The sequence below is a fragment of the Pelodiscus sinensis genome, chromosome 8 (genome assembly GCF_049634645.1).
Source record: "Pelodiscus sinensis isolate JC-2024 chromosome 8, ASM4963464v1, whole genome shotgun sequence".
Lineage (NCBI taxonomy): Eukaryota > Metazoa > Chordata > Testudines > Trionychidae > Pelodiscus > Pelodiscus sinensis.
Genome location: NC_134718.1, coordinates 39749971 through 40038328, shown reverse-complemented (window position 1 = coordinate 40038328; position 288358 = coordinate 39749971). Strand labels below are relative to the sequence as shown.

Here is a 288358-nt window from a genome sequence, read left to right as displayed (position 1 = left end):
TGGCTGTTTATGAAGGTTGACTGTAGACCTGGGTTTTGGACACATGGTCCCTCACACGTGGCTAAATGAGGAGTATTAAATCTATATGTAGGCTGCATACATTTGCCATTAAAGGGATAGAAACAGCTAGGTGAAATATGTGGCATTAAGAATGCTGCATTCCCTCTCCTGTGTGGTCCCACCATGGCTTCCTATGCATTCACTTTCAGGATTTGTCCCATTCTATCCAAAGGAAAGAGCATAAAGGCCTCAAGTTTCAACCTTATCTATAAGTGCTATAATCTGTATGTTAAGAGATTGGGAGATCTCATCGTTTGGATTATTATTCCAGAAGAGTCTGGCATGTTATCACTGAATGCAATCCAAATAAATCTGTGGGTTAGGCATCAAGACTGTGGAAGTTAACATCCTGAAGCCCCTATCAGCATAGTCTCACCATCCAGAGATAGAAATACAGTAGACTTCTGATAATCTGGAACCTATGGGACCTAGGTGGTGCCGGATTATCAGATATACCGGACTATCAGGAGATTCTATAAGATGGTTATATATATACTGTATACATTATATACCATATATAAAGTGTTCTTAACCCTTTTTATTGTACATACTGTATACAGTATACTGTAATATTTTAGGTTTTTTTAAGTCTTTTTTACCCTTTTTGCTCAGTTCAGCTGCTGCCACTGTTACCTTGTGACTCGTTTTTTACTGAAGCTTATTCTCTAGGCTCTTGCCATTTTGATGCCAGACTATCAGGAGTGCCGGACTATTGGATGCCGGACTATTGGAGTTTTACTGTACTCTAACTCTGCATCTAAATCTTATGCCCAGATAAAGCTGTTTGTTAGTCTCTCAGATGCCACAAGACTCGTTTTTGCAGATACAGACTAAGGGTATGTCTACACAGCAACATATTTTGAAATAACTTAGTCCACATCTACACAGCAGGCAGTTATTTTGAAATAATGTCAAAATACTGTCAAGCTAGAGCACTTCTTACTCCATTACACGAGGAGTAAGGGAAGTTGGGGGAAGAGTGCGCTATTTCAAAATAAGTGCTGTGTAAACACTCCCAATTTCAAAATAAGATACGCTATTGATGTAGCTCAATTTGCCTAGCTTATATTGAGGTGAGCCCTGCTCTGTAGATGCACCCTAACATGGCTGCCCTTCTGATATCTAATGCTGCGGTGAGCCCATTACAAGTTCGATATAATGAATTCAAGACTCCCTTCTTCCTGCATCCTCCTTCACACTTGCACTCGCCACCTTTGTGCCATGCACAGACTTGTCCTGCAGATTTGCTCAGTTCTATTTGATTCACTACTTACGAGGAAAGAGGAAGTCACCATGCATGAAAAACATAAGTAAGCAAAAAAAGGCAATGGGGGGCAACGGAAAGGTTGAATCAAAGCCTCAGGTTTGTTATGCACAAGCAACTCGTGGTGCTTCCCCTCTGGTAAAGAAATTAACTTCTAATGTCAGTCACAATTTCTGACTGGACAGAATTCAATGTGTATGCAGAAAAAAACCCTCACAACAAAAATAACAATGCTCAAATTATAAACATCTTACATTAACTTTGGCTGCTTCATCACAAGACAGGAAATAATTATCCCGTGTATATAATCTACAAGGCTCAGGTTGCTCAGCAACTACTTTTAACTTCTAGTGTCATTACCATTTATTGAACAGAAGCAGAGTATCATTAGATCACACAGCTCATTGTGGTGGCTATATTCAAAGGGATTGAATCGCAGACACAAATGGATCATAAACTCGTCAAAGACAATAATTAGAACAGTTAATCCTACCTTGCCACCTACACACTTTCACACAGACCATGGAAGAAAAAAAATGAATGGATGATATAGAGCAATTAATGTGTTATCTAAAGTTTTAGATCACAGATATGAGAAACCATCAATATGCAGGCCCAATGAAACAGAATGTATGGGCCTAGCTATGTTATTATATATACACACACAAGTTAGGTGATGCAGAAACATGTCTTGTCTGAGTGCAATTCGCTACTTAAGAATTTGTCAGAAGAATTAGTCATGTGAGTTACTTATCCTAATTTGAATGTTTCTTTATAAGTAATTTTGTATAAAATCTGATCTTTCGCCAATATGGGAAAGACACACATTTTACCGATGAAACCAACAAAATAAATCAGGGATTTTCAATGATAAATGTTACATTTTTCTGCATGATGCCTTTGACCATCTGAAAAACGTTGTATACAACTGGTAAATCCACTTCAGAAAAGTGGATTTTTAATCCATTACTTCAATACCATTTTTAATTGAGGGTATTTTTTAAGTACTGTAGCATGGATTTGTAAACACGCTAAGTAAGAAAATGCTAACACTTCTTTTTGGGCCATGTGCTTCAAAGTGTGTGAGGTACATCAAAGAATGCGTGGGGAATTCAGCCCTTGCAGAGGGCCAGCAAGGGACTCATGCACCACAACTCCCTTTTGTAATCCTACTGATGGGGTAGGCAGTACTTGGATCATGGCTGGGCTTCTGTAAACTGATTAATTCCACTACTGGGCCTAGCCATAAGGATTTTTTCCAATAGCACTTCACCCCATCTGTAAGAATCTACTCAATGAACTATTTTGCCCATGCACAAGAAAAATAGAGTCTAACCAGCTGTGAAATATTTTAGACTATGTGAGTATTTTTCTTTATAGGATGAACTGAATGCTGTTACTTCTTCAGATAAAGTCTGAATGTTCTTGTCTTTTATTAACTCTTGGCTTATATTTTGTCATTACTATTTGATAATTATTATATTAGGCAAGCCACTTAGCCTTTCTGTGCCTCCAAACCCCATCTGTCAAATGCGGATATTAGTTCTGCCTTCTCTCACAGGAGCATGGAGAGGATAAAGATATTAAAAGATTGTGATGTGCTTGGATACTATGCCACATTGGTGTTCTTAAGGATACTTATTGAGCTACTGCAAGTATAAATAGCAGCGTAGTCATGGTAGTTGCAGCAGAGGCAGAGCTGAGCTGTTCTGAGCACAAATCCTCCTGAAACTTGTGAGTACACACTTGGAACAGCTCAGCCCTGCCTCAGCTGCCACTACTGGAGATTACGCTGCTATTTATACTCATGCTACCTTGATGAGACCTAGTGTCTGAGAAAACTGTTAAATAAAGCTCTTCAATATGAGTAGACACATGCATAAAATAAAATAAAGGCAAACAACAGGCACACACTGAGGCTCAAGAGACAGGATAAATTCAGTTGTATCTGAATTCATAGAAGGTGTTTTCCCCCCAAAGTTCCATGTATAAATCACAGAGGTTCTACTTGTGTCAACTATTCGATTGTGGTTCAGGGTAGAATTGGAGATGTAATTTTGGGGTAGAAAAAAAAGGGGTCATATACTTAAGATTAGAACAGTGGTTTTCAAACTTTTTTCGTGTGACCCAGTTGGGAAAAGTCATTTATGCCCCTGACCCAATAAATTAGGTCTTTTTACAGTGTCTCCTTTACCTGGTGGAGCTCCCTGCATGCCTGCTGGGGAAAGCTCCCCCCATGCAGAGCACCCTGCACTCTTGCTGGGGACCTCCCTTTCCCCCTTCCCCAGCTGTGGCTGTTGACCCAGTGCCCCAGGTCCTGTGACCCAGTAATAGGCCATGACCCTAAATTTGGGAATCACTGGATTGGAATACATATGTAAGGATATAATTCAGACCATGGTATTCAAGAGTTTAAACAGAAAAAAGTCTAGATTTGATTCTTTCCAGACTGAGGGGTTGGGAAATTAGCTCACACATGAACATTTTGCCCTACAAAGAGAATTTCTGAAGAATAACGTGGAAACAGCTATTTGGTTTCTTGTGAAAAACTGAGGATATGAAGGTGTCATATATGGCTAAATTCTGGCCTAAGTTGTACCCTGGCTGACCTCATTTACTCCATAGGATTCTTCACAGGTAGAAAAGCCTTGCTTAAGGCCAGTGCATGTGAAAGATGATACAAAGAAATACAATTTGCACTGGGATAACCGGTTTAAAAATGGCTGGAAAATGAAAAACGTTTTATGCTACTGTTGAAGAACATTTTGTCAGTATTACAATTAGTATTTCTATCCTCCAAATCGATGGACTGCAATTGATATTGTTGTCATGAAGCTGACACAGGGATTTATTGGAGCAATTTGCCCTGCAAAAACACAGGGAGAGTTACCATTGGAAGGGGGGGGGGGGGGGGGGAGAGGGGCAGTCCTGCCTAGTTAAGATCTTGGTGGCAGCTCTTCCTACCAGTTAAAGAGTAATATAATCCAGGCTCCCCCCCTCCCCAGACAGAGGCCTCTCGTATATTGGTAGAAAAGCATCCACTATCTGCGGTCCAAATAACTCTCCCCAGGTTTTTTCCTGTGCCTGTTTCTGCCAGCAGTGCATTTGGCACACTTTTTGCATGGAAAGGGCCTTTTATTTATTAACACTTATGAATGATGTTACGCCGGCAATTTTCTCTGAAATAAAAATGTGATGCAGAAACAACAGGGGGAAAAAAACCCTAAATTGGAACTTGGTCTTTCATGGAACTGTATGTTATACATTTAAAAGACAAGAAATAAGTGGTGCCCTTGTAAGGAACAGAGAAGAATGCTGGGAAAAGCAATTATCAAGGCACATAGAAGGAAGAGTTATTTTTTCTGACATACACAACAAAGAGTCATTGCTATGAGTTCCCTTTTAAAGGTAATCTAAGAGGAAAGTGGCAGGCTTGAATACCTCAGGCACATTCACGAAGTCATATAATTCCTGGCTACTCACAGCATTCTCTGTAGAGGTACAAAGTAACTCATGTGACTACAGTCATTTTCTAAAGAAAAATTAAATAAGATAATTAAATCAAATGAATTAGATAACAAAACATACACACGGTATAATAAAGTAGTCCTACTTTCATGCTAAAATAAAATGATTACACCAGGGTTGTTTGTAGCTAATTTATAATACAAACTAAATATCATTCTTAAAAGATAATGAGGAGTCCTGTGGCACTTTAGAGCCTAAGGGTATGTCTACACTACAGCGCTAATTCGAACTAACTTAGTTCGAATTAGTTAATTCGAACTAAGCTAATTCGAACTAGTGCAGCTAGACTTAAAAACTAGTTCGAATTAGCGTTTTGCTAATTCGAACTAGCGCATCCACACTGATTGGACGCAGGGGCGCATTTAAGAGCAGCTGAAACCAGTTCTGGCAGGGCATCAAGTCAGTAGTTGCTTTGTGTGGCTGCTGTCTGAGGCTCGTGCTTAAAGGGACCCCCCTGGACAGCCGGTTCTCAGCTTTTCCTGCTTGCTTGCCTACCTTGCCGAGGGACAGCAAAGCGTTTTTCTCTGCGCCCGTGTGTGTCGGTGCTTCCCTTCAGGGATGCCGCCACAGGTGGCAACATGGAGCCAGAGCTCCCCCTGCACTTTCTGGTGCAGTTTCTGGACTTGCTGCTGCAAGCCTGCCAGCTATGGGTGGAGGCTGAAATGCACCACCTGGTGCACGTCAGCTCCCTGCCTCTCCGCCTGGCCACCCTTGGGGCAGGCCCAGGCGCCGGCGTGCCCCACCGCATCTGGCGTCTGGGACCACATCATCCTGGAGTGCTGGGGAGACCAACAGTGGACCCAGAACTTCAGAATGAAGAGGGACATCTTCCTGGAGCTCTGCGAGTGATTCGCCCCTGCTCTGCGCAGAAGGGACACTCGCATGAGGCCCGCCATCCCCCTCCAGAAGCGTGTGGCCATCGCCCTCTGGAAGCTCTCCACACCGGACAGCTACCGATCCGTCGGGAACCAGTTCGACGTGGGGAGATCCACCGTCGGAGCGGTGCTCATGGAGGCACGGCACCCGTCGGCCATGGGACCGGGGGGGAGGTGGGGCTGCAAGGAGGGGATGGGCCGCCCCAGGGAAAACGGAGGTTGGGGGGGAAGGAGGCAAAAGTGCCCCGCACCGGAGGGGCTGGTCTCTCCCGGCCGTACTACACGCTGCCCCGGGGGGGTTGCTTCCGGGAGTGGGGCGCGGGGCACTGCCAGGGAACGAACACTCCCAGCCACCCGGGCGCCCCACTGATTCGTGCTTTGCTGTGTCTCTCCGCAGGTGGTCAAGGCCATCAACCGGGTGCTGCTCCGCAGGGTGGTCCGCCTCGCCGACCTGGACGCCGTCATCTGGGGGTTTGGCGCCCTTGGCTTCCCCAACTGCGGGAGGGCCATCGATGGAACACCTCCCAGTATGTGAACCGCAAGGGGTACTTCTCCGTGATCCTGCAGGCCGTGTGTGACCACCGGGGACAGTTCACGGACATTAATGTGGGCTGGTCCAGCAAGGCACACAATGCCAGGGTGTACCAGAACTCCTCCGTCTGCCAGAGGCTGCAGGACGGGACCTTCTTCCCCGACCACCACATCAGGGTCGGGGACGAGGACATGCCTGTCTGCCTGGTGGGGGATGCGGCCTACCCCCTACAGCCCTGGCTCATGAAGCCCTACACGGGGCACCTCAACCCCTCCTGCCAGGCCTTCAATGCGAGGCTGACCAGGGCCCTCATCGTGATAGAGGGGGCCTTCGGGCGACTGAAAGCCCGTCGATGCCTCCTCACCCGTCTCGACCTCGCCGAGCGCAACATCCCTCCCGTGGTGGCAGCATGTTCTGTGCTACACAATCTGTGAGAGCAAAAGGGGGAGGCTTTCCTGCCAGCCTGGATGGCTGAGGCTGACCGCATGGCTGGACACTATGGTCAGCCCCGCACCACCGTCATCCGGGAAGCCAAGCGGGGGACCGTCCGGATCCGGGAAGCCCTGCGGGAGAGCTTCCAGGTGAAGGAGGAGGAGGACTGAACTCTCCCTGCATGCCCCACTGGGGCCTTCTTCCACCCTCCCCTCCTTCCCCTTTCCCTTTCCCTTCCCTAACCCCCCCCCCCCCCCCCCAAGTAATGTAAAATAGAGACACCTGTTTTGGCAAACAAAATCTCTTTTTATTGTACATAACTGGGGTGGGGGGAGGGAGGAGTGAGGGTGGGAGAGGGGAGGGGGAAACCTGGGAGGGGGGAGCTGGAAGGGGGGGAGGAAGGAAGGGAAGGGAAAGCACAGGGTTGGGGGTCGGGCTGGCTCTCCCGTCTCACAGCACTGCGGGTGCGGAGCCTCGGGGGGGGGGAATGACTGTGGAGGGTGGGGCAGGAGGGACGGGGGGACAGAGGAAGCGGGAGGGGGAGCAGGAGTGGGAGGGGGAGCAGGGGCAGGGGGAACAGGAGGAGCAGGGGTGGGAGGAGGAGCGAGAGCTGGAGCAGCTGCAGGAGCTGGAGCAGGAGGAGGCAGGAACCTGTCCACCAGGGTCTGGAGATGGCCTCTGAGGGCACGGCTCTGCTCCTCCAGCACCTCCAAACTCCACTAGCGCAGCCGAAGGTCCTCCCGGACCCAGTGCTCCTGATTGCGGAGCAGCTGCTCCATGAACCGGAGGTGCCGCCACTGGTAGTCCTCCTGGTTCCTGGCTCTCCTGCTGGCCCGGGCATGGGTGGCTGTTGCAGGCGGGGTGGTGCGCTCTGCAGTCCCAGGTGCTGCGGCTGTGGTGAAACAAGAGCAGCGGTCAATTCTCCCTGGGGCCCAGGTGGGTGAAACCCAGCCCCCTCTGCAAGGCCAGGGACCCTGCATGACACCCAGCTGCTGCTCCGTGGTGGGCAAGGCCCAGGTGCACGGTCCCTGGGCTCCCTCTCCCCCCAGCCCCCTGTACACATAAGGGGAGCATGATGGTACTCACAGGTGGAGGCCTCCCCAGCCTCGGACGACACAGGAGACATGCTCTGTGGGGTGCCTCGGGGGTTCTGGGTCCTGGGCAGGCTGCTGGCAGGCTCCTGGATCTCAGCGTCCTCCGGCTCCTCCTCCTCCATGTCCGGGAGTGGTCCCTCTGCTCCGGGGTCAATCACCACCCGGGGGGCATGGACGGCGTGAGCCCCGAGGATGCGGTCCAGAGCCTGAAAGTGGGGGCAAGCCTCCGGGTCACCCCGTCTGGCAGGCCCGGGAGTAGGAATGCCACAGGTCCTTAATTTTGCACCGGACCTGCTCCCAGCTGCGCTGGTGGCCTCTGGTGGCCAGGCTGGCAGCCATGCGGCTGTAGACGGCCACGTTCCTGTGGCTAGTGCGGAGATCATGGACATTGGAGGCTTCCCCCCAAACCTGGATGAGGTCCACGATCTCCGCACTTGACCAAGCGGGCGCCCGCCTCTTGCATCCCCAGGCAGGCTCCTGGGAGCCGCCAGGCTGGTCCTGGGGAGCAGTGGAGGGCTGGGTGGCATTGGGTGGCTGGCTCATTTTGTGGCAGGTGCAGGGTCTGCTGGCTGGGTGTTGGCAGGCTTGCAACTGGCACAAACAGTGTAGCCAGCCCGTGGCCCTTTAACGGCTCCGGGGCCGGGAGGGGGACAGTAGAGTTTGCCTGGTGTGGGCCAGAGTGGCCACCAGGGCAAGCTGGGAAAGGCTAGCCTCCCACTAGTTCGAATTAAGTGGCTACACAGCCCTTAATTCAAACTAGTTAATTCGAACTAGGCGTTAGTCCTCATAGAATGAGGTTTACCTAGTTCGAATTAAGCGCTCCGCTAGTTCAAATTAAGTTCGAACTAGCGGAGCGCTAGTGTAGCGCCTATGAAAGTTAATTCAAACTAACGTCTGTTAGTTCGAATTAACTTTGTAGTGTAGACATACCCTAAGAGATTTATTAGGGCATAAGCTTTTGTGGGTAAAACCACTTCATCAGATATCAAGTGAGGTATAAGCCTATATGATAACATACATAAACTTGTAGAACACTATAACCACCCTGGACATTCAGGCTATGTCTACACTACAGGCTACTTGAGCAAGAAGCTTTTTGTGGAAGAGATCTTCCGCAAAATCTTCTTGTGCAAGAGCACATCCACACTGCACGGACACTCTCTCAAAAGGAAACTGAGATTGCTATTTACGGAATGGCCACCAGGGCACCCGTGCTTTTTTCGATTGCCTCTTTTTGCACAAAAAAACCCTGTTCCCCATCCACACACACCTTTTTGCGCAAGAGCTCTTGCACAAAAAGGAGTTATTCCTCGTAGAAGGAAGAATACCTACAGAGGAAAATACCCTCTGTTCTTTCATTTTACTTGCACAAAAACACGCTTGAGGTATGGATGCTCTGTGAGTTTTTGTGCAAAAACTGTCGTGTAGACCTAGCCTCAGAAATGGATTTAAAAGTAGTCATCCTTCTACAAAACAAACTTCCAAATCAGATTACAAATAGAAACAGCAGAGTTGCAATTCATTTGCAAAGTCAATAGCATAAAATTAGGACTGAAAAAGGATTTAGATTGGTTATTTTACCAATCCCCTCACTAACCCCTCTCTTGGTAGTCACACTTCTTCATCAGCTGCTGTGTGTGACCCACAGCCAACAGGGCTGATTTGCCTTAACTGACCCTACACTTGACAAGTAACTTCCTTCTTTTCGTATATATACACACCCCTTGCCTCTGCAGTTTCCACTCCAATTCATCTGATGAAATGTTTTACATAATAAGTCTGTTAGTCTCCAAGGTGCCACAGGACACTGTTGTTTTTGCAGATACAGACTAACACGGTACTCCTCTGATTTTTAAAAAGGAAAAAAGTCCAATCAATCCTTCACTAAAATAATATTTTTATCAGCATTTTTATGAGGATCAAGAAGAATTCTTGATACAGGTGAAATGCTTACTCTATGAGTCACTTTGGGCCTAGTGCTGCACCTACGCCATTGGGAGTTTTGTCTCCATAGTGCACAAAGGAATTAGGCCAGTGTCAATGTTGTGTGTGTGTAGATCTCTGCGGCAGGCAGTCAGAAAGCTTAAAATATACAGGTTAGATCTTCCTGGTCCAGCACCCTTGGGACGTGACCAGTTCTGAACAAGGGGATTTGCTGAACCAGAGGAGGTTCCTCCCCTCATGGCCCTTGCTGAACCCCTGCCCCCCAGCTAGGGCTCCAGCCCAGTCATGCTGTTACCTGGCCAGCTGTGACTCCTGGGGCCAGAACTCCCTGGCTGGCTTGGGGCCAGAGTTCCAAGGCTGGGGCCCATGCTCTGAAATCAGGGCTAGAGCTGCCTGGCTGCCGCTGGGGCTGGAGCTGCCTGACTGCCACCAAGACCGGAGCTCCCTGGTTGCCGCTGGGGCCGATGCTCCATGGCTGGGGCTGGCCCTCCGTTACTGCCCAGCTGCTGGGACCAGACCTTCCGGCATTCCTCCCCCACAATACAGGGCTCCTAGATGAATTGCCACCTTCCCCCCCCCCCCCATCACCACCACTGTGCTCCTGCCCCATGGATAGACCTCCCTATATCTGGGCTCTGTGATCTAGGAACATTCATGATCTGACAGGACCACGGATGTTGCTGGACCAGAGTGTCCTGGTTAAGTGAGGCAAAACCTGAATTATAAACCATGTACATGGGAGTAAGAATAGCAAATCTATGGTCCACTGCAAAGTGATTAAGAACCCTGGGTTGGGGGAAAGGATTCAATTCTATAGGAAATTTTGGGAAACGTGGGAAGGAGAAGAGGTCTTCATTAGGCTTCTCTGGTCCACCAAGCTCTGTTTGGGCCACAGCAAGAAGTAGGGCTTAAGGCATGTGGAAGAAATTGCCTCTGGAGAATTCCCCCTTTCCAAAGGAGGCTAACAAGTTAGCATGAACTAAGAACTTGCATGAACTTTCTGCACTGCACTGCACACCTTCCCCTCCTCATAATGGGAGGCAAGGGGTGTAAATATCCTGAGGACTGGAGGGGCAGGAAAGGAAGGTACATGCACAAGGTGTGGCAGAGTGAGAGTCTCTAGAACATCCAGTTCTCTGCTAGTGTAATGTCCCCGAGGAACCTTTCCACAGCTGCATAAATTAAAGCTTCCCCTTGCAGCTTTAACTAGTATAGGAGTCTGTCTCAGTGGAGAATTTAGTCTTGTGTCTGAAACCGGTCCATGCACTTTGTGGATGGCTAGTTCCTGTTAAATAGCAAGATGACAATTTGCAGTAGGTTCCATCCTGAATTGTGTGTTCTGTGGGGTTTTGAAGCTCAGGCTCTCACCACTTCACATGCTGTCTCACTGAATGAAAGTTAAAATTAACAAAAGCACATGCACCGTAAATAAAGCAATCTGACATGATTGCTAAAATAAAAGGATTAAGCCAGAGTTGTTTGTGACTGATTTGTAGTACAAAGTAATATTCTTAAGATGGAAACATCCAATAAATCCCTCACTTTTTTTTTTTTTATGAGGATCAAGAAGAATTCTTGACAGATGCACCAAGGTGAAATGCTTACTTTATAAGTCACTTTGGGCCCCATTACAGACAGTATATATCCTACTGCAGTTTCTGCCAGTCTCTGATGGAGTTGAACCCTGTTGATTTGGGCCTCCCATTGGCAACAGTCTCTGCTAACAGCTAGAGGTACAATCCTCAGGGGTCAGTGAAGTCTGTGGGATTTGGATATGAGAGCAGCAGGATATGAGGTCTTTTCCAGCTCTACACTTTTGAGCATCTATGGAGTTTGGCAGAGATAATCACTATGTCCCTAGTTGTTCATGACTTGGGTAGCATGTAAGGAGCATAACACAGCATCAAAATGGCCAGCTTAAACAGTCACAGGTGTCTAAACTCTCCCTGTAGGACCCATAAAGGTTTATTTTAAAAAGACAAAATAAGTAAAGGGTAAAATTCTTCCTTCAGATGCACCTTGTGCTTGCTCATTAAGTTAGTAGGAATGCCTAGGAAGAATGTGGCCTATATAATATTTGCTTAACAGTACATGCTTTAAGGTAACCCTGCCAAAAGCGTATCACATTCATTCATTCAAATATTTCAGCGTGGTCTTGATTTTCCTGCATAACTTATACTTGCCGTAGTTAAGTAGGAGCTTGGTAGCATTCTTACAATAAAATCTTAATGTTTCAGCATAACTTCTCAATATGGGGCTGAATGTACTGCATTCAATTTGCATCTAGATAAAGCAGCATCTCCCCAGCACTCAGAGGTATCAGATGCATTAACATTCAGCGACTTGACAGTTTGACTTGCAAGAAACAAAGCTGGAGAAAAACTTGTATTCCTTTTGTGAAATGCTTGTGGCAAAACTAGTAAGTGCCTGAATTGCTGTCTAGACTAATTTCTAGGATTACAGGTCTAGCTGATCTGATCTCCATGCTTCCCCTGATCCTGTCACTCTGCAACCATCTTCTTGGAATCTTAGTCTGTTTCCAATCCCAAGTGGTGATGAGTGGGAACAGTCAGGGCACCAATGGGATCCAGCTGGTTATCTTTTGGCTACAGTTTTTCTTCCCACTCTGCAGTCTTCTCTGAACACTCAGTAGTCAAGTATCTTTGCAGAGGGACCAAAAAGCATGCCATCTAGTTCCACCTTCTACTATTCATCCATTGTGGGTAGACAACATGTTCTTCTGCTTCTGCACACAGCATGGAAAATATGAAAGAGTTAGAGCCAGTGGCATGGAAATACAAGCACAGGAAGCCAGAGGTCTGAAACAACATTGCATGACTGGAACAAAAACAGTATACTTTTAAGTGAAGAATGGCTGTTTAAAATGCAAGTTGTAGCACAGTAGAAAATGTACTCCCCACCACAACCACCACCACCCTTGTACCTGTGAGCATCCCTTCTATTTTGTTGTCCCATTTGCCCATTTATTTTGCTTGCCTGTGAGGCTGCCCTGATCTCAGCTCGTTTTCTCGGGACTGAATGCAATTCTTCAGAAAGGGTAACCTTCAAGAGATGTGTGAAACCATGCACAATTTGTAATAAAACCCCTCAAGTATCAAAATTCTGCCATTGTATTAAATCAAAGTCCAAGACTTAGAGGTAAAATCTCCCAAGAGTTTTTACCTCCGAGTTTCTACGGTCAATTGTTTGCCTTGAACCATAGTAAATTCTTCCAATACAAAATACGTTCTCAGAAAACAATATGAAAAGTTATCTGGGACACTAAAGTCATAGTAACACACTGGTCTGAGGAAGTATTCATTTTAAGGTTGAGCAACTACCCACTGCTTTTAAAATTCAGTAAAGGTATCTTGTATGGGCTATTCATCATTTTCTGCAAGAATGCACAATACTCTTTGTTGAACCCACAGGGGGAAAATGTAAGCCCAGCACAGCAAAACAGTTTTTGGCAGAGATTTTTCTTTCATTCCAACTTTGGTAGTTATGTTATATCTGAAATTCTCTTTGTAAGCTCAGTTGGACAAAAATACACTTCAGTTCTTGCCCTCAGTTGTTCTGTAGTGCAGCTTTAAACTATTTAAAAGTTCTTTGTTCTATTCAGAAGTCATTTAGGTGATGCATGAAAAGTTCCTTTGATTACATATTTTGTATTAGGTCACAATTTATATCTGTGCACACATATATGCATGCACTCACACGTTTATGTTAAGTCTCTAAGCATAGGTATATAGTATAGACATAGTAGGTATATATTATTTTGCTAACTAATTGTAAAATAGCACATGGTTCAGGGTGAATTCCATTTGCAATCTCTGTGTCTGTCCTTGGGCACCTTTCAAATGGACGGCCTATACATGCATCTTTGAGTGGTACCCAGCACTTAACTAAAGTGGGGTGAATATGCTTACTAGCCATATCACTTCCACAGCCCTGACTGGTTTGGACCTTGCTACTAAATTCTCCCTAGGAGAATGTGACCAGTGTGAATTTGCAGGGACAGCTTTTTAAAACAAATAGAACGTATGCATCAAATGGATCAAGACAAACAGATAAAAGAGCTTGGCCCTCAGACCATCAAATTCAGATTCTCTCTCCTCGCTAATCAGCCCCAAACTGAGCCAGACTCCTTCCTTTTCAACCCCCTTCAGGTCTGATATTGGTTGCAGCTAAAGCCAGGAGGTCCACAGAGCCAGGAGCTCTTTTTAACCCCTGGACCTGCAAGGATTCCAGGCTCTCCTTTCTCCACTCACTCACACAGACAGAACTAAAAAGTTACACACAAAATTATTGCAAACCAGACAAAGTGTGATTTTAGGGCACGGGTGGGAAACCCTTTTTGAATCAGGAGCTGCTGACCACATAAAAATCAGTCAAGGGCTTCTCAATAAAAAAAACCCCACCCCTCACCAGTATGGGCTCCTCAGTGCTGGGGAGGGGGAGAGCCTTGAGCCCCAGGGTTTGGATCCAGGTAAGCTGGGGCCTTAGGTTCCCCACCCTTATCCTAGGGTATATTTTTTTCCTGTTGTATCTATTGCTAATTTTCAGAATAAAAACATGCTCAAAAGACATCCTGACAAAGTTTAGTCAAATTCCAACAAATTGCATGACAGGGTGCATTTCCTGAAATAATAACAAGTGATTTTTTTATGATAGACTAAGTCCTTTAATAAAATTCTAATAGAAGTCTTCTAATAACGAATTCATCTTATTCAGGCAACGCAGGTTAATTTTAATAACTAATTAATCCTACATGATCTCGCCCTCTTAATTTCCATGAATAGATCATCCATCATGAATTATGATTCATGATTCTGCATCTGAACACATCAGAGTTTTATAAATAGGCAGATAAAAATGTCAGTTCTTATCTCATAAAAAATGTCAACATTGTATGAAAAAGAAAGGATTTTGAAGTTAGCAAATTGCATTTCACTACTTTTTATTTCTGGAATAGTTTCCAGTTACTTCTAGTTTACTAGGAAAGGCAACAATCTAGCCTTCAGATCAGTTTGATAAAAATAGTAAAACAAAAACTATAAATGCATATTGGGAGGGTAATTTGAGGATTCCTTTATGGGAATCATAAATCAATACTTAATTAATGAAAAACTACCAGCTTTCTCATGATAATGTGTGAACAATAGTATTATATAAAAAGTAAATAAGCTATTACAGGTGGGTGAGGTTGGGTTTTTGGTGGTTAGTTTTGTTTTACCCTTCTCTCTACTAATGTTGATGGGAAAATCTACTTCTTCTACAAATTCTAATGTATACTGTTTTTAAAAATGATCTAAGGCTGATTCAGGCAGTGGTCTCCATACACTGATTCTGCAGGCAACCCTATTTTTCATAAGTGTTCCTCTTTCATATTTTGCTGCTTTTTCTCAAGTATAAAGAGTATGCAACTGGAGTCTGATCCAGCATCTTGAAGTCTATTGAAAGACTCATAGGCATTGGATCAAGCCCTAAGCATCCAATAATGCCAACTTGCATGCTGCTCCAGATCAGATAGAAAGGAGGAGGATTTTTAATTGTTCCTTTCCCCAGATCCAAAATAAATCACTTCTATACATCACAATCCAAAGAGAGAGATTCACAAAATATCCTTTTCCCATATAGAAAAGTCATAAAAATTGCCTAGAAAATAACTATTTGGCCCATCTTTTCCCATCCTTGCGCCTCACAAATAAGGTCCAAAACATACCCCTTTTTTCAGGACTGACTTATAAATTCTCTGCCTAAGCTGTCAAAGAATGGATGTACCTGGTATTTCTCTGCACGGCCTCTTCAGTCATGGCCGCTAGTTCTTTTTGCTCCACAGACAACCTCCAGAGATCAGTAATCAGTTTTAAAAGAACTATAACTCTCACTATAGTATTTTATGGGAGGGTTATAAAATAGATAACATGCTTATACAGCACAGTATCCTATCTGGTTTTAGATAGGTTTGTATAGGTTTTCACCCCCAATTATAACACTTTTCATAACTGTTGCTTTCGCAGTATATAATGCAGATCAATTACTAAACCAACCTGTTTTTATTCTGCTGCTTTTGCGGACTATCTTATGTTTGCTGTATCTTCAGCAACCTGATTAAATATGACATTTATTAATGTGCATTTTTTCACCCACCATTAACTATCAAATTGAAAAATTTCTAGCAATATTTGTCAAATAATGATGACAAAAGTTACCTTATTTATCTTTTGCCCACCTCCTCACTATTAAAGCTCTCAGCTCATCTTTCCAGGAAACAGACAATGAAAGTTCTAAATGCATTTCCCTTCCCTCTCCAAGGTAACAAATTTCTTAGCTAAAAATCTTCTGAGCCATCAGCCTGATACAATTCAAAGGCAGCATTGTATGAAAGGTAAGAACCTGACATTCTCAGATCACAAGGGTGGCAAATGTGTCATATTTTAACATCAACCTTCTAAGAATTCATCAGTCTTAAATGCAAAGCAAATTAATTCCTTGGTCAAAATATCAATTGGCATCACGTTAGCATTGGTGTTTAACTTTTTTTTTTTATTGTAGGAAACAACAGATTACAGCCTTCTATGGGTGCAGAGGTTGCTTTTACCTTATCGTGTCAGCTGAGGGTTACCACATTCCAACAGCTCCATTCCCAGCCTCACCAAGGAATGGCACACTCAGTTGAAGGAGACCCCTCCACCACTAGCACCAACAACTACAGTATATGCTCATATCCAGTGGTAATTGATCTCTAAAGGCTCAAGTCCATCAGACCCTACTCAAGCCAGGGCTTCTAAAGGCTCAAGTCCATCAGACCCTACTCAAGCCAGGGCTATTTCTAGGGTATGAGATCTCCCCTTAAAGGTTGCAACTACTTCACTACATCAAAATGTGGGATTGACTCTGCTTTCCACCTACAGAGCAATTGAAATGAGAGGGTTTGGTGCATTTCTCATCTTGACCAGGCTGGAAGTGATCGAAAGACATTACCATCTAATGGCTGTTGTGTCACATGACCTGATTTGGTCACATCATAGCAGTTGCGATGCTGTCTCAGTTTCATTAGACTTATCAATGATAAATGAAGCACGGCTATTAACCTATCCGCTAAGCTCTAAAGATAAACCCTCTCCTCAGCACTGGGGCATGTGACCGGGCAGAGTTAATTAACCAGTTTAAAAAAAACACAACTGTCTAAGATAGACCATCCTAATCAGGCAGTAGTCATTATGGTCAATGTTATGAAATTGACCGTGACATAAGTCATGCACCATGAGTTGACAAGCGGAGAAACGAAAGGCAATTTTGTTATTCAGTGATGTCCATTAAAATTGAGATTATAGTATAGAATGCAGCCTAATATTACTGGAGACCATAACTGTGATCTTTCACAAATTTTATCAACGGTGAGCTCTGACTCTGCCATCACTATGATTGTATTATTGGCCTCATTAATTCACAATGAGTACTTTCTATCTTAATTTTTAACCAACACAAACTGATAACTGGTTGGAAAATGGGATCATTAAACTAAACATTATTGTTATGTACACTTGTAGTCTGATTTTTGTGTTTCATTATTATATATAGTATGTGATAGGTGAGAAATAAATATTTTTAAAAATGTATTAGCAAAACAAGGTAGACATGTATAGGAATTTGTAATCTCCATTTTGTGTGGTGAAGGGGTCATTATATTCAGTCTCACACCACAGAAGAGATATTTATGGAGAAAGGGGAAATTATATTATTTGCATTAACTTCATATGAGAATTAGAGTTAATCCATAAAGAGAACACTGGAAAAAAACATATCCCTCAGCATTAAATGATGTGTTGCACTTATTTCTATTGAGTTTCCAGTAAAATTAGAGCTAGAAGTGGTTTGGTCTGTCCCTAACAATCTCCAGCTTACTATCATCAATGGAAGTGACTATTTTTTTTCTGACAATTGTAATTGGCTTTGACTTGTTTTTGAAGCTATTAAAACTGTTATACTGTTGTGTTACTTCACAGTCTTTTCCAAATCTGTTGCCTGTTTCCCATTCCATAAGTTACAAGTGCTTTTTTCCCATTTTATTTTGCAACTATCAAAACAGACATATCAAGGAGTTAATCTCAGATGCAGAAGTTTGTGATTTAATAGATGTGTAGGATAGACCTATGAAGGAAGGGAAACAGGTATTTTACAAGCACACAAAGCAATACAATTACCATTTATGATACTTTAGAACTTATTTAAATACTAGTCTACAATTGAACTGTTTATGAAACAGTCATTTTAATACATGTGGGTATTTTAGGTCCTTATTAGTACTTATTGACTTTAGAGCAGTTCTCACAAGTGCATTATAACAAACTAAGAGAGCAAAAGAAAAAGTTCATATATGAAGGTTATGATTATCTGAGCTGGCGCATAATGTTATCTCCTATGCAGAAACAAAGCAGAAGTGGGGAAATTTTGTTGGAAGGCTAAGCATTGGAAATATTGACAAAACAGTGAAGTACTTAAATTTCTGCTTGCCGTATATCAAATCCAATAACACAGGCATAGTGCTGTAGAAGCTGTAGAAACCATTTTCATATTTAGCTAGAAGCCATCTTGTATATCAGAAACCATTTCAGCTTTTCTCTCAAGCACGTAGACCAGAGTGAACTTTCTGTCACCCCATGAGAAGAGGCCTACAGGATGGGCTATTGGTATGTGTTAATTGGGCTGGTTGGGACAGGAGATGTACTCCCTCGCACCTGTCCGCCATCTTGTTGATAAGGCTTTGTTTTTCCAAATTTAATTGAGGATTTCTGTAATTGGATGCCCTGACGTCAGACTGTTTGGTTAAGGGTATAAAGATACTAGGATTGATTGTATTAGCAGCTTTACTGGGTCTGGCTCTGCTGTGACCACGTTTGGCTCATGCTGTGCTTTATTAATTAATAAAGCTGCTTGTTAGCTGCCTAAACACAGAGGAGCGTGTTTTTGCTTCGACAGTGCCACATCACTCGAGTTTCTAGAAAGGGAATGAGCAGCATGGGAGCATATTTGAGTAGATCGTTTAGGAGAACTAATTACATTACTCTCTCAAAAGATAATAGTTTTCATTCTTTTTTAAAAAACTTTCTTGCTCAGTTTTCTTTAGGTCACACTGAAGACACATACACCTCTCTAACTTCCTGGACAGTACATGTCAACTGTCCTTTTAGCATAGCTAAATCCTTGTAATAAATATGAAGAGATAGTGTCAATATTTGTTTTCACTGTATAAAAGGACCTTTTCTACTTCAACCTCTGCTCCTCTTGTACTGGGTACAGTCACATAGAAAATAATGTATTTTCTAAAAATTAAACAAATCAAACGGTTTCTCCTCTAGGCTGGGAATCATTTGATGCTTTGAAATCTTTATATCTTCTCTCTCAATGCCATTGGGCTTGTGTGTTCTCAGTGTTGTCACACACATGTCCATGCTATTGTGCTTCTTTGCTTTCCCTCCTCTATCTGGCTGATTTCTATTGAGCGGCTCAGCTGCTCAGGCTATGTACTAGAGACAAGGTTGGCTATGTGCCCAACATTTTACAGCCCTCTAGTACAAATAGAGACTCCAAGTATGAGAAGAGATTGACTTCTCAAAACCAAAATGTGCTTTATTGTGTTTGAGAACTAAATGCTTTTTCTAAAAGAGATTTGCAGTTGACCTGCTTCCTAGAATAAATCACTTGTACTTCATGAGTCATTTCTCATTAAATCATATAAAGCCAGGCAAGTGAAGAAATGTAACTTTCTCTGGAATCTCACAAGGAGAGCTGCACAGCTAGAAACAAAAAACCCATGAAAGAGCATTTGTAAATATGGAGAAAAGTGTACAGTGAGAAAGACTCCTATCATGTGTGTAAAAATAGTGTGTGGGGCCATAAGGGGGTAATAGGTTAGGGGCCAAAAGGAAAACAATCATTGATAACGTGGAACAGAAACTGAATCAGTCTACTTTCTGTAGGCCTTAGTTCATCCCCTTAATAAAGGCTATTTCAACACAACAGGTGTCTTGTTTTACCTAAGAGTATTCAGGCCCTGAACTTTGGAGAATAATGAACAAAGTGGGAGAGCTTGCAGACTAATACTGACACATTAACACAACATTGGTGCATTTTTAAACATAAAATGTCTCAACTCCTGGTCTTTATGTCCCTTCACCAAACAAAGAGAAGCTAAGAGGAGGTTACTTTAACTGGCGGTTCTTTGAGACGTTCAATCCCTGTTTGGATTCAGACAGGGGTGAGCACATGGTAGGACTGTTTGTAGTAGTTTCTGTTGGCCCACACATGCATTGGCCACATGGTGCATCTGATGCTATCAGAGGTTGTGTGGGTCAATGTCACTCTAGGTCCCTCCTACCTGTAAGCAATACAGCCTGCAGGAGAGAGGATGGAGGGTGGCACTGGGTCCAGATAGGAACCATACATCTTGAACAACCTCCTGTTACAGTAAGTAACCACCTCTTCTTTGAGTGATGGTCTCTACATGGATTCCAGATGTGGCAGAGTAGCGAGCAGTGCTTGGTGTGGAGTACTTGCAAGTAGTCACGGTCTGCAGGATGCCACATCTGTCACAGTCACTGCATTGATGGCATAGTGAGCAGAAAAGATGCAGACAAACTACCACACAGCTGCCCCCTGCTCCATTCAGCCCACGCCCGTCTGCCTTTTTGGTATTTACCAGCACACTTTCCACATGCTGAACACCAGAAATTTAGCTGGTAAGACCTGCCACTATAAGCAAAGAGGCATGACTCTGCTAACGTTGTGTGGTATTAGTCACAGTCACCTCATCATCACTTCCTTAATTAAATTAGATTAAGAAAAATAAGTGATAAGAAGAGGTTGATTCTATTGCACCTTCAATAGCTTTAAACAAACACAATGCTCACACAGACCACAGATATTCAATAAGGTCAGAGCTATTGAACAAACTTTTTATATTGCTAGAACAAAATGAGTCCAGTGTATAGTTGGCCTAGTGAATAGTTTAATTTTTCTGATTTGGGAAAGTCAGACAGGCAAATTGAAAATTGCCTAAAGGATACCAGGTCCCCAGTTAATCTCTTTGCTTGTAATCTAAAGTGCCTTCATTTCCTCGGATCCTACTTCAGCAGAGCTCTGTGACTATTTCCACTCTTTACTAGCTGGTAACAGTTTAAATGTGGCTTGTAGTTTTTTTAAACATTATTAAAGATATCATTTGCTAATCATTTCCCCCATTTCTTGTAGCCAGAGCCTGCATGCACCTGCATGGTTTGATTGGAAGGTTACTCAAAATGGTAGCTCATGAATGCAAATATTGGTGAAAGTATTTATACTCCCATATGTTCTTGAAGAGTAAATCAGAATAATTCATTTAATCACCTCTTCCAGTTACACTGTCTAAACATTATTTCAGTCTCTATTAACAAAGATGGTTAGGGCGTATGTAATATGGTCCAAGAGAGCCTTGTAGAGGGATCTGGCAACTTAGAGGCCTGCCCCCACTACCACCACAGCCACATAGCACTAACTCAAATTGCAAGTTTTAAGTCCAGGTTGCGTGTGATTTAGAGGAGCTAGAAGAAAGCAGTAAAAATAAGAGGTTAAAATCCAAACTATGAAGAAAGGCTAAAATCTGGGCATACTTAGTCTTGAGAAAAGACTGAGGATGGATGTGAGAACAGCTTTATATTAAGGGCTGTATGTGTGCATGCACATGTGAACTTGCTGACTGTGACTGTCCAGACATCTTCAAAAGGAATAGTTTTGTCTCTCAGAATGGAATGTACACTAGATTTATGTGCTATCACTATGTAAGTAGCTTATATTTATAGTAAACAGTTTTAGTTTCTTTAAATATGAGGATGGTAGACACCTATTATAAGAGGTGGTCCTGCTAACTTGATAGTCCCTGTAAATGTCACTGTGCAAGGGGTTTAAAAGAGATCAAAAGGACTGCAAGATTAAATCCAGCTGTCTCATGGTGCATGATAAGGGGAAAGTAAACCCTGTGGTGGGTTCTTTAAGCATATCAAATCACCCACAGGGTCCATATTCATATGATTAGTGACAGAGAAACAGAGGTATTGAGACAGTATCTAGCTGCAGTTTATTTAGGACATGATTTCTTAAAATCGTCTAAAGAGAATCTGAGCTGGATTTGCCTCTTTTATTTATCACCAGAATGATTGCTGAGTTCCCACTTTGTAGCAGTTTATAGTGAAGGATTTGCAGTGAAGCAAAATCAACTGCAATCCTAGCTCCACCAAGGGTTTCTCCCTGCCTACACGGCCCAGAAAATGGGGCAGGAAAGTCAAATCACTTGGGAGACACACTGATTCAGAGCATCTCTTATATAGCTTTCAGTGGAGTTCTTGTGGAACTCCTCCAAAAATTAAAGCTCTTCTCAACCCCCATTCTTATATTCTATCCATCCACCAAAAAAGGGCAGAAATTGTAACATTCCTGTGGTATAGTAGCCCTCAGCCTGCCAATACTTTGAGAGACAAGACATATGTACTGGCTTTTGGCAAAATTACTTAACTCATATTTTTTAAAAATCTCAGTCTTGTGAGCTGCCAGAACAGGAATCAGGAGGGTAAACGTCACATTATTTGCCAGTTGTTACTCTTTTTTTTTTTTTTTTGGTCAAAATCCTATGGAAATAGCAGGAAGACACAAATCAGAAGTTTGAGTTCTTCCAATCTATGGGGGAGATTGTAATAAAAAAAAAAACCGGATTGCAATTGTCCTTGGTCATGTAAAAAGGCTAATCAGTAAAGTTTAAAAGAGAGCCAGTGTTGTATCTGCAAGTAGGTAGCAACTGCTTCATTCATTTTACACCCACACACACACACACACTTCAGTTTTATCATGTGATGTGGTAACTTATTTTTCCTCATGGACACTGGTGACGCACCAAGGAGAGGTATAGGAGAAGGCTAAGGAGTGTTATAGGGTTGGAGGTGATAGATGTTCAGGCTTTGATGACCATATGACCCTAATCTTACAAAGACACTTATAACTACGTAATGCCCATTTGAAGTTACTGGTACTCTGGGGCAAGGAGGCCACATCCCTCAGGAGACACGTTAATTCAGAGTAGCCCTTGTGTAGTTCCACCCAAAAATTAAAGCTCTCCCCTGTCCACCCCCCAATTTGGAAAGGGCAGAAATGGTGCAGTGCTCCTTAAAGGGCAGGACCATTGGCTGTTGCTTTCCAATAGTCTGTTTTATTCTTATGGCTGGCTTGTATCATTCTGTCAGAATCTGACATCTTACCATGCAAATGATTTTTCTCTTTGCAAGTAATACCATCTCCACAGTACGGCTAATGCTACTGTTCTTACTCATCACATGAAACTGCCATTGAAACAGATTGAATGGGATTGTACCCCATGTCAGCAGATTACTCAATATGTGGAGATAAACAAATCTGCCCCCATTTTTTCAACATCTACTTCATTATAAATTGGAAAAAAAAAAACCTGCAAAAGAATGCTGGGCCAAGAATTAAAGAAATGGAGCCATGAACTCATAACAAGAATTACTTTATTTCTGGCTCTAGGGAGATGCATTTCCTCAGCAATGCTGATAACTATGTCAGTTTTAGCAGAGGTCATATGTGGTCACTGATAGCATTACTGACACAGAAGAACATCTGTGTATTTGATAGGCAAGAGGTAATGGGATATGATGTACGTCATGACATCACACCATACAATCCCTCTGTTGGAACAGACTTAGAACTCAAAGACTTGTCAGTTACCACACAAATAGAAATCCAAAGAGTGCTCCCCTCAGGGCCAAGAAGGTCCTAACTACAGTAAAATCATTGCTTATTTGCATGCATACCAGACCATCTCTCTGTGGCAGGCTTATTGCATTCAAGATGCATAACTCAGAAACCAACAGGGAAGAATTGCAGGAGGCCCCACCTGTAGAACCTATCTTAGCAGCTTCTTTTCCTTCCCCTAACATGCTGTATCCTAGAATGGCCTTTCACAGGGAATCTACTTAGGCTCTACATGGCATGTGTGAAAGTGTAACTACCTTTGGTCTGCAGCAACTATAGAAAGTAGATGAGCCTGTGATTTCTCCACTGTTCACCATGCTAAGACGATGCCAAAGGCAAGTAGTTTACAATAAAACACTTCTTTCCCCTAAGTGAGACTCTACTGAAGCTCAGACACGACTAAGTTAATATCAGAAATCTCTTTCCATAATTACACCTTCTGCACAAGTTTAGAACATAATTATTAGTCATGCTTCCAGCTTTTATCTGGAATCCATTTTCAGACTTTAATAAAAAAATGTTCCATGTGTTTCTATGAACTATTCCTAGGTATTGTATTCTGAATATGACTTAGTGAATCCATGCTTGTTTTACTTTTTCCACTTATGTAATGGCAAGTATCAACAGTGTTGTCTGTGTATAATTCTATTAGCACCAAGCGAAATTGGCTTGGATGGAACAAAGCTCATGAAAGAAACTAGAGTCCTATCCACATTATAGATATCCAATTGTGAAAGGCACTCACATGCATGCTTAACCACTACTGATTTCCCTGAACTGGGGTTACAGTTCATAACTTTTTGGGAAGCACTTTGAAATAGATGCAGGGCCCAATCTGAAGCTCAGTGAAATATGTGGGGATCTTCCCATTGAATGCAGTGGGCGTTGAATTAAATCATAATGCAGCATGTTTAGCTAAGATATTCATTATGCAGCACTGACCACTTCCTGATCAGAAAATTAAGGCACCAGTGTTGATAAATTGTGCAAATTTAGTAGGGTCTCTCTGTAACACACAAGAGATTGAAAATACTAAGCTATATTTTAATTCTGGTCTCACAAGGGTTTGGCCCAATGTCTTTTGTATTCATTCACTTACTGAGCCGTATATCTGTAAAAGATCACAATGGTCTATTTGTCAAATTCCAAACAATCTTGTCAAAGAACATACATAAGTCTATAAATTAATTTTCCAGTACTTTAGAATGATAAATGCAATTTGTAATGCTTTGTCCAGGACTATTACCTTGTTCAGATACATTCTGTAAATATAATCATTATGCTCCCACATAAAATGTTTCAAAAAATGCTCTAACCTACAATTATAGGTATTGCATTTTTCTGTTTTTTTCATTTGGTTTATCAAGGATGGCATTGCATTTAAATTCATTCTCTTCTCAATATACTTTAATGAGTCTAGTCTCCTAGCTCTGGTGCATGCTCAGTGGAAGGTTTTCAGAAACGTCTAACATTGCTCTGGAATAAATCTATTAATATTCTTTAAAGTATCAACACAGTAGTATTGCTACTGTAGCTGCTGGGGAGTCATTACTGTATTTTGTACTCAAGCACACTGCCACATAATTTTTGCCTCATGTCAAAGCAATAGTCCCAGTAGGCACTTTTGTACTGCATGTGGGATAATCTTTCTTCCTCCACCACTACGTGTAATTTCCAGTTTGAAATAGAGAAGAAACACAACTATGCTAACAGGTCTTCATTTACATGATGCTGTGGGGGCCAATGTATGGTCATCAAATTACTCTGTTTGCAAGGTTGCCCAATCATTTGAATAATGAATAAGGAGGGTACTGGAGTCAATCTAATTGACATTTACTGGGGGACAGCACCTTAACAGTACTGTTTTATATAAGATAACTGTAGTTGACAGTTCTTACTATAAAGAGTTTATGGTCTATATAGAAAAGAAATTAAGGGTTGGGGACAAAAACTATATATAAGCCAAGTGATGAGTTAATCATAATGCAAATATATATGTAGTACTATATAAAAATACTAATCAAAATTAGAATCACATTTGTTACAAGAGGCAATGTTACAGATATCAGGTATCATTTGTAAGTCAGTTCAATAAACACCCCACTTGGCTAAGTTTTATTCTTCCTCTAAATGAAGAGAAAAATTTTAGTACCAAAAGTAAAGCTCAGCTTTTGAAAATTATCTGGGTTTCTTAAAGAAAAATAGCATGAGTCATCAAGATAGTGCTTCCAGTACTGGATTTGGGTTAGAATATAGAAATCTGCCCTTTGCTATTCCAAAGGAAGCAAATAAATATCTCTTCTTTTCAACACAACTCTATTTAATAAAAATCAGCAATGCTGAAGAAATAGTGTGATCAATTTGGACAACTGTGTCAAAGTGTTCACGGACATCAATTCAACAATATGATTAACATTCAGATTATTTTGGTTTGAGCCTGGTAACCTAATTTAAGAGTAAAGAATGAATTTTGCTCACCCAGTGTTCCAGGTTTACTGAAAAAAAAAATGCAAGGATAAGAAGTAAAATGGGGCATGACCCGGGTCTTATAAAAAGTACTTGGATTGGAAGCTGATTAGTTAACAATAAAAATTAATTTAGGTTTCAAAATCCAATGTTATTAGATGCTACTAAGGCATTTCAATGTTAATGAAATGGTCATCTTGAAAACAAATCAACTGTATCAGAGTCCTTTTAATTGAACATGTCTTTATGCTACTCACATGAATTCCACAACTAATCTCTGTTCCCTTCTACTGAAATATTTAAAAGATTTGTCAGTTCTTCTAAACTCAAAGAAAACAGAGAGGCAAATTTGTATCTATAAAGACAGACAACTGCAGTAACTGAATTTCACTCTTTGTGGAACATTAAAAGAGTGAGGTGAAGATTAAAGTGACATTTTCTTATCCATGAATCTTTACAAAATGTTAAATTACGTGTAAAATTAAAAACTAAAAACAGAAATTAGAGTTTTATCGTTTTTCACGCTATTACAAGAGAAATTTAGTTAACTGGATCACGCAATGCATTCAGGATTTAATTATTCACGAAGTTGAAGGTATGCAGCTACCCATCTATAAAATTTACACAACTTGTGCATCCCAAAGGTGCATGCATATAGGTTGGGTAGTATGCTGGACAAATCTTCAAGTTGGACATCTGAGGTGAAATCTTTGTTCTGCTGAAGTCAATCAAATGCAGAATTTCAATTGAATTCAGTAGGATCAAGATTTTACCCCTAGCACAAAGGCAGAAAAGGGAGATGAAGGCTGGACTTTACTGAACATAGATAACCTTATATTTCAGCATCAATCTGTAAAACTTTAAAGGGAGGAGCTCCTGTGAACCCTAGCCAGACAATGTCATACTTTCAGCAGCTTAAGTAAAAACTTCATGTTGATGCTTCACTACACAGAAGGCAGAAAGAGAAATAGGACACCTTTAAACTGAGTGACACTTGCAGCTTGGGGGCTAGGGGTATTGGAGGAGTTAGTCCAAGACCCAGACATCAGCAGTCATTTCTGTAACTAAGCCTTAGTATTTTCTCTGCACATGCCCCAGCTGACCGCGTACTGAATAGTGAGAACCAGCCCTATACGCTTAACTATTGCTATACCGGAGAGTTAGAGTAAGCTGCCTGTGTGGAAAGATGAATATAAATAATGGACAGCATACCTAGTGTGGGTCCATACAGAAGAGGTGCAATGTAAATAGATGTAGTAATTAGAACACTGTCTATCAACAGTGTCATCAGCATGAGGATTCTTTTAACTAGTTCTCAGAAATGTTTTAATAACTGATGAGTATCACCTGATGGCCTGTATATTGGGGTGTTTATTTGCACTGCAAGGAAACAACGGCTCAAGCTAAGCTGGCCCCCCAGAAGCTACTGCTTGGGGAGGCAAGCTCCCTAGCCTGTGGCCCCACTTCTACTCCTCCCCTGCTCCGCTCGGGACCCGCCCCATTCGTCCCAGGTCTCACCCCAGCCTGACTGTCTCTTTTCTCATCCTTCCTGCTCTGCTCACTCCTTTCGGCCAAATCTCTTATCTCAAGTGTAGCAAGTGATACTTGGGAAAAAATGCTCTTTCAAAATTTCTTTCTGAAGAAACTGAAACATGTTTCCCACTGCATACCCAATTGTAAAGACTTGTGCAGAAGGTACCTAGTTAAAAAGCACCAGATTTGGGAATAATAATAATAATAAAAGTCAGTCACAGGTTTGTTTGTTTTTAAATATATCCTGAAGTTGGTCAGAGATTTATCTGCAAAAACTTTGTAGGGCAAGTGAGTTGTCCTGCTAAATACAAATTAATTATGGGATACATAATGCAGATCTTCTCTGTTTTACATTTTTTTCATCAGTATTTCCAAGCTGATTTTATATTTTAAATGTACTCAAGCCTTCATAAAGTAACCATTCCAGATTATTACATATGTAACTCACTGAAACAAAGACATTATTTTAAATTAATCAGAGTGGCGTAGTGTATTCATAACAAAGTTCATTGCTTATAGAAAAGGGAACACTAATTTATTTTGTATGATCTTAATAGACATGTTAATGAAATTTCACCATGGGTTTAGGTTAAAAATACATTTCCAAATATCTGAGGCATAACAAAAGATTTTACACCTTACTAAGTTATGGATATTTGTGGAGGAGGGGCAAGTATTTGCACTATAGTAACTAAACTTAAAATAAAAAACAGGACTATGTAGCCCTTTAAAGACTAACAAGATGGCTTATTAGGTGATGAGCTTTCGTGGGCCAGACCCACTTCCTCAGATCAAATAGTGGAAGAAAATTGGCATGACCATAAATACCAAAGAATACAAACAAAAAAATGAACACATATGAAATTGTCCTTTTCATATGTGTTCATTTTTTTGATTGTATCCCTTTGGTATATATGGTCATGCCAATTTTCTTCCACTATTTGATCTGAGGAAGTGGATCTGGCCCACGAAAGCTCATCACCTAATAAACCATCTTGTTAGTCCTGTTTTTTGCTTCAGCTACACCAGACTAACACGGCTAAATTTCTATCACTAAACTTAAGGGCTGTGTTATAGACTACCAGGATCCAATTTGGATATGGATAGAGACCTCTTTAATGTTTTTAATGAAGTAAATACTCATGGAAACTGCGTAATCATGGGAGATTTCAACTTTCCAGATGTAGACTGGAGAACAAGTGCTAGTAATAATAATAGGGCTCAGATTTTCCTAGATGTGATAGCTGATGAATTCCTTCATCAAATAGTTGCTGAACCAACAAGGGGGGATGCTATTTTAGATTTGGTTTTGGTGAGTAGCGAGGACCTCATAGATGAAATGGTTGTAGGAGACAACCTTGGCTCGAGTGATCATGAGCTAATTCAGTTCAAATTAAATGGAAGGATAAACAAAAATAAATCTGAGACTAGGGTTTTTGATTTCAAAAGGGCTAACTTTAGTAAGTTAAGGAAATTAGTTAGGGAAGTTGATTGGACTAAAGAAATTATGGATCTTAAAGTGGAGGAGGCCTGGAATTATTTTAAGTTAAAGTTGCAGAAGCTGTCAGAAGCCTGTATCCCTAGAAAAGGGAAAAAATTTATAGGCAGGTGTGTTAAACCAAGTTGGATGAGCAAGCATCTCAGAGAGGTGATTAAGAAAAAGCAGAAAGCATGTAACGAGTGGAAGATGGGAGGAATCAGTAAAGAAAGCTACCTTATTGAGGTTAGAGCATGTAGGGACAAAGTGAGAAAGGCTAAAAGTCAGGTAGAGTTGGACCTCGCAAAGGGAATTAAAACCAATAGTAAAAGGTTTTATAGCCATATAAATAGGAAAAAAACAAAAAAAAGAAGAAGTAGGACCGCTAATTACTAAGGATGGAGTGGAGGTTAAGGATAATCTAGGAATGGCCCAATATTTGAACAAATACTTTGCTTCAGTCTTTAATGAGGCTAATGAAGAGCTTAGGGATAATGGTAACTTAACAAATGGGACTAAAGATATGGAGGTAGATATTACCATATCCGAGGTAAAAGCCAAACTTGAACAGCTTAATGGGAGTGAATCGGGGGGCCCAGATAATATTCATCCAAGAATATTAAAGGAACTGGCACATGAACTTGCAAGTCCATTAGCAAAATTTTTTAATAAATCTCTAAACTCAAGGGTTGTACCATTTGACTGGAGAATTGCTAATATAGTTCCGATTTTTAAGAAAGGGAAAAAAAGCGACCCGGGTAACTATAGGCCTGTTAGTTTGACATCTGTAGTATGTAAAATCCTGGAAAAAATTTTGAAGGAGAAAGTAGTTAGAGACATTGAGGCTAATGCAATTGGGACAAATTACAACATGGTTTTACAAAAGGTAGATCGTGCCAAACCAACCTGATCTCCTTTTTTGAGAAAGTAACAGATTTTTTAGATAAAGGAAATGCAGTGGATCTAATCTACCTCGACTTTAGTAAGGCATTTGATACAGTACCACATGGGGAATTATTGGTTAAATTGGAAAAGATAGGGATTAATATGAAAGTTGAGAGGTGGATAAGCAACTGGTTAAAGGGGAGACTACAGCGGGTCATATTGAAAGGTGAACTGTCGGGTTGGAGGAAGGTTACTAGCGGAGTTCCTCAGGGATCAGTTTTGGGGCCAATTTTATTTAATCTTTTTATTGCTGATCTTGGCACCAAAAGTGGAAGTGTTCTAATAAAATTTGCAGATGACACAAAGTTGGGAGCTATTGCCAATTCAGAAAAGGATCGGGATATCATACAGGAACATCTGGATGATCTTGTACATTGGAGTGATAGCAATAGGATGAAATTTAATAGCGAGAAGCGTAAGGTTATGCATTTAGGGATTAATAACAAGAATTTTAGTTATAAGCTGGGGACTCATCAGTTGGAAGTAACGGAGGAGGAGAAGGACCTCGGAGTCCTGGTTGATTATAAAATGACTATGAGCCGCCATTGTGACATGGCCGTGAAAAAGGCTAATACGATCTTGGGATGTATTAGGCGAGGTATTTCCAGTAGGGATAAGGAGATGTTAGTGCTATTATACAAGGGATTGGTGAGACCCCATTTGGAATACTGTGTGCAGTTCTGGTCTCCCATGTTTAAGAAGGATGAATTCAAACTGGAACAGGTACAAAGAAGGGCTACTAGGATTATCCGAGGAATGGAAAACCTGTCTTATGAAGGGAGACTCAAGGAGCTTGGCTTGTTTACCTTAACCAAAAGAAGGCTGAGGGGGGACGATTGCACTTTTTAAATATATTAGAGGGATAAATACCAGGGAGGGAGAGGAATTATTTAAGCTTAATACCAATGTGGACACAAGAACAAATGGATATAAGCTGGCTAGTAGGAAGTTTAGACTTGAGATTAGACGAAGGTTTCTAACCATTAGAGGAGTGAGGTTCTGGAACGGCCTTCCAAGGGAAGTAGCGGGGGCAAAAGATCTATCTGGTTTCAAGATTAAACTAGATGGGTTTATGAAGGGGATGGTTTGATGAGATAACATGATCTTGGTAACTAATTGACCATTCATTATCAGTGGGAATAGGTCAATGGAGGGATGATAGGAGTTACTATAGAGAACTTTCTGGGTGTCTGGCTGATGAGTCTTGCCCACATGCTCAGGGTTTAGCTGATCGCCATATTTGGGGGTCAGGAAGGAATTTTTCTTCAGGGTAGATTGGCAGAGGCCCTGGAGGTTTTTCGCCTTCCTCTGTAGCATGGGGTACAGATCACAGCTAGAGGATTCTCTGCATCTTGGTCTTCAACGTATTTGAAGGCTTCAATATCTGAGATATAGGTGAGAGGATTATTCTGGGAGGGATGGGTGAGATTCTGTGGCCTGCACTGTGCAGGGGGTCAGACTAGATGATCATAATGGTCCCTTCTGACCTTAAAGTCTATGAGTCTACACTGCACCCCTTTTCCGGAAAAGGGATGCAGATTAGACACTTCGGAATTGCAAATCCGCGGGGGATTTAAATATCCCCCGCAGCATTTACATGGCTGCCGCTTTTTTCCGGGTTGGGGATAAGCCGGAGAAAAGTGCCAGTCTAGACGCGATTCTCCGGAAAATAAGCACTTTTCCGGAGGATTTCTTATTCCTACTTTTCCGGAAAGGGATGCCAATGTAGATGTAGCCAAAGGCTGTGTCCAGACTGGCAAGTTTTTCCGCAAAATGTTCTGATTTTGCGGAAAGACTTGCCAGCTGTCTACACTGGCCGCTTGAATTTCCAGAAAAGCACTGACGATCTCATGTAAGATCGTCAGTGCTTTTCCGGAAATACTATGCTGCTCCCGTTTGGGCAAAAGTCTTTTTCCGAAAGACTTTTGCCCAAAAGGGCCAGTGTAGACAGCATAGTAGTGTTTTCCGCAAAAAAGCCCCGATCGCGAAAATGGCGATCAGGGCTTTTTTGCAGAAAACCGCGTCTAGATTGGCCACAGATGCTTTTCCGCAAAAAGTGATTTTGCGGAAAAACATCCTGCCAATCTAGACGTGCTTTTCCGAAAATGCTTTTAACGGAAAACTTTTCCGTTAAAAGCATTTTCGGAAATTCATGCCAGTCTAGACGTAGCCAAACTGTGTTTTATATGAGGATGGTTTTTTGAAGAATTTATTTTTTAAAATTATATGCCTGGAGAGCCAAAGAATGTATGGCTAAAGCTGAATACTTAGATTGTACATCTAAAAATCTATACAAGGATTTTTAAAGATGTGATTTTATAATCTTTAGTAACAAATTAATTAAATGTTTAAAGCTAATTTTAAACTAAGTTCCTGTAGACACATTACACTAATGCACAAGTGTTAGTGTTAAATTCAGAAACTGACAGTATATTGGTTCAGGCTGACACATACCCATTCAATGGCTCCATTATCAATTAATGGTTCTTTCACAGGTTCAATGTTATGCTAATAGATCTGGCAAGTTGGAAGGCTTTTCACTTTTATGATAATAGAGCCATACCTGGAGAAGACTCTTACCAGGCTGCAGCAGCCTACTGTGGAAACCTGCAGGAACAGTCAGACTAGGGATAGGACGAGAGAAGATGATGAGCACGAAGACCCATTGCCTACCCTTGCCTCTTATACCTGCTGCCAGGCCTGCCAATGGGGAGAGGACAAAGGGCAGTTGCCCTGAGCCCCTTTGCATTGCCACTGGAGCACCACTCCATATAAGCCTGTAGACTGGGGGAGGGAGCATCATGGTCTGGGGGTGTGTGCACTGCAGTCTGAGCAGTACTGACGACTGACTGCCCCAGCCTTGCTCCTTCCGCCCAAGGCCCCACCTTCCTGGGGGTACATGGCAACCTCCCCCTTCCCCCCATTCACACACTTTCCCCAGGGCCTGCAGTGACTGGCAGCACTCTATGGTAAAAACTGAGAGATTGTTATAGGATAGCAGATGTGTTCACTATTGGGCTGTTACAATGGTGTTTTGCCCATTGTAACAAATTTGGCTGTTGTGGGGTCACAAACTGTGTAAACGCTAAATGCAGGAATTGTGAGAGATGATCAGCAATGCTTGCAGTTATTGTGGGAATGCAGAAGAGTCAGACTGTGTTTAACTCAGTTCAAAAGGAGAGACCCTGTCAGCATAAATACACTTGGATGGACCAAGGCTCCACTTCCAGAGCCCTGTGAGATTAAACGGGGGAAGGAGGACTCTGAGTCAGCGGGCTGCATGCCCTCCAGGTGTGAGCTGTAAGACTGGTTTATCCTGTTTCTCCTCACTGTTCAATGAGAGAACTAAAGAAAGGCTCCATGAGGAGCCTTTTTTAAATATTTAAATTTACTCCAGTGGGTGCTGGAATCTCTTGTGGCTGGACTGGGCTTTTGGGCTAAGGATTGAAATCACTGAAAGCTGAATTCATTAGGTTTGGCCTAGAGCCAAATCCGCCCCAAGCCAGCGGAAGATGTGATGATCAGCCAGCAGGGTGGTGATGGAAAGGTGCAAAGAGCAGCCAGGAGAACAGTGGCAGTGACGAATGGCCAGCAGAGCAACACCAGTGTGCAGGTGGATGGTGAGCAACCAGCACAGTGAGTAAGATATCTCCTAACCCCCTGCCCCACCACTCAGGATGGGAGGTGAACTCTGCGGATGCACCTCTGAAGGGCAGCGACTGTGAGTGGGGTGCAGAGAACGGTTGGGCACACGAAAGACATTTACATTGCTGCTAGCATGTTGTCAGGGAGGAGCGAGCCCTTTCAACTACTTCTATTTAAAAGGCTCATGCCTTCCCCACGGCTACGAACATGTTGCCTGGCAGTCACTGGAAAGGTGAGAGCCCTTTAAATAGAAGCAGTTGAAAGGTCTCATGCCCCCACTGCTCCCAGGCAACGCATTAGTGGGTGGGACCAGGAGTTGTCAGGATGTGAGAACCTTGCAGGCCAGATCTGGCCCGCTTACAGGCTCTTGCCCAGTCCTTATTTAGGCCTTGGTTCAGGACGTCACATTTGCATATGAATTCAGCTCAGCAGTTTCTGTCTGCAGACTCTTTTTGAAGTTTTTCTGCCTGAGACTGGCAACTTGCAAGTCCGAAACTGTGCGCCCAGGAAGGTAAAGTGCTCCCCCACTGGCTTTGCATGTTGCCATTCTTAATGTCCGATTTGTGTCCATTTATTCTTTTGCATAGAGACAATCCAGTTTGTCCAACGTACATGGCAGAGGGGCATGGCACAGGAGGACATATTACATTAATGGACATGCACATGAATGAGCCTTTGATGGCATAGCTGATGTGGTTAAGTCCTGTGATGGTATCGCTGGGGTAGATGTCTGCGAGAGCTGGCAGTGGGATTTGTTGCAGGGCTAGGTTCCTGGATTAGCGTTTCTGTTGTGGGGTGTGACGGTGGTGATGAATATTTGCGTCAGGTTGGGGAGCTGTCTGTAAGCGTGGGCTGGCCTGCCTCCCATGCTCAGAGAGGAAGGGATCATCATCTAGAACAGGTTGTAAACCATGGAAGATGGTTAGGATTTTACCTGGGAGCTGTAGGTAATGGCTTGATAGAGCTGCTGTACATGTTTCTCTGGCTGAGGGATTGGCACAAATGTGGTTGTAATCTAGGGCATGGCTGTAGGCTATGGATCATGTGATGTGCTTTGGATGAAAGCTGGAGGCATGTTAAGGGTAGTGGTCAGTGAGTTTCTGGAATAGAGTGGTATTTATGTGACCACTGTCACACTGTCATGTTCAGGAAGCGGATCGCCTGATGATTTGGGGATGATTTTACCTTCAAGTCAGAGGCACTGCTATGGATACTCGTATGGTCCCACAATATGACACATTTTTATGTCTGACCTAAAATGCTCTCTCATCTTCCATCCCCAAGTGCCCCTCCTCTGTTTACGCTGCATTGAGGACATGATGATCTGGACTCATTGGAAGGAGGTCCTTGAAGACTGTCACTGAGACTTCAACAATTTTCACTCCACCATCAGTCTCAGGTTCTACCAGTCTACACAGTTTTAACATTGTCTTAGAGCAGAAGTGGCCATCCTGTGGCTGTTGAGCTCCATTTGGCTTTTTGCTCAAAGCAATACGGCTCTTAGGGTTACGGCTCAATTGTTGTTTGAAGCAGCGCATCCGGTCTGCTCACAGCCACTCTGTGCACATGCCCCAGCGCCTGGAGGGAGAAGCGTGTGGCTGTGGCTCCAGTGAGACCCAGAGTATTGCTAAAAAATAAAAGAATCTGGGGGTGCCTAGCTCTGGGGGAGGGCATTGGATTAGAGCGGGGAGGCTGGGGGTACCTGGTCCTGGGGAAGGGGAACGTGGCTCTTTGCACTACTATCCACAGCTATTTTGGTCCTAGCATCTACCTGGATAGCCATCCCTGTTTTAGAGGGAAGACATGTCAGTTTATCCTGGTGATTAAAAAAAGCTAAACAATAATCGTATCTTTTCCCAAACACTCCAAATATACTGTGGTATAGCAGGACCAGGAAGCAATAGAAAAAGTGCTGAAGAGATGGTATACAAGCCCTAAGCTAATTAAAATGTGATAGCCTGTAGTAGCCTTCTCTAGTCCACAGGGAACCTGAAGCACCTGTAGCCAATTAGTCCTGTAGTCAGGAACCTGATGTGATACAGCAGGCTAATTAAGGCATATTCCCTGTAAGCCAATTAAGGTCCTCTCAAAAATGAAAGTAAAAAATAGGAAGCAAAAAACCCTTACTTCAGGCAGACAGGGGAAGGAGAGAGAACTGGAGTTTGTAAGGGTCTTACTGACATTTTAAAGACCGGAGATTAGAAGGAATTCTCCATCTCCCAACATGAAAGAACAAGGGTAAAGTTCCCCACAAGTGACTTCCTAACTCTCACCAAGAAAAGTGTGTAATCCACCAGACCAGCATTGGCCATTTTGTGACAATACTGAGGCATATTCTCCTCTCCCCACCCCCACCCAAGCAAAAAGTTCACCTATTTTTCATGGAAGAACAGCCAAATTTGAAAAAGTTACTGGTGAACAAAGCACACTAAATTAAACAGAAATACACCACTATTTTTTTTTTAAATTATGTTCTCTCTCCACAGATTTATGGTTCAATATCTGCAGCTCTCCCCCCAATTTCCAATGAACTTTCAAATTAAACAAAGAGAACCAAGAAACACAGCCTGAACTGACACATAGAAGTACATCAGCCTAAAGCAAGATGTTATACACACACATGAAAACTGAGGGGGTATAATGTGGAAGTTTCAACGTAACCTTAACTATAAGTTTGCTGCTAGTACAAATGAAATCCTGGCCCCATTCAAGTCAATGGGAGGTTTACTACTGATTTTAAATGGAGCAAGGATTTCATTCCAAGTGTCCAATCATTTCTCAACTCCCTTGTTTTATGAAGCAAGGCTCAGGGTAGATTGCATTATTACCACTGAAATGACAAAAGTGATTCATCAGTGAAGAAAATAGAAGTCTGCAAAGATTTTTTCAGACCAAACAATAAGACTCATGGTTTCTTCCCCCTGAAACTAGTTACAAATACAAGTTATATGGTAGATTAGGACTGCAAATATCTTGACAGTCATTAAAGTTGCCAACAAATGAGTTAGAATTCCCAGAGTTGCATTTATGTTTTCTGTGGGAAATAGATTCCACAGGAATGGAGAGAGAAACCAGACAAATATCTTATTTCTGCCAAATCTGGGGGGGGAGGGGGGAGAAGAAACATATTTTGGCTAACAAATGTGCAGGTGTGATTAAGATGATTCATATTGATAATTTGTATATGCCGTAAACCCAGGATAATCAGTTTTATTGTTTGGCTGTACTTCTAAGCCTTAATTATTCTTAGTAACACCACAATTATAGACTCTTAAGAATTCTATTTACGTATTACAAAATGGGTTAGACATGTCAGTCCATTTATCTCTTGGATATCCTGCTATGTGTTACCCATAGGTAAGATGATAAAAAAATTAAAGATATATTTTCCAGAAGTACCACCCAGTGATGTGTGTTGAGGAGATTTCTAGGGACGTTTTACAGCAGGAGACTTGAAGGTTATACTTTACTTACCAGAGATGCTCTCCCCTCTCTCCCCACTCCCGTGATCTTCCAGGATTGTTCTCTCACCATCCCAAGCGTCAGCCCTGAAGGCCTCAAGTAACATCTGTCTTGAGGGCATGATTAGGGTGTGCCTTTCCATCCGATGAAACTTTGTGTAGAAGTTAACCATTTGTGTTCCTCATTGCTGCCCTTACTTAGCTTCCATTAAAAAGTCAATGAACTATTTTGCTTTAATCTTAATTCACATGTTCTCCAACAATACCTACAGAACTTCCACGTGTTCCTCATCCCCATGCTGAACTACTGTAATTACTGAATGTGTGTTGAATACAAATAAAATATTCAATTATTGTTCATCTGAAGCATAGCAAGTAGTTTTTAAATAGATCACAGCCAGCAGTTACAGGAAGCAAGAAGATGGTTTCAAGATAAAGGACTAAAACCATACAACAGCCTACAGCAATAAAACAAAGTGAGAGGGGCTTCAAAAGTAACAGTTTATCCCCACCAGCCTTATAAGAAGGCGCTAAGTAATATACAATGAGAAACCCTTTCAAACCATTGTAAGGGCTACAAAAAATAAAATATTCTTCTGAGATACCCCAGGATACTGGCAGACCCAATGCCAGTTCATTCCGAAGGCCCAGGGCCTCACTAAACACTGACAAATATGTAGCTGAAAACCATTCTGGCTCCCCTGTGGGTTAGTATGGTTAAAACAGAGTAGTGTTACAAGAATGTGTTTAGAGAATGGTTGTAGGATGATGCCTGTAGTAATCCTGCTTATTAGAGACGCATCTATTAGACTTAAAATAGCTAAGATTAAAATTCATGTGTGTGTGTTTCCCGATTTAACTTTGTAAATAAAATCTTTTCTTAATTAACAAATCTTTAGATACCGTATTTTCTGGCGTATAAGACGACTTTTTATACTAAAAAATATCCCCCAAAAATCGGGGATCGTCTTATACGCCAGGTTTAAACATACTGTAGCTTTGGCTACATACAGAACGTCCCTGTGCTGATACTGTATGTACCGCACTGAGCCAATCACGGCAAGCGGTGTCATCTGTTAATGCATACAAAGCCTGCTCAGATTGGCTGAGTCAGAGAGCCGGGCTATTACAACCTTTGCCAATCCGAGCAGGCTTTGTATGCATTAATAGAATACACCGCTTGCCGGGATTGGCTCAGCGCGGTACATACAGAACGTCCCTGTGCTGATACTGTATGTAGCCGAAGCTACAGTACTGATGTTATTAAATGGTGTTGCCTCGGAAGGGGGGGTAGTCTTATACGGCAAGTATAGGCCAAAACTTATGTTTTAACTGGAAAATTAGGGGGTCGTCTTATATGCCCAGTCGCCTTATACGCCGGAGAATACAGTAATTACAGGATTGGCTACAGGCATTATCTGCAGCTTGAGATTGGAGAACAACTGACCTCAGGTAAGTGACTGGTCCTTCAGTAGTGGGACTAGCCTAAATATTACTGTGTCTTTGGCCATCTTTACCTCACAGACCAGCTTGGGAAGATAGTCTCCTAGGACAGCCCCTTCTGCCTGTGATCTCATAAGAATGTTCTAGTGCATTAGGAATTCACACTCGTTACTGGGTTGGTCAAATCTAGTTACACACCATACAAACAGCTGGGTTCTCTGCCCTGCTTTAGCAATCTGACCTGAGCTTGGAACTCATGGTCATAGCAACCCTCGCCATACGTGTTACAGAATGTCACTCTTCATACATCATGACATCATTACTTCACCCAACAGATGGCTCCAAAAGAGTGAAAGCAATGCTGAAATCACTTACCATTTGCTACATTATGTATGTTTTCCAGTCCCTACAAAACATTGTCTGAAAAATTAGCAACTCAGGATAAAGACTTCCTAGAAATCATAGCAAGAACAGATTTTAATAAGCTGACCCCCTGCTTTGAATAATTCTAGTCATTGGAGATGGTCGCATCAGCAGGATTATTCACTAGTCCTCTTAGAGAAATAGAAATACTGCTAGTGATTGGTCTTCTCACTTCTCCTAGTGGTACTGTAGCTCCCCCTTTTCCAACAGTATCATATAGTTCAGTTTATAGGAAAATCTAATCGGTTGCTGTGTTTGGTAGATATATTGACTTTTCAATTAGCTGTATGAAGTTTTCACAACCTTAGAGAGAGATGGGAAACTGGCAGCATATGGAAACAGCTTCCTCTCTCATATACAGAGCACTTTCTGCCAAAATTTTAGCACCTCCCTGTTAGTTAAGAAACTTCAAGGAAATGGGGCCATTATCAAGAGTGCCAATATTGCATTGTCACTAAGATGACAGACTGGGCTCTTAACTATACTTGATCCAATTGGCTAGGAAATAATCCCTTTATTAGGCAGTCTGTGGCTTGACAATTGAAAATGGAGAAATTGCTACACAATGAATTTACCTTTGAGAAGTGTTGGCTGGGTGGAAAGGTATTTATTAGATGGTTTTGAAATACTGCATTATTAAAAAGGTGATTCATTCTGCAAACTGAGCACTTGAGACTGTTTCGTTTATCCATAAATCACAGAAATAGAAAAGGCAATTGCATAGATTTCTTTATGAAAAGTACCGAGGACAGGTTATTGCAATTGTCCTTAAAGCAGTTTGACTTAAAGTTTGCACTAGAGGAAATTTAGTTCTCAGTAGCATATGAATCTTTGAGTATTAGGAATAAGAATCCTTAGCTTGCGGTCTATAGGAAATGCTACACTTACTTAGCAATTTTAGGCCTATTAGTAAGGGTTTTTAAACAAGATAACCTCTAACATGTTCAAAAGTTTTAGAGGGGTACCCAGGTTCATCTGTAATTGAAAAAAAAATCTTAAACACAATTAATAGTCCTACAGCACCTTAGTCTAAAGTGCTGCAGGACTATTTGTTGCTTTTAAAAAGTTTTTTCTAATGTATGTGTCACTAAAATTTAGACAAAACACCTGAAGTATCTGAGAGTGTCTAAGATTTCAGAGGGGAAGCCATGTTAGCCTGTTTCAGGAAAAACAAGGAGTCTGGTAGCACTTTAGACTGACAAATTTATTAGGGTGTAAGCTTTTGCGAGCTACAACTCCCCCAGATGTTGAAAAGGAAAAGGAAAAAAAAAGGATACAGAGATTGGAGTGTGACATACTGCTAATCGAACTAGAGTGGATGTGGCTCATCTCCAAACTTCAAAAATAGACTGCAATGAGAAACTGCTGAGCTGGAATTCATATGCAAATTTAACACCCTGAAACAAGGTTTAGGCAGACACATGGAGTGGTTCCCACATTAAAATAGGTCAACTTCCCATTCAAGTACTCACCTTCCCATCACTGTTGGAGATGAGCTACATTTACTCTAATTTAATTAGCACTGTCACATCCCATCTCTGTATCCCTTTCTTTTCCCTGTCTCTTTGATCTATGCTGGAAGTAACTTTTGTATCTGTCAAATCTTGCGAGTAACTTGTATTTTAATTGACTAAGTTCTTTTAAGGCTTACAACAGTTTCTTGGGCATTAAAACAAACCCATACCAATCAATCTCAAAGACCCTAGTCACTCAAGTAAGAAGAAAAAACAAATTTGTCTTAACTCTTTCTCTCCTTCTCCTTCCTACTCAATGTGGTTTTTAGCTCCTCAGCCCCTCTTAGTGCTGGGATAGATCACATTAATTTTAGGGCAAGCAATTGCAGCGGGGAAGGTCCTCTAACCTAGATGAAATCACTTCTCTCAAACTCATCACATCCTTCTCACCTTCATCATGTTCTTACAGTCAAGAAGAAAAGTCAGGATGACACATAGGAACAGCAGACAGGGAGCTAGGTCAATGGAGTGAAGAAAGATTAAGCCACATCAGTCTTATGAGGAGTAGATGAATTTTCTGGTAAGCAAGGATTTCTAAAGGAGAGAGGTTAGGCCATGCAAGCCGCTGTCAGAAGACAGATCTAAGGTCCATGTGTTCTGGTATCGCAACTCAGTATGGTTGTTCTTATGTTCTTAAGAGGAACATTAGAAAGCTGAAGAGATTAGCTCTATTTTAGAGAAAGGCTACATCTGCACTACCACTGAAAGTCAAACTACTCAGCTCTAGCTATGTGAATGATGTAGCTGAGTCACTGTACACTAGGTTATGTTACCGCAGGGTCTACACCACAAGGCAACTGTCAAGAGAAACTCCTCCATACACTTCTGTTACTCTTCTCATCTAGGGTAGAGTAGAGGAATCGACTGCAGAGCAATCTTCAGTTGATTTGGTGAGTCTTAACTAGACCTGCTAAACTGACCTCCTGTGGACCAATTTCCAAGCATCAATCTGACAGGCTCAAAAGCACAGAACTTAAATTGTTGATTTTGCCTAGAAATATAAAATTGTTTAAGATGGTGCATATTCCCTAAAGAGATCAATAGTGGTACCAAAGAGAGCAGCAAAGAGGAATCAAGTGCATTTAAAGAAAAAAGTAAAGGGATTTTGTGGGACTTTCCCAGAAATAATTAGGTTGCCTTCAGTTGCAGTCTAGTAAAATACTTCTGTGGATCATACCTGTCAGAAAGAACTACATTTCTTGAGAAATCTTATAATTTTAGGGTTTGGAGTAAGGTATGCTACTCCCTAAAAGTTTGTTAGTTTGTAGTCTAAGTGAAAGAGTTATATCTACACACTTTAAAAAAAACACACCAAAAAATCCAATCAATAAAGCGCCCAGATCCATACAAACTTAAAGTGGAAGCTCTGTGTTCTCCGTTAATTGTGACTAGGGGGAGGGAGGATTTCTCATGCTTTAAAACGTGAGCAGTGTTCCCAGATTTCATATTGGAGTTGAGATTGCGGTAGAGATGTACTATCTTGAATAAATAAGTCACCATACAGCAGTAACTGGCTGCCACAGTTGGAGGTTTGCATGGACAAGGGATAACAATTCTGTTATTTGTGGATCTGACTGCAAGAGACACACTTATGTTTACAAAAACAGATAAGTTACAGCCATAGAATTACCTACACTTACACAGGGGTGAGAATGAATTTGGCCCTCTGCCTATTATAGGACGGATGGTGGGGGGGGGGGGGCGAGAAAAGAGCCAAGTGTGGAAGCAGATGGCAAAATACAGACAGCTTTTAAGGAATCTTTAATATGTTAAGAGTCTTTGCTTCATCTCAAAATGAAGGCTAAAGATCATGTCTTGTTTGAGGTTTATTACTTGAATTCCAGAAGACACCTAACTTCATGAATTTTGACATTGTTACTGTAAAAACAATGTATCTTTAGTCAAAATTTAACTGTTCTTAGTCCTGCAGAACCTTATAGACTACCAAATTTAGATAATATCATGAGCTTTTGTGGGCACAACCGACTTCTTCAGATGAATGGAGTTAAGGGGTCCAGGGTGCAAATAAACAGAGAAAGACAGGATGGGAGGGGGAGTGGAAATATTGTCAATTACAGTGTCCATGCTAAAAAAGAGGCTAACACAGTGTGGACGCTAAGTATTCCAAGTACCCGGTGTAAGTAGTCCTGACTTGTACTTCCTTCAATCACCGATTTTATTGCCCCCCCTCTCTTCCCCCCCCTCCCCCCCGAGTCACCTCTACAACTCTCAACAATATAGGTTCCTTCCGATTTTTACTTGACAGTTATACATCATGGACAATCATATTGGCCTGAGCGTTGATATTTGACCTCCCACGGCAGAGGAGGGGGACCCGGGCCTGCCCAGTCTCCCGAGTCCCAGCCCAGGGCCCTACAGTAGGGAGCCTGACTCCCTACCCTAGCAAACAGGAGTAGCAGCTCCTAAACGTGTTTGCTCACGGGCTTCATGACCCCACCCTGGGCCACTTCCTACCTCCGCCATCCAAGTTATCAACTCTCCTTCCCCTCACAACCTTGGTGACTTTCCTCCTCCCGTCCCCCTTTGCACTGGTGCTCCCTTATCACCCACCTCGGCGCTCAGCAGGTGATGTCATCTCCATTCCTGAGCCCCTCCCTTCCCGGCACCAGTTTGATGTCACGCCACATTGGCACGTGACATCTCCCAGCACCACACTTGTGGCTGCTCCCGGGGCTCTCACTCCCCGCGCCGCCCCTCCCCTGGCTCCGAGCGGGGTTTCACAGTCCGGCCCCACTGCTTCTGGCTGATGGCGGGTGCCATCTGGCCTTGGCTGTGGAGCTTCCTCCGGCATCGGGTGAGAGCAGGGTTGCCTCACCCCACTATACCCGGTACTTAGCTTTTTATGTCATTAGGGTGTGGAAAATAGAAGCCCATCCAGGTCAGGTCTTTGTTTAAACCTCTAGTCAAGATGTCAGAGTTGTAAATTAAACCAAGTTCTGCAGTTACTCTCTCCAGGTGACTTTTGAAATTGCTTTGAAATGTTTAGATCTATTAGTGAGTGTCCGGGCAAGTTGAAAGGACCCCATCAGGTTTCTGTATGTTACCATTTTGCATATTTGATTTGTGTCCATCTTTATAGCTGACCTCAAACGTTTCCTTAGCTCTTGCTCCCGGCACTCTTACTGTATATTAACAAAACATGTAGATTGTATCATGAGCTTTTGTGGGCACTACCCACTTTTTCAGATGAATGGAGTTAGTCTAAGGTGCTGCAGGACTAGTCACTGTTTAATTTTTTTTAGTTACAGACTAACACTGTCCCCCTCCCACCAAAAAATACACTTTTGTTACTGTAGTTTTCATACTGAAGGAGTAGTTGCATAGGAATGTGCTATAATTCTTGTAAGGTCAAAGAATAGCTGTCCATTAACAGCAGCATAAATTGCAGAGCCTGGAATGTGAATTGATGGGGAGAAGACTGCTTTACTCACCATTTCACTAACTACTGTTGGGATTTTGTGGTTCCCAGAGAGTCAGGTGCTGGGCAAAATCAAGGGTCTTCGATACTTCAATTCAAATCAATAAGGCTTTATTCAATGTGCATAAAGGGAGAGTCCCTGGTACAAAAATCAGACAGAGCCCCTCGAGCAAGGAGCCCCTCCCCTTGCTATTTTATAGCACATGGCAGTTACATAAGTTACATAACACAAACCTCTAAACCAATCAGATTTAACCTTTCCAAAATGGTAACATACAGAAACCTGTTGGGATTCTTTCAACTTGCCTGGACACTCACTAATAGATCTAAACATTTAACCTTTCCATCACATGCTTGTACTTCTCAACTCCACATGTTGAGCTCATCTCCTTCCCCTAGGCCTTTTCTAGACCATTCCTAGGGTGGTGAGCCACAGCATGCTTCTTTATATATACACCTACTTTCCAAACCACATTTTGTTTAAAATGAACACATGCATACCCCTTCACTACCTAACTTCCATCATATAATCTTTCCACATTTACCTGACAGTTACACACATCCAAATTCTTGAAAGTATGAAAACAAGTTCAAGGAAGACCTGTCCAATGTTTCTTCCCACCTTCATGTTAACTCTTACTTATGGATTCCATCCTGCATCTTACTGAACACCTGCTCCACCTCAGGCATTTGCCCTGAAATAAGGAAACACAGCCAGGTCAGCCAACTGCTGCATGTCTTCTAGCCAGTTTGACAAGAGGAAAAGGTAAGCAGAACTGACATCACCAAATGCATGAAGGCAGGAGACAGTACCAACACGTATCAAGGCAATTCCTAGATCAACTCCCCAGATGCAGAAACTTTGGATCCCACCCCTGAAATGTTATCACTGACATAATATAACAAAAGAGAACATGTGGATATGGTATGTGTGCACAGTGTTATTTATACCCATTTCCAGCACAACATGTGTGGACACTTGGCACAGGCATGGGGAATGCACAAGCATATGTGCTGTGAGCCAGCCGAGTGTGCACCAGGGTAGACGTAGGTAGCATTAGAACGTCTACAAATACTGCATTCTCTATCCTCTCCAATTGACAAAACTTTCGAGACCCTCACATGCTCTTTTATCAGACTGTCACGTAGCTATTAATTTTGCTCAAACACTGTGGAGAGGCACAGATCATAGTTTGCTTTTATAAAGCAGGAGAAGAAAAAGTCACATCTTTCTTTAAAGAAATATTCCCTATAATCACACTTACAGGTGATCTTGTATGTAATGTACAGGCCAACAGATGCTTCAGAGCATCTCACTTCCTTTTCAAGGCAGAATCTCTGAAGCTGACACAGCTCAGTTTATATTTTTAAAGAATGGGCAACTCCAGGATTCTGAGGGGTAGTACAAGCTCAGTGTAAAGAGCAAGCACTGGTTACCACATGGTCCTCAAAGTACACAGAAAAGAACACTTCTTGCCAGGTGAATAATCAAAAACTTAAATTTGTTTTGCTAGAGTTGGCACGGAGGTATCTAATAATCACCTGAAGACCTAACAGCAATGTGTGAAAGCCCAATGTTCCCATTCTATTCCCAACATTTCTACACTGGATTAAATAACCAAATATCTAGTAAACCAAGAGGCTTTACATGTGTTCTCTATATTCATGAGATCAATTTTAAAAACAGGTAAGTGCTAGTAAAAGCTATTTAGAGACTGTTAGACTTACATTTGGAAAATAACCTGACTGCAGCAGAAAACTTTGTATATGCAGTTGAAATCAAATATGGAAAGTGTAAATATCATAAGGGAAACAATTCTATTATACCATGTGGAATTAGCCACAGACTAGAATTGTCATTTCTTTAACTAGTAAAGTTATGTATACAATATTCACTGTAAGATACTATCGCACTGCTGAGTGTGGAGTGTTTGAGGGGAGAAAGGTACAACTACAGTATATTAAATCTAATCCTTTGCAAATACAATGGATATTGAAGTTTCTGTGAAGCAATAGCCTACAGTCAGATGTCCCAAATATTTGTGGTGAAAGGAAGAACTAGGTTAACTGGGAAAAAGCTGAGCCAGATATAAAATTTCATAACTGACCTTTGTCTAGTGGTCTGAGAGAGGCTGGATCAAAAGCTGGATCTGAATTGTATGGACCTGTTTCTAATTCTCTTCCCTCCTCAAAGTTGCATTTGTTTTATTAACATTAATGAGGATTAATTTAAGTTTCTCCTGAAGCACAGAATTTAAAAGTAACGTATAACTATGTCTATTGATGCTTTAATTCATAAGCTCAGACAATACATAGGCAATGAAGTAAAAAACCAGGCCAAACTCCTATAGTATAGTTGCATGATATGCACATTTAATTTATTATGAACTATAATGTGCAAGTATTCTCTTAAGAGTTACATAATCTTAGTTAATGATCAAATTATATAACAGAATAATGAAATTCCAAGAAATTCTATTTTAATGAATAATACTGTACATTAGTGATAAAGTGAAATGTACTTGGTCATGAAGGAGTTTAATTACATGCATTGCTTTTCTCTAGGAGCAGTACTGTACCATCCATCCAATAGTTTATTTAAAATTTCACTTGCTGGAATACGTTAAAAGTACTCTCTTGGGTTTTTGTGAAGTCTCAGGGAACATGAAAACATTTCACTGTTTCCATTAAGTGTAACTACAGTAAATTACTTCTATTTATCTGGCTATGCAGTACTATGTACAAAGAAGAATACTAGATGTTTTAGACAGACAAGCAGCTACTCTTAATTTATTGGCCATACTTGAGACCCTAACATTTCTATTCAGCACCAGGTAAGAGTCATGATCTCTCCTGGGTTCACATCTTGGAGTCAAAACAGTCTCCCCAAAGAATAAAGTGACTACTCATGGGCTAAATTATCTAGTTCAAGACCTTATCCATTTCCTAAGCAGGCAAGAGTCCATGCTTTGTAAAAACTCCACTTGATTTCACAGAGACTGAATAAGGATCACTGGACCTAAGCAACCATCCATATGTGTTTACTACTCTTTAAATAATGCACCAGGCAAAATAGAGCCTATATCACAGACCACACCAATGCCTCCCAAACAAGCTGCAGCAGTATGTATGGTTTATAGTGCAGGCCATCAAGAAAAATGAGCTTTTTTTAAAAAAAGAGTGTGCGTGGTTACACAAGTATCTCTCTCAAGAAATAGGATGGCAACAACTCACATAATGCCCAGAGCTTGATTTTTATGTACCTGTTCACTGGAGCTGTGATCTCTATCGCGCAGCTGAACCAACCTTTCATTTTGTGCCTCCAATGCTTTGTCAGTGCATTTCTCTCCTGAAACTTTCTCCACTTCCATTTGCTGTGATGTGCTACCAAGTGGTTTCTGTCAAGAGACAGTAGATTTGGCTTTGAAGGTTTTCATGTTTGAGTTTCAATGACTGCTGTATGTTCTCAGTCTAGAAGTGGTTTTTTCTTCATTCTTAGTCCTTGCAAACTCAGCCAGTCTCTGCCTTCTTGCAAATTCTCAGCAGTTAAAGTCTTAAACACCAAATAATGCTAACAGCACAGAAGTTGCTGAGATCAGTAGAGGGGGCCAAACTCAATCTCCAATTCATAGAAAGTTCCTCACCTCAAAGTCTGCCTTCAATCAGATTCTATCCCAATCAAGTTTTGGGCAATTAAAAAAAAAAAAAGCATTAAACACTGACGTGGTTGTAAGGGGGATTCCAGAGTCTGCAATTCCAAGGCAATACTGCCATGCTGACCATCCCAGGTCAGCTAATTCCCCAGGTCTTGGGACAGCTGGTTCACTTGACTGCAGTATTCTGGGCCAGCCTACTTCCTGTGAAAGACCTAGGTCCCCAGTGCATGATAGTCTGCATGGTCAGGGATGGATGCAGGACCTGGAAACCCTGCTCCAGTGCCTGAAACCAAGCCCAGATTAGAGCCCAGACTCCCAGATCCACAGCAGGGATCTTGAAGACTCCTGGCATGGCCTGCGTAGAATGGACCAATGAACTCTCATAGCTCATCAAGAAACCAGCTTGCAATTCAACTGTTAGTCAAGCCTGAGCTGTTCCCACAAATCATTTTGGTTTTGATGAATTGGCATTTTCCAAAATTTTTCCAAGTGTCTTTGCTCAACTTGTACCCCTCAGTAATGTCTGAATTCCCATTGTTGTCAATGGGCCTATACGTATTAGGTGACTCAGTAAATAATTCTCTTTATGATACACAAGAAAGGGATCCAACTCGTTCCTGTTAGATTGAGTCAATAGGGGTTTGGCATGTTTAATCAAGGAGACTAAATATGGCCCCAGAAGTGCAGATAATTAGAGCCGCATAAAAGTCAGTTTTTCATTAGGGAGGGAGATTTCCCCCCTCCCCCCTCAAGAGCAGAAAAATTTTTCAAAAAAGTTTCAAAATTTCCTGCAAGCCAACATTAAGAAAAATGCATTTCCTATCAAGTGAAGCATTTTGTTTCAACCAAACCATTTCAGTCCAATTTTGACTTTCATTTTATAATGGATAGTGCTGCGTTGAAAAGTGCCATTTTGAAACAAAAACATTTTTACAATATAGTTGGAATAGAACATTTCAGCCTCAAAAATATTCTTTCCAGTTTTGCTTTAGAAATAAATATTCTTCAGAGGTGACATGTTGCTACAAAAGAAAAAAAGTCACTTCACTGTTGATAGATTGGCTTTTTCTGACAGAAAAGCCATTCAGCTGGAAAGTTTCCAATTGCCTCATTTTTAATTTGCAACTGTGACCTGCTTTCTGACTAGCTAAATCTTGCCCCCATTTCTTCCATCACTGCTGTATATGGCCCAGAGACATCACATGCATTTGCACCTGATTACTCTAGGCTGGAACAGCCCCAGGTTGTGGTAATGTCTTAGAACACAGGACTTATTGACCAACAGAAAAAGGGGACACGAACAGGGATGCTTCTCTGGAAACATCATTGATTTTATTCTGCCCAAGCGCTAGAGATGAGAATATTACACACTTGACTACAACTTCTAAAACCAACTGGTAGAATAGTTCTATTCATACAGGGATAGGTTTCATCCCCAATTCCACAATTGAAGGTATGCTTAAGTGTAAGTCCCTCTGAACGCCATAAATAGGTTTCATCTTCAAAATATAGTTCACAGAGTTATGAACTTGGTTGCAAGCCTGATCCTGGCCTAACCTTAGCACATCATGTACTTTCAAGGGAGCCTCTGCATAAAAGTTTGGGTCTAGGCTCCAGGCTCCAAGCACCCCAGAGCTTGGAAGCATTTGGAAAGGTTTGATTAGAGGTAGGCATTGTGTGGGAATTGACACTTAACCCTCAGTGAAACTGGTGTTCAGATCTAGGGTTCAGATTTGGGTGTATTTCTGTTATGTAAAAGTGCAAGACCAATTTCTTACCTCGACTGGTCTCAAATTCTCTATCTTCAGAAAAAGTGAAATGAAGGAAATATTGTGTTAGAACATATGCACTCCCACACCATCTGAAAGAGACTAGTAAATACAACCTGCACAAGGCTAGGACTTTATCTTATGACTCTTTAGAGGAGTCAGACCCAAACATACATTTGTGACTTTTTTGTTGAAATGGCTCATCTTTGATGGACATACTGATAAGTTATACATGGAAGCTGTTTGGGTCCTGAGAGAATCAAAGTTGTGTGCCTGGACAGTTTTTGGCACATGTCTTCTTCAAGTTCCAGCTAATTTAAAACCGCAGCAGGTTTCATTAAGCACTGTATGTTAACTCAGAGGGGGGTCCCTGTAGAGCAGTGTTTCCCAAATGGTGCTCTGCAGAACCCTGGGGTTCCGTGAAGCAAACGTAAGGGTTCCACAAGAACCCGAACACTCCCTTACCCCCGCCCATAAAGAGACAGAGCAGCCCGGTGCACAAAGACGCTGGCTCCTTCCCCGATCCCCTTCCACCGGAAAAAGCAGAGTGGCAGCGGGGGATGCGGGAGAGGGATCTTGGGTTGATCAGGCAGAAGCGGGACAAGCAGCTGTTGCTGCTGCTAGGTCCGGTGGTAAAAGCAGAGTGGCAGCGGGGGACGTGGGAGAGGGATCTTGGGTTGATCGGGCAGAAGCAGGACAAGCAGCTGTTGCTGCTGCTAGGTCCCTTGGTAAAGTCAGCATGTGGGGGGGGGGGGGGGGGGGAGTACTATGAGTGAGTGGAACACTGGAACTCCTACTCACAGTGAGGATCGGAACAAATCCCCATACACACTGTGAGGACACGTGGCTCCTGTGTGTGACTAAGTTTAAGAATTCAATCTAATATCAAAATTCCCCATGGATCGTTGGTTAAAAGAAGGAACTTTAAAGAGAAAAGTGAGTACTTCAAACTCCAATATTTTTACTGAAACCAGCAAGGAAAATACTGAGGCAGCTTAAGTTAATTATAAAAAATTTCAGCTGACTAATAAGAAACACGGGTATTGTGAGGACTATTTGGCATTTGGATTCACAAGCAATGGAAATGAAGATGCTCCAGGTGCCCAGTGTGTAGTGTGCAACAAAATATTATCTAATAGTTGTTTAGTACCTGCTAAATTGCGAAGACATTTTGAAACAAATCATCCAGAATACAAAGATAAAGACATTAGTTTTTTTAAGCAAAAGCTTGAATCGCTTGAAAAAAGTAAACTCTTCATGTCAAAAATTGCCAAATCTGATAATGAAAATGCAACAGAGGGATCTTACAAAGTAAGCTATCGTATATCGCTCGCCGGAGAAGCACACACTATTGGAGAATCACTCATAAAACCATGTGCAAAAGATATTGTAATGTGTATGTTGGATCAGGAGTCTAGTAAAAAAGTTGAGGCTGTGCCACTATCAAACAATACTGTCACACGTCATATTCATGATCTTGCTGCTGACATCGAAAAGGAGCTTATTTTTCGGCTGCATTTATGTGATGCATATGCATTACAATTAGATGACTCCACTGACGTTGAGGTCTTGCAGTTTCTGCTTGTATTTGTCCGTTATGATTTTAATAGTTCTATTGAAGAAGACTTACTTGTATTGGTTTGCAAAAATTCACATAAAACTGGTGAGAATATATTCAATTGTATCAATAACTTTATGAAAACACATCAAATAAGCTGGGAAAAATGTGTTGATGTGTGCAGTGATGGTGCCAAAGCAATGGTAGGAACAGTGGCTGGTGCTGTAACATGAATAAAAAAAAAAAAAAATGTAGCACCAAACTGCACCAGCAGTCACTGCAATCTCCACAGACACGCTCTGGTAGTTAAGAATATTTCTCCCTCTCTTAAAAATGTGTTGGACGAAGCAGTACAGATTATTAATTATATAAAAACTCGACCATTACAATCAAGACTGTTCAAAATTATGTGTGAAGATATGGGTAGTCAGCACACAGCCCTGCTTCTACATACAGAAGTCAGGTGGCTATCACGAGGAAAAGTGCTGGTTAGATTATTTGAATTGCGTCATGAGCTCGCCGCATATCTGATGGGTCAGAAATTCCAACTGTCTGATTGTTTAACAGACTTTTTGAGGTTATCGAGAGTTGCGTATCTTGCAGACATCTTTACAAAACTAAATGAAGTAAATCTGTCGCTGCAAGGAAAGAATGTAAATATTTTTAATGCGAAAGACAAAATTGTCATTGTCACAGAAGCTACAGTTTTGGATCTCATCTGTAGGACGAAATGATTTGGAACGTTTACCAACTCTGAATGATTTCCTTGAAGAAAATGGATACAAACTTGATGAAGATATTCGCAGCGACATTGCAGATCATCTCCGCGATTTATACACGAACATCATTACGTATTTTCCAGACATCAATGACAACAATAACTGGATTCGAAATCCATTAAGTTTAACAGAAAAGCCAGTCAGTTTTTCTACACAAGGTTATGAAAACCTAATTGAAATTGCTTCAGATGGCCAATTAATTCAAAAATTTAAAGAAGTTTCTCTGATTACATTTTGGAGTGACTTATGTCAAAGTCAAGAATATTCATCTTTATCAAGACGCGCAATTCGTCAGCTGTTACCCTTTGCCAGTACATACTTGTGCGAAACTGGGTTCTCGAACTATGCAGCAACGAAAACGAAATACAGAAATCGACCGAATGCTGCGCCAGATATGCGAATCCAACTTTCTAGTATTAAACCAAATATAAAAAGAATTTGCCAAGAAAAGAAGAAAAACCACTCTTCACATTGAAAACTATGAATGTAATTAATATTATTTGATAGTTTTATTTTTTGTACATATTTAATATGATTTTTGTTGAATATAAATGAATGGTGTTCTATTCAACATGTTGAATTTAAATGAATGGGAAACACTGCTGTAGAGCATAGAAATGCTCCCTTAGGCTAAAGGAGTCACTTTCAGCCACAGCTGACGTGGAGAACAAGCACCCAAACCTTGGAAGGGATCAAATCTCTCCTATCACATAGGAACAAACATTCGGGCCATTGGCTGACCCTGTAAGTGGATTTTTCTTTATTTAATATACAACCTCAGTTCTCTTTAGCAGAGCACAGAACTGAGTTTCAGTTAGTGTGATGGGTCCGCCTCTCTCCCCACCCCCACAAGGGGCCACTTGGAATTGGAGTTCAACTGAACCCTTTGACCCACCAGCCTGGGCTCCCTCTCACAAATGCTGTAGACACTCCCAATCTTACACTTCCACCGGCATGTACACAGGTAGGGATACATCCAGCTGCAGTTACTTGCAAGCTCTCAGACCAGCCTCTGCATGTGAGATAAAAATAGAGGCACCAGCCAAAATAAACCCCAGCTTTCCAGCCTGGGCCTCTGGAGTGGTACTGTCCTGCCCTGATCCAAAACACAATGTGGAGAGGAATATGCAGCAGCCTCTCTGAGCTAAGATTCTCACACGTGTCACTCCACACTCCCTGGAGTAAGTTAAAGAATAAATGTATTAATTACAAAAGAAATTTTAAGTGATAAGGGATAACAAACAAACCAGAACATATTATTAAGATTAGTTTGTATTTTGTTTATTTGCTAGCTATACTAGCTAGAGGGAGAATCTGCTAATTCACATCCAAACTGATATTACAGGCAGGCTGCAGATTAAGGGACAAACTGCACTTGCTTTACAGTTTAGAATCCCCAGGTCTTTCATATTCAGGCTAGAAATGCCTTTAGGCTTGGTCCAGCACTTCCTCCATTTCAGTCTTTGTTCCAGGAGTCTTGTTGTATGGGGAGTGAACAGAGCTCACTCCCTGCCTTGTATTTTTAGACTATGGCAGGAACCCTTTGTTTCAAATTTGGCTCCCAGACTGGTTTCTGGAAAAACTGACATCTCAAGATGGAATCCAGAATCATGACCAGGCCACATATGTCCTTGTAGTGTTATAGCAGCCATTGCTTACAGACTGCCCAAAAACTCCCACAGAAATGTTAGGCTATTCTGCAGTCCACAGTCTTCACTGATGGGACATCAGCCACACCTGGCTTCAATTTTGTACCAGAAAGACTAGCCCATCTGAAATACAGATCCCTAGTCAATATTCATAACTTCACATTTAAAAAACCTGATGTCATTTGGCACCGTGTGACAGGTTTAGCAGTGACATCAGCAACAGCTTCCCAGCTCTAGCTAATCTGCAAGAGGACATGGAGGTTATCTGGTCTCTATTAACTTCTACCCTCAACCAATCTGCTGAACAGATTGCCTATAAGCATGCAGCATGCCGGACACAGCGACCGGAGCAGGCCTTCCAGATAATTAAATTTAAGGCCACAGCCTTCCAGTGCAGTGGTAAGTACTCTCATTAAAGCTTAAGCAAAAGTTTAACATCCTTGCACTCCACAATCACAAGGCATAATTAAGTGACAGCTGATATTACAATCTGGCTTAGCCAGGAGCAACTTGAAGCCAGCATTCTGCCCCCTTCATAACCTCAGCAGGGTCAAGAGGAAGTTACTACAAATGGCATCCTGAACAACAAGCAAGGCTAGCCCTGTAAATCAGATGATGACGACAACAGTCTCACACACTGGATTGGAATCATAGGCCATTTACACTGGCTGTGGAATCCACATCCTAGTAAGACAGCTAAATTCAGGATTTAGTAGAGCTGTGTCCTTCCCAGCAGGGCCCACAGTCATCCTGGGCCCCAGGACAAGGTGTGAGGGGGATGGCTCTGTGTCCCCAGAAAGGGCAGGGCCAAGGGCACTCGGCCCCTGGCAAACCCCACACCTTCTTCCCAGCCCTCAGAGCCGTGTGGAGTAAGGATGTCAAGGAGCAGTTATTTCGCTAATCATGTGATTAATACAATTTGTATCAACCACATGACTAGTCAATAAGGGAGCCACGGCGGGGGGCAGGGAGTAGCTCCCAGAGCCAGCGCAAGCCATGACTGAGCAGTCCCAGCTGACACCGGCTCTGTACTGCTGTGGCTCTGTATTTTAAGTGTGGTAAGAACCATCAGGGTCTTGCATTTAAAAATGCAGAGCCACAGCAGTCCCAGACCAGGGCAAGCCAGGACTACTCGGTCCCAGCTTGTGCCAGGTCCAGCAGCCCCTGTCTGCAAGGAGAGAGAGCCAGCACCAGCTCCTGTTTCCACCCCCTTGCTGCTTCTCATACAGAGGCAGGGGGGAAGCGAGTAGTCAAGTAGGCTTATCAGGTAGTCAAGTACTCAACTACTCACTTATATCCCTGGTGTGGAGAAGCACTCCAGCAACAATTCTAAAGGGGCTCGGGGCTCCAGCCACTGTTGCAGGAGGGGCAGAGGCCAGGAGCTCTGAGCCCCTTTGAATTTCTGGGCACTAGGGCAATTGCTCTCTTTTCCCCCTCCACACACGCACACATACCCCTCCAGAAGGCTTTGTCTTCCCAATACTGTTATACAGTTGCAAAACACAGACACTACGCCATGCAACCCAGACAAATACTAGAGGTGTTCCACACAAAGAGTCAACATCACATATTGGGCATAAAGTGGAATGACTTCATCTGTAATGCAGGTATTTATAGTCGTTGAGACCACTGGAGCCATCGTCCATAAACAGCATTGCAAGGATGTCACAAGATATTCCAGCAAATGCTGTCCTCCAGGTGGCTTGTAACATCTGGGATAAAGTTCCATCAATGAAGGGGGCAGAGATGGCTTGGAAATAGACTCCATATTACATGGATTCATCAAATCTTTTTTGATGGTCTGAGAGAGTGTGTCAAAAATCAGGACTTTATGATCACATAGGAATGGATCAAATGGTGAACGATTGCTGTGGCTAAGTGTCTGGCTAAGTTTTAAAGAGACTATATAAAAAAGTGATACATACATAGAAATAGGATAACCATTTAGCAAAAACAAAATTTTCCAGTGAAACCTCACAACTTATCTTGTACAAAATGCATTGTAATTATGCCATAATCATATTATAACAACAACACTGCATCCCATATTCACAGTGATGTCTATAGTGTTTTGGCAAACTCACTTAACAGAAGTGTGGTAGAATAGATAATTTTATAACAGAGTGAACCCCAGAATGTATCGTTATCTGAAAGTTTTTCCACTGGTTACCCTTGTTGCTAGAAATTATAAGAGAGAAAGTAAATCTACTCATGATTAGAATTTAGGCACCTAGAAAAAAAAAAAAAAAAAAAAAAAAAAAAGAAGAGAGAGAGAGAGAGAGAGAGAGAGAGAGAGAACAAACATATTGCTGATGTGGACCCAAATTTGAAAAGACAAAAAAAAAAAATGTATCGAGACAAATTTGTGTTCAAGTAGTTATAACCACAAATGCAATATAGCAAAGTACAATTCTGTGGTTAAGCATGTGAATAGCAGCTAGTTATTTGCACTTGTGAAAAGACAGAAACTTTTCAAAACCAGGGATCAAGAGGTACTAACTACATCATCCCTTTTATCAGAGCCATTCTAATGATGAACTCTTCAGTGTTAGGACTCAAACATCTAGTCACTTTAGATTCTTTGCCAGGATGGACTACACCCCCATTCGACTTACTATCCCATCCATGCATGACATGTTTCCTGATAAAAGTTTTATTGTCACTATTTATCTTACCACAGCAGTGAATAAGAGAGAGTGGAAAGATGACATGGAGGTTCTCTGTCCTTGATCCAACTGGTGCCCCTTCTACACCAAGTGCAAGATGGAGATTATTTTGGCCAAACTCCCAAAATGTTAAAAATGGAAGAAAAAAAGTACAAAATATTATTGTAAAATTCTCTACTATGAGCCTCCAGGCACATAAGCACATCACAACTACTCCCTCAAAAAATTGATTCTTTCATAAACCACAACTCCAAAAAAAGCCTGAATAAATTGACAGGACTTTCAATACATATGTGGAAGCAAGACCCAGAGTCCAGGGCTTCTCCTGGAGCAAGAATACCCTATCAAATGCATGCTCATAATTAAGGCTATCAAAAAAAGGCACACCCCTTCACAACTCAGGTAATAGAGAAGATATGATCAGTACTAAAATGTTTCTAAGCAGATCACTGAACACCTTGGCTACGTCTAGACTGGCATGATTTTCTGGAAATGCTTTTAATGGAAAAGCATTTCCGTTAAAAGCATTTTCAGAACAGGGCGTGTAGATTGGTATGGATGCTTTTCTGCAAAAGCACTTTTTGCAGAAAAGCATCCATGGCCAATCTAGACGTCCTTTTCTGCAAAAAAGCACCGATCACCATTTTTGTGATGGGGGCTTTTTTGCGGAAAACAGATCTCAGCTGTCTACACTGACCCTTTTGCACAAAAGTTTTGCACAAAAGGGACTTTTGCCCAAACGGAAGCAGCATAGTATTTCCACAAAAAGCACTGATTTTTTATGGTAGGAAGTCAGTGCTTTTGCGGAAATTCAAGCAGCCAGTGTAGACAGCTGGCAAGTTTTTCCGGAAAAGCGGCTGATTTTCCAGAAAAACTGGCCAGTCTAGACACAGCCCTTGATTTTAACAAGGCCTGATTTCTCAGTGGCTGTAGAAACTCAGTATTTCAAATCAGCATCCACTATGAACAATGTAATTTCTCTAACAAATACCTGCTATTTGGATGCTGAAATCACACCATACCTCCCACCCCGCAACGGAGTTTGAAAGCTGGCATTGCAATCAGCCCTTTATAGTAACACTTCCCTGAGAATAGCTCCTGTGCCAACCCAAAACCTACATGTACACAAGTACAGCAATAGAAGGGGTTTTTTTTAAGTTGCAAATACCAGTCTGTGCTCTGAAACAGCAGCTGAGATGCTGCAGTTGAGAGGAGGATTAGAAGGGAGAAGAAATTAGTGACACAGGCAGTTAATTTAGAGCTAATCAGAATGGAAGTATTTAGGGACATTCTGCAAGATGATGTAGTCTACCACCACGGAATGACTGGATATTAAAATGCTGAAGAAAGAGACCAAACTGATAGAAGAATTTGAATACAATTGTGCTAAATGAAGTATTCTCCTGTTCACAAACATTCATGCAATATGCGATGCTTCAGATGTCCATGTGAAACATTAAAAGTAGCATCATTAGAGTTTTTTGTTCAGCTTAACCAGCAAGGCATATTTGGGAAGATTTCTAGCTGCCCTGGGCTATAAGTCTATATGGCTCAGGTCTCTAAAGTCCCTCCATAGCGGTTAGCCCTGCTCCCATGTCTCCAGTTTCTGAGCACAGCCAATCCCAACTACTAGCCCTTCCTCTGGGTCTTTCCCCAGGGAGGAGAACTCCCCAACTCCATTCTCAGGTGTCTTCCCCTAGACTGAGCACTCAGCTCCCTATGTACAGTTGCCTCTTGGGCAGAGGAGGTGGAGCTACCCACCATCACCTCACATATGTAGCATGATTAAATAAGGTTCTCTCCTTTGCCGTTTAGATACATTATATAAACGATTAAGCCCCAGCACAGGTAGCACCAGAGAGAAAGATGACCTTATGATGGGCTAATAGCAAAAGATAGAAAGGGAAATACCTTTTCATAAGTTAGGAGGCTTGCATGGTTCTTTCCAGCTTTAGAGGAGAGTAAATACATGTAGTCCTAACATTACAAGATGCTACATGACTTTCTGGACTTACAACATATGGGTAGTTCAGACTTTGAAGGCTTTCACTTCAGATACATATGTATATGGTTCCATGCTAGTTAGAGTTGTCCATAAGATGAAGGGTCTGTTTCATGGAGGATACCAGGATTTTGACATTTTGATTAGTTTCAAACTGGAACGAGAACTGAGCAATTTGAAGTTTCCCTATGAAGAAAAATTCTAAAAGATACTGTTTAGCATTAATCAACATTTTGATTTTGTAGAGCAAATAATAGATAATATTTTTCAGAATAAAATATGTTGGGTTCAGACAGAACATTTTGACAGATTAAGGCTCCTCGGACTAGGGCTCTCTGCCATAGGGTGGACACCTCCCCCCTGAATTTTCTTCAAGCTCTTAAGTCCATCAAAATCAATGCAGTTTCACAAGCATTTTGATTTCAACAGTCTTCTATTTTGATAAAAATAGAAATTGATGTAATCTTACCAATTGTAGCTCTAGAACAGGGGTGTGCAAGATACAGGCCACAAGCTGAATCTGGCCTGCCAAGCCTTTTGTTCCAGCCTGTGGCCCATCCCTCTGGGATGCTGAAGGAGGCTCTCTGCTTGCTGCAGCCCCAGGCTGCTTTATATATATATATTCCCTCCATGTTCCTTGTGGGGCGGGGGGGGGGCATGCTTTGTGTGCTGCCCTTCCCCAGCCCAATCTGACTGATGGGAACTGTGATGATTGGGCTGGAAGGGGTAGGGGCAGTCCACAAAGTCTCCCCTTCTCCCTCACTCCACAGTACAGAGAGGTACAGGGTGCCTAAGTATGCACCTCCTGGCCAGAGCCTGCCTCTAGCATCCCATTCCTTCCCCACACCACATCTCCCTGCTCCAGATCACCGGCCAAACCCTCTGCACCCCATCCCCCAGGTCAGAATCTTCTCCTGGGCCTATATTCCTTTCCAGCCCCTGCACCTCAATACCCTACCTCAAGTCACAACCCCCTCCTTCACCCAAACTTCCGTAGTCCCTCCTCACCCTCATCTCCTAACCTAAGCCCCCTTCTGCACTCTCCATAGAAAAGGGCAGCCCTTGAACACTTACCAGAATCTTGGAGAGCCTTCCCCACCTCCCCACTCCCCATCAAAAACTATTGCCTGCCCCTGCTTTAGAATGGCACTAAATCAGCAGCGTATCAGTAGAAGTTTATTCCTTAGTGCAAAATTTGACCTTTAATAATGTTCCCAAATATAAAAAGAAAACAACAAACAAATAAATTGTCTGTAGGATAAGTACTATTTTATGAAACTGTATACATTTGACAATTGTTAATTTCTACTGTAGACAGGAAGAGTGCTTTTTATGAGTGTTTTAAACGGGCACCAAAAATGCACAAATCACTGTTCAAACACTTGTAGAAGCAGCTAAACCCTTTTGTTCCAGGCCTAGCTTCTGATATAAACACCCAAATAAGAATTTGAATGTTCTGTTAATATCCTGTTTAAAAATACTGTAAAACCCAGTTTCTAGCTATTTACTCCCTAATATCCATCCCCCATCATACAATGTAAATACAAGTGGACCTCTGTATTTACCCCAGGCAGCATCCCATTCACTTAATGTGTGCTTGGCCTAGGCTCAGATTTCTGCCTAGATAGCTCCAGTTGCCTTTGTCCTTCAATGATTTTTGTTTGCATCCCTCACAGGCACATGGTGTTCTTTCCTTCTGCAGAAACCAGCAAAGTCCTCAGGTATCATACTACCCTGTGTCCAGTTGTTGCACTCAGTGAATACTTTGTAAAATTTTATTACCTCATAAATAGAACTTAATTTGCAGGCAAGGGAGGGGGAAGAGAAGAGCTGACAAGAGAACCACTGATAATGTTATATACATGTATTCATTTTAAGAATTGGGGATATTTTCAGTTTCACAAGCACCAGAGTAATAGCCACTGTTTGGAACAGTTCTTCAGAAGTCTTGACAGGCACCCTGTAAGCCAGGGGAGGCAAAAAATAATTGGGGTTGGAGGGGGTTGCCACTGACCCACAGGAAAAAAAAAATCAGTCAGGGGCTGCACACAAGTCAGAAGCAAAACAAAACCACCACCAACCAAACCCCTCTGACATGGTCCCTGACTGAGAAGGAGAAAGACATTCCTTTTGCACACCAGAGCCTAGACAGGCCCAGGCTAGTAGAGCACCAGCATGGGCTCCCCAATGCATTGCAGGAGGCTGGAGGGGGAAAACCCAAACCTCAGGAGCCAGATCCAGGTCCCCTGGGCCTTAGGTTCCCCACCCCTGCTGTAAGCTATTGCTTCCAATGTACCTTAATCCTGCCTTGTAGGATCCCTATTAACCTACTTCTTACCAAGATTTTTCATCATGGCAAACAATGCAAGCAGAAGCCAGGATGAGACCTCGTAAGTCATTTTAATCTAGCCTTGGCTTGCATGTGTCCAGAGGTGAGAAACTCTTGAATTAACTTACTGCACCACTAAGCCCTGTTCTTTTTTATGTCCCCTTAATAAAAAGGAGCTATAGGTGACACATACAGCTATATTGAAGAAAATTTGACTTCACTGCTTCATTTTACCACCCAGCAAAGCCAAGATGAGAACTGCACAAGAGAGCCTTTATCATAATTTTCAGTGGCATTTTTACAGTGATGCTCACCCAGTGTTTGGTTTCTCAGTCTTCTCCACAATGGAGTCCTGCATACGTAGAAGGACTTTACATTTAGGGCAACTAAAATGATTAGGGGTTTGGAACGGGTCCCATATGAGGAGAGGTTAAAGCGACTGGGACTCTTCAGTTTAGAAAAGAGGAGACTGAGGGGGGAGATGATAGAGGTCTATAAAATCATGAGTGGTGTGGGGAGGGCGGATAAAGAAAAGTTATTTATTAGTTCTCATAATAGAAGAACTAGAGGACACCAAATGAAGTTAATGGGTAGCAGGTTTAAAACTAATAAAAGAAAGTTCTTCACACAGCGTGTAGTCAACCTGTGGAACTCCTTGCCAGAGGAGGCTGTGAAGCCTAGGACTATAACAGAGTTTAAAGAGAAGCTAGATAATTTCATGGAGGTTAGGTCCATAAAAGGCTATTAGCCAGGGGACAGAATTAGTGTCCCTGGCCTTTGTTTGTCAGAGGCTGGAGAAGGATGGCAGGAGACAAATCGCTTGATCATTGTCTTCGGTCCATTCTCTCAGGGGCACCTGGTGCTGGCCACTGTCGGCAGACAGGCTACTGGGCTAGATGGACCTTTGGTCTGACCCAGTAGGGCCGTTCTTATGCTCAGCAGAAGGCAGAAAGACAAGCTTAGTTTTCATTCTGTATTTATTGGAAAACGGGGAGGTAAGAAAAGTGTTTTAATGCATCTTTGCAACATAGTGGGGATTGTTTGTGCTGTTTGCTTTATGCGATTCCTTTTGTCCTGTACTGTTGTAACCCCACGTGTGTGCCTCAGTTTCCCTGGGCCCTGCACCGGAACTCAGCTGGGGATGGGAATGTTGGGTGTGGTTTTCACAGAGGGGAGGCTGCCGCACCTTAGCACATACACAATAGCAGCTCAGGCTGTCTTGTAACCTGAGCCTAAGCATGTGTGTGGGGGGGGGGGGGGGGCGGGAGCCAGGTGACACCTTGCCCAGGTATCTGAACAAAGGCACGGGGCGGAGCTGCCTGTAGGGCTGGGACCAATTGCTGAGTGGGAGTCCTCTTGGCTGGCTGAGAATGCAGGGAGAGGGCCCAAGTTCTGGGTCCCCCTCCCCAAGTGAGATTGTACTGGGTGCTCCTGGTTCCTGCATTAACAATATGTCTGTGCTACGCTGTGTCCCTGACAACAAATAAACCCTCTGTTCTACTTGCTGGCTGAGAGGCACAGCTGGCTGCAGATGGGCGTGCAGGGCCCAGTGGCTCCCCATGTTCTAGGACAACCTCATCTTGTAGTTAGGCAGCCTGTAAATATCACAATATCTCACCGTCCTCAACAGTAAATTGCTCTTGATAGATAAATCATTCAGTTCTATTGAAGTTATCTCAATCCCCTCCCCCCCATCAGTGCTTCAGACAAAGGAGTGCCTAACAGGCTAAGCAACCTCAGAAAGTTATCCAAACAGCCTCAAACATTAAGTCGGAAGTTTACTGGAATCTTGATAAAACTGTTTAGCTCCTCTCTCTGTGGAACAGGATCATATAGCTCAACATAATTATTTGTACACACACACACACACACACACACACACACGTTTTAGACCATACTGAAAGATCAATTTCCTTTATAAACAAGTCCATACTAATACAATAAAGTCTTCTCAGAAGACATCAAGATCAGTTGCAATATAGATATAGAACTTGTCCCATGCATTTTACCATTTCCTATAATATTAGGAAGCTACACTATATAACAAATATTTTTATGTAGGGCCACCAAATGGGTGATAAGGAGTAGCCACAAATGGAGTCGTTACCCCCAGACCCAATGATTTAAAAGAGCCTTGGGTTCCTGGCTACCACTGCAGCAGTAGCAGTGGCTGGAGCCCCTGGCCCTTTAATTGCTGCTGGAGCCCCACATGGCACAGTCTGGGTGGTGCAGAGGGCTGGCTGGGGGAGACTAGCTCTTAGCCCCACCCTTTCCACCCAAGAGACTGCCCCTTCCAGGGGACCTGGAGTCAAGATCTCCCTGCCCCTCCCCCACCACCACATTGCTCAGGGCCTGACCAACTTTGCTACCAGCCCCGTTTTTTAAACCACTTTAATGTGCCCTGAATGGGAAAAGGGCAGCTCTGAATTGTCATGATGCATTTTTGAACAAAGAATGCCAATGAGATTCAGAAGCTGAATACCAGTGCAGAGACTAAAGGCTATTTTCCCCTGGGCCTTTCTGTGCCAATTATGTCCAATGCACTTCAGTAGCTTTTCATCCCAAAGCAACAGAGCAGGAAAGGTAAATAGCTCCTAGGCTGTCTGTCGGGAGGAGTTTTCGTTTACAGCATGGAGTACATGGGACCCTCACTAGCACAGGCTGCCAGAGGGATGAACTGATTCAGGGATTCGGAGAAAAGAACACAGCCATTTTGGGGCTGAGAGCGCACTCCCTGCCCTTCCCCCACAGCATTTGGGGGAAGAATCCACATGTTTGTTGTATAAGAGACCCCGTTGTGCTGATGTGAAGTGATAGAGAGTTTGTCTGCAAGTACATACACCGGTCAGATACTTGCAGTTTAAGTTTTCAAAGGTGGAATATTCCCCTTAAATAAATTGCCTTTAAAAAGCCAATGAGCGGTGAAGTAAAAGTCTAAGGAGACTCCCTAAAACCAGATGGGAAGATAAAGTGATTGTGTCCTCACTCAGAAGTCACATGAAGTCTCCTAACCTGGATTCTTGGCAGCTGCTAAGAGGGACCTGGCTATTCGAAAGGCAATTAAGATTCTAATTCTGCAAGAATCCTTATGCGCATTCTTAGTGCATGTGCAGTCAGGCCCACCAACGGGGAGCAAGAGAGGCAACTGCACCGAGGCCTGGCTATTCAAAGGCACTGGGCTTTCAACCACCACTACTACTGTGGCAGCAGTGGATGCTGGAGCTCTGGGCCCTTTAAATCACCTCCAGAGTCCCAGGCAGCACTCTAGAGCCCCAGGTGGAACGTTCCAGACAGAACCGAGGAGGGGCACAGTCCCCGCTGTGCTGACAGCCTGCTGCTCGGCCCTGCCGCTTCCTCCCATTAAGGCCTAGTGAATACATCTACTTGCTTAAAGTTAGGCATGTGCTTAAGCATCGTGGTGAACTGGGGCCTAGAGGGGGAGAAATGGGAGGGTTTTCAGAACTCTTGAAGAATACAAGGAACCCTCTAAAAAGAAAGCTCATGGAATAGAGGGGAATTAAGTCCTTACCCGTTTGGGGGAACAATTTACATTGAAAATATTTACAATTAAAAAAAACTGGATATAAGACTACAGCTACTCTAATGTGATGTTGCCTTAAATAGGAAAGATTCTGTCGATAGAGAGAGAAAAATATATTTATTCACATGGACAGTGAACTGATTTACACGAGAAATTACCTCTTTAAATAGAGCTTTCCAAAACTCTTGTATGCCAGTCTTGGATTTATAGCAAAATTAAGTTCTTACAAGTACAGTACATAATAATACACTGATCACAGCAGGGAAGAAAATTACACAGTGTTCCTGAAATTATTAGCATAAGTATCTCCAAAACTATTGTTACCTACCAAACAATAGCTTCTATTTCTAGCAAATACCAAGACATTTTTCATTCAGATTCTGGCTCAGAAAATCATGGAGGCCTTACACTTGTACCTACTGGTGCAATGGAAAAAGTTTTCCCCAACTAAAAATCAGCTATACAAGTTTCAACTGTATTCCATCCCAGTACAAACCAGATTCTGAGGAGCATCAGAAAAACACAAAAGCCTTTGGGGAATAAACGTAGGAGCAATGTTTAGAAAGTGTTGCTATTTAGATGTTACTGTGGGCTCAGATGAAATGGAGGTTGAATATTCAGAGACTCTTAAGAGTTAGATACAGAAGAGTTTTTGCATATTAGTACATCTGCCTGCCAGTGCACACTAGTTCCCTACTGAACAGTTAGTAGTATTACATTGGGACTGGAGAGCAAAAGTCCTGTCTAGTGTAGAGGTGCTGAGAGCCATTGAACCAACTGAATAGAATGGAAATCACTTCAAGCCAGGAGACGCTGCAGCACCGCCCCCCTCCCACACACAGCCCTAGTTAATACACGTATGGTCTTGTATTAAGCGACCTATGTGATGGCGGTTCCAGAGATATTGCTGTCAGCAAGATCTGTGCAACACTGCAAGTTCTCCCATTTCTCAGTTTTATCCTAGCCTCTTGTACCATCCAAACAAATTGAAATTATAGCCTCTTACTCATGCACTATATATATGTATGTATGTAAATCTTAACCTTCCCCTGTTCCCATAGATCAGGGGTGAAGAATCAATCACGGGCCACTCGCAAGTAAGAACAAACCCTTACTGATGTGGCTCTTGACTAAGAAGAAAGACACTCCTCACATTCCCCACACACCAGAGCCTGGGGGCCCCAGGCTAGTAGATTGTGTGCTCCAGCCCCATGGTGGGGCAGCAGGAGGGCTGGAATGCCAGCACAGGCTCCCCAATGATGGCGGCGGGAGGCTGAGCCTCTGGGGACAGATCCAGGCAAGCCTTAGGGTTCCCATCTCTGCCATAAGTCAATTACTTGTTTCCCTACTTTGGCTGCCTTCCAGCATGTGAACACCTTGCCAGTTGTAAAGACCAGATCCCTCAGCTGCTAGGAACTGGTGTAGCTATATAGGGTCTACTCCATAGCATAAGTACTTAAAACAGTATCAGGTCACACTGAGCTACCACAGACACTATTACTTCCCTGTGCTTCAATGTAGCAAGTCTGCATATACCAGGAGAAATTCCATTAGCATTTCAGGGTAAGCAATTAAAAAAAAACCCACAGCTGGCATGGGTCAGTCACCTTGAGCTCACAAAGCTTGGACAAAGGGGCTGTTGAAGTGCAGGGTAGATGTTTGGGCTCAGAAAAAAGCCCAGGCTCCAGGGCCACATGAGGTGGGAGGGTCCTAGGGCTCGGGAAGTAGAACTCCTCTTGAGCTCCAGGGCAGTAGGCCTCAGGGCTGACCTCCAAGCCAGATTAACTCTTCTGGGAGCCTGGGGCTAGCAGCTTTTCTGAGCCCCCACTAGCCTCTCGGGTGGGCCAAAACTGAGGGGTTCTGTGTGTAGGAGGGGAATACTGGGGAGATGGATGGGAGTTAAATATAAATATATAATGGAGATTGCCTCTCCCCTAGAACTAGAAGGGACCTTGAAAGGTCATTGAGTCCAGTCTGCTGCCTTCACAGCAGGACCAAGTACCATCCCTGACAAATTTTTACTCCAGATCCCTAAATGGCCTCCACAAGGATTGAACTCACCACCCTAGGTTTAACAGGCCAATGCTCAAACCAGTGAGCTATCCCTCCCCCAATCAATTAGGTACTCCGATCACATACCCCCTCCATCCCAGACTCAGCACTTCCACCCCCAGCCTGCACCCTATCTGGTGCTGCTCCCAGGATGGTGCACATCACCCTTCAGCACCCTGTACTCGAAAGCACTGCCTCCCCGCTGCTCCCAGTGGCCACAACTCCCTGACAGTGGGAGCCATGGGGGTGGAGCCTGCAAATGAGCAGAGTTCCCTGTACTGCCAGTCTGGGAGGAGCAGAAATGACAGCACACAGAGCCAATTCCTCCTCCCTTCCAGATAGAGATCATGGGTGGGAGCCAGCCCACAGCTTGCCTTGATCTGGCCTGGAAGGCTCAGGGCTCCACTCCCTGCAACAGGGAGCCAGAGCTCATGCTCCAGCCACACAGAGGGCTGCCAAAGCTAAGCATCTCCCTCCCCGCACGTGGCTAGCACACCAGCTTACCCCACTGCATGGAGGGGGAGCCCCAAGCCTCATGGGCTGGATTAAGGTAACCTGCAGGCCAGATCCCTCTGACAAGTGGTAAGTTCCCCATCCCTGTACTACAGCATCTTTTACAGAAAGGGAATGTGCATTGACCTGAAGACAGAGAGAAGGAGAAGCCTCACTTCCCTTAGTAGTTTGTTCCAGTGATTAATTGTGTTAAAAGAAGTGCCTACATTTAATTTTAGATTTAATTTTAGATCGGAAGCTGAAGCCAAGACAGATATTGATTCTTGGTGTGCCTCTGCTAGACCAAAGAGCCTTCTAGACCCCAGAATTTTCTCCCAGCGAAGGTACTATCCTGAATTCACCTCTCAACCTCCTTTCTGATCACCTGAACAGACCGACTCTTTAAAGCTCACTCTACAGCCCTCGAATTGTGCATGGCTCTCTCCAATTGCCACACCCCACGGAACAGTAGTCAGTATGAATATGGGTTCCAGGTCAATATGTAGTCTTCCAGTATGGGTCCCATCGATGACATAGTTAGTAGGAACAAGGAGGTGACTTTACCACACTATATGCAGATGTTAAGTTCACCTCCCTATTCCTATTCACCATACAGCAAAGGAGACAACAATTGCTGAAATGCTGCATATGAGTCTCCTGTTTATGTATCAAAGGTCCACCTTAGACCTTTAGGCCACAGCACTGGACTGAAAGCTCACGCTGAGTTGTGTCCATTATAATTTCTAAATCCCGTTCAAAGTCATTGCTGTCCCTCATTCTGTAGATGGAGCCTGCATTCCTCCTTCTTAGATGTATAACTTTATATTTGGTAGGACTCAAATTAGTTTTGTTTGAATGGGCTCAGTTTATTGAGCAGACTGCCCTACCCTCATTGCTACCTTACCACGCCATCAGACTCTGGCTCATCCATAAGTCTTGACAGCGGTGATTTTATAATTACTTCCCAGCTCATTGATGAAAAAGGTGCGGGGTGGGGGTGGGGGATGAAGAAGGTTGGCCCTATTTCCAATGCAATTCAATCTTTGCTGAACCCTGGTAAAAACATTTTATATTGAATTCCCCACTTACAGCCATTTTGAAATGGCTTAGCCAGTTTTTAATCCATTTAACATGTGATTTATTACTCTAATTTTGTCAGTGGCACAGTATGTTCACTTCATAATTTCCTCTCTCTTTCAGGAAGCCAGCTATTCACCAAATTGTTATCTGAGAGCTGACTAATTTCAAGAGCTCTCTCCTGCATTTTTTTCAGGTTTCACCTCTAATTTCATTTTTGCTTAACACTTGTGATCTAATCAGACAACTTTTGGCTGAACACAATGCCAACTGAACACAGACAGGATTAAAAGAGTGAACAAATAATTTGGCTATAAATATAAAGTCTAATTAGTAAGGTCAGGAGTCCCAGTTAAGAACATATGCTTCTCACTTAGCTTCAAGTATGCATTTTTGGTTAGATCATATTCCAATTACCAATGAGATTCCTTGATTAGATTAAAAAAAAAGTTTCCATTGTGACAAGAGACAGTTTTTACCTGTTACTAAAAAATGCAGGAGTATCAGGGGGGCTCTGAAAAATAATTTTAGTCTAGCTAATTCTTTTTTATACTGTATACTAGAATGTCTCCTTCTCAGTGTAATGTCCTATCATACAATAGCGTATGAGAGCGCATAATAAGTCTGTTCATAGGTTTATGCACAGAACAGATCTAAGATCCTCTTCAGTAATAAACCCAACAATTACATACTGTTTGAGTACTGCTTATCACTACAGCTTGACTGTGTCTAGACTGCATCCCTTTTTCGTAAGAGGGATGCAAATTAGACATATCGCAATTGCAAATGAAGCGGGGATTTAAATCTCCCCCGCTTCATTAGCATAAAAATGGCTGCCGCTTTTTTCCGGCTCGGAGCTTTGCCGGAAAAAAGTGCCAGTCTAGACACAGATCTTTCGGAAAATAAAGCCTTTTCCAAAAGATCCCTTATTCCTCATTTTAAGATAGTGTCTCTTTCTAATAAAGATCTGCGTCTAGACTGGTGCTTATTTCTGGCAAAGCTCCAAGCCGGAAAGAAGCGGCAGCCATGTTTATGCTAATGAAGCAGGGGAGATTTAAATACCCGCTTCATTTGCAGTTGCAATATGTCTAATTTGCATCCCTTTTATGAAAAAGGGATGTAGTCTAGACACAGCCCTTATGTTTGCAAGCATTTGCTCAAACTGCATACCTGGTTAAACAACCCTTTTGTAGAAGTGTTTCGGTAACCTCACTCAGACACAGTAATGAAATTTAACAGCTGGGCTTGATAAATAGGCTGTGATGGACACATTACTTTTGGGTAATGGAGAGGCACCAGGGTTGTCATCACTGTAACTAAGTTTACAAAGTCTATCTCACTGGGCTTCGGAAAGCATCCAGATAAGGGATGTTGGGATAGAGGGGAAATGTTGGCTAAAATAAACAACTGTCTTTAGAAAGTGAGGTGTTATACCCGTCAGTGAGTGATTTTACAGATAGCCCCCCAAAAGAGACAAGAATCTCTCAGAAAAAAAAAAGGAAAACTGAAGCCTCACTTCCACCCCCAAACACTCCTCATTGTCACGGTCAGATGGAGGATGGGCAGAACGCTCCTCTCCCGCAGGAGTATTAATGCAAGGGGCAGAAGACCAAGGAACAGGCAGGCGCACAAGGTAACTGCAGAAAACGTACAGCAAGCATATAGCTACACAGCAATTGTATACCCTTGTGGGCCTATGGCATGGTTTCCTACTCACTGTTTGATAGGGTTCCTCCTCCTGTCAGCTCTTGGGATTAGCTCAGGCAAGCCATGCCCCTTTGTGTTGATGCCCTGTCAGTTTCTCCTCAGCAGTTCCTCTCCCCTTCTCAGAAGCTTTGTATTATGCAGCCCTTTGGCCAAATCACCATTGTGCTCTCCCCTTCTGAAGGAGGGTGGAGGGAAAGAAGCGTGTCAAGGTTCCTGCTCTCCAGTAGTCTCCTACTTCATTGCCTCACAGTGCCACTTCCATAGTGGCTGGCAGGGAAACCCAAGTCCACCCTTTTCTCCAGGTTCTGGCTCAGGGATTCTCTACACAGCAGCAAGGTCCCTCCCTGCACCTTCCTGCTTTTCCCTAGGCTGCTTCCATACCTCCAGCCCTCTTCTGAGTTTCACACACTCTTCAGGTTTTCCTTCCTAGGAGGGAATTTATCTTTGTGGCTCCTCAAACGCTGTATCCTGCTCCAGCTTCTAGTTTTATGACTTTTGTAAAAGCCCTGCCTGTGAGGCCAGGTGAGCTTCTCTCTAATTAGCTGCCTCCAGTCTAAGGCCTTCCCCCATTTTGCAGCCTAATTAGCTGCTTAGGCCCACCTGGATTAATTTAGTTTCTGTAGGCTTAGTGTGGGAAGTACACCCCATCACAGGGTATGTCAAAGAAAAATTACATAGAAAAATATGCTAAAATTCTCAGAGGACTAACAAAAGATGCAGTGAACAAAAATGTAGTTTACACATAGAATAAAGAATATTAAAAACCAGAAAGAGTAAAAATAGTTACAAGTTATGGAAACAAGGTATATGCCAGTTATGACCTCAAATGTTTGTTTATTTCTGAAAAGCCTGTCTGCTTGGTTTCCTCTGTTTTTCCACTTCTGCTTGTTTAAAGTGCAGTAGAAGGAAGGTTAGTTTGATTCAGTGACCTGTATTTCCAATGGTGCTGAAAGTCTGTTGGAGACAGACAGTGCAGAAAGAGAAATTGCAGTCTCCAAAAGGCCATCTTATATGGAATGAAAAGAAGGATCTATATTTTTCTTCTGCCAACATAGCGTGCATGCCTCCTGCTGGTTTTATGAACAAAAGATATGGGCTCCTTTGTACTCAGTTTTGGCCAGGTGTGCTCCACAGGACAAAGAGTAAATCTTTGACATTAACAGTAACAGAAGCCCACACAGAGCACATTATAGAGAACACTCACAGTCTCTCTCCACATGACTCATCTTTTCTGCAGCATGTACCAATCTCACGTTATTTTGCAGGGAAGGGGCCAATTGTACTCAGAGATATTGTCTTAGGTTGCACAGAGTAAAAAAAATCAACTAATAGTGAAGTACTGTACATGTGGAATGATAGATGTTAAGAAAAACAAGTTTTGGACATTAAGGACAGAAAGCTTGGCAACAACAGCTATAATCATCAACCTCTTAACCAAGTAAACTGCAGAGACCAGAAGATGCAATTCCAGAACTAGTCCCATTCTGGCTGCTTAAAGCTTGGCAGATCTGGTCCCCTGGTGTTCCTCCTAATGGGAAGGAAAATCCCTTGATTGCATAGGGCTGGTAGAGTCCCACAGCAGTCACAGCCTTGGTGTAGGCAGCATGTGAAAGGGGAAGGGAGTTTAGCCCAATAACCACTGGCCATCTACTGTGGCTGTGGTAGCTGAACGTATTTTAAGACAGCCCTAAAGCTACTCCGAGTTATGCTGGTTGGTTAGATATCCCCAGGATCATGATCCCAGAGTGGTAGCCTAAAGCCATGTCAGTGGTTAAAGGGATGTTCAATGTTTGAGTGGAGTACTTCCTGATATATTCGGTACTGGGGCCATCATGATGCTAAACCCCAAAACAAAAGTCCATAAAATATATTTGAAATCACATTTTTAAAGGCCCTGTCCATTGCCTTTCTCTCAGAACTAATTTCAATACGATGAAAACTTGAACACAAAATTTTCAAGTTTTGAATTGATTCAAAATTTTTCAATAACTTTCCTCCTTCACTTTCAGATCTTCAAGTGTGGAAGGAAGAACACAGACCTGATATTAAAAAACCTACAACAAAAACCTCACAACTGGGATTCTGCCAGGCTCTTCAAAACAGGTCTCAGGGGGTATCATATCTGGAAATTATGAACTAATTCATAAAGATACAGGTCCTGTTGAGGCTGGCACTTTTGTGACATGATGCCCTCCCCTAAGATTCCGCAAATAAAAACACTGAAAGGAGGTTGGTAACAAAAGTAGATTATTTCTGTTTTCTAGTTGTCTAGCTAGAGAGGTACAAAGACAGAAAATAAATCCAGGGACATTGTAGTCAGCTTTGGGGCCGGTGGCCACAGATTAGATGGGGATCTTTTCTATGGGTAGCAGTCTACAACTTATCCATTCTGATGGTTTTAGAATCTTCCTCTGCAGCATGTGGTGCTGGATGTTGGCAGAGATCATTTGCAGATAGAGACTCTTGAACCAATTCAGAATGGAGTTTTTTTACCCTCTGTCTTCTACATTACTTTTCATCCCTAAATGTTAAGGCACTTTACAAAAGGTGGTAAGCATCATTATCATGGAGTAGGAAATTGAGGTAGAGGGAGGTGAATTGACTTTTGCAACTTCACACAACAATTCAGTGACAGAGCTGAGAACAGAAGCCACACATCACCCACCTCCCTCATGTTCTACCCACTAGGTCACCTTGCTTCTCTGGATGGTTCATTGACATTCAGCAATATTACTCTCAATTCTCAATGAGAGGAGAACAGTGAATGATTTATTCTTTTAAAGGATAAGCTAGTCTGTTATTCCCAAAGCCTGCTTTCCAATGATTATAAGATTCCGCATGTCTTGACCCTCATTTTGCACAACTGCAGCATGACATTTTTGCTCTGCCAACTCCTGTTTAATCATTCTCTCTTCAGTTGAGGACAAAGCACAGAGAGGTGAAAAATTCCATTTGAAGAAATCACAAGAGCTATAGAGGAGGGGGTTCACTGTAAGCTGCTGTGAAAAATCCATTAAGTCCCCTTTGGCCATTCCAATGAGAAAAGAGACCTGCCATTGATAAAAATTACATCCTGAAACAAGAGGAGTGGGGATGGGAAGGCTGTGCCACTCTGCTGGCTTGAACCCCAGAAAGAGAGGGTAGAGGGTGGGAAGAAGGGGTTTGTAATGGGGTTCACTAAGAATGCAAGCATTTTCTTGTCAATGAAGCTGGATTTAGCTCTAGCAGCCAATGTGCCTTGCCCTGGTGGTGCGCCATCTATCACCTCTTCTGCTCCGGGACCCATAGCCTTCCTCAGTCACACTATTCAGTGACACTGCCCTCCAGCCATACCATATCCTAAATCCCCTCTTCAGGGGTACATCTCTGTGACCCCTGTCCAGCCACGTCTCTCAATGGCAATTGCAATCTATTATCTAGCCCAGGGGTGGACAATAATTTTTGCCCCGGGGGCCACTTCAAAATTTTTTGAAGTAGCCCCGGACCACCCCGGAAGGGTCAGGGCCTAAACAGGAAGGGATGGGGCCTAAGCAGGAAGGGCGGGCTACCTTACCCCCAGACCATGATTGGCCTGGGGGTGGGGAAGCCCCTTTGCCCCCCTTTCCCACTAGGCACCCATGCCCTGGAAGAAGCTTGGCATGCTCCCCCACCCGCAGATCCATCAGGGTCTGGGGGCGGGGGAGCACAGGAAGCCTCCTCTCGCCCTGCAAGGAGCACATGTTGCTTTGAAGCCCCCAGAACCTGATGGACCTGGGGGCGGGGAGCGCAGGAAGTCTTCTCCGCTCTGCCCCACCCTGCGAGCAGTGCATGGTGCTTCAAAGCACCGCACACTGCTTGCAGGGGGGCGGGCAGAGCAGAGAAGGCTTCACGCACTTCCCCACGCCCAGGCCCTAATTGTCCTGGGGCAGAGAAGTATCAGGGCCTCCGTGGGCCGGATCCATCTGCTTGGCAGGCCGGATCCAGCATGCGGAGGCACTTTTGCCCACCTCTGATCTAGCCACTTCCAATGGGGAACCACATAGAAGTCTGCTACTTGCTGTGCCCGCTTGGACTCTTCAAATAGAATTCCATGGGCCATTTCCCCACAGCCCACCTTAATCTAACTCTCTTTTCCCTTGACTCATCAGGCCAGAAACTGCCTTTAGCACCCCAGGTCTCTGCCTAAAGCACATCTCTATCCAGTTCCCCTCCTCCTCAAGTTTCAGGGAGTGACTGAAGCTGCTGCTCTGCCTTGAAGCTGTTTTCATAAGGGCCTGCCAGGCCATGATGAGTTGCTCCCCTCAGCTCTTCTCTAATTGGCTGCATTCTGCACTGCCTCCCTAGGATGCTCTTAACCCCTTAAAACCCAGTGCGGGGGCAGATACCCCATCACAGAGCCATACACTATTCAGATTCCAAACTCAGATTGCAGTGCCATGACACACCTAGATCTTTATTACAAAAGATCTTCCTTTTGGAATATCACAGCAAGGACAGGTCATATAGCTATGAGATATGCACTATTAAAAAGGCATCTGAGTTCTTATCAGAAGCTGTTCGTTTTGTAATTAGTACATAAGTTGCTGATTGAGATTTTTCAAGTGAGCAACACTGCTAACCAGAACTTCTGTTAGTGAAGTGGAAGTTCAATGCGTGGTCAGAAAACACGTGGGCACTCTGTTGCTGACTGTTTATCACTTTCTATTAAAATGAACATTTATCTTAAGTTTTATGTGCTAGCATTAGGCAACAGTTTGCAGTGGTTTTTATTTTTGCATAAAGTTATGGTTAGTTTTACACAAAATGAGTTTTACACCTCATGATCAAGCAATTGTTTATGCTCATTTACAGATTATGTATAGTGTTATACATCACAGGGGAAATTGTAATCAATATTATTTCCCCAAACTCTTCCTCAGAAGCACATAAAACTCACACCACATAGGAGGTCATCTTTTCTAGAAGAAATATTTTTAAACATCTATTGAAAGATCAAGGGGTTTGATTAAAGTAGAAAAGTTACCTTATGCAATTTTTAAAATCTCTTTTTAAAATCCTTCAGGTTATATAACTCTCTCCATGCTTTTATTAGCTTGTTCTAATTTCATTACAGTATTTGGGAAGAAGATACTCTTGGTCAGGGACTCTATCTTTAAACAGGCCCCATTTATTCCACAATTTAAATAATCTTCTCTAAAAGCCAATTTAGGCAGAAATATAAAACATTCCTAATATATGTTGTCTCCCAGGACTACTACAACCTCTTTCCGAATGTTCTACTATGACAGAATTGTTAGAGACTTTATTAAAATAAAAAGCTCAAAGGAAGAAGCAAAAAAACTCCAAGACAGCTTCTTCCAAGCCAGCTTAATCATCTGATCTCCACCCTTCAATTTAGCATGTATTCTTTTGCTTTTGAACTTGGCCTTGTGCTGCCTAAGATAGAGACACATTTCCACAGCAGAAAAGGTAAGTGACCCTTCACTTCAAAAGGAGCATGTATGATAAGAAGTCAGTTTCTGATGCAGAGCCCATTTTAACCACACTGATGCTTCCACAAAGATGTACAACTTAAAGGATCACATCTAAAGCCTTAGCAGTTTAGAAGAGAGCCATTGGTTTAATTATCTTAATGCCAAAATATTTTCAGTCCTTTTCAACTCTTTCAGGTTAAACTCACATTAATAGTAAAACCTGCCCATCCACACACCCATGCACACACTCAGGATAGAAAATCTCTAGGAATATGTCTACATTGTACTTGTGCCTGGCCAGTGCCAGCTCACCTGGGCTACGTCTACACTGGCCCCTTTTCCGGAAGGGGCATGTTAATTTCACCAGTCATCGTAGGGAAATCCGCGGGGGATTTAAATATCCCCCGCGGCATTTAAATAAAAATGTCCGCCGCTTTTTTCCGGCTTTTAAAAAAGCCGGAAAAGAGCGTCTACACTGGCCCCGATCCTCTGGAAAAAGCGCCCTTTTCCGGAGGCTCTTATTCCTACTTTGAAGTAGGAATAAGAGCCTCCGGAAAAGGGTGCTTTTTCCGGAGGATCGGGGCCAGTGTAGACGTTCTTTTCCGGCTTTTTTAAAAGCCGGAAAAAAGCGGCGGACATTTTTATTTAAATGCCGCGGGGGATATTTAAATCCCCCGCGGATTTCCCTACTACGATAGGTGAAATTAACATGCCCCTTCCGGAAAAGGGGCCAGTGTAGACGAGCCCCTGGTTTCTTGGGGCTCAAGCTAAAAGGCTGTTTAAAGTGCAATTTACTAAACCCAAGCCCAATCCACATCACCTACGATGTGTCAGCCATAGATTTTTTTTTTCCTGTGTAGACATACCCTAAGAGGCATTTCTCAAACACCAAAACAGATGAGGAGTTTCTAAGTCAAGTTGTTTTCTGATTTTTTACAAAGCTTCACAAAAAAATCTACCCTGCATGTATATATATAATTTACAGTATTAGAAAGCCAACCCTCGTCATGAAAAATAACAGTGTTGTACAGAACTAATAATTGTTACACCCTGTAATCAGCATTCTCTCTACAATTTTAATATTCCAGTACACAATACTCTATGGCATGTCTTACTTTTAAACATATTTTTGATTGTCAATACATCTTTGATTTTATCATGAACTGTTCCAAATTTGCTATAATTAGTCTTAATATTACATAGGCTCTTGTTAGCAAGCACATATAAACATTTTTACAGTGAATCATATATACATCAAGAATATCTGCTTGTAAGAAAATACTGTAAAAGTTTCAAAATTCTCTGTTCACAATATATCTTCCAGAAATTAAAAGTTAATTAGTTTTCAGTCTGTTGAAATCAGATTTTTTAAACAAAATCATACTTAGTGGCTCATTGTTTCTAGCACATGTAGATTTGTGTTTGTTTCCATTTGAACTTTAAGAATGATCTTGTTTTACATCCATTGCTTTCTAGAAAATTTGAAAAAGGTATGTTTAAAACGAAAGAAGAGGAATTGCCTTTATACACTAAGATCTCTGTAGATACAGCAGTGGTCCCCAACGTTTTGGGGCTGCCGGGCACCTGGGGGTGGGGCCACTCACACGCTGCGCGTATGGGGGCGGGGTTGCTCACAGGCCACGTGACTGGGGGCATGGCCAAGCATGCGCCGCACGCCCGAGGTCGGCACCGGCATGTGCCGAGATCCCAGGCAGGGGCTGCCCAGGTTCCGCGCGGCGCCCCTGGGGGCGGGGTCAAGGCTGGCGCCAGGGCCGGCAAGGGTACGCGTGGGGACTGGGACCGGGGGTCAGGGTCGGCACCGGCACGCGTGGCGCACCCGGGGCCGGCCATACGCCCGGGGCTGGCACCTGCCGCACACCCGGGGGTGGGGCCAGCCCAGATTGCTCCGCAGGCGCATGTAAAGGGCCCGGCGGGCGCCATGGCGCCCGCGGGCACCAGGTTGGGGACCACGGAGATACAGTAACAAGGTTGGTGCTTCTGGTTCCTCACTGGGTCGATTTGAGCAAGAACTGTGAAGTGTAAAATTATAACTGCCAATTCAAAGAGAAGTAGATAAAATATTAAAGTTTTCTCTAACACCATGCTTTCTTGCACTGTAAAACTGAAATACTGGTGGATAGTATTATTTTATTTTGAGAGTACAAAGGGGGAATGCCCTATAAAAGATATTGCCTGTTTATTAAAAGCTATGGTGAGTTAGCAAAACTAAGGTTCTCATGAGAGTACTTAATGATTTTTATAGCTTTCAAAATCAACCATAAATATTGCTTTCTCTTCAGATTTTCTGTTGAGCAAACCATGGCAATACCTAAGTGCTTTCCAGAAAAACTTAGCTCTTTATGGTGAGGTGCCTACTGGATATCAGAGTTTTCTGACCTTCCCACATTCCTACTCTCTGCTTGTTGATGGTTATCACTTTGAAGAATGCAGCTTTCTTGACTGGTAGTTCCTCCTATAGGTTGCAGGGTCTTCTCTGTCCCATCTAGATCAGATGTATTTTTGTCTTGGATGTGGCTGGATTAATAGACTCCTATTACAAAACTAGTTTGTTTTTTTTCCAGAGGGTACTCACTCCTTCACTCTTTCCAAACCAGCAGAAAATGATACTGTATATAACGTATGCTCCCATCCCTTTTCATCAATAGGTGTAATGGGCCCTGGCCACAATGAATCGAGCGTCAACCTACTGCATAGGCAGAGAGAGGTAGGATTTGGAATAACCATAAAAAGGTATTTAACAACCCCCCAACACACACGCATACAAAGAGCCACCTCCCTTAGAGCTCTGCTTGGTGTGGTCTCCCTGCTCATTAGCATGCAGAGAAGATTTAAGCAGGGTAGGACCAGTGGATATGATTATTCAGCTCAAGCAGCCATTTTCCTAATTTGGAGTGCTAATGAGGGACATGAAGTATGGAGACTATTTCAGCTCTTAGTCCATAGTAGCTATTTCAGAGCACACACAGTAGCCTAGTTATTCAAGAGAGTGCTGCAAAGAGTATTTGGCCAGTGGACTGACTTTTTGGAGACCAGAACACAGTCAAGCAATCAAATGCTAAAAGCCATGTGAGTAAACCTGTGTGATGCAGTGTAAGCAGGGGCAGTATCATTGACTTTGATGACACCTGCTGAGGAACTTACTTTAGAAGTCTTAAGGCCAAGAATAAAAGCTAAAATCTCAGGGTTGATATTGAGCCGCTAATTTTATTTAAATCCACTTAAACGCTGCAGCCCCTTGTTCTCACATAAATAAAGGCAGTTTACAGTTCTGTGACATTGTTAAAGGCAGTGTTTTCCTAGTTGGCGATTTCATCCATTATTTATTTCACACTGACCCAGATAACCAAGAACTGCAATTTAACTAGTTAGACAAAAATAAGTAACTTCAAAATGCCTCTAATATGACTGCATGTGGGTTTGAATGCATTATGTATTTTTTTTTATATTGCCTCCTCCTTTCCACAGTTGGGGGCCAAAAAAAATGTTTGTGTAAATACCGTTCCCTATGAGTTTTATCTGTGAAATAACCTTTCCCAAATAAACTTATCAAATTCAAGCCATATTGTAGATTCAATTTAATATATGCTGCTTATTCTGCTAGGTCTGAGAAGTCTCCTTCCAAAAGCATTAACCTCCACCTCATTTAGCTTTTATTCTCTCACTAGAAGATATACCCAGTGTTGCTTAGGTTCTTCACAATTAATTTTTGTTTTTTGGAAAATAAAATGGAAATGTATGCACTTAGGCTGCGTCTAGACTGGCAAATTTTTCCGCAAAAATGACTGAGCGTATAAAGAGAGTGTATAAACTTACACTGCAATTCAGCGAAACAAAGGCTCAAATCCTTTTAGGCACCTAGCTGTCAAACTCCCACTGACTTCAGCAAGGCAGGAGATAAATGCCTAAATACCTCATTATTGTCATAAGTTTGAATGGTTATCCATAGACATTTGTTAGCAATCTTTTCATACCAAGAAACAAAATCTCCTTCAAGACACCTGAGGACATTTTAATGTTTAAATGCTTTCTTGCACTGTAAAACTGAAATACTGGTGGATAGTATTATTTTATTTTGAGAGTACAAAGGGGGAATGCCCTATAATGATTGCTAACAAATGTCTATGGCTAACCATTCAAACTTATGACAATAATGAGGTAGCTTAGCTAATCAGTTTTAATTTTAATAAATCTCATGTTATTTAAACTCAAATTTGGTCACTCAACTATGTCTGCTGGGGCTTTTTGACTTTGATCATGGTTATATGTATAGTTTTACCATTCTGAGTCAGCAATTTTGCCTGTATCCACAGAAGTTTGCATGGAACTGAGTGCCTATCTGCTGGGATGGTCCTTTCAGCTGAAGCTGATTCTTTACTCTTCTTTTCTCAATAGAGGCTCTCTTGGGGATGCCTGGGGCAGAGCAGCTGGGGTGCTGCCGGGTTGGTCCAGTCGCGCCGAGGAGCGGTGCTGTGGGACCAACCCGGCAGTGCCCCAGTTGCTCTACCCCAGGCATCGTCGGGGAGAAAAGCCTGGTCTGCTGGGGGCGGGTGAGCCCCCCCCAGCAGACCAGGGAGATGGGGAGTAAAGCCTCGGAGGACGCTGGCAGCGGGACAGCCGCAGCGCGTCTGAGCGGTCCCGTTGCCTACGTGCTCCGTGGCTTTGCTCCGCGTCTCCCTGGTCTGCTGGGGGGGATTCCTCCCCCAGCAGACCAGGGAGATGCGGAGCAGCTTTTCTTGCCCCAGAGGACGCGGGCAGCGGGACCGCGGCGCATCTGGGCGTCCCGCCGCTCGCGTCCTCCGGGGCGAGAAAAGCCCCATTCGTAACAGCAGATCCGACAACTCGGGGACTGCCTGTAGTGTATAACCCACACATTTGTCAATTCATGTAGCACAAAAGAGCATGTGTAGAATAGAGACAGAGCATAGGGAGAGGGTGATATTCCCCCACAAGGTAGTGTACTAGAAAAATCATTTCAGTAGGGAAGTGTAAAAGGTCCAGGGTCACCTCAGCCCTCATTTCTCAGGAAGACAGAAGCTCAGCTGGAGGACCCCAAGTGAGGGAGAGAGAGGGGATGGCAATGGCAAAACTAGGAGAAAAAAATCTCTTATGACAAGCCAACTAGAGACTGCAGCCAAAGAGATACATAATGACCAGCATTGGACAAGAATATGCATGGTAGATCATCATGGTAGATCTGCTTTCAACCAGCCTAATGGTAGAAATATGTGGGGGGGAGGAGGAGGTTGCATTCTTGCCTGTCACACACATGCACTTTTACAATAATGTATCCCTATAATTTTTACAACATAGCTTATCCGTAAATAAATTTATTTAGAAAATCTGTGTTTAAAGTGTTTTCTCCCAAAACCAAAAGTATTGTGAAATGAGTTTATTTGAGGGTAATTCTACACTGTCATTCTCTTTACCTATTACATTTTTATTTAATTTGGAAATGCAAGGATTAAATCAGGGAGCACTGCCAGATTTTTAAAAATCATGCGTGACATGTTGATTTTGTATTGTTCTAGTTTCTTAATCAAAATGTTATGAAGTACCATTAAAATACATTATGGAAGCCTAAGTATATTATATTAGCACTATTATGTTATTAACCATATCATAAAAATGTGTATCAAGTTAGTTTGACAAGATTTATTTTTCTTAAACCTATATTGATTAGCATTAATTACATTACCCTCCATCCATTCTTTATTTTAAATGTCCTGATTCAGCCATTCCACCATTTTGTCCAGGACTCATGTCAGATTGAGACACTTGTAATTTCCTGGGTCATCTGATTTAACCTTTTTAAAATTTTGATACCACATTATCTTTCTTCCACTTCTCTGGAACTTCCCTAGTACTAAAATCAGCATTAACAATCTAGACAGACATCTCCTTGCAGCTCTCTTAAAACTGTTGGATACTAGTACTCTAGAATTGCGGATTTAAAATGTCTAACTTTTATAACTGCTGTTGTACATCCTTCTGAGTTAGTTGGAATTAAAAGTATTTACTTATCATATGATGTTGCTGTCTTGTTACCGGAAGACGTAAAGCCAATTATGCTAAATAAATAAATAAATAAATAAATAATTTTGATTATTATAATAAAACAATGTTTTTGAATTACATTTATTAATTACCATATTACAAATGTTGTATGGCCCTAAGGGATTTTAAAGGAAAGGCCACAGTTAGCTAACTTTCCTTTAAAAGAATACAGATTCAGCCCTCCAATCAAGAACAGGCAACAAGCAATATATTCTTTGAATATAAAAATGTACTTATTTAGAAATGAACAGTTACAGTAAAAGAATAGCAACAGAGGCAATAGTTACAGTATAAACATGAAGCAGCATGGCAAATAAAAACTTTACAATTTCAATAAACTATTATATATAACAATATAATCATTCACTTCTTACTCTGTACTTTATAACAATATCTATTAAATATAATAATATAGTAATCAAACATGTACCAATATCAATTGACATTCAATATTAATTACTTAACACTTAAACCGCTGGGCAATTTCTGATGGGGGCCACACCAAGATTTTGGTAAGTGGTTAAGGGCCACACTTTTCTATGGAGGGCTGTGGGGTCTGGGACATAGGTGGAATACAGAAGGGAGCTTGGGGTAGGACAGGATGTGAGGTCTAAGAGGGAGTTTGGGTGAAGGAGGGGGCTATGATCTGGGGCAGGAGATTAGGGTGCAGCCTGGTAGGGGGTATGGGTGCAGGAGAGGATTCTGATTTGGGGGAAGGTGTAGGAGAGGAGAGAGGGTCTGGTGGGGGAGTTATGACCTGGGGCAGGGGATTGGGGTTCAGGGTCCAGGAGGGGGTATGGCACAGGAGAAGGATTCTAGCATGGGGAAAGATTAGGAGAGATGCAGGAACTGGGAGGGAGCTGAGGGGAGGAAGGGACTGGGGTGTGAGAGGGAGAATCTAGGTGAGAAGCACTTGCTATGCATCTCCCAGAGAGCAGCATTCTCAGGCAGACTTCCCTGCCAGCAGCTCCTGACTGTAGGCTCACTATGTATGTAGTTCTCTGAGCTGCTGGAAGGGAGAAGCTTCATGCATTGCCCCTGCCCCCAGCAAAATCTCTCAGGTCCTATTGGTCAGAAACCAGCCAATGGGAGCTGAGAAGTTATGCTGCCTTGCCCCCACACCCAGAAAAGTCTCAGCTTCCATTGGCCACTTTCCTGTAAGTCACTAGTAAAATAGTCTGTAAAAACTGAAAAAGCACCTGTGTTAACAAGTTTCAATTACTTTTTTGATGTGCATCTTTTTTCTTTTACATTACATTCTGTAGACACATAAGGCAAATCTAAGATCATCTGAACACTACATGTGATATTTTCCAAGTGTCATCACTGCAATAGCAGTAAGCCATAATAAGATTGGTGTAGTAAATGTTCTAGTACATTTTTCTTTACAGAAAAAGTCAATGATTAGGTAAGTGTCATGAAAAGACAAGTTACATTTAAAAAGAGGGTGTTCAAGGAGTAATGAAATTTGTATTTTGGAAAGGTAGTTTTTCCTCAATGAAAACTGCATTTATACCTGTTTGGATAAACTATGCAACATCCTCCCTCCTAAGCACTGATTGCTAATGCACAAGGATCAATGTCTCCAAGTCTTTTGCTGTGCAAATTATGGTTATTCAAAGTCAGGGGAGCAGGTAGGATTGTTGGGCCCCTGGGCAATGTGGGGGAAGACCCATTCTACACTCCCAGAAGGGGTGGGACTTGGGCAGCTAACCCACACCAACCCTTTCCCTCTCTCCCTCCCTCTCCCCTCCCCAGCCTTCAGAGCTGTATGGAGCATGTGGTGCAGGACTCTAGAGCATGTTACCTGGTGCTTGGGTGGTGATTCTTGTCCTGTCATCTGAATCACCAGACCCCAGGGCAATTGGTCCTTTGTGCCCCCTGTAAACAGTCCTGTTCAAGGTCAGCTTCAACTTATATACCCACAAATTGTTTTCTGTTTTATTTTTACAGTCATGCAATTTGTTCACACGCAATTCCGCTCTCCCTTGGATGCATGCACCACCGCCCATTAACATTTGAAGATGAGAGCAGATCTTAAACGGGATTCTTCTATCTCTTCATGTTGCCACTTCCACTGTGAACATCCATATCCCTTTCTTGCCAGTTACATTCACGTACATATTTGGGGAAGGAGCAAGGCATACTAGTTATTAATACTGTTGGGCTACGTCTAGACTGGAAGCCTCTTTCGAAAAAGAGTGTCTAGACAACAACCAGTACTTTCGAAAAAGCAAGCCGCTTTTTCGAAAAAGAGCACCCAGGCACTCTGGATGCTCTCTTTTAAAAAAGCACAGTTTGTATTACATAGCGCCTTTTTTCAAAAGAGTACTTTTGGAAAAAAAAAAAAAGGTGTTATTCCTCGTAAAACGAGGTTTTCCGTGGTCAAAAAAACTGCATTCTTTCGATTTACTTTTGAAAGAATGCAGCAGTAGTCTAGACGCAGGAGAAGTTTTTTCAAAAAAAGGCCTAACTACATTTAAAAACTTGTTTTGTGTAATATTTTTGAAAAATATGACTAGGCCGGTCATGGATGCAGTGCCTACTGCTCATTTCTGAAAATAACTAGTTCACAAAATACAGTCTCACAGAAGTTTGTATGAAGGGGACTAACCAGCAATCAAAACATAAATGGCTGGAAGTCAAGCCCCTTGTTGTATATTTAGGAGAAGTGGCCTGACTTTGGTGGAAGCTAAAAATGCTCAGTAGTTCTGAAAATTGGTGCACACATTTAGTTATCCAAATATGGATTAAGCTGGCTACTTTTAGATAGTTAGACCTCCAAACATTTGGACAGAGTTTTTTAGAGCTCCTTGAAAATGAATGGAAAGGTTTGTGAAGTTTTCTTGAAAAAAAGTCTAAGATTCTAAACAATTAACAAAAGGAATGTAAATTTAGATTAGACCCATTTCTTTTTCCAAAATAATGTATCCAGAGACACGAGTCTTTGGTAACCAGATGGAGAAAGGTATTTGCATTACAACAAATGCCATACTTTGCCTTCCACCAGTAAATATGACTGTAGCTTTCCCACATGGCTATCTTAAATGTAGCCACACTCACTTTATTAGCTTTTTGTAAATTTTCATCCTTTCAGCTACCGTTTACATCTACATGAGAAGCTGGACAAGATGTTATGTTGGTGCATATTGCCAGACGTCAACCTTCCAATTTGCTTTGCTGGCTACAGATTGTGAAATTGTTTTAATATATCAGTTGGTTTTGTGTAGAACCTATATAATTGGCTATAGTGTTGCTTCAAAGCACTAATAGATAGTAGTGCAGGCATACGATATTTAAGAGCTGTTAGCCCCTTGTCTCTTTCATCAATATTACCTCACCACCTTGTCTCTCCAATATCCTGGGTCTAACATGGCTACAATACTGCAAATCATGTTGATTTTATATGTGAGATTTTCATCAAAATGTCATGCGGTGCCATATCAAACAAACATGCTATAGAAGATTAAGTATACCACATCAACATTATCACCTTTATCAACCAAACTTGTAATATCCAAAAAAAAGATACCAAGTTAGTTTAAAGTTTTTCTGGGATAAATTTGATAGCTAAGGAGAAATGTTTAGGCGCCATCTTGTGGAGGCTTTACTGACACCTGAAAAGATCATACAGAGATTAACTCATCTGGATGGCTAGCAAAATACAGATTAACCTGATTAAGCCCATGAAAGAAGAAAGATTGAATTGGTTTAACTAGCAGGTTTCAGAAAGACCAGAATGTATGGCCATGACTCATCAGCAGAAAGCCATTCTGTAGTTTCCTTCTGGTGAAAAATGCTCCCAAATACCCTGTTCCCATCCCTCTTTGTCCCAGTCACTTCTCAAACTATAGTCATGGAGCACTCTCTTGTGGTCTGTGGGGAGGTAGCCTGTCACCTGATCCTAATGCTTTGTTCTGTTTCCACTTACTAAATTGCTTTTTAGGAGCAGAAAAGGTCACTCACTGTGCGCCATAACTGGTTCTTTTACATATGCCCTTATTGGGGACCCACTTCAGGTACGCATGCGCTTTTCAAAACTTTAATGGGAGATTTTTCCATTAGCAATGTCTGTTTGGCCTGTGCACATACCCCTGTGTCTCCTTGTGCTCAATACCAAGGCTATACAGGGTATGCAGATAAACTGACCTTAGTTCTTTTGCCATACAAACATCCTCTAAGCAACAGTCTGAAGCAGAGAGCAAGGAGGACATCTCAAAGAACCAGAATTACTGCACAAAGTAAATAATCTCTTCCAAGCACCATCCCTATCGAGGTCACCCAAAGTGGAGAACCCAATCACTTTCTCCAGATGAAGGATCGGGCTTTGGAATAAAGGCTGTAACTGAAGATAGTACAGTAGAACCAAGTGCCACATGAGATGTAACAGCATGGCTCAGTTTGTAACATTTCAGCTGGAAAAGGGCAAGCATAATGCTTCTCTATAAAAAGGGAAATAACATGGAATTTCAGACCAGTCAGTTTAATTTAAATTCCTGGAAAGATAATACAGCAAATAAACAATTGACTTGCAAACACCTAGAACAGTTTCCTGATTTTATTTGGCCACGGAACCCTTTTAAACTTGAAATAATTTTGCAGAACCCCTAATAACAGTCTAATATATGGAGCTGAAAAAGCAGACCACAAATAAGTAAGGATAATAATAAACAAATGCTAAACAAGGTCATGAGATCAACATTTAGTTGAACTGCACATATTTAAAAACAAAAATCACATAATATTAATTATTTTTTTTTAAATCATAAAATGGTATTGTAATGGAATTTTCTCGCAGAACCCTTATTTTCACTTCACAGAACTCCAGGGTTCTGCGGAACACCACTTGGGAAACACTGACCTAGAAAATAAGGTAATAAGTAACAGTCAGCATGGATTTGTCAAGAACAAATCATGTCAAACTATCATAATAGTTTTCTAACAAAGTAGCAAACCTTGTGGATGAGAGGGAGAGGGGGCAGAAATAGATGTAGCACATCTTGTCTCATGTGATCTTCTCAAACAACTAGGGAAATGGAACCTAGCTGGAGCTACTATTCGGTAGGTGCATAACCGGTTGGAAAACTGTTCTCAGAGGATAATTATCAGTGGTTCATAGTTAAGCTGGAAGAGCATATCAAGTGGGATCCTATAGGAATCAGTTTGTGGTCCATTTCTGTTCAGCATCTTCATTAGTTATTTAGATAATGGCATTTGTAAAGTTTGTAGGCCATATGAAGCTGGGAAAAGTTGCAAATGCTTTGGAGGGTAGGATAAAAATTCAAAATGATATGTACAAACTGGAGAAATGATCTGAAGAAAATAGGAAAAAATCCAATGAGGACAAATGCAAAAGTACTCCACTTGGGAAGGAACAATCAGCTGCACACATGTTAAATGGGAGTTCTATAGAAAGGGATCTGGGGGCGTCATAGTGGACCAGATGATAAATCAAAAAACAGAACTATGTAGTACTTTAAAGACTAACAAGATGGTTTATTAGGTGATGAGCTTTCGTGGGCCAGACCCACTTCCTCAGATCAAATAGTGGAAGAAAATTGTCACAACCATATATACCAAAGGATACAATTTAAAAAAATGAACACACATGAAAAGGACAAATCAAATTTCAGAACAGAAGGGGGAAGGGGGGGGGGAAGGGAGAGGTAAATGTCTGTGAGCTAATGCTGTTAGAGGTGATAATTGGGGAAGCTATCTTTGTAATGGGTAAGATAATTAAAGTCTTTGTTCAAACTTAGGCGTAAAGTGTCAAATTTAAGCATGAATGACATTTTAGAGGATTCTCTTTCAAGTGTAGTCTTAAAAGGTCTTTGAAGCAGAATGCAGGTAATCAAGTCGTTGAGACAATGTCCTTTCTGGTTGAAATGGCAAGAAACTGTTTTTTCTTTGTGATCCTGTCTAATATGTTTTGTGGGCATTGATCCTTTGGCAAAGCGTCTGAGACGTTTGTCCAATGTACATAGCAGACGGACACTTTCGGCACATGATAGCATAAATTCTATTTCTTAACACAACACACAATCAACTTGTGGAAACTGTGGCCACAGGGATCCTGTGAAAGCTAACAGGATAACTGGGTCTGAAAAAGTATTAGATAAGCTCATGAAGGATACATCCATCTACGGCTATTAGCAAAAACGGTGAGGGGAGCAATCCCATGATATGGGTTTCTCTGAACCTCCAGCTGCTAAAAGCTGGGAATGAACAACAAGGGGTGGATCGCTTGGTAATTGTTCTGTTCTGTTTATTCCCTCTGAAGCATCTGGCACTGATCACTGTCAAAAATGTTGCACACCAGATCCTAGGCTAGTAGGTTTTGTGTGCTCCAGCTCCATCAGGAGGATGGCAGGGGAGGGGGGGGGCGGGTGGATTGCCAGCACAGGCTCCCCAACACTGGGGAGAGAGCCCTGAGCCACAGGGGCCAGATCCAGGCAAGTCAGGAGCACTGATCCCTATAAAAAATAATGGTCTACTCTAGATGGACTGTTGGTCTGACCAAGCAGGGCCAGTCTTGTATTTAAATGGCAAATATCAGAAATCCCGAAGTGAGACATACTACACAAGGGCTGCTAATGAATTAAAGCTAAAAAGCTCTAGACTTAACAAGACATCAAGTGTCAGTGGAAGCCAGTAGTCCTCTAGGTTCTAATGTATCCACTTCCATGGAAGACTTGAGATTTTACAGTCTGAATATCTCAAACTTGGAATGTTTAAAGTAGTAGAGGAGTCCCAGTGGATATTATTAATGTAAAATTATTAGGATCCTGCTGCAGAAGAAGAGCAGGGGAGATAGCACCGTGCTGCCTATAGCTTCAATTTTAGAGCTCTGGAGTTTCACTGATTTTGTAAAGCCTCTGAAGCATACAGTAATAAACACAAATTAATTAAAGCACCACCAAGCCTTATTGCCTATATATACATGTTTTAAAAGTTTTTTTTAATTTTTAAGTTGTAAGCAGCTGGCTAAAGATTTTTTTCATGAAGACACTTCCATAAAAAATTGAGGTTTCAATTACTTTTCCACAGAATTTTCATTTTAATAACATTTTTCATTTGTTGATAAATTTATTTTTGTAGATTTTACTGAAAAATGTGTTTCAAATTGTGTGTGTGGGGGGGAAATTTAGTCAAAAACTTCTTCATCCCATCTTAAAATAAAAAGACAGGATTCCCCATGCCCTCGTCATATCCTATCACAATGGAAATCTCAAAATGTGTTTAGAATTATTTAATTAAAAACAAACAAATGAAAAATGCAGTCTAGACAACTGCTGATGCATGCAATCATCTCTCAATGGTTGTACTGGGAACAGCAAAGCCAACAGTAACAAATTTCCAGAAAGAACAAGTATTCATGTACTGTCCCAAATATAGGCATCTAAACTGGTGAATCTTTAGCCATAAATATCAAAAGGGTTTAAATATTCAAGTCAGAAGCTGGGAATATGGAAAATTGTACATCTGGGTAACTTGATTGTATGCAGATTTGCACTGCTGACTTGAAAGTAAATGGTCATTTTGGCCCTCACTGAGCGACAAATTAAATGAAAATATTTCACACACACACACACACACACACGCTGCTGTCCCTTTAATCGAGCGATACCATGAAAAAGTAATAATTCACTTTGAAACTATATATTAAAGAGGGAGAATGGATTAAATGGTCTTGATCAATCAGCAATTTAACAAAAATGACATATGGTATGAGATTTCTATCATTTTCTGTACATTTGAATCAACAAAGAACTCAAGCATAGAACAATCAAGTCATCCAGCATCTTTTCAATACTGCATTTACCTTGCAAATGTTTTTGAAGAAGAGCCATAGGCCCATTTGATGATTTAATGATAAGCAATCAAACTGCCATTCACAGCAGCATGATGGCATATGAAATTCAATGTAGTCAAGTGCAAGGTTATACACAATGGAATGAACAATTTGAACTAAGCATATGCAGTGATGGAGTTAAAAAAATTAACTGAAACCACTAAAAAAAACCTAGGGGTCATTGCAGACATCTGAATGAAAATACCTGCTGATGTGCAAAAGATGTTAGGCTGTATTAAGAGATGGACAGAAAATTATACTAAAAAGACTATACCATTATATATATCTGTTGACTCCCTTCTCTTGGTGCATGAGGTCAGATGGATGGAGTAATCTGTGTAGGGACATTTACACAGGCTAATAATCTAGCCTTCTAAATTCATTTATGGTTATTCCATCTTGCAAAGTATAAAACAGAAAAAGACTAGAGAATGAAAGTGAAGCTGTTTAGCAGTTAGGACAGATTTTATGAAAAGGAATTGGAATGGTTAGGATTATTTGATTTACAATGGAGACAGAAATAAGAGGTGACATGAGAGGTTTATATAAGTTATAAAATGAAAGTTAGAGAAAAGGTCATTTTGTTCCTATTTTCACTGCCATAATAAAATAGAGCTATCCAATAACGTTTAAATGCAAATATGTGAAGCTAATTAAAAAGGAAAGAAACCATCTCCAATGCAGGCAGGATCTATAAGAGGAATGTATAGGTGAATGCTGCTATCCCCGTTGAACCTTTATTTAGTTTGAGAGTCCCAGCCCTCTACAGTGTGGTGCACCCCATAAAACAGGGGTGGGAAACCTGTTTTGGGTCAGGAAAATCAGTCATACAAACAACCAAACTCTCACTGACATGGCTCCCGACTGAGAAGCAGAAAACACTCCCCACATTCCCTTCACACACCTGGGCCTAGGGGGATCCAGGATAGTAGATTGTGTGTGCTGCAGCTCCATGTGCTGCAGCTCCATGTGCAGGGGATGGGGGGGGGGGGGGGGTCTGGAGTGCCAGCATGGGCTTCCCAATGCTGGGGGGAGAGCCCTGAGTCTTGGGGGCCAGATCCAGGCAAGCCAGGGGCTGCATCCAGCCCTTGGGCCTTAGGTTCCCCACCCCTGCCATAAAACATTGAAGCGTGGAGTAGGTAAGATTATAAACAGATATATAAGCAAAATCACTGAACCTTAAGCCTGGCCTTGGTGTAAGGTAAAAGTAGAAGGCTTGGACCACCGTAGCACTGCACTAGTTATCTTACTTCACAGAGTCATGCCTCTTGTCTAAATTTTTCCTTCTTGGTTTCATAATCAATGTACCCCACACCCTGTTTAAGCTCCAGTAAAGTAACAGCAGCAGTGTTCCTCTTGGACAGCAGAGATTCATATTTAGGCTTAGTCTTTTCTCCTCCCACAATCTGAAGAACCTCGAGCAATGTTCCCTCTAATCTTTTCCATGCATGTGATTTTTTGCATCCATGTGCAGGATACTTTTTATGTGCACCAAAGCATATGTGAATGTGCACCATCAGTAGAAACAAAGAAAGCCTAGCTGTGGGCACTCTACTAATCAGCTGGGTGGTATCTGAGCGGCTGCACACATGCCCAGCTTACAGAGAACACTGATCTCTAGCATCTAACAAAATATTCTTGCTCTCACCTACTGCACAGTTTCAGTCTCTCCCATCCTTGAGTTCTGCAAACCCTATGGTAAGCTTGGCTCAAATTGGCTAATATCTAATGCAGGGTTCTCTGCAGCCCTCTTCCAAAGGTTCATAGCTCAGCCCCTGACTGGGCTCTATAATTCACTAGCGGTCTACCTGGCTACCACAGGGCTACTACTATTTGGACTCCCTGCAGATCCATCTGGCCCCCATAGAGAGCCTTTCTTTTGTGAATGGGTAGAGACTCCCAACACAGTTCCATGAAGACAAGAAAAGGAAGTTCTTTGTTTCTGGTAGATGGAAACTAAAACATTGGGACAGCTGTAGGTATGTAAATTAAGCCTTCTTTGGCCACTCTGGAGAATCAAAGTACAGATTCTCTTTCCTCTTCCTTCTGAGTCTGCCATTCAGGGCAAATTGCATTTTCAGTGTGCTTTGTTTTTCAATTAAAGATAGTAACAGTAATTTAGAAAGTCACATTTTATGTTCAAGATCACTGATTTTAAATATCTTCTCTCTAATGCTTACTGAAAGGTGTAACTCCTCTTAGACATCACGTCTGATGGTTATTATGCTAATAAAACTGATAAGGCAATATAGTAATAAGGCAGAAAGAATTAGAACAGTATTATGTATATGAAAGTAGACATTTGAAAGACAGTAAGATTACACTATGCATCTTCAAAAAGAAGGAGAGTTATCTGGCAGGGGTGTCTGAATGCTGCACCCCGCAGAACTTAGTTACTATTCTAATGGGCTAGCAATGAAATGAATGACAAGATGTTCCTTTCTCTGCTAGAATTTGAGGGGATAGCTTCTGAGGCTGAGAATAAGACACCAAGGCAACTTGACAACTTATTCTGTATCTTGTGATGTTTTCCTGGAATTCTTCCACTGAGAAAGAGGTAGTCCTGGGAAGAATTTGATTTGCGATGTCTGCCAAGAATTCTACTTCTTAAGCCCATAAGTTTAGACCTGATCTACACTAACATTGATCTGTTATACAACTTCAGCTACATGAATAATGTCGCTAAAGTAGATGTATTTAGAACTACTTACTGCGGTGTCTTCAGTGCCATGAATTGATGGCAGATGATCTTATGTCAACTCTTCCTACACTTCTCATTCTGGTGGAGTGCTGGAGTCAATGGGAGAGTACTCGGTGGTCGATTTATCACATCTATACTAGACTCACTAAATCAATCCCCCACTGGATTCATCGCTGCCTGCCTGACAGGTAGTGCAGACATGCCCTTAGATGGTCTACTGGCCAGCCACATGAAGGCCTTTTGTCTTTGCACTGCTATTGGCATGCACAGTTACTGGCAAGGAATGAACTGATGGGGGAAGGCAGGGAGGCTGCCAAACTGAGGAGTGATAAATAGGGAAACCAACAATTTACCAAATGATCCTCAGATTCAGGAGGATTCAGTATCTCCTTTGGGGACCTCACCCAGATCCTAACCCTCCTCCCATAGATCCTCCATGTTGTCGATCAGCCAGAAGGATTTTCTAGGATCTAGGGAAAAGGAGATGGAGAATGCTACTTCTGTGATACTTCCTATTACACACATCCCCAGGTCAGCATCTGTTGAATCCCAGACCCCTCCTCCTACAGATGGCAGTGTAACAATAAGACCCCAAGTTTGCAAGTCAAACTAGTGCTTCTTGCAGCAGTGAACTTACCAGTAATGAACCAATTTGCTCTTGTTGAACCACCACTAATATCAGTTTTTGATTGAGTATTACAAAGGTCAGACTGTTTTGAAAACAAAACAACTTATCTCTCTATTGTTTTCTTATTTATCACGTATACTTGTTTCTCGTTGACCAGGAACAACAGACCATGTGGAATTTTTGAAAGAGCTATAGGAATTTTCCCTACATCTCCAATGTTTCCCAGGGGACTTTCAAGTTTGGGTTTCAATTTTACTTGGCCATTTTCTTTGAAACGCCTCCATAAACATGATTGTAAGATGAGTATAACAAGTAACCATGGAAACAATTAGGATACATAATAGCTGCTAGCCAGTTTGCAATACCCTCTCCCTCCCCAAATACTAGCTTAGTGCTGATGGGTGGTGGAGGAGGAGATTGGTCTGGGATGGGCACAACATAGCCAAGAGATTCCTCTAGTTAGATTTAGAATTCAGAGAAAAGGTTATCATCCAAGTCTGAGAATGCCTCTAATTCTGGCTAATAATGCAGGGGGGAAAAACCCCAGAATGAGTAAAGTGTTGGCTGTGAATTAGTGAATGGTACGGCATGTGGAGCCGGGCATATGCTACACTCATTTGTATCATACTGAGTGCTATCTTGGCACAAAAAATAAAACTTTTAAAAGTGCCTAAGTGACTGAAGATCCTCACTAGTCTCATTTAAAATCCATGGAATTTGAGAGTCTAAATCACTTAGGTACTAAAATTTTTAAGACAAGCTCAACACTCAAAGCCCACTCACACTGACTTCCCAGCTACAGTTAATAAGGTTGAGAATGCTATAAATCCTTTAGTATAGCAAGTATATAGGAAAGAAGCATTTGCACAGCTCTGTACATTTACATTATACAACTGTTGCCATTCCATTCCAGAGATGTTCTTAAACCATCTCTTCAAATATATCGAACAACAATAAGAAAGGGAGTAATCAGTGGAGAAATGTGGCTTTCATTAAAAGTAACATTTAATTTTCTGAACAAAATTATATTAACATCACCCAAGATTAACTGAAACTGATAGCAATGGAATACAGCTGCGTTAACAAGTTCACAGAGTTACTAATGCCTGTATATCACCATGGCCAGATAGTGAGTCTCAGTCATCTTGAAATCCTAGCACAAAACATAACCAAGATAGCAAAACCTAAGGATACACAAATGTCGTTTGGCTAAACTCTAGGGGAAAAAAAGTCATGAAGGAAGCTGTGAGGACTAGAAGATAGAGCAAATAATGCACAAGGATGGCCAGGCTCTAGGCACAAAAGTCAGCCACTGACTCCCTTGGAAGGATCATATTTGCGGTCAGTAAAATTATGGACAATAATACTTGTTTAGTTCACAAGGTGTTGTGAGGCTTAATTTGTTGGTGTTTGAGAAGTACTCAGATGCTACAGTGAAGAACATCATATAAATGCCTATCTAGTGTCATCTTAAGTGGAAAGCTTTGGTCAGAAGCAAGTTATTGCTGAATGCCAGATGCTGCATTTCTCTTCTGGATTGATAAAGTTGATTGCCAATGACTCAAGAGACAAATCCTTAAAGTTGCACCTCCCAAAACTGGAATTCTCTGGTCTGGCAACATCCGTGGTCTGACAGGACCACAGCTGTTCCTTGATCAGAGAACTCTGGTAGCCTAGTGGCAGAAAGGTAATCTAGAAGGGGCCAGGATGAAGCAGCAGGACGGGCCAGGAGCTGGTGGCAGACACCAGACAGCCTGCGACGTTGGGACCGGGTCGGGGCAGTACCCGGCAGCATAGGATCGGGCCTGCAACAGCCTGTGGCAATGTAGGGTTGCGGCCAGAGCCCCAGGCAGCCCGTGGAAGCGGGACCACGGCCGGGGCTGGTGACAGCCCCCAGCACAATGGGGCTGAAGCCCCAGACAGCCTGTGGAAGTGAGACCAGAGCCTGTGGGATGCCATGGAGCAGAAGCCCAGGCTCTCAGCAGCCTATGGCAGAGGACCTGGGTCCAGGGCTGGAGAAAGCCCCACCAGCTCATGGTAAAGCCCCAGACAGCCTGCGGAAGTGGGGCCAGAGACTTCAGGCTGGCACTGGAGCCTGAGCCCTTGGCAGCCCAACCAGGGCCAGAACCAGCCCCTGACAGCCTGTGGTAGCATGGGTCTGGAGCCTATGGCAGTGCGGGCCGCTTGGGCTTGCAGACAGCAGCAGCAGGGTCAGTGACCCAGCAGGTAGCCTGGCAAAGGCTAGAGGGAGTCCTTCCGCCTCTTCCCGCCCACTGGCTGGCAGACTCAGTGGCAGGGGGCTGTGGCCCGGAACCATCTCTAATCCAGCAAATTCCCTTGTTCAGGACTGTCAAGGCTGCTCCCCACTCTGGCACTCTGAATGCAGGAGGTGGGGGGTGGGGGGGGGGACCATAAGAGAGCTTCAAAACTTTGCCTCTAAAGGCACTGGTTACAAAAATTTCCCCCCAGAATCCTAATACACAGATTTTGGGGAATTTGCTGCCACCATCAAGTGCTTTTTGATCCCTAAAAAAACCGGGGTGAACACTTGAAATCACCCCCAGAGGTCCCTAAGCTCTTTTGCCCAAGAGAGCTTAGAAAAAGAAAAGAGAAAAACAAGCTGCAGTCTCTGGTATCTGAACATGCAGATACACACACAGACAGACCTTCCAGGACACAAGAATCAAATCAACACCTTAAAAGAAGTGATTTTTATTACAAAATAAAAAAAAGATACACTTGATAAAGCATACTCGGTTGCTCGATGTTACTGCGCAACCAAGGAAAATAAAAAAACCCAGAAAAGTCTCAGCACAATGCTTAGATGGTAGTAAATGGGGAAGGGAGGCATAGATTCACACAGAGCTGTTTAAACCAAACCACGAAATAAAGAAAAATTACTCTGAACGCTTCTGGACTCACATTTTTCTGGTACCCACTTTTAATTTTCTCTTTGTTCAGTCTGTTGTCCTGCCCTGAATTCCATGGAGATGGGGAGCATGGTAGTCCTGCCTGGGTTTAAATCATTCTGTCTGTCTCTCAACTCCTGGTTTAACTCTCCCACACAAAGAAAGCAGCGAGGGAACCTATATTCAATTCAAATGTCAACCTTCTCCCGGCCGACACCTTTGCTAGGTACCTGAGTTAACCCCTTAGTCACTGGGTGCTAGTCAGCACTCCCCCTGCTCATGACAGGGACTGGTCAGGTCCCGAGGATGCCAGATCAGAGCTGTCCAACCTCTATCAGGCCCACTCATCATCTAGTCTTCTTAAGATTAAACAAAGCTAATAAAGTAACATCATGCAAAAGGTGAAGATGAGCAGGACCTGTTTTTCCACTTTTCTTCATCTGACTAAATTCTAGGCATAATGTTTACAAACCTTTTAAAATTATTTAAGCATATAGGATCTTTTTGTTCACTTTTGTTCCTAATACATTCAGTTGTACTAATTATATTTCCACAAACCACGTGGCAGAATACAATTCACACTGTAGAGGGACCAGTACTGCTCAACATATTCATAAATGATGTGGAAAAAGGGGTAAATAGTGAGAAGGTAAATTCTGTAGGATACAAAACTACTCAAAATAGTTAAACCCAAAAGAACTTACTGTACTTCCCTGAAGCAAGTCTGCAATTCAGGATTTAGCCATACAGCCTCCACCCTGTGATGTGGAGGGAGGTGAAGCTGGGGTGCAGGAGGCAGCCACGGTCCTGAACAGGAGGTTCCGGGAATTGGGCAGCCACCATGGATGGGCTACCACAAGATCTGGCAGCATGTTGAACCATTGCTGGCGTAGTCACTCTAGGACAATCAGAATGACTCAAGACTTGTCTTCCTTAATCTTCAACAGGATCCTGCTGATCAATGGGATCGGAGGGAACATATACAGGCACTCCTCAGACCATGACAGGAGGAATACATTGGAGATTGTGTCCCTGTCGGGAGCAGAAGTGAAGACACTTCTTGTCTGGCCTGGTAAACAAGGTAACCGAGTCACTTTGGGATGAAGATACCACTCGTGGGGAGAGAAGAAAGATCTGCTCAGTCGATCTGCCAGCAAATTCTTGATGCCCAGAAGGTGAGAGGCCTCCATTAGAAAGGCTTTAAACTTAATGTCCTGCCCTTTTTTGGTGCGCAGCTTAAAGCTTTTACAAATAAGACACTTGCTATTAATACGGGCCTCACCTAAACAGCAAAGGGAGCTGGTATGAGGATCACTGATCAGCATAGGCTTTTTGCACAGGTTGCAGTTCTTAAACCCTGAGGAGTGGGGCATGCTCTGTCCTAAGGAAAAGTCCCTTTTGGGGACACTTAACTTTAAACTAGACACTAAGAGAAGTAAAGCTAAAATTCGTATGAACAGCCAAATGTAAAGAACTGAGGGTGGGAGGAGCTGGCAGTGTCCCTTATACTGTACCATATGGGCACCATCCTAGGGGGAAAGAGAGAAATCTGGGAGTCATTGTGGGATTGGGCCTTTTTGTCGTGGGCTGGATCAAACTAAGCAGGAGGCTGGAATCCCCACCTTTGTGACAGATGAGCCACTAGTCTGAACCAGTGTCTGTTCTTTTGTTCACCTAAAAGTGGTATTCCTGAACCCCTTTAAAAATAATTTACAAATATACACTTTCTTGAACAATATTTCAGGTTTAATGGAGTCAAGATTTCATACAATACTTAAGATTTTAAACAAGACAGAACTATACAGAGGCAATGGGAATATAATAAAGGTGCTGCACTTCACTATATACAATCAGTTGAAAATAATACAATAGAAATATACCTTGATTTAAACTTATGTAAACATGCTTCTACATAACCATTCTATTTTGCCGTTTTTGTCCGCAGTCGTCGCTTGATGATTAGGTGATCACTTTCCTTTTCCTTTTGATCCATAACAATCTAAAAAAAATGAGACGTTTTGAAAATGATTTTTGCTTTTTTCATATAAATGTTTAATATGGAATCCTATGTTAGGTGTCACTCTGTAGATAATTCTAAATATATGTATACAGATGATGCATTCAGGCAGTTCGCTTTATGAAAAAGCCACCAATTTTCTAGTGTTCCCCTTAGGTATATTCATAATAAATTACATAATATCACTACTCGATTTGTTAAAAAGGGCCCGAAGTAGTCTGAAGTCAATGTACATAGCTCCACAAATTTCATGAAAAAGAATGGATGATAAGGACTAGGATGTGTCAGACTAAGTGTCCACAGAAATTAATGCTAACAAATTATAAAACCATAGAAACCATTCTGACTGAAAATTCTTTCCAACCCTAAACTTACAGTACAAACTCACTAAAATAAGTGTTAAAAAAGTGAGATGAGGTGGGTGAGATTTTACCACCCACCTTGTTTCGCAAATATCCTGGAACTAATGTGGCTACCACACTATTACATACAGTACATTTTTTAAAAAAAGGATTTAATTTTATCTTCCCTGGCTTGTCCAGCATCTTGGATCCTATGCAGTCTGGTTTCTGCATTGTTCTCTCCCCCTCCCCAGACTTCTCTCAGTAAAGTTACTGGGATTATACTCATTTGCATAAGAATGTGTAGGATGGAAGCATAAAAATGAAATGCATATGCTCTGCTTTGGTCCTTTCACCATGGGAAGGAGGAAGAAAGCAGAATAAATGTTCTGTAAATCCCTGCTTCCAGCTATTGGACCATTCCTCCAGAGCAACAACTGCACGGAGCCATAAAGCTAAACTCCAAGGATCCCCTTGCAGACCCTGGCATATGGCGCACGTCAGAGTCTGTGCTAGGAGGAAGGTGTCCGTATCATGTCCCAGCATGCATGGCTCTAATTCTTAGAGCAGCTCCAGGAGAAAAACCTGTAGGCCTACCTACCTCTCCTACAGTTCTTTGAGATCTGTTGCTCATATCCACTCCAATAGGTGGGTGCAGTACGCACAGGGCTGACTATGGAGCCCCCTGGAGTGACACCTTCATGAGATATATAGGTTCCTGCCTACTTGCTGCCCATTCAGTATCTTCTTCCAAACTACTCTGACAAAGGGGAGGTAGGTGGAATTTGGAATGGACACGAGTAACACATCTGGATGTACAAGTTATAAGAGGTGGGTAAATTGGTGTTTTTGTTCTCCAACTGCTTGATCACATCTGTTCCGAGTGGTGACTCCCAAGCAGTTTCTATGGAAAAGGGATTGAAGCTCATCGAGCAAAACTGCCCTGCCAAAAGCCATGTCATTCCTTGCCTGTTGGGCAATGGCACAGTGTGATGTGAAGGTATGACCAGACAACCATGTTGCTGCCCTATGTCTTCAAAAGCGACCTGGGCCAGGAATGCTGCAGAAGATGCCTGCATTCTGGTGGAATCAGCCATTACTGCTGGAGCTGGATTGTTAGCCAGGTGGTAGCAGGAGCTGATACTGGATGCAATACATGACAAAATATTCTGGGATGAGATATGTACAGGCAGTCCCCGGGTTACGTACAAGATACGGACTGTAGGTTTGTTCTTAAGTTGAATTTGTATGCAAGTCAGAACTGGTACATATTGAACCCCAGGTGTCCCCGATTCAGCTGCTGCTGAAACTGACCAGCGGCTGACTTCCTGGAATCAGCCGCTGATCAGTTTCAGCAGCAGCTGACTTGGGGACACCTGAGGTAGAGCAGCTGGGGTGCTGCCAGGTTGGTCCCCGCAGTGCCGAGCTGCGGCGCTGCGGGGACCAACCTGGCAGCACCCCAGCTGCTCTGTTCCAGGCGTCCAGATTCAGCCGCTGCTAAAACTGACCAGCAGCGAGAACAGCCTGGTCTGCTGGGCGGGGACGCACTAGCTGCGCCCCACTCCCCCACAGCAGATCAGGCTTTTCTCACCGCGGAGAACGGGGGCGGCGTGACCGCGGTGCGTCTCAGCGGTCCCGCCGCCCATGTCCTCCGCAGCGAGAAAAGCCTGGTCTGCTGAGGGCCCCCCCAGCAGACCAGGGAAACGCGGAGCAGCTTTTCTCGCTGCGGAGGACACGGGCGGCGGGACCGCCGTGGCGCATCTCGGAGGTCTGCTGGAGGGGGAGGGGGACGCGCAGCTAGTGCGGAGTTCCCTCACCCCATTCGTAAGTAGGGATCCGATGTAAGTCAGGATCCGACATAAGTCGGATCCACGTAACCCAGGGACTGCCTGTAACCCCTTCATCCTCTTGCTATTGCAGTGAAAATCTGTGATGATTAAGAAATAGATGTGTGTCCAGTGTGGAAAGCTAGGTCATGCCTGATGAGTGGAGAGCTCACTTCTCATTGCTTGCATGAGATTTTGGAAAGAAAAAGTAGTGGAAAGATGTGCTGGTTCACGTAAAAGTGGAAGACTACCTTAGATAGGAACGCTAACTGCAGATGTAGTTGCACTCTAACCTTATAAAAGATTGCGTAAGGGGGTCAGAGAAGAGAATTGGAATTCTGAGACCCGTCTGGCTGAGATTATAGCCACCACAAAGATAATCTTTCAGGAAATGTATGATAAGAGGCAGGTTGCAAGGGGCTTGAACGGAGGTCCCATGAGTGTGGAGAGGAACATGTTAAGTCTCATTGTGGGACAAGATGTCTGACCTGGGGATACTGTCTATCCAAGCCATGGGGCTGCCAAAGACAGATCTGCCTTCCCCACCTGGATGGAAGGCTGAGATAGATGCCATGTGGACTATAATAGATGACATAGCCAGCCTGAGGTATTTTTGATGCAAAAGGTAGTCACGCACAACCGACGAGGGGGCTTGTTGAGGGGAATACTTTTTTTGGAGGGACCAAATTGAGAAATGCTTCCACTTTGCAGGGTATGTTTCAGCAAGTGGAGGGCTTCTGACTGCCCAATAGGACTTTCCTAACCAAGTCCAAACACTGCAGCTTCAGCTGATTCAGTTATGCAGTTTTCACACCATGAGGTGGAGAGACAGCAAGTTGAGGTGTTGTAGTTGGCAGTGATCCTGCATGATGAGATCCAGGAGCACTGGCACAGCCTGTCCACTGATAGGCCCAGCAGTGTTGTGAACCAGTGCTGTTGGGACCATACCAGCACAATGAGAATGACTGATGCCTTGTCCTACTGGATTTTGAGAAGGGCCTTGCATACGAGCAGGAAGGAAGAGAACACAGGCAGGCAATGACTTAAACTATAGATAAAAGGCATCCACTGTGGAGCTATGGCTGTGGTTCTGGAAGAAGCAGAACTAGTGACATTTGCGGTTGCTCTGTCTCGCAGAGAGATCCACATGAGATGGAGAGGGTGATGTCTACTCTGAATGACCACTTGTGGGTGTTGAATGAGCAGCTGAGGTGGTCCCGCAAGGTCATTCTGCTCCCTTGATAGGCTTGAGGTACCACTCTGTCTGTTTAGATAGAGTATCACCGTGCTGTTGTCTGTCCGTATTGAAACACGTGTGCCCTGCAATTGGTGATGAAAAGCGTTGCAAGCCAGGCGAACCGCTCTGACCTCCACGACATTGGTGTGCAGCAACAGGGCCTATGGTTACAATCAGAAGTGAGTCCTGATGCTGCCCAGGTGTGCTCCCCAACCAGTCTCCAATGTGTCAATGACCAGAAAGAGTGAGGGTTAAAATTTGATAGAGGGCACTCCTGCACAGACCACCTGAAGTTGAAGCCACTGGTTGATGGATTCGAGAATCATGGGAGGGAGGGTGATCAGCCCCTCTATACAGTCCCAACTGGTACCCTTAACTTCTGCTAAGCAGGCCTATAAGGGGGAAAAAGATAAAACTTGGTGCTGCACCACATTATGTAAAGGCCACCATGTTCCCAAGAAGCCTTGCAGTTCCTTGCCATTGTGGTTGGGAACCACTGGAAGCTGTTGATGGGGCCTGTAATGGTTTGGAATGGATCTTAGGCAGGCAGATTCTAGCCTGTGTGGAGTCCAGAAAGGCCCAGATGAACACTAGATTTTGTGTCAGGACCAGTACGGGCTAAGGTATATTCAGGAGAAGACCTAGTCTGCTGAAAATGTTCACAGTGCCACATGCTCCAGCCCGATTTTGGGACTGGCCTTTGATGAGCTCATCATCCAGGTACTGGAAGACTTGCACCTGGCATTTGGCTGCTACAACCGCCATGTACTTTGTGAATATGTGGGGCCGTGGAGAGTTCAAACTGTAGCACAGTGAACTGAATGCAGATCATTAATTACCAATCTCAGAAATTGCCTTTGTGCTGGAATAATTAGTATATGGAAGAGTGTATTCAATTAAAGAGGCATAATCAGCCCCTGGCTCCAGGGAGGGAATAATAGTGGCCAAGAGACACCATGCAAAACTTGACTCTTATAAATATATTGAGGTTTTGCAGATCTAGAATGGGCGGGCGGGAGCTTGCCCTTGGCCAAAAGGAAATACTGGAAGTAGAAACCCCTGTCCGTGAACTCCTGAGAAACCTTCTCTAACATCCCCAGCATGAGGAGCGATTGCATCTTCTGTAGGAGGAGTTGGTTGTGAGAAGGGTCTCTGAAGAGGCATGGGGAAGGTGAGTGGGATGGCACAGAACACCCCACCTCTTCCCTGTGCAGAACCTGGCAATCTAAAGTAATCTGGGCCAAGGCATGGTAGAAAGGAGATAGGTGGTTCACAAAGAGAGAATGGATTTGGGCTAGTGGTCCATCCCAGGTGTACCTTCAAAAATTCAGCTTGGTTCTGGGGGGCATGCTTAGAGGAGCTCCTTAGAAGATCTCTAACCCTGGCTGGAGGAGGACTGTGGTTACCACCTCCTATGACAGTTTCTGCCCTGATGCTGGTTATAGTCCTGCCGGGGCCGAGGATAAAATCATGAAGGAGATTTCCTCTGGAGTGCTGGTGTATAAGGCGCTGGAGATCTTAAGGATAGCTCATAAGTCCTTCAGACTATGTAGTCTAGAGTCAGTTTTGTCAGCAAATAGTCCTGTACAGTCAAAGGGAAAACCCTGAATAATATTCTGCAATTAAGCCAGGAGTTCAGACACCTGCAGCCATGAACTGTGCCGCATAGTAATGGCCAGCCATGGTTCTCGCTGCTGAATTGGCTGAGTTCATGGTGGCCTGGCGAGAGGTCCTAGCCACCGGTCTGCCCTCTTCTAGAAAAATGACAAATTCCTGTCTAGCCTCAGGCAGGAGTAATTCTTGGAACTTGGACAGCATGTTCCATGATTTAAACATATAGCAGCTAAGCACTGCCTGCTGATCTGAGATCCTAAGCTGGAGCCCTCTGTGGAATATACCTTTTGACCAAAGAGGTCTAGCTTCTTTGCCTCCTTGTTCTTGGAGGGCAGCCCTGGTTGCCCCTGCCATTCTTTGTGATCCCAGGTTGAGGGTCTGTAAACAAATGTTCATAATTCTTCTGTGGGAAGAAATGAAACCTCTCCACCCCCTTAGCCATTGGTATCAAGGCTAGGGTCTGCCAGAGCACCTTGTTCTAGATTGTCTTAATGAGTGTCAAGGCTACCCTAAATGAACCCTCCAGGGCTAGCAGGTCCATCATAGGGTCTGATTCCTCAACATCCTCTGTGGGCATATGCAAGTTCTGAGCCATTCTGAGGAGGTCCTGGTGGGTTTTGAGTCAAAAACCAAAAAGGATGAGATAGAGCTAGCCACTGCTGCATTCGGCGATGGAGATAAGGAAGCCCTGGGAGGAATAAGGTCCTCCAGTCCTTCTGGTTCACTGGTACCCTCCAGGTAGTCAGCTAGTAATAGCCCTCGTGGTAGGGGAGGTGCCAGCACTGTCACTCTCAGTTGCATACTTGATTACAGAGGTACCACAGGAACAATCTCAGGGGCCTTGGAGTGCTCTGGAACCACCAACATTGCCAAAGGGGTGGTGGATAGGGGCATAGATATCCCACAGCACAGCTGGTGTGCGTTGTGTTCTTGTGGCTGGAGCAAAGACTCCACTAGCAGGGGTTTTAGCTGCTGGTCTCACTCCCTCTTAGTTTTGGGCTTTAAAAGTCCCTGTAGATGCTTTACTTGCCTTGCAAATGGCTCTCCCCAAGCTCTTTAGACAAACAGCATATGGATCCCCTCTGGGCATGGGCTTGCCGCAGGAGTCACGCTGCTTAAACCCCTGGGGCAGCTGCATTCCCCAGTAATAAACAGAATTTTTTTTTGGGGGGGGGGGGGGGAGGGGAGGAGGAACCTCCCATGGTAAACTTGGGATCAACTATAAAAAGGCTAACATACACAATTACTATAACTAAATAAGAACTAGGGATGTTAAAATGTGTCTTTGTAAATGAGTAACCGCTGAAATTTTCAACAGTTACACGTTTCCATGCGTGTACAGGCTCCCACCGGTCTCCCCTCCCCATGTGCTGCTACCTCAGATACAAAAGCAGCAATGTAGGGGATACAGTGCGTGTAACTATGAGGGTTAACTGATGAGCCCAGGCTCATTGGTTAACTGTCTATCTGGGTGCACATTAACATCTCTAATGAGAACTATATACATAGAAAGCTTAGGAACGTCTTGCAAAGCATGAGATCAGTTGCTCCAGCAACCATCACTGGCAGTTAGAAAGGAACTGAGAAGGTGGCAGAACAGCAGGGACGTATGTACTTTGCCATCAAGGTGCTACTTGATGGGGTTCTCCCCAGCTGATCAGACAGGTACTGCTAGAGAATGAACATGAGCAAGCACTCGAAAAAGCAGCTAAGTTTACACAAAGAGACTTTCCAGCCATGGAATATCCCAGGATCTGCACAACATTACATGTGGTCTTTCCCTACACCTCCCCCCCACCACACCCCTTCTCTTGGTCTGACACATCTGTGCTGAAACTCTTAGTGATATAGCACAAAGTCTCATCTTCAGTGTTTAAATCAGTTAACTTTCTTATTCATTGATTATATAAATAAAATGTATCATTTTATTACATTTAAATTGATGCAGTCAACTAAAAAACTACAATAGCTGAAAAAAAAAAGTCTGATGCTCTACACCAAAATTAGAGACAGCAATGGGTCACTTTGTGCATTTGGCAGTATTTTCAATATATCCCCTGTAGAGCAACTCAGTTTTCCCATTTATATATGTCTTGCAAACAGTCACAAAGAGAGGGGAGGCAAGAGGAGAAAGAACAAGATCCAGTTGTAAAACTATGAAGATTGGTTAAGTGGAGACAGAAGGAACTGAAGTACATCGATATTTAACTCATTTTTGTAAACTGACTAGATCTCAGGTTGACTGCATCTCTTTAAATCAGCTTTCTGAAAGCCTGTAGCTTATCTCACTTCAGTGTGTGTGTGGAAGGTACATCACTTACCATGTCACCAGGAATGTCTAAAGGAGAGGAAATGTCTGTTGAATACAGCTTTCTTTTGGCTCTTTTTGGCTTGAGCTCATTTGCTTTCCGAGTGTCCACTTCTGTAGATTTAGGGGAGCTTATTGTTTCAATCAGCTTCTTTGCTACAAGACATTTGATTTTAATCAATATTTGATTTTTTTAAACAAAAATAATATAATTAGAAGGAATCAGGGTAATATTTAAAAAGCTACAATATAATAATCTAACCACCAGTGAAAAGGTTTTTAAAGAGGCAATGGGTTAAAATAAAAACTTGCTTGATTACACAGACACATGGCTCATACCCCTTTCAGAGGGATAAGTAGTGTTAGTCTGTAACTGAAAATACTTATAGTCTTGCAACACATCTACATTTTTTGTTAGTCTCTGAGGGTATGTCTACACTACAAAGTTAATTCGAACTAACAGCCGTTAGTTCGAATTAACTTTAATAGCGGCTATGCATACAAACCGCTCGTTCGAATTTAAATCGAACTAGTGGAGCGCTTAATTCGAACTAGGTAAACCTCATTCTACGAGGACTAACACCTAGTTCGAACTAAGTAGTTCGAATTAAGGGCTGTGTAGCCACTTAATTCAAACTAGTGGGAGGCTAGCCCATCCCAGGTTTCCCTGGTGGCCACTCTGGGCACCACCAGGGAAACTTCTGCCCCTCTCCCGGCCCCGGAGCCCTTAAAGGGGCACGGTTTGGCTACAGTGCTTGTGCCAGTTGCAAGCCTGCCAGCACCCAGCAGCAGACCCTGCACTTGGCATGGCATGAGCCACCCACCCGCTGCTACCCAGCCCTCTGCCTCTTCCCAGGACCAGGCTGGCAGCTCCCAGGAGCCTGCCCGGGGCCGCAAGAGGCGGGCGCCCGCCTGGTCTAATGCGGAGATAGTGGACCTCATCGAGGTTTGGGGGGAGGCCTCCAACGTCCACGACCTGCACACTAGGCACAGGAATGTGGCCGTCTAGGCCAGGATAGCTGCCAGCATGGCCACCAAAGGCCACATGCAAACCCAGGAGCAGGTTTGCATGAAAATCAAGTTGGTCCAGTGAGATCCCCGACCCTGAGCTTAGAACATAAAAGCACAAGAATGGCGGTACTGGGTCAGACCAAAGGTCCATCTAGCCCAGTAGCCTGTCTGCTGACAACGGCCAACACCAGGTACCCTGGAGGGGATGGACCGAAGACAATGACCAAGCGATTTGTCTCGTGCTATCCATCTCCAGCCTTTCACAAACAGAAGCGAGGGACACCGTTCCTACCCCTTGGCTAATAGCACTCAATGGACCCAACCTCCATGAATTTATCTAACTTCTGTTTAAACTCTGTTATAGTTCTAGCCTTCACAGTCTCCTGTGGCAAGGAGTTCCACAGGTTGACTATATGTTGTGTGAAGAAGAACTTTCTTTTATTAGTTTTAAACCTGCTGCCCATTAATTTCGTTTGGTGTCCTCCAGTCCTTCTATTATGGGAACTAATGAAGAACTTTTCTTTATTCACCCTCTCCACACCACTCATGGTTTTATATACCTCTATCATATCCCCCCTCAGTCTCAGCCTTTCTTCATATGGGACATGTTCCAAACCCCTAATCATTTTAGTTGCCCTTTTCTGAACCCTTTCCAAGGCCAAAATATCTTTTTTGAGGTGAGGAGACCACATCTGTATACAGTACTGAAGATATGGCGTACCATAATATTATACTTCCCCTCCTCCTTCTTCCTCTGGCTTTCCCCTTCCAGCTCCCTCCTCCCAGGTTTCCCCCTCCCGTCTCCCACCCTCTCTCTTCCCCTCTCCCACCTCCTTTTCCCAGTCTCCCCAGAGGTTAATCCCTCCACCCCTAGTTTTGTTAAAAAGAGAGTTTCTATTTTTGAATACACATGTCCTTCATTTTTTACATCAGGAAGGGGGGCTAGGGAGGGGTAAGTGGAAGGAGGTGAGGGAGGAATGGGGTATGAGCCCTCGATGGGGAGGACTGGGGTGGCTCTGCAGGCTCCTCGGGGTGGAAGCTGTCCTGCAGGGCCTCCTGGATCCTGACAGCTCACCGATTCACCCCCCCCCCCCCCCCCGGATGGCAGCCTGCGGCAAGTACAACCGGGCTGATGGCCGAGTGCGTTGATGTGCCAAGCGTGGGCACTTACTGCACTCCAAGACAGGACTGCTTTGCTGTCCCTCATCGAGTTAGACAAGCAAGCGGGGAACCCTTAACCTTGGTTCAGGGTTCACTCAATGTGGACATGCTAGTTCGAATTAGCAAAACGCTAATTCGAATTAGTTTTTAGGTCTAGATGCACTAATTCGAATTAACTAATTTGAATTAAGTTAGTTCGAATTAGTGCTATAGTGTAGACATACCCTAAGGTACTGTAAGACTATTTGTTTAAGTTTTTTTCAGGCACATGGCTGTGAGGGACAGAGAAGCCATAAGAGAGAGACCGCAGCAGTGGCTCAAGGAGGTTTAAACTCCTGAAGGGTTAACTGACCCAGAGAGAAGAAGGCATGTGAAGGAGGGAGAACATGGCTTTCCACTGCTCAAGTATTGGGGGAAAAGTTAAATTAGATGAATACCATCAGGAGCAAAACCAATTGCCATTGTCTGCTGCTGCAGCAGCAGAGAATCTGGCAGCATGTAGGAGCTGCAGGGGTCTGGCTAGACTGTGCGCCAACAAAACACCGATCAACCTCTGTGAGCTGCAGAGAATGTGGGTCAGATGTCCAGAAGTGTGGAAGATGCTGGGCTGCAGAATGAAAAGCCATATAGTGCCTTTGTGAAGCACTTATGCCACATTTGCAACCTAATACTCTTCAGGAACCTGTCCTCTTTCTACATTTTCCAACAGAAATCACAAAAAAGATACGTCTTCTACTGTAGTTTGCTCTATACAAACCTTTGGAGTGAATAATTGTAGGAGAACTTTGAAAGAAATCTCCAAGCTTTTGTAGGGTTCCATCTTTTTTCTGCATTGATTTTGTACTTGAAGTCAATACTTGTTTTCTTAACAGATATTCCTTTCTAAATGATTGCGTAGTGGCCATCTAAACAAAAATACTAGATAAGTAAAGTAGTGAACCATAATTTCATTTTTTTATTCTACAAATTAAATTTGATAATCAGATGGCTCATTTTTACTTTTTAACATATATAGACTTCAGTTTTTAATTTATACCTAACTCTGTTCCTTTAATTTGAGAGCTAAGGGCACTTGTATATGTACTTATATAAATGATCCAAGGCAATCTGAATATTCTGACGGCAACAGAGTTTAATAAAACAAGTGTTATACTACACAAAAATCCACCAAAATATAAACAAAATTATAAAAACAGAGGTTCTGGCCTCACTAAAAACAGTAGCAAAATTCCCAGTGACTTCCCAGGATTTCACTCCATGTACTGTGTACATATTAATTCTTACTCAGAGTTTTTACACCAGACAATTTTGTAGCACTTCAGAGGATTTCAAAGTACTTTCCTAAAAATCATTGGGACGTACAGGGATTGTTTCACCCTGATATACAATGGGAAATGATGGTAGTTTCATAGTACTCAGCAACATTAAATAATTGTAAGGAAAAGCTTTAAAAACCACTAGTCCGAATTTGTTTTTACCTGCTCTAATGGCCAAAGGCTTTGTGGTTTTTTTTGTTTTGTTTTTTTTAACTACTCTGCTATGACTGAAAGGTTCAAGGAAGTTCTATTTCTGTTATTGTTGAGTTATTAGGTATTAGGCAGCATTGTGTCTAGTTAGTTTCAGTGTTTTCTCCTCATTTGTTCCATGTTTACTCATTTGTTGTTTCTTGACTTAATTTAGGCCCTGAGTTTTCCATAGAATCTACTTAGGCACACCTTTGTATCCACAAGGATCTTTTGAAATCAATGGGGCTTTTGCTATGTAGGTCAAACCTTGTGCCTACACAAATCCAGGACAAAAGTGGGACTGTTTACACTATGCCTTTGCACTTACCTCAAATGCTCCTACATTGATATGATTTGGGCCTATACATGATACCACATTATACAAACATTATTACAAATCTTGTCAATTAGTTTCCACTATTTGAGAGGGTTCTTACCATAAGAGTGTAGAGAAACTCGTTTTATAAATAGAAAAAAATTAATAAGAATCACAAAAATTGTCAGAGGTACTTGGGGGCATGTATTTGCTGGCTGGCTAAAGGCAGAACAAATCAGACTGCCAACACTGGATAAGGGATGTTCTGAAGGAAGGGAGGGAGGGTTCTGAAGTGGCTTTGGGGATAGGGCATTTACCTGGGGAGTACAGGGTAGTAGGTTCAAACCCCACTCCATCTATCCATCCTGGAAGTGTCCAGACCCCCAACACAGGATAAGGGACATCCTGGAGGGAGGGAGGACTCTGGAGTGGCTATGGGGATAGGGCATTGGCCTGGGGAGCACAAGGTGGCAGAAAAGTGCTGCCTCATATCATAAACACTGCTTAGATTTAAGCCACATATTTGCAGGACAGCTCAGCCATGCCTGAGTGGGGGCAGAGGACTCAAAGGGAATTGTTCCAATTGCAGATACAGGTGTTTGAAATCACTATGCTGCTATTTATCAAATCTAGGGAAGAAATGGGAGAAAGATTAAAGTTGCAATAGCACAAAAATGAATGCTAATAAAGGTTTTAAAACAAAGTGGCTGAGAGAAACTAAACCACTAACTTGTGCCACCAGTGGAGGCAGAAAATCTGGAGGGCCTGAGTTGAAGAGCAGAGTCTAGCACGCTTGTGCTCCCAATAACACTGGACTGTGTCCAAGTTCCATAGGTGGAGGCACTAGCCCAGGAGTAATGATTGACGAGAGAAGCTGTGCTACAAAATCCAGGTAATGACTGAGTCACTTGCAGAATCTAATTGGATGGTACGGGGATGCCAGACAAGTGCACACAAAGTATAAATACTGCTTAGTAAACCAAAAAAACCCTTTTTAAAGCCCCTTAATTATTTACATATATCTGTATTCACATAACATCCAAACCAACTTCAACAGAATAAAACAAAACAAACAAACCGTTTTCTTCTTGTTTTTATCAGATCTGGATGTTGTCGATAAAGCAGTATCTGTTGTAGGTGTGGCATTTTTCTTGTTTTCATTCTTCACATAGTCCTAAGAAAATGAAGTATATGGTAAATTTCAACCGCAGTTTGCCACAGATTACAATTTTTTTTCCTGGAAAAGTAGCAGTTGTGTAAAGCAGCAGCCAACATCTGAATTAGGCATGTTAAGAAGCGAGTAATTTGCTAATCGTGTAGTTGATAGAATTTGCATTGACTACACAATTAGTCAATAAGGCAAGGCAATTAAAGTGCTCAGTCCCAGCTCACACCATGTCCAGGCTCAGTCCTGGCTCATGCTGGGTATGGGACTGAACCGCCCCTGTGACTCTGCAATTTAAAAAGGTAGTAGGCAGGCTGCCTGCCCACCCAGGTCCTACTAACTTTTATATGCAGAGCCGCATCGGAGGGTAGGTCCCGCACCAAGGCTCTGCATTTAAATGTCTATAGTTGATAGCATTAACTGATAAGCATTTGATTATCAGTTAATCAGCTAAATCAACTATACTATTGCATCCTTGATCTCAATTGCTATAGTCAGTTATTAATGAGCTACTAGTTAGCATTTCCTGAGCAGTAAACAGTAGATATTTATTCACACCAAAATGAAAGCTAAATCTTCTGAATTGAAGTCAACAGGAAATAATGGTAGTTATCCCAGTCTGACATTTGCTATTTTTCTTCTCCACCATTTCATCTATATGGGTGTTCTCTTCTCAAATATCTTAAAACTAAAGTTGGAAGTCTTTCAGATGAATGCAAATTTAGCTACCTGATGTAAATTCAAATTGATAGCATTTTACCATTGTTGAGCTGTCTGTGAGAGGCATCTTCTATTTTTGGGATGTGATATCACTTCCATGTATAATAAACTTTCCTTTCAAAATTAATATAAAAAGCACGATTGCACATGGATAGTTCAGTAAAAAGACAATCAAATATAGTACTTGAAAACCCTAGCATGCAATTTTGATAACACTTGTGGCTGGGTTCTTTTAGAAACACAGAACAAAGGGGATGATTTCATGTACATGGGCTGTCAAGCAAATCTAGTCGCATAGGGAACAAAGGACTAATAAGGTGAAAAAGTTGCTGAATTAAACATGGAACCCTATGTTAAACTGTTAGCTGTTTAAGTCTCAACTAAAACAAACCCTAATCAATCAATGCATTTTTAAGGTGTCGAAGGCTGGATCTACACTATGGGGAAAGTTAAATTAAGATATGCAATTCCAGCTACATTAGTTATGTTGACTCCAGGTACGTATCTTAATTCATGTTTCTGTGCAGTCTTCACAGCTCATGAGAAGCAGGTGTACCAAGTTCAATTTAGTGGGTCTTTACTAGAGCCGTTAAATTGAACTCTGGAAGATCGGTCGTGGCAGCGTCAAACCTCCCCACAGAGAAGACATAGCCTATGGAGTTTTCCCCTTGTCCTCTGCTATTCTTAGTGCTCAAAATATCTTACCACTAGTTATGCCTGATACTTATCCATTAATTTCAACCCTTTGTCTAAAATCATGATTTGGAGGTTTCAGGAAACTATAAAAGAAAATAAGTCAGTACATTTAACTTTGAAATTCAGGTTTGTTGAATTCTCCCCCCCTTCCTGGTTTCCTATTTGGTCAGTGACGAATTTAGAAAGAAAAATAGAAGTATATTAGAATTAAAAAAAAGTTTGGACTTTTTTTAAAGTACCAATAAAATAAGAAAATACTTGAAGATGCTACTAATTTTAGTCCAGGAGTGTTGCAATTTTATTGTGACTTAGCTAAATGAGGTATGAAGAGGGATTATTTCAGTATAAAAATCTCTCTAAAGTACTCATCTACCATACAAACAGCTCTAAGTTACAGATGAGCACATTTCATCTATCACACAAAGTGGTTCAATACCTGACCAAGGGCTTCAGAAGTGTGTTTATTTCTACATTTGCTTTTCCAGCAGCATGAAAGCATATTACTCTTGAAGGAAATGGGTTGAAAAAAAAAAAAAAAAAACCAGAAGTAATTTTAATAGACAATTGTGGATACTACTCTTTTCCAAAATATTTTATAATCAGAATTCCAGTTCAAATGTTTAGTTATATAGTCTTCACCAAAAATGCTTTTGCATTTAGGTTTTGAAAACAACAAAATGCAGAAATTATAATTTTTAATACCATTTTCAAATACACTGAACTGAAACCTACTTCTCCTTGTGCTAAAATAAGCATTCTGAGAATCTTGCATGAAAGGTACCAATGAAGTATGACATTTTCCCTTTTTTCAGCAAAATGCCTGATTCCACCCATAGCCATATTTTACGAGTGGTGCCCCTCCAGCTCACCAGCCATTGCCAGTACACTTCAGAAGTTCTGAGAGGGATCTAGATCATAACACACAAGAAAGGTACTGTGATATAGCACCTGGTGTGTGTAGCCTGGATCTCAACTTACAATCTGGCACTAGCGTTAATTGCCAAAATAAAAGATTCTGTCTTTATTTCACAATTGCTATTGACTATATTACAAAAGGAAAGAGGTGGGATGGTTTCAGGAAATGAAAGCCTGCTCAAGCCACCACTTCAAGGTCTTAAGAAAAATAAGTCAAACTCAAATACTTATACAAAATAAAGAGGATATTTTTATGTAGCTGATTTGCATAGCAGGAGAACATTTTTATTTTTTATTCCGACCAAAAACATAAGCCATCCACAAATGATGCTTATTCAAAGCACTAGATACCCTTGGCATATATTTAAAGCCAAAACATAGGAGCTACAAAAAACATTAAAAAATCCAAAGCAATAGCTCCTCTCCTTACCACACATTTATTCACCAATCATGTATGCATTACAGTTTTAAATTACCAGTGCACTTCCACCATGTACAGTGAAAGCTGTGTTGTTATCTGGCACTCATAGGGTATGTCTACACTACCACCCTAGTTCGAACTAGGGTGGTAATGTAGGCAACCGGAGTTGCAAATGAAGCCCGGGATTTGAATTTCCCGGGCTTCATTTGCATCTTGCTGGGCGCTGCCATTTTTAAATGTCTGCTAGTGCGGACTCCGTGACGAGGAGAAACGAGGAGTAATGGTAGTTTGGACTAGGAAACCTAGTCCAAACTACCTAGTCTGTGCCACGTGTAGCCGCGCGGCACGGAGTCCGCACTAGCGGACATTTAAAAATGGCGGCGCCTGGCGAGATGCAAATGAAGCCCGGGAAATTTAAATCCCGGGCTTCATTTGCAACTCTGGTTGCCTACATTACCACCCTAATTCGAACTAGGGTGGTAGTGTAGACATACCCATAGGGAATGGGGTGTTGCCAGTTAATTTAATATGCTGGATAATAAAGCTTATTGCTCTGCCCCCATCCCCTTACAGCCCAAGGCAGGCTGAGGGAGAAGGAGTGCTGGCTGTCAGAAACCCTGCAATGACTAGATGGACAGGTGGGGGCCAGGAGTATGCCCTGAAGACACAGTGTTATTGTGTCTAGAGGCAATTCCAGTTAACTAAGTTTTCTGGTTAAGAGAGTCCCAGATAACAAAGTTTTCACTGTACATGCATTTAAAGTCATGCTTTGGGATAAATATATCAAGATATACAATTAGGAATATATTAGTTGTCTCTAATAAGAATCAGATACAAAAGGCATGAAATGTTTTAATTTCAAGATAGGATTCCACTGCCGGTACAGTAAGGTATACCAAAACCAAACATGGTAATAGATTTAAATATATACTTTAAATTTTAAAAAGATTATGATCAGTTTAAGACTTACTTCATCTAGTTCATTACTCTTCCTTTTCTTTCTTGTCTTGGGCATTTTAACAGTCACTGGTAAGGCATTGCCCTGATGTTTCACTTCCATCTTATTAGGATGCAGAGGTGTGAACTGAATCTCCATCTCAGGTTTAGGAAACCTGCTACCTTTTCCATTTTCTGTAGACACCTCAGAAGAGTCCAGAGCAGTGTCTGAATGGTCCTGCAGAGACATGCAGTGAATTAAAGAGAACAAAAATATTGTTGAAAAAACTTTAAAATAACCTTGTGATATGAAAAATAAAAAGTTAACATAGCCTTTTGAAAAAATCCATTCACTCCATAGATATTGGCACTTGGGAAACTGGCCATGGCATATGAAGAAGCCTACATTTTCAGCTGTTGTAAAGTTTAAGCTTTTTTCTTAAGAAAAAACAAAAAAATTAAGTTCCTTTATGGTTACAAATAGAAGTTTTTAAATGTGAACCCAATGAAGTTCTTAGACAGTTTTCTCACTGAGTCATCTGCAAACTCCAGCTTTGTTATATAGCTTCTTATTGTTTTTCAAAGCAACAGCAGAGAGAAAATATGATTGGAAAGTTTGTGCTCCTTCTACTCAGAATCCTGTTGGCAGCAACTAAGCTGACTAGAATCACATCAGGTTCATTCTACTGCTACTTGGAAATTAGCCACAGACAGGAACTATTCAGGGAGAGGCCACACTGAAAACATTGGCTAAAGATAGACTCTTCCCACCACCCCTTTATATTAGCAGAGATGCTAGAGGTATAGGGTGCTGAAATGTTGCTCCCCTATAACAGTAAAAATCTCAGAGATCGAGAAAAAGAAAGGAAAAAAGTTAAAACTTCTTCTTTCTAACAGCTCCCACTTGTGTTCCTAAGATGGATCACACATCCAGGAACTAATGAAAATCCTTGCACCATCTCATTTCTAAAATTAGGGGTGGATCTATAATATCACTCATTATGTACATATCATGTCAGTTGGCAGTTTAAAGGTCAAGATAGATCAGAGCTGGGACTGTCCAGCATATAAATCCACACAAAGGAGCGGACGTGAAGATGGGGTATCAAACTTGCCCTAAGAGTTGGCCATTTCAAGTGTCTTAAAAAAAGTCTCACTAAGAGTCAAATCATTTTGCAAACAGAGTTAGGCCTTAATTAGAGCTCATGAAGTAGGTATTATGCCTCTTTCATAGACATGATTCACCAAGTCAGCGGCAGAGCTAGGAGACTGTTCAACACCACAACATCTCTCCCTGCTATTAGCAGGGCTCTTTTTATAGCTTTTTCCCTTACAGCAACAGACTAGCAAAAAAACAGCTAGAAACAAAGAACCAGCACCAAGGGAGCTGTCAGTTCCATGCAGGCTACAATGAAGAGGCTCGTAGGCTTCCGTATAAGAATATTACACAGATAATTTCTTTAGCTTTACTGTGTCTATTAGACAAAAGCTATATCACCACATACCACAAATAATTTAAAGCTATATACCAACCTCAGTTTCATCCAGTGAAGACACATTGCTTGGACATCGTGATAATGGATTGTCTTTAACTTCACTGAAGCTTACTGGGATACTTTGTCCAGCTACAGAATTGTTTTTTCTTTGTTCTTCCTTGAGTTGTATAAGATTTAGAATTAAATAATAAGAATGCTAGAGTGTAAGCTTCAAAATTATAACATTAGCTGAATACATTTGAATTAATGAATGTTTGTCTGGGAAGCCAATATTAAAATATTTCAAAAGACTCGTGCAGTTAATATCCAAAGAAATACTATTATACCATGAAAACATTCAGACTTTATAGTTCTGTTAGCAGTTTCTCTCCTCATTCATAACAAATTGGTAAATGGCTGCCACCTGGAGAACTTAGAGCTGATTTAACATTGCTGTTGGAAACTCCAGGATTGAGTCCTGCTCTTCAGCTCAGGCCACCAGGAGTTCTTCTAAAGCTTTAGATTCATGCCAGCAACCAATCAATAGTAATAAGACAAGATCTGAAATTACTATAGCTAACCTTAAAGCAACTCTATATGGGTGTCTCCCTTTAGAAGAAAACATTATTATTTTTACAAGTTGTATTGCAATCATTTTCCAAACTACCAGTTTGGATTCAATGAACTAGAAGCTGCTAACAGAAAGAAATCAATCAGGTAAGAAATTTCCCATTCTTCTGCACAGCTTCACTCCTTTACACCAAATAAGCAATAGAAAGCAGTAATTCACAGTCATAGAGAGGATTAGTGAATGGAAGGATAAAGTAGAATTTAAACTATTGTCACACTAGGCAGAAATAGGAAGGAACTAGAAGTTTCCACAATATAAAGTGGAAACTTGGTCACTTGAGGAATTATTTGGGACAAACTCAGTAGCACTTTTATTCCAAAGGATGCCTCTGCAAAGTAGGTTTCAATACCTCCGCAAGTCTCCCTCAGGTGAGGCTCAGACACTTTCTTCCCACACTGCCACTAGAAACTTTCTAGAGAGAACCTTGATTCCCTCACTGAGTTGTTTCCCAGAGGCCTAGTGTCCAGCTAGTGCATGTTTTTACCATTTGTCTCTGGCAACTTTGGAGAGGGAATTGTGAAAAGGGTACAACTGGCATACATGTGCTGCATACCTGAGATTTATAGTCTTTAGAGGTCTAGCAATGCCCTCTTATGTCACAATGTTCCATGTCCTGAGCTCTGCTTTGGAACAAAATGATAGGCCAACTATTTCCTAATAATTGTGGGAAAAACTTGCCACGACCAGAAAGATTTCTAGAAATATCAGAATAACTATTCCTTAAAATAGAGAGGTTCTTTTATAGATGGAATAACTAATTTCAAAAATGTGCCTTTTAGAAGTAATGGCAACTAGAAAAGCTGACCTCAGGCAGGGATGTTAAATGGTAAGTGTCAGACTTACTGATATGCTCACCAGTTAACCAACCCTTGGCAATAAACTACGGCTGCAGCCAGTTGTGCTGGGCCAGAACAGCCCAGGCTGTGGAGGAGCCGGTCGGGCGAGGCAAAATGATCTCAGCGCCACAGCAGGACAACTAAGTTTACAGCAGAGCCAGATGGTAGGAGCAGAGTCAAAATATTTAACTGGGTAACTGCTTGTTTAACCAGTTAACCACGTTAGCTTATGTGGAAGTTTTGATGCATCTGAAGGTTCTCAGTTCTGAAGTTCAATGCACCTGCATAAAAAAAAAGCTGCTACAGCTGTAACCCACTTTCCTAGAAGATATTTTGTTATTATTATACAGTTTGTATTATCATAGTACATTGTGGACCAGGCCCCATTTTGCTGCACACTGTACAAACAGGAGAGGCATTCTCTGCCCCAAAGAGCTGGCCACTTTCTTTCCCATCAGAAACATGACCAGATCAAATGAATGAAATTTTATTTGTTGAGTTTTGTCTGGATTCCAAAATGTATCAACATGGCCAATAGAATCCCTACTGAACTACACTTCTTTAGATGTCCAGGTGATCCAGATCTGGAGAGGTACTTTGACCTTAGAAAAAGTGGGTAGAGTCTCTGTAAGTAGCTCTTTCAGGGAGAAATTGTTAAAGCCCTGTAGAGGCAGCTTAGGCCACAAGTGGATTCTTGGTTGGCTGCCAAATCTGTTACATGACTGTAAGAAGAAACTTCCCCTGTGGCCAAATTAGGGATGCAACAGTATAGTCGATTAACCAATTAACTGATAAGCAAAAGCTTATAGGTTAATGCTATAGACTACATACATTTATAGCGCCCTCCCCCCCCACACACACACACACCCGCCAGCATATTTTTTAGCAGGCTATACAGCAGCTCGGCTGAGTTCTGGCTTGCATTGTGTCCAGGACCTACACCCACTATGGCTCTGCATTTAAAGCATATTAGGAACCGGGTAGGCAGGCAGCCTGGCTCAGTCCTGGCTTGCACCAGGTCCAGTAGCTCAGACACCTGCCCTGGACAGTGGCTGCTGCCACCCCACGCTACTGCCCTGCATTAGGCAGTCAGTCCATGTGCAAAGCTGGTTTTTAAACCTGCTCCCCTCATGGACCAGATCCTGCCTGGCATGACACACTACTGCCTCTGATAGAGATGCAGAAGCACAGGTTGGCAGGTGGCTCTCTGGGAGTGAGGCTGGAGTGTACTGGCTACTAGCCCCACCTCTGGGGACTATAGAATAGTTGACTAACCTCTAAGAATTCATGAGGTTAATCAACTATTCAATTAATCAATATTTAATATTCCTAGGCCAAGTTATTCCAACTTTCCTATTGCATTTCGTGCACATTTTTCTGAAGCAGTGGGTGCTGACTAGACTTAGACTACTTGTCTGGTTTTCTATTGTCATTCCTGTGTTTGTGTTTATAACTTGCCACTGATAGAGGTATCAAAATCAACTAAATGGGCATGCACTCAGACTGTGAAAAACTGTACAGCACAAGGCATGAGCTAGAGACAGTGATAGAGTACTGAGCGCCTGCAAGCTGACTGCTTGGGAAGCCACTAGGGGTATGTCTACACTACCCCCCTAGTTCAAACTAGGGGGAGTAATGTAGTCATACGGAGTTGCAAATGAAGCCCGGGATTTGAATTTCCCGGGCTTCATTTGCATGAAGCCAGCCGTCGCCATTTTTAAATTCCGGCTAGTTCGGACTGCGTGTCGCCCGGCTACACGCGGCACGAACTAGCTAATTCGGATTAGGCTTCCTAATCCGAACTAGCTGTACACCTCGTTCCTCGTACTCCTAGTTCGAACTCGGGGGGTAGTGTAGACATACCCTAGGAGAGATTCAAACTAAGGATGTTACGTATCAGGTAACTGACTAATTGAATAGTTGATGCATTTTGCCATCAACTAGTTGATAAGGTGCCTCCACCTTTGAAATGTAGCAACAGCCCTACGGGCTCCCCACAGCATTTCAAAGTGGCAGAGGCCGCATGGAACCCAGGGTCAGCTGGGGAGTCCCCAGCTGATGCCGGGCTCCACGCAGCGCTGCTGCTTTGAAACACCATGTGCAGCCTGAGGACACCCCAGCTGGCCCCTGATTGCATGCAGCATTTCAAAGTGTCAGCGCCACAGGGAGCCAGAGATCTGGCCCCAGGCTTCAAATGGCACTATCGCTTTGAAGTACCCTCTCTTCTTCCCCCGCACTTGCTGCCTCTATCTGATAGAGGCAGCAAGGGGGGAGAGGGAAGCGACTAATTGACTATCTTGCCAGATATCCGATAAGCATTTGCTTATTGGATAGTCGACTAGTCCTTCATATCCCTAATTCAAACGCCACTCAGCTGATTAGAAGAGCGCCCAGAGCGCGTCAGCATACGTTTCCACTGGGGGGGCGGGGGGGTGCACATCTGCACATGCTTTGGTGCAGATAAAATTTATTCAGTATACAGATGGAAAAAAATTAGAGGGAACACTGGCTAAGACACTTTCAATTTTCCAGAGGGGTGTCTATAATCCCTAGGTTGTCATGCAACACTAATACTCCGCAAGTTGCACACTCGTCCAGTACATTTCCAGGTAGAATTTAAAGTAGTGTCTTAATCCTAATAATACTGTATGATTTACAACATCATTGTCTGCAGGACTACACCTCTCCCAGCACTAGAGGTCAGGTTGACAGAGGTGCTTGAGCAGGAATTTCATTGACATTGACCTACAGAAGCTGTTCAAGAGGGAAATCACTATAAAGCATCCTCAGCTCTTGAGTATGGTCCCTTTCTTGGCCTTCCAGTACCTCTATTAGTTAATTAACTAGGTAGGTTCTGAAACCTACCTTTTCTTACAAGCATTTGCAGAAATTGAGTTTTCATAAGTGGAGAAGTTGATATTTTATTGGCTAGAGTGTGTCTTTGGTTTTAGTGAGAGAATCTATGAAGTAAAAGAATCAGTACTTAGAAATTTGATTAATAAAACTATATTGGGGAGAGGGGAGAAAAGGTTTGTGTTAATTTTGGGAAATGACTAGAGTTTTTGGGATGGATGCCTGTAAAACTAGGATATAAATGGTTGTGAATAGATTATTATATTTATAGAAAGTATTTGCTAAACCTAAGGTTACCTGTTTATTATGGATGCATTCATTCACTTGATTTTGTCCTTCTTCAGCTAATGAAGTTACCCTTAAAGTTTTAGAATTTGTGTGACAAGTAAATTGTTTCAGTTTCTTTATAGTGTCATCTTTTTCAGCCAACTGTCTCCTTAGTTCTTCTATTGCAGTTCCATAACCCTGTTAAGCACATTACAAATCAATGAAATTAAGAATTGGCAAAATACAAATTTGGCCGGCATATTTACAAAAAAACCCAAACCAGAAATAAACAAATGAGCTAAACTTAAAATATTTTTGTAAAATGTCAACTTTAATTCTCTGTATTAATTTGGTAATCATGAAAAGCGTCTGTCACGCAAGAACCTCTTAATGCCAGCTGGCAAAAGGGCACAGAGCAGATACATACAGGTTATAGGGGTCTCCCGGGATTGGCATATACAGTAATTCCTCATTTAAACACTTAAATGTGTTTCTGAAAATGTTTGTGCTAAGTGAAAACGTGCTATGCAGGGTCAATTTTCCCATTAAAAATAATGGAAAATGTGGAGGTTGCGTTTCAGGTGGTGGTGGCAAAGTCAAATTTTTGTTGGTGCTGGGTTGTCAACGTCAACATTAGATATCTAGCAACTCAAGTTGCTGCAGTTTGTTAAAACACAAAGATAAATATGTGAGTGAGTGGAGGAGCGCTGTGACTATGTGTATTCATCCGCTCATGCATATTACCACTGTTTTCACCAACTTATACCACCGTGCGAAGTAGACTGCTACTTGATTATTTCTGTGTCATTTTGGGGACAGTCATGTTATTTGAAAAACATTCCCTAAAAAAAATTGTGCTATTACAAAAACGTGTTAAACGGGTACATGTTAAACGAGTAATTACTGCAAATTCTAGGTCCCAAAGAGAGTCACATAAGGTCTCTATATGGCTTACAATCAAGGTGTTAATCCCCACCAAAGATGAAAAAATGGCTGACAAACCATAGATGTTTATCCATCTGTTGAAACGTAAATGGGAGTATAGAAGTAAAATACAAAGACAATTTAAAATGTTATTTGGCATTTAATTGGAATTAACTCATTTGTCCCATCTCCCCCCCTTCTTGTGCCACTATGCCTTCTGGTCTTGGCCTGAACCAGAAACTGAAGTGAAAAGCCAACATAGGCTATTTTTCATGGAATTTTCAGGATTGGTAGGTCAAGAAAACACTAGAAATCTTATAAGGAAGCTTATTTGACATTTCCAGTCCAGTTCCTCGATCACAGAATTCAAATATACATCAAATATTTTCCTGAGCCACTGAACCTTTTGGAAGTTAACCCCCCCACTACTGCCAATTGATTTCTAAAGCAAGCTATGGGCTTGTTTACTTGTTAAATTTGCTCTTAAACACTGAACAGATTAAAGTATTTGACACTAAGACAGCTCTGAAAATCCAAGGCTGAAATAATATTATATTATACAAAACTAATAGATAACAAATAAAAATGAACAGGCAGATTAAGCTGACCTTTCCTGAACCCGCTAATGTGCTATGTTTTAGTTCCTCTATTTTTTTATCTTTTTGCATGTTGCTAGAAACCAGAGTACTGAGCTGCACTTCCAAAGCTGCTACTAGCTGATCTCTTTCTTCTCGCCACTTTTGCAGGTCTTGATCCTTTACTGCTAGTTGTGCAGTAAGCGTCTCCTAAACAGCAAATGGAAAATAATTAGAAGAGCCCTGAAAAACCTTGTATTTCAACCCTTCTCACGACATAGAAGCAGAGATTATTATATTTATATTAAAAAAGAAAGACTCTCATCATCAAGGAAATTAAGCCTATGTGAGTATTCTATTTCACAAAAGGTCCCAAATAGTTCAATTTCATTTGCAGTAATTGACAATGTTAAAAAACAAAAAGGGTCTGAATTCATAAATCTTGTTCCCCCATTCGCTTTTCAAGAGCAGAATAACAGTAATGAAAAGCCACTCCAACTATTGATGTTGCTAACCTGTCTGCTTCTCGTGAATATTTTACAGACTGGACAACAAAGTTGAAGAGTAAATTAAGGATTCATCTACATTTGAACTGAGAGGTGTGATTCCCAACTGTTTAAGCTAGCATCTAAAGATAGTGGGTGTGTCCAAAGCAATCTGGGCTGCTGATGGAGTACAATTGCACCAGACACCCTAAGTACATGCCCACATGGCTAGCTTGAGAGGCCAGAGTAGTATCAGCCTTATTGCTAAATCAGGGGTCAGCAATCTATGGCTCATGAGCCAAATATGACTCACTAGGGACCCAGATATGGGTCTTTTGAAGCTCAAGCCCAACCCATGCCCTTTGCTCTCCCTGCAGCAGGAAGCCCACACTGGCACTACAGCAGGCCTAGGCAAAACAATCTGGACCCCGTCATAGCAGGGAGCCCCCAGACAGACACCCCTGCTTGCCCCTTCCCCCCTCCACACTGCTCAGAAAAGCAGCTGCGAGGTCATTTGATTTTCACAAACTGTAAGCCAGGAGGGGAGGGAGAGGAGTGGTGCTTTACAGCTGCTTCTGCCTCCAGCACAATCCCATTGGCAGATTTCTGGCCAATGGAAGCTGCCTGTTTCAAGAACAGACAGCATGCAAAGCACCAATCCCCCCCTCCCCTCAGGCTCTAAGGCTGTGTCTAGACTAAATCCCTCTTTTGAGAGAGGGATGAAAATTAGACACTTCAGAATTGCAAATGAATCGGGGATTTAAATATCCTGCGCTTCTTTTGCATAATCGTGTCATGGCGCTCTTTCGAAAAAGCGCCATTTTGCAAGTAAAACTGCGGTCCAGACGTGGTTCTTTCGAAAACGGCAGGCTTTTTCGAAAGATCCTGTAAACCTCATTTTTTGAAGAGTACAGGATCTTTTGAAAAAGCCTGCCTTTTTCGGAAGAATCGCGTCTAGACCGTGGTTTTACTTTCGAAATGGCACTTTTATGCAAATGAAGCGCAGGATATTTAAATCCCCACTTCATTTGCAATTTCGAAGTGTCTAATTTTCATCCCTCTGTCAAAAGAAGGATGTAGTCTAGACACAGCCTTAGTCACCAACCCACATGGCCTTGTAGCCTGTGCAGGGGGCAGGCCATGCTCCTGAGAAACATGCTGGGCTGGAATCTCACTGCTAAGTCTCCCAGCCAGAGCCCTCTACCCCAAAAACCAAACCCTCTACTCCTACTCCATACCACCTCCCAGACCCTGCACTCCAATACGATGGCACAGCTCACAATCCTAAACTCCTGCACCTTAATCTCATGCCTCAAGTCACCTCTGCCTCCTTCACCCAAACTCAGTGGCCCCGACCCAAAAAAGGTTCCTCACTCCTGACATAAAGACAATGTTGAAACCGAAACAAAAAACAGGACTATGTAGCACTTTAAAGAGTGCTACATAGTCCTGTTTTTTGTTTCAGCTACACCAGACTAATACAGCTACATTTCTATCAATGTGGAAACCTTTTGTGTTGGACATAATGTTTTACTTTATTTAAAAATAAAGCCTGGCCAACAAGCCTGCAATTGGGGCCCAGCCCGCATCTGGCTGCAGTATCATAACACTCATACTCATACGCGCGCACACATCCCCACCCAAACTCTGAGCCCATCCTACACCTAAATCCCCCGCCCTGAGCCCCTCATGCCCCCACATCGCCAGACTCTTGCCATAACACTCCTGCACCATACAAACACCACAACCTTGTGTCCTGAGCCCATCATACACCCAAATCCCCTGCTCTTAGCCCCTCATACACCACAACCCAGATTCCTACATCCCCAACTCCCTGCCATAAGACTGACAGAAGACAGACTGAATGCTTGCATGAAGCTGGATTTGACCAGTTATGATGTAAACTTCAAAGAAATACGTGAAAAGATGCAGTAGCAGAAGTCCCATTACATAAAATCTGTGAGTACACCATTTCATTTATGGTATTATTAATCATTATGTCAATTAATAAAATTAAGCTGTATATTTTCAGTCATGCAAATGGGCATTCTTATACAATTCTTTGGTGACCACTAGTTCTGAAATTTGATGTAGTGTGACTCTCTGGTTTAAAAAGGTTGCTGACCCCTGCACTAGATCTCACTGATACAATGGGTTTCCCAGCACAGCTGTGAAAGAGGTATGGATGGAGAAAACAGTGACTTTCCCACCTCCCACCCGATTATCACAAACTACATTTTAACCTGAATTATAGATTTTACTACGATTTAGAGCTAAGACTTCTCCTCCAACTTTCCTCAGTCTTCCCTCTTGCCTCCACTATGTCTTTCTGATTTCAATCAGGATCTAATTGGTTTCCTAAAAAGGAGTTCTCCTCAGTCCTACTGAGGAAACAGCATGTTTTCTTAGTAAGGACTCTTTTGAGGACTTAATTCAGGCTACGTCTACACTACAAGTTCTCGGCAAAAAAAGCTAATGAGGAACTCATTTGCATTAGTCATGACCTCATTTGCATATTTTCTGCTGATCCGTTTTTGCACTAGGGGTTTTTGTGCAAAAACAAGCAGCGTGGACATTTTCTACTTGCGCAAAAATCTTTTTTGCAAAAAAAATCCTTTTTTGGAGCATAAGAATCTTATGGGGGGGAAAAAAAAGAAAAGAAAACATCCACACTGCTTGTTTTTGCACATAAACCCTTAGCGCAAAAATGGATCAGCAGAAAATATGCAAATGAGATTGCAACTCATGCTAATGACTTCCTCATTAGCATTTTTTTGCAGCAAAAGCTTGTAGTGTAGATGTAGCCTCAATGTCTAGGGCTTGGAATCTTTGTATTCCTTGTTCTCAGGTATGTGAGGAATCAATATAGCAGGAATTAACCAAGTCGTTTTCTGTTGCATATAATCTGTTTTTTTAGTAGTTATGGTAAGTGCATGATAAAAAAGACACAACCTGAGCACCTCCCATCCTGACTTTCCTATGAAACTACAAGAGAAAATTAAAGAACTGGGTCCTCTGAAGTTCCAAATATCGTCAACTCCAATTACTTACAATAAGAGTTAGAGTGCTCAGGAAATACTCGATCCAGACCTTTAATCTTCTTTAAAAACCTATTTCAAGCACTGTGAAAATTAGAGCTCATAGTCTATTACTTACCACTTCTATTTGTTGCTTTATGTGACGTCCTCTATCTTCGGCAAATTTTCTCATCTCTTTGTTTCGGTGATTCTCGGCTTCTTTTATTTGAGCTATGAGCCCCATTTTTTCTTCCAACCATTTCTTTCTATCTGTTTTACACTTTTCTTCCATTTCCTGTTTAAAGTAATAACTTTTTTTTTAAAAAAGTCAGATATAAATCTTTTTTTAGCTAGTGAGAAGGCTCTCCAAGGTTAGGTGGATGTTAAATTGCTGATTTTTTATGCTGTAGGGAGGGCTCACCCAATTACATATTTTACGACAAGACAGACAAACCTAATAACAAAACAAAGAAATATCAACCCATCAACTGGATACCATCATATTCCTGATATAAATGTTTCTCCTATAAAACCATTCCAAGATGGTTTTTCGATCTTCTGTGCTATTTTTTATAAATGAGAGAGTTTATATTTTGATCTATAGCAGTGCACATAACTTTGGTTAATCCTAGGTACCAAATCCATTTGTGCCAAAAATTATGCCAGCAGGAACACTTGTTCCTCTCCTCTCCTGACCCTATCCCTTGAATTTCCTGCTCTGCCACAGAGTGAATTGCCTGTGCATACTACTGCTCCCTATGGGCAGAAGGGAAAGAACATTACTTTGTGCAAGTAAAAAGGAAGCAACTGACAAGACTGACCCAGCAACACAGGAACCTACAGAAACCCAGGTCCACCAATCAATCAGTAAGTCACAGAATGTTGTTTCTCTTTTCTGACAGATATAATTTTCTTTTTAAAAAACCCTCCTGTTAACAACATATATTAAATAAAGATAGGTCATATTTGTTTCTATTATCTTCACCAACACCTTAGATATTGGCATAGAGAGTATGCTTATTAAGTTTGCAAATGATATCAACTTGGAAGGGGATGCAAGTGCTTTGATGGATAGGTTCATAATTCAAAATGATTTGGACAAACTGGGGAAATGGTCTGAAGTAAATAGAATTAAGTTTAATAAGACAAATGCAAAGTACTTCACTTAGGAAGGAACAATCAATTTCACACATAGAATGGAAGTGACTATCTAGAAAACAGTACTTCAGAAAAAGATCTAGGGGTCAGTGAATCACAAGTTAAATATGAGTCAACAGATTGAGAAGCATGAACAGGAGTGTTGTGAGCAAGACACAAGAGCCACGTCTACACTGGCCAGTCTTGCACAAGAACATCTGCAAATAAGGTGTGGCGATGAATATTGCCACGCCACATTTGCATACTTAATGAGCTGCCATTTTGCGCAAGGGTCTCTGCTATTTCTGGCACAAAAACCCCTACACAAAAATGGTGGCTTATTAAGTATGCAAATGAGACACGGCAATATTCATTGCCACACCTTATTTGCATATGTTCTTGCACAAGAGAGCGCAATGTAGACGTAGCTGAGAAGTAATTCTTTTATTCTACTCTGTACTGATTATGCCTCAATTGAAGTTGTGTGTCCAGTTCTGGGCATCACATTTCAGAAAAGTTGGAGAAATCAGACAGGGTCCCGAGAAGAGCAACAAAAATGATTAAAGGTCTAGGAAATGTGATCTATGAGGAGAGACCGAAAGAACTGAGTTAGTTTAGTTTGGAAAAAGAGATGACAAAGGGGACATGATAGCAGTTTTCATGTACCTAAAAGGGTGTCACAAGGAGAAAGAAAAATTGTTGTTCTTGACCTCTGATGATAGGACAAGAAGCAATGGGCTTAAACTGCAGCAAGGGAGGTTTAGGTTGGACATCAGGAAAAACTTCCTTTCTGTCAGAGTGAATAAATACTGGAATAAATTGTCTAGGGAGACTGTGGAATATATATCATTGGAGCGATTTAAGAGCAAGTTAGATAGACATCTATCAGGGAGGATCTAGATTGGAGTGGGTATTAATTATAGAAGGTTAATGCACGCAAAATGTCTAAAACCAGAGTTTTTGTTCCCAAATGTCTGCATGTGGCTTTGGGTAGAACACTGGGAGAAAAAAGTATCCCGATTCATATGAAACTGAAAGGTGACCTTCAGGAAGGCCAAGTGTCCCCAAAGCTGAACCAAGTCTTTACAGAACACTGCATCAAGAGGCTCACACATTATAGCCTTAAGCTCTCCTTGCAGAGGATATTGCCACAAACAATATGATCTTTCATGAGCGCTACAGAAAAGAGGTAGGGATATAAAATCCTGCTCAACCAGTTAACTGGTTAAATATTACATTTAGCCAGCTAACCAATTAAGCCCCTGGCCCTGGCCCACTCCCACAAAGAGCATGTGATAGGTGTTTCAGACGGGGGTCCCATTAGTTTGGAAAGAACCAGATTAAAGTCCCAGACTGGGACCAAGTACTGTGCTTGTGGGTAAAGCCCTTTAAGAATACATCCAACTATTGGATTGGTGTAGACTAATTGGCCGGCTTGGCATGCCTGGGTGAAAGGTGAAAAAGTCAGCAAAATTGACTTTTACTGATTATGCTTTAGTTGCAGGTGGTGGTCTAAAATAAAGAGTACTGTGTAGGAGATGCATGTTTCTGCAATGACCAAATTGTGAATCTCTTCCTTTTGGCTAGGTAGATGGTCCTAGTGGACAGTTTCCTACTGCCAAACAAGACTTCGCTAATTCAATCAGAGCAAGCCAGATCCATTGGGTTTAGCCATGGAGCTTTCGAGCCATGAGGTGGAGAATTGAAATTAGCATGCTGAAGAACCATCATTACTGCACAAGGTGAGTAACTTCTTCCCATTTCAGGGCTTCTTGAGCAAAGGAGCCAGCAGTGGAATCTTAAAAAAAAAAAAAATTAAAGCAGAGAGGACTCTTTCAGCAGTCCTTTCACAACAGCAAGTGGTCCATCCACCCAAACACTCAGAACATCATTTTCTGACTATTGGAAATTCTGCAGATAGATTTATTCATGACAAGATGCAACAGGAATTGTCTGCAGTTCTGCTCTTTCTTGAATAACAGCCCAGACTTGATTGTGGATGCATTCCTTCTTCTTCCCTAGAAGGACCTCCTTTATATATTTCCACCCATCAAACTCTCCCGTAAGGTGTTACTCAAGGTTCGGAGAGACAGTGTTGGTGATATTGATAGCACCAGCCTGGCCTCATCAGCTTCTGGAACTGTCGCTGGAAACTCCAATCACCCTACTATTGCTACCGGGAACTGTTCAAGGAGAGGGACAAACTTGGCGTAACTGTCAAAAGAAGAGGTTACTTACCTCGTAACTGTAGTTCTTCGAGATGTGTTGCTCATGTCCATTCTGATTAGGTGTACGCGTGCCACGTGCACAGATTCTGGAGCTTTTTTCCCTTAGCAGTATCCATAGGGCCAGCAGGGAGCCCCCTGGAATGGCGCTGGTATACCGGTGCATATATATCCCTGCTGGCCCCTTCACCCCCTCAGTTCCTTCTTGCCGGCTCCTTCCGACACGGGGAGGTGGGTGGGATGCAGAATGGACATGAGCAACACATCTCGAATAACTACAGTTACGAGGTAAGTAACCTCTTCTTCTTCGAGTGCTTGCTCATGTCCATTCTGATTAGGTGAGTCCCTAACCGTGTCCCCCCTCCGGAGGCAGGGTCGGAAGGTGACTAACTACTCTCTTATTATTATTCTGCAGAGCCCAGAACTGCCCTCCCGATAGCAGCATCCTCCCTGGCCAGTTGCGTGATAGCATAATGCTCTGCAAAAGTGTGCACTGATGTCCAGGTTGCTGCTCTGCAGATTTCCAAGATTGGCACGCAGGCCAGGAACGCCGCCGCCGTTGCCTGGGCTCTAGTGGAATGTGCTGTTATGCGCGGCCGTGGTCTACCCGCGCCCTCGTAGCACAGTCGAATGCAGGAAATAATCCATGAGGATATACGCTGAGCCGAGACTGGCTGCCTACACATCCTTTCTGCCACTGAAATAAACAATTGAGTTGACTTACGGAACTCTCGTGACCTGTCTATATAAAAAGCCAACGCCTTCCTAACGTCCAGGCAGTGCAGAGCCTGTTCCCTGGGCGACGCGTGTGGCTTGGGGGTAAAACTCTGGCAGGTAAATGTCCTGGGACATATGGAAGTGCGAGACAAACTTGGGAAGAAACCCCGGGTGTAGACGCAACCTCACCTTATCTTTAAAAAACACCGTGTAGGGTGGTTCTGAGGTGAGAGCCCTAAGCTCTGACACTCTCCTGGCCGAGGTAATGGCCACGAGGAAAGCTACCTTATAGGACAGGTGCATCAAAGAGCATGAGGCCAGAGGCTCGAATGGGGGCTTCATAAGGGCAATCAGGACCAGGTTAAGGTCCCAAGCCGGGACCGGAGGTCTCTCATATGGCATCATTCTGTCGATTCCCTTCAGAAATCTTTTAACCAAGGGATTGGCAAAGATAAACCTTTGGCCTCCCCCCCGGCGTGGAAAGCTGCTATGGCCGCCAGGTATACCCTTAGGGAGGCTGTGGCCAGGCCCTGTTTCTGCAGGTGGAGAAGGAATTCCAAGACAGTCGGAACCGCCCCTTCACCTGGAGAGAGCGTCCTGCCCTCCAGCCACGAAGTAAACCTCTTCCACTTAGCCTCGTAGAGGGCTTTCTGCTTTCTAGGAGGACCTCCTGGACTGCTCTGGAGCAGGCTCGCTCCGTCACTGAGAGCCACTGAGGAGCCACACTGCTAGGTGCAGAGATGGTAGGCTCGGGTGGAGTGCTACCCCAGCCTCGCAGCTCTGAGTGATTAGGTCTGGCACTAGGGGTAGCCTGAGCAGGCCCTCCGCAGTCAGATCCAGCAGGGTGGTGAACCAGTACTGCCGAGGCCATACTGGCGCTATCAGGATGATCCGGGCCCTGAACCTTTGTACTCTGAGGAGTGTATCGTGGATCAGAGGGAACAGGGGGGGAAGGCATAGAGTAGGCCCCTGGGCCAGCTGACCTGCAGTGCATCGCCCAGACCGTGCCCCATGTACGAGCAAAACTCCCTGCACTTGGCATTGCTCAGAGTTGCAAACAAGTCCAGGCGGGGAAACCCCCACCTTTGGAAGACCCCGTGAAGTACATCCCACCTTAGCACCCACTCGTGTGCCTGGATCGAACGGCTGAGCCTGTCCGCTAGCCCGTTCCTGGTTCCCGGAAGGTGAGATGCCTCCAGGTAAATACCGTGGGCTATACACAGTTCCCATAGATCTAGGGCTTCCCGGCACAGGGGAGAGGAACGCGCCCCACCCTGCTTGTTGATATAAAACATGGCCGTAGTGTTGTCTGTCAGCACTGCCACCACTCTGTTCTGTAAGTGGGGAAGGAACGCCCTGCAGGCCAACCTGACTGCCCGCAGCTCCTTGATATTTATATGGAGGTGAACCTCCTCTGTTGACCACATACCTTGCGTCCTGAGGTTGCCTAGGTGAGCACCCCATCCTGCGTCCGAAGCGTCCGTGACCAGCTGCACTGACGGGGACGGTTTGGTGAATCGGACCCCCACACACACCGTGCCCTCGTCCTTCCACCAGTCCAGCGAACGAAGAATGTCCTGGGGGACAGTCACTACCGCATCTAGCGGAGACCTCAAGGGGTTGTGCGCTACCTTGAGCCACCCCTGCAATGGGCGCATGCGCAGCCTGGCGTGTTGGACCACGTAAGTGCACGCCGCCATGTGGCCTAGGAGCCTCATACAGGTCCTCGCCGTCGTAGTTGGGAACTCCTGCAGCCCCACTACCAGCAAGCGAATAGCCATGAATCTGTCTCTCGGTAGGGACGCCTTGCCCAAAGGCGAGTCCAGATGGGCCCCCACAAAGTCTATGACTTGCATGGGATCTAGCAATGATTTGGCCTCGTTTATGAGGAGGCCGAGGCTCTCGAACAAAACCCTGGCCCTTGAGACATGATCCAACACCTGTTCTCGAGACTTGCCCCTTATGAGCCAATCGTCCAGATATGGAAACACTTGGATTCTGTGTCGCCGCAGAAACGCGGCTACCACCGTCATACATTTGGTAAAGACTCTTGGGGCTGTACACAGTCCAAACGGGAGGACCGTGAACTGAAAGTGGTCCTGTCCCACCGTGAACCGTAGGAATTTTCTGTGACTTGGAAAAATTGAAATGTGGAAGTACGCATCCTTCAAATCGAGAGCAGCGTACCAGTCCCCCTTTCTGAGCGATGGGATGATGCAGGCTAGCGTCACCATCCTGAACTTTGCCTTCCTTATAAAGGTGTTCAGGTTTCGGAGGTCTAGTATGGGACGCATACCCCCTTTCGCCTTGGGTACTAGGAAGTAGCGGGAGTAGAAACCCTTTCCCCTTACGTCTGGGGGCACTCTTTCTATGGCCCCTAGCGCCAACAGGTTGGACACCTCCTGCCGAAGGAGTGTCTCGTGAGAAGGGTCCCTGAAAAGGGAAGGGGAAGGAGGGTGGGAGGCAGGGTAGGAAAGGAAGGGGATAGTATAACCCTGCTTCACCAGGTCTAGGACCCAACGGTCCGACGTGATCTTTAACCATTCCTGGTAAAAGAGGGAAAGACAGTCCCCGAAGGGTGGACAGGTAGGTGCTACTGGTACTCTGCTCTCTGGTGTACCTTCAAAATGATGGCTTAGTTTGGTGACCGGGTGACTGGCCTGAGCCTCTCAGAGTCTGACCGAGGGCCCCTACGCCTGCCTCTGAAGAGGTCAGGGCGGCTATTGTTACGGCCCCTCCTGCGACCCCTATCATTGTTTTGCCCCCTTCTAGGGTAGGGTCTAGTCTGGAAGGAGCGCTTCTGAGGCGCCGGGGTATGTATCCCTAGCGACTTCAGGGTCGCTCTTGAGTCCTTCAAACTATGAAGCTTGGAATCAGTCTGCTCTGAGAATAAGGCCGGCCCCTCAAAAGGCAGGTCCTGAATGGTGGTCTGCACGTTGGGTGGGATGCCAGACACCTGCAGCCACGCACTACGCCTCATAACAACCCCTGTGGCCATAGTGCGGGCTGCCGAATCGGCCGCGTCCAGGGCCGCCTGGAGAGAGGTACGTGCCACTGCTCGTCCCTCGTCCATCAGGGCCCCGAATTCCTGGCGGGATTCAGGAGGAAGCTGGCTGGCAAATTTCTGCATAGAGGCCCATGTGTTAAAGGCATAACGCCCCAGCATTAGTTGCTGGTTAGCTATACGTAGCTGGAGGCCCCCCGTGGCGTAGGCCTTCCGGCCAAGTAAGTCCAATCTCCTGGGCTCCTTCGGAGTAGGACCTGGAGGCCCTTGGTGCTCCTTCTGCCCTGCGGCTTGGACCACTATGGATCCTGGAGCCGGGTGGTTAAAAAGATGCTTGTCCCCCGCCTGGGGTACGTAGTACCTTCTCTCGACCCCCTTCTGGGTCAGTGCGATAGAAGCCTGCGTCTGCCACAGAGTTTTGGACAGTTTGTCCACCGTTTTATTCAGTGGGAGCGCCACTTGACCAGGGCCCGCTGCCTCTATGATGTCCACCATAGGATCTAGGTCCTCGTGAACCTCCTCGTGCTGGACCGTAAGATTGACCGCCAGTCTTTGGAGCAACTCCTGGTGCGCCCTGGAGTCCATCGACGGGGGCTGGGGCGCGGGGTCAGCCAGGGCCTCATCTGGTGAAGATGACGAGAACTCCCTCGAGGGGACCGCCTCCTCCTTGCCGAACTGTGCCCCTGGTTCCCCCTGGGCAGAGATGTCCATATAGGTTGAGCCCGGCTGGGGCATAGCCCCCTGCTCCTGACCAATAGCCAGGGGTCTTGGCATTGCCGCTATAGACAAGCTGTCTCCAGGTGGGGGGGCTGGCAAAGGGGTGGCAGATGGGGTGCTGCTCCTTCAGGACAACCCTGCCGCCGGCCCCGTAGGGGGAGGCCCCTGGGCCTGGTGGTATGCCCAGGGCGTCCAGAATGCCCACTGAGGTTGCCCCTGCCGCTGCTGCTGGTCCACCGGCTCCCGGTGAGAGGATCTGACCGATGAGCGAGACCTATGACAGGGCCGTGACCTGTATGATGACCTGGCCGATGCCACCGATTCGGCCTCAGACTCCGAAGAGTACTCTGATGCTGACCAGGGAGGGGCCGATGAAGCCTGCACCTTTCGCTGCGCTGCCATGGCCGATGGCTTGCCCCTGTGCACTGCATGCGGTGCCGGTGGGGGCATAAGTGGAGGTCCTTGCTGTAGCGGTACCGTGCCCAGCTGCATCTGATAGGCCGGTAAATAACCCTCCGGTGCCGTCGTGTGCAGCGGCACCGCGCCCTGCTGCTGGGTTGGCGCTCCCAAGGTGTGAGCAGGGATTGGAGCCAGGCAAGGCATCAGCGTCGGTGCCGTGCGGGGCGCCTGCTGTGGCACCGCAGATGGCGCATAGTACGGTGCGGGGCCCTGCACCGCCCAGGGGGCCGTCTGCGGCACCGGACCCTGCACCGGTGTCGGTGCCGTTGGCGCCGCAAGCGCACTCGCTCCCAGTGCCGTCGGGAAGGGGCCCGGGGTCGGTGCCGGCGTTCGTCCCGGCTCTGGTGCCGGTGTTCTTCCTGGCACCGGGAAAAACTGCTGCTGGGCCGAGGCCTGCCCTTCGCCCAGAGGGTCCCACGACCCGGCCATAGCCTGCTGGGGGGCACTTAAGGCCGGTGCCGGCGTGGTCCGCTCCTGCGGCACCGGGCCCTCTCCTTCATCCACAGCCATGTGAATGAGGTCCCGGGCCACCTCAAAAGTCTTTGGGGTGGAGGGCCGACGGACCTCTCCTAGCCCCACGGGCTGCCCCGGGCTCTTGCCCTTGTCCGGGCTGCGCCTCTTTCTGGAGGACTTAGAAGAAAGGTGCCTCTCCTTAGGGCGTACCTTCTGGGCACTCCTCTTTGCCGAGCATCCCCTCGAGCTCTTGGAGGCCCTCGGCACCGGGGACTGCGATCTGTGTCTCAGTGCCTTGTTGTCCGACGGGGGTGCCGCCGACGGTGTGCTGCGGGCAGAGTGAGGCCGCTCCTCGCTCTGAGGCTGCAGTGCCGACTCCATTAGCAGGAGTTTCAGCCGGGAGTCCCTCTCCTTCTTGGTCCGGGGCTTAAAGCTCTTACAGATAGAGCAGCTTTCAGCTCGATGGGCCTCACCCAGACACTTTAGGCAGTCGGAGTGGGGATCTCCGCAGGGCATAGGTTTGGAGCAGGAAGCACAGGGTTTAAAGCCCTGGGGCCCTGGCATGCCCTCCCCTCGCGGGAGGGTTCCACTGCTCCCCTATCTAACTAAATATTTACAACACTTAACTACTTAACTAGATAAAAACTTCAACTAGAACTATAATACAACAGATAAGAAATAAGCTGCTAAGAGATAGACTATCAGCCTGAAGCATGCTCCAGCTACCGTCACAGGCAGTAAGAAGGAACTGAGGGGGTGAAGGGGCCAGCAGGGATATATATGCACCGGTATACCGGCGCTACTCCAAGGGGCTCCCTGCTGGCCCTATGGATACTGCTAAGGGAAAAAAGCTCCGGAATCCATGCACGCGGCGCGCGTACACCTAATCAGAATGGACATGAGCAAGCACTCGAAGAAGAACTATGATTGGCCAGAAAGGCCGAATAGTTCGCCATGCAGAGTGACTGTGGCAAAAGAATATACCTTTCTGCCTAACAAGTCAAGCTTCTTAACGTCCTTGTCTCCAGCTGAGTTTTTATATTGAGGTGCCTTAGCTCTTTGCTGTGCCGCATCCAATACAAGGGAGTTTGGTTGGGGGCTATCTATCTCCAATATCGCCTCATCTAGTGGGAGGGCAATTTTTGACGAGTGGGATGGATGCAGGTTCCTCAACAGGTGATGTTGTTTCTGCTAGACCTCTCCCAATTAGACTCTCTGGCTCTCGGCAACCCTTTTAAAAAGCTCTTGGAAGTCCTTTAGTTCATCAGTTGGTGAGGTATCTCCCTGGAATACAGCATCATCAGGGGAAGATGAGGCTACATCTGCCGGGGACTGGTGGTGAGTGTCCTCCATATCTAAGAGATGGGTGCTCTCCGCTACTATGTTCTGGGTCACCACTGGTTGGTCACCAGAAGGCTTAGGTGATCTGTCCATGCGTGGAGAAGCGGACCTGCTCTTATGTGGTGCATCAGATGAAGGAGCCAGTGACAGTGATATGACTCTCGAATGGGCAGGTGAGTGTAGTGAATGCTCTCTCAGAGTATAGTGCCTGTGCCAGTGGTCGTCATGGTATGGCGAATACACTTAATCACCTCTGTAGTGTTGTCTGTAGTGAGAGGTCCTGAATAGGAGGGAGATCTTGGTGATCTGGAGTGTCCTCTTGAATATGAGGTGATGGAGAGTTATAGCAATGATAGTAATGACGTCTCTGATGAGGCGACATACTGGGTGCACGGTATTGTGAGCCAGAGATGCGGTTGGTTGAACAATATGAACGTACCGGTGGAAATGGTGGTTCAGGAGAGAAGGGTTCTGCTTCAGGGCTTGGAGATGGAGAAGGAAGTCTGTGCGCCTTCTTCCTCACCCTATCCGGTGCCATATCCTGTCATGTTGGTGATGTGGATGGCGTCGCCGATTGAGCAGTGGTCGAAGCACTCGGTACCAACGTACTCAGCACCGGAGGTGGAGTCAGTGCCGGGGGCGGAGTTGGTGCCGGCGGGCTGGGTGCTGATGTAATCGGTGCCGGGGCTCTCAGTGCCGTAATGCCTGGCAGGGAGGTCACTGGTGCTAACCGACTCAGTACTGAGGATGTCAGTGCAGACGGCGCCGTCGAAGTCGACTTAGGGCGAGGTGCAGTACGCTCTGCAGGGCTAGGTGCCGAAGCACTACGCACTTGCTTCTCTTCTCCGGTCTATAGGTCACCGTAACTTCTGAGGTGCCCGGCTTATCACCTGTACTCACTCTGGTCGGTGGCAAGGAGTGAGACTGGGAAGGAGCCTTCTTTTTATGTACCATCTTAGATAAAGTGTGGCGAGGCGACTCCGGTGGGTGGTCTGACTGCGGCCCGAGGGCTTTGTCAAAAAGCAACAGTTTGAACCGCATTTCACGGTCTCTACGTGCCCTAGCAGTCAGCTTTGAACAATGGGAGCACTTGTGTGGAATGTGCCCCTCTCTGAGGCATCTTATGTAAGATGAGTGTCCGTCTGAAGCGGGCATGGACTCCCTGCATGCCACACAGTTCTTGAAGCCTGGGGAGCCAGGCATTTCGATAAACTGTCTAAGACTAAAAACTATAATTTTTTTTTTTTAAACACGCTAACAATAACTAACAGGATGATAACTATTTACAAATGTTTTAATTCTGTCCTCTCGGATTCTGTGAGGAACAACGTGAGAGGGAGATGTTTCTCAGTCTGCACCCAAAGACTGTTAGGAGGAACTGGCAGGGCCGGACCGCGTGACTGGAAATGGTGCGAGAAGCTGCAAGATGGCCACCGCACATGCACAGTCTGGCAAACAACAGCTAGAAGATCTCCGGCGCCAGGATGAGCCTGACACCCACAGTGGAGCACCCACAGGGACACTACCCGAAGAAGAACTTCTAGTTTTGCAGACAAGCCCAGGCCAATTTACAGCTTTGCAAGGTCATACTGCCTGATCTTCCGCAATCTCCCTTCCCAGAGAGCTGCCTGCTGCTAAAAAACCACCCTTACCCAAGGCTTCAAACATAGGTCATCATCGTAAGGAAGTGGAGGTTAAGGGTCAGAAGACAAAAAAATTCATTATCATAAGAGATTCTAATCTGATGGACTAAGCATGGGACAGAGCAGAGGTTTGGCATAGACACCTTCCACAGCATTAAGCCTTTTTGGACTTGCATCCCTTTTAGTTACTGTGAACACTTCATATATCAAGTGTTAAAAGGATAGATTTTGCATGTTCTAAATAACTGTGGTTATTCGAAAAATTATGAATTGGAGAACTAATGGAAGAAAATAGCAGGTTGAAAAATATAGAAAGTTTTCAAATGAGGTTTAGCCAGAGCCCAAAAAGAAACTAACTTTTGTGGAAAAAGGATAAGGATTGGTTAGACATGTCACATTTGCTGCACAGTCGTTAATTATGCAACGTTACTTTACCTTTCAGAAGGAAGTCCTTTACAAGTGTGACACAGTTAGCATGTGTACTTTTATAGCATTCCCTACTTCTTTGGTTTAAAAAGAGGTGATGTAGCTGCTTGCCTGCTTTAAATTGAATGCTCTATTATTAAAACTAAGTCACCAAAATTTACCTTAAGTCTTTCTTGCAGACTTATTAGTTCTCCATTGACTGCATCTAGGTCTTTGTCTTCATGTTTGTTTATTTTTTGTAGCAACTCACTATTACTCTTCTCCAGCTCTATATATTTCTGCTTCCATTTTTCTAATTCTAGAAATTACACAAGAACAAGAAATAACACGATTTGCATCAATTACAAACTTCTTACCACATTAGCCCTCCTCTTCTAGTACAGTCCCTCAGTCACAACTACTGAGAGAGCAAAGATATAGCAGAAATGCCACCAGTAGGCCAAATCCTGTAGTCCCTAAGTAAAAACTCCATTATTGTTTTGGATTTGGTGTCATACAATAGTTACAAAACTCAGTGATAAAAATGGAGAATCATTCCTAAACATTTAAAAAGTATGTTTTTGCTTCTACTCTAATGTTAGGTAGTTTACCAGAAATTAATCTCTCAGTCTCTTCTAATTTGGCCTCTAGCACTTGATCTTGTTCCAGTTGGGTCTGTTCCTGTTCCTCTAACGTCAGTCGCATGTCTTCAATTATTTTTTCTTTTGCATGCAGATCTGAAGATTTAAAAACAGATTTTAAAAAGGAGGCTTTGTTTTCTCCCCAGCATTCCACCCCAATTTAGCATGCCCATTAAAAGCTTTGGATCCGAAGCTCTGTCAAAGTACAAGAACAAACTTAAGATCTGATGGTCTGAGTTGTCAAACTTGGGTATCACCAATCATGAGAGGAACAAAAATTATAAACCAATGCATTAGTAGCAAAAGGTTTATCCCAACAGGATTTTTGGAGGAAGAGCATTTACTCATTTAAAAGTTTCCCCGTGAGAGTCTTTTTCCAATACTATAAGAGAGGGTAACAACTGTTCAACTGAAGTATGCTCATAGAGTTTGCAACATGTAACTATCATTAACAAAGCAGCATTTTAATGTGAGATGTAATTAAAATTATAGTTCACACCTTCTCAGACTTTTAAAACAGGTGGGTTTACAATTCCCACACAATACTTTTTAATTTTATTTTTGGAGAGACAGTTGAGAATTTATAGCCTTTTCATCAATTTCTGTCTAAATAGGAAAGCTGAAACAGGCTAAACAAAAAGAAAGGTTACTTACCTCGTAACTGTGATTCTTTGAGATGTGTTGGTCATGTCCATTCCAATATAGGTGTGTTCATGCGCCGTCTGAGACTTTTCCCTCAGCAGTACCCTTAGGGTTACTAGAGAGCCCCCGGAGTGGCACAGATATATTGGCCCATATATACCCCTGGTGGTCCCCTCACCCAATCTATTCCTTCTTACCGGCATATTCCGAATAAAGGGTGGCGGGAGGGGATTTGGAATGGACATGAGCAACACATCTTGAAGAATCACAGTTATGAGGTAAGTAACCATTCTTTCTTCGAGTGATTGCTCATGTGCATTCCAATATAGGTGACTCCAAAGCAGAACATAACTAAGTGGAGGGCTGGATGTCGAAACCAAGGAGGAGTTAAGGACTGCCCTACTTAGGGCAGCATCCTCTCTGGCCTAATATGACAGGGCATAGTGGTTGGCAAACGTGTGGACCAAGGACCATGTGGCAGCCCTACAGATGTCCAGGATGGAAACCTGTGCTGAGAACGCAATGGAAGCTGCCACAGCTCTCGTCAAGTGTGCTCTAAGGGTTGGGGCTGAAATGCCCGTTATGGAGTAGCACTCCCTGATACAGGCAGTTATCCATGAAGCGATCCGCTGAGTGGATACAGGTTGGCCTCTCATGCATTCCGCAATAGCTACAAAAAGTTGCGGTGATTTTCGGAACAGTTTGGTCCTGTCTAAATAAAAGGCTAGCTCCCTACGGACGTCTAATGTGTGTAAAGCTTGCTCTTTCCCTGATACATACGGTTTTGGGTAAAAAGCTGGTAGAAAATATCCTGGGAAGTTTGGAATGCAGAAATGACCTTCAGCAGAAAGACTGAGTGAGTGCAGAGCCGAACCTTGTCCTTAAAAAATACTGTGTAGGGGGGATCTGATGTCAGTGCCCTAAGCTCAGACACCCACCTCACGGATGTGATAGCAACTAGGAGGGATACCTTATATCATAGGTGAAGGAGGAAGTACATGGCTAGTGGTTCGAATGGGGGCCCCATAAGTTTGGCTAGCACCAAGTTTAGGTCCCACTGGAGAACAGGTTGCCAGACATGAGGATAGAACCTATCCATGCCTTTTAGGAACCTGTTGACAATTGGGTTGGCAAATACCATTTTCCCCCTTCTCCTGGGTGGGAGGCCGAGATGGCCGCTAGGTGGACCTTAATGGACAAGAAAGAGAGATGCTGGAGCCTAAGGTCCAGCAGGTAATCCAGAATCAGGGGGACTGGTGCCCACTTCAGGTGCACCCCCTTTTGAGAAGCTCAACAGCAAAACCGCTTCCACTTAGCAAGGTACGTGGTTCTAGTGGAAGGGTTTCTGCTACCCAGAAGGACTTTTTGAACTCATTGGGAGCACTGGAGCTCCTCCGTCATTAACCATGGAGCTTCCACGCTGTTAAGTGGAGGGACCATAGGTCTCGATGATAAAGCGTGCCCAAGTCCTGGGATATCAGGTCCGGGACTAGCGGGAGGGTTATGGGCCTCTCACATGAGAGGTTGAGGAGGAGTGAAAACCAGTGTTGCCTGGGCCATGCTGGGGTGATTAGAATTAATGATGCCCTGGACTCCTGCACTTTCAACAGGACCCTGTGAACTAGTGGGAAGGGCGAGAAGACGTGCAGCAGGCCTTGCGGCCAGTGGAGGAGGAGAGTGCCCCCTAGGGAACCCCGTCCCTGTCCCATGAGGGAGCAGTAGTGGGGACACTTCGTGTTCTGCCCTGTGATGAACTCCCCACATGCGGAAGATGGATTGGGCAACGTCCCAATGCAGGGACTACTCGTGGCTTGCAAACGATCTGCTCAGTCTGTCCACCAGGACGTTTTGTGAGCCCGGGATATAGGAGGCCATTGGGTGGATATCTGCCCCGATCAGCTCCCATAGGCTGATCGCCACAGATCACAGGCGACGTGAACGAGCCCCGCCCTGCTTGTTTATATACGCCACCACTGTCGCGTTATCTGACAGGATGAGGACAGGCTTGCCCCTCAAGTGGGGAAGGAAAACCGCACAAGCCAGTCGGACCTCCCTGAGTTCCCTGACATTGATATGCAGGGAGGTTTCATGGGGGGGGACCATGTACCTTGAGTGTGCAGCTCTCCCAGGTGGGCTCCCTAACCCATGTCCACATGTCTGTGACCAGTCGGATGGATGGGACTGGCCAGGAGAATGGGACCCCTGTGCAGATTTCCGCTCGATGGGTCCACCACTCCAGCGCAAGGAGGACAGGTGTGGGAATGGTTAACGCTCTGTCCCAGGAGTGGACAGCCGGGTTGTGGACTCGCAATAGCCACGTCTGTAGTGGGTGCATGAGTAGCCTGGTGTGTTGCACTACATAAGTGCAGACAGCCATGAGGCCCAACAAACACATGCAAGCCCAGGCGGTGGTCACTGAAAAGTTCGGGAGTGACTTGATCGCCAACTGTAGTGTGAGAAAACGGGAGCGGGGTAGAGAAGCTCTCTGAGACTGGGAATCCAGGGTAGCACCCACAAATACTATTGTCTGAGTAGGAGTGGATTTGTCCAGGTTTAAAAGAAGACCTGGTTCTTGAGAAAGTTTGCCAACTGGGTTTCCGACTCCACTCGGAGGAGCCAATCATCCAAATAAGGGAACACTTGGACTCTCCTTTTTCTGAGCTCAGTGGCCATTACCACCATACATTTGGTGAAGACCCGGGGAGCCGTAGAAGTACCAAAGGGAAGGGCTGTGAAATGGTAGCTGTCCTGGCCCACAGTGAATCGCAGAAACCTTCGGTGGAAGGGGGCGATTGAAACATGAAAATAAGTGTCTTTTAAGTAGAGAGCAGTGTACCAGTCTCCAGGAGCTAGGGAAGGAATGATGGATGCCAGAGTCACCATTTTGAATTTTGTCTTGACAATGAAGAGATTTAGAGCACCCAATCCTGGGCCTCAGAAAAGGCCCCCTTTTGCTTTTGGGACCAGAAAGTAGCAGGAATAAAAACCCGTTTTGAAATTCGGGGGGGAAGGAGGGGTGGGGGGCAAACTCATTCCACTGCCCCCAAGGTGAGAAGATGGCGAGCCTCCTCCTGTAACAGAGGCTCGTGAGAGGAGTCCCTAAAAAAGGGACAGGGTAGGGGGTTGGAAAGGAGGGGGCGAGTGGAAAAGGATTACATAACCCGTTTCCACTATCTCCAGAACCCATCGGGATAAACAGTCCCAGAAGGGTAACGGGGAGACTGGCAAGGAGTCTTCGGGGGTCCCGTCAAAACACCTGTTGAGACCCAGGGGGCTTATTGGGGGGGCCCTGGTTAGAATCCAGGGCTAGGTGAGGGCGGTGCCTATTCTTCCGGCCATTATTACCCCTGCCCCTACGTCGGGTAAAGTCGGGACATGGTCCCTGTGGAGGCAGTCTAGGAACATTCCTGTTGATACATGACCGCCTCTGGGTGGCAGGTGTGTGTAGACCCAAGGACTTTCATGTGGCTCTCATGTCCTTCAGGCCATGCTGGTCAGTTTGCTCGGAGAAGAGCAATGTGCCTTCAAAAGGGAGATCCAGTAAAGTGTTTTGGACTTCCAGCGGCACTCTGGAGCCATGAACTGCGAGGCAGGACCACTCCAGTGGCCATGACTCGTGAAGCCGCAGCCGCCACATTGTAACGTCGTTCGGGAAATTACTCTCCCCTCTTCTTGAAGGGCCTTATACTCCGCACAGGAGTCTCTGGGGAGCAAGTCCGTAAACTTGTTCATTGATGCCCAGGTGTTGTAGGCGTATCTGGACAGAAGGACTTGTTGATTGGCAATTCGGTATTAGATGCCCCCGGATGCATAGACCTTTCTGTTCAGTAAGTTGGGTCTTTTTAGCCTCCTTATTCTTAGGGGGTGGCCACAGGCGGTTCCTGCCTCTCCCTTTGGTTGACCGCCTGAACTACTAAAGAACCCAGGGGAGGGTAAGAGAAGAGGTGTTCATTACCCTCCTGAAGGACAAAATACCTCTGTTCTGCATGTTTATCGGTGGGCGGGATGGACACTGGGGTTTGCCACAAGGCTGCGGAAATCTTGGCTACCATCTTGTTGATCAGCAATGCCACTCTGGAGGGAGTGTCTGCATGCAAGATGTCGACAGTTGCGTACGCCTATGGGGCTCAAAAGGGCCACTGTGAGGGTGTTTGGGGCGACCATGTCTGCTGAACTATTGGTACGGGGATCAGCTGAGCCCACTGTTGGTACCAATATGGAGAGGCATGGTGCCGGCACCAGTGTTGTGAACAGGACCTGGATCCCCCCAAAGACCATGCTGAGTCCACGTCGGAGTCGGACAAGTACTCCAAGGGAACCATGGCATTGCCAATGTTGATTGTCCTGCAGCATGCTGAGACATGGCTTCTGGCTTGCCAAGGTGGAATAGGAGGCATGGCCAAGGCAGGATCCCTGATGGTAGGTGCCGCGGTGCCAGTAGCAGTGTCGGGCAGGTAATCTGCATCGCATCCAGTGCTGGATCCGTTGTCAGTGCTAACGGCACTGGTGTGAGAGTAGCTGGTGCTGGGAGAGGTGCTGCATACGCCACATGGCTCTGCTGCACCTCGTGTACTGTTTTGCCAGGCACCCTAGGAGGGGAGCGGTACCAGGCATCCCTGTGCCGTCTTGAGGATGCTGGGGTGGGGAGAGAGAAGAGTCTATAAGGACCCTTGCTGCCTCCAAGGCCTCCAGGGTGGACTGGTCCAGGAGATCCTCTAAAGGACTCACATCCCTCCGGTGAAGAGTAGTTGCACGACCTAGAAGGCCCAGGCTCTGGGGACTGGCTGGCGCCACGTGCCTCACTATAGAGCACATGGAGGGTGCGTACCTGGGCAGAGACCGACCCCTGTTAAGCCTCCTCTTCCATAGCAGTACCAGCGACTGGGAGTGACATCTGGCCCTCTGCTGTACCAGGGAGGCACGGTGTGTGGAGCTGTCACACACTAAGGCCGGTGCGCTGTTGGAGCTTGGTGCTGAGTCCAGTGCCGGGGCCGGCCAGAGTGCCGCCTCCATCAGGAGTGCCTGGAGCCGCGACGCACGCTCTCGTTTGGTCCTGGGCTTAAATGCCTTACAAATTGTGCACGCGTCTGTAATGTGCGAGTCTCCCAAGCACTTCAAACACGAGGAGTGTGGGTCACCACATGGCATAAACTTGTTGCACTTCTTGCAGGGCTTAAAGCCTTGCGGGCCAGGCATGCTGTGCCGTGGGTACACATTGCACCGCAGCAGCGTAAAAAGAAAACTACAAATGAAGTCTAACTAAATTAACAGGTACTTAACTGAAGATTGCTAACAAAGGAGGAACAACAGTGAAGAGAACGACTCAAAGACAAGCTAAGGGTTGTCCCAATGACCGTCATGGCGGTAAGAAGGAACTGAGTGGGTGAGGGGGCCAGCAGGGGTATATATGGACCAATATATCGTCACCACTCCAGGGGGTTCCATGCTAGCTCTATAGGTATTGCTGAGGGAAAAGTCTCCGATGGCACATGCACACACACCCCTATATTGGAATGCACATGAGCAATCACTCCAAGAAGAACTGCAGCTTATGATCTCACTATTGTAATACTAGGTTTGAAATTTGTTCTAGTCAAACAATATTTTTAAAGTATGAATATATTAAAAATGTGTATGCAAATTATTTACACAAAAACTCACTATGCTGCTGATTCATGATAGGATATGAACAAAAATGGCCATCACTTACCTTTACATGCATTCTGGTATTGTTTTGAGATTTCTTCTATCTTCTCATTACCCAATAGTTCCTAAGTAGTATATTGACAGGAAATATGTTTGAAAACAAAGATGCATATTGGCATTTAGTAAGAATCTGGAAAGTCTCACTCAGAGCTTTATTAAGCAATGAGCAGATACTTAATAGTGAGTAAATCTGGAATACATAGCTTTTCCAACCACCAGAAAGAGGCATTCCAACTAGAGATGTCAGCAGTTAACCGGTAAGCATCACCTGGTTAACATTTTCAGATCAGATCCTTGCCCATTCATCCATTATTTACTGGACACTTAATTCTATCAAAGGGAATTTGATGAAGCACTATGATAAATTTTTTTAAAATGTTCTTGTCCAAGTTACTTTTAGCATGGCTAGTTCTATTTTATCCTATTTCCTGTGACGGTCTTAACACTGTTTAGACCTTATATCATTAGAAACTGATAATTAGCTCAAGACAAATGAAGGATATATCAAGTCATTTAACTTCTATAAGAATTTTTTTAAAATACCTTTTTAAGTTGCTGGATCGTCCGATGTTTCATATCTAGTTCCTCAGTGAACTGGTTTTTAGTTTTCTCATGTTCATTAACTTTGCTCCTCAATAATTTTTCCTCTGAACGCATTGTGCACACCTGCAAAGTAGTCCAAGTCATGAAAGGATAAGCAAATGTTCACAATTATCCTACATTTGTTTGCTTTTTTAAATGGCATAAATAAATTGTATTTACTAATAGTATTTAACATGGTTACATGAGAAGCTTTCAAATAAATTAGACAATTCTCCATTTTCTGAAAAAATGAAGGTACAGAGTTCTCCGCACATTTTCCTCTCAATTAAGAAGGAGGTCTGGTCACTGAATGGGAAGATTTATTGTGTTTGACAGATATCAATAGAGGTAACTTTGTCAGGTAAGAATTTCAGCTGTATATATATAAAACCAAAAAGTTAATCTTTTATTTTTCAATGGTTGAGTTTTAAAAAAGAGGTTTTGGTTCGCATTTGACCTTAATCATTTCCTGCCCCTTCTCAAATGGCTCAGGATTAAATATTTAGGATGCTGGTTAGATGCAGTAGAAGAAGTGTTCTCTCTTACCCTGGGTATACAGCAATACATGTAATTAACCACTAGTGCAAGAGTACACACATCAATTTATTAAAATGCAAAATTGAGTGAGTAAGCATTCAGTGTAAATTGTGCTACTGTTTGGTAGTTACAGTAGAGTCCCAATTATCCAACCTTCGCTAATCCAACATTCCGCTTTATCCAACATAGCCGGATAAACCCTGGAGTGCCATGCGGCATGCAGCCTCCCCAGCTGAAAAGGCTCCAGCAGCAGCCCCTGAAAGCAAAACTAAAACCCCACACTGCCCCCAGCCGCCTGCCACGTGACTTGGCCCGTTTCTCCTTCCCCAGCTGCTGACGTCCCTTGAATTGCAGTGCACGGTGGGTAATTGAGAGTCCAGCCCACACGTCGGAGACTCCTGCCAGTGCCACTCGGTCCCCATTCCTGCCTGCAGCACCCGGAGCGATGGGGCAGCGAGCGGGGCTATTCTCCCAGCCCGTGCCTGAGGGAGGGAAGGGGCCAGGCCACCCGAATCAACTACAGGTAATTCAGCACTCTCTATTATCCGACACTTTTGTTAATCCGACTACCTATCAGTCCCGTTTAGGTCGGATATTGGAACTCTACTGTACCTATTAGCTGCTAATACAACTAGAAGTTATTCTATTGTATTTCCTTTCACAAATCAACAGATTTTGAAACCCTCATTTTAAACGAGCAAGAGAAACAAAATTAGCTCTCTCCCTTTCTGACAAACTTTTGCCTCTCTCCAAAAGGCTACTTAAATGTGTTATCTTCATAAGAAGTCTAGTCTTCATCAAACTAAGAAATGGAAAATCCCAAAGTTAGTCCTGTAAGACGACAAATTTCACAATGATACGATTAGATCAGTCTGAAAAGTTCGTCTCAGTAACCTGATTGGCCATTGTTTTCGAGTCATCTTGAACCCATTGCCAATATGCTACTCGCAAGAATGTTTTGACATGTATGCATTGAAAGGATAAAAATATGAGTGTAAATCCTCAGTATCTTATAGGTTTTGTATCAATATTTTTCACGTTCATTTTTACTCTAGGTTCAGAATTCTAAATCTGAAGATGTTTAAAATATTATTTTAATATGAAATGCTTTAAAAATTCATGTAACCAAGAGCACATAATTGATTAGCAGAGCCCTACATTTAATCTGCAAAAGAGTGTTTTCCCCTTATGGTTACAAACCTCTTTCTGTACTTGCTGAATTTGTTTCTTGGCATCAGCTAGCTTTTCTTTCAGATCTGCATACGCCTCGTCTTTCCTCTGAAGATCCATTTCTAGACAACGTATGAAGGCAGACCTCTCAGAGAGTTCTTTCTTTACCCTGGGGATGGTGGAAGACAAGAGGAAGGATTAAATATCAGCTTATTTTAACTTGCTCAATATTATAGAGGAAGGAGTTAGAGATGTGAAATAAAATAATTTCAAAAAGGTAACCACTAGGATTTTTAGAGGTTACACGCATTGTAGGCTCTGCAGCATTATTTTTATACTACAGATTCCACAGTGAACCTGGCAACGACCCCCCACTCGCGGCAAGCCAGCATGTAACTGTAGCAGGAACCAATAAGCTGATGCTTATCAGTTAACTGTTTAAACAGTTACACTTCTCCATCCCTAGGAGTTTTAAGCTGCAAAATAACATTTAACTGAAAATCTTCAGTGTGTTTTTGTTGTTTTTAAAAAAAACACACTTCTGTTTTGTGTTTTTAAAATCACGGAAAGTCATGAACTTTGGAACAAAGCTACTTAAGAGAGTTCCTTTGATGTTCCATAAATACAAATGCAAGCAACAACATACAATGAAATTTCTTTCCTGTGATTTAATTAGGGGAGAAGCTGTTCAGCACTTTATAAACTTAGGGCCCAATTCTTTCATCCTTACGCTAATACTTTATATTTCATAATTACCTTTGATTTAAATGAGACTCCTTGATCAGTAAAGTGCTACATATTCAACAACTACTATCAACATTTTAATAATTTTGACAGGTCAAGAGTTGCCTGCTTTAAAATATTGCCATATATGAAGTTTCTGCTTCATCATTTGAATTTTCTACTCTAAAAAGGTTGCATAGCATCAGGATGTGTTACAGGCAAGCTGATAAAATTTGTCTTGCCAGATGAATATTAACAGAACTACAAATACAGGGGCCATTTTAAACACAAGAACTACTTTAGTTCTGTGAAAGATTACACACCAATGTAATACACAATTAGGTACACTTCACTGTATAGCATTATACAAGCTGATGTGGAAGACCCTGAACATTCATATTCTGAGAATTCTAGTACAGTAGAGAGATTGTGCTTAAGACAGACACTAGAATCTGGTGGATAGCATATTTACTTATATGCTTAATGATTCTTCAGGCTATGTCCATTTCACTAGTAGAGATATAATTTATAGTTAGAAAATACTGTGATTACAGTAAAGATGCAATACCATAAAGTGAAAATACCTGATCAGACAGTCTCCACCTGACAAGATAGCCTAATGTAATTTTTAGAGGGAAAAAACAACCCAACCTTCTCCCCCTAAACCTCAAGACCTATTTACTACAAAGAGTAGGTACGCTGTAGAAAACTTGAAGTTTTCAATCCTTCCCAATAAAAACAAGTCAATATTCCTGCTATGAGTATTAATTTAATAAAATCAATCTGTTTTGCAAAGTATATACTTAATTGCAACATCTATGTTTGTATTCATGTTTCCTTCTGTATACTGATGCTACAGGAAGGAAGCTACTTACATAAACGCAGTATTACAAAAATGAACAATTAAACAAGTGGAAAATAGCCAGTAGTGTATACAAATGATTTTCAAAGAGAAATTTTAGTATCTAAACCATTTCTTAATTTAATTTGGATAAGTACCTTAGTGTTATTTGGAAGAGAATAGGGACACATTCAAACTACTCTCATCTTAGATTTCATCTCAAGTGTCAATGCTGTACTTCATCTCAGTCAATGATGTACTTACTGTTCTGTAATGTTTTTTGATTCTTCTTCTTCTCTCCCCTTTTCCTGAAGTGAATGTTCAATAGTTTTCAAATTATTCTTCAACTGTATGATTTCCTCCTTCAATTTTGTTTCCTGATCATTTAATTCTTGGATTTTTATTTCTGAATTCATACATTTTTTTTCCAGGTCTTTTACATCTCTTTGCATATTTAAAATTATAGATTCTTTTTCCTCAATTATTTGTTCTAACCTGGTTGCATTGTCATCTTTTGCCCTATTAGCTTCCAAGAGGCATTCAAGCGCTTTTATTTTCTTTTGGTGGCTGGCACTTTGTTTCTCAAACTGAGATATTACTCTCTTATCTTCAGCTACACGTTTTTCAGAATCACAGTTTTTTTCCTGTAATTGTTCTTGTAACTGCTTAACAAGGTTTTCCCTTTCTTTTATGGACAAATTACCCTGATTTGTAATGTCATCCAATTGTAGCTTTAGTTGACTGTTCTCGTTCTCAGCCTCCTGGATGGTCTTTTGTAAATTTTCAACTTGTTGAAGGAGATTTTGGATCTGATTACTTTTTTGGGAAGAGGCCTTAATAATTTGCTTGCATTCTTTCCAAATACCTTCAATAGTGCCATGGAAAGAGCTCTCTCGTCTGACATCTGCAATATCAGATTCTTGGCATTGTGTATTTAAGGAATTCAGCTGAATTTGCCAAGGTTTATCTTTTTGAGATTCTCCCAAAAAATCCTTTAGCTCAATATCTGCAGTACAAGATTCTAAATCAAGTTTATGCAACTCATCTATTTTTGTCTGCACTGCTTTTATTTGTGACACTTTGACTAGGATGTTTTGACTAGAGGCTTCTACCTCTTTAGTCAGCTGTTTAATTTTCTCCTCTTGCTCTTTATTTATGGCTTTCTGTGTATCTAATTCAGAAACTATTTTTTCATAACTAACCTGACACTGCTGGAGTTCCTCACTCAAACCAGAAGCCCTTTCTTCAGATGAAGAAAGCTCCAGGTACAAGTTCGCTACCTGTTTACTGAACCCTTCTTTTTCCCTTTTTTCTTTTTCAAATTCTGCTTTAACTATAGCTAATTGACTGTCTAGGGATTCACTTCTTTCTTGTAAATCTAATATTTCTGTCTCTTTTTCTAGTGTGTTTTGCTGCATGTCTTCAATTTTCTTTTGGTCTATTGCATCACCTTTACACCCATTTCTAATGGACCCTATAAAAAGAAAAATAAATATCACTTTTATTACTCTTGAAAGCAAAAATGATATAAGCCATTATACATACCAAGAAGTAAATTTCCAAACTTAGCAGGAGATTTTGGTTAGGGTAGTAAAAATTAAATGTTTACATTATGCAATACTTTAAAGCGATCCCCAAACCTGAAAAATACATGTTTGAACAGTACTATAGATACTATCTGCCTTAGATTTACATGGTATGCATACTCTAGAGACTTTCAGTGAACTGTTATATGAATGGCTTGACATTGATTTGTACTCTGCAGGTTCCCAATTTACTGCAGTGATTGTACAACTTTGACTTCTAGTGCACAAAAAAAACCTACATGACACTCCCACATTTTCTTCTTCAACTGGTCCAACAATCTTACCTCCTACAAATATGCCCATCTGCCAGAAGCAGAGAGAAAGTAGGAGTTTGCTGGATTGTGTAAAATGTCCACAGTTCTGCCACAACCAACAACTGTCTACTGAATCTTTAAGCAAATAAGTTGCATCCTTTCCATTAGATGCTGAAGGTTTGCATTCCCAGATCTACTTCTGATTTGACACAATGGCAGCTTAAGTGTTAGTATAAAAGTATATTGAAAAGTCACATTTGTGTGCAGAAGGAAGTAAAGAAAGGAAACGTTAAAAAGTGAAAGATTTCTGCACTGCCTTCCTCACACATGTATGAAGAAATCCACTTGAAGACAAAATGTTGACAGTGTTGAAACTTTAAAAACTTCAAGCGCACACTCAGCTCTCAAAACTCACAGGCAGTCTGAGCTCCACCTTGAAAATGTTATTGTTTTTATTACACTAAAGCTGATTAACTATCAGTGAGCAACTGGATCTCCCAATGACATCAGATGGAATCACTTCTCAAAAATTTGGAAAAAAAAATCTAATGCAATCATACATAATAAGTGTTAGGGAGGAGTCTCCTGGTCAACCATATAAGCTTATTGAAAATGTTTCTCTATATTCAGAATTTTTTAAGGAAAAAAATATGAGGAATATGAAATCTTTGTAGAAAATGGTGCAGTTTGAAAACCCAGGAGGTTATACGTAGACTTTACAACTACTATGAGAGTACTTTGGAAATTCACAGCAGTACACCTTGAGAAGATACTGAACTAAACATCAGTGTGTGTAAAGCAGGCACCCAGGGTCACAGCATGGAGAGGCACCTCTCCCCTGGTCCCAATCCAGGTCCTACATCAGGGAGAGAGCTGTGATGAGTCCTCTCTCCCTGTTGCAGCCCATACCCTGAACCCTCATCCCTGGCCTCAGCACAGAGCTGACACCCTCAGCTGGAGTATCCCCTCCCTTTACCCCAAACTTCTTCCCCAGCCCTGAATCCCCTCATATACTCAGTCCCATCTCCACCACATTAATTTTGTTACATGCACCAATATGGTGCTCTGTGTTTGAAACTCGGACTTCACAGCTCAGTGGCTAAAAACCAGCATTAGAAACACTGGAAAGGCAAATGGCCAGTTTCATGTTGACATCCAGCACTCTTCTTCACTGGGTCCAAAAACCAACACAGGCACACACATAACCTCCACCATATATTCTCTGTATTAAGTTATATAATAAAAGTATGCTGATGACACACAGTATATGTGGCTGACTTTGTGACTGAAATAAATAAAAGAAAAAAGCCTAGTCTGACACTATTACTGTGACCATATTGTATGTTAGAGAGAGCCCGAGAATCAATTCCAAATATTTTTGGTTTGTTATAACTGATAGCTAAGATCATTTGGGGAACTTGTAGTGCTATAACAGGCCATGTGACTTTCAATTTGCAGTATGCCTACACTACAAGGGTATTTCAAAATAAGTTATTTCGGATTAATAACTCCCAAAATAACTATTTTGAAATTGCATGTACACACTACAGGAAAGCCTCAAAATTAATCCAACTTGGCACCTCTAATGTGAATGTGCTACCTTGATTTAGAGCCCCAGGAGGCATTGGGGAGTAATTACTTTGAATGGCCCTGGGGAGGAGCTATTTCAAAATAGCAGCAATAGAGAGAAATAGCTATTTTGAAATAGGCATTATTTCTCGTGAAATGGGGTTTATTATTCCAAAATAAGAAGCTTGTTATTTCAAAATAAGTTCGAAATAACAGGCTTGCTGTGAGGACGTCACTTTATTTCAAAATAACGCTGTAGTGTAGCTGTGCCCTTAGACAGCCCATCTGTGTGAAGAGAATTCTTAAGATTTTATAGTAAAATTCTATAGTAAAGGTTGCAGGATTGTTGAAATTTGTTCTTCCACTCTGAGTTTTTGTTGCTAAAATTTACATTATCTTTCTCTGTGACAAGCAAAATTTGAGAAAGAGACATTTGGACATTTTGGAATTATGTACCTAAGGGGAAGCAATAATTCTCCAAACACTTTCCAGACAGTCAATCAAGTGGCCTTTAAGATTTGACTGAGTACTCTTGAAAGAGAGTACCAAAAACTAAGTTTTACATTTTGAAAAGTTTGCATTTCCTGACTCTGCAAATGTAACAGTAAAATAACTGCACCACTCTACAGTCTGTTTTCCTGTTCAATGCAGACAAATAATATTTACAAATTTCTATCAGGCATGAATATCAATAACACAGAAGGTATTTCATATGGTCTGTAGTAGCAAGGTGTTTAATATCTGTTCAATTTTGTCATCACCTTCTTCCCTGTTGGCAGTTACAAGGGTTGATCTATGAAAGTGAAAGTATGCAGATCCAAGGTTGGCTCTAGGTCTTTATAGGCATATTAGTTCCTTCTCTTGTCAGAAAAAGCAACATCAGCAGCTTGCTCACCTGCTATGCCCTAGACCAGGGGTCTCCAGCCTTTTTAAGCACGAGATCACTTTTTGAATTTAAGAGCAATCCAAGATCTACCTCAAATATAAATACTCTTGGCCCACCTCCTTCCCTCCCCTTCTCTGATGCCCCGCCCCGCTCACTCAATTCTCCCTCTCTTGCTCACCCTCACTCTAACTCACTTTCATCAGGCTGGGGCAGAGGGTTGAGTGCAGGCTCTGGTCTTGGATTAAGGGATCTGTAATGTGAGAGGGGCTCTGATCTGCTCTTGGGGCAGGCAGTTGGGATGTAGAAGAGGGTTCTAGGTGCAGAATCTGGGACCATGTTTGGATACAGGAGTTCTTGGGGTGAGGAGGGGAGTCATGACAGTGATAGGTTTTCAGGATGTTGACTCCAACTGGGCACTGCTTACCTCAGGTGGCTGCAAGGTAGTGATACAGTGGGGCTAAGGCCCTAGACCACTCCCTAAAGTACCCAGCAAACTCTCTCCCAAGTACTGTTGTGCCCCCTGTCTGCTCTGTGGAGAAAGGATTCAGAGTGGGAGGGGGCACCTTGACATCAGTGCCCCTCTTCTCCCTCTACTGTCCTGCACAGCAAGCAGGAGCTCCCCAGGGGCAGGGGCAGCTCCAAGGCAAAGGGCAGGAGATGAGTAGCAGTGGGGGGGGAGGCAGCTGAAGTGCTGGCACTTGATACCCTCTTGGCCAAACCAGTCAGGATCACCTGTCATAGGCTCCAAGATCTACCAGTAGATCCCAATGTGCTGATTGGTGACCACTGTGCCTAGACCTATGGAACTTACTATACCCCTCCTCCTTTGTTTAGCATGACTCTGAATGGAATGCCTTTGAACAGCTGTTACTTCTTAGTCCTATACAGGGGGCTGGTCTACCTGCAACTCCGTGTTTTGCTTCTCATTTTACTACCATATGTCTTTTATGATCCCAAAGCACAGGCTAGATAACAACTGGAGATGGATTAAAGTTAACTGGGGAAATCTTTAGCTCATTACTTGAAAGAGTAGAAAAATAACTTCTAGCCTGTCCCATTACCTCCTTTCCTTAACTCTTGTTTAGGTCAACATATTCCTGTCTGCAATCCCCACTCAAATTGTGTAGATGTTACACCTGTTATTTGATGTTCCTTAGCTTCTGGAGAGGTAGCAACATGATCCTTGGTGCTCGGAGGCCAAGGAGGCTCATGGTTCAAGCACAGGGAGATCTCAGCACTGCAGACACTGAACCACTATGTAGATTTTGGCCAGATGTTACTAGAATGCCTACTTAGTGTAGTTTCTCCAGTAATGAGAAACACTAGATTCCAAAATTAATTTGAGTTTTAACAGTATCAGTTTTGCATATTATATATAGATTTTTTAGACTGCAGCATTTGTACGTTTCTATAGGATAACCTAATGAAACACCTTGCCCAGAAATGTGTACAGCATACACATACTATATGACAGAGTGCATCAACACTTCAGAGATTTAAAAAACAGCTCAGTGGGGAAAACAGTAAGGTTTAAGAAGGTGAACAGCAAGCCTGGCAGACAAACAGGAGTTAAACATACCAGTTGTAGTCAAAGGCCAAATAAATATCTTATAAGACGTATTAGCAGATAAAGCAGAGAGAAAAGCATGACATATAAAAGCAGTTTTTATTTTAAAGTATGTACAGACAGTTGAGACATTTTACCTACACACAAGACAATGTAAATAGTTACTTCCATTTAGCATTTAATGTTGCTTTCTTCTCCTCAGACGATAAAGTTTACGAGTTGCAAGTTTTTGTTCTGGCATTGGAATCAAATTTTTTCGAAAGGCTCCCTGTTTAGCTGTGGAAGAAATGATACCTTTCTTAGTTGGTGGCTCTTCCTCTTGGGTAGGCTTACTTTCAAAACAACGTTTTCTTCCAATGTCCAACATACTCTTTACACTATCACTAGACTGAGTGCTTTCTATAGTCCCATTGCTGTTCTCCTTTGCCATTTGTCTTCTAATAGTAGTCAAGGTGTTGTCCTGTGTTTAAATAAAAATTAGTTACTACCTATCATTATACAAAACGTGCAGCAAACATGTTACAAGCAAGCAAATAATTTCAATTTGATATTGAAAACAAAAATGAGAAATAGTCACACACAAAAATCCTTGTAGGAAGATATTCTTTTCTATAGTCTTTTCTATGGGCAATAAAAAAAGTGTACAATGCTTTGGAATACAGAACACAGCACAAAGGGGAAGAAAAAATACCAACACAGATAATGTGCACAAACCAGTGACATTACGCATTCCATTGATAGAACAGTAATATAATTCAAAAGTAAAGCTTTCTGAAGGAAGGTACAGAAACTGTGTGTTTGATTTTTTACAAAGGGTATGTCTACACTTGCACTCTAGTTCGAACTAGGGATGCAAATGTAGGCATCCGAAATAGTCAATGAAGAGGGGATTTAAATATCCCGCGCTTCATTAGCATGATCTCACCGGCGCGTTTCAAAACAGCTGTTGATTGTAGTTACACGTTAGCGAGATGATACTAATGAAGCACGGGATATTTAAGACCCCGCTGTATTGACAACAGCCGCTCCGCGAGTTACGAACAAGTTACAGACCAATGCTTGGTCCATAACTCGAAGTGTTCGTAATTCAGATCCCATAGTGTTACATGGCAACCGCGCTGTTTATAAGTGCGGATCGCCATTCGTAACTTGGATCTGCATTTGCGACTACTTTGGGCGCAAGTGCGGATGGTCGTAAGTGAAGGTGGTCGTAACTCGGGGAGTGGCTGTATTTCGAATGCCTACATTTGCATCACTAGTTCGAACTAGGGTTCAAGTGTAGACATACCCAGAGTGCTTACACTTTATCATCTTCTCAGAAGTAGATCTCAGTAACAGCTTTACGCCTTCCTCCTCCCAACACCACTTGATATAGTTTCTAATTAGGATAGGAGTGCCCATCATAAAATATTAAGCCCAAAGTATAGTTTGGCAAATGCTTTCATCTCTTCTGTAAATTTAACCAAATATTAAGATTAAGGTTTTTCCATGAACAAGCCGAAGCTGACCAGATAAGGCAAACATGTCACTAAAATTTTCACACGACCATGTCATTAAGAATTGTGGATAGAGTTACGGTTTGTACTTTCACACCTGACCAAACTACAGATATACAAACATTTTACCAACAGTTCACTTTGGGAAAATTAATTAGAGAATGAGGAAATGATAACAAGAGCCATATCTTGTATAAGTCATAAAAAGTTTCAGAGTATAACTAAAACCCTCAAAAGCAATCATACTACTGAAAACAGAAGGGCAGGAATAAGATGACTCTGTTAATTTGCTTCCCCTAATGTACGGTAAGGAATTAATCGGTTTGGAGCTTGCAGAAAAAAGTGAACGCATACAGATAATATAGCTGCAAATAAAAAATTTTTACCTGCCACTGATCTCCAACTGTTTCAGACTAGCTGACACTTACTGGATTTAGTGTGTGCATTAAAGTCAACACCACTGAAGTGCTTATAGACCCATCTCACCTCAAAGGTTGCTACCATGGTTGTAACCAGTATTCCCTGTAAGCTGTGCAGTTGTGCATCTGCTCAGGGCAGATTCAAATGATGCCCAGCCGATCAGAAGAGTGCCCACACTAGTTTGTCACATGGATTGGGGCACTTAAAAAAAAAAAAAAAAAAAAAAGGAAAAATCCACACATGGACAGAAAAGATTAGAAGGAACATTGGTTCTAACAATTGAAAAAGTAGAAAGTCAGTCATTTCAAAAGGCATGGGGCGGGGGAGGGAATGTCTCTGGCTAACTGTTCCATACTACCAACTAGGGATGTCAACCGAGTAGCCGATAACCAATTGCTTATCTGTTAACAGTCCTGGTTAACCACAAAAACCCCACTCCACCCCCAATGCATGCTCTGCATTTAAAACTCGGACTTGCAATCGGGCTCAGTCCCAGCCCACCAGTCCAAGTGTTAAATGAGGAGCACGCAGGGGAGCTGCTTGCCACCCCACGCTGCTGCATCTAATACTGAGGAGCCAGTGCAGGGTGGCAGCAGCCCATGTCCGGGGTGCAGCCCCAGACCTTCCTGTGGACAGCAGCTGCTCCAGCATCCCACAGAGCAGCCTCTGTCTGCAGAGAGCTCAGGCCCGTCACAAAGAGGAGCTGCTGCCACCCAACATTGCTGCCTCTGATACACAAGGTAGCAGGGAGCTCCCCAGAAGGGGGCACCAGGATCCAGACATGCCCCAGCTGTTGGACCTACCCCCAGAGGTGGAAGCACTGATTAATAATTTTAGCAGTTAAATTAAATCGTTTCTAACATCCCTACTACCAACTTCATTCTGTATCCAGGTAGGGGGATGGTAACGAAGATACATGTAGAATGCCTGCTTTGTCTCCAAACATTTCTGATATCTTCTCTTGCTTCTTCTACTTTTCACCCCTATTGAAACTTAGCTGTCAGTGCAACACTATATCCGTTAATGATCCTTCTCCCTCACACATCAAAATGAACTATGGCACAGCATTGGGGGGCTGATGCTTTCCCTCTGTCTCCAACTCCTCATTTCCTCATACATACTTTCTATTCTGAATTGCTCACCAAAGTCTCCTTTAAATAACCTATTGCTCCCCCTCCTCCAAAGGCATTATTTATTCTGAGTTTCATAACATTCTAACTCTAGTCTCAATGGTACTTGCAGGAAGGCATAGTAAATCAGCTCATCCCATGGGACTAGAAATGCATCTCCCCGGATCTCTTCACCAGTCCCACACGGGAGCAAAAGCGAGGACATTTGGTGTTCCTCCCAGTTACAAAAAGGTATGTTACTGAATAGATTCCCTCTTTCACAGGTGGGGCAAACACTTGTGGATAGAGTTCCCACTCGCAATCGATGGTGAAGTTGCATCTCAGAGCATCTGCCATGGTGTTGTGGATAAATCTCTGTAACATTTCCATATAACCATGTATCATTCTCATATAAGTCTGTATTAAAAGAAACTTGGTACGTCGTGTGTGTGTGTGTGCGCGTGTGCGTGTGTGTAAATAAAATCTTGTCCTTTTAGATATATCTTTACGTTAAGCCTTCTTATAGAATCCCTTGTATTAAGAGAAACCTTGTATCCAGTCTTTTCCATAGAAATTTTGTATCAAGCTCTTTATGTGTTATAGGTGTTAGGAATAGTTAAGGTAAAGAAAAATGTCTCTTGCTAGGAGTAGAATAGATCTCTCCCCTTTCATTGATTGCCCTGTTGAAATGAATGAAGTGTGAATAGAGAATGAAAGGTGAGCACCTCCAGCAGCAGTTGCAAGGGTGGAGAGGGGCTGCGAGCCAGATCCAAGATAATACCTGTGAAATGAACTCATTAAAAAGAAGATTGGACATATAGAGGGCCTTGGGAGTCAAGCAGCAAGTGCCTGCCCTTGGAAGAAGCCTCTTTGAAGCAGCATTAAAAGAGATGAGGCGATGACTAACTGGCTGCATAAGAGGGATAAATACGAAGCTTCTTGCAGAGGGACCTCGGGTTTTTGTCCGGTCAACATCGAGGCATCAATCCGGATCGGCAGAAGCCCGGCTCCACCCCTCCCCCATCTAACTCACCTTACCAGTGTAGTTAGGGGGAGCGACTACTGGTCACAAGATGGGGTGTGTGTGTGTGTGTGAGTGAGAGAGAGAGCCTGTGCGCGCGCACACATGAGTAATGTATCATATGCATATGATAAAGTATTGATTGATATATGTATGCTCAATAAACATGGCATATTGCCTTATCCCCCCGAAAAAGATCCCGGGTGCTTCTTTTAAGCACAACATTGTTCACCGCTAGTAAGTATGCTGCTTTTAATGTGACTCCATGTTGGATGCACCAGTTCCAAAGGCTGACCACCTCCACACAGAGAGATTAGGAACGTGCACCTCTCTGTCTAGGTAGAACATGGTGGTCATGTTGTCCTTAGAGATATGGACAGTTCTGTGGGTGATGGATTAAGTAATGTGCTTGCATGCATTCCTGACCGCTCTGAGCTCTAGAAGGTGTTATGGAGTAGTGCTTTGTGTGGTAACCATTTGCCTTGCATGCTGTGGTGCTGTAGATGTGCACCCCACTCCATGAGTGAGGCATCAGTTATTTGGACTGATTGTTCTGGTTGAAAGAAGGGCACCCCATCGAGTAGATTGCTGGGGATGTCCACCACCTGAGAGATTCCAGGAAGTGTCACGGTATAATAACTGCCTTTTGCAGAGAACTCCGCAATGGCGTATAGGCTGACGGCAGCCAGTGCCGCAGGGCTCAGAAGTGTAGGCGCGCACATTGGACTACATAGGTGGTGACCACCATATGGCCCATGAGCTGAAGACAGGTATGCACCGTCAAATTGGGGCTGACGAGTAGGGTGGTGTGCATATTCCTAGGGTATGCAAGGTTGTACACAAATTTTTCCTGTTGTGCAGGATCTCAGTGTTGGTCGCAAAAGTTTGTGCTTGTCGAAGAGCAGATATTCCACCTTAGATTGAAGTTCTCTTGGGACTCCCATGGCCTGAAGCCATGATGTTCTTCTCATAACCATGGCTGTAGCAATTGTTCTTGCTGCAGTATCAGCAATATCAATTTCAGAAAGCAGTGCTGTGTGGGCAATTGTGAGATTCACACATAAGAATGCCCCGAGGATAGGCTTTTTGGTGTCTGGTAAATGCTCCATCAGGTCATCTAATTTGGAGAAGCTGTCAAAGTCGTGGTTGGTCAGGTTCACTGAATAGTTGGCTATCCTAAGCTGCAGGGTGGCAGAGGAGTACACTTTCTTCCCAAATAGGTCTGACCTCTTGTGTTCTTTATCTCCATTATTTGGTTTAGGGTGAGGGGCCTTTGCCCATTGGCTTGCTGCATCAACCACCAATGAGTTTGGCCGATGATGGGAGAACAGGAAGTCTAAGTCTTCATGTGGGACAAAATATTTCCTATCCACCTTCTTGCAAATTGGCTGGGCCGATGCCAGAGGTCTTTGGACACTTCCATAATCACCTTGTTTATGGGCAATGCGATTCTGCCCTGGGATGAGGGGTGAATATTCTTTAGGAGGTGGTATTGTTTCTCCTCAACTGCTTGTAATTTTATTTCTTGGGAGGCAGCGACCCTCTTAAAAAGGTCTTGGAATTGTTTCAGGTCTGCTGCAATATGTTCATCATAGAATCATAGAACTGGAAGAGACCTCAGAAGGTCATCAAGTCCAGCCCCCTGTTCTAGGCAGGACCAATTCCAACTAAATCAACCCGGCCAGAGCTTTGTCAAGCCGAGACTTAAACACTTCTAGGGACTCCACTACTTCCCTAGGTAACCCATTCCAGTGCTTCACCACCCTCCTAGTGAAATAGTTTTTCCTAATATCCAACCTGGACCTCTCCCACCATAACTTGAGACCATTGCTCCTTGTTCTACCATCTGTCACTACTGAGAACAGCCTCTCTCCATCCTCTTTGGAACCTCCCTTCAGGAAGTTGAAGGCTGCTATCAAATCCCCCCCTCACTCTTCGCTTCTGCAGACTAAACAGACCCGAGTCCCTCAGCCTCTCCTCATAAGTCATATGCTCCAGCCCCCTAATCATTTTGGTTGCCCTCCGCTGGACCCTCTCCAATGCGTCCACATCCTTTTTGTAGTGGGGGGCCCAGAACTGGACACAATACTCCAGATGTGGCCTCACCAGAGCCGAATAAAGGGGAATAATGACATCTCTGGATCTGCTGGCAATGCTCCTCTTAATGCAACCTAATATGCCATTAGCCTTCTTGGCTACAAGGGCACACTGACTCATATCCAGCTTCTCATCCACCGTAACCCCCACGTCCTTTTCTGCAGAACTACTACTTAGCTGGTTGGTCCCCAGCTTGTAACTATGCTTGGGATTCTTCCGTCCCAAGTGCAGGACTCTACACTTGCCCTTGTTGAACCTCATCAGATTTCTTGTGGCCCAATCCTCCAATTTGTCTAAGTCATTCTGGACCCTATCTTTGCCCTTAAGCTTATCTACCTCTCCCCCCAGCTTAGTGTCATCCGCAAACTTGCTGAGGGTGCAATCCATCCCCTCATCCAGATCATTAATAAAGATATTGAACAAAACCGGTCCTAGAACCGAACCTTGGGGCACTCCGCTAGAAACCGATCGCCATCCTGACATCGAGCCATTGATCACTACCCGCTGGGCCCGGCCTTCTAGCCATCTTTCTATCCATCTTACCGTCCATTTATCCAATCCACATTCCCTTAACTTGCTGGCAAGAATATTGTGGGAGACCATATCAAAAGCCTTGCTAAAGTCAAGGTATATCACATCCACTGACTTCCCCATGTCCACCGAGCCAGTTACCTCATCATAGAAGCTAATCAGATTGGTCAGGCACGACTTGCCCTTCGTGAATCCATGCTGACTATTCCTAATCACTTTCCTCTCATCCAAGTGCCTCAAAATGGATTCATTAAGGATCTCTTCCATGATTTTTCCAGGAACCAAGGTAAGACTGACTGGCCTATAGTTCCCTGGATCATCCTTCTTCCCTTTTTTGAAGATGGGCACTACATTTGCCTTTTTCCAATCATCCGTGATTTCTCCCGATCTCCACGACTTTTCAAAGATAATAGCCAAAGGCTCCTCAATGACATTTACCAACTCCCTCAGTACCCTCGGATACACTAAGTCCGGACCCATGGATTTATGTACGTTTAGCTTTTCTAAATTGTTTCTAACCTGTTCTTTACCCACCACGGGCTGTCCATCTTCATCCCATCTTGCGTCACTTAGCACAGAAGTCCAGGAGCCGACCTTGTCCGTGAATACAGAGGCAAAGAAAGCATTGAGTACTTCAGCTTTCCCCACATCATCTGTCACTAGGTTACCTCCTTCATCCATTAGGGGCCGCACACCCTCTCTGATCACCTTCTTGTTAACATGCCTGTAGAAACCTTTCTTGTTATCCTTCACATCCTTAGCCAGTCGCAATTCCATTTGCACTTTCGCCTTCCTGATAACCCCCCGGCATTCTCGAGCTATACCTTTAAACTCCTCCCTGGTCATTTGTCCAAATTTCCACTTTTTGTAAGCTTCCTTTTTGTGCTTAAGTTCACCAAGGGTTTCCCCTGTAAGCCAATCCGGTCTCCTACCATGTTTGCCTCTCTTGCTAAGCGTCGGGATGGTTTCTTTCTGTGCCTTCAATAAGGCTTCTTTAAAATACTGCCAGCTGTCCTGGACTCCTTTCCCCTTCATGTTAACATCCCAGGGGATTCTGCCCATCAGATCTCTGAGGGAGTCAAAATCTGCTTTTTTGAAGTCCAAGGTGTGTATTTTACTACTCTCTTTTCTTCCTTTGGTCAGGATCCTGAAATCTACCATCTCATGATCACTGCTTCCCAGGTTGTTACCCACCTCCACTTCCCCTATTAGTTCCTCCCTGTTTGTGAGCAGAAGGTCAAGCTGCGCACGGCCCCTGGTCGGATCCTTCAGCATTTGTGTCAAGAAGTTATTCCCAACATTCTCCAAAAACTTCCTGGATTGCTTGTGTACTGCCGTATAGGTTTCCCAACAGATGTCAGGGTGATTAGAGTCCCCCACGAGAACCAGGGCCTGCGATCTGGAAGCTTCGCTCAGTTGTCCGAAGATAGCCTCATCTACCTCATCCACCTGATTCGGTGGCCTGTAGCAGACACCAACCACAACATCACTGCTGTTGTTTGCTCCTTTAAACTTAACCCATAGACTTTCAACAGGTTTTTCTCCCTCTTTATACTGGAGTTCAGAGCAATCATAGTGCTCTTACATATAGTGCAACTCCTCCTCCTTTTCTCCCCTGCCTGTTGTTCCTGAACAATCTATACCCTTCCATGACAGTGCTCCAATCGTGCGAGTCATCCCACCAAGTCTCTGTTATCCCAATTAAATCATATTTCTTGGTCTGGGCCAGGGCCTCCAGCTCTTCCTGTTTGTTGCCCAGGCTTCTCGCATTAGTGTACAAACACTTCAGGTGACCAGTTGATTGTCCTATCTTCTCCATTCGAAGCAGGGGTCCTCCCTTTCTTGCCCCTTCCTCTCTGCATTTCTTCCCGGCATCCGACTTTCGAACTTCCCTCAGGGTTTTGGTCACCATCCCACGACGAACCTAGTTTAAAGCCCTCCTCACTAGGTTTGAAAGCCTGCCCGCGAAGATGCTCCTTCCTCTCTTTGTTAGGTGGATCCCATCTCTTCCTAACAATCCTCGTGCCCGGAACAGAGTCCCATGGTCGAAGAAACCAAAGCCCTCTCTGCGACACCATCTGCACAACCACACATTTACATCCTCAGTTCGACAATCCCTACCCAGTCCTTTCCCTTCAACAGGGAGGATGGACAAGAATACCACTTGCGCTCCGAATTCTTGGATCCTTCTTCCCAGCGCTACATAATCCATAGTAACACGCTCAAGGTCATTCTTGGCCGTATCATTAGTTCCCACGTGGAGAAGCAGGAAGCGGTAGCGATCCGAAGGTTTGATCAGCTTGGTAAGCCTCTCAGTGACATCCTGAATGCGAGCTCCCAGTAAGCAGCACACATCCTCAAGGGCTATCGCCTCCTCCAGAGGGGAAAGGGGACTGTCTTCTGACTGCACCAGCTGAGAATTGTCCTGATTGCCCGGTAATTGACCGTCCTTCTCAGAATCTGGCATGGATCCAATAGTGTGGGAAGGTGAAGCTGGCGGTAGCCTTTTCCGTGACTATGGGGTAGCAGAATGGAATTTAGGTGGTTCCCAATAATCTCAGGTGCCCAATGCGGCTGGTAATGAGGTGGTGGATAGTACAAGCTTGGCTGCCATGGAGGGTGATACGGGCATGCTGCGTAGTGATGCCCCTGCTGAGATGGGGTGGGAGGTGAATGCTGCAAGGAGAATGCACTCCTCTGGTCATAATGATCTCCTTTAAGCACCCATATCCATATTGTGGTGGTGAATAGGATGGGTACAGTGCCAGAGACTGCTCCCTTGATGGGAGTGGGGCAGGTTGTCTTTGCTCACTAGTACTCTCCCTGAGTCCCCTGCAGTTTGTTTCCTTTAAAACACATCTGGTTTGTCTGTGGGCTGAAAGCCTGTAGAGGGGAGGCACTGGAGAAGCCGCCACGCTGAGTGGTGGTGTCGAAGATTTGCAGGGCCGCTTTGCAGCTGGTTCTGCTTCTCTAGCCGGTGCTGCACGTGTAAACGCTTGCTTTGGCACCGGAGTTTGTCTGGGCGCTTTCCCCAGTGCAGAGAGTGAGCGTGTGGCTCCTATATGCATGCTCGGGGCCAGAGCAGGTGATTCAGAGGCAGACTTCGGCACCACGGAACTGGTCGCCACATCTTCCGTGGTTATTCTGGGGTACAGATCAGGTGGCAAAGACCTGGCAGGAGAGACCCTAGTCAGCTGATGACCTTGAGGCTAATCTGCGCTTGGGATTTTATGCCCCTTGATCCCGCACACTTTCAGCTAGAGGTTGTAACGGCTTCTCCATAAGGGACATACGGAGCCTAAGCTCCCAGTCCTTTCTTGCTCTGGCAGACAAGTTTTTGCAGTGCTTGCATTTTTGTGGGATGTGTAACTCCCCCAAACATCTGGGACAGCAGCTATGACCATCTGAAGATGGGATGGATTTTCTGCAGCTGCGGCATTTAACCCCCCGCGAGCCAGGTATATTAGAGCTGTTGGCAGTGGAGGTGGAGGGGAGGGGCTCTTAATTCAACTGTTGGCACGCTCGTGGGTAAAGGCAGCTGTTTTATGAGATTTTGATCTTTTTTCTCCCCTTCACCCCGGCTTTCTTCTTTCTTTCTTTTTTTAAAAGAGTGAAACCAGTTGGCGCAGAGAGGAGCCGCTGCCTCTGAAGCAGCTAGCGCTGACTGAACAGTGTTCCCCGGTTTGTTTTGTTTGTCTCTTTGAAGTGGAAATAAAGTAACAAGGCAATCTGTAATTAAATGAGATCAAAAGGTTGTGAAGAGAGTGAAATATTTCTGTGAGGAGAGAAGCACCTGAGATGGCAGGAGAGCTCCGTCCACAACAGAGGACGGAAGAAGAGGAACTGAGGGAAGGGGATTCGGGCTGCACTCAACTGTCAAACTGCCAGCAGCATGAGAGGCTCACTGCGCATGCATGGCCCAACTGCTACCTGCTATGAAAAGGTCTCTGAACCTGCAGCTCCAGGAAAGACCCATTGCCTAGAGTGGAGCACCCACAGGGACATCACCCAAAGAACAAACAACCACTCATGACTCCAAGATCTCTTCTTGAGAGGTAAAAGCGAATTTAGACCCCTATTATTTTTTTTTGGTGATTATGTTAGGATTATATTTTTCAATGTGCATTACTTTGCATTTATCAACAATGAATTTCATCTGCCATTTTGTTGCCCAGTCACCCAATTTCGACAAATTCCTTTGTAAGTGTAAAGTGGACTGCTAAGAATTAACTATCCTGAGAATTTTTTTTTTAAATCATCTGGAAACTTTGCCACCTCACTGCACTCTTTCTCCAGACCCATTATGCATATCTGGAATACCAGAGGTCCCACTACAGTTCTTTGAGGGACAAGACACTGCTGTTTACCTCTCTCCATTACAAGAGCTGATTATTTACTCCTACTTTGTTCCCATATTTTAAGCAGTTATTACATGCATTTAAAAAGTCAGATAAGTTTTGTACATTTTAAGAAATGAAGATGCAAACAAACTTACATAGTCTTTTACTGTAGTTTCTAAATGGCATATTAAGACTTTTAGTCTACTTATAGCATCATCTTTTTGCTCCACAATGCACATGAGCTCTTCAATTCGTTTATTCTGTATCGTCATTTTCTTTAAAAAGAGAAAAACTACATTTTACTAGGTTTTAGATAACAGAATGCATTGTAATATAATTCCAAATCTTTTATACTCAAACATGCAATGAGAAACAAAACTTAGTAGTGCTAGGCATATTCGGTGAAGCACACTATGAAATTAGACATTAAGCTACTGTAATTTTGAATGAATAATTAAAGCAGATCGTTTCAGTGAATTTACTTCTCTTAAAAAAAGTTACCTCAGTAGCTTCTTCAAGTTGTTGAGCAGATTCTTGTAATTTAATCACTTGCATTTCAAACTCTGTAATCAAATAGAGAAACTGGTTGACACAAATTAGATTTCAAACTAGTAGCTCATTCAGTAAGTTTGGGTACTCTTCCTACAATTAGGTTTTAGCCATGTACCAGTATTAAAGGTATTTAATTAGGCAGTCTAAAATACTTGATTTTCAAATAAGTTTCTTAAAATAAATGCATACATTTTAACCAACACAACCTAATAATTGCACTTTAATATTAAAGTTATTGTTCTGAGCAGGACTCCATGATCAGGCTTATTGGTAGTCACCTATTTGATTAGATACGTTATTACATCAATAAGGATTGTGAATTTTTCACTCCCAATACAAGAAAACTATCCCTCCACCATGAAAAAGGCCACCAACCCACAAGCGATTAAGTGAATGAAATCCAGGCATGAGAATTTCTCTCATGCGTACACAAACACAAAAGGCCTCCATCTGCAGGACTCCTCTGTGGAAAAAATAGTGTGAATAGAACACTTTTTCCCTCTGTTTCATTAGCACAGATTCTACTGCTCCTAGCTGCATAACATGGTTCAACTCCTGGTGCAGTGGATACTCTGAAGAGAGATCTCTGAAGAGTGATCCAAAGGGAGTGTGGAGAGAGGAGTTGGAAAGAAAGGGGATAGAGTAACCAGTTTCTACCATTTCTAGCACCTGTCAGATATGAGCAGGGCTCGACAAATGCACTTGCCCACAGCGAGTAGATTTTTCCAGCTGGCGAGTTCAGGGGCGGACTGGCCAGGTGGGCCGTTCTGACAGGCTGGTGGAAGCCCGCACTACGGGTGGCACGCCCCATCCGATCCGCCAGCCGGCAGAGGAGCACAGCGCTGCTGGGAAGGGGGAAGTGAAGTGATTCTTCCCACCGGGCTGCCTGCGTGCAGCTCCGGCACGAGGAGGTGGGGCAGGACGCCAGGATGCTGGCGTGACCTGGACCCGCTGATTTTAAAGGGCCGCAGCAGCTCAGCTCTGGCTGCGTGTCTCTGGGAGCTGGCTGCAGCGCGCAGCACAGCCAGGGCCTACCCCGAAGGCTCCCATCCTGCCATGGCCCCAGCCCCCCTTTATCTCTGAGCCGCCTGTTCCCCACGCCTCCCCTGCACCCTGGACCCCCTGCTCTCCCTCTTCCCTATGGCTCTGCGCCACCCTTACAACCCGCACCCTGCTCCCCCCCAGCTCTGTGCTGCCCGTTCCCTGCACTGCCCCTAGACCCCGATCCTTCTGTCCCTCCCGTTCCCCGCATCCCATTCCCCGTGCCTCCACCGCACCCTGCTACCCCCAATCCCTGCATCACTCTGGCTCTGTGCCTCCCGTTCCCTGTGCCACCCCCGTACTCCCCTACTGTTCCCTGCACCCCTCTGGCTCTGAGTTGTCCCCGCACCCTGCTCCCCCTGTGGGTCGGAGTGAAGGGTGCTTGCCCATAGGGAGGGGCTAGACAGGGCAGGGAAAAGGCTGCTGTGACCCAGCAGCAAGTGAAAGGGGGAAGTTCACTTGAAGCACCTTTGCCTTTATGGAAAAAAAACGAATGAAAATTCTAATTGTTATTTATAGGGCTAAAATGCCGGGACAAAAAAGAAAAAAAAAAAAACCCATTGCAAAATGCAAACATATGTAAAAGACAACAAAAAGGGGGGGGGGGCAGCAAAAAACCTAGCAGCTGGCCCCTGGGGAGGGGAAGGAACTGGGCTGGGCTGTGGGGAGGGGAAAGGAGGGGAGGGGAAAAATATGGGGAAGGTGCTTGTGCTGAGGGGAGGAGGAGGTCAGGAGAAGAAGAAGAAGAAAGGGGAAGGCACCAAAGGGACAGGGGTGGAGGAGAGACAAATGCCAGGGGGCCAAGTGCAGACAATGAGGAAAAGGGCAGGAGGGGGAGGTGTCAGTGGGAGGGGGGGACAGGGTGATGCTGGGAGAGGAGAAGGTAAGGGCACTGGGGCCTAGAGGGGGAGGGGGAGGTGCCGGGAGAAGGCTTGAAAGAAGGTGTGGGCATGAGGAAGGCAGGGATGGAGCAAGGCATCTCTAAGGGCACAGGGGCATGAGGGGAACAGGGACAGAGGGTGGGGAGGGAGTGGGTATCAGGGAAAAAGAGAGCAAAGGGGGCAGAGGCAGTGAGGGAAGGGGAAGGTACCAGGAGGGTGCAGGTGCCAAGGGATTCTGGGGGTGAAGCAGAAGGGCAGACACCTGCAGGAGAGGGACCAGCACCAGAGGAGAGAGGCAGGTCAGGTGTGTAGAGGGAGGTTTTAGGAGAGGGGATGAGGAGGGGTAGCTCATGATCAGAGTGGGGCTACTTGAGGAGTGGGCACAGGACAGAGAGAAGGGCTGCCAGAGGGGGGCAGGTCTCAGGAAGGCAGGAGTCAGGACAGCAGAGGAGGGTGAGTGGTTGGGGGGCAGCAGGCTCCAGGGGAGGAGACATGGTAGAGAAAAGAGAGAGATTTATAAGATATTTATTAATAACCTGGGTGATATTTATTAAGAACTTATTAGTAATTACTGTTCTTAGTCTTATTAGGAATTTATGCCATTTAAAAAAAAAAAAACACTTTGTGGGGGAGGGTGGCGAGTCCCTTTTTTGTCTGGTGAGTAGGGTTTTCCATAATTTGTCGACCCCTGGATATGAGAATCTCCCAAGTTAGATAAAATGGGACAATCTCTGAATGTTCAGGAGAGACATGGTGTCACGGAGAGCTGGGGTTTTTGGGTCTTCGACTAAGGCAGGAGTGGGGAACCTTTTTCGGATCAGGGGCTGCTGACCCACAGAAAAATCAGTCGGGGGCAAATAAACCCTCCAAAGAACAAACCCTCACTGATGTGGCTCCTGACTGAGGAGAAAAACACTCCCCATGTTCCCCTCCAACACCAAAGCCTAGGGGAGCCCAGGCTAGTAGATTGTGTGCGCTCCAGCCCTGAAGTGGGGCAGCAGGGGGGTTGGACCACCAGCAGGGATTCCCCAATGCTGGGGAAGAGCACTGAGTCTTGGGGGCCAGATCCAAGCAAGCTGGGGACTGCATTTGGCCCCCCAGGCCTTAGGTTCCTCCAACCCTGGACTAAGGCTTCAGATTTGTTGTCTGGGGGTTAACGGCTGGGATGCAGCCACTGAAGAAGTAGACTGTTATTTCCATGAGGGACTATGCCCGCAACCTCACGATTCAATTGCCACTGTTTGCAAATACATAGGCTAGTGGAATTGTTGGGGTGTATAGTAATTTGGTTTTGTTTTTTTCCTTGGGTTGGGAGTATAGATTGACAAAGACTGGAGTGTCACTTGTGAGTCCTTGAGTGAGTGGAGGGACTCATCCGTCTTCTCGGCAAATAGTCTGGGCCCCTCAAGTGACAAGTCTTCCACCATGGATTGCATCTCTTTGGAGAAGCCAGAAAGATGGAGCCAAGGGGTTCATCTCATTACATGAACCATCACACCGGAGCTTGCAAATGTGTCTGTGGAATCAAGTGCTGTTTGGACAGCTGTTTTGGAGATGAGTTGTCCCTCTGCCACAAGTACTGCAAGTTGTTCTCTCTTGTCCTCAGCAATAAAGTTAGTCAATTGGGAGATATTCATGAAGTTTGTATAATCATATTTTACAAGTAGTGCTGCATAGTTGGCTATGCGGAGGTGAAGCATGGCCAAGGAGTAAACCTCATGTCCAAACATATCACGACTTTTCCAGTCCTTATGAGGAGTTGTGTTCCTGGGCTGTCATTGCCTGCCACATTCCTGAACTTCATCAATAAGGAATTAGGCACTGGATGCAAGAAAAGAACTCTATGCCCTTGGCTGGTACATCATATTTCTTGTTGGACTCTTGCAGGTTGAAGGAGCAATTACAGGAGTCTGCCAAATGGTTTTGACAGGGTTCATTGGTGCATCATTCATGGAAAAGAGGACTCTGAATGAACCAGATGTATCCAGAATGTCCACTTACTAATGTGTTATTTGAATCTCCTAAAGAAAAACAGTCACAGAACCAAGCTACCTTCTTAAACAGGTCTTGGAATAATTTGAAAATCATACCCTGTATTGGGGGGGAAAGTAGCATAATGGTGTTCTCTGTGGATAATGACAACAAGTGGTTGTTACGGGGTCATCCTCTTCTTCCTCTGGTTCCCCTATCACCATTGAGGGTGCTGCTACAGAAGCTACCTTCAACTGCTGTGCCCCAGGTCTCGATGTAGCAGGTAATCCCTATTATTGGGGTAAGTGGCCTACAAATTCTAATATGCCCATTGGGGTGAAGTATTGGGGGCCACCAGGGTTGTTCATACCACAGTAAGTACTTACGGTCAGGGTAGTATGGCCAAAGAGATGCTCTTGTGTTGGCTGATTCCTGGTAGACAGGAGACAATGGAGGGAGAGCTTCTTGGTTTTCCTTTTTCGCATAAGGTGCAGGTGATATTGGGGATGCAAGGAGACTAAATGCCAAATTCGTGTCAGACTGACACAAGGAAAGGGAAGTTAGGGGCAAAGCCCAGTTACAGATGCTTCTGACTGAGGAACTGCTGCTGTGCTGGTTTGATTGGACCCTGAAGCTGCCAGCTTGTCAGTGCTGGGGACAGTGAAGCATAAGATGGCACTGTCAGTTGCATCTCTATCAGCATCAGGAGTGCCTTTGAAGAAGCCATCATTTGCGTCGGTGCCATGCTGCTCTTTGAAGGTTGTAGTTTCCTTATTGGCAATGCAGAGGCTGGGGTTTTGATTTTCCATTAGTGCCTCTGTTGTAGCCAACTCTGGCAGAGTCTAGTGGTGCCAGGGTTGTCTTCTGCTTCAGCTCTCAGTACTGACAGCGCAGTCTGTGCTGGATGCCTGCCTGTGGAACAACTCTCCTCTGCCAACCCCTGCAGTGGGGACTTAAAGAGGCAGGCACCTAAGTGATGTTTGGAAGTGTGTTCCGATGTGGGAGTAGAAGAAGGACCCCTGTCAGGAACCATGGTCAGTGAAGCAAGTTGGAGGAAGGGTTCCAAGTTTCAGGTTCCGATGCAGGTTTGAGATACAGCTCAAATTTCCTTCTTGTATGGAGAAGTAAGTCTAGCCCATCTTGTTCTGGCTGTGAGCTTGAGCCAACGTGGACACTTTTGTAGAATTCATGCTGTAACATAGCAGAGGTGCTGTCTGCTCTGTAACCTGGGGTTCCCCTACGCTGTGATGTGCGATTCCCACTGACTCACCCACATGTGTATTGGCCCAGACACCTGGTCTCAGCCTGAGCAGTTAACAAGGCTCTTCCCTGGGGGAAGAGACAAAGGAAGGGAGGTGGAGACCAACACCTGGCTGGGGGCCAGCGTCTGGGAGCAAGGCAGTCTGGCTGGAAACATGAAGAGAGGAGACTAAAGTGGAGGGCTGGGAGTTTAGGGGCCTAGGCACCCCACCACAAGGGGTCTACGGGAGCCTGGCCTTCACTCCTGTAGCCACATCATGTCTACACTGTGCTGTATCCTGGAGAAGCAATAAACCTTCCCTATTCTACTGGATGGTGGAGTCTGTTCTTGCTGCTATGGGGGTAAAGGATCTGGGGAATTCCCGACACGCCGTTACACATGCTTCGCCTGAGCATGGAACACATTAACTACACTACAGCAATCCCAGACAGGGATCACAAGCTTGCAGGTGGGGCAGAGTTTTAAGTCTTGGAAACAGGGTATTTAGGGGAGGAGAGACTGGCTTTCACCTTCAACCAACTATGCCCAGGTGTGACTGGTGTTCTGCTCAGGCAGTAGCTCACAACGCAAGGAAGAAAAAACAAAAGGAAGGCTAAGTAGCTACTAACGAGGAAACAAAATAACTAATTAACAACTACCTAGCCAGCTACTGATTGTGTCTTTTTTTTTCCCCCTATCACCCTAGGCAGAGCAGTGTGGGTTGGTCTGTCACACAGAGTTAGTTAACTGTCTGGGAGAGTGACCATACATGTGACTCAACCCAGCACTGCCACCAAAAATAGGCTCCAACTATTAGTGCAGGGATGCGAAAGCAAACACCTACAGTGGAGCAGCCACAGGGACAGCACTAGAGCAGCAACTATATTATCTGGCCCTGTACCAATCGGAAAGCTCTATAAAAATTGCTTTTTCTGATCTTCATTGAAAGTCTGATTTATAGTCTGGTTGACGTGGGACTGGCAGGGTCCCTATCTGCTCCCTAGAAACAGCAACATGCTGCTGCTGCTCCAAGGCAGAGGAAGGAGTTATGGGGATTCCGTATCTGCTCCCACTCCATTCTGAGCACTGGCTCTGCAGCTGCCATTGATTGGGAACAGCAGCCAAGGGGAACTGTGGGAGGGCCGCACCTGAGGACAGAGCAGTGCACAGAGCCATCTGTGCCTCTGCCTAGGAACAGCCAGGACATGTCACCACTTTCGGAGAGCCACCCAAATCTGACATTCCAAAACTAGTCTCCATGCCATGATCCAGGCCTGAGCCCTTTCCTCTACCAAATCTCCCTCCTTGAGCCCAACCCCTGCAATCTAAACCCTCTAGAGCCCAGCCTGGAGCCCCCTCCTGCATCCCAAATCCCTCATCTCCAAACCCACACATCCCCAGCTAGAGGTTTGGTTGAGCTTAAAATAGTGTAATTAAAAATAAGAGCTAGCATCCAATTTGATCAACTAGAAAGATCACAGTATGAGATGTCAAATATATTAAAATATAAATATTAAAACAGAGAAAAAATGAAGATATCGAATCCACTTAATTCATTAAAATTCAACACAATTTTCTATATCTGCATTAGTTCAGAACCACTCTTATTTTACCCCACATACCTTTAGTTCTCTGTGTTAGCTCTTCTTTAGTTTTAGTTAGCTCAACAGTAGCTTTTCCCAGATTTTGTTCAAGCCAAGCAATAGCTTCTTGTGGGTCTTCTAAAGATACAATATACCTGTGAGTTTCTTCTACCTGCTTCTTAATATCAGTGACATCATCTTGCAGAGATGTAATAATGCCCTCAAAATCAACACTGCTTTCAGGAGCTACATTATTTCCTCCTTCCTAGAAAAGGAATTTAAAAGTGTTTTATGGTTATATAGAAATGGCCTAAATTGCTAAATCAGCTGACACAGAACTCTAGTTCTATTAGACAGATCCTACCACAGCCATCATTTCTATGAAAACGAGCAGTCCTATGGCACAGCTTTTATGGGTAAAACCCTTTTCATCAGAAGAGTTAGAGTGAAAATTGTAGGATCCAGATTCCACTCCAACTCATCTGATGAAATGGGTTTTACCCATAAAAGATCATGATATATTATAGTGATAGAAATGTAGCCGTGTTAGTCTGGTGTAGCTGAAACAAAATACAGGACTATGTAGCACTTTAAAGACTAACAAGATGGTTTATTAGATGATGAGCTTTCATGGGCCAGACCCACTTCCTCAGATCAAATAGTGGAAGAAAAGTCATGACCATATATACCAAAGGATACAATTTAAAAAAAAAAAAGTGAACACATATGAAAAGGACAAATCACATTTCAGAACAGAAGGGGGATGCGGGGGGGGAAGGAAGGTAAATGTCTGTGTGCTAATGGTATTAGAGGTGATAATTGGGGAAGCTATCTTCAACTACCTTATCCATTACAAAGATAGCTTCCCCAATTATCACCTCTAATACCATTAGCTCACAGATATTTACCTTCCTTGCCCCCCCATCCCCCTTCTGTTCTGAAATGTGATTTGTCCTTTTCATATGTGTTCACTTTTTTTTTTAATTGTATCCTTTGGTATATATGGTTGTGACTATTTTCTTCCACTATTTGATCTGAGGAAGTGGGTCTGGCCCACGAAAGCTCATCATCTAATAAACCATCTTGTTAGTCTTTAAAGTGCTACATAGTCCTGTATTTTGTTTCATGATATATTATGTGCATTAGTATCTAAGGTGCCACAGGATTGCTAATTTTTAAATCTCATAGTGCACAGATGCCAATTTTCATCCATTGAAAAATCCCCAAAATAAATCTTGTTGAGTTCTTTAACGACAAGCTAAAAAGGTACCAACATCTAGTTTAATAAGAAATAAGGTCTACCCTAACTGGGACAAGAATTCTTGAAATCACCACCACCAAATTCCTTGGTCTCTGGAGTTAATTTACATTAACACAACCATGAAAGTGCTCATCCCTTAACAGTAGGTTAGTTAAAAGTACAAAGACAGATCCTTCAACAATGTGGGGGAAGGGGAAAATACCAGCATTCCAGCTCTTTCATTACAATGGGAATCCTTTGTGTCCTGTTCATCCCGGTTTTTGGCACATTCATTTACTAACTCCTTGTAGATTTGCAAGCGTCGTTCAGAATTTTCTGCCAGCAACTCTCGTTCATGAGAAAGGTGTTGCCTGTATTTAAAGAGTTCAAATGCTAGAAATTAGTTATTTAAAAAGAGATCGTTAGAAGTCACTGACACTACCTTCTGACTGTCATGTGGGAGAATATGCAGGTTCTGTTAATTTTAAATCACTCATAGCTGCTCTAACAAACTTCACTATAGGTTGGACCTCGCTGATCCAGCACCCTCGGGGCCTGACTGGTCCCGAACGAGGGGATTTGCCAGACCAGGGAAGGTCCCTCCCATCGTGGCCATGCTGTCACTGGGCTAGAGCTCCAGCCTTCCCTCACTACTGCCTTAGTCCCGTGGGGCTCCTGCCAGCCCTGTTACTGCCAGGGCCAGAGAGAACCGCAGCCAGAACAGCGCTGCCGTGACAGAGCTCCGCAGCTGTGGCTGGAGCTCTGTGACCAGGGCAGGCGGCTGAGCTGGAGAGCTTCGCAGCCTGGGCCAAAGCTCCCTAGTTACAGCCAGGGCTGGGGCTGGAGTTCCCTGACCGCTGGAGCTAGAGCTCCCCAGCTGCTGGAGCTAGTTCATTCTCTCCCCCCCACCCCCCCGAAAACATACCTATTATCTTCTCAATTAGATTATGGATTTTTTTTGACTTGGTAGCCTATAAGATCTAGGAACTTCACAACTGTCATTTGTTTTTCCAGTGTCTTTCAGAATGCTGGATTTTTTTTTTTTAAATTTACTCGTTTAATGTAAAGTTTATACACATGAGTATTACCCATCCTGTTGCCATGGTAGATGTACACCTGACCTCCTCCCTCCCCACTATTCCCAGGGGCAGGGAGGCTTGGGCCACACAGCTGTCTGCCTTCACACTGCTCCAGGCTGGGGCTGTGTCTCCTCTTCAATCCCCACTGCTCCGGTGATGCTGGAGTGCGCGCGCACACACACACACACACACACACACACACAGTCTTCCCCTCTCAGTGTAGGGGAGGATGCACACATGGCCTCCTCCCTCTCTGCTGCTCCCAGTGCTGGGGAGCCTCAGGCCACGTGGCTCCTTCCCTCCCTGCTATTCCAGGGGGTGGTCCTTCGCCGTGGCAGTGGTGGTGCACACTGCTCCTCCTCCCCTCTTTGTGGAGGGGGCAGGGCTTCGGCAGAGGGGACAAAGCTGTAGGTGGGACTGGGGGCCTTCCTCTCTCTAGAAACTTCTCAAGTCTTTTCTAATGTGCTCGGTGACAGCGGGCATGATGGACACCTCTTCTTTTATAATATTATAGAACAGGGCTACTTAACACACAGGCTGCAGGCCCGTTTGTTTCTGGCCTGCAGTGAGGTTTGGGTTGATATGCGTTTCAGTAGTTAAATTCCTGGACTGTCACTATTCATTAAAAGTACTGTGATATAGGTGGAAATGGGGTAAGTATTGCATTTTATTAATATCAGCAGAACGGCTATAAATAGGGCCTGTGCGTTGTGTAGTCTTGCGTAAACTTTGTATTTATGCCCATCAGTGTGAAAGAAGTGATTTGCATATAGATATATAGACACACACACATATATGCAATCACACTTAAGTTGCAACCTCGGCAGGTGCTGTGAGTATCACTGTGGCCCTAGGGATTTCCAAAGTTGAATGGCCCTGGTATAGAAGACGTTGCTTTCATTGAAAGTGATTAATGTCACAACCTGGGCAGTGGATTTGAATTAGCTGTGGCCAGTAAAAGGCCCTCCAAGTAAGAAAGCTGAGGGGAAAAGACTAGAGCAGTGGAAAAAAAATCTGCAAGTAATTTCTAAGGGAGATGAAGAAGGGAGGAGAACTCCATTTTATTTAATCAAATACATCCATTTGGCATAGTGAAAAAGCAAGCATACGCTGACCTCATGAAACAGAAAGTGGTTTAGTTTTAGCTTTTATTCCCTCTTTTAAAGGGAAGCTTTTTATGTACAGGAAAGTTTGTTATAACCAGAGATGTGAAGTTGAGCAGATACATAAGCATAGCCCGCTTTGTAAGCACTTATTCTGGTAAAGGAGGAGTAACTTTTTAAATTTAACATGTTTTGAGAAATGGTTTAACCTTAAACCCTGAAGAGTCACTTATATGGGACACAGGAATAAGAACATTTGCACAGAGTGGAGAGGTGGGAGGCAAGTATGTTAAAAAGTCGTCAACACTAAGGCCATCTTCACTACACAGCTCTGGTTGCTAAAAGTTGTGCAGTGTATCCTCTGTGAGCACTTTTACAGACAAAGTATTTCCACTTCCAACAAGCAGCCAGTTTTCACGTGGTCTACAGAGTATGCTCCTGCTGACATGCTGTTTACACTGAAACTTGCTGCAGCAAAATTTCTGTCTTGTGAAAAAGGGGGTTAGTACCTCTGGGTATGTCTACACCAGCACCCTAGTTCGAACTAGGGTGGTAATGTAGGCAACCAGAGTTGCAAATGAAGCCCGGGATTTGAATTTCCCGGGCTTCATTTGCATCTTGCCGGGCGTCGCCATTTTTAAATGTCCTCTAGTGCGGACTCCGTGCCGCGCGGCTACACGCGGCACGGACTAGGTAGTTCGGACTAGGCTTCCTATTCCGAACTACCGTTACTCCTCGTGAAACGAGGAATAGGAAGCCTAGTCCGAACTACCTAGTCCGTGCCGCGTGTAGCCGCGCGGCACGGAGTCCGCACTAGCGGACATTTAAAAATGGCGACGCCCGGCAAGATGCAAATGAAGCCCGGGAAATTCAAATCCCGGGCTTCATTTGCAACTCCGGTTGCCTACATTACCACCCTAGTTCGAACTAGGGTGGTAGTGTAAACATACCCTCTGAAAGAAAAGGTGTGGTGCTCAGTTGCAACTGTAGACATAGCCTAAGTACTTTGTCCTTTACAATTGTAGAAAAAATAAAAGCAAATATTTACCTAGAGATTAATATTACATGACTGAGTTATACAGGAGTGTAAGTTATGTACAACTAGAAGACTACAACGCAACCTAAACAAAAAATGTTTTTACCTGAAATCTGTTTCCCGTTGAGCAAAATACTGAGTAAATTCTTGTGTGACTTCTTCACGAATTTTTAATTCCAAAAGTAACTTATCTTTTCTCTCATTGATCAGCTTGCTTTTCAAATCTTCTATTATATTTAGTAATCTCTACAATGATCAAATAGTCATAATGTTTTTATAATCTTCTGAAAGATTTTGTAATCACAGCTCCAAGAATAAAAAGGTTCTTCACAAACATAAGACATTTCATTCAGATTTCATTTTGAAACAACCATTGTGTCCAATTCTACTGTCATTACTCAAAAGAACAGGAGGAATGGTAGTTATATTAAACATTGGTAAATTACTGTACCAGTGCAAACCATCAATACTATATACACACACATCCACAGAACAAGCATATTCAAGAATCCAAAGAACATTACAGTGAACTATATCAATTCTTAGAAAGAGTCTTGTAAGAAAGATTTGAATGTTTTAGCTATTCAAAACAAGGTTAAAAATCTAGTTTCAAAATAAATGTTTTTCCAAGAAGCATTAGCTTGTAAATATACTATAGCTCATGACTAGATTTGGAAACTACTCTTGTATTAAATTGATGAGCATGCTGAAACATCCTCAAAGTTTGCTTCCAGAGATCTTCCATGCATAGAATATAAACAAAGGATTTTTTTATATTACTGAAGTCCACAGCTTACCCAGGCTGTGGACACAGACACGGAGGACAATTTATATAAGTTTGCAGCAGTCATGCCCAAATCCAAACTTTAAAAAAATCCATTTTACACAATTTTCCACAACTAGCACAAGAACATAAATACAGCCATACTGGGTCAGACCAAAGGTCTACCTAGCCCATTATCTTGTTTTCAGACAGAGGCCAATGCCAGGTGCTACAGAGGGAATGAACAGAACAGATAGTCAAGTGATCCATCCTCCCCCCACCTGTTATTCCCAGCTTCTCAAACAGAGATTAGGGACACCATTCCTGCCCATCCTGGCTAATAACCAGGATTCGACAAATAATACAATCAAGTAGAATGTAACCTGGAAAAGCCGGGTTCAGGCGATCTGCACATGTGCAGATCGCTGGACAGCGGGGCTCCCCACGGTTCAGCAAGCCCTGCTAATAACCATTGATGGACCTTGGATGGCCCGTTGGAAAAAATAATCCCAACTACACATACAATATGATGGGGACTAATTTAGCTACAACTACTCAAGAAAGATCTTGGAGTCACTGTGGATAGTTCTCCGAAAACATCCACTCAACGTGCAGCAGCAGTCAAAAAAGCAAACAGATTGTTAGGAATCATTAAAAAAAAAAGGGGGGGGGGGGGATTGAAAATATCTTATTGTCTCTACATAAAACCATGGTATACCCACATCTTGAATTCTGCAGATGTGGTCGCCTCATTTCAAAAAGATATACAGTACTGGCATTAGAAGAGAGCAACAAAAATGATTAGGGATTTGGAATGGGTCCCATATGAAGAGAGATTAAAAGGACTTGTTGGACTTTTCATCTTAAGAAAAGAGGAGACTAAGGGGGGGGAATATGTAGAGGTCTGTAAAATCATGACTGGTGTAGAAAAAGTGAATAAGGAAGTTATTTACTAATTGCCACAATATAAGAACTAGGGGTTACCAAATGAAATTAATAGGCAGCAGGTTTAAAACAAACTAAAGGAAGTTTTCTTCACTCGGCACACAGTAAGCCTGTGGAACTACTTCCAGATGATGTGGTGAAGTCTAGGACTTAAACAGGGTTCAAAAAGAGCTAGATGGACCTCATCTCCATGAATCTATTAACCAGGATGTGTAGGAATAGTGTCCCTATCTTATGTTTGTCTGTAAATGTGTGACAGGTGAGGGATCACGTGAGGATTACCTGTTGTGTTCCCTACTCTGGGGCATCTGGTATTGGCCAGTCAGCAGACAGGATACTGGGCTAGATGGACCTTTGGTCTGACCCAGTATGGCCATTCTTATGATCTATCTCCATTAATTTCATCACTTTTTTGAACCCTGTTAAAGTCCTGGGCTTCACAACATCCTTTGGAAAATTGTTTAACAGGTTGGCTGTGCACTGTGTGAAGAAATACTTCCTTTTGTTGGCTTTAAACCTGCTACCCTATTCTTTTTTTATTTTGTCATCTCCTAGTTCTCGTTATTTTCTTGTTCAGATAACACCTTTCCTTATTTACTTTCTCCACACCAATCATGATTTTATAGTCCTCTATTACATACCTCCACTTTTCCAATCTGAGAAGTCCCAAACTCATTAATTTCTCCTCATATGGCAGCCATTTCAAACCCCCGATCATTTTTGTTGCCCTGTACTGAAATGTTTACAGTGCCAAGTTATTTTTATTTTGTTTTAATTTTATTTTATTTCTTTGAGATGAGGCAACCACATCTGCACATTGTATTCAAGGTGGGTTTACCATGGATTTATATAGAGGTAATAACATTCTCAGTCTTAGTCTATCTCCTTTTTAACGATTCCTAGCATTCTGACTGCTGCTGCACACTGAGTGGATGTTTTCCAAGAACTATCCACAGGGATTCCAAGATCTTTCCCTGGAGAGGGAACAGCTTATTTAGACTCCATCATTTTACATGTATTAATTGGGATGATGTTTTATAATTTGCATTACTTTGCATTCATCAATATTAAAATTTATCTGCTTTTTTTTTGCCCAGTCACCTAGTTTTGTGAGATCCTTTTGAAGCTCTTCAAATCTGCTTTGGACCCAAGTGCCTTGAGCAATTTTGTACCTGCAAAATTTGTCACCCCACTTCACCCCTTTTTCCAGATCATTTATAAATATACTGAACAGGATTGGTCCCTGTCCGGACACCACTAGTTACCTCTCTCCATTATGAAAACTGACCATGTATTCCTATTCTTTGTTTCCTATGTTTTAACCGGTTATCAATCCATGAGACAACCTTCCCTCTTATCCCATGACAGCTTATTTGGTTAAGAGCTTTTGGTGAAGGACCTTTCTGGAAATCAAAGTACACTATATCCACTAGATCCCCCTTGTCCACATGCTTTTTGATCCCCCCCCCCCCCCAAAAGAATTCTGGTAAATGTATGGAGCTTGATTTCCCTTCACAAAAAGCATGTTGATGCCTCCCTCCCCTCAACAAATTATGTTAATCTATGTGTCTGATAATTCTGTTCTTTACCATAGTTTCAACCAATTTCCCTGGTACTGAAGTTAGACTTAATGGCCTATAATTGCTATCATCACCTCTAGCATACACTTTAAAAATCGGCTATCCTCAAGTCATCTGATTCAGAAATGGACTTAAAGGATAAGTTACAAGCCACAGTTAATTGTTCTACAATTTCATATTTCAGAACTCTTGGGTGAACTCTTTTAGAACTCTTGGGTGAATGCCATCTGGTGCTGGTGATTTATTACTGTTTAAATTTATCAGTTTGTTCCAAAACCACCTCTAATGACCCTCAGTCTGGGACAACTGCTCAGATTTGTAGCCTAAAAAGAATGGTTCAAGTTTGGGAATTTCCCTCACAACCTCAGCTGTGAAGACTGATACAAAGAATTCATTAGTTTCTCTGCAATTACCTTATCTTTGTGTTCTCCTTTAGTATCTCGATCATCCAGTGGCCCCACTGGTTGTTTATCTGCATGCTTCAGTCCCCTAGAATACATTTTAGGAAGGAAGGATGCCACCTATCAAAAGTTATATTGACTCTGAAAGCATTCCAGGTACATACCAGATATTCTTCTTTTCCAATAATTACTTTATTTTCCTCCTCCTCATACGGCATCTCTTTTGCTATATCGTGCTCTTCCTCCTCATTTGGCATCTCTTTTGCAATATCATGCTCTTCACTTATGTCCTTGTTATCCACAGTTAAATCACCATCATTATCTTCTATCACATCTTCCAGGCTCCTGTCCCAAAGTATAGTGGCTCTTTTTCTTGCTACCTGCATTTTAGTGTCAGGATTACTTATAAGAGACATTTCTCTTGCAGACTTATGCTCTTGAGAAGGATTAGAAGTGTCTAGAACACAAACCTGTTGAGGGAAAGGGATAGTCAATTATGTTAGATACTACTTCAGAGAATATTAAGCACTTATGGAAGTAACCTGCAGCCATGGCTCCCACTTAGTATGCAACTAGGGGCTAACTTCATGTAATTGGCAATGCCCACTTGCTGTTGCAGCAAATTAATTTTTCATCCAGATTACTTTCCGAATGCCGAAAAAAGAAGGAATCGTGCAGAAACAGCACTGTATTGAGATTCCTGTGCTCTCCTGGAATGAAGCTCTGCAGACTGACTAAAGGAAGAAAGCAGCCTCAGGAGCAGGGTTGCTAATTCCTTTGTTGCAAAAGAATTGCTGATGTATTACTTTGGCACAAACAGTGGAAGATTTTCTTAAGAGCCAAAGGCAGCTTGTCCCTTTTACAGATTCAGATTGCAATTAGTGCTGGAGAGAATCTCCCCCCAGAGATAAAAATTTAACGAGTAAAAAAGTTGATGTACTTCCTATGACATGCTTGCTGAGAAAAAAAATAGCTTATGATCAACAGATGAACCAGGTCAGAGATTTGCATTAAAAACATACAAAAATTTTAAAAATATGAATCAGATCAGAGATAGGACAAGCCATGTGTGTGAAGTTGGGAATTTTTAGCATTTATGGTTTTCTAGCTAGTGGAGCCCAAGAAAGCATTGTAAATCAAAATGTTTTATAAAGATTCAGGTTTTTAAATGTTTCCTTGCCAAAACAATTAAGTATTTCAACCAGGAAAGATTACAGAATATTTAATTTAATCGTGAGGAGTGAATGAATTTAGAGATTCAATTTTTTTAAGGGTGGGAGGAGAAGAGAAAGCACTGAAGTATATTACAGGTGGGATTTTGGATTTGCTTACAAGTCTAAATTGTACAGATGTGAAAGCGCTATGTTATTGCCAAAATGTAGCTTTGAAGGTTAAGAAACTACAATTACAAAGTTATAGTGCACTTACTTTTTGAGCAATTGAGGAGAACTTTAGCACATTGAGCGTTTCATCATATGCAGCAGCACACTGGCTAATGTTTACTATCATATGTACCTTTCCTTTTCCACTGAAAAAACCTTGAAGGAAGTGAGTTAGTTTGCTTTCCCGAAATGGTATGTGCAGCTGCAACCTAAAAACAAAATAAAATGTCAATATATTCTAGCTCAGTAAGGAAAAAAGCCTCAGTCATAACACTTCAATCTGAAATTCCTGCCTTCCTGAACCATATAAAATAGCCCACATTAGGTCTTACTTTATTACCATTTTAGCAAATCTTTTAATGCTTAAATTTCTATCACACTTCTAAAGATTCTATTTCACACAGGTATTTTTAGTATCTCATATTACTGTAAAATTAGAAGAAGTTACTTGGTTTGTTACATGTACCTGACAAATTTCTGTTTAGCTAATTTCACTGTTTCTCCTATGTAGTCTGCTGGTGTGGGTCTCCCACACGGTAATGGAGGTGAGCATGCAGAGAAAGAGTAAGATTGTAGAACCAAAACTAATGCAATGGTCCTCAAAGTGCAGTCTGTGGCTTGAATGTAGGCCTCCTGCTTCCGCAAGCTCTGGCTTCCCTCTTGGGGGGGGGGGGGGGGGGGGGGACACGGTGATGGGAGGGTGGTGCAGCATGGCGTAGGGGCCAGGCCAGACCAGCCCAGCCAGCGAGTGGGCGGCATGACCCTGCGCTGGGTTTCATGTCCCTGGAGCTGTCCCTGCTCCGCCTGGGCGTGCAGTTCCTGGAAACTAAAGGGGTTAACACCACCACCCCCCCCACACACACACAAGCTCTGCCCCCTGCTCTGGGAGGGGGCATAGCTGGGGCTGCTCTGCAGCTGGGGCAGGGCATCTGGTTTCATGGGGTGCTGGGGCCTGCTCTGTGCCACGCTGCTCCCCATGGGTGTATATGGGTGGGGAGACTCTTCCCCAGTGCCCCACTGTGCTTAGCTAGACTGGAGACAGCCCTGGGCTTTACCCACCGCAGCCTGAAGATGAGGGGTGAGCTCCAGGCAAAGGGTTGGGCCAAGCAGGGAAGTGATTTGCCCCAGCGCTGCTCTTCGGGGGCTGCCCTGCCGATGTGTGCACTGAGGGGGAATAGCAATGTGGAAGTAAGAAGGGGTGAAGGAGGATTCGGGGGCAGAATGGTAGGGGGCAGGGGTTGCAATGAAGGAGGTCAGGTTGGAAAGGGGATCGGCAACAAGGCTGGAGCAGAGGGAAGATGTGAGGTGGGGGATACAAATTTTTCTTTGCAGAAGCTGCACTTTTCCTTTACTCTCCCCCGCCCCCATCTTGGTCTCCTTTCCCCCCCCCCCCCCCAAACACAGCACAATCCTCTTTGCATCTTTTCATTCTGTGTGAATGAGAATTTCAGCCTGTTTGCAGGCACTGCAGGAAAGCTGGCAGGTCTGTTCATTGTTCAATAATATGTAGCTTCCTTGGCATTAGATCTGGGACATTTGCTCCCTCCAGATCTCCAGCAGAGTAGCTGTTTTTAATGCCAGTGCATATTTCTGCTGGCAGCTGAGACCCTTGTTCATTATTTCCCCCAGAGCTGTAAGCTGTATGTCTGGGGCTTGTTGCTTTTCCATGGATTAGTCTCCTCCAGCTACCATTCTTTCTGACCCCTCAGTTACTGATAACACCTCACTGGGATTGCCAGAAAACAAGCCGGGCCAAGGGAGACCTCTCCCCTCCATATTGAATACTTGTTGGCTTAGGGGTTTTTTTGTTATTGTTTTTTTAAGATAACTAGCTGCTTCAACATCTACATATAAAAGTGAATCAATGTTCTTCTTTGACTCAGTTTCAGCGCCATATAGTTGCCAGGGTCACCACAAATCTCAATCATAACAGAAAGACACCAGTGATGGGTGCACAATAATCCACCAGCCACAAGGGTTTTGATGTGCAGCTATTTGAATGCAGCTGCATTCTCACCCTCTCACCTTTTCTGAGTTACTCCTCCAACCCCCTCAAACTCCCAGACTCTCTCCTTCTCCCCACCCCACACCCTCTCCTACGGCCAAACTCCCTCCCACACCCAGCCCTCATCACCCTCTCCTGCACTCTCTCTCCCACCCAGATCCTGTACCCCCACCCCAATCCCACTCTCTGGCAGCCTTGTCCACCACACTGAGCCTTTCATATTTGTCCTTATCCCAGAGCCTAAGGGTGTCCACAAAAATCTACTAACTCCAGAACCCCAGAAAAGTAAATCTTTCCTATAGGAAGCCTTGAATCTCAGTCCTCCCTATCCCTTCCCCTGTGGGGCTGGAGTGCCAGAAGAGTGAGGTGTCTTAGTTGGGGACCACACAACTGAGAAGCAAAAAAACTCCTCCAAAAACCCCCAACCCTCATTGATGTGGCCCTCAACTGACTTTACTGAGGGTCAGTGTCCCCTGACCTAAAAAAGGTTCCCCACCCCTGCCATAAAGAAAGAAAACATGGGAAACTTTCGTGTTGAACATAAATTCATATTTTACTATATTTTAAATGAAGTGAATTTATCCAACATGAGAAAGTTAACACTTCATCTGTTTAATAATCTAAATTAACCATTATCCCTAGCTGCAGCACTAGCAAGATGGCTTGGGTGTGTGTAATTATGTAATTAATGGCGAGTTTCCATTAGCAACTGGTAGTCCACAGAAAGGTTTGGATTGAACCAAGTGGTCCACGGGCCAAAAAGTTTGAGAACCACTGATCTAAAGCTAGGTTTGTCATTTAAAAAGGGGGGGGGGGGGACTCGATTTCTAATTGTTAGTGTTGCCAAAGTTTAGTGTGGTATAAAAACATTTGTATCTCAAGGTGAAAAAACAAATCATCCTGCTCATATTGGCTTTGCACAACTTACTTCCTACTTTGAGGGCACATGAAACATAGCATTTCTGCTAGTACTTTAGATAAAGAATAGGATGGAGGTAAAGTCACTGTGATATAGTACAATGTCCAGAGATATCCATTAATTTTATAGCCACACTTGCCCAAGGGCAGTTACTCTCTGCACTATCATAAGTTTGAACTTTACATACACTGAAAATGACTTACTGCTAAAATGCATTCTCCCCGCACCCCCAAAATCCACTGAGAACTTTCTGTGCTTCACCAATCTTCCCTGCACCTTAATGCTGGTCCTGGCATCCAATATACAAGTACCATCAGAAGATGCATATTTCACAGAAAAGTGCACAGCTGAGAAATAATGTAAGGGTTTCCTGCCACAAAGCTTGGTTTACAAATAAATCAGTCAGTTGTCATGGAGAACTAGGCAAGTTTAAAAGTATGTAGGAATTTGAATAATCAGAATGAACAGCAAAATATCTGAAAAAGTGAATTAAGGGCTGTTTTTTGAAAATGTACTGGTTTAGTGAGTTTAATCAGACTTCCCAGAAATTTGGCACATTGGGGCTAAGGAGTCTGGGAAATGTATCCAACTACTTTTTCACCATAACTATAGTTAACATTCGTGCTCCATGCTGTATAAAGCCACAAATATTTAAAAGATATAGTAACACCTACTTTGACTGTTGGCTGTTCTTGAGTGCATTGATGCATTTGCCTAGAATCAGTAGAGAAGTGTTAATATTTCCACTCTCTTTCAATCTATCACCTTCGTTGTGTGTCTTGGTATATCTTTCTGAACCTGCAAGATCACAAAGTGCCAATCTGAAAATACAGAATAATAGTTATTATGCTTTCCAGAGGTTTTCGATGTAATCAAAATTAGTGTTTGCTTTCAAGTAAACAATTACTTACTCATTGACTCGTATTACATGAGGAGTTTCAGAATCTTCAATCTTTAAAATTTTAACAGTGAATATACTGTGACTAAAAGAAAAAGAATTTTTAAATTGTCTAATTTCAATACTTTAGTTCAAAATATTTTAGTCTCTATAATGCCTGTTAAAGATCTTCAATCGTAAAATTATTCTAACATGAAAATTTAACTTAGCTCAACACCCCATGCACATGAGAATATACACTTGAGACCTAAATGCACTCTTTTTTGGTCTGCTATTTTGCCTGTTGAGCAATTATCTCTACACCCAACATTGTAGTAATTACCAAAATCACAATATTGTTTTGCATCCTCAAGTGAGACAATGAATAGAAAAGCAAACAAATCTAATAGCTAAATGCCTTCCCATCAAGGAAGATATTTCAGCAAAAGGTGTTTAATTCTTATGCAGGTCAATTTTAGAGCAAAACTTGCAGTTTTTGTTCACTATTCAAGTAGGTCAAATCCAGAACCTAAAAAGTCTGGACTCTATCAATGTAAGCGCCACAGATTTTAAAAAATTGGCCATCTTATTTGTGTTCTATGATCCTGTACTGAACAATACCAACAACAGTTCTCTCACCTTCTACTGGAGTAAGTATTCAGTTTTGTGCAAGCAATACTCTGGTGCTTCAACCCAAGCTTCAGAAGTTTAAAAGCTTCTTTTGAATCAGAAATCTGAATCCACTGCAGATCTTGAGAGGAAACACCAAGATTACTTTTAAATTTCTTTGCTAGTAGGGCATAAATTAAAACATGCATCTTGATTTGCGACAGAATATTAGTTGTGTTTAGACTGTTCTTCTGCTTCAGCATGCCCTCGTGTAAAAACAAGTGGGGGGGGGGGGTATCACACTTAAACTCTTTGCAATAAATAGAACCAGTCTTACTGAAATAAATCATCAGTATTTTGACTCTATACACAATAAAAACAACTCACACTGTGTCTGAAACTACCACAAGAGACCTTCAAGCAATATTAAGATTGTAACATATTAACTAGAAACATGTAGAAAACACAAAAAATTAGTCCGCACCAGCCAAGTAATGCTTGACTGTTGGAAGAAAAAAATGGAAGATTAGATCAAATTTTACTGTTTGTTTTTGGTTTACTTTAGGAAGCCTTGTATTCTTGAGACTGTATAATCTTCCATGTAATAGTACATACTAAAACATGGCTGTAAGATTTTTTCTGATCTTCTATGAAACATGTTTAGAATCTCTGTAGCAACTAAGTGATGTGCACGCCAGTTTAACTGGCTTTTTAAGGTAGGCCTACACTGCAATTAGAAACCTGCAGCAGGCACAGGCCAACTAACTTGGGCTCAAGAGGTTTGGGCAAAGGTGCTGTTTAACTCCAATGTAGATGTTTAGACATATCCTCCTATCACACAGGATCTAGCACCCAGACTCCAGCCTGAACATCTACATCCCTTAAGCCTGAGTCAGCGGACATGGACTATCCAGGTTTTTTTTAAATGCAGTTTTTAAAAAAAAAAAAAAAAAAAAAAAAATGTTGGGGGCTGAAACTATACTTTACAAAGGAGATGACAAAAGCACACAAGACCATCACGCCCAACACTCACAAATAAAGCTTTACTGGGCCTTCTAAACAGATCTGGTTAGGCGTGGAAGCAAGCAAGTCAGAGCAAGCCCTTGTAGAATTTCCATTAATAACTCAGCCTCATTGTGACCTGGATGGAATTCTGTTTATTATTTAGCCTGAGAGATTTAAAGACATAGCTCCCTTCTTGTGGGAAGCCATCATAATTGTGAGGCTGAGCTTTTACAAGATATAGACAGAGCTACTACATGGCAAGAGACTCTTCCTAAGTTTTCTAAAAGGGAAATTTAGGGAATGGATACAGGATCCTAGGAAGTGCACCCTGGAAATCAGGGGAACATTGAGAAAGCCCTCCTAATGAAGAGCACATTCACATGCACACATGCACAAGCCCTTTAAATTTGAGGTAGTGAAAGCTGGGAAACACTGTCATATTCAAAATGGATTTCTCAGACTTAACATACAAAGTGAAGACATTCCTAGCTACTATAAAGTTAGTTTACATTCTTCAATGCTGGCAACAGGATGAATACACCAAAAATTCAAACGAATAGTAGTATTTCAGTTACCTTTTACGTAAGAGCAGCCTTTGATGTCTTGAGCAAGTCGCAGCGCTCTTCTTTTCTTATCATTTGACATTGGGATCAATAAGTCATATATGCACTCATTGTAAATCTCACAAAAGGAAATCCAAACAGAAAATTTTATATAGCTTGCCATGCTCATGTTAGATTGTTCAGGTTCTTTTAACAGTTCTTCTGAGTCTGCCAAAACATTTATTCAGTTATACAAATATCCTGCTGAAATAAAGTCTTTAAAGCAATGTAACTTGAGTTAATTAGAATCACATTAGAACCATATCAGCACAGAAGTGACAAATTAGATATTACAAAATATTAAACTGGATTCCGATCAAACTACTTTACGAGAGTAAGATGCTTGTCTTTTGCACAACTGGGAATCTATCTACCTAGATTCAGCAGTAATAATCGGTTTTAAAACCAAGTTTTAAAGTAGATATTATATAGCTGAACTCTAATACCAACGTCTTTAAAACTTGTCAGTGTAACAGTAATTTACATAACATACATGTGTTGTTACATAACCGTTATACTATACTTTCTGCAGGAGACAAGGAGTCACCCCCCACAGTGGAGGAGACCAAGCCTTGCACCACCAAGGTTGAGCAGTCTCCTGCCACCACTGCAAGGAAGAAACGTAGGGTAGTGGTGGTTGGAGACTCTTCTGAGGGGAACGGAGGCGCCCATCTGTCGCCCTGACAGTTCATCTCGAGAGGTATGCTGTCTGCCAGGGGCCCGTATCCGAGATGTTACGGAGGCATTGTCGAGGATTATCCGGCCCTCTGACTACTACCCCATGCTACTCATCCATGTGGGCACAAATGATACTGCCAGGTGTGACACTGAGCGGATCAAGCGTGACTACAGGGCTTTGGGAGCACAGGTGGTATTCTCTTCGATCCTTCCTGTCAAAGGTAGGGGCCCGGGCAGAAAGGTGCATTCTGGAGGTGAATGCCTGGCTGCAAGGATGGTGTCGCCAGGAGGGCTTCAGCTTCCTTGACCACAGGGTGCTCTTCCAGGAAGGACTGCTTGGCAGAGATGGAGTTCACCTTTCCAGGAGCGGGAAGGCCTTGTTTGGACACAGACTGGCTAACCTTGTGAGGAGGGCTTTAAACTAGGTTAGACGGGGACAGGTGAGCAAAGCCCACAGGTAAGTGCTGAATGTGCGGGACCGGGAGATGGGTTGGAAATGGGGAGGGGGACTACTGCCTATAATGGCAAGGAGAAAGGAGGGTCAGGGCACAACAGGAGGCAAGATCAAATCAGTACCTTAGATGTCTATATACAAATGCGAGAAGTATGGGTAATAAGCAGGAAGAACTGGAATTGCTAACAAATAAATACAACTATGATATCATTGGTATTACAGAAACCTGGTGGGATGGGAAGCAGGATTGTAATGTTGGTATGGAAGGGTACGGCTTGCTCAGGAAGGACAGACAGGGAAAAAAGGGAGGAGGGGTTGCCTTGCATATTAAAAATGTATGCACTTGGACTGAAGTGGAGATGAACGTAGGAGATAGCTGTGTAGAGAGTCTCTGGGTTAAGCTAAAAGGGGTAAAAAAAATGAGGGTGATGTCATGCTAGGAGTCTACTACAGGCCACCTACCCAAGTGGAAGAGGTGGATGAGGCCTTTTTTAAACAATTAACAAAACTATCCAAAGCCCAAGATTTGGTGGTGATGGGGGACTTCAACTATCCAGACATATGTTGGGAAACTAACACAGCGGGGCACAGGCTATCCAATAAGTTTCTGGACTGCATTGGAGACAACTTTCTGTTTCAGAAGGTTGAAAAAGCTACCAGAGGAGAAGCTGTTCTGGATTTGGTTTTAACAAATAGGGAGGAACTAGTTGAGAACTTGAAAGTGGAAGACAGTATAGGGGACAGTGATCATGAAATAATAGAGTTCATGATCTTAAGGAAAGGTAGAAGGGAGACCAGCACAATTGAAGTAATGGATTTCAGGAAGGCAGATTTTGATAAGCTCAGAGAACTTGTAGGTAAGGTCCCATGGGAAGCAAGACTGAAGGGAAAAACAACTGAGGAGAGTTGGAAGTATTTCAAAGGGACGTTGTTAAGGGCCCAAAAGCAAACAATTCCGCTGTGTAGGAAAGATAGAAAATATGGCAAAAGACCAGCTTGGCTTAACAAGGAGATCTTGCATGATCTCAAAATAAAAAAAGGAGTCATATAAAAAATGGAAACTAGGACAAATAACGAAGGATGAATATAGGCAAGCAACACGGGAATGCAGGGGCAAGATTAGAAAGGCAAAGGCACAAAATGAGATCAAACTAGCTACAGGCATAAAGGGAAACAAGATGACCTTTTATAAATACATTAAAAGCAAGAGGAAGACCAAGGACAGGGTAGGCCCACTGCTCAGTGAGGAGGGAGAAGCAGTAACAGGAAACTTGGAAATGGCGGAGATGCTCAATGACTTCTTTGTTTCGGTCTTCACCGAGAAGTCTGGAGGTGTGCCTAACAGTGAATACAAGCAAAGAGAGAGTAAGTTTAGAAGATAGGATACACAAAGAACAAGTTAAAAATCACTTAGGAAAGTTAGATGTCAGCAAGTCACCAGGTCCTGATGAAATGCATCCCAGAATACTCAAGGAGCTGATAGAGGAGGTATCTGAGCCTTTAGCTATGATCTTTGAAAAATCATGGAAGACAGGGGAGATGCCAGAAGACTGGAAAAGGGCAAATATTGTCCCCATCTATAAAAAGGGGAATAAGAACAACCCAGGAAACTACAGACCGGTCAGTTTAACGTCTGTCCCAGGGAAGATAATGGAGCAGGTAATTAAGGAAATCATATGCAAACACTTGGAAGGTAATAAAGTGATAGGGAATAGCCAGCATGGGTTTGTGAAGAACAAGTCATGCCAAACTAACCTGATAGCTTTCTTTGATAGGATAACGAGCCTTGTGGATAAGGGAGAAGCGGTGGATGTCATATACCTAGACTTTAGTAAGGCATTTGATACGGTCTCGCATGATATTCTTATTGATAAACTAGGAAAATATAACTTAGATATGCACCCACCTTATCATGGCCCTAATTGGCTGGATAATCTTAGTCAGAGTTGTTGTTAACGGTGCTAAATCCTGCTGGAAAGAGATAACAAGTGGAGTTCCACAAGGGTCTGTTTTGGGATCCATACTGTTCAATATCTTCATCAATGATGTAGATATTGGGATAGAGAGTACGCTTATTAAGTTTGCAGATGATACCAAACTGGGTGGGGTTGCAACTTCTTTGGAGGATAGGAACATAATTCAAAATGACCTTAGCAAGTTAGAGAAATGGTCAGAGGTAAACAGGATGAAGTTTAATAAAGAGAAATGCAAAGTGCTCCACTTAGGAAGGAACAATCAGTTCCATACATACAAGATGGGAAGCGACTGTCTAGGAAGAAGCATGGCGGAAAGGGATCTAGGGGTCATAGTGGACCACAAGTTGAATATGAGTCAATAGTGTGATGCTGTTGCAAAAAAAGCAAATATGATTCTAGGTTGTATCAACAGGTGTGTTGTAAGCAAAACTCGTGAAGTCATTCTTCCGCTCTACTCTGCACTAATTAGGCCTCAGCTGGAGTACTGTGTCCAGTTCTGGGCGCCACATTTCAAGAAAGATGTGGAGAAATTGGAAAGGGTACAGAGCAGAGCTACAAGAATGATTAAAGGTTTAGAGAACATGACCTATGAAGCCAGGCTTCATGAACTGGGCTTGTTTAGTTTGGAAAAAAGAAGATTAAGGGGGGACATGATAGCAGTTTTCAAATATCTAAAAGGGTGTCACAAGGAGGAAGGAGAAAATTTGTTCCTCTTGGTTTCTGAGGACAGGACAAGGAGTAATGGGCTTAAAGTGCAGCAAGGGAGGTTTAGATTGGACATTAGGAAAAAATTCCTAACTGTCAGGGTGGTCAAATATTGGAATAAATTACCAAGGGAGGTGGTGGAATCTCCCTCTCTGGAGATACTTAAGAACAGGTTAGATAGACATCTGTCAGGGATGGTGTAGATGGAAATTGGTCCTGCCTTGAGGGTGGGGGGGCTGGACTCTATGACCTCTCGAGATCCCTTCCAGTCCTATGATTCTATAATTTTTTCAATCTTCCATTTAAAAAAAAACCAGAATATTATTATACAGACATAGGGACTAAATTAGCTGTTACCACTTGGACAGATCTTGGCGTCATTGTGGATAGTTCTCTGAAAACTTCCACTCAGGAATAGAGAATAAGACAGAGAATATCTTATTTCCTCTATATAAATCCATGGTATACCCACACCTTGAATAAAGCATACAGACGTGGGTACCTCATCTCAAAGATGATATTGTGGCACTGGAAAAAGTTCAAAAAAGGGCAATAATAATTATTAGGGGATTGGAACGGCTGGGAAGAGTTGCAAGTGCTTTGGAAGATAGGGTCATAATTCAGAATCATCTGGGTAATCCGGATAAATTGTCGGAGATAAATAGGATGAGGCTTAATAAGGAGAAATGCAAAGTTCCTTCCACTTGGCAACAGTTTCACACATACATAATGGGAAACGACTTTCTAGGAAGGAATACTGCAGAAAAGGATCTAACTCGAACTCAGATTAAACAGGAGTCAACAGTGTGACACTTGCAAAAAAGCAAACATGATTCTGGGATGCATTAACAGGAGTGTTGTGAGCAAGACACAAAAATAACTCTTCCACTCTACTCCGATTAGGCCTCAATTGGAGTACTGTGTCCTGTTCTGGGCACCACATTTCAGGAAAGATGTGGAAAACTGGAGAAGATCCAGAGAAGAGCAACAAAAATGATTAATGGTTAGAAAACATGACTTAAAAATGGAAGATTGAAAAAACTGAGTTTGTTTGGAAAAGAGAAGACTTGAGAGAGGATATGATAGTCGTTTTCAAATACCTAAAAGAGTGTCAAGGATGGGGGGGGGGGGGAAATTATTCTCCTTAACCTGATAATAGGACAAGAAGCAATGGGCTTAATTTGCAGCAAGGGAGGTTTAGGTTGAGCAGTGGGATAAACTTTCTAATTGTCAGGGTAGTTAAGCATTGAAACAAATTGCCCAGGGAGGCTGTGGAATCTCCATCATTGGAGATATTTAAGAGCTAGATAGATACGCATCTACCAAGGATGATCTAGGTTGCTTGGTCCTGCGGTGAAGGCAGGGGACTGGTCTTGATGATCTCTCGAAGTCCCTTCCAGTTCTAGTGGTCTATGATTTTAATAGTACTACCACTAGCAGGGCAAATTTCCCCTTTGACAACCACATCCTATTCTGCAATCTCCCTTAAATCAGACCTAGATAAGAACTACAGTCTTTGTAGCAATTTTATCTTTGGCTTCTGCCAAACCTATCAGTTGGAGTAGTTTGTGCCATGACACCCATCTGCAAAAAACTAATTTAGACCCATTTGTTTCTCATCCCAATGAGCAGCTGTTCAATGACAAACACTTTCAATTACTAGACACATTGGCTCAAAGTGCATCACTGATCTAGAGAATGATCCCCAGTCTCTTAAAGTGAGGGCAAGAATTAAGTAGTTTTAATATAGAACATACCTTCAGATGATTCTGAAGTTTTGCTGTAATTATTAATGCTGTTTTGAGAGTCTACCTATACAAAGACAAAAGAAACAACAAAAGAGTTTTTCTTAATTTTCTGTTTTTATTATGTCATGGTCAACATAATAATTAAGGTATTCAAACAGATCATTTTTGTAACATAATACTACTGACTACAAAAGGCCAGTCAACTTCACCAACAGTTCCCGTCCCCTTTCACCCCTTCTCTACCTACGGTACATCGATGACATCGTTATGATCTATTGTGACTATTTTCTTCCACTATTTGATCTGAGGAAGTGGGTCTGGCCCACGAAAGCTCATCATCTAATAAACCATCTTGTTAGTCTTTAAAGTGCTACATTGTCCTGCATTTTGCTTCAGCTACCCCAGACTAACACAGCTACATTTCTATCAGTACACCAACATAAGTTTATTGGCCACATGAAGTTTCCTGTGGCTGTTCACGTCACAAGACTAGATAATAGCATCAAATTTCTAACAGACATCTTTGTCAAACTAACATGCTTGGAACAGCAACAAAAAAGAATGTTCACGTAAAAAGCTTAGCTAGCTAGTTGTGTCACATATGCCATTAAGAGGCCATGCTAAAAAGTCTTTTTTTAATTTCAGCTTGAAACAAAAACATTAAGATTCCAAAGACTATGGGGTACTATTTTTTTACTAAACTTATATTTCTAAATTAAAGGAAAAGGAATTTTTACTGCTAATATTTTCAAGCATTTGTATACTTTCAATATCCAGGTTTTTTTTTTTAAACACACACACACACACACACACACACACACAGTATGCCTGCAAATAGCAGAGATGGAATTCATCTACCAAGAATCATAAACAAGTAAAGTGCACCTTCAGAAGAAATTGTATTAAAAGTCAGGTTCTTTATAGGGAAACAATGCCCATGACAAGATGAGATTCCCATCAACTGATTCATGCAATAGCCACAAAATCCAAGTGATTATGTCACTGAAACGTCAACGATAAATTTTATTTTTATGCACAACAGGCAAAATCCTGGCCCTACAGACATAAATTAGGGCTGTTGACCAGTTACTGGTATACTTACTGGTTAACTGGCCCTTACCAGTTAACTCTGGGGCCGACAGGTCAGGTAGCGGGTTAAGATTGTTAAATAGTTAAGCACTATTGTTTGACTGGTTAACCATTTTAACATCCCTAACATAAAATGGATGTTTCTACTGACTTCAGTGGGGCCAAGATTCAACCACTAAGCATGGATTACAAGCCTACTCAGACTATTCTACTTTCTCTCCTTCACCAACCTTTCTACCCAGTTAATTGCTCCCAACCCAGATTAAAAACAAAAACATATGAACATTTCTAAAGTATTCAAAATTTGTTAGGTGCAGACTGACATATAGGCACCCATAAAGATAGACATCTTTAAAATGCAATTACAAGTTTCTAATGCACAGAAACCTAGCTGGAATCTTGAGAGTACCTTTCTCATCTCATTAAAAGCTCAGAAGCACTAGACTGTTTAAATTATGTAGATTTTTCACTTAGAGTATGTCTAGACTACAGGGTTTTGTCAACAAAAGTGGTCTGGTTGACAAAAACTATACCTGCGTCTACACTACTGCCGAGTTCTGTTGACATAACGTCGACAGAACTCGGCAGTTTTGTCGATGGTGGTAAACCTCATTCTACAAGGAATAACGCCTTGTGTTGACAGAGTTCTGTCAACAGAAGGCGTTATTGCATCTACGCTGTCCTTTGTATCTACACTCATGTAGACAAAACGGCTTGCTTTATCGACAGAACTGGCTCTAGTCTAGTCGACAAAGCCTCTGTTGACAAAAGCCTGTAGTCTAGACATACCCTTAGTCTATAGATTGTGCACTGTATAAGATACCTCTTAGTTTATTTAAAAAAAAAAAAAATCTACGCTTAAAATACTGTTCCTTAATTGCAGTGGCTCTATTCCAGAGCATTTTTATCAGAGGTAATTTTACATCTCCTTCAACTTTGCAACACTGTAAAGTTCCTGTATAGTATTAGATATAATTGCACATTTCACAAATCATACACAGGGTACAAAGAAGTAGTTTAATTAAATATGGGAAACTGACTCCACTGCCAGAGCCAAAAACCTGTTTGCTATCCATAGAGTCTAGACCGACACCATATTGGCCAACCCAGAATCTTAGTGGAAGAAACATCCATTCAGTATACAGTGGCAGTCAAAAAAAGCAAGCAATGTTGGGAAGCATTAAGAAAGGAATAGATAAAACAGAAAATATCCTATTATATTGCCGCTATGTAAATCCATAGTACACCCATGTCTTGAATACTGTGGGCAGATGTGGTCATCCCAGCTCAAAAAGAAGATATACCAGAAATGGAAATGGTTCAGAAAAGGGCAACAAAAATTATTAGGGGTATGGAACACCTTCCGTATGAGGAGGGGTAAATAACACTGGGACTTTTCAGTCTGGAAAAGATGATTAAGCTGATCACAGAGTTATATAAAAACATGAATGCCATGGGGAAAGTAAAATAGTGTTAGTACCACCTGCTCAAAACGCAAAAACTAGGGGTTCACCAAATGAAATAAATAGGCAACAGGTTTAAATATTTTTCCAACCAACTCTCAATCAACAGTCAATATACACACCGCAGTGTATATACACAGAATATACGTGTGATATACCAGAGGGTTTTTTGTACCTCTTTCATTAGACGAAGCACTGAATTTTTAACAGCAATTTCGTCTCTCGCTTGTTCTTTAGTCAGCCGTATGTAATCTCTACATCGAATGGGTTTGAAATCCATTTCTGGATACAGTTTGCCATGAATGTTTTTAAACAACATATTCATAGTTCTTGGCAGAATACCAACATCATCTTCTGTCCCTGTAATCAAGATACAAGATCTATATTAAGGCCCTGCATGCTCTTGGAAAGCAAGACATTGATGAATACATTAAACTCTCATGTGGCCCTTCAGGTAGTAGAAAGGAAGGATGAGTCATTCCCTCTCACATGCCATCATGACTGCGTATTAAATACCTTTGTAGTCCTCACATGCAGCCCTCAGGTAACAGGTTTCACTCCCCTGAAGCTCACCATCTGGGTTGCTATCCCCAACAAGTCCAATTGTATTAGGCACTTGCAAAATGCCTGGCCAATAGACTGACCAGGGACAGATTAAAGCAACTCAAACTTTTTCAAGATAGAAAAATTATGTGTGTCAGACTATCTTCAGATGGATAAAAAGGTTAAGACAGTGGTAACCAACCAGTTGATTGGGATCTACTGGTAGATCTTGGGGCCTCTGATGGGATCCTAACTTGTTTGGCCAACAGGTTATCAAGCCCAGCATTTCAGCTGCTCCCCACAGACTGTTGCGCATCTCCTGCCCTTTGCTTTGGAGCTGACCCCTCAGGAGCCTCTGCTTTCTATGCAGGGCAGGAGAGGGGAAGGAGGGTGCTTATGTTAAGATGCCCCCTCTCCTACGCTGTATCCTATTTCCACAGAGCAGAGAGGGGGCAGGACTTGAGATGGAGTTTGGGAGTGGTGCAGGGCCAGAACAGAGATGAGCCTGCCACTGTACCACCCAAGAGCCACCTGAGGTAAGCAGGGTCTATCTGGTGCCCACATCCCAAAACACTACCCCAGTCATGAACCCCGTCCTACATCTTAAGCCTCTGCCCTAGCCCTGAGCACCTCTGCATCCAAACATCCTCCCAGAGCCTGCACCTACAATCTCCTCTGGACCCCAACTGCCTGTCCCAAATCCCTTAATCCAAGACCAGAGCCTGCACCTCAAATCCTCTGCCCCAGACTGGTGAAGTGAGGGAGGGTGGGGAGGAAGTGAGGATGGAGTGAGCAGGGGCGGGGTCTCGGAGAAAGGGCACAAAGGAGGGGAGGCAAAAATATTTGGGTTTGAGGTAGATCTCGGATTGCACTTAAATTCAAAAAGTGATCTTGGGCTTAAAAAGGTTGGAGAGCACTGGGTTAAGAGAAAGAATGGTTACTTACCTTGTAACTGTTATTCTTCCAGAGCCCTTAACACTAACAGTACTTAACACTAAGGAAACAGCACTTAGCAACTAATTAGGAACAGATAAAGCCAAACTGATCAACAGGAACAAAAGAATTTAAAGAGGAGTTAACTCCTGAAGGGCACTTGTCACTTAAGAGCAAGAACATATTCCAGTGACCTTCAGGAGCAGAACTGGGGGGTGGAGGACCAGCAGAGGTATATGGTGGCCAGTATACCAGTGCCACTCCAGAGGGATCCCCTGCTGGCTCAACAGGTGCTGCTAAGGGAAACATTTCCGACGACATGTGCACGCTATGTGCACATACCTACATGGAATGGACATGAGCAAGCACTCGAACAAAAGAATTTACATATATGGTCTTGCACCTTATCCTTTCCTTAGAAATTTATGGTTCCACTTAACCCAGATCCTCTCCCTCCTACCCACAACCCCATCCTTTTCCTCAGGCAGACAGACTGCCCTCCTGCATTCTCCACCTGTGTCTCACTAGAAGCATCTATGTGCCAAGTGCTGCTGGTGACCCCACAATTCAAAAATTAGCAAACTTTTTATGGTCCTTTTGATCTCTAGACTCTGGCACGGAAAATACAATTGTATCTTTTTGCTGGTGCCTGGAAAGGGCTTTCCCCCCACTTGATTGCCCTCCCATTATTCCCTTAAAGTTGTTCATCCCGAGAGATCTTCTAACTATTAGGGATGGTAAAAATCATGTATTAGGGTACCGTTTAACCACTGAAAATCTCAGCAACTACACAGCTGCCCACAGTGAAGTCTCCTCCCCAGGAGTGGAGCCACCAGTCCTTGCCCACCCACTTATCGGATAAATGGTTAGTCATTTACACTCAAACATCCCTACTAACTATAGTTTTTTTTTTCCTGCTTGCTCTTCCTAACCAAGCTTTTCAATTGATTCTGTGTTGTCACACAGAATCAAGCAGGCAAACCAAATTACATATCACTGCAGCTATTTCTGTTGTTCTCCACATATGCCTTTGGGCATGATCATTCAGAGATTAGTGGGGATGATCATGTAATCCAGTAACCGAAGAGAGAAAATAGGACCATAATATTAACTATCAAACTAAGGACATCTGGGGTCACAGCATCTTTTACTTACCTGCCCAAGGAGGGAGGCTTACCCACTATAGCCCCTTTCCTAATACATTTGCTAAGTGCTGCGTGTAAAGGTGAAGTGCGCTGCCTCCGGACAGAAGATACTTAAAGACAGTGCTTTTTTTGTGATGGTACTGCCCAGTACGCAGTACCGGCACCTCCAGTCAGAACTCAACAACTTTTCCCCTGGAATACTGGCATATTTTTTTTTAACAAAACAAAACCAAAACCAAAACCAAAACGCGCACTGCTTAAAGACGTGATCTCTGGGGCAATTGGTCTAAGTCTCAAACTGTAACACTTGTGTCACAATCTGACTAACAGAGTCTTTGCTCAGAAAACTCTAATTAGAGCAAAATGCAAGGATTCATGTGTGCTGGCAAAGCACTCTAGAAGACATTTTACTCCACTTATCTGCATTATTGTTTCTCACCCCGTCTTCCACAAGCACTTGGCATTCATGACCTCTAACTAAAAGGCACTCTATAGTATTAGAATTCTTAAAATTTAGAAGCTTGAACACACAGGATATGTCTACACTTGAACTCTCTTTCGAAAGAGGGATGCAAATGAAGACATTTGAAATTGCAAATGAAGCTGGGATTTAAATATCTCCAGCTTCATTTGCATAATTGCGTTATAGCGCTATTTCGAAATAGCGCTATTTTGAAATAACAGATGCTGTTAAGACACGGTTATTTTGAGAGTAACCCCTCTCTCAAAATAACCCTTAATTCCTCAGACAAGGAAGTTTACCAGTTATTTCGAGAGAAGGGTTCTCTCTCAAAATGTCTTAACAGCGTCTGTTATTTCGAAATGGCGCTATTTTGAAATAGCACTATAACGTAAATATAAAAATGAAGCACGGGATATTTAAATATCGGCTTCATTTGCCATTTCGAATGTTTTCATTCAAATCCCTCTCTCAAAAGAGGGTGCAAGTGTAGACATACCCACAGATTTTTATAAATTCATGGTTCAAAAAAGTGTTAATAGTACCTTGAAATGTGTAGGTTTTTCCAGCATTTGTCACACCATAAGTGAATATAAGACGATTATGTCCCTCCAAGAAGTCCTGTACTGGCTGTTTCACAGTACCGTCAAAGAACTCTTCCTGAGTTGTTTCAGGTCCAAATACCTAAGTATTAGCAAGAAGGAGTTTATATGGCCTTCATTTGTTTTTAAAAAGGACCAAGGCAGGGGAAGAGAGCTGAAGAAATTTACATCTAGGAATTTTTCCATCAGCTAAATGTATGAAACATTTCCAGTTTTAAAAGAATTTTTAAAAAGTTGTTATGGCAAGATTTAACAAGTCTTCACACTGCAAAATGATTTTTTTTATTATTATTATCTGCTTACTCGTGAAAAAGTGAATTTCTGCACCATCTGCCCTACATTTTTTTCACTCAACCGACAGATCATGGAATTCTTAGGGCCTTTCAATATAATGCTAGTTGAGTCTTGAATAGAAACACAGTCCTGAAAAGGAAGAAAAAAGGGGGGGAGGAGGAGAGAGAGTTTAAGTTTAAAGAGAAAGTGTACATTTGTATCTTAACAAAAAAAGTTTTGTAAAGAGAACATAATATACAATGAAAGCATAATACACAAAGACACACACCTGAGATTCATTTTCTTTTTCAGATGGTGTGAAAGGCTTAATACGAAGGCAAACTTGTATATGTTCCTTGGAATTCAAACTGTTCCTCTAAAAATAAAATTAAAAAAGACACACCTTCAATTAATAGCATTGGTCATATTCTTAGCTTGATAATTAACAAAGTAGGTTATTAAATACTAATTATTTCAGGCTGCCCACACATGCACACACTAGAATTCATAGAAGTGCTTTGGCCTTCCTAGAAATTCACCTTAATTTCCTTATAAGATATTTAGAACCACTTCTTGTGGCATACAAGCTATGCTATTCAGTTTAGGCCAAGTTGTAATTGAAACTAAAGGCCACTAGCATACAAAGGATCGTATGGGAATGATCTCCTGCCATGCTCTAGTAATGCAGAAATTGACTGTAGATTCTGTCAACATTTCCTGAACATTATTGTTTGTAATTATTGCTTTGTGTTCATATCAAAAGTACAGAGCAAAAAGATGTTGTCATCTATATAGAGTGTAACAAAGTAGAACTTCACAATAAGCTGAAAAACAAATAGGCCACAAGCAATACATATGTACAGATGTCTATGAATTTCTCTGCCTCTGGTGACATTAGTTAGCCGCTTATAATACATTTTCTTTTTCAGATGCTGTGAAAGGCCTAATACGAAGGAATACTTATAATTAAAGTATTTTTCTGATAAACTTAAATCACAAACTTCACAATAATAAGATGGTGAAGGTACAAATAGAGGAATACATTGTTATAGTAATTAATTACTATTACACATTATTATAGCATCTAATTTAAAAGTTCTCCCTCTTATTTATACAGCTTGCTTTATCATTAAAAGAAACAGGACATATAGATGTTTCATTGTTCAAATAATTTAAATTAACAAAGTAGACTGTTCATCATCATCACCTGGCTTATATCCAAGAATGAAGAAACCAGGGAAAATTCATCTGAGAGGTCTGCTCTGAGGTCCTCAACATTTATTGGCCCACTTCTTGGAGGCAGCTCAACACTAGCGATATAGGATGGTCTTACAATTGTTGCTTTACCTACAACTGGTTCCATTCTGCAAAAATAAAGCAAACAATTTAAATAGCATGGCATGCCTAAAGACATGAAAAACCAACCTAATACAAATTTATATTTTTAGAATGTTAACCAGTAAGCATCACCCTTAACCAGCAATGCTTACTAGGTCTAGTTAACTGCAGTGGCTGGTACATAGGGGCTGGTTATGTTACTTCTGTTGCCCACCCATTGGCCCTTTACATGCTCCCCCCTCACTGTCCTCTCCCTGCTGTGCCCCTTCACACCCTTGCTGCTCTTCCATATCCTGCTCTTTCCCCAAAAGACTGCATCCCAGCACTGTGCAGAGAACCAGCTCCTGACCAGATCATTCAGTTCACCAACAGCCTACCAATACACCATGGCTATGTCTAGACTGGCATGATTTTCCACAAAAGCTTTTAATGGAAAAGTTTTTCTGTTAAAACCATTTGCGGAAAAGAGCGTCTAGATTGGCACGAACGCTTTTCCGCAAAAGCACTTTTTGCAGAAAAGCGTCCGTGCCAATCTACACACGGTTTTGCACAAGAAAGCCCCGATCGCCATTTTCGCCATCAGGGCTTTTTTGCACAAAACAATACTGCGTTGTCTACACTGGTCCTCTTGCACAAAAGCATTTGCAAAGAGGGCTTTTGCTCGAACCGGAGCAGCATAGCATTTCCACAAGAACACTGACAATCTTACATGAGATCGTCAGTGTTCTTGCGGAAATTCAAGCAGCCAGTGTAGACAGCTGGCAAGTTTTTCCGCAAAAGCTGCTTCTGCAGAAAAACTTGCCAGTCTAGACGCAGTCCATGAGTACTACAACTTTTCTCTGCCCCTCAGCCAAACTCTGGAGTGATGGTAAGGAAGCTATTTCCAATCTGCTTGAGCCCTGCCCCCGCAGGCTCCACAACTGTCCACTTCCCTTCCTCTCCGAGTGAGGGGATCAGTCCCCTTCATATGCTGCTCCTGCCCTAAGTCCTGTCCCCAGGCAGTGCAGGGCTGCTCTGTGCCCTAGACACCTTCTCCTACTGCGCCACCTCTCTGGCTCCATTCACTGACCATGTTCTCGTGTGAACCCTCACAGAAATCTAGTGAGAGGTGGCCCATGACTCTGCATGCTTCCCACGTTGCCTCAAGACTGTGCCAGGTATGAGGTGAGGTGGGTCCATCCTAGGGGCCCAGCCTGGCATGAGGGCGGAGAGCCCTGGACAAGGAGAGTTGGGTGCATGGGAGTGAGTTTGTGCATCACCTCTCCCCATGCAAACCTTCAAGACTCCAGGCATAAAATGGTAAATACTTAAACTATTCAATATTTCTTTTTAGAGGGGCTCAGTCAACTTAAAAGTTAACTTGAATGTTTGTACTACACAGTTCTGATTGACTGCCATTTAACTTACTTGAATAGGAATTATTTTACCAGGCATCCCATATTCAGCCTAGGGAAATATGGTCACCCTAATACAATGGTCTCCAACTTTTTTATTCCTAAGAGCATTTTTTAAATGTCAGAGTAACTCAGAATAGGGATGTTAAATTTTTATTAATCAGCTAATGAAGTAATCATTGGAATTTCCATCAATTAGCCAATAAGAGGGGTGCTCACTATCCCTTTGAAACATACAAGAGCTGCCCATGGCTCTTGTACATTTCAAAGGAAGAGGTGCAGCTGGGAACTCATGCAAGAGAGGACTGAAGCAGTCCCCGCTCATGCCATTTCCCCCACTGAGACTCTACCCCCCCCCCCCCACGGAACCGGCTTTTAAGCCAACTCCCCCCAGCATCAGCTCCTGCTCCCCTCCCCCTTGGTGCCTCTGATACAGAGGCAGCAAGGGAGGGGGACAGGGGGAACTAGTCAAGTAGTGACTCAACTACCCAATAAGCCTAGTCCCCAAGCCCCACCCTCCCACTCCATTGCCCCCTTTCTCTATCACTTGGCTCTCCCTTACCCTCACTCACTTTCACTGGACTGGGACAGGGAGTAAGGGCCAGGACCAAGAGATCTGGGAGCAGAAGGCCATGAGATGTGCAAACTCTGGGAGGGAATTTGGGTGCAGAAGAGGACTTCTGCCTACATCCCAACATGGTTCCAGCCAGGAGTGCAGATTACTGTCACCGGAAGGGAGCACCAAGCTGGACCGAGTGTTGGGGTCAGATAAGGGTGTGGGGTGCTGTGCAAACTCCCAGGCCAAGGAGAATACCCCTGAATGCTTGTTGGAAGCACTGCCTTTCCTCCTTGTTGCCTTTCCTCCTTCAGTGCATCCTATCATGTGGCATAGCTGCCTCTCAGGCTGGAGTCCCAAGGGAAAAGCCTGTGTGGGCAGGCATATCTCAGGGCTTGGTGGAGTTTGCTTGACCACAAGCCCTGTAACAAGGTGGTCCGGGCAGTTACCTAACTGTCTGTGCTCCTAGCTGAGGCAGCATCTTCTCAATGCTCACAGGCACCAGCCCCAACTCCCCTTGGAGTTGGTTAGCTGACTTGTTATAATCCACCCCATCATACACTCTAGTACTCTCTGCTGAATGCACAAGGGCAATTCATACAAGCAGCCTTGCCTCTCCTCATTAGGCTGTGGGGGGCCATACTCAGAAAAATGCCTTCTTGCTGGCCAGATCCACTCCTTGCCACAGCAGCTAAACCAGGGGTGCCCAAACTTTTTTCAAAGAGGGCCAGATTTGATGAAGTGAACATGCGTGAGGGCCGACCATTTTGCCTGACATTCTTTGAACCATTAAAATTAAATGCAAATTAACTATTTTATGCAAAGTTTATTGCAAACGGCATACTTTTCATTTCGTCACATGGATGACAAATCTAAACAGATGTTAAATCACTCTGCCTTTCATATCTGAAGGCCAGATGAAAAAAAAATCCAGGAAGCTGAAATATATGTCAGGAACATTGTAAAGTACATTACATATTATTGGTAATAAAGGTTGTCTGTCAACTTTTAAGTTAAAAAAATATGAACAGGAACATAACACCAAGTATACATGTTGTGTCCAAATATATTTATAACTGATTTAGACCAACTGACATTAACTGAGATTTTACAATGTATTCATCTCAATACATATGGATTCGTTGGGGGCCATAAAAGATAGATATTGCCAAATTACCTGGGGGGCCGTATTAAACCAGAACACGGGCCGCAATTGGCCCGCGGGCCGGACTTTGGACATGCCTGCGCTAAACCAACTCCCTCATCAGATCCCAATTTATCTTCTCCCCTCCTCTACCCCACCAAACTCCAGCAGTCTTCCTGAACAAGATCACTTGTAGGTAGGCATAAGGATGTAAAATCCTGCTTAATTAGTTAACTGGAGTGACAGCCCTGAGCTGTGACCATGGTTTAATGTTCACAGCATAGAGCCTACCAGACTTTCTTGTCGATTTTATAAATGCCTCAGGCTCAAGAGAAGCTCACAGCTGAATCTATGAAATCGACAAGGAAGGCTTGAAGGTTCCCTGTTGTAGGGGGGGGTCAAAGCTTGGGCTGTCACTGTAGGGTGGAGAGCAGGGGTTTCGGCTGTGTGAGCCCCATACCCAGCTGTGAGCTTTTGGGGAGAGAGGGACTGTGATTCAGATACCAGCCATAATTTCATAGTAGGTAGCCTACCAGTCTTGTCAATTTCACAGCTCCAACTGCGAGCCTGGTATGGCAGAGCAGCACTATGAAACTGACAAGAATGACAGCCAACCGCCAATGTCAATAATGAATTGTTTATATCAGTAGTTCTCAACCTATTGATCATTGCGGACAGCAGGTTGAGAACCACAATGCCCTCCCCCACATTTCATTTTAGACCCCTAAGACTCCTCCAGAGTTGGACCAGGAGCAGAGCTCCATATACAGACCAGGTGTCAGAGACCCAGAGCCTTCCCCACCAGGCAGCCCAGACCCCACCAGACATTTTTTAGTGCTCACATCTGGGCCACAACTGTGCGCTGAGCCACATGCAGCCCAACATTCGAGAGTGTTACATGGACACTGTAAAAGCGACGAGGAGTCCTGTGGCACCTTATAGACTAACTACATGGTAGTGTTACATGGACACTGTGACATCCTAACTACACGAACATAAGTGCTACACTTCTCATGGAGGTGTAGCAAGTATGTCAATACAGCAGGACACTTATACTAGCAAGAGCAAGGCTGCAGTGTAGACACTGACATAAGGGGTTGATGTAAGCTGCCTTACATGAACCTAACTCTGCATTGTAAATCAAGCCTCAGTATTCCTCATCCACCTACCTGTAAAACACAAATAATACTTGCCCAGCTTTGTAAGGGGTTTCAAGAGCTACAGACTGAGGGTACATCTAGACTACACGCCTCTGTCACCAGAGGCATGTAGATTAGGCTACCCGACATAGGAAAATGAAGGAGGCATACCTGAGAGGTCAACAAATGCCTTTGATGTCGACCCCCGCGCGTCCAGACTACCTCACTATGCTGACAAACAGCTGATCGGCACAGTGTGGCAGCCATTTAAATTAAATGAAGCGGCAATTATTATTATTTAAATCGCTGCTTCATTTTCCTATGTCAGGTAGCCTAATCTACGTGCCTCTGGTGACAGAGGCATGTAGTCTAGACGTACCCAAAGCGAGCTATGCAAGATTCATGGTCAATTTCTGCCCCAATTTCTACCTGTTCAGTACTAACTATGTGAGAAGAGGTTTGCATGGAGCTTAAGTCTGGGCAGAATTTGACTCAAAGTATTATTAGGGCTTCAACAACATACACAACACATACTAACCTAAAAACTGAATCTACTACCAGAATGAAATATACCTGTGCTGTGACAGTCTCAAAGCCACGTCCACTGCAATTTTAAGGATAAAGAGTGCACAACTATTGAATAAAACAGTATTCTATTTAATTGACAGTTAGCTGGTAATAGATGTTACCTATGGATCTCTTTTTTGACCTAGATATTAAAAGCTTTAACAGTCTCAAAATTATGCTCTCACATCATCTACATTTGTTAGTTTGGACACAAACTAGTGTGCCTTAAACTTAATTAGTAGCTTAAGATAGGAACTCTGTGTGGCTGTAGGACAGGGGCCTTCAACCTTTTTCTTTTGTAGGCTTCCCACAACATGTTGTAAAAATGCCATGCCCCCCCCCCCCCCCCCCCCCGTCTCCAATGGCACAACTACTCCTGCCTTGGAGAGCAGCAAATAGGGCAATTGCCTGTGGTTCCACACAAGTAGCCCTGCAAAGCTAATTGAATCCTAAACTGATAGTGTCAAAACCAAAGACTGTGAATGGCTAGCCAACTACAAAAGAAGTTTCTCAACTCTTGGTATTCACACCTCCACATCAGCTGCTAGAAGTGGGCCTCATCGCCCTGACTGATTTGACCATGTTATCTCTAACCCTACTCTTCATGGAACTTTTTTCTTATGCCCGTATATTAATACCTGCCTCTGGAATTTCCACTGTGTGCATCTGACAAAGTGGGTCTTTGCCCATGAAAGCTTATGCTCCAATACGTGTGTTAGTCTATAACAGGGGTGTCCAAACTTTTTTCAAAGAGGGCCAGATTTGATGAAGTGAACATGCGTGAGGGCCGACCATTTTGCCTGACATTCTTTGAACCATTAAAATTAAATGCAAATTAACTATTTTATGCAAAGTTTATTGCAAATGGCATACTTTTCATTTTGTCACATGGATGACAAATCTAAACAGGTGTTAATCACTCTGCCTTTCATATCTGAAGGCCAGATGAAAAAAAAAAATCCAGGAAGCTGAAATATATGTCAGGAACATTGTAAAGTACATTACATATTATTGGTAATAAAGGTTGTCTGTCAACTTTTAAGTTCAAAAAATATGAACAGGAACATAACACCAAGTATACATGTTGTGTCCAAATATATTTATAACTGAATTAGACCAACTGACATGAACTGAGATTTTACAATGTATTCATCTCAATACATATGGATTCGTTGGGGGCCATAAAAGATAGATATTGCCAAATTACCCGGGGGGGCCGTATTAAACCGGAACACCGGCCGCAATTGGCCCGCGGGCCAGACTTTGGACATGCCTGCTCTATAAGATGCCCTGGGACTTCTCGTTGTTCTTACAGATTCAGACTAACACAGCTCTGATACTTGAGCCCAAGAAGAGTAAGCCCCTTTCCCCCTATTTAACCTCAGTAAGGACCATTGGTGAATGGCTATTTTTCCACTGACACAGTGTTTCCAACGGGATAGCCTTGATAATAATCGAAACCAGGCCTAATCCCCAGTGCAGAAGAGGCCTTCTCTCCCTGGGCACACTTGGCTGGAAGCTGAGCTTAGGGAGAGCCATGGTTACTTTCTGCAAATAAACGCGTGAAGCCTGCGGACGAAACGGCACTTAGAACCCGGGAAGCTACAGGCTACGGACAGGTGGGTTTCCCCACAATTGCTGTCCCAGGATCCCACCACAATAACCCGGCCAGGCCCACACGAAGACGGGTCGAGGACCCATCCTCCGCCAGCAGAGTTCAAACTACAGGCGTGCACAGGCCAAGCAGGCAACAACAAAAGACCAGCCCCGGGTAAACTGCCGCCGCAACTCGCTACCTTGCCCCTGCAGCCGCAGCGCCCCGAGCCCCGCGCCTCCCCGAGCGCCTCCGCAACTTGGCTCGCGAGCCCTAAGCCAGGGCCGAGCCCCGCGGCGCGCACTCACCTGCCGGACCCCCGCCTGCCCTCGCTCTCTCTACCGGCAACAGCGCCTCAGCCGCGGTCCCTTTTCAAATCCACCCAATGGCGGCGCTCTGCCGCACGGCACCATGGGAGCAGGAGGGGCGGGTGGGGGCCTACGCGCGGCTGAGGGGAAGTGGCGCGTCTGCGCCTGGGGCGTCCAGTGGCCGGTGGGCTGCGGGAGGCTGCCGGGTCCGCTCCTTGCTCCGGCCTCTGCGGAGCCCTCGGCTCCTCCGCCGGGAGGAATTTAGCCTGGTTGGCCGCCCGGCGCGGGGATGGGGAGGAGATGCGGCCTCGCATGGGAAGGGAAGGCTCCCTCTGCTGGAGAGCGCTGAGCGGGGCAGCCTGGCTCGCTAGGCGCTCGCGGGGCGGGGAACAGGGGGCCAGTTATTTGTGAGGGCGGGAGGTGACCGTATTTCCCATCACAAGGAGTCCTGAGCCACCTCGAAGACTAACAGGTTTGTTTGGGGCTCCCCTTTCCTGACCCCTTGGTCAGATGCGGGTTGTGGAACTAACAGAGGCGGGGAGATACACACGCAGCACTAGCACCATTGCGTCCAGCACACTGGCCACTAGTCACATGTAGTCATGTGGCCAGCTGAGTGTGGCTAGATGGCTTGAACAATGTGACTATTTGGCTGGTTGAGTGTGGCAGTTTACTATAGTTTAGCAGGAGCCACTATGTGCATTGACCATATCTCCCAGTTTTGCTGGGTCTGTCCCGAATTTAAGTGCTCTGTCCCAGTGCCCTATCAAGTAGGGAAATGTACCGGAAAGCCCTACCGGATCCAGCTAGAAATGGCACCACACTTTCCCTCCCCTGCTGGGACAGCCTCACAGACGCTAGTGCAGCTTCCTGGGTGCTTTGCCACTGGGCAGCCTGGGCTGCTTCCGGTGGTGTGCAGTATCCAGGTTGGATTGGAAGCTGGAGCCCGGAGCATTCTCTGAGCTTCAGTGTGGTATACAATGATGCCCGGGAACCCCCTGCCAGCCTCTGCCCCACCACAGCACACACGCCCCCCTCCTCCAGTGGGATGCCTCTGCCACACACAGTCCAATCCAGTTGTGCTGCCTCCTCCTCTGTTCCCAGGTAGCTACTTGCTCTTTATACAGCGAATGCTGCGGAGGGCACCAGGTGGGTCCAAGAGCGTGACTTGTGCAGCTGCCACTTGACTCCAACTGGAACTGGGGCCACCCATGGTACTATTTTTAATGCCATGGTCCCGGTCCCCACAGGCGGCCCTGGTTCCAGCTGGAGTCAAGCGGCAGCTGCATGAGGGGCGCTCTTAGACTCACCTGCCCTCACCCCTGCAGAATTTCAGCCAGGGCAGCTGCACCACAATGGGCCTCGTGCAGCTGCTGCTTAACTCCAGCTGGAGCTGAGGCCAACCATGATAATATTTTTAATACCACAGTCCCAGAATATGATTCCAGCCTGGGAGCCTAGGTGAACTAGGCAGTTGCCTAGAGTGCCACTGGCCCAGGCGCCAGATGATGATGTCACGGGGTGCCGGGGCGCCCCATGATGATGTCACAGCCATTGACAGCCGTGCGGGCGAGGGGGCGCCAGCTGCCGCAGCCATCCTCAAGCCGCTGCTGCCCGGGAGCAGCTGGAACCACGGCTGCAGGAGCCCCAGCTCCAGCCCCCACAAACTGCTTCCCTTGTGGAAGGCAGACGGTGAGGGAAAAGAGATGAGGGGAAGAAGGGGCTTGTGCTGAGGGGAGAGAAGGGAGCAGGGCAGGAGAAGAAGGGAAGGCGCCAAGGGGCAGGATGGAGGACAGACAAATGCCAGGGAGCCAAGAAGAGACAATGAGGGGAAGGGGTAGGGGGGGGAAGGGAGGGAAGGTGTCAGTGGGAGAAGAGAGGGGACAGGGTGATGTTAGGAAAGGGGAGGGACAATGGGGCAAGACGGAGGAAGGGGAGGGGGTGGAGTGAGTGCCCACAGAAGAGGCCTTGAAAGGAGGGTTGGGTATGAGGAAGGCAGGGGAGATGGAAGAAGTCATGTGTAAGGGCACAGAGGAGCTTGAGGAGAACTGGGACAAAAGGTGGGAAGGGATGGGCACCAGGGAGAAAGAGGACAAGGAGAGCAGGGGCAGTCAGTGACGGGGAGGCACCAGGAAGGCGCAGGGGTAAGGGAAGGTGCAGGTGCCAGGAGATTGTGGGTATGAAGCAGAAGGGCAGACACGTGGAGGAGAGGGACGGGCACCAGAGGAGAGAGGCAGAGCATATGGGTAGAGGAAGGTTTTAGGAGAGGGGATGGGGAGGGACAGCTATGGATGAACAGATGGGGCTAGAGGAGGGGTGGGTACAGGAAGAAGAGAAGGGCTGGTGGGGAGTGAGAAGGGCAAGAGCTAGGACAGTAGAAGAGGGTGAGGGCTGGGGGGACAGTAGGCACCAGGGGAGCAGATGGGGCAAGGGGAGGGTGGGAGACATGGCAGCAGAGGGAAAAGGGAGAAGTTTACAAGATATTTATTAATAACTTGGGTGCCGCAGTGGCACACACCCGAACAAGTGCACATGAACTCAATACTAGAGCACAAGACAAAACTCACTTCGCTCATGAGTGAAAAATCTTAGAGGGAACGCCACCCTCACCCTCTCCCCCAGAGTTAATGCAATGCAAGTTGGGTTCATGCAATTGCAGGCTAGTTGTATGGGGGGCGGGTCCTGTGGGGCCAAACCCGTCCCTACTGGTAGAAGATGGTGGGAGGAGGTCTTAGAAGGGTCACATGACACCCTTTACTTCTGATCATGTGTCCATCTTTATCCCTAGAGTACTACTTCCAGGGGTGGGATTTCTTGTGGCAGGGGCATGGCTAATGTGTCCCTAATTTTGCTTCAGAAAATATGATCACCATACGACTATGGCACTAGCATATCAAATGAAGGGAGTTATTTAAATGTAGGTTTAGTGTGAAGGAGGCCAATTCAAACAGGGTGGATGTGGGTTACCCCCAGCTGTTGATGGGGCCCTGTAAATACCAAAAGATGAAAAAGTTGTAGTGAAATAACCAGTCTAAGTTCTTATTCAGTCCTAATTTGATTCTTTCATTTGCAACTGAATTGCAGCTCTACTGTTTGTCTTTGTAGTCTTTTTTTTAAGTTGATTGTTTTGTTTTTTAAAAAAGGATGGCTACTTTTAAATTTACTTTGAGTGTCCAGAGAGGTTCAAGTATCCTCTTACTACAAGGCTACTCAACTTTGGAAGCGGGGGGAGGGAACCACAAATAGTCTATTAGCGCCTCAAAGACACAATAGTTAAAAGAGGCTGATAAGAACTATTAGTTTGCACTAAGAAAGGAAGAGTACTAACATCAGATTCTACACAGACATCAAGAAGCATTGGCACCTTCGTTGGTTGGTTGATAATGTGTGAGCCATTGAATATCACAATTTAGACCATTTGCGTGAGAATTAAATTTGAGAATGAAATTGAGTTCCAATCCTTCTCTGTGTATTTGGCTTGTGGAATTGGTGGCCTCCTCCCAGGCACTCACCTTGTGAAATTGGTGATTAGATTCAATTTGTTGTTCTTCCTGTTACAGACTGGCTCGGCTATCTCTTTTGAACTTATCTACCCAATGTCCTCTTTCCCTTCTCCCCCTTCCATTTCTGACCCCCTCTCCACTCCCTCCTTCCCTTATTAATTCTTGGTTCTGGACTTCGAACACTCTGGTCATCTGAAGAAGTGGGCTGTGCCCACGAAGGCTCATGATACCATGTTTTGTTGGTCTTTAAAGTGCTACCAGTCTATTTGTTATTTTTTAAGCTTTTCCTGTTACAGACTAACTTGGCTATCCCTCTGAAACTACTGTTTTTTGTATGTTACCTCAACCACAGCTTCACCTAGATTATTTTGTATCCTCAGTGGAAGCTCCAGTCTATGCTCCTATATGTCTTTCTTGCTTCCTCAAAAAATGAGGAAAAACAGTTCTTGTGCAAAAGGGGGGTTATGCCAAAAAGGAGCTGTCTACACAGTGCTTTTTTGCACAAAAACAATCCGAAGAGGAAATGCAAATGAGAGCGCAACATATGCAAATAAGCGCTCCATTTGTATTTCCTCTTGCGGAAGAGGATCGTAGTATAGATATAGCCAGAGTCCTTGTCACCTACTAATCCTGTGTGAGAGGACCTGAGCCATACACATGGGCCTTGCTGCAGAACAACACAGGGCAACATTAAAGGTGCACTATTCTACAATGTATGCCTGTTTTAAATTTCAGTAGAAGTACACCATCTAGTGTATGAAATAGTCAATGACATTCAATCCATCTGGGTCATAGATTACAGTTGTGTTTACTATTTTGAACTATAGTGTCTTTAAAATTTAAATGTCTCTCTTTAAATAAAGTAAATTAGAAGTTACATAAGAATGGCCATTTTGGGTCAGACCAAAGGTCCATCTAGCCCAGTAGTCTGTCTTGTGACAGTGGCCAATGCCACGTTCAGAAGGAATGAACAGAATAGGTAATACAGGCAGTCCCTGGGTTACGTACAAGATAGGGACTGTAGGTTTGTTCTTAAGTTGAATCTGTATGTAAGTCGGAATTGGCATCCAGATTCAGCCGCTGCTGAAACTGACCAGCGGCTGACTACAGGAAGCCTGAGGCAGAGTTACTCTGCCCCGGACTTCCTGGAATCAGCCGCTGATCAGTTTCAACAGGCTGAATCTGGATGCCAGTTCTTACATACAGATTCAACTTAAGAACCCCAGGCGTCCCCAAGTCAGCTGCTGCTAAAACTGATCAGCGGCTGATTCCAGGAAGCCTGGGGCAGAGCAACTCTGCCTCGGGCTTCCTGTAGTCAGCGCTGGTCAGTTTCAGCAGCGGCTGACTTGGGGACGCCTGGGGCAGAGCAGCTTGGGTGCTGCTGGGTTGCTCCAGTAGCACCGAGGAGCGGCACTACTGGACCAACCCAGCAGCACCCAAGCTGCTCTGCCCCAGGCGTCCTGATTCAGCCGCTGCTGAAACTGACCAGCAGTGGCTGAATCAGGACGCCTGGGGCAGAGCAGCTGGGGTGCTGCCGGGTTGGTCCAGTAGTGCCCAGAGCAGCACTACAGGACCAACCGGCAGCGCCCCAGCTGCTGTACCACAGGCGTCCTGAGCAAAGCCGCAGATCACGGGGGCAGCGGGACAGCACAGACGCGCCGCAGCTGTCCTGCTGCCCGCGTGCTCCGCAGCTTTGCTCCCCGTCTCCCTGGTCTGCTGGTCTCCAGCAGATCAGGGAGACCGGGAGCAAAGCCGCGGAGCACGCCGGCAGCGGGACAGCCGCGGCGCGTCTGGGCTGTCCGCTGCCTGTGTGCTCCGCGGCTTTGTTCCACTTTGCTCCCCGTCTCCCTGGTCTGCTGGTCTCCAGCAGACCAGGGAGACGGGGAGCAAAGTGGATCAAATCCGCAGAACACGCCGGCAGCGGGACAGCCACAGCGCGTCTGGGCTGTCCGCTGCCCGCGTGCTCCCCGGCTTTGCTCCCCATCTCCCTGGTCTGGGATCCATCCTATGTCCCCCATTCCCAGTTTCTGGCAAACAAAGGCTTGGGACACCATCCATTACCCATTCTTGCTAATAGAGATTGATGGACCTATTCTCATAAATTTACTTAGCTCTTTTTTGAATTTTGTTATAGTCTTAGACTTCACTATATCCTCTGGCAAGGAATTCAACAGGGTTGACTGCATTATATGAAGAAATACTTCCTTTTCTTTGTTTTAAACCTCCTATCTTTTAATTTTGGTAGTACTTGTGTTATGGGAAGGAGTTAATAATGCTTCTTTACTAACTTTCTCCACATTCATGATTTTATAGATCTCTATCATATCAAAAGTTAAACCACACCATTAAGCCATTCTAACCCATTTTCTCTCAGATTTTGGGATCAGTGGTCCAGAGAATTTGTTTTATGCAGAGAACTTCAAAAATGTATTTGCTTAAGAGGACTGAAAATAACCCTTAATTGTCATTAATGTGCAGGCTAGTACTCTGAAGCTGCCAGTTACATCTGGCTACATGAATATGTGTCTCACTGAGATTGAGACAGTTTTTCACTCCTGCAAAAATAATTAAAAATTACATCGTTTTTGCATGTCAAAACATAGAGAAAGCCTACATACAATGAGAAAAATTGCCTGCTCCTTCTGAAACACCATAGAGGGGAAGAAATCTCTGGGGCCACGTCTACACTGTAAGAATACCACTTCGCTGAATGATAGTACCTGTGTCAACAGAAGCATTCTTCCATCCGCCTGGTTAAACCTACACTAGCCATTTGGACATTATATTTACGTAGGTCAGGGGTGTGGATTTTTCTGGTGTACCAAGATCATGTCTCAGAAAAAATTATTTGATTGACAAGGTTTTATACTTGTGAAATTAAAACTAAATACTCATACCCCCTTTCCCACATCAGCATCAGGATCAGCTATGGCATAAAGAAAGCTTGAGCTTTGTTAAAAATAAAGGACAAAAACGTAGTACGTTCAGTCATAGAAAATACCATGCTTTCAAAAGACAGCTGCCTAAAAGCAAACTAAAAGTGTACCAAATGTTCCAAGTATTTTCATAATAGAAATTATGAGAAGGGAAGGATTAAGCCACTTAAATTAAATCACCTTGTTGAATGAGAGGTGATGAAACTCATTACTTAAATAAGGCATGTAAAATCACATTTAATTGGTTAATGTGGGGATCCCGCCCTCCCACCCCCCTCTTCCTCCTTGCTTGCTGAAGGTAGGTACTGCATGATCCAGGATGCCAGAGCAGCTCCTGCCTCTGGTGGACTAGGTTGCCCCATAGGCAGGGGCTGCTCTGGCATCCCAATGGGAGGAGCAGCAGCTGCCTGTGAGGCACCCAGGTCCACCACAGACAGAGTTTGCTCCATGGGGAAGGCAGGGTCTGCACTGGAGCAGATCCTATCTGCTGCAGTCCTCCCCTCCCCCCGCAGGGCTAGAGCAAACCCCTGCTCATGGCAAGCGGAGAACTGCTCCAGCTCCATGGATTAACCTTAACCGGTAAGCCTTACCTGTTAACAGTGAGGCTTACTACTTAAACCTTCACATCCCTAACTTAATTTTTATTGTTTTTTACATAGATGTCTTTCTTACATGTTTTGGTTTAGAGGCAGACACTTGAAATGATCTTGCAAATATCTGGCTGAAATTTTATTTCCTATTTTTTCAAAATCACCACAGCCTGTGGAGCTATTTTTATTCTTCTGGTAAGACAAGACCTACCGACTGTGGAGCACTGCCAAATACTTCTTCCTCCCCTCCAAAATTATGTTCCTTGTATTAGGAGTTGCCCTTGCTACTCCTTGCAGATGGAGGCCACAAAAGTTGTGGATATTCCTATACATCTAAGAGGAGTCATATTCTGGCTACTCTTGACACAGTTCTTGGGACCCGATTCTAGCACTTCTATGGCTCAGATAGTCTTTTTCAGCATATGGACCCATGTGCTACAACCCACCTAGCTAATCGAGAAAGGGCAGATTAGTTCCACTTACAATGGGACACATCTCTTTCCCCTTTAGCTTCCAAGAGATGTTAAACCACCTTGTTCTTGAAACTGAAGAGAGAGAATTAACTTTGGAAGGAAAAAGAAATAACTTTATTCCAGCAGGCAGTTGGCCTGGCAGAAAATGTCTGTACGTACTTCAGGTGCATCTGTGGTTCCAGGAATGAACTCCTGAGAGTCATCTCAGGACCCATATGTAAATCTGTCTTACAGACTAAGGTTCACCAATGATGATGATTGTGTATAATTAATTAAATGTGCATTGGTCTAGAGCAGTGTTTCCCAATTTTATTTGGCCGAGGAACCCTTTTCAGTTTTTCAGAACTTCAAGTAACCCCTAGGTTTGTCAAGCAAAAAAAAAGGGGGGGGGGGCGGGAGGAGAAAGGGACCCACCAATTCATGAAAATCACATTCTTTCCCTGAGACCCCCCCCCCCACCTCCCTTCCGTGAGGCCTCACCTGCTCTGCTCCCCTCCTCTCCATCACTTGCTATCTCCAGCCCTTATACCTGTCTCAACCTGGTGAGAGTGAGGTGTGGGGTGGGAATGAGGGATTTGGGTGTGGGAAGGGGTGAGAAGTACAAGCTCTGGGAGGGAATTTGGATGCAGGAGAAGGGGCTGTTGGCTCGGGAAGGGGGCTGTAGGCTGGGGAGTGTTGGGCTCAGGTAGAAGGTTGGGGTGCTGAGCAAGCCAGGGCTTGTGGATGTGAGGGTGCAGGAGTTTGGGCTGGATATGTGAGGGACTCAGGGCAAGGAGGGTGTGAGTATGATGGGCTCAGGACACAGATTTGTGATGTGTGGATGGTGCAGGAGTATTGTGGCAGAAGACTGAGGATGTGGGATGCAGAAGTTTGGGGATGTAAGAGGCTCAGGACGGGGGGTTCCAGTGTATGATAGGATCAGATTTAGGGTCAGGTGGTGCAGGAGTGTTATGATGCTGCAGTGAAATGGGGGTTTGGTCCCAACTGGGGGCTTGTTGGCCAGGCTTCATTTTTAAAATAAAATATGTCAAACTCAAAAGGTTTTAGTATTGTCTTTATATATGAGAGGGGTGAGGAACCTGTTTTGAGTCAAAGGTCATTGACCCACAGAAAATTCAGTTGGGGCCACACAAGTGAGATGCAAAAAACAAAAAAAAACCTCCTCCAAAAACACCCAAGCCTCACTAATGTGGTCCCAAATGTGCTGGTGGGGGTAGGGGACAGAGTGCTAGTGGGGGCTGGGGCTGGGGAGGAGGAGAGGGTGCTGCTGGGTGGAAGGATGCTGGCTGAGGTGGCAGAGTGCTGGGGCAAGGTGCTGGGGCAGGCAGGTGGCAGGGTGCTGTGGTCAGGGACATGGTCCTGCTGGGCACTAGGGTGACTGGCAGGGTGCTGGGACAAGGAACAGGGTGCTGCTGGGTGCTAGCGTGGATGGCAGGGTGCTGGGGCCAGGGCCAGGGTGGTGCTGAGTCCTGGGGTGTGAGGCAAGGTGCTGGGGCCCTGGCGGTGCTAGGTGCTAGGGTGGATGGCAGGGCTGCCAAGGAGCGGGATAGGGATGGGGTGCAGGATCTGGGAAGGAAGTGGGGGGCGGAAGGGATCAAGGTCTGGGTGGTAGGTAGGGAGCAGAAGCAGGCTGGATGTAGAGTGTCTGGCCAAGGGGAGGGAGCAGGAGCAGATTGGGGATAGGGTGCAAGGAGCGGACTTGGGTAGGAGTTGGACCTCCCTGATCTGGCACCCTCTGGATTTGACTGGTCCCAGATGAGGAATTTTTGGACAAGGTGAGGTCATTTCAGGGCTCCTGGTCCCCCCCCCCCCTTCCCCACTAGGCTTCTTTGCACCTCTATCCCCTGCAACCCAACTGAGCTGCCCTCCCCTGCTGGTTCCCTGCACCTCCCCCAAAACCATCTCCCACAATCCAAAGGAGTGCAGCACCAGTTCCCTGCAGCCCCTCACAGCCCAGCTGAGCTGCCCGTCTGTTCTGTATGCCCTTCCCCATCCACCTCAGCCCAGCTGAGCCCTGCACTGGTTCCCTTCATGCCTCCCCCACAGGACTGCTGAGCCCCGTTTCCCTGCACCTCCCCCAAGTCCCGCAAAACTGCTGAGCCAAGAGCCGATTCCCTGCCCCTCCCTCCCCTTGAGTCGAGCCCTGGTTCCCTTGACATCCCTCCTCCTGCAGCCAAACGGAGCTCTGAGCTCCATACACACAGCCTGCAGCTCAGTCCAGCTCCCCGGACCTCCCCACTCTGCAACCCAGCTGAGCTCAATTTCCCTGCACCTTCCCCCAAACCATGTAGACATGTTGAGCCAGTGCTGATTCCCTGCCCCTGCCTTCCTCCTTTCCTCCCTCCCCTTTGCTGTGTCTACACTAGAACGATCTTGTGCCAAAGCGGCCGCTCTTGCGCAAAACTTTGTTGCCTGTCTACACTGGCCATGTGTTCTTGCGCAAGTACACTAACGTTCTCATGTATGAAATCAGGGCTTCTTGTGCAAGAACTACGATGCTCCCACTCAGGAATAAGCCCTTTTGCGCAACTATTCTTGCGCAAGAGGCCAGTGTAGACAGGCAACATGAATTTCTTGAGCAAGAAAGCCCTATGGCTAAAATGGCCATCGGCACTTTCTCGGGCAAGAGAGCGTCCACACTGCCATAAATGCTCTTGTGCAAAAGCACAGCTCACACATGGCAGTGTGGATGTGTTCTTACACAAGAACTCTTGCGCAAGATGTTCTTGCGCAAGAAACAACCAATGTAGTCATAGCCTTAGAGTTTCCTCCCATGAGCAAAATTAATTTTGTCTTGTGCACCAGTACTGAGTTCATGTGGCTTGTTTGTATGTGCCACCCAAGTTATTAATAAATATTTTAAACCTCTACCTTTTCCCTCTGCTGCCATGTCTCCTCCCCTTGATCCATCAGCTCCCCTGGTGCCTACTGTCCCCCCTCCTCCCCGCTGTCCTGACTCCTGCTCTTCTCACTGTCCTCAGCCCTCTTGCAACCTGCCCCCCTCCACCAGCCCTTCTTTCCTCCTTGTGCCCACTCCTCCAGTAGCCCCACTCTGATCATGTGAGCTACCCCTCCTCATCCCCTCTTCTAACACCTCCCTCTACAAACCTGCCCTGTGTCTCTCCTCTGATGCTGGTCCCTCCCCTGCAGGTGTCTGCCCTTCTGCTTCACCCCCAGAATCCCTTGGCACCTGCACCTTCTCTTACCCCTGCACCCTGCCTCTCCCTTCCCTCACTTCCCCTGTTCCCTTTGCCCCCTTTTTCCCTGATGCCCACTCCTCACCACCCTCTGCCCCCATTCCCCTCATGCCCCTGTGCCCTTACACATGACTTGCTCCATCCCGGCCTTCCTCATGCCCATCCCTTCTGTCAAACATTCTCCCAGCACCTCCCCCTCCTCCCTCTAGCCCCCAATGCCCTTACCCTCTCCTCTCCCAGCATCACCCTGTCCCCCTCCCACTGACACCTCCCCTCCTACCTTTTTCCTCATTGTCTGCACTTGGTCCCCTGCCATTTGTCTCTCCTCCACCCCTGTCCCTTTGGTGCCTTCCCCTTCCCCTCCGACTCCGCACAAGCACCTTCCTCTCCCAGCCCTTCCCCTTTCCCTCTGCACAAGCCTCTTCTCTCCCTCTCCCTTCTGCCTTCCACTTTGCAGGGCCGGAGTCTGTGCTCTGTCCTCGGAGTCCGAACCCACAACTCAGCTATGTGGCGCAACACAGCACCCAGCAGGTTTAAAATCCCGGGCTGTGACGTTACGTCACGTCCGGGCGTCTCCCCACCCACTGGTTTGAGCACGCTGCTCAGGGCAGCAGCAGCCAGCAAGGGGGAGCTCAGAGAAGGTTGCGCACGGCAGGGACGGGGACGGGGGAGAGACGCTCTGGGGCTGGGGTGGGAGGATGCATGGGAGGTGGGAGGGTCGGGACCCGCTCCAACTCCAAATATTGCTGGAGCATGGGCACCACAAGCCCACACACCTCGCCGCCCATGCCTTTGCTGGCTAGCTGGCTCTCTCTCTCTTTTTCAGAGGGGGTGGGGGAGTGCTGGCTCCTCGCGGAACCCCTAGTTTTGCTCTGCGGAACCCCAGGGATCCCCGGAGCACCAATTGGGAAACACTGGTCTAGAGAGAGTCTGAGAATGACTCCCCAGCCCAGTGATTGCAGACTCCCCTTAGAGATGGGAGACTCAGAATCCAAGCTTCCTGCTTCAATACACATTTATGTATATACAATGTGTGGAGGCAGGAAAAGGGAATAAGGGAATTTGTGTGCAGCCATCTTGGTCTTGTTAACAAGAGAGCAAGAGTCAGGCTAAGTCTGTGGCCTGACAACGCGAGATCTGTAATTAGACCCTGCTTTTGCCTCTCACCTCTGTACAGAGATAAGGATAGAATGCTGACTCCGGCAGGGACCTTAAGATAAGGAGCATCTGGGTGGAACTAAATAACTGTTAGCCATTGGTGTTTGTAATGGGAAGGAGACTAATTGTTATTGTTATTATATCTAATAGACAGTATATAAACTGCTTCATAATTGCTTGTATTCGAAGAGCTGCCTCGGAAGGGGGGGGATTCCTCCCCCCCCCCCCGTCCGAACCAGTTTTTCCCTTGCTGCAGCTCGTTATAAAACTGCCTCTGGCTACTTGTTGCTTACAAACTCAGAGTGAGGACAATGTTTTCTTCCACAAATGGAATAGTGCCAAAGGACCCACAGCATCCAATCCATAGGTTAGTATTTAGGGATTTCTCCCTTCTCCATGCTGGAGATAGATGGGGGTATTAAACCTAAACCTGGAAGAAACGCCTAATCATTTGGTTAAAGGCTTGGGGGTTAGATGTACTCAAAAGAGGCCTACTGGACTGTGCAAAATAGGCAGAGGAGTGCTTAGTCTGAGTCCTGTTGGGGCTTTGTGTGAATAAGGTGCCAAAATGCAGGGCCATATCAGGGTTTAAACACCAGTGTTGTGCATGTTCGGTCACTGAAATTTAAGTACTTTGGCAACTTGAATTGAGGGCTTGTTTACGCATGAAATGTTGCTATGGCACACCTGCACTTGCACTTATGCAGAGCTTCAAACACTACAGTACCTATGTTGACAAGATGGGTTTCCCCATTAACATAAGTTCACCTCCCTGAAAGGTGTCAGCCAGGTTGATAGATTTTTTTTTCTGTCAGTTTAGCATTGTTTTCACTGGGGAGTAGGTTGACTCAGCTATGTTGCTGAGGGTATGAAAAATCTGCACCTCTGAGTGACAGGGTTGCCAGTTTGGATGGCTGTTCCTGACAGTTTCATCACAACATAGTTTTTCACAAAAAATGAATCTTTAATTCGTGGAAACTCCAGGACAACCTTGGAGGATTGGCAACAACATTTACTGGTGTCATTAAGATGACCTGGCCTTAGGCCACTAGTTGATAGCAGGGGTTTTGTGAATGCCAGTGGCATCTAAATATTGGATGTAGTTGCCTAAGTGGCAGGTAGTTGTTTAACTCCCTTTGTAAATATAGCCCATAGACCCCAACTGTGAAAAAAATCACACACATTTAACTTTACTACAGGGAATTATATTGACTTTGGGAATGTATATACTGCAAACCTAAATCAAGCTATTTTAGGTTGACTTATAGCAACTGTAGCAATTACTGTGGTGGTGCATGTCTACACTACATTTCTCAGGTAGCATCCTCACCAGCAGCGGTTCCACCAGCCTAAGAGGAGCAACAGTGCAGGTTCCTGAGAGACTTGTCTCTTAACTTCACTGGCAGACTTCCTCCCCCCATTTCCCATTCCCAACAGGGTACAGAGAAAGCCCCTCGGGGCTTCTCTCAGACCTGTTTCCCATTGGGAAACCCACTCTAACTTTGCACACACACACCCCTTCTCTGCTGTGAGCAGGGCAGAGGAAGCCACATGGGGCTTTCTTGCCTCCTGTTCCCTACCTGCAGGAAGTAGACAGGGGTTCGGTGGGGGGGGCCTCAGGCTTCTCACTCCAGCTCCCAGATGGGAGTGGGATCAGAGGAGAGAGGATTTCTTGTCAGTTTCACAGCTCTTGCCTTGAAATTGACAAAACAGTGGGGCTGTGTCTAGACTGCATCCCTTTTCCTTAAAAGGGATGCAAATTAGACATATTGCAATTGCAAATGAAGCGGGATTTAAATCTCCCCCGCTTCATTAGCATAAAAATGGCTGCCGCTTTTTTCCGGCTCAGAGCTTTGCCGGAAAAAAGCGCCAGTCTAGACGCGGATCTTTCGGAAAATAAAGCCTTTTCCAAAAGATCCCTTATCCCTCATTTTAAGAGGGATAAGGGATCTTTCGGAAAAGGCTTTATTTTCCGAAAGATCCGCATCTAGACTGGCGCTTTTTTCCGGCAAAGCTCCGAGCCGAAAAAAAAGCGGCAGCCATTTTTATGCTAAAGAAGTGGGGGAGATTTAAATCCCTGCTTCATTTGCAATTGCGATATGTCTAATTTGCATCCCTTTTACGGAAAAGGGATGCAGTCTAGACAGCCTGGATGTAAGGGAGGCAGTGTATCCACAAACACTGTACCACCCTAACTATGTGGATGTAAGTCTTCTGCCTCTCATAGAGGTGTAATTATTGTCTTGGTGTAATAGAGCACTTACATTGTGAGATGAAGGTTATAGTGAAGATACATGGACATAAACTGTCTTATATGGACCTAATTTTTTAAATGAAAGCTGAGCTACTCACATAACCACTTGACTCCAAGAGCTGGTTCTTTAAGAAAAATACCAAATATACTGTGAGGCTCATAATAAAATAGAAAAAAAAAGACAGAACTATGCAGCACTTTAAAGACTAACAAGATGGTTTATTAGGTGATGAGGTTTCGTGGGCCAGACCCACTTCCTCAGATCAAATTGTGGAAGAAAATTGGCATGACCATATATACCAAAGGGATACAGTCAGAAAAAGTGAACACATATAAAATTGACAAATCAGATTTTAGATGTTGACCCATTAAGATCAACATGCTGTACTGTCTACAGTGAGAGACTCTGCTTCACATTATCCAAGATTCTAAAATCTGGTTTGTCTATTTTATATGTGTTCACTTTTTTTGATTCTGTTTGGTATATATGGTCATGCCAATTTTCTTCTACGATTTGATCTGAGGAAGTGGGTCTGGCCCAGGAAAGCTCATCACCTAATTAATCATCTTGTTAGTCTTTAAAATGCTGCATAGTCCTGTCTTTTGTTTCAAGACCAGACTAACACTGCTACAACTCTATTAATAAAATAGAAAGATCTGGCGATGTTGCATCACTATGCTTCCCTAACTCTCCCTTAATCATGATCTCCCATATGATCTACAATGACATATGTCTGACCTCAGATATTTATACTTTGACAGCACCAATAAGGGTGGAGGGCTAATGCTGCCTTACAACATGCAATATCGAAGCTGGAGTTAGTTCCCAGTGTTTTCTTTATTATGGGAGCTGGTGGGAATGGGACTTCATTTCCCAAGGTCCTTTGGGCGGGGAAGCGGGCTATTTGCTGCTGTATTACAGTATTTCATACCGCCTTTCCTAGCCCAGGTAATCCTGGGAAATGGATTCCACACCTTCTGAGCTGTCAATACAGGAACGGGACAAAGGCACTACGAATCCCAGTCTTTACGCACCTCCCCTCTAGCTAAAATCAGGGAGCTGATTGAATGTGAGGATACACATCCGGGTCCGGGAGCGCTGAGCATATGCGTTTCCTCTGCACGCTGACAGCTGCAGCAGTTTCTTTGGCCCTTGCAAAGGTGCAAACGAACTGGCGCTTTTCTGTCAGGGAGCACCCATCTCTAGCCGTGCCCCTGTATGGTGAATGCAGCATATAACTGGCACTTATTAATTAGAGAGCGGTAGGGGGTCCCTGGCTTGGGGGGGGAGGGAGAATGCCTGGACGGAGGGCATAGCTCTGTGGGCGCCATACAGGATCAGACTGGGGGGCTCCCTCTTGGGGAAGAGTAGATGTAAGTGTAGCTGGGGGGCCATGGCAGGAGGGACGGTCTTGGTGCAGGGAGCCAGCAGGGGACTCGGTCTGCACTTCTGCAAACACATTTTATCCGCACGGAAACAGGCGAAAGTGATCGCTACCTGCAGGAACCCCGAAGCAGCCAGCGCCTTACAAGCGCTGCACGGGCTATATGCCCAGAACCTCACGGTGCTGCGGCTGGATGCCACTCGGGAGGCAGAGATCCGGGATGCAGCAGAAGCAGTCGCGAAGGAGCATGGTCATTTGGATCTACTCATCAACTCTGGGGCAATGTTGCACCCCAGCGCCAGAGGAGAGACGAGCCTGCGGGAGATCTCAGCGGAGGTGGGCCAGAGTTTCCCTCAATGGAAGCATCAATGGGGTCAATAGCAAGTGCAGTTAGTGCACACCTGTTGTATTTCACTGCTGTGGGATTAACTGGAAAACCCCTTGTCCTGCCAGTAGCTCTCAGAGCAAGGACATTCCACACTGCACCTTAGTTGGACATAAGCTGCGCAACTGGAGCTACACAAATTGTGTAGCTTATTTTGAGTCAATTTCAAAATGTAGTGCTATCTACACAGCACGTATTTTGAAATAAATCACTATTCCAAAACGTCCTTTGCTCCTCATGGGATGAGGGTTACAGGCACATTGGAATAGCGAGCGCATTATATTTCGAAATAACAGGTGCACTCAAAAGACATGGAATTGCAATTTCAGGATATCTCTGGGATCCTAAAATAGCGCTGCAGTGTAGACATAGCCTCAGACTTGCTTTTCTTCTTTCCAATGTTTTCTCCTCTTTGCAGATGTATTTGTCCAAATTGTATGTCAGTTTAAGGCTTTGCTAAAAGGCTAGATTGACCTGTGGTGAGAAGGGAAGGAGGTCTGAAGAGGAGAGTGACTTTTTTTTATTAAAGGTGGCTTTGCTGACTGAAGCCATTCATCTGTTTGCAGCTGGGTGTATTTCAATAAATATACCAGTAGACACCTCAAAGTGCATCATGGCTTTAAAATTATGTCCAATTTGAAATCAGTGGCTAGTTTCCATGAGAGGAAAATATATGCCACTTACTGGCCCCCATTCAATACCACAAGAAAGGAGTCTTCTAATGGCAACTGAAGCAGATCTAGTGGGTTTTTTTTCTCCATACATTCATTCCCGTTGTTTCATGCTCTTTAATATACACACTTTGCACTCAGGAGCGCAAAGCTCCAGGATGCATGAAACTGAACGTATATGTTTATGTACTTAAAAATAACAACCTCTGAGAAAAGAAAAAGGGGACACAGCTGGAAAGGTGCCCAAATTTAGAGGGTCTATTTGGACACCTTGAACATGCACATTTCCAGATACATGGAGTTTGTCTATCTGGAACTGTATAGGTATAGTTCAGTAATGAAAATACACCACAGGTATTCAAGACGTTATTTTCAGACCTTCAAGTACGCTTTGAAAGAAAGTTCTGGTCTAAACATAGCACACTGAGAAGTAAGTAGTTTGCATTATAATTGCAGAGAACATTTGAAAAAATATCCTGAACAAAATGTATTTTGGCCAGTTAGCATAACTCAAAAATAAATTTAACAATCTTTGGCCGAGCTAAAAAAAGAACAGAAAAATGGCAATAGCACACTTTTCAGAGAGCTATGAAATAACAAAAAGCAATCCCTTCCCTCGTCCACAGAGACGTATATCCTTACATCATGTTCCACAACAATGGCAGTGGAAAAAAAGTTATTTTCCACTGGTGTTACAGTAGATTAACTAGCTAGGACTGTACAGAGTTTTTTGGGAGCCTGGGACAGACACTGAGGGCCCCCACTCTTTCAAATAAATTATCCCTGAGGGAAGGCAGGAGGGCGAAGAGTTGAAGAGGAAGCTCACAACACACTCAGGTGACCCTAGAGTGGGATGCAGCTCCAATCACATAGGTCTGGGTCTGGGTTTTGCAACCTAGCTCCAGGGGTCACAATACAACTTAAGTTTGGCCCTGCATCCCTAGCATTTCTATTAAGGATGGGATATTCAAGGGAACTTGTGCTTTACTTAGGTGATTTTGAAAATCCCACTCTGTCTTCATCTGATCCTTAACCTTAAGTAACAGCAATATAATGATTTGGGAATCTGTGTTTGTTTTGTCTCTTTCTTAATGTGAAATGACTTCATTAAGCATATCTGTCTGCTAAGTGAGTTATTCCCATTTCCCTGTTTTTCTTTATGCTATGTCTCTTAGGGATGTGAACTTGTACCCGTGGACACAGTTAACTGATGATCCTGGGCTCATCAGTTAACGTGCATGATTACACACAACCCTCCTCTCCTCCTCCCACTACTGCCTCTGCTACAGGTGGCTCCATGGGAGTCTCCTTCCCTCCATTCCCCTCCGTGTGCAAGTGTGTAACTGCTGAAATTTACACATTTACCTAAATAAACGCATTTTAACTTCCCCTATTATCACCCCTAATGTCATTACCTCACAGACATTAACCTTCTCTCCTCACCCCCATTCTGTTCTAAAATTTGATTTTTCAATTTCCTGTGTTAATTTTTTTTTATTGTATCACTTTGGTATATATGGTTGTGCCAATTGTCTTCCACAAATTGATCTGAGGAAGTGGGTCTGGCCCATGAAAGCTCATCACCTAATAAACCATCTTGTTAGTCTTTAAAGTGCTACATAGTTCTGTCTTTTGTTTCAGCTAGACCAGACTAACACGGCTGCATCTCTATCACTATGTTAATAGGAGAGTGTCTGTCCACACCGGCACTTTTAGTCATGAAGCAATGTCAGATAGCGGTAAATTTTTTTCACACCCGTGACTGATAAAGGTTTTACTGACAAAATTATTAGTGTAGTTATAAACTTCGTTACTGAATTCATGTTGCTAATTCCATCCCTTCATTTTGTGTTGTTTCTTTTCTTTAACTCACCGTGTTGGTTTTATGTGCTAGGACTAATTTGAGGGTTTTTTTAGGGAAAAAATGATCAGAAAATTCCTAGGAGAGAAAAACAAATGTATTAGCCTTGATGTGGTAAAAAAAAAATCAATGGGACTCCTTGCTTAAAGTTAAGCGCATACATACATCTTTGCAATATTGGAACCATAAGAATGAAATTGCTCTCGTGGCCTTTACTGTAGTATTCTTAATAAATAATTTAACCCTAATGTATACATAAATTAAGATGGTAATATAGTTTCCTATTTAGATCATCTTTATAAATACATAAGAATATAAGAACGGTCATACTGGGTTAGACCAATGGTCCATCCAGCCTAGTATCCTGTCTGCCGACAGTGGCTAATACCAGATGCCCCAGAGGGAGGGAACTTAGGGTAACAGGTAATCCTCACGTGATCTCTCACCTGTCACCTACCTCCAGAGAAACTGAGGCTAGGGACACCATTCTTACTCTTCCTGGCTAATAACTACTGATGGACCTAACCTCCATGAATCTCTTTTTTGAACCCTGTTAAAGTCCTAGCCTTCACCACATCTTCTGGCAAGGAGTTCCAAAGGTTGACTGTGTGATGAGTGAAGAAACTTCCTTTTGTTTGTTTTAAACCTGATGCCTGTTAATTTCATTCGATGACCCCTAGTTCTTATATTGTGGGAGTAAGTAAAAATTTTTTCCTTATTCTTTTTCAACGACAGTCATGATTTTACAGACCCTCCTTAGTCTCCTCTTTTCTAAGCTGAAAAGTCCAACAAATCTTTTTAATCTCTCTTCATATGGGACCCATTCCAAACCCCTAATAATTTTTGTTGCCCTTTTCTGAACTTTTTCCAATGCTAAGATATATTTTTTGAGATTAGACAACCACAGCTGTACACAGTATTCAAGATGTGGGCGTACCATGGTTTTATATAGAGGCAATAAGATATCTTCTCTTATTCTCTATCCCATTTTTAATGATTCCTTACATTCTATTTGCTTTTTTGCTCTTCGTTTAAATTTGTACACTCCAATGACAAAACAACATGTTATAGTACTAGTTGTTTATTTTCAGATACCAAGTGACCAATGTTTCAAAGTTCAGACAATATCAGCAAAATCTGAAAGAGCTAAAGTAGTTCAGTTTTTTGTTTTCGGTGCAAGTGGGCATTAAAAAGAAAAACAATTATGCTACTTGATGTTTTAGGTTAAATCATTTTAATTTAACTAGCTCAACACACTCTTCAATAAGAGTCCACAAAGCAGAATTGGCTCCATATTGACTCTAACTAAATAAAAATGAAAATTTTATTTGACAAGGAAGAAGATGGAATTAACAAGGCATATGCACATTATTTTGTTTGCTGTTTGCCTTTTGTCTTAAACAAAAAAAGAATGCTTCTCAGTAAGGCTTATACCTTTGGATTCTGTACTTTGCCTAGGATAATGTGATGCTAATCCTTACCAGAGTTTCTGAATATCACCAATAAGGCTGTGTCTAGACTGGCCACTTTTTCCGGAAAAGCAGGTGCTTTTCCAGAAAAACTTGCCAGCTGTCTACCCTGGCCGCTTGAATTTCCACAAAAGCACTGATGATCTCATGTAAGATTGTCAGTGCTTTTGCAGAAATACTATGCTGCTCCCGTTCGGGCAAAAGTCTTTTTCCGAAAAACTTTTGCGCAAAAGGGCCAGTGTAGACAGCAGAGATTTGTTTTCCGCAAGAAAGCCCCGATCGTGAAAATGGCGATCGGGGCTTTTTTGCGGGAAAGCGCGCCTAGATTGGCCACGGACGCTTTTCCGCAAAAAGTGCTTTGTGGAAAAGCATCCTACCAATCTAGACGCACTTTTCCGAAAATACTTTTAACGGAAAACTTTTCCGTTAAAAGCATTTCTGGAAAATCATGCCAGTGGAGACGTAGCCATATAGTAATATGGATTTGCCAACATTTCTGGAAGGATCATCCCCTACACATTACAGTTTATCCTGACCAGCAATTCACATGGGCCAAGTGACCAATAACAAGAAATGTTTATTAGTGAAATGATGAAAAATGATGAGATGACTTTATATCTTTTGTTAGTAAAAGATGGAACTTTCAAACTGGCATTTGATGGTTGTAAGCTATCTACTTTTACAGTTTCTACTTTATTTTAATGTTCTAGGGTCTTTCCATAACATTGGCAACAAATACCATAGGGCCCTTAGTGATGGCTAAATATTTTGCCCCTCTATTGCGGAAAGGAACTGGAGCATTTGGAGATCAGTTTCCTGACCAGGCCAAACAGCATACGGCCATACTGGTGAACCTAACAGCTAAAGTGGGCTCCATAGGAGATAATAGTAAGTACTGTTTAACATAAGTGTTATGTAGTAACCCAAATATTTTTTCATATAAGAAGATAAATGATTGACATGAATGTTTTATAACATCCAGCTGGTGTGGGCCAGCATAGCTAGTAACAATACAGAAGATCATTATACTTTTCTAAGCATTACTGCATCTTGATTTATATTTTCCTTGCAAAAAATAATGTGTGCAGTAAAAATAATAATGCTTTAATTGCATTAATACATTGTCTAACAAGTATCTATTTAATTCTTTTCTTTATCCCATCTCACTGCTAAAAGTAATTATGATGGTGTATGCTGCTACAATTTTTTAAATTTAAAATTATTTTTAAATTGCAGATTTGTATTAGGTGATAGAAATTCTAGTTAATTAGGCTTTCTGGTTAACTAAGTGCCAGATAACAGAGCTTTTACTGTAACAGATTAACATCCTATGAAGTTTTATGGAAAGCCTTCTTCGATGTTTTCCACCAAGGTTGGCTCAGACACTTTACATTATTATAAACACTCTGTCTGTCTACTTCCTAGTTCCAGGATCTCTGGGTGTCTTCTATTCCTTCTAGAAATTACTCTCAAAGTTCATTGTCTATATACTCTTAGTCTTAGGGTGTAGAGACACTCACACTTGATCAACAAAACTTTCATCATTCATGAGTGCTTAAAAGACCCCCTTATGAACAACAAAGTTTTTTTGAGGCAAGTGAAAGTGCTGCTTTGTCAGCAGGAGTGCTCTGCTGCCATCAAAGGAAACCCTCTCATAGGGGGTGGAAATTTTTATTTGGCAAAAATGCAAATAAAAAGTCTTTGCACAAGCTGATTTTTAGCAACAAGGCTGGGTTGACACAGCTTTTTTGGCAAAAGTTGCTTAGTGTGACATACCCTTATACTAGAAATCACCTGTGGCTTGGGGATTTCCCCCCATTTTCTTGTTCCCTGTTTCTGAATACCTTTGTTAACATTTGACTTCATGTGTAATTGAGCATCTATTGTGTTAGCTAAGTTTGCATCCTCTCTGGAGGCAATCCTGTTTTTCACCTTTGCTGGTGATTGCTACCTTGATGCAAACTTTAAAAACATAGTTTGGAGAGGAGAATTATCTGTACATGCATTTTACAGTGGTACCATTGCAACAGTGGCTTTCATACGACATAGCATGGCGTTCTTTGGTGGACTAGAAGCTCTCTACACCCCCTGGCCAATTTGAAGAGGTTCTTGAATTACAGTTACAGATCTTTTGAAAGCAGAAGTCCTGAGATGCTCCTAATCTTAGCTCACCCCTTCTGAGAATCAGTGGTTTATCAGCATTTGAAGTAGGCAGAGTTACTCCTGCACATCCTGTACCCTGCACAGAACAGAACCTCCCTCTTAAATAGGACCTATGTGTTTGTGCTTTGTGCTCCAACCGAGAAGCCCCAGATCCACCAGCCATGCATGTTCATCCACCCATGTGTAGAAAAGAAAAGTTGTATGGGTTTAGTCCAGAAGTTGAGAGACAATAAAAGCCATATTGCAGCCTCAATGGCTTTTCATTGACCACCCTGCAGTGAGGTGACAAACACCTTTCTCAGGCAGGGTAGTCGTCTGGATTGCAGCCTAATAAGAGACTTTCCCTTGGACAAGTTCAGACTTATGCAGTCACACAGATACTATTTCCACACACACAATACGGTGTAGAGTTCATAATTTGATCCTGTCATATAGCACTCTGTTACAAGAAGTTCCAGTCAGTTTTTCCAATGAAACAGCAGTTTTGCAACACAACAGGCTTCCTTGTTCAGATTTACTTGCACTTATTATAGAACGAAATTGTGAAAGGCCTGATGCAAACTGATAGTGTGTTATAAAGCACCAAAGAATGTGACCATTTGTGATCATTGAAAATTCTAAAGCTCTTTTTTTTTTTTTTTTTTGCAAGAATGGGATGTTAACCCTGGTGTTTTGGCTAAATTGCATTTTGAGTTCTTCCTTTTTGTTCCCCTGAACTTCTCTTTGCAGTTTGAATTGGATATTATGTCTTTCACTTCCACTTGTAGTTTGTTTTGTAGTGTTGTTGTGCACTAGCTTACACATGCCATGTTTCATCTCATACATGTGTGTATTTAGGAGGTGCGGGAAGTCACTTCTTTATATATAATTTGCAAGCACTGTGGATTTTTCTGGATAAATGGCTGTATAAAATGTTAAGAATTATTCTATCAGTACCTTTGAAAAACCCTTTACATAAAGCTGCATTTCTGAGACTTTGTGAAAGGATTAATTACGTGAAAAAGTAACTGGGTGAAGAAGGAAAAAATCTATTTGATGTATAATATTAGTATAAAATTAGAGTGTTGACTCATTTCTGGCTGGGTGACTCATACTCTCAGGGATTTAATTATCCAACATAAGTAATTCTAAAATAGACACCGTGGTTTGGTAGATGTTTATTGCTAGCATGGCACAGGTAAACAGGAACCTTGAATTCAGTGTTAACTGGTAAATTGAATACAGAACCGGGAGAAAGGACTTCCTAAAAACTTATCTCAGTTCTGCCATTGACTTCCTATCTGTCCCTTGGCAAATAAACATAAAAATATAAATATAAAAATACTAGATAAATGAATTTAAAAGGAAACTAAAGGGTAAATGATAAGAGTCCACTGATTTTTTTTTTCTAAAATTATTTTTTTCATAGAATTTAAGGCCAGAAAGGATCATTATCATCTATTTTGACTTTTTGTATAACAGACGGCAGAATTTTATGCAGTGGCTCTTGCATCAAATTCATAACATCTGGTTGGTCAAAGAACCTATCTTTTAGAAAGACAAACAAGACAGTGGGTGAATCCAATGGTTTTTCTAGAACATCTTCATGAAAGAAATACATCCTTTCCCATGGTTCAGAAATATGGGATAATGCTGTATGTACCAACAAATAACCAAAGATATATTCACTAATGTATTATTCTGAGATCTATCAAATATATTAACATGATACAGTTATGACACAACGTTGCTTGTGGATTTGCACAACTTGCTTACCTGACATTTTGTTTTTAGCCTTAGGTGGATGGTATAGCTACAGGATGTCTAAAGCAGCTTTGAACATGGCTACCAAGAATCTCAGCATTGAACTTGGAAGAGGGAAAACTAAAGTGGTATGTGTTTGTTTGCATCCAGGAACTGTGGACACTGACTTATCAAAGCCTTATCACAGAAATGTTCCCAGGGTCAAACTCTTCACCCCAGAATATTCAGTTAATTGTCTAATGAATATTATTGAGAAACTTGATATGGGGAAAACAGGAAAGTTCTTTGCTTGGGATGGATCTGAACTACCTTGGTGAAGATTTGTTTTAATGTAGCTGCTCTGGTACCATAGAGATGAGAGCAGTATAAATAACTAGCTAGAGTAAAGCTTTTAGTAAATATTTTGTTGTGGTGTATTATGGGGGTATCCAGAAGATATGAGATTTTAATCCCAACTATGTCAATGACTTGCTGTATGACTTTGAGCAAACCTCTCTGTGCCTCTAATTCACTATCTGGTAAATGGGAATATTACTTTCCAACCTCAGGGCTCTTGTGAGGCTAGATTTATTAATGTTTATAAAAGGTTTTAAGAGTCACTAAGAAAGGTGCAAAAAAGTGTATAGTTATAATTTTATTAATTATAATAAAAGAATACTGATTATGATTTTCTGCAGAGTTGTTTATTTATTCAGATACCATGCCTTGGTTGGTGTGAATGGGGGGGAGGAGCGCAGTTAGAGAGAAAAGGGATTACATAGCAATGGGAGAAAGACCATTTCAAAAGGCCTTTAATTGTCTCTTTTATGCTATCAATTTAAAAGGTGATAGAACAATGTAGGACTCATCTAATAAAATCTAATCCAATGGTGACATCTGACAGTGGTGAAAACAGAATTCATTGTGCAAAGCTGTGAATATTGACTCCATTTTGATCAAGTCAACTGCAACCTCTTTCTTCCCCATCTCTCCTCTCCCCCCTCCATCTTTTATTGACAGTTGCCAGATTGGATTGTTATTGATTGCAGGGATCCCCACCGCCTGCATACTGATAGATCAATATCCCCAAGAAATTCAGGCTCTTATTCAATTTTAAGTATGTACCATATAATGACAGCAATAGTAAGATTCAGATTACAGTTTTGTCACAGTTTTGCTCTAACTTATTTTCACGTTATCAAAAAGAAGAAACATTGGCAAGTTTCAGTGAGATATTCATGTTGTTCAAATGTAACTCTTACTATTTGGACTAGAGACAGACAATGACGTTACAGGTTCATATTCATTGGAGACACAGGTACATACTGATTTTAAAAAGCAGGCCACTTACAGATTGATAAGTAATTATTGATGCACAGTACATATGACATTGAGCCTAACGAGACAAGAGAATGATTGACAAAACTGTTCCATACATCATTGAGCGGTACTCTTTACCCACTGAACTTTGTCCAGATCCAAGAGTTATACTAGAAAGCAGACAATCAAACAACTGGTGACGTAGGGGAAGATCAAATAAACTATGCCAAACATACTGTTTACAGTCCTTGTGTTTTGTTGCCCTCAACCTGACTACTCAGAACTTTGGTCATAGTGGTGACAGCCAAAGCACATCATGCTTATGTACATTCATACCAAAACAAAGATATGAAGATCTTTTGGGGGCATTAAAAATAGAACAGCAAAACAATGATGAAAAATTGTGCAGGTTTTTCAGTGTGGTAGGCTCTGGGAGTCAGAACAAAAGAAAGTAAAAAGAAGGAGAAATGTATAAAAGTCCACTGTATGTGATGTGGAAGGTAGCATGGTCTGAAGAAATGAAAGCATTTGGTTAATAGGAGAATCTGAGTTTTAGGCTTAGCTCTGCCATTGACTTGCTTTGTTCGGTTCACCATTGCTTCAGTTTCCCCATGTGTATAAGAATAATAATGGTTTTCCATTTTTGTAAAATGTTTTGAGATCAATGGGCACAAAATGCTATATAGGTATTAAGCATTATTTATTATAAAGTCAGGAGGATGTTTCACCCTCCTCATGTTTCCCATGTACACTGTGAATGGAACCAAACTAGCTATACCTAGATTTAAATTTGGTTGGTAGGAGAATTATAAATTGGATTCTTTGAACAACAAAGAAGCAAGGATTCTAGCTTCTCTGGCCAGGCAAAAACCTTTTTCTGAAAATTGTTTTATAAAACTATACTAGATTACCTAGGAAATTAATCTCCAGTATGGCCTAGCCTACATGATTGTCAGAAAACAGCATTTTCTCTCCTTGCTCTGGGACTCTACTCTCTACTAGCAGTAGGGTTTGCTTTAAATCCAATGTTATTTGTATTTGTTGATATGCAGGAGGTAGCGCTCTCTGAAAATTAATTTGTTGGCATGTGTTCTTTTTCTGTTTAAGTGACCGAAGGACCATAAGGTTCTGGGATTATGAGTGAGAGCGTACTTCTGAATACCCTAGCTTGAAGTGGTATCCATCAGGGCTTACCATTTGGTTCAGTGGCTCTCAACACCCCCAGGAATGAAAACTGGCAGTTATACTATAGAGCCCAACAATGACTTTTCTTGATTGGCTCAGGATTTCCTGGCCACCATATCAACGGTGGGCATATTGCAGACTTCTGCTGGCTTTATACATGTAGGTGGGCACATTCTTGATCTTGTGTTCAGGGTAGATTTTTGCCACTGAGGAGATGAAGAATGTACTTTGTTATGGTCAGAGCTTCTTCAGATAGAGGTCAGAATGTGCCATTTCTTCCTTCATGGAAAAGGCCATCAACAGAGAATGAGAATGTAAAAAAGAAACAAAAGAAATAGTATTTTTAAATTCACCTCATACTACTTCTGCTGGTGAGTATTTCAGTTTTAAGAATGCTCTATATACATCCTATAGGTGTTTGTCTGTCTGTGGGATTGGAGCATATCCGGTTGTATATAGTTACAGACTAACTCGGGTACCCCTCTGAAGTTAATTAACAGAACTTGCCCTATTTTATTTCAATAGCAGATGACAGGAAGCTAATAAGAAGCCAACATTAAGCACAATGAGAGGGTAGAATCATAGAATAATAGGGCTGGAAGGGACCTCAAGAGGTCATCGAGTCCAGCCCCCCACCCTCAAGGCAGGACCAAGCTCTGTCTACACCATCCCTGACAGATGTCTCTCCAACCTGTTCTTAAATATCTCCAGAGAGGGAGATTCCACCACCTCCCTTGGCAATTTATTCCAATATTTGACCACCCTGACAGTTAGGAATTTTTTCCTAATGTCCAATCTAAACCTCCCCTGCTGCACTTTAAGCCCATTACTCCTTGTCCTGTCCTCAGAAACCAAGAGGAACAAATTTTCTCCTTCCTCCTTGTGACACCCTTTTAGATATTTGAAAGCCGCTATCATGTCCCCCCTTAATCTTCTTTTTTCCAAACTAAACAAGCCCAGTTCATGAAGCCTGGCTTCATAGGTCACTTTCTCTAAACCTTTAATCATTCTTGTCGCTCTTCTCTGTACCCTTTCCAATTTCTCCACATCTTTCTTGAAATGTGGCGCCCAGAACTGGACACAGTACTCCAGCTGAGGCCTAACTAGTGCAGAGTAGAGCGGCAGAATGACTTCACGAGTTTTGCTTACAACACACCTGTTGATACAAGCTAGAATCATATTTGCTTTTTTTGCAACAGCATCACACTGTTGACTCATATTCAACTTGTGGTCCAGTATGACCCCTAGATCCCTTTCCGCCATGCTCCTTCCTAGATAGTCGCTTCCCATCTTGTATGTATGGAACTGATTGTTCCTTCCTAAGTGGAGCACTTTGCATTTCTCTTTATTAAACCTCATCCTGTTTACCTCTGACCATTTCTCTAACTTGCTAAGGTCATTTTGAATTATGTCCCTATCCTCCAAAGAAGTTGCAACCCCACCCAGTTTGGTATCATCTGCAAACTTAATAAGCGTACTCTCTATCCCAATATCTATATCATTGATGAAGATATTGAACTGTACGGGTAGATTTGGGGGGAGTGACTTTGACTTCTAAAATTCAACTGTGTATCTGAAGGACAAAGAATTAATTATATCTTGAAATGTCTTTTATTCTAGGCACTAATCTTGCAAAGAGTTACACACTTGCTTAACTTTATGGTTTAACTAGTTCTGCTAGCTTCAGTGGGACTACTCACATGTATAAGTCTTTGGAACTTTGACTGAAGCATGAAGGAGTATACAAACGTGTAATATATTCACTACATAAATAACTTGCAATGCCGGCTACAACACTGATATGTGAATGCTTATTTTTATTTTGAGGTGACATTGTAAATAAGAAATGAGCGACATTATCTCCCATAAATGTAAACAAACTTGTTTGTTTTAAGCAAGACTAAATGGACTTGCAGGCTCTAAAGTTGTATGTTGTTTTGAGTGCAGATGTGTGAAACAAAATTCTTGATTTGTAAATTGCATTTTCATGATAAAGAGATTCCACTATGAAGTGAGTTAAAATACTTTAAAAATCTTTTTTAGAGTACAAATATGTGTAATTAAATAAAAAGTGAGCATTGTATACTTTGTACTCTGTGTTGTACTGTTATTAAAATCAATATATTTGAAAATATAGAAAAATATCCAAACTGTAGTAATACATTTAAATTGGTATTCTATTACTGTTTAATAGGGCAATTAAAACTGATAAGTTGCAAATATTTTTTAATATAGTTAATTTGTTTTTCATTAATTGCTTGAGTTAACAGCAATTAATTGACAGGCCTAGTATAAAGCTTAACTCGAAACTGTTTTTTACATGAAAAAGAGAATCTATTTCTCCACACTCTATTAGGCACTTAAATCATATCTATTAATCATATCTATGAGTCTGCTGAGTCATCTGTGACATCACACCCTTCAAGGACACTTTCTGCATTTTGCAATAATATTCTTTTTGTTTACAACTGTGATTTTTATCATTTAAACTTATCCATACTTCAGTAGCAAGGACCTTACTTTATATACGCAGATTAAGGACCCATTTCTCATATTCAAAATTACAGAGTCCACCTTCTTTCATGTACAATTGTGTTGTACTCCTGTGGCACCTGCAGCAATTTACATGGGGAAAATAATATTAGGTGAGTATTTAATGTAGTTAGCTTTCTTTAATGTGCATTACCACATGGAATCCAGAAGAAAAACCAGCACACTAAAAAGCCAGCTCTCCATGGACCAGCTCACAATTCAGGATGCACTGATCTGGCGGTTAGTTAAAATACAGTGTATAAAGGCAGGGAGTCTCAAATTATCATAGTGCTGATCAGATCTTAATCTGGGAATTGTTTTACAGATCCTATCTTCTCCCAGCCTGTTAATAGGAGTCCTATTTATGACTGCATAACACCGTACGGAAAGAATAGCAGTTGCTTATGTGGTGAAATATCACAAAAGTATCTACTTACTTTACTCATCTTTAAAATGGTAAGTTATGTACTTAGTGCATTTTCCCTCATAAATACGGTTGCCTTATTATCTTCAGCTACATCTACACTGCCACAGGAACGCCATCAGCAGTTGATTTAGTGCAGGGGTGGGGAACCTTTTTTGGGTCTGGGGCCACTGACCCACAGAAAAATCAGTTGAGGGCTTCACACAAAAAACCCTCACTGACATAGCGCCTGAATGAGAAGGAGAAAGACACTCCCCACATTCCCCTTGCACACCAGAGCTTAGGGGGGCAAAGCCTAGTAGATTTTGTGTGCTCCAGCACCGTGGTAGAGCAGCTAGGGGCAAGGGGAGAGCTGGAGTGCTAGTACAGATTCCTCAAGGCTGAGAGGGCTGTGAGCCCAGGGGTCTGGAACCAGGCAAGCCGAGGGCTGCATCCGGCCCCTGGGCCTGAGGTTCTTGCGCCAGAAGGAGTTGTCTACACTGCCCCTTCTTGCGCAAGAAGAACCCTCTTGCGCAATGCCGTTATTCCTGAAAATAATCAGTGTAACGGCATTGCGCAAGAGGGTTTTTCTTGCACAAGAAGGGGCAGTGTAGACAGCTCTTTCTGGCGCAAGAGCCTCTTCTGCAAAAATGGCAGCTCATTAGATATGCAAATGAGGCTCGGCAGTATTCCACACTTAGCCTCATTTGCATACTTCTGACGCAAAGATTGCGCAAGTGGAGACATAGTCTGGGAGCAAGGCTGGAGGAGTTGGGAGCACAGGTGATGTTCCTTTGATCCTTCTGGTCAAGGGTAGGAGCCCAGGCAGAAACAGATCCATCCTGGAGGTGAATACCTGGGTGCAGGGATCATGTCGCCAGGAGGGATTGGCTTCCTTGACTGCAGGACACTTTCTAGGAAGCAGGACTGCTAAATAGAGATGCAGTTCATGTATTGAAGGGGAAGAGCATATTTAGACACAGATTGACTAACCTAGTGAGGAGGGCTTCAAACTAAGTTTGAAGGGGGCAGGTAACCAAAGCCCTCAGGTGAGTAAAAAACTTGGAGACCTTGAAAACAGGTCAAAATCTGGGGGGAGCATGGGCTGTTATAGCAGAGATAAGGGAGAGACAAGACACCTGGGGGGGAGGTGGAAACAAATCAGTATCTAAGCTGTCTGTATACTAATGCAAGAAATATAGGAAATAAGCAGAAATGCTAGTAAATGACATAGTTGGTATCACAGAGAGTTGGTGGGATAATACACATGATCGGAACATTGGTATAGAAGGATATAGCTAGTACAGAAAGGGCAGGCATGGAAGAGGGGTTGCCTTATATATTAAAAATGTATACACATGGGCTACGTCTAGACTGGCATGATTTTCCACAAATGCTTTTAACGGAAAAGTTTTCCGTTAAAAGCATTTGCGGAAAAGAGCGTCTAGATTGGCACGGACGCTTTTCCGCAAAAGCACTTTTTGCGGAAAAGCGTCCGTGCCAATCTAGACGTGCTTTTGCGCAAAAAAAGCCCCGATCGCCATTTTCACGATCAGGGCTTTTTTTGTGAAAAACAAATCTGAGCTGTCTACACTGGCCCTTTTGCACAAAAGCTTTTGCGCAAAAGGACTTTTTTGCCCGAACGGGAGCAGCATAGTATTTCCGCAAGAAGCGCTGATTTCTTACATGAGATCATCAGTGTTCTTGTGGAAATTCAAGCGGCCAGTGTAGACAGCTGGCAAGTTTTTCCGCAAAAGCAGGTGCTTTTGCGGAAAAACTTGCCAGTCTAGACACAGCCATGGACTAAAGCTGAGATGGAAGTAGGAGACATATTTGTGGAGAATCTCTGGATAAGGATAAAAAAGTAAAAAAAAAACCAACAATGATGTCATGGCAAGGGGACAACTACAAACCACTCAACTAGGATGAAGAAATGGATGTGGCTTTTTTTTAAAAAAAAAAACAACTAACAAAATGATCCAAACCACAGGAGTTGGTGGTGATGGGGGACTTCAACTACTCAGACATCTGTTGGGAAAATAACACAGCAGAGCACAAATTATCCAACACATTTTTAGACTATAATGCTGGCAAATTATTATTTCAGAAGGTGGAGAAATCTAGGAGAGGCTGTTGGACATTTGATTTTGACAAAGAGGGAGGAACTGGTTGAAAATTTCAAAATGGAAAGCAGGTTGGGTGAAAGTGAACAGGAAAGGATAGAGTTCATGATTCTAAGGTTATGTCTACCCTGCAGAGCTTTTCTGGGATACCTCCAGTACCCTGGAAAAGCTTTGCCACATCCAAGGAATCTGTTTATCCGGAAAAAATTTCAGAAAGCAGACAAATTTTTCAACATCCTTGTAAACCTCTGTCTAGGAGGAAGAAGGGATGTTCCGAAAGAGGGTTTTTTCCCCAACATTTCATGTTTGCTTTCTCCCAGTGTCTGTAATGTGGTTTATTTATTGTAAAAATCACTCCCACATGGCAGCCAGATGCTGCTCCACACACGGAGCAAGTAAGTGTCCCATGGCTGATTTCAGAATCAAGCCCATACACAGGAATTTTTTTTTGTAAGTGTAGACCACAATGTTTTTAAATATAAAGGTGTTCAAAATAGTTATGCAATAAGTGTGTGCATAAGAGAAGTTAATGAAAAATGTGAATGGAAACAGTGATTGCCAAAATGATTGTTATTCTCTCACTCACAGTCTGCAGGCTACAGTGATCTCTCTCTCACACACACACACTCTCTCTCACTCACAGTCTGCAGGCTACGGTGATCACACACACACACACACTTTTAATCAACTAGTCCATGGACTTTCCATCGACTAGTCAGTAAGCAGGGGAGCTGCAGCAGGATTAGCTCCAGGTCTCAGCACCTAACCCCATTGCAACTTTACTTTTTAATCATATTAAGAGCTGGCAGGCTCTTAATACATTTAAAGGGCTATAGCGCAGCAAGGGAGACCCAGCATGAGCTGGGAATCAGCTGGCCCCGCTCACACCAGTAGGCTCTTAATACATTTAAAAAGCAGAGTTGCAGCCAGGCGGGGAGAAACGACTAATCAAGGAACCAGCTTTTGCTTATCGGATAGTCAACTAGTTGCTTACATCCCTAACACATACTGTAGCTCACTGAGGGACATGTGTACAAGGTTTAAGGTGACATGCAAAACTAAGTGAAGGCCTAGCAGCCGCACAGGTTTGTGCCTTCCAGTGATCCCAGGGAGCTATTTATCTGCCTGCTCCAGGGAGCAGCTGCAACCCAGAGAGTGGCAAGCCCAAGCTAGCTCACACACTAGGAAAAAGCCCTTGTTCCTCCACCAGGCACCCACCTTTGCTGGGACACTGTGCCCAAACTGTTCCTTCTGCTGCTCCCGCACTACTCGCTTTGCAGCCCAGGGTGCCCCAAACCCCACAAAATGCCTTTAACCTGCTCTGTGTTTCAAAGGGAAATTGCTCCTCGCTCTAATCCTGGCCTGAGGGGCTCATTGAGGGCTCCAGGGAAGTGAGTGTCCTGGGACAGGCAGCAGGGAGTAACACATCTCCCCGTGGACAATGGTTGCTGGAATACAGGGCCTGCTTCCCAGCTAGCCCACAAGTAGCTGCCACCGGCACACTTGGAGCTGAGCTCTGCATTCCTGGGGGAGCCAAGTTGCAGCACCTGGCCACATGCGTTCCAAGGGGCAGCCGGAGACCAGGGCCTGCACTGCTTGCTGGCTCCTTCCCCCACTGCATGGCAGGCAGGACCGGTGGACAGGGATGTGTAAAGCCCCAGAAACTGGCAGGCGGGAGCTTTGTTCTTCTCTGGGCTGATCTACAAGGCCACTTCCGTGGCTCAGGGCATGTCTGCCTCTGATCAAGGAACAGGCTGCTTTCCTCAGAGTGCAGCGCAAACCCCCACTGCTTGAATCTCCTTTCCCCTGGAGCTGCACTTCATTTGCTCAACCACCACTCCCTGGCTCTGCATGGGGTGACTCTAAGCTTGCTAATTAACTGACAAACCCAGCGTCTGGAAGACACTGGTGAGTTTGGGGTCCCAGTGTGGCAGGTATCTATGTACAGAGAGTGCCTTCCTTCCCCCCTTAAAACACTGATTTCTTCCCCCTGCTTAGCCATTATGGGGGCCCCACCAGTCACCATGGGGAGGTCCATTTGCACACGCACACACATGCACACGCACGCACACACGGAGGCCAGGAATGGAGGCTGTGCCTTGCCAGCAGCGCAGGGAGTCCAAGGTGGCTGGCCAGGATCCAGTGGCCTCACAGAGCTCTCTGGCTGGTGCGAGTGCACGGCCCACACAGGAGGCGGAAGCAGAGCAGCAGGGACACAGCCATGGCTGCAGCAGGACCTTCATAGGGAAGAATGGTGGCCAGATCTGATTTTGCCCCCCCATGATGCTCTCTGGCTCCCTGTCCCAGGCATGGCTTTCCACTGCTCCATTATCTGGATTCTGGGCAACAGAACAGCAGGAAAAGCTTGCAGGCAGTGTGCCGGTGCACTGCTTTGTTCCTGCAGCAGGGAGAGTGCAAACATGTGTATGTGGATCCATTTGTCGCGAGAATCACAGGTCCGATAATGAATACCCAAGGGAGGAAGGACAGAGCCAGGTGGACAGTTTTATCAAATAAAAAATATTTATTTATGACAGTGGTGAATTTATAGTATTTATTCTAAGATTTTTAATAGACCGTGTTAATAATGAATTTACAGTATTTATTATATTTATTCTATGGTTTCTAGTAAAACGTGTCAGAGATATAGGGATGGGAATGGCAAGGGGAATAGTCTCTAATCCTAAAATATCCAGCTACAGTAATAAAATAACAGTGATAACTACAAACTCTTATGTACTACCCACAAACAACTACAACACTAAGCTTATACAACAAGAAAAAATCAAATCATACATACCAACTTACACAGCACACAGAACATTTCACAGATATCGGTTCGGTTGCGAAGGCCTTGGTTACGCCCGAGAGTCAGGGGAGGTGGCTGGTCGGTTGATCAGGCCGGCAGCGCTTTGAAGTATACGAGAAGGCACACGCACGGTAGTACGTGTGTTGCAAAGACCTCCTAGAGCAAACTGTGCCATGGGTATTTATCCCCAAATCTGCACATCGCTTTCCCGCGCTTGCATATTACCATATATGGCCCAATGGTCACCAAGTGGGGGGGTCTGTGTCCCAGGGGTTGGGCCGAAACTGTGCAGGTTTCATGCGACCAGGTAAGCCCCGCAGTTCTCATGCCAAGGTGACGTGTGGGAGAGTCAGGCTATTTTCCCCTTTTCACACCTTTTGCTTTTCTAAAGGCAATGGTATGCAGGAAGGGTGCGGCCGGTTTCTCTCAAGGAGTCAAGAGCAGCCTGGCCAAACTTTTTTACTGGGGGGGCAGTTTCTTTTCTCTAACACCATTCATAGCTCTGGTTTTTTCCCCCGATCACAGGGCAAGGCTTGGGGCTTTCTCCACCCCCGTGTGCCTCTGCAAATCATCTTGCATGCCAGTTATGGCACACATGCCAGACATAGCTGACCCCTGATTTAGACCTTGGTTCAGGGTGTCAAATTTGCATATGAATTCCAGCTCAGCCAGAGAGGGCTACCAGGGAGCAGGCCTGGCCTTTGGGCAAGGCAAGGTGGTTGCCTCGGGCCCCACGCATTCAGGGCCCCGTGCTGCCCAGCTCCCGGCCCCACTCACCTTGCAGGAGAGTGCAGGAGCAGGCTTGGGGGGGGGGGGGGGATTTTGAGCAGGAGGGGACAGGGGATTAGAGCACCTATATGGCACAGCTCCCAGGGAATGGAGGTGGGTATAGGCAGCTCCACACAGCTCTGTGTGCTGCAAGGAAGTGCCCCCCCTCCCCCACTTGCCATTGTTTCCACTGGCAGGGAATAACGGAGGGCAGTGCCTGCAGGGAGTGCTTCCCTGCAGTGCAAAGAACTGCTTTCTCTCTCCTGCTAAGGCAGGGGTGTCCAAACTTTTTTCAAAGAGGGCCAGATTTGATGAAGTGAACAAGCGTGAGGGCCGACCATTTTGCCTGACATTCTTTGAACCATTAAAATTAAATGCAAATTAACTATTTTATGCAACGTTTATTGCAAACGGCATACTTTTCATTTTGTCACATGGATGACAAATCTAAACAGGTGTTAATCACTCTGCCTTTCATATCTGAAGGCCAGATGAAAAAAAAATCCAAGAAGCTGAAATATATGTCAGGAACATTGTAAAGTACATTACATATTATTGGTAATAAAGGTTGTCTGTCAACTTTTAAGTTCAAAAAATATGAACAGGAACATAACACCAAGTATACATGTTGTGTCCAAATATATTTATAACTGATTTAGACCAACTGACATTAACTGAGATTTTACAATGTATTCATCTCAATACATATGGATTCGTTGGGGGCCATAAAAGATAGATATTGCCAAATTACCTGGGGGGCCGTATTAAACCGGAACACGGGCCGCAATTGGCCCGCGGGCCGGACTTTGGACATGCCTGTGCTAAGGTAAGCCTGCAGGCCGGGTGTCCCCCACAGCTTGCATTGATCATCCTGGAAGGTTCCCCTCAGCAGCAGAGTGCCAGCCTGCCTTGCTGCAGAAAAGGGGGGGGGGGGAGAGCCCCAGACCCACAAACGGGGAGGAGCAAAGGGGGTCGCTTGCCCTGTGGCCCAGAGATTTGGACCAAGCTTCTGGCTGCTGCTATTGCATCAGTGAGGGGAGCCTTGGGCTCCTTTGAATTGCTGCACAGCTCTGAAGGCTTGGGAAGGGCATGCCATGGTCTGGGGAGCACTAAGGGCTGACTGCCCTCAGCCCAGCCCCTTCCATCCTATTCTTTCCAAGGACACAGAGCCATGCTCCTCCACACCTACTGGGGAGCTCCAAACATCAGGGGCCAGATTAATAAAGCCCTGTGTGGATATAAAGTTTTGTATCCACAACCATAAAAAATGAACAGCTGTGGATAGCCACATCCACTATCCATAGTTACCAATGGATTTACCAATCCAGGGAAGGTACCAGGCAGCTGGATCAAGGCAAGCTGCGGGCCAAAGGTCACTCCCCCAGTCTAGGTAATACTTAGTCCAGCCATGTGCACAGGCGACTGGACTAGATGACCTCCTAAGTCCTGGCCAGTCCTACAATTCTGCGATACCACTCACAGACGCACACAGAACGGGCCTGGACGCCGGACACCCGGCCCACACGCTCAGAGCCAGAAGACACGTGCCTCTCAGCCAAGCCAAGGCAACGGCACTGCGGTGCAGGCGTGTAGCACGGCCCAGGGAAGGTCACTCGGGGAGCAGCCCCGGCCCCGCCGCACAGCCCCAGGTGCTAGGGCTGGCCCGGCTGGGCGCCGGTGCGGACAGCAGGGCCCATCCCCAGCCTGCCAGGCCCCGGCACCCTACCGAGCGCGCGGCCCGGCCTTCCCCACCGCGCAGCCCGGGACGCTGCGACCCCGCAGCGAGGGAGAGGCGGCCGCCGGGCACCCACATGCTGCTGCTGCCGCCGCCGGCCCCTCCCCCCTCCGCAGCGGGCAGGACGCCTGCGCCGCGCGCTGCCGGCGGGAGGCCGGGGGCGGGGGCTCCGGCAGCGGCGCCGCATCCAGAGCAGGTTGCGGCGGGACCGGAGCAGCGTGAGCGGCGGGCGCTGAGGCGCCGCTGCCGGGTCCGCCCGCTGGCTGCGCGGAGACAAAGGAGCGAGCCTGCGGCCGCCATGGGGGAGCGGCCCCGAGCCCCGCCGGCCGCCGCCCCCTCCGGCTCGCTGCTCAACGGGCAGCTGCTCAACGGCTTCCACCCGCCGCCGCGCCAGGAGCCGCCGCTGCCCGGCCACGGCTCCCCCGCCAAGAAGTGCCGGCTGCGGAGGCGGCTGGACTCGGGCAGGCGGAACAGGCCGCGTAAGTGATGCATGCGCCGGGCTCAGCCTCGCCCCCACCCCCTCCGCGCGCCCCGCCACGCTCGCCCCGTGCACCAGCGGCGCAGGGAGAAGGGCTTGTCGGCAGCCCGCCTCCTTGGGCCCCACAGAGCGCAAGCCCTGGGGTCACCGAGGCCCCTTCCCGCCTCGCCCGGGTACCCAGGCTCCTCTCAGGCTTCTAGGAAGAAGGGGATCCCCTGTGACCTCCCCCTGGAGCGCAAGGACTTTGCCTATAAATGACTCCAAGCCCTTGTGTCTATTTCACTGTGTGAGGTGAGGGATTTTCTAAGGCCAGCTGCAAGGCGGGGCGGGTGGGCAAGGATGAGCCATGCCCATTCCCCCCGGCTGGGTGAGAAGGAGCTCTGTAGTGTGACTGGCATCCCCTCCTCCCCCACCACCGCAGAATCAGTTCATTAAATACCATCTTGTTTCAGCCAATAAAACTGTGTTTTGGGGAACACACCTACTGATACCATGTGGGCTGGGCCAGTGTTTGACCAATGAGGAGGCTGGAATGTGGTGGGCATGTGGATTGGTTTCTTGAATTGCTGTGCTGAAAGCTAAAATGAGAGATTTCCTAATTTACAGCTGCATAAATGTGACCTTGTTAAAAAAAAACCCAACAACTTACAGTTCCGTTGTGATATAAACTTGTAGGTGATATAGCCTTGGATAGTCGGTAGAAAATACCTTGAATTGGTTATTACTTTAGCCGCTTTTGAAACATGGTCCTCTGTGACTTAGACATTCCAATGAAGCTCGTAATTGCCAAGAACCATTGTAAGTAAATGAGAGAGAAATCCTAATTAAGGTCGTTACTTAATGATTTATTGCTGTTTTTTTTTCTAATTTAATTACTGAAAAATTGGAAATAAAACCGTTGTACTTGTATATGTTGTCCTGTTAAATGAAAATTAGTTCATCCAGAAATTAAACATTTGATTTTTCAGCTTTATAGGAAGTATTTTTATTTATACTGCAAATACAATCTGAAATTTGTATGTAAAGTGTGTTCTTTGTAATTATCGCTTAGGGTTTTTTGGTTATTGGTGTTGTAAGGACTGGTAAACTGATTACCCACATTTATATTTATTTATATATATAAAATTGAAAATCCACATGTATTCAAAATGTTTGCAGTATTTATGTTTTTGATTACTAATAACATACTTCTGTTTGCTTAGTAATTGATGGTTTTTAAAACCTAGGCTCAGTTATGAAAAAAAGCTGTTTAATTCCAAAACTTTATATATAAATCCACTTGTGAATAGACATTAGAGAAACAATAGCTCTGCTCATTGCTGCATGCTTGATGCAGTGTTTGGAACTGAGATTTGTTGACCTAATTCACTTGCTATTTTGTATAGGGTTTTGAAGTTCAGCATATTTTAAACAGGTAATCAGACATAGTTACAACCCATAAATACTCTGTGCCAAAACATAATAAAGTTAAAACTAAGTACAAACTGGTTTTTGTCTAGATATCTTGGATTTTATGGCATGTTTCTGACAGTAGGTGACTTCTTTAGTGGATTATTTGGGGGTGTTTTTGTTAAAGTTCCTTTCTCACTGAATGTGTAAAAAGACTTGTAAGGAGATAAAGTTAGACTAGCACTTTCAAATATGACCTCATTCTTGATTTTAATGCAGGCTTCGTAGACTGAAGTTTACTGAATTTTTGGTAATTTTTTTTGGGGGGGGGCAATACTCAGTAGAATCAGTTCAGGTCTGGGTAAGTAATGAGTTTCTTTAATAACTTCTACAAAATTGGGTGTCTTATGGCTATCTTGTACATAAGTGTATTTGTAGCTAGTTATTACACTTGCAGGAGAATAGTATCTTGTAGTGTATTGTAGCACTTATTTCAACATGTTTTATAATGTTCACCAGAAAGCAAAGTAGTTTATAGTAGAAAAGTTTAATTCTGACAGGATCTGAGTTGAGCAAAACAATGAACAATCCTGTTTTTCTGGTTTTATACAGTCTTTAACATTGGTGCTTGGAGATGTTTAGGTGTGTTAAAGGGCATATTGCAAAATGTATCTGGTAACTGCACTAAGTCTTTTAGTATTGATCACTGTTTTTGCTTGCATGTTGTGAAAGAAAATTGACATTTCCCGGTCTCCTGACAAGAAAAAGATGTCAAACTGCAGGTATAATTGCATTCTAAATCCACAAAAGTGAGACATCTAATGTATTGGTATGGTGTCCTTAGAACATGACAGACAGAAGTAAAGAATAGAAATATAAAATTGTCGGGGGGAAGAATCTCACTATAAATGTCAAGTATCAGAGGCGTAGCCGTGTTAGGACTCCTCACCGCTTTTACGGATTCAGACTAACAGAAGTGTTGGAGCATAAGCTTTCGTGGGCAAAGACCCACTTTATATGCATCTGACGAAGTGGGTCTTTGCCCACGAAAGCTTATGCTCCAACACTTTGTTAGTCTATAAGGTGCCACAGGACTCCTCGCCACTTTCACTATAAATGAAAACTGTTTGCTAGTGAGGATATAGTATCTACTTTGGTGAAGCTCTTGAATTGATTCTGTAATTGTTTGGGGTCTCTAATAAGTAGTTTAACTTTAGTTGCACTAAATGATTTTTGGTGATCAGTTGCGTAGTTTTCTAGTTTGGATCACTTGTGCATATACCAGCTACCCAGCCCCAGCCTCACAGCTCTTTTCAGAAAGATTAAATTATGTGAAATAACCATGTATGTTTTTGCAACTATTTTAGAGCATCCAAACTAGGGATGTTAGATAGTGGGTAATAAAATAGTTGAGTACTACATGGATTCTTATCGGTTAGTTGACTATTCTGTAGTTCCTGGGGGCGGGGCAGGCAGCCAGTACACTCTGGCACCACTCTGAGGAAGCCCCCTGCTATCCTGTGCTGCCACAGAGGCAGTAGTGTGGGGTACCAGGCAGGAGTCGGTCAGCGAGGGGAGCCAGTTTAAACACACACACCCCTGTGGACTGGCTACCTGCCACCCTGTGCTGCTGCCTCTGATACAGAGGAAGCAGTGTGGGGTCCAGCAGTCCGTCTGTGAGGATTCTGTGAGGGTCCAAGCTCCCCATGGACAAAGGATGCTGCTGGAGAGTGGGGGAAGGGAGGCTGCCACGAAGCAGCCTCTGTCCAGGGTGGATAGGCCTGGCTGCAGACAGAGACTGGTCCAGCAGCAGCCCGTGTGTGTGTGTGTGTGAAGGGGGGGGTCCCAGCTGCCCACTGACAGAGGCTGCTGCACCCCCTGTGGATAGGGGCTGCTGCCATGAAGCAGCCTCTGCCCTCGGTGAGCCTGTTTCATGGCAGCCTCCCTTGTCCCTGCTCCTCATGCTATCAGAGGCAGCAGTGAGAGGAGGAAGGGGGCAGGTTGCACCCTGGAACCAGTGCTAGCAGGGAACCAGCTTTTAAGATGGCTCCCCCTAGCACCGGCTCCTGCTCCCCCACCTTCAAGGGGGAGAGTGCAAGTAGTCGAGAAGATTAACGGATAAACCTGGCTTATCAGTTATTCATGTACTCGATTACTTGTTGACATCCCTAATCCAGACTATCCCTAGAAGAGCCTGTTTGGATGTGCTTTTCAATGCAAGGAATTATGAGACTCAGAAAGATAAGATGATATTAAATGATCGTGGAGAGACTTCATAGATAACTTTCTATTTCAACCCCCTTCAGTGGTGGTGTAGTCAAGCAGGTCACCTCGTCTAACACTTTTTTTTTTTTTTTAGCCAAATCATGCTCCAATCATACACTAAGACAACGGTTTTCAAAATGTGGGTGAGGAGGACTCCCTTGAATGAGGTCACCAAGACTGGCTTATATTTGCTGCGGTCTGGGGCTGAAACCTGAGCCCTACTGCTAAAGGTGAATCCAAAGCTTGAGGGCTTCAGCCTTGGGTAGAAGGGCTCAAGTTGCAGGCCTTCTGCCTGGGGCAAAAGCCCTTGAGCTTCAGCTTTGGCCCCCTGCCCAGAGTGGTGGGACTTGGATGGGCTCAGACTTTGGTTCTCCCTCATGGGGTCATAAAAGTAATTTTTGGTGTCAGAAAGGGCCGCGGTGCTATGAAGCTTAAGAACCCCTGCACTAGAAAAAAGGTTAAATTAGGTCAAGGAGAACCAGCGTGTGCTATACTTAGCCACTTCTAATCAAGACAAACCTTTAAGAATATTGATAAAAACAATACTGAAAATAAATTAGCAAGTATTCTGACATAGAGAATAAGTGCTAGCAAGCAGCATTGATATAAATAGTAGCCCAGTATCTGAGTCTGTAACGCCAGAATGCTGGCTGTTCCCTCTGCGAGGTACTGTTGCTGAAATGCTGGCTGTTCCCTCTGGGCGGCCCATACTACATGGGGAGTGCGGGGCCCAAATGGCCGCTTGCGCCGCTTGCTCCCCTGTGGCGGCCCAGCTGAGCAGCGCAGAAGTCAGCTGAGTGCCATGGTGGGAGGCGAACGGGGCGAGGCAGTGATGTGCGGCATGACAGCGGTTCCAGGCCCCGCCCCTTGGCTGTGAAAGTCACCGCCCTGCCTCCCTTCGCTTACCGCCGTGGTGCTCGGCTTACTTCTGTACCGCTCAGCCAGGCCGCTGCGTGGGAGCAAGTGGCGCAAGCGACCATTTGGGCTCCGCGCTCCCCATGCAGCACGGGGAGCGTGGAGCCCAAACAGCCGTTTGGGCTCCGTGGTCCCCCAAGTGAGAGGCAGGAGGGGGTGGAGAAGAGAATGAGAGAGGCAGGAGGCGGAGGATAACTGCGAGAGGGAGAGGGAGACGGAGGGGGGGGACAGCTCAGGAGAGAAGACCGATGTGGAGGAGGGACCTGAATATCCCGTCTTATGATGGGCTGATTGGCTAGTTACTTAATATGAGAGCACCTGCAATTAAGGATGTTAAAATGCGGTTATCAAGCTAATCGTACACTCAATACAACTTGTATCGACTATCTGATTAGTTGATACAACTGCTCTGCAGAGCCGCAGCGGGGGTAGCTCCAGGAGCTAGCTCAAGCTGGGACTGAGCAGTTCATGCTCTGTATCAGTGAAAGATAAATATGGACAGCTGTCTGCTCCTCCCTTCCTTCCTCGGTAACAGTTATTTACACTGGGTTTGATAATAAAACAGAAGTATTTTTATTTAGTATAAAATGTAGGTTTTAAGTGAGAACAGACAGATCAAAGCAAGTTACTAATTTAAAACTAGCACTAATCTAAAATGACCCTAATACACTAAGACTACATCTATACTGCAGTGCTATTTCTGGATACCAGTGGTATCCTGAAATAACTATTCCACATCTTTTGAGCATGCCCATTATTTCTCAATATAATGGGCTCGCTCATCTGATGTCCTCGTAAACCTCATTCCACTAGGAGTCAGGGACATTATGAAATAATGATTTATTTCAAAATAAGTGTTGGGTAGACAGCGCCAGATTTTGAAATAAGCTATTTCAAAATTGACTTGAAATAAGCTACGCAATTTGTGTAGTTCAAATTGCATAGCTTATTTCGAGCTACGGGTGCAGTATAGACGCACCCTAAGAGAGAATTTTACAAATCATATTTCTCACCCCCACTCCAGTCTTAATTTCAGGTAAAATCCTTCAAGTCAGAACTGATCTTTTCTCTAGCCTGGGTCAGAAAGCTACTCGTAAGGTGAGGAGGCAGTTTCAAAAGCCACAGACATTGATTGGGGAAATTTTATTTAAGGGACGGTAAACAGAGTAGGCAGTCTTGTTCCATTCTCCCCCATCCCAATGGATAAATATGAAATTCAAGCACCAGGTGTCATGGTCACAGATCTTTGTAGGGCCAACCACAGTTTAAGCAAAGTCATTTACAGATTATTGCTTTGAGCACTGGGCCATTAAGTTCCTTTAATGCCACTAATTACTTTCACTAGAAATTCTAGATTAATAAGCATGTTTACCCTTCATATTTTACCTTTACTTATAAGTATGATACATGCACACAAATAGAATATACACATTTAAGGGATTACAGATTCTTGAATGATAGGTTACTTGCCCTGTTTTGCATGAAGTATATTCAAGTTATGCATATTCAAAAACATATTTCCATAAAAATATGGAGGAGTAGCATCACACCAGGTCCCAGCCTAGAGCCTTCACCCTTCCACAAAGCCAACCTCATCTCAACCTGCATCTCCCTCCCACAATCTGAAGTCCTCAGGCTCCACACCCCAAAACCCTCAATCCTTCTTTCTGGTCCACCCCAGATCCTGCACCCCCTTAGAGTGCTCACCCCCTCTTATACTCCAATCCTCTGCCACAGCCCAGTGAAAGTGAGTGAGGGTGGAGAGCCAGACGTTGAGGAATGGGAATGTGGTGAGTGGGGGCAGGGCTTCAGGGAAGGAGTGGGGCCTTGGGGAAGGGATAGGGCTAAGGTGTTTGGTTTTGTGTGATTAGAAAGTTAGCAAAGTCTGCATCCTTTATTTAAAAAGATGCAATATCATCTTCTGCAGCAATAGAATTGCACATACTTAGGTATGTCTGCAACAACACTGGAAAGTTAAAGAAATTGTGACCTGGCTTGATCCTCCTTACTTCCAGAAGCTAGCTAATACTGGGCCTGCTATTAAATCATCATCATTTCACCATCTGTTTCTCCATAGACGTAGATTGTTCGAGAAAAGTCCTAGTGTGCCTCTGCCTGTCTTTTAAAGTTACAATTTCAGATAATAAGTCTGAAGTATGTTTGGAGTAACACGTGCAAATAAACATCTGCCCTCACATTTATGTGAATGGGCGATCATACTAAACATTTGTGTGTTCCATCCAATAGGCAGTAGACACTCAATAAGCACTTCCCATGTTAGCATCATTCTGTTTATTCTGAGATTATGTAACAGGATGGACTTTCAGTGTAGTTCTTCAGTGTGTCCTGGACTAGGGATGTGAAGGATTAGTCTATCAGAAAGAGGCAGCAAGGGGTGGGGAAAGAGGAGGGGATACTTTGAAAGTGGCAGTGGCGTGTGGAGCGCTGCTGCTTTTAACGCCATATACAGCCCAGGGCTAGCTGGGGGTATCCCCAGGCTACAGGTCATGTTTCAAAGTGGCAGTGCCACATGGAGCCCAGGGTCATTGGGGAGGTCCCAGCTGCCGCTTTGAAATGCTGTGAGGAGCCTGACACCAGGTTCCCCACTAGCATTTCAAAGCAGCAGCACTGCACAGAGCCCAGGATCAGTGGGGGAGTTCCCAGCTGACCCTGGGCTCCACTCAGTGCTTTCGCCTTTGAAGTATAGCAACAGCCCTAGGGCTATTGCTGCTTTTCAGAGTCAGAGGTGCCCTATTGACTAATTGAATAGTCAATGCAAAATGCATCGACTATTTGAGTCAGTTACTCGCAATTCAACATCGCTATCCTGGACACAGTGAACTAAGCGGCATTTGAGGTTCCCACTACTTTCACCCAGCAGAAATAGGATGTTACGGTTGGGACTCTGGTAAAAGATAGGCAGACCCAAAGCAAAACAAATACTTAGCTTTGAATCAGTAATGGTTTTAAATTCAAGTATTTGTGCAGTGCTCAAGAAATAATTAGTAGATTAAAGGATTATTGCATCAAGATTCTTCATAAAACCTAATTCAGATATTTTACAAGTAGCATCTTACAGAAACAAGGAAGATGTGGCCCACCTTTTCTCTCTTTCCAACTGAAGACTAGGTATTAGTTAGTAAGCAGTTAAATCTCATAATGCTGAACTACACTAGAAGCAGTCTATGCCTATGGGAGAGAGCTCAAGCTGTCCTGTCAGTGTAATGAAACCACATCCACGAGAGTGGAAGCTGTGTTAGCAGGAGAAGTTCTTCTACCAGCATAGCACCAATGTAGACTGTACTTAGGGCAGTGTAACTTACATTGTCCGGGAGAGTGGTTTATTGACACTCAAGAGACATAAGTTATACTAACATGTGCACAAGCCTACAATTAAAGCAGGAGCTTTTCTGTCAGTCAGTCAGTCATAAGCATCTTCAATGCAAAAAAGCCAACTGGGAACCAGATTATACAGCAGTCACTAAGTAATCACTCTTTTAAATACAATCCCTTTTGCATCCTGTTGTAGCTGTGAGGTTATTTAAGATGTTACAGTTGCTTCCCAAGCTATAACAGAACCAATGTGAGATAAAGTCTCCTAAGAGCCAGCAATATACCTACTCTATAAAGTCAATTGAAAATTTTCCCTGACCAAATTCTGAGTACATGCTACTCCAGAGACATCATTCTGCCTTTGTGGGGGGTTTTTTTTTTTTTGCCAGACATCAGCTGGGGTGCAAGTGTAAAGGGAGCTACTTAAGGTAACCATGCTACTGTATGCAACTCTGCGGAGAGGACATGACCTACAACTGATACACAGAGGTCCATGAATTTCCCTGCAAATCTGAGGACATTCATGGTGATGGAGGGCTGTGCCACCCACTTCTTTTGTGGGCTTTCAGGTTTCTTCCATGAGAGGGCATGTTGAGACAGACATTGAAGGCTTCAAATCTTGTGGAGTTTTCTTAAATTGTGGCCTTCTGTGGTTTTTAAACTCTGTGTGTGTCTAGACTACAGGTTTTTTTTGTGTCTAGTGTTTATATGGGCTCAGAGCATTTCAGGCATGTATGGATACTGGATGAGATGTACTATTATTACCATTAGTGAACCTTTCCCCCAGATACATGCCAACAGCTGGGTTATCAGATTACTTGATTACATAATCTTTTAGATACCTTCTGTTTTCTTAGTCACGTGCTTTTGCTTTGAACTGCCAAAGAAGACTAGATAACTTTTTATATACAGGTAACAATCAGATATGTTTTTGACTAAGTATCTAACATTGCCATTACACATTTAAAAACTACATGTTAACTTTCATAGAAAAAATTAAATTAGCTAAGTGTGCACACCAGCTCGGCACCCTATTTCTGTTTGCTCTCACTAATATTTTTACTCCGTTCTCTTGGGTGTGTCTGATTCATTGTAGGGCATTCTATGTCCATGCTCTGCTTTCTAGAACTGCATTTCAATGGATAAGTGTATCCTTTGTAAGTTACTGCAATGCAGACTTTTAGCAGAATTGTTTCCTCTTTCCCCCAAGGAATGTGTATTTGATGAGCTTCTTTAGGAATCAGTTTCCCTCTGCTCAACAGAGTCAATTATCCAGTTAACTATTCTCATCATGCAATTTTGGTTAGCTAAGGATAATCCCATTTTTATGTTAGTTTAAGGAGTATAATGCTTTTATGGAGAATTCAGTGGCTTCTCCATTTCTTATATACTAAATCGCACCTAGCCAAAATATTATAGCAATACTTAGTATCAATAAATAGATTTGTCAGTATTTGTACTGTAAATAATTCTTTTTCAATTTTTGATAATTTAAATTCCGGAGAACGATGACATACAGGGGCTACGTTTAGACTGGCATGATTTTCCGGAAATGCTTTAACGGAAAAGTTTTCTGTTTAAAAGCATTTTCGGAAAAGCGCGTCTAGATTGGCAGGATGCTTTTCTGCAAAAGCACTTTTTGCGGAAAAGCGTCCGTGGCCAATCTAGACGCACTTTTCCGCAAAAAAGCCCCGATCGCCATTTTCGCGATCGGGGTTTTTTTTGCGGAAAACAAATACCTGCTGTCTATACTGGCCTTTTTGCACAAAAGTTTTTCAGAAAAAGACTTTTGCCCGAACGGGAGCAGCATAATATTTCCGCAAAAGCACTGACAATCTTACATGAGATCGTCAGTGCTTTTGCGGAAATTCAAGCGGCCAGTGTAGACAGCTGGCAAGTTTTTCCGCAAAAGCAGATGATTTTACGGAAAAACTTGCCAGTCTAGAGATAGCCAGGATGTCAGACAAAATACCGACTTAAATAAAATTGATCCATCCATATTTTAGTTCAGAGATAGGTGTTAGCATATTACAATTAAAAGCTATTTGTGTTTTTCTTCATACTTCCCATTAATAAGAGCATTTGTCAGTAAAATAGCCCATTTTTGCAAAACAAAAGCTAAATTGCTAATCGCTGAAACCTTTATCAGAATGCATAGATGCTGATGTTGATTCTTTGGTACTCTTTTACACTGTACTTTATTACTTATTAGTGTCAGAGCTGATGGATTTTAGTGGTAGTTTTCAGTTTCTGGAATTTGTTTCCTATTGAAGTCTGCTATACAGTCATTGCTTCTATCTCTCCACCAGACAACTCGTGCTAGAATCTGCAAATGAAATAGTAAAGCTGTGCTTCTGCATTGTTGGAATATTGGTGGCTATGGTGTTAAAAGTGTGATTATTAGTTGATTTTACTCAGCCCCAGGGATGCAAGGATTCTGCTTGTGTTGAGCAACAAAACTTTGTTCATTTTCTTCTGCAGTTGTTAACTTGATCCATAGCAGAATGAAAAGGGGAGTGAGATACATTGAGAGAGAAATAAAACCAATGGCCTAATAAAAGAGAAACGTAGTAATCCAATTTAGGTTTATTTTTTAACGTGGGTAGGCTACATAATTATTGCCCCTTGTGTTATATAAACCCTGTAATGCGTTGATAATGCTATTACCTCAAATAGTACTCCCCCCAGTTCTGCCCTGTTAATGATTCTGTGGAGTTCCTATAAACTGGCATGATGTAGGGACACCTCATCACACGCACAGCACTTGTCATACATGACAGTCTTGTCACTTGTTTGTTTATTTATCATTATTTGCTATTGGGTTCAAAGCACTTTTGCACCTGATAAGTGAGTGACATGATTTTCCCTTACTTCTGTATTTAAATACACACTTACGTTTACATTGTAATAGCTTTGAAATAACTATTTCAATATACAGGAAAGGAGACTTTTAAAGAAACAAAAACACTGTCTTGTTACAGGAGAGAATGGAGGGAGGGGCCATCTGTATCCTAGTGACCCCAACCTGTGTGCAGGGGAGACCCTACCATACGTCTACTTCTGGATCCAAAATAGTGCTGGGGGAGGAGTGGCACCAGCTGAGCCAGTTTTACCTGTTCTTTTCTTTCAGTGCAGCAGACCTTGTTTGGCTTACTATACAAGAATATATCAGGATTTTAAAAAGTTCATGTAGGATAGGTCAATCAATGGCCAGCCAGAATCTGGAAATGGGAGACAGGAAATAGATCACTTTATGATTACATGTACTGTTCATTCCCTCTGGGACACCTGCATTGGCCATGGTCAGAAGGCTGGATTCTAGGCTACATAGACCTTTGATCTTACCCATTATGGCTGTTCTGAGGTGTTCATGTAAATCTAGTATGGCCTGTAACATTCATACCATAAAAGGAGAAGCTAACCTTTTAAAAAAAAAAAAAGTGACAGCATCAGTTTTGTGCAGTAGTAGAACTCATTAATTTGCACAGTGTCTCTGCAAATGAGTGGTTCTGCTACCTTGAACACACTTACTCTCAAACCTGTTCCATATTATGCATATTGACCCATTCTGATGTTATCCAAGTGTCTTAATTTCCTGTTCACAGGTTAGCTGTGTCACTCAAGGAGTGTGAATTTGTTGTCCTGGGTTATAAGAACATAAGAATTGCCTTACTGGATCAGAACATAGGTTCATCTAGCCCAGTAGCCTGTCTGCCGACAGTCGCCAGTGCCAGGCGCCCCAGAGAGGGTGGACCGAAGACAGTGATTAAGTGATTTGTCTTGTGCCGACCATCCCCAGCCTCTGACAAACAGAGGCCGGGGACACTATTTCTATCCCCTGGCTAATAGCCTTTTATAGACCTAACCTCCATGAAATTATCTAGCTTCTCCTTAAACTCTGATATAGTCCTAACCTTCACACCCTCCTCTGGCAAGGAGTTCCACAGATTGACTACACACTGTGTGAAGAAGAACTTTCTTTTATTCATTTTAAACCTGCTACCCATTAACTTCATTTGGTATCCTCTAGTTCTTCTATTATGGGAACTAATAAATAACTTTTCTTTATTCGCCCTCTCCACATCACTCATGATTTTATAGACCTCTATCATATCCCCCCTCAGTCTCCTCTTTTCTAAACTGAAAAGTCCCAGTCGTTTTAACCTCTCTTCATGTGGGACCCGTTCCAAACCCCTAATCATTTTAGTTGCCCTTTTCTGAACCCTTTCCCAGGCCAAAATATCTTTTTTGAGGTGAGGACACCACATCTGTACACAGTATTCAAGATGTGGGCGTACCATAGTTTTATACAGGGGCAGTAAGATATTCTGGGTCTTATTTTCTATCCCTTTCTTAATAATTCTTAACATCCTATTTGCCTTTTTGACTGCCGCTGCACACTGTGTGGAAGTTTTCAGAGAACTATCCATGATAACTCCAAGATCTCTTTCCTGATGTGTCGTAGCCAAATAAGCCTCCATCATACTGTATGTATAGTTGGGGTTATTTTTTCCAATGTGCATTACTTTAAACTTCATTTGCCATTTTGTTACCCAATCACTCAGTTTGGTGAGATCTTTTTGAAGTTCTTCACAGTCTGCTTCTGTGTTGAAACAAAAAAAAAAGACTATGTAGCACTTTAAACAAGAAGAGCTTTTGTGGGCCAGACCCTCAGATCAAATAGTGGAAGAAAATTGTCATAACCATATATGCTAAAGGATACAATTAAAAAATGAACACATATGAAAAGGACAAATCAAATTTCAGAACAGAAGGAGGACTGGGGGGAGGAGGGGAGGTGAATGTCTGGGAGTTAATGATATTAGAGGTGATAATTGGGGGAGCTATCTTTGTAATGGGTAAGATAAGTTATGTCTTTGTTTAAGCTTAGGTGTAAAGTGTCGAATTTAAGCATGAATTTAAGACAGTTCAGAGGATTCTCTTTCAAGTGTAGTCTTAAAAGATCTTTGAAGCAGGATGCAGGTAATCAAGTCGTTGAGACAATATCCTTTCTGGTTGAAATGGCAAGAAACTGTTTTTTCTTTGTGATCCTGTCTAATATCTGTTTCGTGGGCATTGATTCTTTGGCAAAGTGTCTGAGACGTTTATCCAATGTACATAGCAGATAGGCACTTTCGGCACATGATAGCATAAATTATATTATGCTAGACTAACACGGCTACATTTCTATCATGCTTCTGTGTTGACTGTCTTAAACAGTTTAGTGTCATCCGCAAACTTTACTACCTCACTGCTTTCCCCTTTCTCTAGCTCATTTATGAATAAGTTGAATAGGATTGGTCCCAGGACTGACTCTTGAGGGACACCACACCATTATGAAAATTTACCATTTATTCCTACCCTTTGTTTCCTGTCTTTTAGCCAGTTCTCAATCCAAGAAAGGATTATCCCTCTTATCCCATGACAATGTAATTTATACAAGAGCCTTTGGTGAGAGACCTTGTAAAAAGGCTTTCTGAAAATCTAAGTATACTATATCTACTGTATACCCCTTGTCTGCATGTTTGTTAACCCCTTCAAAGAACTCTAATAGATTAGTAAGACATGATTTCCCTTTACAGAAACCATGTTGACTTTTGTCCAACAAATTATGTTCTTCTCTGTGCCTGACAATTTTATTCTTTACTATTGTTTCAACTAATTTGCCTGGTACTGAAGTTAGACTTACCAGTCTGTAACTGCCAGGATCGCCTCTAGAGCCCTTTTAAAATATTGGTGTCACGTTAGCAATCTTCCAGTCATTAGGTACAGAAACCGATTTAAAGGATAGATTACAAATAGGTTACAGATGATAGTTCAGCAATTTCCCACTTGAGTTGTTTTAGAACCCTTGAATGAATGCCATCCGGTCCCAGAGATTTGTTAAGATTTTCTATTTGTTCAAAAACCTCCTCTAATGACACTTCAGTCCAGGACAGTTCCTCACATTCATCACCCACAAAGGATGGTGCAGATTTGGGAATCTCCCTTAACATGCTCAGCCGTGAAGACTGAAGCAAAGCAATCATTTCGTTTCTGCGCAATGGCTTTATCATCCTTGATTGCTCCTTTTATATCTCGATCATCTTGGGGGCCCACTGGTTTTTTAGCAGGCTTCCTGCTTCTAATGTACTTAAACATTTTGTTATTTCTTTTTGAGTGTTTGGCTGTTCCTCAAAATCTTTTTTTGCTTTTCTTATTACATTTTTACACTTGATTTGACAGTGTTTATGTTCCCTTCTATTTATCTCACTAGGATTGGACTTCCACTTCTTAAAAGATGCCTTTTGTCCCTCACTGCTTCTTTTACATGGTGGTTAAGCCACGATGACTCTTTTTTAGGTCTCTTGCTATGTTTTTTAATTTGGGGTATACATTTAAGTTGGGCCTCTATTATGGTGTCTTTAAAAAGTTTCCATGCAGCTTGCAGGGATTTGGCTCTAGTCACTTTGCCTTTTAATTTCTGTTTAACTATCCTCCTCATTTTTGTGTAATTCCCCTTTTTGAAATTAAATGCCAGAGTGCTGGGCTATTGAGGTGTTCTTCCCACCACAGGAATGTTAAATGTTATTATATTATGGTCATTATTCCCAAGCGGTCCTGTAATGGTTATCTCCTGTACCTGATCCTGCACTCCACTCAGGTCTAAATCGAGAATTGCCTCTCCTCTTGTGGGTTCCTGTACCAGCTGCTCCAAGAAGCAGTCATTTAAGCCATTAAGAAATTGTATCTCTGCTTCTCTTCCTGAGGTGACATGTACCCAGTCAATATGGGGATAATTAAAATCCCCCATTATTATAGCATTTTTTATTTGGTAGCCTCTCTAATCTCCCTTAGAATTTCATTGTCAGTATCATATATAATTTATAATTCTTCTTTGAGTGCTTTCAGTAGAGAATTTTGCCTAGCATTATTCAAAGAGGTGATAGTTGTGCCCTTTTCCTTAAAGCCGTTTCCATGTCTAGACAAAGATGTAACATCCCTATTCAGCACTTACATTTCGACCTCCAAGAACATTCTTCTATAACACCTTGTGTAGGTCTTAGATTACTAGGCTGTATGGCTGTATGCCTTTACGTAGTATAGCATGTGAAGCTGCATCTTCACCTCATCAGCTATAGTTGAGCTTAGTCTATGACCATGGTTACTTGATTTTTTTTTTCCAGACATGTGTGGAGTACATGTTCTTATGAGCACTGATGCATGCGCTGTTGTGCACCACCGGTAGAAACAAAATACCTAGATTTAATATATAATTTTAAAAAGTTACCAAATGGATAATTACTTCTGTCAGGACAGGCTAGGCATTTTAGAACTCACTACTCACGGAATTAAATTTAAGTGTAAGAGAAATAAAAATTACTAAGTGCACAGACCAGTCAAAACACTAAAATAGCACACTTTGAAAGGCTAAAATTACAGAGAATATATATGCTGTTCAGGAAGTACCAAGTAGTAACAACAATAATAATACATGTATGTATTGGGAGTATGGATGTCAATATGTAGTTAAATACACAATTAAGCCTTGGCTTATGGGTTAATCCTATCAACACTACACATCCTCTCCTTCTCTCCCCTCCCCTTTGGCAGCAAGGGGAGAAGGCAGGGCCAGTGAGAGGCAGCAGCACAGGGGGTGCATAGGCTTATCGTTAATCTTCTCGGCTACTCAAATCCTTCCCCCACCCCACGCTACCTCTGTAGCAACCCCTGTCTGCAGGGGGGCCCCAGCTCCCTGTGGACAGAGGCTCAAGCGGACAGGGGCTCCAGCAGAAGCTCAGGGTGGCAGGGGGCTCCCCAGGAGTGGGGCCAGCATGCACTGGCTGCCAGCTCCACCCCCGGGGACTATAGAATAGTTGAGTAACCGATAGGAATGAATGCGGTTACTCAACTATTCAGTTGATCAATATCTAACATCCCTATTCAGCACCTATATCTCGACCTCCAATCACATTCTTCTACAACAGCTTTTGTAGGTCTAAAATTACTAGGCTCTATGGCTGTATGCATTTATGTGAAGCTGCATCTTCACCACATCAGCTATAGTTGAGGTTAGTCTATCATCCAAACTGTCAGTCGTTTCACAGTTTTATACAAATGCCTCCAGAAATACTGGACTCTCTGGGCAGCAGTGAGTGAGACAGTATAAGGTAGGGTGGGGACTGTCCCTTTGCCTTTAAGAACATTAGTTACCGATGCCTGCCCAATAGATTGGGGAGAGCATCAATGATGATCAATGATTCTCGGCTTGTGGGTGGGACAGATCATGAAATAGGTGCTGGGACATCAGGCCATATATAATATGTGGGGGATCTTCCAGGACCATACTCAATGAGCAGTAGTGTGTGTACTCCAGGACAGTACTACACCAATGTGTTATGGTAACAACAGGGAGGAGCCCGGTATAGCCAGTCTGATCATAAAGCAAGGGAATGTTGGCACTTCTTCACCAAGTCAGATAACATGCACACAGGAATGCACTTACCAGGCTTTCAAAATCAGCTAGCCAATCACCTCAGCAGGCCTGTCTCAGCTGACCACAAGTGGCACATAAAGAATAGTGTTGAGATCCATTTTCTGAGAATGGGGTTGCATTCCTTCTTCAGTTGACTAATTTGTGGCAGAGGATAACTGGAAGAGTCATCAGTTCTGTTTCTGAGCAGAAAACAGCATGGGTCTCCATGTTCTTTCTGAATTGGGACGAAGACCTGATGTATGCTAGCAAAAGCTTATCGGATAGTCGACTAGTCCCTCAACTAGTCCCTTCCTCCCCTCCTTGCTGCCTCTGTCAAACAATAGTTACAGCAAGAGACAGTATTTATTTTTCTCTCAGAGGCAGCAAGCGGGGGAGCAGGAGCCTGTGCTGGGGGGAGCTGGCTTAGAAGCCGGTTCCCCCCAGCACCATCTCCACAGGTGGCAGAGGAGGTGGGGGGAGGGGTGTAGCAGGGACTGGGTACAAGCTGGGAATAAACTGATTCCCAGCTTCTGCCCAGTCCCAGACACTGCACCTCTGCTTTTTAAATGTATTAAGAGCTTGCCAGCTCTTAACACATTTAAAAATCAGAGGGGGGAGAGGGGGAATTGGCGCAAGCTGGGCCAGCTGATTCTTGGTTCATGCCGGGTCCCCGCTGTGCTCCAGCTTTTTTACATTTAAGGCTGGAGCCCAGCAGGGGGACCTAACGCGAGCCAGGAATCAGTTGTCCTGGCTTGCATAAGGTTCCCCCTGCTGCACTTCAGCCTTTTAAATATATTAAGAGCCAGCAGGATCTTAATACATTTAAAAGGCCGGGCCCGGGAGCTAATCCAGCTGCGGCTCGCCTGCTTATCAAAATTTAACATCCCTAATATATGCCTTGCCTTATATTTCTTCCTATATCAAAGGGGGAGAGGGGATTCTCAGAATTGTTACGGAAATTCTGGTGGTAGAAAACCAGCTACAAGGTATAAAGCCGGTCCCCGAGTTGCGAACAGTCGACTTACGACCGTTTGCAGTTATGACCAAAGCTATCATAAATGGCGGACCCCGAGTTATGAACGCGAACCACACTTACGAACAGCGCAGTCGCATGTAATTCTGTGTGGTCTGACTTATGAATAAAATTAGTTACGACCAATTGCTTGGTCCGTAACCGGTTCGTAAGTCGGGAAGAGGCTGTAAAGGAAATAATTTTTTATTTAGGCAATAGCCAAGTGAATTCGGCCAACATCAGCTTGGGTTCAGGACATTTTAGACTGCATTTGAAATTTCTGGTTCTTCCTTTTAGGTCCTTGCAGGTTCATTTAGCTGCACTCTCAGCTTTAAAACACTCTCCCATCCAAGGAAATTGGTTATTTTTAAACCCCATATAACAAATTTCAAAGGTATTCACCTTTCTTCTGCAGTGATGCTCATAGGTCTGCTGTTCAACCCAATAGCAACATGTTCGTAGGCTGTGTCCTCGTAGAGGAGAGCCATTTGTCCTGAGTGGAGCGCAGGATCAGGTCCAGGAGAGAACCGTTACAGGACCTCTTGGGAATAGTGACCATAATATAATAACATTTAACATTCCTGTGGTGGGAAGAACACCTCAATAGCCCAGCACTCTGGCATTTAATTTCAAAAAGGGGAATTACACAAAAATGAGGAGGATAGTTAAACAGAAATTAAAAGGCACAGTGACTAGAACCAAATCCCTGCAAGCTGCATGGCAACTTTTTAAAGACACCGTAATAGAGGCCCAACTTAAATGTGTACCCCAAATTAAAAAACATAGCAAGAGACCTAAAAAAGAGTCACCATGGCTTAACCACCATGTAAAAGAAGCAGAGAGGGACAAAAAGGCATCTTTTAAGAAGTGGAAGTCCAATCCTAGTGAGATAAATAGAAGGAACATAAACACTGTCAAATCAAGTGTAAAAATGTAATAAGAAAAGCAAAAAAAGATTTTGAGGAACAGCTAGCCAAACACTCAAAAAGAAATAGCAAAATGTTTTTTAAGTACATTAGAAGCAGGAACCTGCTAAAAAACCTGTGGGTTCCCTACACAATCGACATATAAAAGGAGCAATCAAGGATGATAAAGCCATTGCGGAGAAACGAAATGATTTCTTTGCTTCAGTCTTCACAGCTGAGGACACTAGGGAGATTCCCAAATCTGCACCGTCCTTTGTGGGTGGTGAATCTGAGGAACTGTCCCGGATTGAAGTGTCACTAGAGGAGGTTTTTGAACAAATAGAAAAACTTAATGTCAACAATTCACCAGGACCGGATGGCATTCATCCAAGGGTTCTAAAAGAACTCAAATGGGAAATTGTCAGGCACGGAGAAGAACATAATTTGTTGGACAAAAGTCAACATGGTTTCTGTAAAGAGAAATCCTGTTTTACTAATCTATTAGGGTATGTCTACACTACCCTCCTAATTCGAACTAGGAGGGTAATGTAGGCATACCGCACTTGCAAAAGAAGCCTGGGATTTGAATTTCCCGGGCTTCATTTGCATGAAGCCGGCCGGCGCCATTTTTAAATGCCAGCAGTTCGAACCCCGTGCCGCGCGGCTACACGTGGCACGGAGTAGCTAGTTCGGATTAGGCTTCCTAATCCGAATTAGCTGTACTCCTCATTCTACGAGGAGTACAGCTAGCTCGGATTAGGAAGCCTAATCCGAACTAGCTATTCCGTGCCGCGTGTAGCCGCGCGGCACGGGGTTCGAACTGCCGGCATTTAAAAATGGCGCCGGCCGGCTTCATGCAATGAAGCCCGGGAAATTCAAATCCCGGGCTTCATTTGCAAGTGCGGTATGCCTACATTACCCTCCTAGTTCGAATTAGGAGGGTAGTGTAGACATACCCTTAAAGTTCTTTGAAGAGGTTAACAAAAATGCGGAAAAGGGGGAATCCAGTAGATATAGTATACTTAGATTTTCATAAAGCCTTTGTCAAAATCCCTCACCAAAGGCTCTTGTATAAATTACGTTGCCATGGGATAAGAGGGAAGGTCCTTTCATGGATTGAGAACTGGTTAAAAGACAGGAAACAAAGGGTAGCAATAAATGGGAAATTTTCAGAATGGGGAGGGGTAACTAGTGGTGTCCCCCAAGGGTCAGTCCTAGGACCAATCCTATTTAACTTATTCATAAAAGATCTGGGGAAAGGGGTAAGCAGTGACGTGGTAAAGTTTGTGGATGACACCAAACTGTTTAGGATAGTCAAGACAGAAGCAGACTGTGAGGGACTCCAGAAAGACCTCACCAAACTGAGTGATTGGGCAACAAAATGGCAAATGAAATTTAATGTGGATAAGAGTAAAGTAAACCCAACTATACATGCACTATGATGGGGTCTTATTTGGCTACGACAATTCAGGAAAGAGATCTTGGAGTTGTCATGGATAGTTCCCTGAAAACTTCCACACAGTGTGCAGCGGCGGTCAAAAAGGCAAATAGGATGTTAAGAATTATTAAGAAAGGGATAGAAAATAAGAGACAGAATATCTTACTGCCCCTGTATAAAACTATGGTACGCCCACATCTTGAATACTGTGTACAGATGTGGTCTCCTCACCTCAAAAAAGATATTTTGGCCTTGGAAAGGGTTCAGAAAAGGGCAACTAAAATGATTGGGGGTTTGGAACGGGTCCCATATGAAGAGAGGTTAAAACGACTGGGACTTTTCAGTTTAGAAAAGAGGAGACTGAGGGGGGGATATGGTAGAGGTATATAAAATCATGAGTGATATGGAGAGGGTGAATAAAGAAAAGTTATTTATTAGTTCCCATAATAGAAGAACTAGAGGATACCAAATGAAGTTAATGGGTAGCAGGTTTAAAACTAATAAAAGAAAGTTCTTCTTCACACAGCATGTAGTCAGCCTGTGGAACTCCTTGACAGAGGTGGGTGTGAAGGCTAGAACTATATCAGAGTTTAAGGAGAAGCTAGATAATTTCATGGAGGTTAGGTCCATAAAAGGCTATTAGCCTGGGGATAGAAATGGTGTTCCTGGCCTCTGTTTGTCAGAGGCTGGAGAAGGATGCAAGGAGACAAATCACTTGATCATTGTCTTCAGTCCACCCTCTCTGGGGCACCTGGTGCTGGCCACTGTCGGCATACAGGCCACTGGGCTAGATGGACCTTTGGTCTGACCCAGTACGGCTGTTCTTATGTTCATTCTTCTGACTAGAACATCGGCAAGAAGACTCAGTGGGATATAAGCCTTAATAGCAGATATCTGTTCTTCCAGGACAAAGTAGCTTTATGATCGCATCCAACATTTTTATTCAGAGTGGTGTCTCAGTTTAATCTTATTTGGGTTATTTTCTTCCAACCCTCTCCCCTAAATTCATATTCAAGTGCAGAGAAGCAACGTAACATACCTTAGAAGACAGACATTGCTTAGCAATCTATTTAGAAAGGACTAAAGTGTTTTGTACATAATGCCAACTTTTTGTGTTCTGCACTAAATTAATGAATAGAAAATTGATCTCAACAGAAACCATTTCCAACTAGATAACTTCCTATATTTTATCCTTTTCTGGAATTGCAAATGTCCCCTGAATAATTATGGGCTCATTCAGAGAGTGTTCAAGCAATCAATGTCGTCGTCTTAGTGATGGCTTAAGGCTGGACATTTGCAGAACAGTAACCTGGTGTGACTGTTCCTTGAGATGTTCATTCAGATGTGTATTCCACCACCTACTCTCCAGGCCCTTTGCATTAAGAATGTTAAGGACTAGTCAATTCTGTCCTTATATAATAGAGGTAGCAAAGCGGGAGGGGGAAGCGTACCTGGGCTCCATGTGGCGCTGACCCTTTGAAACGCCACAGCGCGTTACAAAGGGGCAGCACCGCACAGAGCCCAGGATCACTTGTACGGCGCTGCCACTTTGAAACACCACTGTGGCATTTCAAAGCAGCAGTACCACGTGTAGCCCAGGGTCAGCTGGGGACTCCTTAGCTGACCCCGGGCTTCCTGCGGCATTTCTATGCAATCCAGAGTCAGCTGGGGAGATCTTAGCTGATCCCGGGCTCTGGAGAAATGTTTCCCAGGCTCTGTGTGGCATTTCAAAGTGGCAGTACAGCGTGGAGCCCAGGGTTAGAGGGAGACTGTAAGTCCCCTGCTGACCCCGTGCTCCATGAGAACACTTCTGCTTTGAAATGTACAAGTGCTTCTACTGGGGGCTCTTGTACATTTCAAAGCTGGCACACTGTGTGCAGCCTGGGACTAGTAGAGTTCCTCATTCCTCCTTTGAAATGTTCAAGAGCACCAGTGGGCTCTTGTACATTTCAGAGGAGGAATGTGGAAGTGCCTATGGATTAGTCGATTCTGTTGACTACTCAACTAGTAAATTAGTCGTTATTTAACATCCTTACTTTGCATCACAGTCTCTTTCCTTTTTCCTGGACTTTTGGTGTGAAGGGATTGGGGTGGTGCTGCCCTTATGTTTGTGGGAGGAGCTATGAGGGAAAAGGCCCGAGTGCCACCCCTATGGGTACTATTACACAAAATTCTCTGACTTAAGTGCACGTGAACCCAGTGCACCAGAATGGACTACATGTTTTGGACTCTTGTCCAATCCTTTAGAATCTAAAATCTCAAGGTTTATTAATAAAAGAAAGAAAAGCATGAGAGAAAGGTTGTTAAGGAGAATACATTACATGTATCGAATCACCCAGTTCTCAATACAGGCTCTTAGCAGTTTATAACATCTCTACTATCTTAGGATGTACATCAGAGACTTTTATGTCAGAATGGGTCCATGGTTCTTCCCGGCTTGTTGTTCCGTATAAGGCTGCATCTGGGATCAGGAGCTGAACTCGAGACAAGATGGAGGGTGCCACATGGCATTTAGATACCTCTCCTGGCATCTTCCAAGCTGTAGCAGGTCACATGCTCAGTGGCCTATCCTTGTGTCCCAAGCCAGCAATCATTATTCTGGCTGGTCTGCAGGCATCCAGATTCATTCTGCAGGTGTGTCTTTGGCATTTAGAGATCTGTCATCAGCATATCAAGTATCAGAGGGGTAGCCGTGTTAGTCTGAATCTGCAAAAGCAGCGAGGAGTCCTGTGGCACCTTATAGACTAACTGAAGTGTTGGAGCATAAGCTTTCGTGGGCAAAGACCCACTTCGTCAGATGCATGTAGTGGAAATTTCCAGAGGAAGGTATAAATATGCAGGCCAGAATCAGGCTGGAGATGATGAGGTGGGTCCAATCAGGGAGGATGAGGCCCACTTCTAGTAGCTGATCTGGAGGTGTGAATCCCAAAAGAGGGGAAGCTGCTTTTGTAGTTAGCTAGCCATTCACAGTCTTTGTTTAATCCTGAGTTGATTGTGTCAAACTTGAAGATGAACTGTAGCTCAGCAGTTTTTCTTTGAAGTCTGGTTCTGAAGTTTTTTTTGCTGCAGGATGGCTACCTTTAGATCTGCAATTGTGTGTCTAGGGAGATTGAAGTGTTCCCCTACAGGTTTTTATATGTTGCCATTCCTAATATCTGATTTGTGTCCGTTGATTCTTTTACGTAGGGACTGTCCAGTTTGGCCGATGTATATAGCAGTGGGGCATAGTTGGCACATGATGGCATATATTATGTTAGTAGATGTGCAGGAGAATGAACCAGTGATAGTATGGCTGATCTGGTTAGGTCCTGTGATGGTGTTGCTGGTGTATATATGTGGGCAGAGTTGGCACCGAGGTTTGTTGCATGGATTGGTTCTTGAGCTAGAGTAATTATGGTGCGGTGTGTAGTTGCTGGTGAGAATATGCTTTAGGTTGGCGGGTTGTCTGTGGGCAAGGACTGGCCTGCCTCCCAAGGCCTGTGAAAGCGAGGGATCATTGTCCAGGATGGGTTGTAGATCACTAATGATGCGTTGGAGAGGTTTTAGCTGAGGACTGTAGGTGATGGCCAGTGGTGTTCTGTAGGTTTCTTTCTTGGGTTTGTCCCGTAGCAGGAGGCTTCTGGGTACACGTCTGGCTCTGTCAATCTGTCTTCTCACTTCCTCGTGTGGGTATCGTAGTTTACAGAATGCTTGTTGAAGATCTAACATCTAACCACTAACATGATACAGTTCTGCAGTTTATTTTGAAACAAGAAATATTTTTGATAGTTACATTTAAGAGAACATGTCCCAGTCTTTGCCTTCCATGATGTAGGTGGGGGGGGGGGGGGGTTTCACCCTAACAGGATAGTTAGTCAAAAGGTTGTGTCCAAGAAAAGGCACAAATAGTGCCAGGAGAACTTGCTACCAAGGACAGTCCAGTTCAGAAGTGTACATTAAGGTGCAAACATGCCTTTGCACCCCACTGCTGTGTGGGAAAGGCAGTGTGGTTCACTGTCAGCAATAGGTGAATGGTAGTTGATTCATGGTAATTACAGGTGGGGGTATTTTGTCATCCACACTATAATAGGCTGTTCTGACAAATTGGTTGGCTGCTGTATCTAATGCTTAATGTTTTTCATACTGTTGACCAAGTGAAACCTTTGGTGTACTTGGACAATGGTGTTTGCTGGAGGTGAAGGGAAGATGTACTACAGTTTGAATGGTAGTCTTTCCAGTGCATACAGATTATTAGGAACAAATAGTACACAGAATCTTTGCCCAGAAACTGGGGTTTGATTTAAGGGATGGGTTCATGAGCTTTTAAGCACTAAAACAGTGGTCCCCAACGCGGTGCCCATGGGTGCCATGGAGCCTGCCGGGGCATTTATGTGTGCCCACCTAGTGACCAGGGCCAGCCCAAGTCATTCTTGCACCCAGGGCAAAACCTGGCAGCCCCAAAAGATTGAGGACCACTGCATTAAAATAAAGTGTCACTAATGCTTTTACTTGCTGATGATGTCTCAATATCTTGAAGAAAACACCAGCACTGTAGTTTTAACTGCCTTTCTTTTGTCAAGAAGAAAATGTGTCATGCCAGTGTGGTTACTTAGGAAATTTGTAGCAGCTGTCCAGACTAGACATCTTCGCTCCGGCAGTTCTGTTGATGTCAAAGATGGGATAGCAGATGCCGTTTCTGGAGATCTTGTTTTGCAAATAAAGAGCAGAGGAGGATAACAGAGAGGAAAGGGAATATAGCTGTCTTGCACTGCCAAAGTGACTGAAAACTTCACTCTCCTGTTCCTTTTTCATTTCCCTCAATCCATTTTAATTAGCAATGCTAGAAATCAAAGTAAAATGAAATTCAGTAAACCTACTATTTCAGGATGTGGTGATCTCTAGTGCCGAGTAAGATGGATGTTGTCAGCGATGTTATATGTGTAACATCTGTTTATTTTTTCTGAAGAAAATTATGTTTTCGGAAGTATCTGGAGGCTTTTTTTTTTTTCCAGTTTCTCTGAAGTTTTATTTTAATCCTGGGGTTTTATGAATGAAATTTGATCAGGAAGTGTCTAGCATCTGCAATTGTTAGATGCAGGTGTCCAACAATCCTTAGGGTCAGCATTTGATCTTGTAAACTTTGCTAACTTGAATTTCAGTTTTGTAGGTATTCTATGTAATATGATAATCTAACATTTATTGCATTTCTCTCTTTTCCCCCCCTTAACCAGCATTCCCTTGGTTTGGAATGGATATTGGTGGAACATTGGTTAAACTGGTCTACTTTGAACCAAAAGACATTACAGCAGAAGAGGAACAGGAAGAAGTAGAAAACCTGAAAAGCATTAGAAAATACTTGACTTCCAATACAGCATATGGTAAAACAGGCATTCGTGATGTCCATCTTGAACTGAAAAACTTGACCATGTGTGGACGCAAAGGGAATTTGCACTTCATCCGTTTTCCCAGCTGTGCCATGCATAGATTTATACAGATGGGTAGTGAAAAGAACTTCTCCAGCCTGCACACTACACTTTGTGCCACTGGAGGTGGGGCTTACAAGTTTGAAGAGGACTTCAGAACGGTATGTGGGAAATGCACATAATCTCACTAAGGAGCACCTAGCTGTGAGTTCTTCTCCAAAACCAAATACGGGCAAATCTTTCTATTAACTAAAGTTTTCAATAAAATCACCTCTTTGTGCTATTCCTATACAGTCACTTATTTAATTTAAAGAATTGCTAATTGGGAAGAACTGTATAGAATGATACTTCCTAGGGGTGAAAAATTGGGGTGGATTGATGTAAATTAAGGTTTGCTTGCTTATTTAAATCAAAAATTTTAATCCTGGTTTTCATTTGTACATTTTAGTTGTTTGCTCAGAGGTTGATTCTCTTTGGTCATCTTCAAAACTAGTTATCTCTTTGCAACTATGTATAGCCTTTAACACGGAATTAGTATTTTTCTTGCCAACTAGGGGGATTTATTTAACCAAATGCATTTCTTATTTACTAGATTTTTTTTTTTTTCAATTTTGTATCTAGGTGTATTTGGATAGAAATTTTATTTCAATTAAAAATGCACCCAAAATGTTTTAAATGTTTATTTTATTAGTTAAATAAGACTACTATAGATCTGTTGGATACATAAGAAAAATACATTTATGAAAATATGATTTTTCATTTAAAACCAATTGATTTATTACATATCTCCTTCAAAAGTTTAGAATTAGATCTCATCACACCTAGTTTTTATTCTTAGATTGAAAAAGGAAAACAAGCTTTCCTCCTTTTATCAAACCCCAGGTAGTTTCTTAACTTTGAATGAACAATAGTCCATGATTTCAAGTAGCCGAATAAACAGAAATGAACAAAATATTCTTTCTGATCTGAAAAAGCTGCCAAAAGCTGAGTTAGCACTGCTGCAGACTCAAGTCTTGCCACAGTTCCAAGTCTTTAACCAGTGCAAACATATACTGCTTAATGGTTTTTTAAAACAATTTAAACTTATTAATTTTATTTAACTTATTAATTTTAATGGTTTTAATTTAAACAATTTTTAATAGATTGTAGTAAGGTTAGGCCTTTAGCAGATGTTATGTAATTAAATTAAATAACAAATTAAATTTAAATCAGTTTATTTTTTAAAAGAAAAATGTTTTTAAATGATAAAAATCCATTTTAAATTAAAAATATGATTTTTAAAAAATCTCTGATTTTTGTCCAGCCCGATTAGAAAAGGGGAAGGTGATATTTCTATCCTGCTCTACCCTTTGCAGACTCACGAGGGTGGATCCATTTGTTTTGGTCTCCAGAGAACTATTCTGCAAATCTGATCATGGTCATCACATGCAGCTCATAAGATTAGTATGTTCTTAACCAGTACTTTCTCTACTGAGGGCTGCCCACCTCCTTCCCATACCGTGCTGTAGTCTAGGAGCTGACCTTGTCTGTGAAGACAGAGACGAAAAAAATCATTGAGAATTTCAGCTTTTCCCACATCATCTGTCAGTAGAGGGTATGTCTACATTACAGGACCAAGTTGAATTAAGATACACAACTCCAGCTACGTTAATCATGTAGCTGAAGTTGAAGTAGCTTAACTCAGCTTTTGGTGCTGTCTGCACTGCAGGAAGTCGAAGGAAAAACGCTTTTCCTTCAACTTCCCTTACTCTTCATGAAGGCAGGGTTTCTGGCATTGACTGGAGTGCCCCTCTCACGTCGAATTAGCTCTCAACTAGACCCACTAAAATCAGTAAGAATTTTGCCACTGACTGCAATGGGAGTGGTTCTGGTAACAGATTTATAATTCAGAAGCTAAATAAATATGATAGGGAAATAAGGCAGTTTTTTATGGAAATGTCATTTTAAACTGGAATAATATTTTTGTGTCCATTAAAATTGTGATAAATTATAAATCTGTACACTCGAGGTGTGAATTGTATTTGTGTACATCTGTTAACTTTATAATATACATCTGACCTACTTTTTAAATCATTTGAAAAGTACACAGAAATAAGAAGAGGGAAAGCATGTTCAGTGATTACTTATTGCATATTTGTTATTCCCAAAAGGCTATTCTTTGTTACTGATGGAATCTTAATCTATACCTTATGTGCAGGGCTTGAAAAATTCATTTGCCCACAACCCTTAGAAATATTTCCCAAAGAGTACCATCAGACATTAGGAAATCTGAGTTTGTTAAACGTTACAGCCCTGATGATAGCAAATATAACCTCCTTTATGTAAGCAAATTGATGGGTACCATTTTGACTGCATAGGGACAGCTCCTATATCTCTACTGTCGTCCATAGATCTCCAGGACGCAGAAGAAATATGTCAGTTTTACTACTGCTATTCAGAGTTCTTTGGGTAGCTGTGATACTGACAAAATTCGTGTTAGTTTGACTCTTCTTCTGCTTGAGAAGGCTAGGAGTTATCATGTTGGGGCAGAGGAATCAACTGTGGAATCTGGGGAAAGGTAAAGTAGCTAAGATTTGTCACTAGGGACTACACAATTGTAGTCAACTATAGAAGTAACCTATAAGCCTGGGCTTATCGGTTAATCCTGTTGACTACATGCACTCCTCCCCACCCTTGCTGCCTCTGTATCAGAGGTGGGGGAGCGGGGAGGAGGAATTGGGAGCTGTTGCCCGAGGGGAGCTGACTTTTAAGGAGCACCGGTGTCCACAGTGAACTAAGACCAGAACTGCAGTGGTTGGGGGCTGCTCCAGCCATGCTGGAACATCCCCTACCAGCGGTGGGCCCTGGTTGGATGGAGCAACCCCCTACCCACCCATAGTGGGTAAGGGGCTGCTCCAGCCCCACAGGTTAAAGGTAACGGGTAAGCCTCACCTGTTAAGGATGAGGCTGACCCGTTAACCATTAACATCCTGGGCTCCTACACTGAGAGGAGAGCCTCTCCCATTGATGTCTACTTGGAGGGAGGGAATTAGATTGGTATAACTACCTTGCTCAAGGATGTGGGTTTTTCACACCTTTGTATGATGTAGTTACACTGATACAGCTCTGTAGTGTAGACCTGGCCTCGTACATGTTATTTACTTGCATCGAAACTTCAACTCTGATCCAGCATGGTCATATTTTTCTCTGGATAATTACTTGTTCTACTGTCAAGGAACAACTTTCCCAGAGATGCAGGAAATGTTCCCCTCATAGGGATTTGAAAGGTTAACCTGTCACTTAGTTAACTGGTCAGCATCATCCTGAACAGGTAATGCTTACTGGGTCTGGTTAACTGGTAACGCTTGGGGGCTGGAGCAGCTCTCTGCCTGCTGGTCCCCAGCCCAGATCCCCCATTAGCTGATTAATTGGGATTTTACATCCCTATGCCCTATACTGGAGAATGGACGGACACAGAATCAATCAGTAATGCCCCATTCACAGTGTGAGGGTCCTGTCAGCTTCCACCTCTGTGGAAACAAATATCTGGTGTCATCTCTTTTTCCATGGTGTCAAGTGAATTTATACCCTCCTTTGGGTGTGATCAGGTATGTCTTTGTTCATTATTACACATGCCACAAAGGCCTTGATGAAAGTATTTGAAAAATCTGTTTGAGCAGGTGTACAGATGGAGTTGTCTCTGTTCTGCAAACAGTGGTTTTTGTAGCACTTCTCCAACACATCTCTCTACCCCTCTGTCTAATCCTGGAACCTACCTATCTCTGGAAATTACCTTTTGTGGGTAAGGTATAGAATATAGCATAGTTCCCTTGCTCCTCTGTGATCACAGTACTGTCCCTGCTTGTCCAAAACTTTCTGCTCCTGATGATTTTTCAAGCCTTCTGAAGAACCGCTCTTTGTTTTGTGACAATCATAATTATTTCCAAAACACTCCAATAAAAATATAATACATGGTCCCAAACCAAGCCATTTATGCAGTGTGATAACAAAAACCAAGAAATAACTCCCTCTTTAAACACCCTCTTTAAACAAGTAAAACTCACTGTAAACTTCACAAGCTCCAATCTTTTCCTTCAAGAGTCCTGCTTGTTTGTTCAGCAGTTTCTTCTCCCAACCTGAAATTATATTGGAAGGGGATGCTCTGGGGAGACATTACGATGGACAGCAGAATTGCTGTTATCAGTAACTTCCAGGGGAGGGCAGCTTCTGCCAGAGGGGAGCTGGCTTTACATGTGAAAAAGATGATAGAAGGCTTGGAAGTATCAGCGAATGCACGGGAGTTACAGGTGACCAGCCTTTCTCAATGTATGAAACTTTGGATCTTTTTCAGCAAAACTGGGTCTTGAAAGATTGACAGCTATGATGGAACAGAATGAGGCAGGGTAGAATGATGGCACCAGGAAAGAAACAGACCTATTCAATACCATGGCTGAGGTCTAAGGCAACATCTGTTTCCTGATATGGGAAAGCTACTTGACTCACTTCTATGAAGGATAATAAGTTTTGGTTAATGAATGGGCCTTGTTCTCTTTCTAATACTATTACTGACTTATGGTACGAGATTGGGCAAACTAAGCTTTCTGTAATTCAGTTCCCTCATCTGTAGAATGTGAGTAAGTAATACCTCATAAAGGTATTTTGAAGGTAAAATAATTAATGGTTACAAAAAAGTCACAAGTATAAGGAGGTACAATAATTATAAGGTTTTTTGGGCTGGGAATATATATATATATATAAAAATGAGAGAGAGCGAGAGAGATATATATATATATATATCAGCTGACCTAATAGACACATCTAAGAGCAGAGTGAAATCCTATTTCCCTGTTAGCATGGACTGAAACTTAAGCATTCCATGGGTGCAGAGAGCAGATCTCTGTTAGCTCCTCATCTACTTCCCCTACATTCCAGTTCTCTGTGATGGAGCTCTGGATGGATCCGAAGAGTTGCAGCAAGAAAATTATGTCCGAATCATAATTTTGTTCCCAGTACTTTTCTTGATATTGGTACTTCAGGTTATTTTGTTCTTAGGCTTGTGTGAGTCATACTTTTTGTTGTATTAAATTGATTTATTGGAGATGCACAAACATCAGATTAAGATGATTGATCTGGTGCACTGTTGATTGAGATTTTAAGTTCATAAATTTTTGAAAGTCAGATTATAGGGTCATGTAATCACTAATTATGGCTCCTTCATTATGTAGCCTGTTCACAGGGCACTGAACAACATGTGATGTGAGTTACAAATGAAATGTATTGAAAAGTAACTGTATTTCATTCCACTCCTTGAATATCTAGAGAAAAGTGAATCTTCCTTTGCTATTTGTGCATATTGTATTTGGCTACAGATGCAGCTATAGCAGCAGTCTGCAACCTTTTTAAGCACAAGATCACTTTTTAAATTTAAATTAATCCAGGATCTACCTCAAACCCAAATGCCCTTGTTCTGCCTCTTTCCCTGTCCTTGCCCCACTCCTTCTCTGAGGCCCTGCTCTGCTCACTCTGTGGAGATGGAGTACAGGGGTGGGAAGAGGGGTACACCCTGACATCAGTGCCCCCTCTCAGCCTCTCCCACCCTGTACAGCAAACAGGAGGCTCTCAGGAACACTTCCATAGCAGAGGCCCAGGGACAGCACAGCAGGAAAAGGGCTGCTGAAGTGTTGACACTTGATCGCTTCCTGGCCACCTGATCTATTGGTGACCACTGTGCTACGGTATGTAGCATTTTGCCTTATTGTAACTGTGTTGTGTGACTGAGGAAACACAAGGAGGACAGAGCCAAAATGCAAAACGACAGTTGGGGTTATAGGCAACTAGAAATTATTTGATTCTTGTATATCTGGGAGAGGATAAAAATATTGCATGGGCATAAACCATGTGAGTATAAATGCATGTCAGGTACTGTCAAACAGCTGCAGGGTAGGTTTCCCTACAGAGTTTTCCATTTGATCTGAACTCTTAATTGGTGGCAGCAGTTTGCTGTGCAAATAGTCCAGAAAGTCTCTTTAGGGCAAAGGGAACCTGAAGCCTGAACTGCAGTGATTATCAACCTTTGGTCCACAGACCTGCAGGATCCATGAAAGGTGGTTGTTACCAAAGAAAAGGGGCTTTCAACCGGTAGTCTGTGGTTGGTCCATGGATCGTGTCTAAGATTTACAAAGAGATCCACACCTTCATTTGAAAATGTTCAGGGGTCCGCAGGTGAAAAATGGTTGAAAGCTACTCAAGTATACTGTATAGGAGGGATTATCTTTTGATATGCCTGTTGCTGGGCAGACAGCATCTACTTTTACTTGACTTCTGGCTTAAATAGAACTTTGACTACTTTAATGGTAGCATATTATCCAACACAAACAGTACAAAGTGCTTCATCAGAACCTTTTGCCCTTCTCTGTGTTGCATGTGTTGAACTAACAAATGTTCATTTATTAACTTCTTGATCTCTTACAGATTGCTGATCTGCAGCTCCATAAACTGGATGAGCTGGACTGCTTGATCCAGGGCCTGCTGTATGTTGATTCTGTTGGGTTTAATGGCCAGCCAGAGTGCTATTATTTTGAAAATCCCACCGATCCTGAACAGTGTCAGAAAAAGCCTTGCTGCCTTGATAATCCATATCCAATGTTGCTGGTTAATATAGGCTCAGGGGTCAGCATCCTAGCCGTGTATTCCAAGGACAACTATAAAAGAGTAACAGGGACCAGGTAAATATGCCATATATATGGGGTCAGATTATTGTCACCTCTCTCCCCATCCCTCCATAGGAGACGGCTTGGAGGCAGCTGCAGGGCACCCTCTGCCAGGGACCTAGTGACCCCAACTGAATTGTAAAGTTATCCTCTCTTTATGGAGATTCTCACATTGTCAAAACAAAACAACAACAACCCCCTTCCCCCTCCCGCATTGTGTCACATGCTGTTGGCCATTTAAATAAAGCAGGTGTGCAATTTTTGAATTGTGTGGGAAAAAATGAAAATATCTCCATATATGATGAATATTGGGGGGAGGGGGGATTATTTAAACTAAAAATCTAGTTTTTTTTTAATTATTGAAGCATTTACTAATACCCTTTATATTTTTGCTATTAATACCACAAAATAAATATTAATCTTGGTATAATAGTTCCCCGCTTGCTTAATCTTTCCTAGTAATGATCATTAGATATTGCCAGCCCCCTCCAAAACTGAAGAATTTATTTCTAATTGTGTGTGTGGTTTTCTCTGACTTCCTTCCCCTTCATTGTCAGTCCGCCATTCATATTAAAATCTCCTAATGTTGCATCTTTTCTCCCTATCTTTTAAAGAGTAAGCTATGGCAAACCTCTGTGGCCATCCCCACTTCTCAGAGGATACATAATTCACTAAAGTTCTGTTCTTCGTAAAGCTTGAATGTACGTTCAAATCTAAGGATAGATCAGTTAACATCGAAAGCATGCTGAAAATTTCACTGTTTTTCATTATACTTACACATAGGATATAAAACATGTTTACTTCAACCTGTATAAATAAGTGAGTGTGAGTGTGAGTGTGTGTCTACACAGCAGCTTTATTTCAGAATAACTGGCGTTATTCCAAAATAACATAGTTTGCGTCTACACAGCAAGCAGTTATTTTGACATAATGTTGAAATAATGTCGAGCTGGATGACTTCTTACTCCGACTCCTGTAGCCCTCATTGTATGAGGAGTAAGGGAAGTTGGAGGAAGAGTGCTCTAACTGGGACTTCCTGCTGTGTAGACAGCGCCAAAAGCCGAAATAAGCTATTTCAGCTTGAGCTATGCAATTGATGTAGCTCAAGTTGCGTTGCTTATTTCAGCTTTTAGCCCTGCTATGTAGACATGCCTTGTGTGTGCTGCTCCCCCCTCATAAGTAATATATTTTAACTCATTAACTTGAAAATTCCTTTGCCTTTAGCTTCTGTATCCTTGAACTGTTTGTCTGTTTCCCAGTATATAGTTCAAACAAACTCAGAGTAATCAGTCACTTTTTAAAGCTGTAGGGCTTGGATGCCCTGTTACATACCATAGCTCCATTGACTTCAGTAGAGTTGTAAGAGGAGAATCATGCCCATAAGCCTGTATGTTGTTTTTTATGTGGATAATTTTTAACTAATTCAAAACTCTGAATTTTATATAAATATGTGTATTATTGTTTAATAACTAATATACTGGAGTGGTACTTGATTCTGATTATTCAGATCTGAGATTCTCTAGTTAATTGGTGCAAAATTGACCTGGATCATAGGCAAATACACTTTGTGGAGTGAATTAATAGTCCACTTTCTAGTTGGTCAGCTGTCCACTCCATAGAAATACTGTCCCACCTTGGACTAGTTTTCACCCTTTTCAATAAAGGGGTCAAGGAGTGAATAGGTCAAACTATTTCTTGTTTCTGTGACATAGGCATGTTGACAGGAAATTTTGGAGAAATATGTATGGAGTGTCCCATACGCTCCGTGGTACACATCCATTCCACACTGAAGTCATTGACACTCATAGAAACAGATGTGTTATAAGTCCTTCCATTCCCTGCTCTTAAGTTGCACCAAAAAAAACAAAACAAAACCCCCAATTTGTGCAAATGAAAATCGGCCATGGGAAAAAATTCCCCAGTTTCAGTTGTTTCACTATAAGTCCAAGTTTTTTGGAACGTATCCTGGACTTATAGCGAGGACGGCCTGTACATTCAGCTCATTTGATAAATAGGATTTTCATCTCCAGGCCTCTCACCCTGCACAAGCACTGAGTTCACACATGAATTCAGCTTTAAAAAATGTTGGTGCTGAGTCCTGTCGATGCTGAAGGTTTGGAAATCTGGAGGAGTTATACGAATATTCAGCATCCTGATATGCACATGATAAATATGCATTATTTTATTTACATAACCAAGAAATGGCCTGATTATCTGAAGTGAAGCCTGACAAGGTAGCAGTACAGAACAGGCTTAAAAAACATTAAAATTCCCAAATGCCTTGATGGCTTTGGCACCTGTAGGTAGCCCTGGCTGCTCTTTGTGGCTTTGCCCCGTTGCACCTTGCCCTGGACAGGAGGGTTGAGTTGATTAATGGGATTGTTGCTTGCCCTGGTCTGGGAAAGTATCTAGCTGCTTCCTGTTATTATCTAAAGTGTGCTTTGGCTAGCCTGCTGGTCACTTGCTAGGCATCCAGCTCTTGCTGCTCCTTGCCCATTTATTTCTGGATTGGGGGGGGGGGGTGCTTTGGTTGCTGATTACCAGTGATTTCCACTCTGACCCCTATGACCAGGGAGAGATGGCTAGAGCCCAGCCCACAGGTACTTGAGCTATAACTCCCAAGTTTACAACTAGGTGGGGTTGAGGTGGGTTGGAGCAATGTACTGTAAGCTGCATCCCTGTGGTTTGTCCTCCCAGCTGGGTCTTCATAAATAGCATTCCCAAGCTTCTAATATGGGGATTATACATGGCCTGGCTCATAACTATAAATGCAGCCAAGCATGTGTTTCCTCCATTGGTCCAAAATAGGAGATGTGAACTTCTAGACAGAAGCCATGCAAAGAGCAAGTAAAAGCAAGAGACCGAGAATGTCTGGATGTTGCTTCTTAGAGTGGCCTGGTGCCTAACAATTCTGTTCTCCTTTTAGTCTCGGAGGTGGCACATTCCTGGGCCTGTGCTGTTTGCTGACTGGCTGTGAGACTTTTGAAGAAGCACTAGAAATGGCAGCTAAAGGAGACAGCACCAATGTCGATAAACTGGTGAAAGATATTTATGGGGGAGACTATGAACGATTTGGCCTTCAAGGATCTGCTGTAGCATCCAGGTACATATTTATCTGGTTGTTTTCAAAGAGCTCAGTAGATATTTGCTGTGCATGCTCAACTGAGCTCTTAATGCCTAGATAGTGTCTTTTGTCTGTGTATAGAAGTTGCCCTGCTGTGGTGCAGAGTTCTCATTTAGGATCTCTTCTGTTTTTGTTTTCTAATAAAGTATAAAAATATTCAAAGCGTAGCAAATTTAAAATTATTTTGAAAGAAACACCTTTATCCACTGTAACTATATTCACCCATTCTGTTTTTCTTTATTAAGAGGTCCTTTCTCACATGTCCGTGTTGTGCCCAGAGTCAACAGCATCAAATCCAAGCAAAACTGTTTATAATATAAACTTACTGAGATGGATCTGTGAATATTTAACCTTTCTGAATAATTTAGAATAAAAAGGACTGATATTTCCAACACAGCTTTGGCAACATGATGAGTAAAGAAAAAAGAGATTCCATCAGTAAAGAGGACCTGGCCAGAGCTACCTTGGTCACTATCACCAACAACATTGGCTCCATTGCTCGCATGTGTGCACTGAATGAGGTAATTCTGCAAATTTTACTATAAGTTTCATTGAAACCTCTAGCATTAATGCAGTAGAGACTTCACTTACTGATTTTATGTGCTTATATACCTATTCTATGACTGTCCCACTAGATAGATATACATATTTAATTTTGACTTCTAGCTCTTTTGAAGTCTGTTATTTGCAAATGCAAAGTATTCCTTCCTAAGTGGAGTAATCAGATGCACACATACAAAATGGGAAATGACTGCCTAGGAAGGAGTACTGAGAGCGCGATCTAGGGGTCACAGTGGACCACAAGCTAAAGGTGAGTCAACAGTGTGACACTGTTATCAAAAAAGCAAACATCATGCTAAGATGTATTAACAGGAGTGCTGTAAGGAAGGCACAAGAAGTAATTCTTTTGCTCTTCTCTGCACTGATTAGGCATCAGCCTGGAGTTTTGTGTCCAATTCTGGGTGCCACATTTCAGGAAGGATGTGGAAAAATTGGAGAGGGTCCAGAGCAGAGCACCAAAAATCATTAAAGGTCTGAAAAATACTGGCCTGTGGACCAAATCCAGTCCCCCAGGGTTAGCCCCTAGTGGGCTGTCACTGCTGTTTTTACCTCTAAGTGCGGGTGATTGTAGCTCCCATTGGCCATGGATCTCTGTTCCCGGCCAATGGGAGCCACAGAAAGCGAAATGGACCAGAATACCGCTTCCCACAGCTCCATTGTCTAGGAATAGCACTCTGTGACGAACAGGCGCTGCAGTTGTCCATACTTGCAGAGGCACAGGTAAATGTAGTGGGGGCCTGCTAGGGACTAACCCTGGTGATCCACCACTGTTTTATTGCCCACCCCAATTTAGATCGAGAGCTAGGGAAGGGTGAGCTGGCAGTTTTCTGTAGGCACTGGAGGCCAGGGGCAAAGACTTCATGTACTCTCCCTCACCGCAGGCTTGAGGCCCTGCCATTTCCTGGGTGGCCCATGACCATTTCAGAAATTTGTGGCGTGGGGGAGGCCCTTTGCCCTCCAGTCCCACTAAGCACCAATGCCCTGGAAGAGGCTTGGCACGCTCCCCTTTCCCCAGGCCAATCAGAGCCTCGGGGTGGGGGAGTGTGGGAAGTCTTCCGCCCTGCGAGGAGCATATGGCACTAGAAGTGCTGCGGGCTCCTCGCAGGGCCAGGGTAGGGTGAAGGAAGCTTCATGCAGCTCCCCCGCCCCCAGGCCCTAATTGACCTGGGGGCAGAGGCCCTTTTGCCCACCCCTTCTTTACAACAAGGCACAGGACATTTGTTTAAAAAAAAAAAAGTTTTTATAAATAAATAAGCACTCCTATAATTAACGATCTCTAGAGCCTTTCAGTTGTTCTCACTATAGAGCACAGGGACATGAATATCCATATATGTAGTGATCCAGTGTTTCTCTTTAACTATTGCTTTAGTACAGTGGTTCTCAAACCGGTCCTCAGCTGCCTTCCAGGTGGTCCATAGTTCAAGGTCAATCCCCTCTTCGCTGCACAGCAAGGAGCCCGTGCTGGCACTCCAGCCTTGCACTCCTTCCACTTCCCCCCTCAAGGTTGGAGCACTAATGCCTGCTTCCTGCTTGGGGAGTGATGGGGAGAGAGAAAGCCCCCAAGCCTTGCCGCACAATCCGGCTCGCAGGGAAGAAGCGCTCCCCCTCCCCTGGTTGAGGGAACAGCAGCATGTGAGCATGCTGCCTGGAGGCTTTCCCCGCTGCTCCCATTGGCCGGAATTCAGTCAATGGGAGCAGAGGGAGGCGGTGCCTGGGAGCGTGCAGCATGGAGCATGAAAGTAAGTACCCCGTCCTGACCAGACCCCATACCCCCAGCCCGCTCTTGCACCGTCCCACCTGGCCAGACACTGTACCTTCCCTTGTTATTGTCCCCTTCCCCTGGCCAGACACACTACTCCCAGCCTGCTCCTGCACCCCACCTCCTGCCCAGATCCTGCACCCCCATCCCTATCCTTCTTGCTGGCATCCCTGTCCTGCACACTGAACCCTTTATTTTTGTCCCAATCCCAGCGCCTAGGGGGATCCAAAAAATCCACTAATCCTGGAACCTCACAAGAGTAAATCTGGCCTATGAGGAGCCCTGAACCTCAGTCTTCCCTGTCCTTCCCCTGGTGGCAATGGAGTGCCAGAGGAGTGAGATGTCTCAGCGGGGGGGGGGGGCACATCAGTAAGGGTTGGACATTTTTGGAGGGTTGTGGGATGTGTTTGTTTGTTTTTTAACTTCTCATTTGTGTGGGCCCCAACTGATTTTTTTTTTCCTGTTGGTCAGTAGAACCAAAAAAGATACCCAACCATAAATAAACAAAATATGGAAACCTTTGGTGTTAGACATAAATTAATATTGTACTTCATTTTAAATAAAGTTTGATAAACTAACATGAGAAAGTTAAAGCACTTAATGTGTTTAATAATTTAAATTAACATTTCCTTTCTTACTGGTTAAATGAAACCATTCTCCCTAGTTGCAGCACTTGCAAAATGGCTCACATGTAATTATATAATTGACAGTTTCCATTAGCAACTGCTGGTCCATGGAAAGGTTTGCATTGAGCCAGGTGGGCCACGGGCCATGACCTATTGGTTAAGAACTATTCATGGAGTTAGTTTCATTTTCTGGAAAGCTATCTTCAGTCTTGAGGGTTTTCTACATTCTTTTTGCTTTCAGCTTCTTTACAGTGTTGCCTTGTGGCATGGAGTTCAAGCAGCATTGTACAGGGCTATCAAAGCATCGAGAGTTACAACAGAGACCTGCTTGTGGTGCATTAAAAGGAGAAAAAAGATCACTAATGACACTCTGCAATGTGTTATGCCTCTACAAAGAACTTTTTAACTATTTGCTTAATGGATAATGTCTTTTAACTGGATGTGATCAGTAGCACTACTAGGAAGAATGGGTAAATGTTATAAATAGCTTGCATTTCATAGAGGACATCTGAATAGATTTCCCCCCCCCCCCCAGCACTTTGATCTTGTTTGTTATGCTTATTTTAGTTACATGACACAAAGGATGAGCAGTTATTCACAGTGTGTGATGGGCTAGCATTACAGAGAAAAATCCTAGGCTGAATCTTAAAATAAATATTTTTGTTCTAGGAGAAATTGTGATATCACTGGTTTCATTAATTCAATAACCAGTTTTTGATCTTTTCAGAGAAAGCAAAGCTACCCCTGCCAGCAAAATGCACATAGCCTGTTGTGAAGCATTATGTGTTGGTTCAGGGGTATGGTGATGATTCCTTTGTGACTTGCGTAAGATTTGATGAGTCTTATGATTGTAGCTTAAACATATTAATGAAAAAGATTCAATATGAGGATGATAAATAAATAAATAAATAGAAGGTTCTTTTTCCTGAGCTTCAAAGCTGTGATGGCTTGCATAAAGATGTGTGTAAATTCTGTAGCCAGAACATTTGGATACATGTCAATGAAACACTATCCCATAGATTTGCACAAAGGACCCCCACTCCACTGTTCACAGTTGAGGGAAGTGATTTGCATCTTTCCTAGCTACAGAGCACCTAAGGTACAGACTAAGGCTGCTGCTTACAAACTGTACAATAACCCTCTGTACTGCATCAATATAGATTTCATTGTATAACTAAATTGGCCACACATACATACTCTGTAGCCTTCCAAAGTTAGGCTATCGATTTTAACAGCATAATGAAAAACACTAAAAGAACTTTGGTTCTCTTAAAAATAATTTGCCATAAATCTTGCATACTTGTCATAGGATAGTGAACTCTATGTATGAATAGTTTTCCTTAGGTTTAGGATTTTCAATAAAAGGGGCATGTGTCTGTTAGATACCATTTGTTTTGATTCTCTAATAACTTCATGGTCGTAATTTTTTGCAGGGAGCAGGGGAGGAGAGGAAAGTGTAAGAGTGAAGTTAAATTTGGTTCCTGAACAGCTTGCCAGTGTGTTGTTAAGAGAAATGTATTGCAAATGTCTTTGCTATCAGTTTTCAAGAAATGTGTTTTACAAGATAGAAGCCCCTGTGTCTTTTTGGGGAGTGCAGAATGTTGCTGCTAGTTTTTAATCTTAAATTGTAAAAGATTGATTTACTCCTTATCTCCAGCCAAATAAGTTTATAGGAGGGTATGCTGATGTATGTTTATGTGGCCACAAATTCTAAGATTTCTGTCCTCCAAGACTAAAAATTGCATTATCTAAATAAAGCTTTTGTTGCTAAATATAGTCTCATGCACATTTGACTCTCTAGCCATGTTAATATAAATAACTGGACCATGATGTACTTCAGCACTATCCAATATCTTACACATTTTGAGTGTGATATCCTCTTCTCACTACACCACTGGACAGTGCTAAAGGACATCATGGTCTAGTTATTTTTATCAGCTTGGCTAAACTACTTACAAGAGAAGTCAAATGTGCAAATGAGATTACATTTATTAACAAAAGCTTTATTTAGATAATGAAGTTTTACAGTCATAGACTTCTGATTAACCCTCGGGAGTTTGTGGCCCCATATGCATATGTCACCATTATCTTTAGAGAGAAATCTGTGGATGTTCGGCAGAGACTGTTCATTAAATACATCACCTAAGCTCCCAACAAGAGTCTTGTGAGCTTTTGCACCCTCAGCTGTGCACTAGCTCTTGAATTGTTGACTTGCTGGGTGTGAACTATTTTAAATTAATGAGTGTTGGATGCTGTTTCTCTTCATGCATCATCACCAGAACTGGATTCCATGGAGTAGTATAATTGTAAGTTGGGGCATAATGATCTACAGGAACTTTAATTACAGGTGGTGATGTGTGAAAAGCCTCTTAAATTGAAGTTAGTGAGATGATTTTCTGGATTTTTAAAAATGTTTTTGAATGATTTTCCTTATAAATAGAGCACAGTTAATATAGAAACCAGTGGGATATAATAAATGTGGAAACTCAACCTGCCATTTTACAGTCACTTTTCAGAATGGAACCTCAGTTTGGGAATGATGTTTACAGATGTCTTTTCCTATGTCTCCAAAGTAATTCTTATCAAATACCCTTCCAAGGTTCCTTTGGAGCCAAATGGAGTTGTTGATTCTCTTGACTTTTCAAAAGCTGTTTCACCTAATATCAATGCATACATAATAAATTACATGGGAAATAAAATGGAAATAGTATTGGTAGCTTACATGTCAGTTATACACATCAGAGAAACTCTCACACTATCATATATCTTGTAATTGCCATTTGATTACATGTATATTAACACATTAGTGACATATTTTATCCTGTCCTTGAAATAAAATCTGCCTGCCTTCTGCCACTTACCTCCTTAGTAAACACAGCTACTTACTGCTTTTGGGGTTTCACTTGCAGGGATTAGGGATATGATATGATGTATAAAGTTCAAAATTACCAAGTTTTTTTCTTAATCCAAATAAATGTGCATGGCTCTAAAGCAGCACATCTACTGAATTTAGTTTTGTTCTTCATCTATATATTGTTATTTTACAGAACATTGACAGAGTGGTATTTGTAGGAAACTTTCTCAGAATCAACATGGTCTCTATGAAAGTGCTAGCATATGCTATGGATTATTGGTCCAAGGGGCAGCTGAAGGCTCTGTTTTTGGAACATGAGGTAGGGTAATGTATCCATTGAATTCCTTTTGTATTATAGAAAACTATTTCTATGATGCGTTTGAGTGTACAGTTGCCATAGAGATAGGGTTACCAGGTGTCGGGTATTCACCTGGACAGTCTGGTATTTTTGGCTCCTGTCTGGTTAAAAAAAAAAAAATTAAGAGAATACCGGACACTTAAAATGTCCGGTATTTTGTGAATTTTTCTTCAGCCAGGAGGCGAAAATACCGGGCACCTGGCAACCCTACAAACACTCAGCGCCTGGCCTCTCCCCATCTCCCTCTGAGACCTCCTCCCCCCCAGCTCTCAGCGCCTGGCCTCTCCCCATCTCCCTCCGAGCCCTCCTCCCCCCCCCCCAGTTTCCAACACCCCCTGACCCCAGCCCCCATGCTTCCCTGATTCCCCAAGGCTGCTGGCACAAAATGGCTGCCGGCCAAAAGACCTAGGGGAAGCAATGCTTCCCCTGGGTCTTAGTGCTCATCTGCTCCCCTGTTCCTATCCCTGCACTCACTTTTAAAGGAGACATGCTGTTTTATTTAATTTTTTTTTTTGGCTTAATAGGTCCTTGGAGTCCCTTTATTTCTCCCCCTCCCCCCCCTCTCCCCCCCAACAACTGTGGTCTCCCTCCCTTTTTCCCTTCAACAGAATTTTGTCCCGTTTTTTTGGGGGGGGGGGGGAGGGGGGGTTGGAATTTTTGTTTCAACCATCTGGCAACCCTGCATAGAAAATGTCTCTTAAAAAGCCAATGAAACGTGATAGACTGTTCTGTGAAAATGGCCTTTAATTTAGAGGTGGTTGAAGATGCCTTCTTGTATTGTAAATCCCTCAATTCCAGTTAGTATGGGCACTCATCTTGCTAACTTCCCTTTCATTTGATAAACCTCATACATCTGCCTCAAACTTTCTCTGGCATAAGGCTATGCATCACCGAATTTCAGACCAGTACCTGTTTTAGTTTTGAGAAAATATCGAATGGTGATAAAATTAGATTAATAGGGTTAGAATGGAAACTGTGGTTCCATTACAAGTGCTGTTTTGATCTTTGGTTAATCACAACAAGCAGCATAAGGCTTATAATAATACTGGGGAAATACTCCCCCCCCCCCCCTTGAAATAATTTAATTGCAATCCACATGTTCAAAACTCGTGTAGGATGACCTCACAAGATGTATATCTTTCAACTGCCTTACCAATGCAGAAAGCTTTATGAGTATTGTTCTACTTTGTTGTGCTTCGGAATTTCTGATAGTCCTTGTTTTTGTTTTTAAGGGTTATTTTGGAGCTGTTGGGGCCCTTCTGGAATTGCTTAAAATGACAGAAGATCAGTGAGGACACCAGCTAGAAAGAGATACCTGTCACAGATGCTGCTGGTTAGAATGAAAGCCACTAGAAGGATGGAAATGAAGCCATTATGGCAGTTCTACCTGCTGGATTTGTAAATAATATAAAATCCTTTTAGCTGATATCTAACTTTTGGGTTTTGAGCTTATACTTCAAAATTCATACTGGGAATAAAAAAGCTTTTTTTCTGTATACTGTATTTTTTAGGAACAAAATCTGTGCAACGTGGCCAAACATGCAGATTTTATGGATTGATTTTAAAATGTGCATACTGTTTAAAGAAGGACCCATACTATGAGACACCTGCATTTCTTCTGGGGTTTACTGATTAGTTGTGGTAATTTTAACTTCATCTAGTAATCACTCTAGGAGATTTTTATCTTATATTTTTCATGACGTTTCATGATTTGCTCTTGGTTTCAAATGAAACTACAAAGCTGGCACATTTTACTGTGAACACTAAACTAATTAATTTTATTGCCTTCACTTTTTTTTATTTAAAAAGATCGTCTTCCCTATTCTCCCTCCTGTAAAAATATGACCTTTCTATGGTTACCTGTGTTTCTATTAACAAGAAGCACTAAAAGGCCTGCTGAGATGGGGATAAGATTTGTGTAGTCACTGGCACCTTCTGAAGTCCTGAATGAAAATAACTGCTTAGTGTTGTATCAAAGCCCCTTGCATTTTGGCTCTTCCATTCTGAAATTTTTTATTATTGAGTCAAAACTAAAACAAAATCTTGTTATGGTAAAAGTCATCTATGAAAAAAGCTCTATGGTACAGATGTTATTTATACAGTTACTAAGTATTAGAAAATAACAAGGGAGAATAATTTCAGTATGTCTGCGGACTTTACTGTTGTCATTACGTTAACTTTTTAAAATGTTGTCTTCATCAAAGCAATTTGGTGGCTTAACTAATATTTAAATCCCACTTTCTAAAATTAGAATACATTCTTAATGCATTATATATTGGATTAGGAATTAAAGTAAAATTTTGCCTCCAGAACTTAGTAAAGTCTGAGTATTTTTTCCTAAATAATTCTGTCTTCTAAATCTGTAATTGAAAGACATCTTTTTTGATATGTCATATGATGTACAGGCCCACAGAGAGGCCGTACAATTTTAGGGGGCACGTGTTCTCTGTGATGCATTTTGGTTTTGGATTTTTGTTTCTGAACACTTTATTAATTTCCATCTCTCAAACCTTGAATAACTTGATACTAACTGAAGTATTGACTTGTCTGCTGGAAATAAAGCCCTTTACTGTGTGATGGGTTTAATGTATTTGTGGAATTCATTTCTTTAAATCAATCTACGTAAAAGGAGTATTATTAGAAGTATTAATTTGGTTATATCTTCCTGTTGTTTTTACAATCTCTTCCTGGTACTTGTTTTCCTGTTTGTCACTTCGGTCTTTGCTATTGTGATTAATCTATTATTTGAAAGTTTGTTGAATTGCTTATGTGACAAGTTTATAGTTTTGCCATTTTGACTTACATTAAGAGCTTGTCTTCTCTATCGGGGAGAGATCGACACTGCTGCAACCAGTGCAGTGGGTGTCAATTTTAGCGAGTCTAGTGAAGACATGCTAAATCAATGGCACAGCACTTTCCAATCGACCCCCGTACTCCAGCCCTCTGAGAAGAATAAGATAAGCCAACGGGAGAGCAGTAAGATACCTAAGACCTGAAACTTAAATTATGTTGACTCCAGCTATGTTATTCATGTAGCTTTTTAGAGCATGTCTACATTACAAAATTATAACTTGACTTTTAGCATCCAATTTAACAAATACGATTTTGTGTGTCACAGTAGGTGGCTGTGGTCTACCGAGTACATCCACAGGGATTGCCAGGGGTTACATCGACTCCAGGGATGATGCATTTTGGGTAGCTATCCCACAGCCCTTGCAGCAGATTGGAATTCTGGGCTAGGGTCCCAATCCCTCATGGAATAAAAACAGTGTTTTAAGTGCTTCCCATGTCTGTGGCTCAGAACCAGCCTTGTCCTGGCTTGTCTAAGCTCCTTTATTTTCATGCAGCATTGCTGGGTGTCCTTGGTGTAAACAACTCGTATCTAC

General features: G+C 43.4%; 3 protein-coding genes and 2 long non-coding RNA genes across 10 annotated transcripts; 3 read left to right on the top strand and 2 right to left on the bottom strand.

Annotated features, from left to right (window-relative positions):
* The first annotated feature begins 95816 nt into the window (after positions 1-95816).
* On the top strand, positions 95817-121355 carry LOC102454297 (uncharacterized). The gene is made up of 3 exons (XR_331931.4): positions 95817-95948; positions 120695-120869; positions 121067-121355. It is a non-coding gene; the product is annotated as an uncharacterized LOC102454297 (long non-coding RNA).
* KIF20B (kinesin family member 20B) lies at positions 96479-207097 on the bottom strand. 2 transcript variants are annotated; one of them, XM_075935117.1, is made up of 34 exons: positions 206768-207097; positions 199935-200091; positions 199017-199103; positions 198758-198877; positions 198398-198536; positions 194947-195131; positions 192229-192283; positions 186632-186826; positions 185082-185193; positions 184477-184548; positions 184240-184386; positions 180688-180850; positions 179424-179729; positions 175677-175816; positions 172576-172723; positions 171152-171377; positions 164346-164407; positions 164000-164119; positions 153125-153290; positions 147233-148442; positions 145435-145573; positions 143659-143781; positions 143120-143180; positions 136738-136863; positions 136309-136445; positions 124165-124320; positions 120557-120733; positions 119055-119222; positions 114496-114615; positions 112997-113200; positions 109188-109283; positions 107046-107193; positions 104130-104272; positions 96479-96772 (listed from the first exon to the last, which is right to left on the bottom strand). In XM_075935117.1, the coding sequence occupies exons 2-34, from the start codon at positions 200088-200090 to the stop codon at positions 96695-96697; spliced, it is 5685 nt and encodes a 1894-aa protein (XP_075791232.1). In that variant the 5' UTR covers position 200091; positions 206768-207097; the 3' UTR covers positions 96479-96694. The 2 variants fall into 2 exon arrangements, with proteins under 2 accessions (XP_075791232.1, XP_075791233.1); XM_075935118.1 differs by lacking the exon at positions 184477-184548.
* Positions 207098-221963: 14866 nt separating this feature from the next.
* Positions 221964-231222, top strand: LOC102454712 (C-signal-like). Of its 2 annotated transcripts, XM_006121440.4 has the most exons (4): positions 221964-222100; positions 222360-222599; positions 227360-227537; positions 230586-231222. In XM_006121440.4, exons 1-4 carry the CDS (start codon positions 222098-222100, stop codon positions 230870-230872), a joined length of 708 nt encoding a protein of 235 aa, XP_006121502.2. In that variant the 5' UTR covers positions 221964-222097; the 3' UTR covers positions 230873-231222. The 2 variants fall into 2 exon arrangements, with proteins under 2 accessions (XP_006121502.2, XP_006121501.2); XM_006121439.4 differs by lacking the exon at positions 221964-222100 and having other exon boundaries at positions 222127-222599.
* A 1962-nt stretch (positions 231223-233184) lies between these two features.
* LOC142830409 (uncharacterized) lies at positions 233185-241832 on the bottom strand. Its single transcript, XR_012905626.1, has 3 exons — positions 240898-241832; positions 235560-235651; positions 233185-233318 (listed from the first exon to the last, which is right to left on the bottom strand). It is a non-coding gene; the product is annotated as an uncharacterized LOC142830409 (long non-coding RNA).
* Positions 241833-243547: 1715 nt separating this feature from the next.
* Positions 243548-287558, top strand: PANK1 (pantothenate kinase 1). Of its 4 annotated transcripts, XM_075935121.1 has the most exons (8): positions 244667-244685; positions 247636-247771; positions 268810-269162; positions 275452-275705; positions 278617-278793; positions 279212-279335; positions 284808-284933; positions 286205-287558. In XM_075935121.1, exons 3-8 carry the CDS (start codon positions 268827-268829, stop codon positions 286262-286264), a joined length of 1077 nt encoding a protein of 358 aa, XP_075791236.1. In that variant the 5' UTR covers positions 244667-244685; positions 247636-247771; positions 268810-268826; the 3' UTR covers positions 286265-287558. The 4 variants fall into 4 exon arrangements, with proteins under 4 accessions (XP_075791235.1, XP_075791234.1, XP_006121503.2 ...); XM_075935119.1 differs by lacking the exons at positions 244667-244685; positions 247636-247771 and adding an exon at positions 243560-243888; XM_006121441.4 differs by lacking the exon at positions 247636-247771 and having other exon boundaries at positions 244464-244685.
* Positions 287559-288358: the final 800 nt, after the last annotated feature.

Excerpts from the sequence above, each read along its gene's own strand:
- PANK1 (XM_075935119.1), top strand. The coding sequence starts at position 243,708 with ATGGGGGAGCGGCCCCGAGCCCCGCCGGCCGCCGCCCCCTCCGGCTCG. Across the intron at positions 279,336-284,807 it reads GCATGTGTGCACTGAATGAG|AACATTGACAGAGTGGTATT; the intron begins GTAATTCTGCAA and ends GTTATTTTACAG. Across the intron at positions 284,934-286,204 it reads CTCTGTTTTTGGAACATGAG|GGTTATTTTGGAGCTGTTGG; the intron begins GTAGGGTAATGT and ends TTTGTTTTTAAG.
- KIF20B (XM_075935117.1), bottom strand. The coding sequence starts at position 200,090 with ATGGAACCAGTTGTAGGTAAAGCAACAATTGTAAGACCATCCTATATC. Across the intron at positions 185,194-186,631 it reads AGGCTGCTCTTACGTAAAAG|ATCTGCAGTGGATTCAGATT; the intron begins GTAACTGAAATA and ends TTTCCTCTCAAG. Across the intron at positions 143,782-145,434 it reads TTCAGCAAGTACAGAAAGAG|GTGTGCACAATGCGTTCAGA; the intron begins GTTTGTAACCAT and ends ACTACTTTGCAG.
- LOC102454712 (XM_006121439.4), top strand. The coding sequence starts at position 222,273 with ATGGCAGGAGGGACGGTCTTGGTGCAGGGAGCCAGCAGGGGACTCGGT. Across the intron at positions 222,600-227,359 it reads TGCGGGAGATCTCAGCGGAG|GGTCTTTCCATAACATTGGC; the intron begins GTGGGCCAGAGT and ends TTAATGTTCTAG. Across the intron at positions 227,538-230,585 it reads GGGCTCCATAGGAGATAATA|CCTTAGGTGGATGGTATAGC; the intron begins GTAAGTACTGTT and ends TTTTGTTTTTAG.